The sequence below is a fragment of the Diabrotica virgifera genome, chromosome 6, assembly GCF_917563875.1.
Source record: "Diabrotica virgifera virgifera chromosome 6, PGI_DIABVI_V3a".
Taxonomy (NCBI): Eukaryota; Metazoa; Arthropoda; class Insecta; order Coleoptera; family Chrysomelidae; genus Diabrotica; species Diabrotica virgifera.
Genome location: NC_065448.1, coordinates 4,476,435 through 4,726,363, shown reverse-complemented (window position 1 = coordinate 4,726,363; position 249,929 = coordinate 4,476,435). Strand labels below are relative to the sequence as shown.

The following is a 249,929-nucleotide window of genomic DNA, read 5'->3' as shown; positions in this document are numbered from 1 at the left end:
TGAAATTAAAAATCACACTAAACTTTCTCTTAGTTTTTCACCCCTGTAACTTATTAAAATAAACATAGAAGTTCTCAGGGACTTTCTGCCCTCGCTAATAACGTAATCTTTCATTCTGCGTTTAAATTTTTCAAAAATACTTATTACTTTTCTCAGGATTCGAAAAAAATGAATCCCCATTTGAATAGCGTTGCAGCCGAAAATACGTACCGATCCTCTTAAGCGAAAATCAATGTTTATTTATAATATAAACATTTTTTTCTGCTTTCGGGCAACAGTAAAATGCATTTTAAATTAAATACATTCTTCCTTTTTGTCAAATAATTTAAATTAAAAAAAAGTTTTTGGACACCTTGTATAAAGAATTGTGTAATTGTTTATAAGAGGCTGTTTTAGCCGGGGCTATTTTAGCCGGGGCTATTTTAGCCGGGGCTGTTTTGACCGGGGCTATTTTGTGTGCGATCTATTCGTCGGGGCTATTTTGTGTTCGGGCTATTTTGACGGGGCTTTTTTGACGGGGCTGTTTTGACCGGGCTATTTTGACGGGTCACGCTGATGGATCGCTACTAGGACAATTTACTTACACCTAGGACGAAGAAAAAAGCCAAAAACCTCCCAAAAACACGTTCGTGGAAAAGAACAGCAGTAAATGGAAATGATTGGAGAAGCTTGCTGAAGGAAGCCAAGGCCCAGTTTGGACTGTTGTGCCCCTAGATGGATGGAGGATGAAAAAGGACAACAAAAAGAAGAACGAGAGGAAAAAGAAGCAGAATTATTATGTAAGTATGAATCAGACGAATAATTTTCGTTCTTTACTCCCACTTGGTATCACCACTAAATATCTAGTAGATAATCTTGTATCAATAGTACCGATATCCTTCGATTCTTTGAGGTGGGGAAAATACCCTCTTCAAATTGGTGTTGCTGCAAGTCAAACGGTTTTTATCTGGTGGTGAAATGGCCAATCAGAACCAAGAATAAATTAAATATATTTGTCAAATCAATGTTTGTTTATAAAAATTAATTATTGTTATTTACTCCTTCCTGAGAAATCAAGAGGCGAATAGAGAGAGCGAGACAATCGTTTGTCAAAATGAAAAAGTTCCTATGCAGCCGGGACATAAATATAAACTTAAGAACGAGAATGTTAAGGTGCTATGTTTTCTCCGTTGTGCTGTACGGCATGGAAGCTTGGACACTGAAAAAGATAAACATCAAAAACATTGAGGCATTAGAGATGTGGTGCTACAGGAGAATGTGGAAAATACCATGGACAGAAAGAGTAACAAATCAAGATGCTTTGCTGAAGATGGGAAAGGAATGTGAAGTGATAAAAACCAAACAAACGAAAAAACTGGAATGTCTAGGCCACATAATTAGAGGAGAAAAGTACTCTGCTAAGACTCATAATCCAAAGAAAAATTTCGGGAAAGAGAAATGTGGGACGTAGGAGGATTTCCTGGTTGCAAAATTTAATGGAGTGGTATGGATGCAGTTCAATACAGTTGTTCAGTGCTGCAGCCAACAAAGTTAAGATTGCTGTGATGGTAGCCAACCTCCTATAGGAGACGGTACTGCAAGAAGAAGATTTACTCCTTATTGTCCTCTCTGCTTATACACAAAAACTCAACTGTGATACGCTAAATAAAATAAACCAGTTGAAGTTTGTTTTCAAATTATCACCGTGTATATATTTGTAGGTACTAATAATATGCACCATTTTAAAGTAGTATTTCAGGTTTTAGCTAATTCGCAAAGCAAAAAAACCCGCGCAGTTTGATCATAATCAACAAAATCTTCATATCCACCAGGAAGAGGACACCATCAATTGACCTTGTCACGATCCCCTATTTAAAAATCAAGTTGTTTTGATAAAATGATACAGTCTGAGTTCCTTACATATTTTAGGAGGTGTTTGTTTAGCCTGTTTAAATAAATTAAAAGTAATTAAACGTTTTATTGCTGGCAGTTTGCATGTCTGTGGTTTAAATGTATTTTTGAGCAAAATCCTCTAATTATTAAAAGAATTAAACAAGTAAGTACTTTTATCCTGCAATAATAAATCAAAAATAAATTTACGATATCCTTAATAATTAATATTTTACGAAAAGCATCACATTTACCATCTTCTATGGATTCCTTCTTCAGGAAGGAAAAGCCTTAATGATAATAATAATAATGTAATTTTTGCTATAGCGAAATGTTAACACAAGTGAATCCCTTGACTTTATTCCCGTCATATATACATATATCCCGTCCAACTTTAACGATTTATTCTATATTCATGGTTTTTCTTTCATTTGCATCTTCCATCAGACTTGTTTTTCACCCTATTTATTCCTGTTATTTGTTAAATTTCCTTATAGGTATACATATTCAAATAGTCATATTTTCTTTCCAGCTCTTCAACCTGCTTGTACTGATTGATTAATCACTATTCGTTTGCTTTCATTATTTTTTTATAATTTTCCTGTTTATCCATTTTGGTGAAATTTTTGGAATTAAGCATTCTTTCATTCAAAAGTTATAAAATTTCTTTTGACTTCTACTTCTTATCCCTTTTGGGGGTTGTTACTTTGTCTTCGGTACGATGATATTGCTTTTTTAACATTCTCCAAATTTGTGTCCAACTTTTTCCTCTCTGACTCCTTCCAGGAACCTGCAGAACAGCAATTTTTCATGTTGTGTGATTATTGGCTCGACGTTGAATATGATATAACCTTAACCTAAATCTTAATTTAACTACCTATGCTTTCTTATATATTTTTTTAAATACTCATTCTTAATTTCATCCTTTTTTGTCACTCCACTCGTCCATCTAAGCATTTTCACTTCCGCCACATGCATTCGTTGTTCCTTTTTCTTTTTAACTACCCCATAATTCATTTCCGTACTTTATTTCCGGTGTTATGGCTATTTTATATAATTTTCATTGCTTCACAGCTTCATTAGAACTAGTCAGTCACACAGCACACCTCTTGCTTCCTTCCACTTCGTTCATCCAACCCTAATTCTAGTGCATGCATCTCCACCTATTTCCCCATTACTTTTCATAATCATTTCACTAATCAAATATATCATTTTATTTGTAGTAACTCTAGCTTTAAATGAACATTCCAAATACTTTGGTTTTGTCTACTAAGCTTTAAACCTTTTTCCTCAAGAGCTTTTATGTATTGTTCCAGTTTTTATTTAAAGTTGCTTTCACTATTTCTTACTAACATCATATTAACACATTGCATGTAGTCCAGGGTAATAAGGTTTTTTCCATGACACTCGAGCAGCCAGGGTACTGAAGCGTTTTTTCGACAGGTAATACCTATAAGAGCAAATTCTAACTATTTCCTGCGTAGGTTCTGGCGGCCATTTTTATTTATAAACAATTAAGTGTCAAAAAATGGCATTTTTCCCTTTTTTTTTTCAAATTAATGGAAAACAGTGAAAGTTATGGTTTTTTTAGAACAAATGTCTTTGAGATTATGGAAAAAGCTTTAAAATGACGTATTACAAAGTTTGATATACTCATTTATTGTTAATATAATTGCAAAAAAAAAGCCGGAATTGCAAAAAAATTAATTTCGCAATATCTATTGTAAAAATTAGTTTACAGCTTTGAAATTTGTGTCATATAAGGGTTCTTTGGTTCTTAATATGTGATAAAAATTTCAAAGCGATTCATTCAATTGTTTAAATTTTATTCAAATTGTTTATCCCAGAGAGCATTTTTTTTGCAATAACATAAGTCAGAAAAAAATAACGTTAGAACCATTCCACATTTGTCAAATTAAAGAGCATGAGTTATATTTTCAACTTGGTTTAAAAAAAGCGAATAAAAAATGCATTTATTAGTAGTAAATAATTATGAAAAAGTATCGTAAATCTTTCCTTATAAACTTTTTATTTTGTTATATAAGAAATTATATATATTTATTACAATTTTGTATCAATTATGATATAAATAACATTACTTGGTAGGTGTGCACTTAAAACAGGGTAGAAAAGTTAATTTTTTTGGAAAAAGTTATTCAAAAAGTTTATAAGGAAAGATTTACGATACTTTTTCATAATTATTTATTACTAATGAATGCATTTTTTATTTGCTTTTTTTAAACCAAGTTGAAAATATAGCTCATGCTCTTCTATTTGACAACCGTGGAATCGTTCTAACGTCATTTTTTTCTGACTTATGTTATTGCAAAAAAAATGCTCTCTGAGATAAACAATTCGAATAAAATTTAAACAATTGAATGACTCGCTTTAAAATTTTTATCACATATTAAGCACCAAATAACCTTCAATTGACAAAAATTTCAAACATGTACACTAATTTTTACAACAGTTATTGCGAAAATAATTTTTTTTGCAATTCCGGCCTTTTTTCGCAACTACATTAACAATAAATGAGTATATAAAATTTTGTTATACGCCATTTTAAAGCTTTTTCCATAATCTCGAAGATATTGTACTAAAAAAATCATAAGTTTTACTGTTTTCCGTTGATTTGAAAAAAAAGGGAAAAATGCCATTTTTTGACAGTTAATTGTTTATAAATAAAAATGGCCGCCAGATCCTACGCAGGAAATAGTTACAATTTGTTGCTATAGGCATTACCTGTCGAAAAAACGCTTCAGTACCCTGGCTGCTGAAGTGTCACGAACAGGGTATATTTTTGCCTTATTACCCTGGCGTAATGCCCCGTCGCTCATATATGAGAGACACAGATATTTCGCCAGGGGCCACGTCGCTCATTTTTGATATACACGTATGACTAACTTTCATGGCCGTGTATATCAGTGGCCCCTGAGAGTAGTATCCCGATTAAAGTGTGGCACGCAATGTGTTAATCACCATGGAATGTTATACCACTACATGGAATAACAATAGTTGTTACTCCGTTATACAATGAACTTCACAATCTTTATATATTCAACGGGGACTTCTTTCTTTTTGAGTTCTAACCACATATTCTCTCGAGGAACTATACCATATTCTTTATCAAGATCAATGAATATCGTGTGAACATTTGCGTTCTTTATTTCTGCATTTTTCCATTAACTGCCTTAAAATGAAAATTACATCTGTTGTTAATCTGCCTTGCATGAAACCAAACTGATTATTGGATATTTCGGTCTCTTTACGTATCCGTCTGTCAATTACTCCCCTGTCTGACTTATATTATCTCCCTTGTGTTTGTAATTAATGTACTGCTTCTTCATTCGTCTGGAATTTGTCCAACTGCCATAATTCTATTAAATAAACCTGTTTCTTGCCAACTTGTTTCTGTCTCTCCTAAATGCTCTTGACATTTCCTCAGGATTATCATCTAGTCCAACTGCTATTCCTTTCTTTATTTTTGAAATGCTTGAACCACTTCTTCGTTTGTTATTGTGATGGTTATATGCTGTTACTGTCTCTGTCACTCAACTGATTTTCTATCAAAATATTCATGTAATAGACTGTCAAAGTACTCTTTCATTATCTTTTTGACATCCTTTTCGGGAATATTTTATTATTTTCATCTCGAATATAACTAACCTGATTTAAATCTTTTTCTTTCTTTACTCTGTGTGGCTATATTATATGATATATTTTTTGTTTCGCCTTCCGTGGGTATCAGGTTGTCGTATACAGTAAACTCTCTCTTAACGGACACCTCTCTTTGCCAGACACCTCCTCTATACGGACGATTTTTAAAACAAAAATGATTCGGCCATATATGAATCTGTACCCTTTAACTCCCTTCGACGAACACTCTTAACAACGGACGCGGACAGTAAGTTATGTGTAAATGCGGACAGTAAATGAAAAAAATTTAAAATGTTTTCCAAATATTTCACAATATAAAACTTCAGTACATAATACATTTATTATTTCAAATTTCAAATCAATACAGATGCCTACGAAATGATAAATGATACTGTTCAGGTTACCAACACTACATAAGTAATAAAAATTTAATGTTTTTGTTGGTCGGTGAACGAAATGCGACACCAGGAAATTGTTATTTGTGTTTTGACTGGAACAAGGATTTAACTGGAACAAGGATTGGAGCATTGAAGCGGGGTGGAGTGATTCCTGCTTACGGGAGTTAATCCTCCTCGCCCCAATGAATTGTATCACCCGAATGTCATTCTCTAGGGGTGAGCAAGTCTCTCAGGCTGGGTTAAATCACTATGCTTGCTTGCTTGAACAAGGATTTAAGAATTTTAACCGGAATATCTGATTAAGCATATGCATGCAATAGATGTCTTTGTATTTTTATGAGTGTTTCCGTAAAAAAATTATTTTTGGATTAAATTTCATAATAAGTTTTGTGTCTAATAGATTTTTTTAAGTTTGAAAGAAAAAGTCGATGTGGTTCATTATGGAGAGAAGCATAAGTTAAATGTTAGACAGTTAGCTGAAAAATTTGGAATTGGAAAACCTCAAGCCAGTGAAATTTTGAAACATAAAAGTGATTTATTCAATCAGTTTTCTGAGTATGGTCACCTGGAAGCGAAAAGCAAATTTTTGCAAACCGATGGTACTGTATTAGATTTATAAATAATTGTTTTCGATTGGTTTTGTGAAGTGCGGTCTAAAAATATTCCCGTTTCTGGTAAAATTATTCAAGAAAAGGCATTAGAAGTTGCAAAAGCGTTGAGTTTTGTTTCAACACAACGAAGAACCATCATGTAACGATCAAGTTACTATAAAATATGTAATACGTTCCATGCATTCTGTGTCTGTATATCGTGTGTTCCATGGGTTATTTTGTTCACTGCGCAGGATGGTGATGGTTACATGGACGGTTTTCGTTGTGTTGGAATAAACCTGTTATTAACGCAGATGGGACGGGATTCTTTTTTAGAGTTTAGACCATTACCCAAGAAAACTTATACCCTGAAAGGAGAAAGGGGCATTGGAGGCAAGGCTTCTAAAGATAGGATCACAATTCTATTTTGTACCAATATAATATTTTGATAGAAGAATGCAGAGAGAAAATCGGAAAGTTCAATATTCAATCTTCATAGACAATGCTGCGTGGTCATCCACAACTTGTGTTATGTAATATTAAACCTAGTATCTCTTTTTATATATACATACATGCACTTATTGAAGTGAAAACTTCTTTAGGGGAAAAAGCATTGAATTCGCGACCGTCATCGCTTATGCTATGTATTATGTGTATGTATATATAAATTGTGTAGAGGTATTCTAATTTAAAATAAATGTAAAACATATTTTAAGATGGGGAAAAAGGATTTATTTGGCGACCCTCATCGCGACCGTCATTCTCTTCAGCGAAATAAATTTGGTACGTATGTATATTATGTGTATGTATATATAAATTGTATAGAAGTATTTAAATTTAAAATAAATGTAAAACCTATATAACCTATATAACATCATCCAAGAACTGCAATTGAGTTACCTATCCACAAATACTCCAACGTACTGGCCTAAGGATCCAGCTAAAATACCAGACCTACTTGATTTCTTCATAGTTAAAGGCATAGGAGCTGGTTACCTAAATGTAGAATCAAATCTAGACCTTTATTCTGATCACACACCAATAATAGCACAAGTTAGTGCCACAAGTATAGAAAAAGAACTTCCTGTAATGCTGTTCAACAAGAATACCAATTGGGAACAATATAGAAACCAAATTAATGCAGAAATTGACTTAAAAATATCATTAAAAACAAAAACAGAAATTGAAACTGCAGTAAATCAATTAACAAACATCATCCACACTGCTGCGAAAAATGCAACACCAGAAATATCAAATCACAAAAAAAACAACACTGCCCAGTAATAATAAAAAAGAAAATAGCTGAAAAAAGAAAACTCCAAAGGATTTGGCAGCGCAATAGATACCCGACAAACAGGATAAATTATGACAAAGCTTCTAGAGAATTGAAAGAGCTTATTAACAATATAAAGAATGCATCATTTAACGAATACTTAGAAAATCTGACAAGTACAGAAGATACAGACTATTCGTTATGGAAAGCGGTTAAGAACTTAAAAAGACAAAATGAACAAATTCCTCCGATTCGTAAAAGAGACCGAACATGGGCACGCACTGACGAGGAAAAAGCAAATACCTTCTGAGAATATCTGGAGGAAGTCTTTCAACCTCTTCCATCGCAAAATACGCCTGAAATAGAAGCTAAAATCAAAGAAACTCTTGAAGCTCCATATCAAATGTCCCAAATTCCAAAATTCTTCAAGGTCAAAGAGGTACATGAGACAATAAGAAGAAACTTAAATCCAGATAAGGCTCCAGGGTTTGATCTGATCAAAGGCCGTCTTATTAAAGAACTCCCAAGAAAAGGGATTGTGCTAGTAACAACAATATTCAACGCGGTGCTACGATTAGGACACTTCCCTGCCCAATGCAAAGTTGCCGAGCTTATACTTATTCCAAAACCTGGAAAACCAATAAATGAAGTAACATCATACAGACCAATCAGCCTGCTGCCAGTTCTTGGTAAACTCCTAGAAAAGCTACTCATAACCCGACTGACTCCCATAATAGAAGAAAACCACCTGATTCCGGAACACCAATTCGGATTCAGAAAGGATCATAGCACAATTGAACAGATCCACAGAGTAGAGGACGAAATAAATGAAGCATTTGAGCAAAAAAGTTACTGCACGACTGCTTTCTTAGATGTGAGTCAAGCTTTTGATAAGGTTTGGCATAATGGACTACTATTTAAATTAAAAAAATCACTCCCCCACACACTGTACATTATTATGGTATCTACCTAAAAGAAAGATATTTTACTGTAAGGTATGGACAGACAACATCAGAAATCACATTGATAAAGGCAGGGGTACCACAGGGCAGTGTTCTTGGTCCACTTCTCTATCTTATGTACACATCTGATCTTCCAGTAAGCAACCAAACAATCACAGCTTCCTTTGCAGATGATAAAGCGATAATGGTCAAACACAAAGACCCAGTCATAGCCGCAAGAATTCTCCAACAACATCTAGTGAAAATACAGGACTGGACAAGAAACAAGAATGCAGAGGTACAGTGCCACCTGTTACACTAAATGGACTAGATCTGCCTCAATCTGACAGCGTTAAGTATTTAGGGATGCACTTGGATAAAGGACTGACCTGGAGAAAGCACATTTTTAACAAACGAAAACAACTTGGCTTAAAACTCAGCAAATACTACTGGCTATTGGGAAGACAGTCAAAGCTAAGTTTAAAAAACAAATTATTGGTGTATAAAGTAGCATTAAAACCAATATGGACATATGGTGTACAACTATGGGGTACGGCTACAAACTCAAACATAGAGATATTGGAACGCTTTCAGTCGAAGGTACTACGGACGATAACAAATGCACCTTGGTTTATACCTAACAGAGAAATCAGAGACGATCTTCAAGTAGCCACAGTAAAGGAGACAGTGAGTGAATACAGCAGCCGCTATTTGGTAAAATTAGAAAACCACCCTAATAATCTTGCACTAAACCTGCTGGATAATAGTGAGCAGACTCGGAGACTGAGGAGGCACAAACCACTGGAGCTACCACATAGGTTCTAAGCAGCAGTGAAGTGAAGTGTCGTGCAGTGCAGTGCAGTGAATTACTTACCCTTTCAGGGCACAGTTCAATAATTTAAGAGGCTAGTGGAGTCTTTGTTATCATTGGATAACAAATCCAAATTTATAGTGAGTGAGTGAGTGTGTGAAAAAATGGCTTGGATGCGAGTCCGTTAGCCACAGATTTTTATTTTATTTTTACCTCAATTTATTAGTTTTGTTATATTTATACGTATTTTACTTAAATGATTATATTTGTTTCTTTCAAGTAGTTTCTGAGTAATTTAAATATTTCCATTTTATGACAACTTAGTAGATATTCTATACTAATTGGAAAATGAACTTGTGTTTGTCGTAAATTGTAATATAATTGATTTATATATCTCTCGTTAATTTTGCATTCCAAGAAAATATGGTTTAAATCTCTAATCGAAACATTATCACAAAAACAGACTGATAAATTAATTATTCCTAGTTTGTGCAGATGTGCCTCATATTTCCCGTGTCGAGTTTTTAATCTGACGATAGTAGAAATATCTTGCTTTGGCAGGTTATATTTAAATATGTATTCAGGTGGCGGAGGAAGTTAATCCAAATTTATACTTACACCCCTTTGAACAAACAACTAACATGCTTATAATTTTTTTGTTTATTGATTGCATGTAGTGAATAACCTATAATAAAAAATAAAAAAAAAATCTAAGTCGATTGTAATATATTGATTTGTCATAATTTTTGTTTTGTTTTTGTCCTTTTTCTAACTTCGCTCTCCTTTCTTATTCTGCTTGTTGTTAGACCTTCTGTGACATTTATTTGCATACTTGCATTGTCACATATTATGTATTTGAGGAGTATCCTATATCTAGAATCAATCCTTGCGTTATTCATTCCTTCTAATACGGCCCAGAGTTCTATGGAATCGAATGCCTTATTGTAATCCACAAATACCAAATGAAGAGGTTCATTGTATTCGTTGCACTTTTCGATAAGTGTCGTTATTGTTTGTAGGTGTTCTATGGTACTATGTCAATAGGCTTGTAACTATCGAATTTATTTGATAGCCTATTAGTAATTATTTTGGCAAGCATTTTGTACGGATGCAACAACAGGCTTATTGGTTTGAAATTTTCCCGTTTGTGGTATACCTACATATTAGGTGTATGTATATAATAAATAGTATAGAATGCACGCAACGCGTGTATATTATACATAGGTATAAAACTTTTTTTGGTTCGAGAAAAAGCATTGAATTCGCAACCGTCATCGCTACGACGAGATATTAGCAATTTATATACTATAGGTTGAATTGCGTATGTATAAGTTCGAACGAAGTTATAATGGTTGGAGGAGGGATAGAGTCTGTACCCGAAGAAGCTTGCGAAGCAAGCGCATAAGGGGCCACACGGTCCCTACTCTAATCATTATAAGTGATTAGTGTTTAAAGTATTTTTGAAGTGAAAACTTCTGTAGCGATTTTGTGCATTTTCTGGATGGGGAAAAATATTAAATTAGTGACCGTCGTCGCTTCGCCGAAATAAATTCTGTACGTTTATGTATTATGTGTATGTATGTATATATAAATAGTATAGGATGCACCCAATGCGTATATAATGTAGGTATATCACTTATTTTTGGATGGGGAAAAAGCATTGAACTCGCGATCGTTATCGACACGGTAGATGTTAGTAATTTATATACTATAGGTTAAATTGCGTATAATTTCAACCGAAGTTATAATGGTTGGAGGAGGGATAGAGTGTGTACCCGATGGGGCTTGCTTCGTAAGAAGTTTTCTCTTCTGTCGGCACTCCCACGAGTGCCTTAATTTTTTTAAAACATTTAAGTTAACAAATAAGTAAAACATATTTTTTTCTCTTCAACGGACGCCTCCTCTAAACGGACACTTTATGAGGAACGACTACTGTCCGTTCAAGGAAGAGCTCACTGTAGATTTGTATACATTTTTGCTTCAGCTTTGCTATTGCTGCTTTCGCTTCCTTTTTGGCGACCAAAAACTTTTGAAGATTTACATATGCCCGACCTATTTTTTTACAACTGTTTATATAATTTTCTCTTCTCTTTTATTTTTTCTTGTACTTCATTTGACCACCACCAAGTCTTTTTGTTCTCAAACTTCTTTCCTGGCGTTTTTTCATGTATTATATTGAATAGCAGTAGGTATATTATTGAAATTTGAAATGAATAGTTTTATTATACGATTTTCTTGGCGTTTCCCCAAAAATATTTTAAAGATTAAGCACTAGATATAAACATAGTTAAATGAGTTAACAGCCACATAAAAAATTTAAGTAGGTAATAAAAACATCTGTATCTCTCAATAAAAAGTGGCCTTGAACTTTGCACAATCTTTACAAAAATATTGCTACAAAAAATATTTTTAATTATTGGTGTCTGGTATTTATTGATTGAAATATTTACCTCTTTATAATATAAATTAATATCATATTTCCTTATTAATTTACACTTCCAAAAAAATAGTAAATTTAAAGTCTAAAGATCCTTTTGTGTTTGAAGTGTTCAGTTTAAAGTCCAAAGTTTATTTCGAAAATTGCTTCTGATCTGGAAGGCAAATCATCAAATAGGGAGATTATTTTTTAATTTTCGGTGATTTCCAACGAATTATTTGATAAGAGCCATGATTTATTCCGTAAAATCATAAGGGCATAGCCCGAAGAAGACTTTAACTCGGACCATAACCCGTTGATAGAAACAATGCAAGTAAAATTAAAAATCTCAAAATGACGCAAAATAACCCTGGATATTATTCTTTTTCTTTTTTAATTGCCGTCTACCAATCGAAGGTTGGATATCATCATCACTATCTTTACTCTATCTACCGCTGCTATGAAGAGTTCTATTTCCCAGTCATTCCCAGCATTTCAACCAGACCGTTAAATTTTTCGACCATGACACTCTCCTTCTTCCTATACTCCTACTTCTTATCTTTCCCTGTGCACCAATCTTACCGTTTCGTATCGCTATCCACTCATTCTTTGTCCCAGACATTTTTTCTATTTTTACTGTGTTTATTATTCCGCATCCTTTGCCCATTTATCGCAATATTCCGTGTTCGTTTTCTTCTGTGTCCATGTTATTCTAAGCATCCTTCTGTAACAACACATTTCAAATGAGTGTAGCTTCAGTATCCAGCTTTCAAATCCATATTGCAGTATCGAAAATACTGTATTTTTTATTTTTCATCTTTCTTAATGTTTCCGTATTACTCTGGGCTAATTAGCAAAATACAAGAAAAAGTTATTTACCAGCAATTTTATTGCTGAAATTAAATCTAATGATTGTATATATTAATAATATAGGTATGCAAAGTCCGCAGATAGTGTGCTACTTTTTTTATAAACAAAATGGCGCCCGAAAATCGTGTTTTTTTCAATTTTTGCTTTATAACTCCCAAGATTTTCACTTTACACCAAAAACACCCAAATAGAAATTCACCGTAATTAAATTCTGCATAAAGACGTGTTTTTCCAGATTTACTTCGACAAAAATTTCCCCCGGAAAATCCAGGTTTTTCCAACAAAATCTTTAATTTTCAACTAAAATTTTAGATAATTCCAGAAGTCGATTTCAATTGAATGAACAGTTTAGCAACAATTGGATTGTTAATTAAAACTTTACGGTCGTTATAATAACCACAATAATTACGATACATAAGAATAACTATGATTTTTGTATAAAAAGACACTGTACCTATCTAATGTACTTTACAGAATTGAAATTAAACTATTTAAGCGGCCTCAGGAATATTTTAAAATTATAAACAATAATTTTGGCTTAACAACAAATAGAAAAGTTGCACTATTTTTTTTTTCTATAAAACATTTTGGTCTAAAACTTACCAGAAAACTTGTTTGTGCTCTCTACTTTAACATAAACGTAATTAAGAAGCCAAATTTTAAACTTAGTCACACAACTTCTGCGATTAAACTTTGCAATGCACAAATCCGCACCTTTTCCTGTGAAAAATTCATAACCTTTATCAGGATAAGAATAAAAGCTTAAAACAGGTACCGTTGTCTTCAGAAATGTTAGGGCTATATACTGGAAAAATTTCAAAAATAATAATAAAATCTAACAGAGTCGTAGCGAGGTATACGCAAAAAAACGTGATTTCATTTTTTTTTATTTTTAGGTTAAAATTGCGATTTTGACAATGTTCCCCCACATCAAATTCAAAATAAACTTTATTTTCGTTTTCAGCACCCTCTAAAATATAAAGTATGAATTAGCCATTCACACCTCCGTGGTCAGTATCTCGAAAACTAAGCGCTTTTTTGAGGGTGTCCCGCTCGTGTATAATATTTTACATATTCTTCGATAACGCCACATCTCAAAACTGGCAAAATAGGGAACTTGCAAAATTTTTTAAATATTAAAATGATATTAAAAAACATAAGGTAACATGATCTTAAAACGCTTGCATGCGAAAAAAACAAATATTTTTAACCCGTACGCTAATTACGACGCTTTGAAAATGCTATAAAATTCAAATATCTTAGGAGGCTCTTGAACGTCCTTCTATTGGTTCGACGTCACCGGCCACGGTCAACCGGCGGAAACAACGCGATTAGGGTAGGTATCACGGGTATATTACATTTTAATCGTCTTTAATGAAAAATTCCTAGGTATTATTTATGTTCATCTTATATATTGTAATAAGTAGTTCCCAATCAGCTTAGTTTTAAACTGAAATTGATAAAGTTGAGTGTTACTTTGTAAAGAGTTTAAAACGCATAATATGACGGACGAGGGTTTTTCACAAGGTCAATCTGACTAACTTACCTACCATTGATGTCTTCATCGTGGCAACTTTTATAAAAAGTAGTGAAAGCTATTCTATTGGAGAAATGCGAGGTGTCAAGGCAAATAAGTAAGAGTTATTAATAAGCATGGTTTAACTGTTTATAACAATAGTTTGGTACCATTATATTATAGTATACGGTTTACCCCGTGGGTTTGATCTACCTACCTCTAATCGAAGGATTTCGTATATCCTGGAAAAGATTACGATGTAATTTGCAATAAAGAATATATTTTATTGTAATGTTTATTAGTACCTACTGGAGCCTTTCATTATTGTGTTCAAAGCCTTCTGAGAAAAGATTAGCAGACGTACCGATAGAACGTGTACATAGCCAACAAAATCCTTCTTGACAAAGTTAATAATACGCATAAATAAGAAGAATCAATATTGTAATTTTACAAGTTAATATCTTTATCATCTCAGCTTATACTTACACCGCATCCCTCGGTAGACCGCAAGCTATATTAGAAACCGACTGTAGACCGCATACTATAGTAGCACCAGTACTTTTTAGTTACTCTTACTTTTATGACTAAAAGTTTTGTTTATTTTTAAGTTACTTGTTTCTTCTTTGTTCTTCAACACAAGAAACGAACAAAGTAATTTCATAAAAAAGAACTTTTTGATACATGTTAACAAAGATAAAATGTTAATATTTTGCCTGTCACAGAAAAAATCATTTTTGCCACAGAGTAAAACAACATATTTCAACTATATTATTTATCTATGGGCAAACTGCATTAAATGGAATAGCCCACCCCGAACGGACAAACGAAGCGAGTGGCCTGTGACGTCAGACCCCAGGTCTCGCTTTTGAAGTTGTTTAAAACGGAAATTTTAGGCGCGGAACTTTGATCAGATGTTGTACGTACACTATTCAGTGTTAAGACGTAATATTTTGAATATAACATTTTAAAACATAAATTAACAATTTTATGCAAAAAAATTGTTTAGTGCAAGTTCCCTATTGCCCAGGCATCAACTCCATATAAAAGGACAGAGAATACGTAGCATTTCAATACTCTATTTCTAATTTCTATTCCCTGTTTTCCATTGCATAATATTGCTATCATCTTATTTAAAGCATTTCTAGACATCTCAGTGTGGTCCCCTTGTTCATTTAACTCACATCCCAAGTAATTGTATCTGGGTACTTTCTCTAAAGCTTTTCTTTTAAAGTAGATTGTTTGGTTTTCAATCTTGTTCTTCCTGAAAATCATGATTTTTGGTATTTTTTTTATTCAGAGGCATTTCATACCTCTCACAGTACTGCGTAGTGCGATCAACCAAATTTTGCAGCCCTTCTCTGGTGTCCGTAAGCATTATTGTATGGTCTTCATATCTGAGGCGCTCAGAGCAACAGTGGCCTAACCCACATCCCACAATTTTACGAAAACGTTCTTATTACGTTAAAGTCATCTCTTATTTAAGTATTTTCAGATGCAGAGTGGCTTAAGTAACCATTACTTGAGCTACTCTGTATCTGAAAATATTTAAATAATGGATAACTTTAATGTAATAAAAGGGTTTTGGTAAAATTGTGGGTTAGGCCACTGTTGCTCTGAGCGCCTCATCTGATATTATTCACTACAGTGTTGTGTTAATTAATATGCCTCCATTGATGCTTTCTAGTGCCTATTTAAACATCTCTTCTGACCACATATCTTAAAAAAGTAGAGAGAATAGTACATATCCTTTTCGTACTCTTCTTCTTATAGATATTATTAAAAAAAAAAAAGAATGTGTGTACTTTGCACGCACGTAAGAAGTTATACTTCTATTATATGATTTCAACGAAATCAATATACTTTAAACAGTTTCTCTACTACTTTCCAAAATTTTTTATTAAAACAATACCAAAAATTAAAAAAAAATAAAAGAATAAAACACACACGAACACATTGAAAAATCCCAGAAATGATTTCTGAACAATAATTGTTGCCAAAAATTTTAATTAAATACGTATTTTCTGAAAAAAATTATATAATAATATACTTACAATCATAAAATCTATAAAACAAATAAAAAAATGATGTAACTTGCATTGGGCTTGAACATACTTCCCGTGTATCCCGCCGTACGAGAGTCGAAGCGATTTCAAACTGCACCACCTTCGCGTATACGTCATGTGGGAATATACACAAACTGAACAACTTTTTGACATTTTGTTTATATGAATTTTTATTAGTTTGATTTTTGTCGAATTAAAATACAACAATATATAGAGTAAGAAAACGATACATTAGATGAAAATTTGTAGAAAGTTTGTTCGTAATCAGATTATGTAAATTAAAGCGTTGCCTACTAGGGGTATAGCATAGCAAGTACTAGGTAAGTACATTATTTTTTTTTACATTTTCCAAATAGGTATGAAGATAATTTTTTATTGGAATACAACTGAAACATTTAGAATTACGTACCTGTGGCTTTTCAAAACTATTTAAAAAGTCACTATAATTATAAATTTGATTTTATTTCTGTCCTCACAACAATAAAAACTAATATATTATACAACATTTTTGTTTACCGATAACCTCCGTATTGAACAATTATTGACAGATAATTTCAACACCCAATCAGAGCCCGTATAAAGACTAATACCAAACTGTCGGTGTGCGCATGCGCGCAGATCAATATAAATTCACCCTCAATCTCAATCGCGCCTAAAGCAGTATAACTTCAAAAAGTGATAACCCTAATAGGTATGGATCCCGCGTATGAAAAAAAAGTTGATTAATAGCAAGCTGAAAATTTGTTAATAGCTTAAGGGTGTCTAGTCGGACAAACTTTGATATATGGGAACACTGGAACAGGGGAAGTTTTAATTGTGGAACAGGTTAAAAATTTGGAACGGTCAGACCATGAAAACGTCACATGTATGTTGTCGAACAGAACTTCCAATTGATTTGTTACCCTTTCATTAAACTCTCATGCAAAATCAGACTGCTATTTATCACCTGTCATAATTCCTGTCATTTGACATGTTCTACGTGTTCCACTCATTAAAATGGCCAGTCGGTGATAAATAGCAGTCTGATTTTTGCAGGGTAGTTTAATGAAAGGGTAACAAATTAATTGGAAGTTCTGTCCGACAAAATACATGGGACGTTTTCGTGGTAGTCTGACGTTCCAAATTATTAACCTGTTTCACAATTAAAACTTCCCCTGTTCCAGTGTTCCCGTACATCAAAGTTTGTTCGACTAGACACCCTTAAGCTGTTAAAAAATTTTCAGCTTGCTATTAATCAACTTTTTTTCATACGCGGGATCCAGACCTATAAATAATTCTAACTTTTATAGAAATTTCTAGATTTTTCCAAGTAATATGAAGAAACAAATATACATATCTAGTTCAATATTATGGTTAACGCTCCTTTTATCAATATCTACTACGCACAGTAGATTAGAAAGAACATTTATAGATGAGAAGTATAAAACATTGGTGCGAAGACTCAAAATCCGACTAGGGACTCCTAGTCAACACGCTGTAAGAACTGCAAAAAATATACAACTGCTGAAAAGTAGTGATGTAAGTATTTTTTATTTTATTTCAATCCTTTAAGTTGTAACGGGTAGTTCTTTCAGGACGACAGAATCAGTAAAACACAGGTTAAAAACAAAGTAAATATACAGTGAGCACCTAAAGGTTGGAATAAATTCATTTTTTCGAGAATGGAAGATTTTAGAAAAAAATCCCGAAAGAAGACAACTTTCATTTTGAAATTACGACTTTTTGGCATATATATCGTACTAGTGACGTCACCCATTTGGGCGTGATGACGTCATCGATATTTTTTTTAAATGAGAATAGGGGTTGTGTGATAGCTCATTTGAAAGGTAATTCAATTCTCTATTCAGTAATATAAACATTAACATAATTATTTATACAGAGTGTCAAAAAAAAATGTTTTTAATTAAATTTATTGACATTAAAAGAAGAATATGCGCAATTTATTTAATTCAAAATACATTTTGCTGCTCTCAGAAAACAGAAAAAATGTTTAGAAAAAAAATCGTTGCTTTTCGTTTAAATTAAATGCTCAAATTGTCAATAGGCAGATGGGTGGCTGCTTTAATATTGAATTTGCAAAAAACAATATTTATTTGTCAAATAACATTTTTTCTGTTTTCTGATAGCAGTAAAATGTATTTTAAATTAAATAAATTACACAGATTCTGCTTTTTATGACAATAAATTTAATTAAAAAAAATCTTTTTGGACACCTTGTATAAATAATTATGTTATTGTTTATATTACTAAATAGAGAATAGAATTACCTTTCAAATGAGCTATGACACGACCTCTATTCTCATTTAAAAAATCATCGATGACGTCATCACGCCTAAATGGGTGACGTCACTAGTATGATATATATGCCAAAATGTCGTAATTTAAAAATAAAAATCGACCTGTCTCGGGATTTTTTTCTAAAATGGTCCATTCTCGAGAAAATGAATTTATTCCAACCTTTACGTGTTCACTGTATAAGATATTTATATACAGTTCTAAATAAATAAAATAAAATATAATTCTATCTTCTGCAAAGGAAAAATAACATTATACAGTCCGTCAAATTTACTTACCGTTGCACGTCATTATTTAAGTTAGAGATCTAAGTTGACATAGTTGCCAAAGTATAAAAAAATCCCGAATCCATTTTAAATCAAATAGATCACACAATTTTTGCGGAAGTGGATTATACAGCAAAACAAATTAATATTAAATGTAAATAAATAAAAACATTAGAAATAGAAAACAAGAATTAAGTTATAATCTTACGTTAAAGTACATAATAAAAACAGTAAATATAATGAAACAAATACTTATAGTAAAGAATATAAACAGATATGAAGTGTCATCACCGCAACTGTCAAATAAATGTTACCAATTTATGCCAAAATATCACCTTCGTTCGATTATAGTTACAGTGTATTCCGAACAAATGTGCTTCGTAAAAACGCTTTATAATCTATTTATACAAACTAAATGAAACATATTAATTGTGTATTTCTTTAAGTTAACATTAATAGAAATCTTTAAATATTATTTCTACGCGTATATAATAAAATATGCCTAGTGGCTGTAATGTCAGAGTACTCGGCAAAGTGATTCTAAAAAAGAACACACCTACCGCCTAAATATTTCGTGTTGGTATCATGTGACGTCTCGGGCTATGACGCGGATCACGTGCAACGGTAAGTAAATTAGATGGAGTATACTTATTACTGTCATCGAAACATAATAGTAGGTAATATCAAAACGATACAATACGAGAGCAGTCCGATAAGTACATAGCCTACAAAAGAAAAAGAAAATTTTTGGAAAAGTGGCAATTTATTTCTCTACATAGTCTCCTTTTAGCTCGATACACTTGACCCAGCGATGCTCCAACTTCTTTAATCCGTCTGAAAAATACCTTTTCTCGAGGTCTGCAAAATAGGCTTCCGTGGCGGCGATGATCTCCTCATTCGACTTAAATTTCTGCCCAGCGAGTGTCTTTTTTAAGTTTGGAAACAAATAGTAGTCGCACGGGGCCAAATCTGGAGAATAGGTGGATGGGGCAACAGTTCGTAGCCCAATTCGACCAATTTGGCCATGGCGACGGCGGATGTGTGAGCCGGTGCGTTGTCATGGTGAAAGAGCACTTTTTTCTTTGCCAAATGGGGTCGTTTTTTATTCAATTCGGCTTCGAATCGGCCCAATAATTCGGCATAATAGGGCCCTGTGATCGTTTTTCCCTTCTCTAAGTAGTCGATGTAGATCAGACCTTGTGAATCCTAGAAAATGCTGTCGATCACCTTTCCGGCCGATTGGACAGTCTTCGCCTTCTTCGGAATACGTTCGCCGGGTGTTGTCCACTCTTTCGACTGCTCCTTGGTCAGTGGCGGCCGGTCAGGGTCGGCAGGGTCGGCAGTGCCGACCCACACATTTATAGATGTAGATTTTTTTTAATATTTAACTTAATCAGAGTTGATGTCATTTGTATCTGTGAAATAAAAAAAATCTGTCAGATAATACAGACTGAATTTTATTCATGGTTTTTAAAAGGATTCGGCTAATCCGAGCGTTAAGTGATCCCTGCTCATAAGAGACTTTTCAAAAAATGAATGACCCGAGCCATTCTGTTTTCGGCAAGTCGACCCCAGCTCATCTCGAGCTTGACGATTTACACGTAAAACTCAACGAAATACGAGTCGAAGAGCCACCAAACGTATATTTCTCTCGGTAGGCATTAAGCGGCAGGTACGGCACATTTAAATCTGCGGAAGTATCATTTGGGAGCATCGGCAGAAATTGTAAAAAATAATCACGCCGTTTTACGTCGTTTAATTGATATTGTAATTTATTTGAGTTGTCAGGAATTATCATTTACGGGACATGATGAATCAGAGCATTCGTTAAGTCAAAGTAATTATAGAGAACTAAGAAAATTGTTTAAGAAATACTATTTGAAATTTTCCAATTTTTTTTATGATTCGAAGATATTTATCGGCGTGTCTAAAACAGTACAGAATGAACTAATATAATGAATTAGTTACATTTTGAATAACGTTATTGAATCTGAGATTCTGAAAACCATTTGCTTTTCGCTAGAAGTAGATGAAACTTCTGATTATCATGTCATTCACAACTATCAATTGTTGTTCGATAGGCGTTACGTGGTAATATTTATGGGAGGTTTTTAGGTTTTACAGACGTCATTAAAAGCAATAAGACAGAATATATTTTTGGTGTTTTAAAGGACACATTAAAATTTTTGGATATCGAAAATAAATTGGTAAGGCAAATTTACGACGGCGCTGCCGTGATGTCCGATGAATTGAATGGTATCCAGGCAAAAGTTAAAACTATTGCACCACAAGCTTTATTTACTCACTGTCATGCGCTTAGAATGAGTATAGTTTTGCAGGATACGTGTAAAAAAATTAAAGAATATCGTCTTTTCTTGTCATTTTAGCTCGCCTAAACAGACTACTGTTTTAGAACAATTTGTTTCGAAAAAAAAAGCAAACAGTTTGTCAGACGCGATGGAATTTTAAATCTCGGTTAGTTTTCACTGTAGCAGATTTTCGTGAACAGCTTTTTGGAAGTTTTTTATTTTATTATCGAAGGTGACGATTTTGAAAGCGGTGATATCTCGATCCGTGAAGCAATCGGTTTGAGAACTTTATTAAATGATTACTCTTTTAATATTCTTTTAAATATTTTTAAGAAAATGTTTGCCCAAACACCTTTGATATTCATTGTTGTTCAAAATCAGTCAATTGTCATTATTTATTCCAAAAATAAAATAAGAAAGCTGGTGCAAAATCTCAGAGATTTTCGTAATGATAGAAGTTTCCAATATATATGCAGTGACGTTTTGGATTCGCTTGATATTTTCAAACCACCCCAAAAAAGACAAAGGCATGATATATATCTCGAAAAACGAGTCTAATTTGAAATTTTGGATACCTGATATTATGCAAATAGATACTCGTTTTTCGTATTTTGAAGATTTGCAAATTTTTGACCTCTTTTATAATTCAAAATTTAAAAGTTACCTTTGCTAAAAAATTTCCAATATATTTATTTACAAGTTACTTAAAAATTATGCTGATTCAAATATTTTCGGAAAGTAGGATAAGTTACAAATATGTATAATTTTATATAGTAAGTACTGCAATTCACTACAACAAACTGTTAGTCCTGTCGCCAGGGGGGGGGGGGGTACAACGGCCTTCTTAATTCAGATGGACTTACCCAAGTTTTTTTTATGTATTTTGGCCCGTAGAACACGAATTTTTTGGGTAACAGTTGATCCGGATGTCGATAAGATTGTTATAAACAAAGAAGTTGAGGAATTACATAACAGCGATTTCTCGCAAAACAAAACAATTTTTTCCATTTTCTGGATCATTCTAACCAAAAAATGTTCCTACAAGTTTTTTCGTAGGATGCATAGTTTTCGAGATAAACGCGGTTGAACTTTAAAAAAATCGAAAAATTGCAATTTTTGAACCCTAATAACCTTTGAATAAAAAATAAAATAGCAATTCTGCTTACCGCCTTTAAAAGTTTAAGTCATATTTTATCTGTTTTGAATATTTGCATTGCTAAAAATTTATTTTTTGATTGTTAAAAAAAGCTATAAACACATAGTGTTTCCCGTGCCTAATACATGCGTTTTAATGCATGCTACGTAGAAATAGCCCCGCTTGCACTATTACCTCCTCTACCTACTCATTCGATTTTAAATGAGAAATCATTGAAAACATCACTCAAGCACTAGGTGTTTATAGCTTTGTTTTAACAATAAAATAATAAATTTTTAGCAATACAAATAATTAAAACCGATATAATTTGACTTGAACTTTCAAATGCGGTAAGCAGAATTGCTATTTTATTTTTTAATCAAAAGTTATTCGGGTTCAAAAATTGCAATTTTTCGATTTTTTGAAAGTTCAACCGCGTTTATCTCGAAAACTATGCATCCTACGAAAAAATTTGTAGGAACATTTTTTGGTTAGAATGGCCCAAAAAATACAAAAAAATGTTTTCTTTTGCAAGAAATCGCTCTTATGTGATTCCTCAACTTCTTGGTTTATAACAATCTTATCGACATCCGGATCAACTGTTACCCAAAAAATTCGAGTTCTACAGGTCAAAATACATAAAAAAAACTTGGGTAAGTCCATCTGAATACAGGAGGCCGTTGTACCCCCCCTGGCGACAGGACTATGTTCATAAATTCTCTTATTACCACTAATTTCTGCCTCAAATGAACGGGATTTCTCTTGTCTCAAAATAATCAAAACGTATTGTCGAAACACTATGACAAGAGAGAATGTCAAATAAACCAAACAAAAAAAAAACAAAAAAAATCTCCTATTATGATTTAATCCTTTTAATTAGATGGTATACCTATAAGAGGAGACAAAAAAATCTTGCCGACCCTGTCTCTAAGGCCACGAGCCGCCACTGTCCTTGGTTTCTGGTGTATATCAGTGAATCCATGTTTCGTCGACGCTTATGAAACGACGTAAAAACTCCTTTGGATCACACTTAAATAGCGCCAAACACTGCTTTGAAGTAGTCTCACGGTTGCGCTTATTGTCTGAAGTGAGCAAACGCGGCACCCATCGCGCCGACAGCTTTCTCATGTCCAAAATTTCATGAATTATATGACCTACGCGGTTTTTTGAGATGCCTACTGTGTCAGCTATCTCGCGCACCTTCAGTCGGCGGTCTGCCAATACAAGATCGTGGATTTTTGTCACGTTATTCTCCGTGGTAGCCATTTTCGGGGCACCTACGCGTGGCTCATCAAAAACCGACGTTCGTCCACGTTGAAACTCATTAAGCCAATTTTTGGCAGTTTCCATCGAAGGAGAAGAGTCACCGTACACAGTATCCAAGCGCTCTTTGATTTCGCTGCGTGATTTCCCTTTCAAAAACAAGAATCGAATCACCGACCGATATTGCTCTTTTTCCATTTTATTAAAATCCGCGGACACGCTCATTTTCAGACCCAATCACAACAATACTATAATTTCAATTTGGCTGAAATTTTGACATTAGCCGTCTACGAGAACGCATTAAATGACAGTACACTTCATTTGCGATAGTGGCGCCATCGGGCGGAGAGGCTAAGTACTTATCGGACTGCCCTAGTACACAACACAATATTTATACAATAACAATCTCGCTACATGGAATCAACCTATCTACACATTCAGACCCGGAGACATCGCATTTCAATTCAATGCGATAACATTGAACAGCGACACGTCTTAAATGCGCTCTCCTTGCCACTTCTCCTTCGGTTTCGTCTAGTGGGGTATGAAGAGGGGATGCGTCAACACGGATACTCCTTCGATCATCTATGGTCGACCGGCCCATCGCCCGCTGTGGCATCATATCATTATAAAGTCCTACAGACATTCTCTTCTTGTATCCAATAATTTCTATGAAAGCTCAAATTGTAGATAAATAAGAAACCCAACTCTACCGGAAGAGACCTGAAAATTTCCACCAGAAGAGAAAACATCTCTATACAGAAGATTCCTCTAAACAAAAAGCGACTACTTAAAAAATATATATGCGAAAACATCGTATCGAAAATGTATAGCATATTTTATATCTGTTATGCCTTTTATCTTCGTCTTCTCGTAGTGACTACTTGTTTCGGATCTTTGCGAGCATCGTGGAAATCTGTATTTTGCAAACTGCTGCCCTGAAAAAGATTTGTGGTTGTTTTGTTGAACCAAAACTGTAGAGTTTTCAGCCAGAAAATACGTCGCTTTTCTGGTCCTCGCTTTCCTTCTACTTATCCTTGTAAGATTAGTTGCAGCAGTCCATATCTCTCGCTGTTCCTCATGATGTGACCGAGGTATTCAATTTTGTCTGCTTTTATTAGCTCTTCTTCTTTTTGTATTCTTAATAAAACACCCTGAGTAGTAACGTAGTCGGTGTAAGTGTAAGATATCTTCAGGATACGACCATAAAGCCAACTTTCAAAAGCTTTCATTTTCTTGCACTAGCGTCTGTGATAGTTCAAGACTCAACTCCGTAAACAGTATAGGGAAGATATAACAGCATATTAAATAATTGATGGATTCGACCGTTACTTGATAAAAGTTCATTTTATCTAACAATAAAACACTGAAAACGTTTGTTTTCTATACTTCGACAAAATTTATTATAAGTATGTGACTACAGCTATTTCGGCAGGGTGCCTTTGTCAAGTGATTTAGTTTACTATGGGTTTGCCTTTTTAAAGTCTTTAACTGAAGAGGTTGAGGAGTGGGGAGCTGTTTGTCTCGAGTTGGTCATTCAGAATTATATCTGTATTTTTCAATTTATTAATTTCCATAGATTCTAATAAAAATAGCTTAAGGCCTTTATTTTGAATATGCAGAATTTGAAACTTTTCATTATAAGAATTTTGTGAAGTGCGCATGTAGAGGTGTCTGTTTTTCTATTGTTGAAAGCCCTTTTGTGTTCTTCTATCCGTTTGTCAAAGGTTCTGCCAGTTTGACCGATGTAAGTTTTTGGACAGTCAGCACAAGTTAGTTTGTAGACACCACTCTGTAGTGGTTTTCTCTTTCGGCTATTATTGTTGTTAATATATTTGCTTAAGTTGTTGTTAGTTCTGAAAACTGGTGTTATTCCTTTCTTTTTTATGTATGTGGCTATTTTTGTTGTTATCTTGCCAGTGTATGTGATAGAGCAAAACGTGCTGGGTTCTTTCTGTGGTGGGGGATACACTAATTTCAGGGCTTTCTTATGGAGTTATTGGTTTAAAATTTTATTAATTGTTTGTTCGTTATAGCCATTGTTTACTGCTATTTGTTTAATGGTGTTCAGTTCTATTTCGAAGTTATTTTTTTGGCATGGGAATTTCTGTCAGTCTATGTATCATGCTATGGTAGGCTGCTAATTTGTGTTGTGTAGGATGGTATGATGAATTGTGTATAGCTGTGTCAGTATTATGGGTAGGTTTATGATATACGGAGATTACAATTACCAGACTACACAACAAAAATGAGTTCTTCGTATATCATAAACCTACCCATACTGACACAACTATACACAATTCATCATCCCATCCTACACAACACAAATTAGCAGCCTACCATAGCATGATACATAGACTGACAGAAATTCCCATGTCAAAAAATAACTTCAAAGTAGAACTGAACAGCATTAAACAAATAGCAGTAAAAATTACTATAACGAACAAACAATTAATACAATTTTAAACCAAAAACTCCATAAGAAAGCCCTGAAATTAGTCTATCCACCACCATAGAAAGAACCCAGTACCTTTTGCTCTATCACATATACTGGCAAGATAACAAAAATAGCCACATACATAAAAAAGAAAGGAATAACACCAGCTTTCAGAACTAACAACAACTTAAGCAAATATATTAAGGACAATAAGAGCCGAAAGAGAAAACAACTACAGAGTGGTGTCTACAAACTAACTTGTGGTGACTGTCCGAAAACTTACATCGGTCAAACTGGCAGAACCTTTGACAAACGGATAGCAGAACACAAAAGGGCTTTCAACAATAGAAAAACAGACACTTCTACATACGCACTTCACCTTCTATATCATAATCATTCTTTTAATGAAGAGTTTCAAATTCTGCATATTCAAAATAAACGCCTTAAGCCATCTTTATTAGAATCTATGGAAATTAATAAATTAAAAAATACAGATATAATTCTGAATGACCAACTCGAGACAAACAGCTCCCCACTCCTCAACCTCTTCAGTTAAAGACTTTAAAAAGGCAAACCATAGTAAACTAAATCACTTCAGAAAGGCACTCTGCCGAAACAGCTATAGCCACATAGTTATAATAAATTTTGTGGAAGTATAGAAAACAAACGTTTTCAGTGTTTTATTGTTAGACATCATATTAACCTGGTTTTTATGGATATTGATAAATTATAATATGTTTTTATACATTGTACTTTATTTTTTAGACACTGGCAGAAGAATCACCTTTTAAAGATTTTCCGTGCGACCGAAGCAACACAAAAATAAGAAGTGACACCGTACCAACAAATGTTAATCAAGTACGACCTGGAGATATCGATATCATAGCTGCTATGGGTGACAGCTTAAGCGCTGGTACTGGAATTTCGTCTGCTACCATGCAGCAAGAATTGTTCTCGGAAGAAAGGGGAAGATCATGGTCCATAGGTAATTATTATACAAAATTTTTGAAGGGAAATAAATAACTAAAAGATTTTTTTACAACTTTTTATATTGGCCATATGCTCACTCACATCATAAAGTAAGTCATAAATTAATTGAAATTTATGACTTTCGTCTCAAGAAATTATCTCCTTGATGTGTAAAAGGCACTGGATGGCGTAGCAGCACAATTTTTCAATGCTGTGTTTTGGTCACTAAGAACAATGGGGCTATCCCCTGATCCAACTATCATGGAAAACCATTCGAGATGGAAGCGAGTTGTGCAGTAAGCCAAGACCCACCCCAGGTTGTAGTGCTACGAGAAGAAGAAGTGTTTATTACCAATTCAAACACGGTTATACTGGCTTTAGGCAGTAGCAGGTAGATACTTCTCTGCGATCCCGACAGGGAATAGATCTACTTCAGGAATAGCACACCTGCCCTACGCGAGCTCATGGATTACCCCAGCATCCCTTTACCGGGAAACCATGCCCAAACCCAAAGCATTCCCATCTCCACCCTTTATTCCCTCCACATCCTAACCAACTCGCCAACACGCACTAGCCAAGCGTGGCGTTTTAATGGCTGAAAACCCCCAAAGGCAAATTTCAATGAAAGACGAAATTACTGAACGGCCCTCAGTCTCCGGCGGCTCAAAAACCCCCAGCCAAGGAAGCGGGTGAAAAAGGGTTGGAGCAGAGGGTGCTAAGAATCCCCGGAAAAATCAGGCTACCACAAAGAACGACAAATGCATATCACCTCATACAATGTTAGAACTCTTATATCGGACCAGAAGATGATGGAACTGGAGGAAGAGCTGAAAACAATAAAATGGGACATCATTGGTCTCAGCGAAATCAGACGAAGAGGAGAAGTCCAAATTACTTTTAAATCGGGACACTTATTTCATTTTAGAGCAGAAGAAGACACTTTAAATGGTGGAGTAAGATCCATCATACATAGAAAGCACGCCCAAAATATAACTAAAATTAATAGTATAAGTCCCAGAATTGTGTAATTCATCTTCAAACTAAATGCAAGATATAACCTTAAGATAATCCAGACATATGCTCCAACGACTAGCCACTCGGATGAAGAAATTGAAAAATTTTATGATGCCCTACAAACAGCATTACACACTACACCAGCATATTACACAATAAATATGGGCGACTTTAATGCGAAAGTGGGCTTTAAACAAGATGATGCAGAAGTAGCAATGGGCAAGGAAAATTTATCCATGATGAACTTTTTTTTCGATAAAAATCCTCAGCGTAAATAGACATGGATAAGCCCAGATGGTAGTGTCAAAAATGAGATAGATTTTATCATAACGAATAGAAAAGAAATAATTAAAGATGTTGAAGTACTTAACAAATTTTTGATAGGAAGCGGCCACAGATTAATCCAAGCAACGATACAATTAAATGTCAAGGAAAGAACAAAGATGATCTTCAAAGCACGAAAGAAGAAATGCATTCCCCCAGAAAATAACGACCTCTATGAAGATATACTAACCAGACGTATACAAGACTTAGAAAACGAAATAGAAGACATCGAACTAGCCAATAATCTCATAACGAAGGCGCTAAAAGAAACCGAAAGAGAATGCTGCCCAACGTTCGTGACCCATAAAAAATATCAAAGAGCTAATAAGTAAAAGAAGACAACTGACGGAAAAATACGACTCCAACTACATAACACAGAAGAAATTAAATAAAGATATTCACTGATCAATCCGAAAAGACATAAGAGAAAACAATACAAGAGAAATATCTCAAATAATTCAAGAAAACGAAAGTTTAAAAGTTTTGTGGCGAAATACGAATAACATTGACAACAAAAATATGTACAGAATAAGAAACAAAGACAACAACATTGCTACGGATAGACCCGAAATCCTTAAGGTTGTCTAATCGTTTTATCGCGAAATGTATGACAGCAATAACGCAAGGCAAGATTAGCCCCTGTCCAAAATCACAAACCATTGATCAGAATTAATGCCAGAAGTGACACCATACGAAGTTAAAAAGACACTTTCAGAAATGAAAAATAATAAATCCCCTGACGAGGCAATCAAACAAGGTGGAAATAAAATTATTCAGGTTTTTGCCAAACTTTTCACCGAATGCATTTACCAAGGAAAAACCCCTTCTCAATGGAACAATGCAGTCATTGTTTTATTGCACAAGAAAGGCGACATAGCAGATCTAAAAAACTACCGTCCTATCAGTCTGCTATCACACATATAAACTTTTCACAAAAATTATCAAAAAAGACTGGAGGCTAAGTTAGACTTCTATCAGTCTAGAGAACAAGCTGGGTTTAGATCCGGATATAGCACTAACGACCACTTACTGGTAATAAAAAACTTGATAGAGTAGTCGGCGGAATACAACAAACCATTGGCACTGATATTCGTGGACTACGAGAAAGCATTCGATACCATAAACCAGCAGAAAATGTTAAAAGCATTGACAGAATGCCGAATAGACCAGCGCTACACTAACATGATAAAATATATCTACCACAATGCAACGGCTAGCGTAAGACTCTCTGATCAACAAACTAACAAATTCTGTATGCAGCGAGGAGTACGGCAAGGAGACATCATCTCACCAAAGCTGTTCACAACCCTTTTAGAACACACTTTTAAGAAGGCAGATCTGAACGAATAGGGTATCAATATAAATGGAGAGAAGCTCAGTCATTTGAGACATCGTGCTTATAGCCGATCGTATGGATGATGCAATAATAATGTTGAACAAGTTATATCACGCTTGCTTAGAGGTCGGACTAAAGATTAACATCAACATCAACAAGACGCAAATAATGACTAATCTGGTGCTAAATCGTAATATTGTTGTTGATGGAATGGATATTGAGCAGACTGCATCTTATAAGTACTTGGGACATGAAACTCGGTTGGGAAGAGATAACCAGACGTGCGACCTCCCACGTCGCATAGGATTAGCCTGGGCAGCGTTTGGTAAACTGAGCTATGTATTTAAATAGGACTTACCCATATGCCTGAAGAGGAAAATCTTTGACCAGTGTGTATTGCCTGTACTCATTTATGGAGCGCAAACATTAACACTCACAAAAAAGGTAGTGAACAAGATTCGCATAACTCAGAGGGCTATGGAGCGCTAGATGTTGGGTGTCTCTCTGAGGGACCGAATCCCAAACGAAGAAATACGTTGTAGAACAAAAACAACGGACGCCGTAGAAAGAATCGCGTCGCTCAAAAGGAATTGGGCAGTACACGTCGCCAGATTGTCAGAACAACCGATGGACAAAACGTATTGTCGAGTGGAGGCCACGAGAAGAAGCACTACGGAGCAGAGGATGACCACCAACCAGATGGGCTGACGATCTGAAGCGTATTGTCGGCAACTGGATGCAAGCCGCACAAAACAGAGAAAGATGGAAAGAGCTGAGGGAGACCTATGTCTAGCAGTGGACGAGTACGGGTTGATGATAATGATACTGGCTTTAACACATCAAAGCGATAGCAAGCTTTTCCTTCTTCTTCTTAAGTGCTTATCGATTTCGGATGTTGGCGATCATCATGGCTATCTTGACTTTGTTTGCCGCAGCGCGGAACAGTTCAGTGGTAGTCGTGTTATACCACTTTCGTAAATTTTGAAATCAGGAAATGCGTCTTCTTCCCGGACCTCTTTTACCATTTACCTTCCCTTGGAGAATCAGTTGGAGAAGGCCGAAACGTTCTTCAAGCTTTTTCTAGAAGATGTAAACTTTTACACATTTCTTACAGCGCAAAGGACAGAAAACAATATTAAATTGTTCTTCGTTAACGGCCAACAAAGTATATGGCACCTTTGTACGCTAACCACTTGAGTGGAAAATAGTTAGAAAACATTCGTTGGCCCATTGTATTTGATTTTGCCATGAACATGTCTATATAAATATCATGATGTATTTGATAATCTTTAAATCATTATCATTTTCTAGGAGGAGAAGCAGATTGGAAAAGATTCCTTACATTAGCAAACATTTTAAAAGAATTCAATCCAAACCTTTTCGGTTATTCCTTAAACACGTCACAAAGTTGGGCGTGGAATTCACAATTTAACGTAGCGGAGAATGGTGCCATTTCGCAGAACTTGCCGTTTATGGCAAAAGAGTTAGTTAAACGTATTAAGAATGATAAGAGAACGGATATGAAAAATCACTGGAAGGTAATTATTTGTTTTTAAAATTTTGTTGTCATTTTGTACGTAAGCCATCGTATTCTCCAGATTTGGTCTCATTCGACTTTTTTTTTGTTTCCAAACTTTCAAAACGTTTTTTTTTCATATTCGAAAAGGTGACATTTTTTTTAACAAAATTGTCCTTCGATAATTAGAGTCTGCTCCAATTTGTTCAACTTGGAGTGACGCTGTAAGACGAATATTTTATACGATTTAGTAACTTGTCAAATTAATAACAACATTAGATATGCGGATGACACTGTCATTTTAGTCGAAAATATTGAAGATCTTGTGAGAATGGTGACCAAAATAGTGGATTATAGAAAAGAATACGGTCTAACAATGAACGTCAAAAAAAAAAACAAAATTTATGAGAATATCGAAAACTCAAAGAAATGACGAGAATCTTCTAATAAACGAACTATCCAACGAGTTGACAAATAATCTGTATACCTTGCAACAACTCCATAAATGGCTACTTTCAGGAAATCAAAATCAGACGAAAAAAAGACTAGAGCAACGCAAGACTGCTGTGCACAAGAAATTTAAAGTTGAAGCTAAGAGTTAGGTTGGCTAGTTGCTACGTTTTCTCTACTTTGTTTTATGAAATAGAAGCTTAGACCTTGAATGCGACATCCGAGGAAAAAATTAGAATCATGGAAGTTGTGGGTGTATAGAATAGAAGAACTATGAATAAAGTCCGGATTATAATCATGACAAAAAGGTCAAAATAAGCACTTATATAAGCAAAAATGTCGCAAAAATAAGCAAAGTTTTTATGAAATAAGAAAGGTTTAAGACATATTTTTACCAATTATAGCACCAAAACACCAATTTCAAATTATTATTCTCAATTACAAGTGATCACTAAGAGGAACAAATTAAAAATGAAAAGTATTTTAAAACAATATAATAAATTTGTGCTGTCTGTAGACAAATATTCGTTTATTACATATGGACAGGTATAACGATGGGTTTTCCCGTTTATCTCCTAAGCCTAAGGGATTAAAATTCTTATGGTTCTTCTTCTTCTTGTAGTTTCATGGCCTCCACCTCTTAGGTACTTGGCCAGTCCTCGTATTTAGACTAACTGGAAGGGAATCCTCTTTTCAAAGGGTCTGGATTTTTCCATATTCCCTTCTTTAAATTCATTGTGATATGATTTTCAAATAACTATTTTTATTTTATATTTTAATTTGAAATATTGTTAAAAATTGATTGATCTTTCTTAAGGTTTGGTCATTAATATTATGTAAGAGATTTTGTAATGAAATGGGGGTTGGACTTCCTATATTAACTAGTTCCTGATACAGGTCAAATTGATTTGTTTTGTTAATTGGGCATTCAAGTAACATATGAGTTATACTTCCTATCTGTCCACATTCACAAAAAGGAGTATCACTACAATTAATTTTAAACAAATGGTCTGGTGTGTGACAATGGCCCGTTCGCATTCTAATAATAGATGTCAAGTGCCTTCGATCCACAAATGTGAATTTGTGAAACCAAGGGTTTATAGAAAAATCACTTTGGCATTGTTGATACCATTTCCCTTTAGTTTTAAACTGCTTTGTCCATTCAACTTTAAACTCGTTTACAATTTTTTGTTTAATAAAAGGCAAAAAGTCAAATTTATCTATTTTAATGTCTGCAGGAACATTTAAAGTCTTGCCTATATTTGCCAATTTATCAGCCTCTGTATTCCCCTTTACTCCAGTATGGCCTGGAATCCAAGCTAAGATTATATTAAATCCTGCTTCCATTGACTCAATAATAAGTCTTTTAGTTAGGTTTACAATATGGTTGTTTGTCCCCCAGGTGGTGTTATGTAATTTTTGGATAGCACTTTTAGCATCTGAAAAAATTATTGCTTCTTTAATATTTTTTTCAATACAAACAGATACTGCCTTGTTAATTGCAATAATTTCTGCAGTGCATATTTGAGTGTGCTCATGTAATCTGGATGCATAGTTATAATTGATTGAAGGTATGTGTACCCCAAAACCTACTGTCCTCGACTCGGGATCTAAAGAACCATCTGTAAATACCCATGTATAATTTCCATATGAAGCTGAAAATTCATTAAGAAATTCCTGATGAGTATAGATTTCCATTTTTTTATGGGTTGAGAAAATTGTCTGAAATGTTCCCGTAAGATAATTCAGTTCGATCTGAAAGCAGGATTTAATATTCTCTTTATATAGATTAATGAGGTATTTGTCAAAATTATTTTTGATTTCAATCAAATATGGTGGCTCTTGTGATTTCCAAAATCCTATTTTATAATTTACTTTGGTTCCCAACTCTGACAGGATTTCGTTCAGTGGATTTTTCAGTTCAGCTAGGATTTTCAGATAGAACTTAGCGCACAGTATTTTCCTTCTTGCATCTAATGAAATTTCTCCACTTTCTGCTAACAAAGCATTAGTGGGGGTAGATCTCATACAGCCCGTGATGATTCGTAAAGCTTTAAACTGAATTTTATCTAATATTAAGAGTGGGGACTTACTACAGGGTTTTAATATTGCACATGAATAATCCAAATGGGGTCTTACGATTCCTTTATAAATTAATGAGACTGTATGGGGGTTTGCTCCCCACCAGGTTCCACATATTGCCCTCATTATATTCAAACCTTTTTGAGCTTGTGTTTCGATACGTTTAATATTTTCAATCCAGTTAAGTCGATTATTGAATATTGTCCCTAAATATTTAATTGATTCTCTAATAGGAATTATCTCTCCCTCTATTTTTAACGGAATATTATTGGTGATGTTTTTCTTTTTGTTAAAGATTACTGCAGAGGATTTACCATGGGACAAGGGTAGTTTATTTTCTGTTAACCATTGAGTTATGTGAGTAAGACATATATTAGTTAATCTTATAAGATTATTTATATCTTCACCAACTGTTATGAGGGCTAGATCATCTGCATATTGAATTAGCCTGAAATTAGATGGAATAATGTCATGTAGCGCTTTGGTATATATGTTGAATAGTAGTGGGCTCAGGGGCGATCCCTGAGCCAGCCCTTTATCAGTGATGTTGGGTCCAATTATTTGGTATTCCCTATCTCGGATATAAATATTTCTGTTATTTAAGAATTCAAAAATTAGGTTATTATATGTATATGGTATTTTTAAATCTGCCATTTTTCTATATAAAAGGTAGATATCTATATTATCATAAGCGGCTTTTAGATCAAGGAAGACCGTTAAAACCGCTTTTCTCTCAGTAAAAGCATTAAGTACTACGTGGGAAAGCGCTACATGCGCATTACTACATCCACTTTCTTTGCGAAAGCCCAGCTGATAGCTGGGCAAAATACTATTATGCTCTACGAACCATTCTATTCTATTTTTAATTATGTTTTCTAGAATTTTACCTACACATGACGTTAAGGCGATTGGTCGGTAACTTTCTGGACTGTTTGGACATTTAGTAGGTTTTAGGAAAGGTAATATTAGTGTTTGTTTCCACTGCCATGGTATCTTACTTGTTTTTAATATATTATTGAAAATTTTTATCAAATGGGATTCTGCTATTGTGGGTATGTTTTTTAACATCGAATAAGATACCTTATCCATACCAGTGGCCTTATCTTTTTTTGAGTATATTATATTAGTGTACTCAGTGTAGGTTATTTCCTCAACAGTTTCATTGCTAGGGCTCAGAAGTTTAAACCAGGGATCTACATTGCATGAAGTTAAATTATTTAGAATTTTTATCGAGGTTTCGTTATTGGGAAAAGTTACAATTCTTATGGTTTATTGAATTATTAGATTTTTATGGCTCTGTATATTTCATAGAATTTTGCTTAAGACAGGAAGTTACATATAAAAATTAACTATTTTTTATCATCATCATCATCAGCCCATAGTCGTCCACTGCTAAACATAGGCCTCCTCGAAAAACTTCCATTCAGATCTATCGTGCGCTGCTGCAATCCAGTTGGTACAAATTCTCTTTATGCCGTCAGTCCATCTTGTGGGTGGTCTTCCCGGGTTTCGTCTATCCGCTCTCGATCTCCATTCCAAGATTTTTTTGGTCCACCTATCATCTCTCATTCTAGCGACGTGTCCTGCCCACTTCCATTGAATTTTGGCTATGTGTTTTATTATGTCTTCTACACCACTTCTTCTACGAATTTCTTCGTTTCTTACCCTATCTCTTAACGTTATGCCCAACAATGATGTTTCCATTCTACGTTGCGTCACTTGTAGTTTTCTTGCAGATGTCCTTGTTAGGGTAAGTGTCTCTGCGCCATATGTAAGAACAGGCAGGACACATTGATTAAAGGCTCTTCTTTTTAAGCTGATACGTATATCATAAGAAGTAAAATAAACAAAAATAAGCAACATACCTTTAAAATAAGTATTTTTGCTAAAAATCCTAATTATAAGCAAAAAAAGGAAAAAAAAAGCAAAATGCTTATAATCCGGACTTTAATTATGAAAATATCGTGGATAGATTACGTCACAAAAAAAGAGTTGCTGAGAAGGATGAATAAAGAATTATACAACTTAGGTACTCCAATTGATTTTACTGGGAGAGATCCAAGGAAAAAGAAGCAAAGGGAGGCGTAAGATAACGTGGCTGCGCAACCTGAAGGAATGGGGATGTATTACATAAAATTATGTATATTAATACATAAAATTTTATTAAATATCAAAAAATCAGATATTAAGTCCAAATAGCTATGATAATTGCCTTCACGGAGATGGCACTTAAAGAAGAATTAGTGAAAGTTATGCAATCATTTTAAAGGATATAAAACAACTATAACTATAATGAATTTCAAATTCTAATAAAGTGTATTGATAATTGCCTAACATGTAGAAAATAACTTGCATTAGAAAAAAAAAATTTAACGGCTAAAACGGCTATTTACTTAACAACTACTTTAACAATTTTCTGATTTGATATGGTATTGTATCATCATCATCATCATTTGGCTCTACAACTCTATGTGAGTCTTGGCCGCGTTTACTATTTCCCTCCATTGTTGTCGGTCTTGAGCAGCTATTTCCCATTGCTGTACTCCCATTTTGCGTAGATCGCTGGCTACTGCGTCCTTCCATCTCTTTCTTGGGCGACCAACTGACCTTTTTCCATCGGGCCTTTCCCAGAATGTGGCGTTTAGAAATCTTTCGTCACTTGATCTTAGTACGTGACCCGCCCATCGTATTCTGTTTGATTTAATGTAGCGTACTATGTTTTCATCTCCGTATATTGTCTGGAGTTCATCATTGTGTCTTCTTCTCCATTCTCCTGTTGTCTCTTCTCTGCAAGGCCCATAGATAGTTCGCAGTATCTTTCTTTCAAGTACCAGTAATTTTGTTGTTTCCCGCTGATTCAGAGTCCAGGTTTCGCTTCCGTACGTTATTGTGGGACGAATTATTGTCTTATATACTCTTATTTTTGCTGGTCTTGAGAGTATTTTTGATTTAAGTAGGGTCCTTAACGAGTAATATGCCCTGTTTCCTGCAATAATCCTGGCTGCCACGTCCTTTTCATAGTTATTTTCAGATGTTATGATCGCTCCCAAGTACTTAAATTCTTTGACGACTTCAAAATTGTATTCATTAATTGTTACGTTTTGTCTAACCCTTGGTCTTGGGTTCTTCGTAACCACCATGTACTTGGTCTTGTCCTCGTTGACCTTAAGACCAACTTCCTTGGCTCCGTTCTCGAATAGGGTGAAAACTTCTTTTGCATCTCTGGTGGATTGTGCAATTGTGTCCACGTCATCCGCAAAGGCTAATAGTATTTTTGATCCTTGGGCGGCAAATCCGTTTGTCAGTTGTGGCTGAGCTTTCCTTACTGCATGTTCCAGTGCGAAGTTAAACAGCAGGGGGGCGAGAGGATCTCCTTGTCTAAGTCCTGTGTCAATGAGGAATTCCTCCGACGTGTTGCTGCCAACTCTGATTCGTGCGGAAGCGTTCTCCGTGCTCACCTTTGCTAATCGTACCAGTTTTCCAGGTACTCCCATTTCTACCATAGTCTCCCACAATGCTTCTCTGCTAACAGAATCGTAAGCTTGTTTGAAGTCCACGAAGATTTGGTGTACATCGCGGTTGAATTCCCAGTTTTTTTCCAACACCTGGCGTAGGACGAAGATCTGGTCTATAGTCGACCTTCCCGGTCTGAATCCGCTTTGGTAGTCGCTTATTATTTCCTCTGCGTATGGAGTTAATCTTCTAAACAGTATTATGGATATAATCTTGTATGTTGTATTAATTAACGATATTCCTCTATAGTTCCGACATATTTGTTTGTCTCCCTTCTTGTGAATAGGTATTATATGGCTTTCATGCCAGTGTTTCGGTATTTCTTCTCTTTCCCAGACTTCTCTTATAAGATGATATATCTCAAGATGTAGTTTATCTCCCCCTTTTTTTAGTAGTTCCGCCTGTATGCCGTCTGGGCCTGGGGCTTTATGGTTTTTTAGGGACGAAATTGCGGACTTTACTTCAGCTAGTGTGGGCCCTGGTATTTCAGGTTCGGCTAACTGGTACTGTCTTTGTTGCCCTGTCGTTGTGGGGTTTTCTGTATTTAAGAGTTGCTCAAAATACTTTCTCCATTGGCGGCTTATCTTTTCGTCGTCAGTGAGCAATTGTACTGCATCGTCTTTTATAAATCTTGGGCTGTTGATCGTGTTGCCCGTCATTGTTTTTATGTCCCTATAAAACTGTCTAGACTGACCGGTTCTATGTTCCTCCTCGAGTTGCTGTATTCGTGCTTCTAGGTACTGTTTCTTTTTTCTTCTCAAAAGTCTTCTCGTTTGAGTCCTTACTCTGTTGTAGTCTTCCCTGTTCTCTTCTGTAGGTCGCGTTAGTAACTCCAGCCTCTTGATTGCTTTCTGCTGTAAGCTTTGTTCGCACTCCTGGTCAAACCACTGGTTTTTCTTCTTGTTATTCTTATGGTATTGTATGGTATAGTATATTATTATCGGAACAGGGCGTGACCGATTCAGATACTTAGACCTCTTACAGCGGGTCCATTGTATCACTCCTATCATACGGGCTACGTCCAAAAGAGCCTGGTCTTCAACGATTCTGAGGCCCAGGCTGCACCGGGATCCCATGTGTGTTAGAATCAGCAGGGGCTGCAAATCTGAGCCCTTCCTGTCATTCCAAACGTCTAATCTTTCAACAACCTTACAGTCTCACAGAAAGCCATAAGTCTCTGCAAGGACAACTTCCTCACCTGGCTCGGCTACATCAAGGCCCAACCCAGAATCTGCCACCTCTTATAGGTGAATTGGTATCTTCTTCTTCAGGTGCCGTGTCCGGATTCAGACGTTGGCTGTCATCATGTTTACAAGTTTCTGAAACCTCTCTCTATCGGCTGCTGCGCCAAATAATTCTTCTACCGTGGAACCACACCATTGTCTAATATTACGCAACCATGAAAGTTTCTTTCGACCAATCCATCTCTTTCTCTCCACTTTTCCTTGTATTATAAGGCGAAGTAGATGGTATTTAGGCCCTCTCTCTAATTATATGGCCGAAGTATTCTGTTTGTCTCCTCTTTATGATGTTTATGAGCATGATTTATTATACAGACTAGCTGACCCGGCAGACTTCGTACTGCCTCAATAGATAAGAACAAACTTTTGTAAACAATAAACTTAAAATAAACAAAAGGAATTCGTAATTAATAAACAAAAAATGCTCGATGTGAATGAGTTTTTATTATTATTTTTAATGAATTACACATAATGTTTGAAGTAATAAAATTTAGTTAGAAAAAGTTTGCAGTGCAATAGTTGCAATCTTAAATTTGTTTTTCTTATAAAGAATATAACAGCTTTATTTTATTTACATTCAAAACAACCCTGTATTTATAATTGGGTTCGGGGTTGTCCAACTATATAGGTGTTGAAAAATAAAATAAAATTAAAATTAAATATCATTAAATAAAATGAAACAAAATTTCATAAAATTGAATAAAAGTTAATAAAAATAAATAAAACTGAATAAACTTAAATAAAAATAATAAATAAACTTAAAAAAATAATAAAATTAAAAAAAAATAATAGAATCTAATAAAAATAATTAAAATTTAATAAAATGAAACAAAATTAATTAAAATTAAATAAAATTTTATAATTTGCTGCTTGTTCTTTTCGTGTCCTCAGAACTTTTCTTCTGCTTGCCGTTCGTCAGAAAAGTTCGGTAGAGATATTTTTTGAAAGTTTCGAAAAATTAAGAAATTCATATTTTGCCCAAATTAAGTCCAAAAGTTAAACAGTTGCACTTTTCTTCGATGAAATTTGTTGCTCGTTCTTCTTCTGTTCTCAGAATATTTCTAAGGCTTAAGATATTGTGTTTTGGACACCGATTGAGCTAGAAAAAAAATTTAGTAAGGTTCTGTTCGGGAGTACACCGAATTAATTTCGTATTTTTCACGTCCTTATTGCGAGAGTTATGACGTCACACGCAACCCTCTTATGACGTAGAGGTATAAAATATAGACATAAACCTACTCCCGGTCCGGTCGAGTACACTTGCAAACTTTCATAAAAATCGGTCAAGTCGTTTCGGAGGAGTATGGCAACAAACACTGTAAAAAGAGCATTTATACATATAGCTGTAAAAATTTTGGTGGCTAATAAAATGACAATATAAAACCGTATAAACCTTCCCTGAACTTCCACAAATAATTCAACATCAAAATTAGCCAAATCGGTCCACATATTCTCGAGTTTTAGCGAGACTAACGCACAGCAATAGATTTTTATATATAAGATGCAAAACTTTAGATGGCTATTAAAAAATAACGGTCTAAGATAGAAAAGTGAAAATTTAGGGTTGTATTTACCTTTGCCTTCCACATCACATAAAATTAAGAAAAAACAGTTTGATCAAAAAATAAAAAAATATTTTAGGGGGGCAGCCCCCGTTACGACGTACGGATATGAAAAATACATAACAACCTATTCTCGGTCCGGTCAAATACACGTGGAAAATTTCATAAAAATCTATTGAGTCGTTCTCGAGTTATGTGTTGGTAACTATAACGACTTTCTTTTGTTTATATAGATGTAAAATATTTAAATGGCCATTAAAAAATAACGGTTAGTGATAGAAAAGTGAAAATTTAGGGTTGTATGTATCTTTACGTTCCACATCATATGCAATTAAAAAAAAAGAGTTTGTCTGAAAAAATAGAAATAAATATAAGGGTGGCAAGCCCCCTTAAGACGCACGGGTATGAAATATAGATAACGACCCACTCCCGGTCCGGTCGAGTACACTTGCAAACTTTCATAAAAATCGGTCAAGTCGTTTCGGAGGAGTATGGCAACAAACACTGTAAAAAGAGCATTTTATACATATAGCTGTAAAAATTTTGGTGGCTACTAAAATGACAATATAAAACCGTATAAACCTTCCCTGAACTTCCACAAATAATTCAACATCAAAATTAGCCAAATCGGTCCACACATTCTCGAGTTTTAGCGAGACAAACGCACAGCAATAGATTTTTATATATAAGATGCAAAATTTTAGATGGCTATTAAAAAATAACGGTCGAAGATAGAAAAGTGAAAATTTAGGGTTGTACTTACCTTTGCCTTTCACATCACATAAAATTAAGAAAAAACAGTTTGATCAAAAAAATAAAAAAATATTTTAGGGGGGCAGCCCCCGTTACGACGTACGGATATGAAAAATACATAACAACCTATTCTCGATCCGGTCAAATACACGTGGAAAATTTCATAAAAATCTATTCAGTCGTTCTCGAGTTATGTGTTGGTAACCGTCACGACTTTCTTTTATTTATATAGATGTAAAATATTTAAATGGCCATTAAAAAATAACGGTTAGTGATAGAAAAGTGAAAATTTAGGGTTGTATGTATCTTTACGTTCCACATCATATGCAATTAAAAAAAAAGAGTTTGTCTGAAAAAATAGAAATAAATATAAGGGTGGCAAGCCCCCTTAAGACGCACGGGTATGAAATATAGATAACGACCCACTCCCGGTCCGGTCGAGTACACTTGCAAACTTTCATAAAAATCGGTCAAGTCGTTTCGGAGGAGTATGGCAACAAACACTGCAAAAAGAGCATTTTATACATATAGCTGTAAAAATTTTGGTGGCTACTAAAATGACAATATAAAACCGTATAAACCTTCCCTGAACTTCCACAAATAATTCAACATCAAAATTAGCCAAATCGGTCCACACATTCTCGAGTTTTAGCAAGACTAACGCACAGCAATAGATTTTTATATATATGATGCAAAATTTTAGATGGCTATTAAAAAATAACGGTCGAAGATAGAAAAGTGAAAATTTAGGGTTGTATTTACCTTTGCTGTCCACATCACATAAAATTAAGAAAAAACAGTTTGATCAAAAAAATAAAAAAATATTTTAGGGGGGCAGCCCCCGTTACGACGTACGGATATGAAAAATACATAACAACCTATTCTCGGTCCGGTCAAATACACGCGGGAAATTTCATAAAAATCTATTCAGTCGTTCTCGAGTTATGTGTTGGTAACTGTCACGACCTTCTTTTGTTTATATATATGTAAAATATTTAAATGGCCATTAAAAAATAACGGTTAGTGATAGAAAAGTGAAAATTTAGGGTTGTATGTATCTTTACGTTCCACATCATATGCAATTAAAAAAAAGAGTTTGTCTGAAAAAATAGAAATAAATATAAGGGTGGCAAGCCCCCTTAAGACGCCCGGGTATAAAATATAGATAACGACCCACTCCCGGTCCGGTCGAGTACACTTGCAAACTTTCATAAAAATCGGTCAAGTCGTTTCGGAGGAGTATGGCAACAAACACTGCAAAAAGAGCATTTTATACATATAGCTGTAAAAATTTTGGTGGCTACTAAAATGACAATATAAAACCGTATAAACCTTCCCTGAACTTCCACAAATAATTCAACATCAAAATTAGCCAAATCGGTCTACACATTCTCGAGTTTTAGCGAGACTAACGCACAGCAATAGATTTTTATATATAAGACGCAAAATTTTAGATGGCTATTAAAAAATAACGGTCGAAGACAGAAAAGTGAAAATTTAGGGTTGTATTTACCTTTGCCTTCCACATCACATAAAATTAAGAAAAAACAGTTTGATCAAAACAATAAAAAAATATTTTAGGGGGGCAGCCCCCGTTACAACGTACGGATATGAAAAATACATAACAACCTATTCTCGGTCCGGTCAAATACACGTGGAAAATTTCATAAAAATCTATTCAGTCGTTCTCGAGTTATGTGTTGGTAACTGTCACGACTTTCTTTTGTTTATATAGATGAAAAATATTTAAATGGCCATTAAAAAATAACGGTTAGTGATAGAAAAGTGAAAATTTAGGGTTGTATGTATCTTTACTTTCCACATCATATGCAATTAAAAAAAAAGAGTTTGTCTGAAAAAATAGAAATAAATATAAGGGTGGCAAGCCCCCTTAAGACGCACGGGTATGAAATATATACAACGACCTACTCACGGTCCGGTCGAGTACACTTGCAAACTTTCATAAAAATCGGTCAAGTCGTTTCGGAGGAGTATGGCAACAAACACTGTAAAAAGAGCATTTTATACATATAGCTGTAAAAATTTTGGTGGCTACTAAAATGACAATATAAAACCGTATAAACCTTCCCTGAACTTCCACAAATAATTCAACATCAAAATTAGCCAAATCGGTCCACACATTCTCGAGTTTTAGCGAGACTAACGCACAGCAATAGATTTTTATATATAAGATAGATATGTATTTTCTTTTAGATTATATTTTTTTTTATTTTTAGATGATAACAATAATGGCTGGTCATAACGACTTTTGTTCAGAAAACTGCTATTACAAGAATCCTAACGACATCCTGAAGTACCACAGAAGTGACGTTATAGAAATGTTGAGATACCTTCGAGATAATCTACCGAGAACAATTGTTAACCTAGTTCCTCCTTTAAGTAAGTTTGGTTCCTCTGCTTTGTTTTAACAATATCTTTTTTCTTAACACGATAATGAGAATCCAAATTTATGACAAGAGTACTGTTTTACGAACTCGATATACAAAAATAGAAATAAAGCTGAAAAGAAATCCTTGGTATTATACAGGAGGTGATTTACGAGGAGGTCAAAGGAAGGTATGGAACATGTTAAGGAACAGGAAGAAGCCGGTTACCAAAGAATTACAAATTAACGCAATAAAACCAGAAGAATCGGTAACTAATTTCGAGAATCTATACAAAAACGATAACGATAATAATGAAGTACAAAGAAATGACCTATACCCTATTCCACGAACATACGCCTGTTTTGGATTCCTTCGACAACGAATTGCAACGTAAATTGCAAATTACATTGTTGTTCATTGGAATAATTATTAGCGCCATTTAGTTTCGTACTTCTTATGTTGCACAGTAAAATATTCGTTGTCGAAGTAATACAAAATAGGCGTATGTTCGTGGAATGGCCCATACAAAACATTCACCAAGAAGAAACAGAGAATGACAACATCACCAAGAAGAAGTACACTAAGCAATCAAAAGATCAAAAAATAGAAAATCACCAGGTCCGGACAATATACCAAATGAATTAATTAAATACGGGGGTACAAAAATAATAGAAGAGATAACAACATTATTCCAAAAAATTGTAAACAACATGACAGTACCAGAGGAATGGAGAGAGAGTATAACAATACCCATCTACAAGAAATGCGTAAAGACAGATCTTACGAACTACAGAGGAATTACACTACTCAATTCTACATCAAAACTATTGACAAAAATTCTATCCCAAAAACTATACAAGAAAGTCGGTGTTCATTAGAAGAACAACAGGGTTTTCGCCCAAACAGATCTAAAATAGACCCTATTTTCATCATGCGACTATTAGTTGAGAAATCAATAGAATTCGACAAGCCCATGTTCACATGCTTTGTAGATCTGGAACAGGCATTCGACAGAGTACGATTAAGGGACGTGCTCACTATCCTTGCAAAGAAAAACATAGGTCAGAGGTATAGAAACATAATCAAAGAGCTCAATAGATCCAACAAAACACGAATTAAAACCACACACGGGCTCACGGAAGAAATCAAAATCAATGTCGGCATTAGACAAGGGGACAGCCTCAGTCCATGCCTATTTAATTTAATAATGGATGAAGTTATAGGTAGTGTTAACAAAATGAATCAGGGATACAAAATGGGTAACCGAACCATGAGAATACTTTGCTACGCAGATGATGCAATCTTAATAGCCGAAAACGAAGATGACTTACAACGCCTACTATAAAAATTCAAAATAACCGCCGAAAAGTATAACCTGACACTATCCACAGAGAAAACCCAATCGATGGTAATATCCAAGAACCCAATTAAATATCAATTAGTAGTGGACGACCATATAATCGAACAGGCAAAGGATTGGATACTTGGGTGTAGAAATACCTAGCGACAGTCATATGTGGCAAGAAACAAAACAGCAGGCAGGCAACGAAAGCAACGAGAATATCTGGTTTCCTGAGGGATATAATCTGGCGGAATAAATATACATATGAGCACCGAAAGCAAAGTCCGCATTTAGAAGTCAAGTGTTAGACTTGTACTGACATACGCAGCTGAGACAAGGGCCGATACAACAAAGACCAAACAAATAATGAGAACAACAGAGAAGAAAACCCTAAGATCCATAAGAGGTATCACATTCAGAGATAGAATACGAAACGAAGACACATTGAGAGAGCTATAGGCGTTAAAGACGTAGTGAGATGGACAAGAGCACGACGACGCGTGTGGAGAGACCACGTAGATCGGATGGACCCTGAACGTATGACGTATTGGGCGAAAACACAGAAGACCAACACCAAGCGGGCCATAGGAAGAGACCAAGCGGGGATTTTTGCAGTTACTCGAGCGCGTCAGATTATTACATGGGGAGAAACCTTGTACCCTGAAAATGTACCTCTACCATATATTGGCTGTTAATGCAGGGGAGTTCGTTAAGGGGGGACCGAAAAAAATCGATCATTAGAAAAACTCGAAATCGTCAGATTAAGATAAGGTAAGTTAAATACATGCAAAACAGTGTATATTTCAAAAATCTGACGATTTGAGCGGGGCGTAAGGAAATGAGTCGAGTCCCAAAGTTTCACAAGAAAAAAAAGAATATTTCGCGAAATGAATGACAGATTGAAAAACTAAAAAAAACGTACTCAATATTTTTTAAAAATCTATCGAATGATACCAAGCACGACTTCCCACGGAGAAGGGTGGGGGGTAAATTTAATATTTTAAATACGAATCCCGCGATATTTCACGAAATGAACATCAGATCGAAAATCTGAAAAATACACTTATTCAATATTTTTGAAAAATCTATCGAATGGCACCAAACACGACCCCCCACGGAGGTGGTGTGGGGGGTTACTTTAAAATCTTAAATGGGAGCCCCCATTTTCATTGCAGATTTGGATTCCTTACGTAAAAATAAGTAACTTTTATTCGAGACATTTTTCGAATTATGGGTAGATGGCGCTATAATCTAAAAAAAAGATTGTTGGAAATGGAAAATTAAATTAAAAATAGAAAGTCACCACTAAAATGGAAAACTTTACTTAACTTTTTTTTGGTTTTAGGACCTACTCTTCACAACCCAATAGGTCCCCAAAGCGCTCGAAAGACTGCACATTTAGCATCCTTTGCTCCCCTACCATTAACATTGTCTCATAGAAGATTAACTTCCCTGGAGCCGAAATGATGAAATTGTTTGGTGGTTATGTATAGACATAATAGAAAAGAGTTATAAAGAAAGACAGGAGAACTGATATACCCTGTATACTCCAACTTTTCATAATATTCTGTCTTTACTCATGTCAATGTCCTTCCAAATTTCTGTCCTTTTACTGTTGTTACCATTGGTCATTGACAGGTTTATCTTCACACCCTCCATTGTTTGTATGATAAAGTCAAGGTAGATGAACTGTACAACACATTAATTAATGATCCATTTTTAATCCAAAGACGTATACGTACCTAATTATTTGTTTTTGTACACAATATTAATACATTATAGGTGCAACAGGTATTATTGGCCATTGAATTACTCAACGTAAAGTAATTGTTATTTTATTATGGTAGGGGAGCCCAAGCGGGGATTTTTGCAGTTACTCGAGCGCGTTAGATTATCATACGGGGAGAAACCTGGTACCCTGCAGATGTACCTATACCATATATTGGCTCTTAACCCAGGGAAGTTCGCTAAGGGGGACCCGAAAAAAAATCTATCCTTAAAAATTATCGAAATTGTCAGATTAAGATAAGGTAAGTAAAGTACATGCAAAACAGTGTATATTTAAAAATCTGACGATTTGAGCAAGGCGTAAGGAAATGGGTGAGTCAAAAATTTCACAAAAAATCGAATATTTCGCGAAATGAACGTCAGATCGAAAAACTAAAAAATACGTCTTCAATATTTTTCAAAAATATATGGAATGGTATTAAACACGACCCCCACGGAGAGGGGTGGATGGTAAATTTAAAATTTTAAATACAAACCCCGCGATATTTCGGAAAATGAACATCAGATCGAAAAACTGTAAACAACACTTTCAAAATGTTTTTAAAAATATCGAATAGTACCAAACACGATCCCCCACGGAGGCGGGGTGGGGGTTACTTTAAAATCTTAAATCCCAAATTTTAATTGCAGATTTGGATTCTTCACGTAAAAATAAGCAACTTTTATTCGAGACATTTTTTCGAATTATGGATAGATGGCGCTATAATCGGAAAAAACGATTGTTGGAAATGGAAAATTAAATTAAAAAATCGAAAGTCCCCCTAAAATTAATTTTTTTTTTGTTTTGGGACCTAATAATCACAACCCAATAGGTCCCCATAACGCTCGAGTGACTGCAAATTTAGCATACTTTGCTCCCCTACCTTTAGATTAATGATCCTTAAATCAGTAGTGAAATTTTTTTTAAAAAAATTTGGATGTAGTGATCTTCTAAAGGCTTTGCTCTAACAAATATTTAACCCTAAAAATGGTTCGTGTTGTTATTTATGTTTTTTTAATTTTTCCACTTTTTCTTGAAATACAACAAAATAAATGGTTATTTTGCCATTTTAATGAAAATATTTAGTTTTTATCATCATCATATCATCATGAGTCCCATTTTGTTTTCACAAAAGCTGTCTGTGGCAAGCCAGCCGTACTGTTTGCTTATTCTACATCTTCCATTCCATCATAATGCCCATTCCAGAATTTTGAAACACTGTTCCGGCCTATAAAGGTGTAGTAGATGGATGCCATAAGAATATTTTGGAGTCACTTGAATATCTCCAAAAAGTGTTTGCCATCTGAGAAACAGAGAAGCACTATTTAGAATTCAGAGAAGATGCAGAGATGTCGACCATCCAGTTTATATGTATTTTGTTGACTTTGAAAAGGCGTTTGATGGAGTAAAACATACTGAAATTATAGCCATTCTTCAGTAGGTAGGTATTGATGATAAATACCTACATATCGTTAAAAATCTTTACTGGCATCAACATGCAGACATCAATATTGACCGAGTTAATTCTGAAGAGCTTCAAATACGAAAAGGGGTAAGACAGGGCTGAATTTTGTCCCCACTAATATTTAAAGGTCTATTCAGAGTTCGTTTTCAATAAAGCAGTGTAAAATAGTGTTTAATGTGGTATCAAAATTAATGGCGACGATATTGATAATTTCAGGTCCGCAGATGACACGAGGTTAATTGCAAATCGTTACGAAGAACTTCAACATCTGATTATGTTTTGCAGTGGATGGGAAAAGTTACCGAAGCGGTCAGTACTGTTAAAAATCAGAAACTGGAATATGTTGGCCATGTTATGAGTCATCCAGAGACTCAGAGAGATAATAACAGGAGGCCAGATAGACGAAAGAAAAGGGGCCAGGTCCAAGAAAAACGTCATGGCTTAGAAACCTGAGGGAACGGATTAACATATCTTCTGCATCAGAAGAAATATGTACCAATGTGTCTAAAGAGTAGAGTGTATGATCAGTGTATCTTACCAGCGACTAAATACAGGCTTGAGATCATAGCCTTCAGAAAGAAAACTTTAGAACAGTACAATTTAAAGACATGGAGAGAATCATTCTCGGGATCAGTTTGATAGACAGGATTCGGAATACCGACATTCGTCACAGAACAAAACTTACTGATTTCGTGGAACAATGGGTCAAGTTGGCCCTGAAAAATGGACGCAGACAACAACAAACTCGACACCAAGAGAAATGATAAATTTAGTTAACTTTAAGTTCAATTAACATTTCATAATTTTAATTTAATTTATTTTATTTTTAGAACTAGATATCCTTGCTGATCTCAAAAATCCACCAAAAAATACATACTTGGCTCATAATCTATTTTGTCCGTGTATTGCGGGCCTACAATTCAGAAACAGAAGAAAAGAGCTGACCAGGATCATGCAAGGATGGCAACAGGTAGATCGAGAAGTCAGTAACATGCCAGAATTCGATTCGTCAGAATTTACTGTGATACTACACAACTACACTAGCAATTATACGTTACCTACTAAAGAAGATGGTTCTGCGGATTATGGGTACCTAGCTCCAGACGTTTTTCATTTTTCGGAAAGGGGACAAGCTAGATGTAAGTGGTACTTTTCTTCTATTTTAGTCTGCAAAAGGCTAATATCAATCATAATATACACACAATTATAGGTAAACAAAAAGATAGGATTGGGCATCAGTGAAGAAAAAAACCAAATACACTCACCGGCACAAAATCCCGCCACCAACAATTTTTGATTAAGTTTGACAATTTATAACTTTATTATTTGTACTCCGATTTTCAAGATTCTTGCATCAGTTTGTAGGTATATGTATTGATGTCGTTTGTTATTGTTCTGGTAACAAAATTTTTTTTCTTAGATGGCATTATACGGGGATGAATTGAATTCATGTTTTTTCTCCTAAATTTAAAAAATTCTGTGGAAAAATTGGAGGGCTGATTTTGTTTCATACTCCTTTTGTATTATCCTGGAGGTCCTATCATAAAGTGTTGTATTTTGAATTATCCGAATATCTCTTTTCTTGTAAGAGCTGTAAATAAAAACACTGCTTTGAAGGTTTATTTAATTAAACTTATCAAACGCACTAAAATTAACAAAACATAACAAAATTAACAACAAAACAAAACAATTCAATAGCGGATATGTCCACCTCTTGTAGCAACGACTGTTCGCAATATGTTTAGCATCGAATAAAGATGTGTTATCCTTGCCTGGGGAATAGTCCGATATTCCTCTACCAGGGCCATAATTGTACCAAATTTTCTGGAGGCCTAGAATGAGAGCGAATAGCTCTTTTTAATGCATCCCATAAATGCTCAATAGCAAACTATATCAATACATGTACCTACAAACAATCTTAAAAATCGGAGCACAAATAATAAATTTATAAATTATATATAATAGCGCTAACAGGCCTTATAGGCCTACGGCTTCTAAATTCTGGATAATATTTCTCCATTCTTTTCGGTCCTCTGCACTCTTTCTCCAGTCCTTCACCCCGATTTCTTCCAAATCCCTCTCTGCAGCCTCTAACCATCTCTTCCTTGGGCGACCTCGTCTCCTTTTCCCCAATGCTCTGTCATTCAATATTCGTTTGATGTTTCTAGTTTCTGGCATTCGAGTAATATGTCCCAGCCATCTAACTCTTTGGTCTCCCATACATCCTCATTACTTCTTCATTTGTTCGTCTCCTCCAGGTTTTCTCCGCTATCTGTATACCTCCAAAAATTTTTCTCAGGACCTTCCTTTCCCATATCTGTATCTTCTTCTCCTCTTGTTGATTCATTACCCACGTTTCGCTCGCATACAACACTGTGGGCCGTATTATCGTTTCATACATTCTGATTTTCGCGTTTATTGATACATTTTTTGCTTTTAATATCGTGTTTAAGGCACCCACAACTCGACTTCCCTTCAATAATCTTTTATCTATTTCTTTTTCTTCCCTTCCAGTACTGGTTACAGTCACTCCCAGGTATTCGAATTCTGCTACCTTCCTTAAATTTATATTCGTCTCCTTCTCCTTTTATTTTTATATAGTTATCCTCTTTATTTATATCTCCTTTCATTACCATGTATTGTGTTTTTCCTTGGTTGATTCTTAATCCATACCTTTTTGGTATGGTTATAAATTGTCCAAATGGCCAAAGTTATAAATTGTCAAACTTAATCAAAAATTTTGGGTGGGGAATTTTGTGCCGGTGAGTGTATATACACATTAACTGCACAGCAGGTAGAGATCTTCTTCTTCTTTAAGTGCCGCCTTCCAATCAGAAGTTAGCTATCATCGTAACTATCTTTGCTCTATCTACCGCTTCTTTGAAGAGTTCTATTTAACGGCATTTAAACCAGTCCCTGAAATTTTTCAACCATGACATTCTCCTTCTTCCTATACTCATTTCTTCTTTTATCTTTTCCTGTATTATCAATCCTAGCATTCCATATCGTTGTCCCCTCATTACTTGTCTCAGATATTGTAACTTTCTTATTTTTATTGTGTTTATCATTTCGAAATTATTTTCCCATTTTTCGCAATACTTTCGTGTTCGTTTTCTTCTGTATCCATGCTATTCTATATAAGAATTCTTCTGTAACACATTTTAAATAACTGTGACTTAGGTATTTATGTGTTCTTGCTTCATCAGTGTCTAGCTTTCAAGTCCATTTTGTAGCAGAAAGTCAAGAACTATAACGTATAATATTGAAATAATTTCTATTAAGCTTTTGTTGCATGTTTTAGTCGCAAACGACATCTGGAATTCCCTTTTGGAGCCGTACGGAAAGAAAACTAACGCTGGAAGGAAAGAATACTCAGTATTTCATTGTCCATCAAATGAAAATCCTTATATTTATACGAGAACAAACAGCAAATAAGAATATTTAAAGAAGACAGAATGTGATAATGTGTAAATAAACTTAATTATTATTAAAAATAATTAATTTATTAATTGTGTCTCTTTTTGCATCTCTTGACTTATTACTGCCAGTAAAAATCTTTATTGCAATACGATTAAGCTATGGCGAAAATTATTTTATTTAACTACAACTTTTTCATCAAGTTATCATGACCCAGCCAGAGACCTAAGAGGACAAATAAATAAAGCCGCAGTCATGTCCGGATGTTTGAGAGATGTGGTCTGGAGTAACCCATACTTATATGAGAATGAACAGCAAAGTTAGAATCTTTAAAATTTGCATCAGACCTGTTATGACCTATGGTGTTGAATCAAGAGAAGACACCAATAAAACCAAAAGCATGCTACGGACAGCCGAAATGAAGACACTAAGAGCAATTGCAGGGAAGACAAGAAGAGATGGAATACGAAACAACATCATCAGGGAACAATGTGGCGTGCAAGATGTAGTGAGATGGGCTAGGCAAAGACGAAGAGAATGGTACAGTCATGTAAAAAGAATGGAGGAGCACATACTACCAATAATTGCGCTAGAAGAAAAACCAGCGGGCAAGCTTCCACCGGGGAGACCACCAAAAAAATGGAGAGATAGTTGGCAGTCTACCTTCTAAGAAATACTTTAACGTCGGAATTAACAGATCGACAGATCTATAACAAGTATAAGAAGAAGTGATTGAAGGTTGGTAATACATTTTGGGGGCAGTGTGATATGTCGATGCTTAATCTGCATCACAACTCTGAGCAATGTCCATTATTGATGCCATTGATTCAGTTAGAATATTAGATATTCTAGAAATAGAATCTTGTCTACTATATTTTTTAGTCTAATATTGAAAATAATTTTAAGGAAAGCAATATTCACACTAAAGGCTCACTCTATCACCACAAAAGAAGATAAATAGAATTAAAACAACTTTTTTTAAAAGACTCAAGAGAAAATCATTGAGTACGAGCTCGAAGTAAATGAGGAGAAGACAAAGTATGTGGAGCTGAGGGAAAATAATGAATAGTTAGGGTAGTTTTGGAAAGTATCTGCCTCCAACAAGGAATAAAACTTTGAGATAGTTGGACAGTTCGATTAATTGGAAGTAACGTTAACATATAGAAATGAAGATACTCAAGAAATCGAAAAAAGAATGGCTAAAAATAGTAGAGGGGATGGAAGTCTAAATAAGACGCTGAGATCAAAGAAAATATCTAGAGGAACAAAAAGAAGAATATGTACAACGGTTATTGGACCAACGGTGCTTTATGCTAGCGAGACCTGGATCTTAAGCAAATCCATAGAACTGAAGCTAGACAGATTGGAACGGAAGATACTCAAAAGAATATATGGAAGTATAATATAGTGTAGTCATTGAAGTTTTTTAGCTCAGAATTTTTTTACTATGAACCGATTTACATGAAATTTTGCAATTAGGTTTATCCTACCCTTAACTTCAAAAGTGATATTGACCCGAACTCCGTTTTCACCCTGGGGGTGGTTACCACCCCTTTTCGGGGGTGGATTTTTTTTCAAAGTAACCTTAGATATCGATAGAAGACCTAATTTTAAGGAAAAAATGTTGTATAAAGTTATTTCAAAAACTCAATACTTTTCAAGTTATTGGCAATTGAAAATTGGGAATTTTCTCACGATTTTCAACAGTTTTTTGCAAATATCGTAATGAATAAAATCGTAAATATTGTACTTAATGAATAAAATTGTAGCAGGTAAAAAAATAAACAAACTAGTTTTTTAAAGAGTGTTTTAAGTGCAATATTAAGCGAGATATTGAAGATCAAATCCGTTTTTTATTTTGTCTAAAATTTAATCGATGTATTCAATGACATCTAGCGGAGAGCGAATAAATTGTATGCATGCTAATGAGAAATGATTCTATAGTGCTTAAAATAAGCTTTAAAATGAGCACTGTTAAAAGTCTTTTGTACGTAAAATGAGTGAGCTGTAATGAAAAAAAAGAGGATCATCTGATGGTTTTTTAAATCAATGGATTTCGTAAGTGCCATTTCCACCAATATTAAAATTAATCGTATTCCGTCTAGAATCAACTTTAATATAAAGAGTTTGATGGATTCTAGCAGTTTTGCTGCTTTGGAACACATATTTTTTGAAAAAATCACGATTTTAAGAAAATTTTTTTTTTCGAATTTATAAAAAACCACCTTCTTTTCATAAGATTTCAAAAATAGGCTTTTTTTTGACAACAATTTTGGTTTGTTTGCTTTTCCTATCACACAAAAATTGACGAAGATATGATTGATTAAAGAACGCGCGGTAACGTAACCACAGTCTGTCTCGATCCCTTTGACCCTTAACCGTTTCAAAATAAAAGGTTTTTCACTACATATTATAGTGAAAAAAGTTGTAGCTCTTTTAATTACCTTCAAAATGTTTTTTATAAGTTGTGATAGCTTCAAAATTGAAGTAGTTATGGCCCAAAAACTAAATCATACGTACTCAATGTTTTAATTTAGGGGTAGTTTTAAGGGTTAAAGAACTTGAGCATATGATTTTCCAGCATAGCTTTTTCGAGAACGTGGAAAGATATTTAAATCCTTTTTAGTTTATCAAAATAAATTTTTTATACAATTTTTAATTGAGGGGTTGATTTTAAGGGTTGAAAGGGGTTAACAAATAAATAATTAAGATGAAGAACGTAAAATATTATTTACTCTATATTTAAGTCTTCTTGTCAAACCAAATTAATTTTTTGTAAAGTTTTTCTATTTAGGGGTTATTTTTAAGGGTTGAAAGGGGGTTAACAATATGATAATTAAGATATAAAACGTAAAATATCATTTAATCTATATTTAAATCTTTTTATGTCATACTAAATTAATTTTTTGTAAATTTTTTCAATTTAGGGGTTGTTTGCAAGGGTTGTACGGTTTTCAAAGGGATGAAAATGAGTTTAACATAAGATTATTGTGTTAGAAAACACTTCACAATGTCACTCTTTATTATTAAACACGTTTTCTAGCGGTAAAATGGCTCAATGTCAATTTTCTCATTAAGGGGTTGTTTTCACCCCTTAAAAATAAAAAACGGAGTTCGGGTCAATATCACTTTTGAAGTTAAGGGTAAGATAAGCCTAATACCAAAATCTCATGTAAATCGGTCATAGTAAAAAATTTCGGAGGTAAAAACCTATTTTACGCTTCAATGACTGCAATAATAGATGGGCATATTGGAGAAAAAGATCAAATAATGAACTAATGCAAATGTAAGGGCAAAAAAAATTCAAACCTTGCGAAAGTTCAAAGAAGATGGCTAGGAAACGTAGCTAGAATGCAGGAAGGAAGAGTCACCAAAGAATTGATAAATACTGAAGCTGCCACAAAAAGGAAAAGAGGACGACCACGAAGAAAATGTAGGCAATCCGTAAAAGAACACTTGAGATTATTAGGACTACAAAATTCGAAAAATTTTGCACAAGATAAGAAGAAATTAAAGAAAACAATTGAAGCCTTGGCTCTCTAGGACCTGTTTGTTATAAGTTGGCAAGTTATTCTGGGCCGCAAAAGTGTTCGTATATTGAATAGGTTATATTCAATGTGGTTAGGAGTACCGAGCTCCAAATACTGTCAAAAAATCACATTATAAACATATAGGGGAGAGTTGGATAAAACGGGATAGTCAGATAAAACGGGATACCTAGCCTAGAGACCCAACTAGTGCTGCTATCAATTGGACAACGACAAAAACTTGTTCTCTGTCGTCATTTTAACATTATCAGTTCGTTTTACCTCGATGCCACTATTTGATGAAAAGTTGTTATGTTTAAAATTGTTTGACTCTATTTTTTTGGCCCTTTGTACTTTTAAGTGCGTTGTTTTCTACATTATGTAGGCAATATTATTGCCTACATATCTAAACATATAATTCCGGTGACTATTACATTTAATTAAGCACTCATTAACGAATATTCTCATGTATAGTCTATCAAATTTTACTTTTACGTTTAGGCAGGGGCCATGTTTGTTTTGAAAAATGTTTGAGTTGGACAAAACGGGACACTTATAAGTTGGATAAAATGGGATACAGTTTTTGATGTCCCGTTTTACCCACCTATTTATTTGTTGGCCTATTAATTTTTTAAATAGCGATAAAGCGTGTTCTCATACTGCAGAAAAGAACAACATATTTTTATGTGATTTTTGTTCTGATATACATACCTAGTCCTAAATAAAAAGTATTATTTCCCATTTTGCAATAAAACATAAAAAAGGCCTATTTTTAAGGTTCTGACTAATGAAGATATTGTTTTTTCAAAGGTAAATTTTGCTTTGCAGTCTTATATCTACTTAAATATACTTTTTAGATTATTTCATTATTTCATTTCAAAGTATATTACGTCAGATGCCCTTCGTTGCTACCAAAAAAATACATTCAGTGACATTAATGACAATTACTGTTTTAAAAGTTATAAAAGTGATGACTTTCAACCGTCAAATAGTTATAACAACTGTGTGTTTAACTGTAGTAATTTGTACTTACATAAATAAATTGCAATAAAATTTTGCAAACAATCGCTGACAAATTGCACTCGATCTCTAAAATTAATATAGAATTTTAGAGCTCTTGTGCAATTACTACTGACAATTTTATGCAAAAAAATAAATAATGTGAACCTATTCCGTTCTATCCAACCGTGGTATGCTAAAACGGGATGTGCAGGACTTTAATAAATATTTTTTTACTACTTTTCAGTCATTAAAAATTGCTAAAAATATGTTTTGTGTGTGCTTCAATAAATCTTATACCTATAAAAAATAATAATATGATAATTTCCTTAACATTTTTTCCGTAATAAACATAAACAAGAATGGTATCCCGTTTTGTCCAACTCTCCCCTAGATGAAAAACGATAATATTATACAAAATCAATCACATTTAGATTTTGAATTTCCGCATCGTTATTTAATATTAATATTACTTGAGATCAAATCTAATATCACCTTCTACTAAACTGTTAATTGTTTTGATGATGTCGACGTCCCTCCCATGCACTCTTAAACGCAGTGAAAAAATGTGGAGGACAAGGCAACAGCAGTCGTGACCCTGCTGATTCGGATGTGAGAGATGTAAAAGTCATGGGTTTACCACATATCGATTTGGAGATTGTGGTTTGTAGCCTCCTGCGAGCCCATAATGACGAATTTCTAACAGGTCAAGTTTATTTACTAGGTAGTTAATTGAGTGAATATTGGAAAAGTTTGTTTATATAATTACGTACCAGTGATTTTCTATTAACTATTAGTTTGTTTATTTTATTAATAGAATTTTATACAAAAAGATGTTTTTACTAATTTTTGCTTAAATATCTACAATCATATAGGGTACAGCGAGCTAAAACTATTACTAAGAAGGCCAGGGGACAACAATCTAATTCTTCTTCTTGTAGTGCCTATCCGTTTCGTACGCCGACGACCATCGTGGCAATCTGTACTTTGCACACTGCTGCTCTGAAAAGATTTTTAGTGGTTGTGTTGAACCACGAACGTAGATTTTTCAGCCAGGAAATCCTTCACCTTCCTGGTTCTCGCTTTCCTTCTACTTTTCCCTGCAAGATTAGTTGCAGCAGTCCATATCTTTCGTTGTTTCTTATGATGTGACCAAGGTATTCGATTTTGGCTACTTTTATTGTGGTTACCAGCTCTTTTTCTTTTTGTATTCTCAGCAAGACACAGACACCCTGATTAGGAACGTGGTCGTTATAATAATAATAATAATATTTATTCATCCTTTAAGACATACAATGTATAGGACATGTCATTAGCTTTACAAACAAATAAACAATAAAATTAATACATTTATAAATTTTATAAACATTTAGGTAATATTTCTGTCCGAAACAAACTCTTCCACAGTATAATAACATTTGGTAAGCAATAAGGTTTTAATGGATTTCTTAAAGAAATATTTATTCATTGTTCTATATTTTTTTGGTAAAACGTTAAACAATCTAATGCTCATATACTTTACTGACATTTCAAATTTACTCGATCTATGACCAGGTACACTCAGCAAGTCGCCACCTCGCGTCGAATAATTGTGGAAACTAGAATTTCTGTCATACATGTGAATATTATCAACAGCATATATAGTAGCATTCTGAAGATATAAATACATGGAAAACTTAAAATATTATTCTTAATAAATATGGGCTTACAGCTCTCAAGAGATCTAATTCCAAACATTTTTCGTATTATACGTTTTTGTGTTATAAATATTCTGTCACTGTTGACTGCATTCCCCCATAAAACTATGTTGTAACAAAGTCTACTATAAACAAGGCTATAGTATACATTTAACAGCGCAGAGGTGGGCATAATATTTTTAATACGGGATAATGCATAGTACGACTTATTAAGGGACTTACTGAGCATGTCTATGTGAACTGACCATTTTAATTTTGAGTCGAGATGGATACCTAAAAATTTTGTATGATTTGAGGAATCCAGTAGTATATTGTTAAAACTTAGGTGTAGTACAGGATTTACAGAATTGAAGTTATTAAAATATATTACTTTTGTTTTGTCTACATTTAAAATTAGGTTATTAGATCGACACCAGTCATTAAATCGAGCTAAAAAACTATTGCAAGTAGATGCTAATTTCTCATAGGTCTGTGCTGAGACCACAAGTGAAGTATCATCTGCAAATAACGTCAAGTCCAAAACATCAAACTGGTTAGATGCATCGTTAATAAACAACAAAAAAATCAGGGGTCCTAATACAGAGCCTTGTGGAACTCCCAGATTAATAACACGTTCCTTCGAAATAGCTTCATTGATTTTAACACAAATTATCCTATCTGATAGATAATTGATTAGCCAATCTAAAAATATGCCTCTAAAACCAATATTATACAGTTTATTGCTAACAAAACGGCTATCAAGACAATCAAAGGCACGGGTTAGATCAAAAAAGAGACCTGCCACATATTCACCTGCATCCAAAGATCTGTAGACCCTTTCACAAAATCTGCAGGCAGCAGACTGAGTGGATCTACCGGTACGGAAACCATGTTGACAATCACTTACAATTTTAAATCTACCCAAAAACTCAGACATACGGTTATACACAATTCTCTCAAATACTTTGCAAAGTACACACAATAAGGAAATAGATCTATAATTTGAAATGTCTTCCGGATCGTCTTTTTTGTAAATAGGAATAACGATTGCTTTTTTTTAGAATACTTGGAAAGACTCCTTTATCTATTGATAAATTTATCAAATATGCAATGTGGTTTATTATATAAGATGACATAGCCTTTAATACTCTTATCGAGATAGAATCAAGTCCAGTGCTTTGTTTATTTTTTAAATTATTGATCATATTCATTACCTCATTACCAACAACAGGTCTAAAGAAAAAACTGTTGTTAAGAATAGTAGAAGATGTGCAACTGTTAGATCGAGAATTCCCAAAATGATTTGACAGTCTCTCTTCGGTTACTGTAGCAAAATAATCACAAAAAACTTCAGACAACTGCTTAGAATCAGTACTACTTTCACCATCTATATTTAATGCTATGTTTTTTTGGATAGACTTCCTGCCAGTTTCCTTGTCAACAAGATTCCATACAGTTTTATTTTTATTACTTGAATTATTTATCAATTGATCATGGAATTTTAATTTAGATTTTTGTAATAGATCCGCGTGATCTTTCTTAATTTTGTTATAATTTGCAAGAGAATTGGCATCTTTTAGTTCTTTATTAAGCCAGTAAGCATTTTTTTTAAATGAACACTAGACTGCTTAACTTCCGGAGTGATCCATTTTTTATTGCAAGTCTGCTTACTGATATTATACCGTTTTACTGGACAGCAATAATCTAACACATTTATTAAACTACTTATAAAATTTTCAAAGGATTTATCAACATTATCGGTTAAATAAATATCGTCAAAGTCAGTTACAGATAGCACAGAAGAAATTTGTTTAAGGTTGTTGTCAGACAAGTCTCTAAAATATTTATAATTAGGCTGGTCATTGGATTTAGTACAACTACTATTAATGTCTACTACAAATTCCAAACTAATTGCTCTATGGTCACTTAAATGCGCTTCAAAAACATTAGAATTGCATTGAAGTATATTAGCTGTATTGGTTATAATATAATCAATCTTACTGATAGAAGTATGGTTCAAATAATTTTTCGCTACCCTTGTGGGAATCATAGAGGTTATGCTAAGATTGTAGCTCATTATTTTCTAAATAATGAATGTTTAAGTCACCACAAATAAAAATATCGTCAACATACCTATTACAGAGTTCAATTGTATAGGAAAACTGCTTCAAAAACAAATCAAAGTCTCCACTGGGAGGCCTGTAGATACTGATGACTGCAACTTTTCTTTCACAAAACATTATTTTTACCGCACTGCACTCATAATGCATTTCCACAGCGAACTGGCACACATTGATAATCTGATATTCATACCCACATTTCACATACAGAACCGATCCGCCATGCTCATGGATAGGTCGACAATAACTGGTTACAAGATCGTAACCCGGAGTTACCATTAGTGATATTTCATCCTGCTTACACCAGTGCTCCGCAATACTGACGACAATGGGATTTTCTTGGTCAAGCAGAATTTCCAACCTTTCAAGTTTGTTTCTAATGGACGCTGTATTTACCTGTATAATTTTAAAAATTGCCGTATGTTTTGTTTCATTGTCGATAGATACTTCTACTCGATTTGCTCTTTCTTTTTCCTCAATTGAAAAAAATTTCGTATACAGGCTTTGTTTGGCCAAATCGAGGCATCCAACGCCTTATTGTAGTTTGCTTTCGAGATTTCCACTTTGAAAGAAGAATATATATCAGGACGACGAGATGGAAGAGCTGAGCAGCTGGCTTCTGGCAGGTTTTTTGATAAAAATGATTGAAGGTCTTCTGCAGATGTTTGCGGTTTCAGATTAAATACGTGTAGGGTAACTGTTTGATCCACTCCTTCTACATTAGAATTTCCAGAATAGTTACCCACTAATAAGTTTTTTTTGGGTGTTCTTTTTTTGTAAGTCACTTTCAACAACAAGTTATAAGATACCTTCAGGATTCGACGATAAAGCCACATGTCAAAAGCCTCAATTTTTTTGCAGGTATCGTCTGTGAGAGTCCACGACTCAACTCCGTACAACAGTATAGGAAAGATATAACATCGAAATAATCTGACTTTTATGGGTATCGACAAATCATGACATTTGAATAATTTTGCCATTTTTTGAAATGCAGATTTTGCTTTCTCTGTCCTATATTTGATTTCTATGGAATAGTCCCAATTTTCATTGACGTTCGTACCAAAGTAGGTGTTTGTTTTCACTCTTTCTATTTGTTGACCGTCACACTGATTCGTCCAAATTGCTGTTCATTCATGGAGATCATCATACATTTTGTTTTCTTAGTGTTTAGTGAAAGTCCTTATCTCTGACTGATTTCTGCGATTCTGTTCATTAACTCCTGGACCTCTATTGTTGACCCTTCGCTTCGCTTTGTTATCGAGAATTCGCTATCTGTACACTGTACAAATACGAAGCGAATACGTTCGATAACGAATCGAAGGGTCAAAAATCGGGGTCCTGGAGGGCTTTAGAACTGTTAGCGAATACCACCGTGTCGTCTGCGTATCTTATGTTATTGATACATTCTCCGTTAATTCGAATTCCGGCTTCAACATCAACCACTGCTTCTTGAAAGATTTCCTCAGAGTAGATGTTAAACAGCAGTGGGGATAGTATACATCCCTGACGGACCCGACGTTTGATTTTGATATTGTCGGATTCTCCTGCCTCTGTCCGGATAGATGATGTTTGATTTCAGTACAAATTGCTGGTAATCCTTAAATCACAGGTGTTTATTCCAATATTGGTTAATATCTTCATCAGCTTGTCGTGCTTTACTGTATCGAACGCTTTATGGTAATCAATGAAACATACATACATAAATATCGCAATTTACGTCTGTTTACGTCTAATATTATGACTTAAGAGGCCAATAATATCCATTATTTGAAATTTTTACGTATGCCAATGCAATAATAAGGCCATAAAGTGTTAATAAAGTTACTAATCAATACTTTACGTCCTATATTACGATTAAATGTATGTAATTATTTGAAAAGCCACGTAATTAGAAGCACAAAACAAATATTTTTTTCTTGTCAACATCGACGTAAAATGACGAACATAAGGTTTACATTGTTGGTCGCCAAAGTCTTTAAGAATGAATCCTTTGCCAAGTAATTTCGAAGAAAACAATATCGCAAAGGTAATAAAGAAGTATGTTGTGAAAGAACAGTTAAATTAATTCGTTTTTATAAAAATATCACTCTTAAATTTGTTGGGACAATCTGTACCATTTGCTAGTGAGATTTAAGAATTTTGTTTTTAAGTGTTGCTTAAGTGGGTATTACATTATCCTAAATTCAGGACCGATATTCAGGATACGATTTAGGACACTAAATTCAGTCAACGAACTAGCGATTACACCATCCTAAATTTAGGATCGTAAATTATAAAAGAGAGCACAAAGACAGGGTTTGAAAACCAAGTGTTAAAACCACAGGGGTTCGGTTTAAGTAGGTAAAACTTTTAAAAGCAGGTAAAAAAACAAAAGCTTTTCCTAATCAGATTTGCACAACCAGCTTGAGTGACGGACGTGTCGCGTGAATTACATGTCGTGTCGGTGACATGTTTATCGTTTTGGGTACAAAAGGTACAGATTGTACAGATTGGGTACAAGTATTGTACCAGATGTTCTCTGATTGTACACCCATCTGATTTTAGACGGCGATGTATCGTCGCCCCCGTACGAAATTATTCCGATTCGACTTTTTTGCACAAATTTACTCAAAAAGAGGTCCTTATAACAAATCCACAGGGTGCTGGGAGGTGCCGAGGTCGGAAAATTGTTTAAACATTTTCTTTAAACAAATTCAAAAAATCATTTTTTTTTCACTTCGTATACTTTTTTTTTAGATTATATGTGTCATTCTGGGCAAAAAAGGTCTCTTGTAATTTTTCTCTAAAATTAATTTTTGTCGAGTTATACGCAATTTAAAATTTGAAAAATGCGAAAATAGTCATTTTCAAGGCTTAAAATTTTAATTAAAAATAATTATTATTATGAAAGTCAGAAAGTGACCAAATCAAAGTTTAAAACCTCTTCTTCAAGAGCCTGAAGAAATTTTGTCATTATTTTATTACAAAACTATTATTTTTAATTATTAACAATTAGCGCTATATAATAATAATTTTTTTCTACGACCGTTTAATAACATGCTCATTATTCGCTATTTTTTCATAGATAATAGCACCCATTACTGTACCCGTGAGTAATAATTCATTACTCACGGGTTGAAGTTACTCACGGGTCATTACTCACGGGCTGAAGTTAGATTCAAGTAGCGCATGCCACTTTTAATATTAATCGTATATAAACTGCAAATAAAATTACTTAAACTTGTTTATTTAATACAATAATTATTGTAACTTTTACCAATAATTAACTTCGAAAAATTTTTAAAGGAATTTTAACTGTAACAATGTCAGTATATTTTTTACGTTTATATCTTGTTTACTAAAAATTTTGACGTTTATCATTTAATTTACTGACAGTGACATACGCGCATTTTGTTTATGTTAATTGGAATTTATAACTAATATTGTGTTTGTTTTTCAAGTTATAGATAGATAGATAGATATGTTTATTGTTTCTAATGAAAAATCATATAACAAGAGGTTGAGTACAAATTATTACACATAAATAGTCGACGCTTAATGGAGATTTAGTTACAATTATTCATTTAATTTAAATGAACGCAATCTGAGTGCATTAATAAAAAAAATGTACACAGTTCCTTAATCTCAGTGGGAGAATGGGTTGTATTTAAAAACAGAAAAAAGCTCTCGGTATTCTCTACAAATGATCGAATAAGGGGTGATCTAAAACACGAGTATAATGGACATTACAACAAAATGTGGGAAAGAGTCTCTAATTTGTGTAAATTACATATTGAACAATTTTCAGTTTGGTCGATGTGATACGAAATCCCTTTATAATAAAATTTTATGTAAAGTTTAGAGCAAAGTCTGATTTGTGAATAAAGTCTTGTAATATATATGGGAGTTTTTATTTGTAAATAGCTTTGCGGTTGCCTATTGTGTGAGAAATGTTTATAGTACAAAGAATAGCGAGAACTTGTTAATGCTGATAAGTCATCTTGGAAGAGTTTTTTTTTTCATTTTTAATAACAAACCGTTTCTTTGATGCCTCAGTAACCCCCATGATAAATTTTCCCAAGTTTCTTTTGCATCAATTTCAGAAAAATAATTTTTTAGCTGAACTACCCAGTTATAATTCTCATTATTGTCATTATTGTTACATAGCTGACGAAGACGGTTATAACAAATTCTTGGATACCTAGAGGAGTCCATAAGTAAAATTCTCTCAAGCCAATTAAGTGATATTTTAAAAATTAAGTATTTTAAGTGAACTTGGCCAACTTCTAGCCTAACATAAGTATTGGGGGTATTTTTTGGTAGATGCAGCAATCTCTTAAAGAAATTAGTTTGAATTTGTTCTAGAGTACTTGAGTAGCGCAGACCCCAGACAGATATACACTGAGAAAGACAGTTTAAAATAATGGAATTATATAATGTAATTCTCGTCTCCCATGAATTTACTATTGCATTAGACAAGAGGTTCATTACTGCTCCTATAGACTGCTTGGCTCTAGCAATCGTAGTAACGGCCATCTCTCGAAATAACGAGGAACTACTAAACGTTACACCCAGATAATTAAATTTATTAACGCTTTCAAGTTTTTGACCATTTAGTAGGAATCCTCGCTCTTTGGAGAAATGGCCACCCCTCGAGAAGACTAAGATTTTGCTTTTGGAAGTGTTTATAGTCAGTTTATTCTGTGAGGTGTAGGTTTCCAATATTCGTAATTTGCGGGTCATGTCAACTTCTGATTCTCCTAATATTATCAAATCGTCGGCATAGAGTAATAGAAGGATATCAGTATTACCATTAATATTAATTCCCTTTGCCCCTGCCTCCCTAAAAAAGGCCACCACATCTGAAAGAAAAATTGAGAACAAAGTCGGGCTTAAGCATTCTCCTTGAAGAACACCTTCCGTTATTTTATATTGTCGTGACAATTGTGAATTTGAGCGAACCTGGAAGGTAGCCGATGCGTACAGGAATCTAATTAATCTAATAAATTTAGCGCTAATGCCACACTGAACAAGTTTGTTCCATAACAAGATATGTTCGACTGAGTCAAATGCTCTTTGGAGGTCTATAAAAGCAGCGAAGACTTTTCTTTTCTTAAGTCGCAGTTGTAGCTGAACAGCTGAAGTGAGGGTAAATATATTATCTAGACATCCCCTGCCTTGACGAAACCCATTTTGACATTCTGGAATAACGGAAGTATTGTCCAGCCATATCGTTAATCGATTAGATAATATCTGCGTGAATAGTTTAGTTAAACAGTTTACTAGAGCAATTCTTCTGTAATTCTCTGGATCTTCACGGGAACCTTTCTTGTGCAACATTGTTAATATAATATTAGACCAGGCTGAAGGCATAGTTTCGGTATCTAGAATAGGATTGTACAAGCAATTTAAATATAATAGCCAATTATTTGGGAGGTGTTTCAAGAACTCAAATGTAATATTATCTAGTCCGGGGGCTTTGCCATTTTTGCATTGTTTTAGAGTATTGCTAATTTCTTTAAGATATATAGGGGCGTCCAAAATAGGACAACGAACGTCAAAAAAAAAGAGTATTATCGACAATTTTCTCTTGTGAAATATTATTTAAAAATAATTCCCACGTGTGAATATCTAGATTAGTTTTAACTGTATTTCCCTTAAAATACTGGATCGTTTTCCAAAGTTTTTTTGATCGCGAACGTTACTTAAAGCCTGCGTAAAATTGTTTGTATAAGATTTTTTCTTGTTATCAATCATTGTCTTATACTGCTTTTTACTAACCAAATAAGCATTTTTATAATTTGGTAGAACGTTGTTGATTTTTGTTATTTTCAAATTTTGCTGAACAAATTTTTTTGAGTTGTAACATTCCTGATCAAACCAAGGTTTATTATTTTTTCTGGAGTTTTTTGGAGTATTAAATAATTTTGAAGAAGAAGAACTGGTAGATTGCAACTCTTGAATACCCTTTTCTTTAGATTTATTGGTATCTTTTTGTTCTTCAACACACCACTGAGTCTTGCTACTGCTGCGCAAGTCATTCGGATCCTTCTAGTTATCTCTGCCGTTTGATTCTGTTTGCCTAAATTGATCGTGTGACCCAATTTGAATATTTGCCTTATAATTCTTACTGTACTCAGTAATAGGCTTCGTCTCTCATTTGTCTAATATCTCCATTTCTTATCCTGTCCTATTATGTCTATCCGCACATTTTTCTCCGTTGATTGATTTTAATTTATGTTTTTTTCTGAATTGTCCAGTTTTCCCTTGCGTGTTTTTATTTTAGTATGGCTACCATGGTGTTTACAGAACCCTCAAAAAATGAACTCTGGGGGTTACAGCACAGATAATGGTATAATGATTGGTGTTTAAAGAATTCATTAACATTAAGAACATTCTATTAACATTATATTTCATAGAATTAAAAAAATTAAAATAACGAAAAGCATTTAACCTTTACACACATGTAAACTAGTAAATAATTATACTAAAATAATAAAAACCTTGCCATGACTTATGATGATATTTTTTTTATATTGTTAGGTTTTTCTATTGTCTGTAGATACACTTACTAGTTTTTATTGTGTTTATACTTCTCGATATATTTAATTATTAGATATTTGAAGAAATATTGTTAATATTATGTTCGTTAAAATGAAAAATTGCCAGTTTTGAGACTAGTGGTGAATAACCAAAATTTATGGAAAAAGATTAAACAAGCCATATAAAACTTTGTTCCTCGCTTCCATAGGTTTTAGAATACGAGGTAAGCTTTTTCAATTGTTTCTTTCTGCTCTTATTTTAGACGGAGAGCTAGAGCCGAAAAATCATCGTCATAAGTAATATGGAGTGTGTCCTATGAAATGTGTCCATTGTATATTGATAATTATGATCCCTTTCAGGCTGACACCTCAGTGGATACAGGACACAGGAAATAGCAATAAGGTATGAAAGGGGACAATTGTTGCAGTCACTAAAGGTTTTCACCTCCGAATTCGTTTAACCTCCATCGATTTGCATGAAAATTGGTGAGTAGTTAGAGGATACCTCAAGAAACAAAAGTGACATGCTGACAACTTACGCTTTTACCCTGGGGGTGAATGCCACCCCTTCTTGAGGGTGAAAATTATGTTATTAAAAATAATCCCACAAATCCATAGAGGGGCAAATTTTCAGCAAAATTTGTTATATCAAGTTATTAAAATAAATCAATACTTTTTGAGTTATTAAAGATATTAAAGATATTAAAGATTTGAATTTTTCATGAAAAATGCGGTGAAAAAATGTAAAGCGGTTTTTCATAAATAATTCAAAAACTATAAGTTTTAACAAAATAGTTATGTAAGTATACTTTTTCAAAATTTGTGCTCCATAAATTTTTCCAAAAAAATATTTTTGAAGATATTCTTCTTTAGCGGCGAATCGATTGAGGGTAAAATTGTACATTTACCGCGCGCCTGCGCACACTGACAGTATGTAGTTCATTGCTAATCTTTCAAGATAGGTATGTATGTATCTGTAACCGTGCAAATAAGTCATTAAAAGAATATATTAGTGGTTTTAGGAAATGTATTATTTATTATAATTCTTGTGTTTTTGGATTAATAAAATATTATATATTTATAAGCTTAACATTTTTACACTATATGTCGCCGTGTTGTGTAATTATATCCGAAACTTACAAGTGTATATCTAGTGCCTCGATGGAGTAGTTAGAAATGCGTTAGCACTGAGATTGGAAGGTTGCGGGTTCAATTCCCGGGCAATCCATATTTTTTTTATTTTTGGTTGTTTTAATAAAAATTTTTTGAAAGTGGTAGATAAGAAAGTTATTTTGATTTTTAAATAAAATACAAATAACCTTTTAAGTATATTTACTTCGTTTAAATTACCTATTATATAATAGAAGAATATCTTCTTACGTGCGTACATAGTACACACACATTCTTTTTTTTATAATAACCCCATTAATTTTTATATCAGGTTTGGCTAAAACAGTTTAATAAATAGTTTCAAGGGCTATAAAATAGTAGTATTAAACTTAATGTTTTATATCCCTTATTTTTAGATAATATAAAAGGTTAACGAGACCCGGTTACATGATTCTCGCAATAAACTTTTCGTTTTAAACGTTTCTCGATTATTTGTTGTCCTACAAAAATAATAAAAAAAAAAAAAATATATTTGCTAAAGAAACAACTAAAATTTGATTTTTCTATAATTTTTTACGTATATCAATTATTTTTGGAGTTGTTATCAAAAGAAAATGAAATTTACAAAAATTTGAAAAATTATGATTTTTTTAAATCATTTTTTTTTTCAAAAATATGCTTTTTAGACCGGTCAAAATTTTTGAGGTTATTTGTTGTGCTAAAATAAAAAAGTCTTATAGGGACTACTACAAATTTTAATTTTTGTGGAAATAGCGTACCTATGTTTTATTTCTCACTTTTTCCCAAAACATTCGAAAGGGTTCTCTTATTTTCATCATAACTTGCTTAGCTTTGATGCTATTAACTTCTTCTGGAGCTCACTTGATACGTATTCTTGAGTAATTTGACAAGTGTTTAGTAAGTTTGTATATTTTATAAAATGCATGGTTTTCCCGTTATTTAATCTTGAATACTTAGATTTGAGTACTAGCCGAAAAAAATATGCATTCAATCACCTATAATTCACTTTTAATGAATTCTAAAAGGTTTTTCAAGTAAGAAATTTATTCGATTTTTTATTATCTTTAATTTTGGTAATCATAAACTTTTTTGGTAAAACTTAGATATTATAGTGTTTGAATTAATTATGAAAAAACGTACAACATGCATTTTTTTCCAGAAAAATTCAAATCTTTGATCTTTAATAACTCAAAAAGTATTGATTTCTTTTAAAAGCTTGATATAACAATTTTTCCAAAAAATTTTTCCCACTATCGATTTGAGGGGTTATTTATAATAAAATCATTTTCACCCCCGAGAAGAGGTGGTATCCACCTCCAGGGTAAAAGCGCAAGTTGGCACCATGTCACTGTTGTTTCTTGAGGTATCTGCTAACTACTTACCAATTTTCATGCAAATCGATGGAGGTTTAACGAAATAGGAGGTGAAAACCTTCAGTGACTGCATTCATTTTCCCCTTTTACCCCTCATTGCTACTTCCTGTATCCACTGAGTTGTCAGCCTGCAAGGGATCATAATTATCAAATATACAATTGACACATTTCACAGGACAATCTCCATATTACTTATGACGATGATTTTTCGGCTCTAGCTCTTAGTTTATTTATTTTGAATAATCCATTCAATAATTTTACATTAGGTAACTATATTCAATAATATCAATTATTAGTTCACACTATTCGTTAACTGACGTTGGTCAAAACATATTTTTAAATATTTTTAAAATGTCTAAAGCCACCAAGTTAACCCAAATGAAGGTAATACCTTGGATCAAACTAGAGTTGACGCAAGGTACTCTGTCCCTCAGTAAGACACTATGGGACAGAGCTACTACATATAGATATACGACGGAGATACCAGGTGGAACAACGTCAGGTCTACATAAAAAGATCAGAAGCTGGCATAGTGCAGAGGAATAAGGATTTTCTCGGGACACTCAAAGGTCCAGGTAGCTGACTACTTTTTTAAGTATTGTAGACCTATAAAAAGGAAATCTACCTGTTTCCTGCCTAGAGTTCGCGTTCGTTTTTTAATTATTAACAATCTAGTGCAAAAATCGCGTTTTTTTTTTTCGATTTTTTGTACTCCATTCAAAAGCTAAATAGTTGACATAAAATTACAAAATTTAGTTTTTTAGAACATTGAAAATCCTTCAAAATGCCGATTTTTGAAAGTTAAAAAGTTAATTTGTTGGTACGCAAACTGCAAAATAAGTGAAAATCGTTATTTGTTAATAATTTTGACTAAAACTACCTTAGAACTTTAGCGTTTTACCCAAAATTGGATATGGCGTACTTACAAACCTTCAAAATTTGAGACCGATCTGTATTATAATATGAACCCTCTGTATAAATCATAATTTAAATAAGATTATTAAACTTTAGGGTATTGAACAGATATAAAAACAATAGTTTATAGTTTTGTATCACATGTTTATTATGCGTGAACTGCTGAGCAATCAGTATGGGGAGATAGACAGATAATTATTATTTGTAGTAGTCAGTATTTAAGTAATGTGAAGGTAGGTCGTTACTGTTATATGTAAACACATTGTTATGATTAATCGTTGATGGAGGTGATTGTAAAAATATAATGTATTTGAACCAAGATAGAGAGTTTTAATTAGTTTGGACCTAGAAGACATTAACATCACACTATTTGCGGCAGATCCATTAAGTAGTTTAAGAGTTATTCTATTTGTTTATCCCAGAAACCTTTATTTTGCAATAAGATAAGACAGAAAATAATGATGATAGGGTAATTCTGAGTATGCTAAATGAAAGTAGAAGAGTGATAGTATCAAAATGTATTAAAAAAAGATAAAAAAATAATTAATATAGTCAAAAATCCTAATGCCAAATTTTTGAAATTTTGTAGTTTATGAACATTTAGAATAACTTAAAAAATGTTGTCCGTAGAAACAATCCTTTTATATATTCGGAAAGATAGTATTTTAACACGAATTTCCAAATAAAAAAAATTAGCCTGGGTTCATTTGGGACAAAGTTAGCCACATATTTTTTTAATTCACAGCTAATTTGTTTATAATAATTAAGGGATCTTATTAATGCCATTTTAAAGAATGGGATTAGTATTTTTTCTTAAAAAATTTGTACAAACATTGAATCTTCAGAGCACCCTCTACGATTTTTCAAAAATGTAGTTCAAACGATTACTAGGGGGAACCTACAAATCTACGAGTTAAAATACCGAAAAAGCAATTTCAAACGAATATAATTTTCTGTGTCTCCGGATCAACTCAATGGATTTTGATCTTTCTTTTTTTAATTTTTATGTAATTTCTACGTACATTACAAATATGCAATTTGTTTATAAATTTATTCATTAATAAACAGTCTAATTTGTTTAAACAATTCTTGAAAAAATATTTTTTTACAAGAATCTATTTTTTTAATCATAGTATCATTAATGATAATAGAAAAAGTTAAAGTGCATTTTAATAAATAAATGATTTTTATTAGATAATTTATTTATTAAAGTTTACCTTAACTTTTTCTATGATTAATAACGATAGTATGATTAAAACCGTGGATTTTTGGGGAAAAAATATTTTTTCAAAAATTGTTTAAACAAATTAGACTATTTATTAATTAATAAGTGTCTAGACAAATGACATATTTGTAATGTACAGAAAAATACATACAAATTAAAAAAGAACGATCAAAATATTGTTCTGAAGCTATTTCCTTGTGGCATTTTTATAATTACGTATTTTTTATGGGAAATAAGCCACAATTTTACTAAAAAATGAATTTATTAACGTTTTGAAGCCCAAATCGGGTTTCGTTGTCAAAATACAAAATACTATTAAAATAAAACAAACATGTTGTTGCTAAGTAAAAAAAATCTTCTAATAATTTATTTAATCTGACTCATTTATATTGGCAATTCAGACGTATATTATACATTTTAAAGTAGAAGACTTTAAAATGATATCGCCAATATTTATGAGTTGCGTTCCTGGGACGACTTTATTAAAAGATAGTTCATTCGATTACATGAAATCAATCCCAACTCAAGAATATCCGTCGTAAAAAAATCATAGCATGTGATCTGTCTTTAAAAAGACAACCAAATGCAACGATGACAGTAAAATTCTCGCGTTAGAGATTCCATAGTAAATCACGAGGGAAAACCAGGAAAAAACCTCGTGATACTATCCCGACATCGTAAGTATTTGGTCTTACATTTAATCTACCTTCAAAAAAAACTAATACCAAATTCTGACTTTAATATGTTTAAATCATAAATAATATTAATATTACATAGATATACAATAAGTAATACTAAAATATAAATTTTGTACTAACTCGATATGTTATTGACTTACTAATCGTGGTATTTTCTTTCTATTGACTTCCTCTTTCAGTATGGGTAACCACATCCTACTGAATTCTACCGAGGAATTTGCGACACAATTGGTTTCATTTAGCATAATTAGAGCCGCTTCTTTGATTTTTCTCTTTTTACTATCTGATTCTTTCAGGACTATACTTGAATCTCTCCACTGAACTCTATGTTCATTATCCCATGCGTGTTGACATATCTGAGATCTATCAAATTCTCTGTTTTTAATATAAGACTGATGTTCACTTATTCTAACGTTTAATGGTCTTGATGTTTCACCTAAATAAAATTGTTCGCATTCACAAGGTATTCTATAAATGCAATTCTTTGTTCTTTCTTGTTCATTGTTAGGTTTAGTTTTAGATAGAATAGATCTCAATGTGTTTGTTGTTTTGAATGTTGTTGAAATGTTGAATTTATTTCCTATCGTTTTAAGTTTCTCGGATAGTCCTTTTATATATGGTATTGTTATTTTCCTCGTATTATTTCTTGTGAATGTTATAGGATCCCGTTCTAAGTTGTTCTGTTCCATTCGATCTAATCGTTAATATGTTTATTAATGCTTCGAAACGTTAATAAATTCATTTTTTAGTAAAATTGTGGCTCATTTCCCATAAAAAATACGTAATGATCAAAATATATTCAGTAGATACCGGGATATAGAAAATGATAGTAGTTTTAAGTTGCCTTTTTTAGTTTTTGAACTCGTCATTTGTCGACTCCCAGCTCCCCCTTCACTTACCACGACTAGTCACCAATTGAACTATATTTTTAAAAATTCGTGTAAAATACCAGATTTTCTAATATGTAAAATGATTTTTTCTACGGACAATATTTTTAAAGTTATTCTAAATGTTTATAAATTACAAAATTTCACAAATTTGGCATTAGGATTTTTGACTATATTAGATCTTTTTTTTAGTACATTTTGATAGCATCAGTTTTCTACTTTCCTTTGGTATACGCAGAATTGCCCTATCTTCATTATTTTCTGTCTTATGTTATTACAAAATAAAGTCTCTGGCTGGAATAAACAAATAGAATAACTTTTAAACTAATTAATGGATCGGTCTCAAATGAGGGTCTTTTCCTAAATCTTCTTTATAGGCCATACTTTACTATCGTACATCAACGCACGTCTCACCACACTCTTGTATAGCTTTCATTTCAGCCCTTCCTCGATCTTTCGATCACAGAGTATCCAGTTTATTCGCTTCCAGTTAAACCAAACAACATATATCCTGTGGAAAATTTCTCGATCTTGTGTCCCATTTTCCTTTATGTAGAAGCCAAAGTATTTAAATTCTCCCATAGTTTTTCTCCAAGCAATTCTATATCCCTAGCCATTCCTGTTCCTCCCAGTTACATTCACTTTTCGATCTGCTAACTTTTAGTCCTCCCTCTTCAATAGCCCTTCTCCAACACTCCAACTCCTACTCCATTTCTTTGCTCTCCATTTCTCAAGCAAATATTTTCTACACAAAAAATCAACCTAAATTCTGAGTACAAATTAAATAACAAGGATTGTGTTCATTCATACCATAATTAACCAGTGATTTATATGTTTAAAGGTTATTAGACCAGGGCGGATCTGTTTTGAGGTGGATGTGAGAGGTGGCATTCGGATTTTTGCAGATGAAGTTAGGTGGTAACTTCGTTAATAATAATTGACTTATGCTCCTTCTCAAATATGCCCGGAACATTAATAAAAAAATTAAAATATTTAAAAATTTCGAAAAACATAGATTTTTTTCTACTTAATGGCTTATAACTTTAAAACGATTATTATCCTTATTACCCGATATTACCCTCCCGATTATCCGATATTACCGTTTCTGCAAAATAGCAATAAATACAAAATAAGGGGGCAAAATAAGCCTGATTTTTTTAACGTTTTTCTACCACTTTGGTTGCACTTAGAACCTTCGTAATTCTCTAAAAAAAAATACTTATAACATACTTAAACAGTCTACCAAAGGGCCTAGCCGGGTAAGATGGTGAAAAGTGCCCCCAGCTCGATTTAAATTCCATATAGGCCACTTTTTAGCACATATAGAGGAACTCACTTTCTGAAATTTTTAGCCCCCTAGGTGGTCACGTGACCCCCCTAGAGCCTAATTAGGCATTTTATGTTTTTATTTTTTATCTCAGCCGCATCAAGAGCTAGCCAAAAACTTTATTTAAAAAAGTTGTAAGTTTCAAAAAGATCTATATGAATTTTTTTTTTTTTGACGGGAAATTCGAATTTTTAAAACAATTTTAAACTTTAAAATAACTCTGAAAAAAAAACTAAGACACTCGTTCTTACGAAAATCAATTATAATGTATATTTTTGCACAATCTTTCATGCTGAAGTTTTTCAGATTTTTAAAATTGGTGAAACGTACCTTTAAAAATAAAAAACCGCGTTTTTTCGGTTTTTTTTCGTTTTTTGATACAATTTTATACATATTTTTCAAAAAAGCTAACACTGTCACTAGAATAGGTAAAAACTGAAAAATAATTGCGGTTTGCTTAATAAAAATTTTTTGTAACGCCATCGATTTTCAAGATACAGGGCGTTGAAGAATACAAAATTTTACACATTTTTTACGATTTTGCTGAAACTACTGGCAACATTGTAATAAAACTTGGCGGGATTTAAGAGGTAGTTATTGTGCATGTTTTGACATACAATTAAGGATTTGATATTCATCATTGGCGCGCATAGGGGTAATGGTCTGAACTTTTTAAAGCATAAAGATAGTACGCCACTGACATATTTCAAATTAACAATGGTTTTTGAATTTCTCGTTCAATTTGTGACAAAAAATGTATCTTCTTATTTTTTCATCCGACGCGCCATTTTTATTCAAAAAATAAAAGATCTTAATCCTTACAAAGTATTCGAACTTCTATAGTTTATTTTTTAACCAGGAGGAGTAAACTAAAAAGACAGATTCACACCCAAGAAAGTCGCTAGAATAATAACCAAATACATCTTCTTTTTTGGTTGATCTAGTCGGCCCTCAACGGTAATCCATAAATATGATATTAAATTAATACGTCCCTAAAGAGTCCCAAAAACAATGGATTTTTATATAAAAGCAGACTAACAATCTAAGAATTAAAGGAATAACACATAAAACACAAAAATCGCCGATATAACTTAATTAACCTATGAAATGTCACTAGTGTCAAAATTTGATAAATGTCATTAGTGTCAAAATTTTATAACAGTGGAGTAAACTTGCCTGGGGTTGGACCAATTACAAACAAGCAATACAGCGCGGTAAATTTGAATCACTCCTCTTGGTTAAAAAACAAACTATAGTACTTTCTACATCTACATAATAAACTCGTACATCCATTATTATCAAAATTAATTCGAATATTTTGGAAGCGTTAAGATATTTTATTTTCTGCAGCAAAACGGCGCGTCGTATGAAAAAATGAGAAGATAGATTTTTTATTGAAAATTGAACGAGGAATTCAAAAATTATTGTTAATTTGAAATATGTCAGTGGCGTACTATCTTTTTTTCTTTGAAAAGTTCAGACCATTACCCCTATGCGTGCCAATGATGAATATCAAATCCTTAGTTGTATGTCAAAACATGCACAATAACTACCTCTTAAAACCCGCCAAGTTTTATTACAATGTTGCCAGTAGTTTCGGCAAAACCGTAAAAAATATGTAAAATTTTGTTTTCTTCAACTTGAAAATGGATATCGTTACAAAAAATTTTTATTAAGCAAACCCCAATTATTTTTCAGTTTTTTACCTATTCTAGTGACGGTGTTAAATTTTTTGAAAAATATGTATAAAATTGTATCAAAAAACGAAAAAAAAAAACCGAAAAAATGCGGTTTTTTATTTTTAAAGGTACGTTTCACCAATTTTAAAAATCTGAAAAAATTAAGCATGAAAGACTGTTCAAAAATACATATTATAATTAATTTTCGTAAAAACGAGTGTCTCAGTTTCTTTTTCAGAGGTATTTAAAAGTTTGAAATTGTTCTAAAAATTCGAATTTCCAGCCAAAAAATAAAAATTTTTTTTTTCATCTAGATCTTTTTGAAACTTACAACTTTTTTAAATAAAGTTTTTGGATATCTCTTGATGCGGCTGAGAGAAAAATAAAAACATAAAAAGCCTAATTAGGCTCTAGGGGGGTCACGTGACCACCTAGGGGGCTAAAAATTTCAGAAAGTGAGTTCCTCTATATGTGCTAAAAAGTGGTTTTAAATTGGGTTGGGGGCACTTTTCACCATCTTACCCGGCTAGGCTCTTTCATTAAAATCTACCTAATAGATTTTGCATAATAATTTTGCAATCTAAATTTTTTTAAAAAAGGTCAAAAATTTTTAAAGTCTTTCTGAACAAAAAGTAAACAATTTAAAAGTGGGCTAATTTTTTTACATATAAACAAGCGCCCTACCTACCTAATACACTTTACAGAATTAAAATCGGATTATTTAAGCAACCTCAGCAATGTTTTAAAATTATAAACAATTTCTTGGCTTATAAACAAATTAGGGCTGTCGCCAGGGAGGGGGTACAAGGGTCTCCTTTATTTAGATAATATTACCCAAGTTTTTATATGTATTTTGACCCGTAGAACACAAATTTTTTGGATAACAGTTGATCCGGATGTCGATAAGATTGTTATAAACAAAGAACTTGAGGAATTACATAACAGCAATTTTTCGCAAAATAAAACATGTTTTTGTATTTGTTGGGTAATTCTACCAAAACAAGTTTTTACAAGTTTTTTCGTAGGATGCATAGTTTTCGAGATAAATGCGGTTGAACTTTCAAAAAATCGAAAAATTGCAATTTTTGACCCCGAATAACTTTTGATTAAAAAATAAAATAGCAATTCTTCTTACAGCATTTGAAAGCTTAAGTCAAATTATACCGGTTTTAATTATTTGCATTGTTAAAAATTAATTTTTTTATTGTTAAACAAAGCTATTTTTTATCAGCCAAAAAATTGTTTATATTTAAAAAAAATGCTTAGGCCGCTTTAATAATCCGAAATTAATTCTGTAAAGTGTATTAGACAGGTACAGTGCCTCTTTATATGTAAAAAACTAGCCAACTTCTAAATGGTCTACTTTTTTGTTCAGAAAGATTTTAAAAAATTTGAACTTTTTTAAAAAAATTTAGATGGCAAATTTATTATGCAATATGCAAATGCAATATGCAAATATCTATTAGGTCGATTTTAATGAAATTTGGTAGACGATTTAAGTATGCTATAAGAATTTTCTAAGCGAATTACTAAGTTTCTAAGTTCCACCAAAGTGGTAAAAAAACATTGAATAACAACAGGCTTATTTTGCCCCATTATTTTGTATTTATTGCTATTTTGCAGAAAGGGTAATACTTTAAGACATTTTTAACCAGTCGTACATCATACAAAATTCAATTATCTTTATTTTATTTTTCTACGAGAGCAAAAGTTTTAAGCAAAGAAAATAAAATTTTCTAAAATTATAAGCAAAAAAGTAGAAAAAAATCGATGTTTTTCGAAATTTTTAAATATTTTAATTCTTTTAATAATGTTCCGGGCATATTTGAGAAGGAGCATAAGTCAATTATGATTATTGAAGTTGTCACCTAACTTTATCTGCAAAAATTCGAATGCCACCTCTTACATCCAAAAATAGACGTTTTTTCACATCAGCCCTGGTCTATATTACTTTTGTTTAGAAATGTTTTGTTTAGAATATACATAGAAATGTAGAACTAATTTCATTCAATGCTAAAAGTAATACATATACGCACAAAATGTAATTATTATATTTTATATGGTGTGCGTCTTGAAGGATCCCTCATTTATCTGGTTGTGCGTGACCTCAGCCAGAGTAATGTCATACAAATTAAAAAAATACGTTTCTTTTTGTTTAGACGTCGAATCTACAACCTGCAGGATTTTTTAACAAGCAAGGATACAAAATAACTTTATTAATTATAGAAATATTAATAATATTGTTTATATGTTTCCTTATGAAAAGAAAAATACAACCTAGTATGGTTTTTATTCACGGAAAACAAGTTTGGTCAATCAATCATTTAATTCATGGAAACCGGAAATTACTTAATTACTTTTGTCCTTATTTTAATACTTAAGCAATTTTAAACTGACTATTTTACATGACCAAGAAATGATGTCTCACCCTGAATAGTATAAAGCATTTGTACTAGGTTCTATTGGGGGATGTGATATGTGATGAAACATTTGATATAAACAAGATGTCCCCAATGAGCAGTACAAGCCTAAATGAAGACATAATAAACATCAATAAACACGTGACCCGTCAAAATAGCCCGGTCAAAACAGCCCCGTCAAAAAAGCCCCGTCAAAATAGCCTGCACACAAAATAGCCCCGACAAAATAGATCGCACACAAAATAGCCCCGGTCAAAACAGCCCCGGCTAAAATAGCCCCGTCTAAAACAGCTTCTTATAAACAATTACATAATTATTTATACAAGGTGTCCAAAAACTTTTTTTAATTTAAATTATTTGACAAAAAGGAAGAATGTATTTAATTTATTTAATTTAAAATGCATTTTACTGTTGCCCGAAAACAGAAAAAAATGTTTATATCATAAATTAACATTGAATTCCGCTTAACTTAAATGTTCAAACTTCCAAGAGGCAGGAAAGACAGGACTCGAGTTCTCTGAAAAGACAATTTTTATTTAATGTGGTTAAGATAAACATCTGAATAGAGGATAATTACCATTTCCGAAAAAATGTATTTTTAAGGAATTATTTCATGATGAATTCTGAAGGGAGCTTTTTTTTCGGGGCTATTTTGTCGGGGCTATTTTGTCGGGGCTATTTTTTCGGCGGGCAATTATTCTGCGGCTATTTTGTCTGCAGGCTATTTTGTCGGAGCTATTTTGTGTGCGGGATATTATGTCGGGGCTATTTTGTCGGAGCTTTTTTGACGGGGCTATTTTGACGGGGTACCCAATAAACATCATATAAGAAAACATGACAAAAAACGATGATATGATGTAAATAGAACAGCTGGAGAAAGATAAATGGAGGAACAATATAGCGTTAAAGGGTCTAAACCTAAACATGAGCGCTACACAATCGGTCAAAGAATCACTGGAGAAATTTATTGAAACAAATCTAGAGCTGCAGGTTGAACTGATAGGAGCCGAAAGAATTGGGAAAAATGTACAGAGTATTGAAATAAAAGATATGAAAGAGAAAGTAAGAAACAAAAACAAACTAGAAGATGTACAAGGACAAAAAATTTACATATAGTCCGATTTAACAAAGAAAGAAAGGGAAATATAGGCCATGATCACAAAATGGCGAAGGATGGAAAAGCGATGAACGATGATAGGATACAAATATGGAGATAAATGGAAAAGTAAAAACGAGACTGCAATAATAAAAAATAGTCCAAACAGGAATAAACTCAGAAAAAATGACCTCAAGAAACCGAAAAAAAAAAATAAAAAAGAGTATAATGGGATTTATCTCATTATTTAGATCTTTTAGAAATCCTTAAATTAACTAAAGTATTCGTTAGATATTTATTTATAAAACAATAAACATCACTTACATCACGCATATTTGTTATAATTCCACGTTAAAGACTAGTAAAGAAGTAGAATTAACAAGTAAGTTCGAATGAAGGAGTTGTATTTTTTAAACCTCTGAAATTAAAGTAAAGTATAAAATACAATTTCTGAGTATAGATTTTCGCGAGTCATAAGGAAAGAAATAACTAAGAATAGACGATGTTTAATAATTAGTGAAATGAATTGTATATATTTGTAAATTTTGTTTATATATTTTTTTTTGTAAAAATTTGTATAAATCTATACATATAACGTAATCAGTTGATGATGATAGTAAGAAAATTTTCTTCTCTTCGGGGAGGAAAAAGGAAGCACGGTACATGGCTCAAAAAATTTTCTTTTCTAAGGGGGATGATATAATGGGATTTATCTCATTATTTAGATATTTTAGAAATCCTTAAATTAACTAAAGTATTCGTTAGATATTTATTTATAAAACAATAAACATCACTTACATCACGCATATTTGTTATAATAATTGCAAAGTAGAACACCTTAGCTAAAGTCCACGTTTTGCTTAGATCAACAAGGTCGATTATTCATTTTGACACACTAACGAGAATATATACAAACATATTTACAAAACAAAGTATTTGATAAATATGGGAACACGATCAGATTTGAGTCATTAGTGGGTCAGTCGAATTAGTTAGTTAGGTTTGGGAGGTTGCTGCCGTTAGAGCAGAATAATGTTCTATCCTATCAACTGAATACATTTATATGGTATTACTTCAATCAAATAAAGTAGTTATGAGCACATAGTGCCTTCCTGTTAATCAAACCCCGCTTACCACCATAAGAGGAACTAGATGCAATGACAACAATTTAGAATCACAAACTAAAAAATAAATAACAATGAAAAGATGCAGACAAAGACAGGACTCAGAACAGGGAGAAAGGAGAGATTTAATTGGGAACATGGAATGTTAGAAGTAATAGAAATAGCAGACAGAAGGCAGAACTGCTTGAGGAAATGATAAACCAAAAAATACAAATACAGGAAATAACTGAACAAAGTTATATGGAAAATATTTATAGAAAATAAATAAAGGATACTGATTATTTTTGTCAGGAGTAGACACAAAGGATAGGGAAAAAGAAGGAGTGCGAGCAATAATAACGCACGAAATAGGTTCAAAGATATTGTAGAAGAAAATTATGTCTATTATATCACCTAAATATTTAAAAAAATATTTTTAAAAACTAAAAATTCTTTTGGAAAGTTATTGTTACTTTGAATTTATAAACAATTATAATAACTTCTATGAGTGGTTGCACCAACAGATCTTAAGCTTAGGATGTGCCTTAAGCTCAGCTTACGAAACATACGCATTGCTCCATTGAGTCTAAAGCGTCGTTTTCAGGCTACGTCTTATTGTACGTTTTGTGTGTCATGCAAAACGAACGACAAAACGTACGTTTTGTGAATATTTATTTTTTTTTTATTTATTTATTGTTCATACATATGACCTGGCCTCTAGTGACTATGACTACGTTTTGTGAATAAGCGGATTTAATTTTTTCGATTCGACAAGACGTACGTTTTGCTACGTTTTATTATACCGGGTGTCCCAATAAGAATGGCTCTCGGCCATATCTCAGGAACCGTTTATACTACAGCTTTGGGAAAAAAAATTTTATAACAAAAGTTGCCCCTAGAAAAGCCTGGAAATTATTTTCATAATTGTAAGTCCATCGCTAGAGGGCGTAATTGAATATCAAAAATTAAAAAATCGAAATTTTACAAAATTTGCCTAATGAAAGGGCACTTGAAATCCAATCATCGTATTCTTCATACAATTATGGGCATATTTTATTTCACAAGTTTAAGTCTACCTGTGCAAATAAGAGGTGGGGGTGAGTGGGAACCTTGTTATGAAAAAATCGCTGTAAGTCCGGTTCTGCTTAATCGATTTTTGCAAACTTGGTCTTGTTGAAAACAGCTCTTTTTCGTCAATGTAATAGTTATAATTTGGAAACAGCCTATTACGTATAATGCCGGCTAGGAGACGCTATTTATTTTCTTTTTAGAAATCTAGTTTTCTTTGGAAAATACTAAATACAAGTATGTATTTTTTTCTGTATTACAAAATTAGACCACATTAGCAATAGAATACCGAAAACCGCATGTCTATACCTTTTTTCTATTTCGAGATATCTTAAGAAACGTGTAAATTTTAAACATAACTGTTGCTGTCATATAAGTGGAAATATATAGAAGCAAGTAGTGTGCTATGGAAAAAACAACGAAACATTTTCCAGATGTCACCGTATATAATAAACCAAAACAAAATATGAAAAACTCTACTACTGGGGTGACATATATTCTAGCCGCAACAGTTGCATTTCTTATGCATTAAAAGAATGTGGCTATCATGTCAAATGCTTCTTAGTTTGTAAGAATCATCTTGAATTTCACTCTGTATAAATTTTATATAAAATTTAATAGAAACAAACCGCAACAAACCATCAATGAACAAATTGTTTGTTTTACTGATTTGACACATAATTTGACACATGATGACTTCTTGAAGTTAATACTTCTAATAGTTCTATTTTTTCTATAGCACACTACTTGTTTCCACTTTGACTTCCTTAACTTAGTTTACCGGTGACAATAACAGTTATGTATTTATCTTAGTTGGGAATAGGATAATTACTATTAAAATATATTGAAATAAAAATTAAAAATTTGTGTATAAAATCTGACGTTTTTACATTTTCTACGATTCATAGAGAGAAAAGCAAATGCGCGGAGGCAACAATTCATAAAAATTTACATATTAACACTATTTTTTTGGTATTATTTTAAGTATTAAAATTAGTGTAATATTTAAATAAAAATAAAATTAAACTGTTAAAAATATATTTATTTCGATAAAATCATAATAATAAAGTATAACTTCTTACTCGCGTACAAAGTACACACACTCTTTTTTTGTTATATTTTATAGTGTTATTTGTCTTATTGTTGTTTTGATTCATTATATACGGTGACGTCTGGACAATGTTCCTTTGTTTTTTTTACGTGCTCCTACGTGCTTCTATATATTTCCACTTATATGACAGCAACAGCTATGTTTAAAATTTACACGTTTCTTAAGATATCTCGAGATAGCAAAAAGGTATCGACATGCGGTTTTCGGTAATCTGTTGCTAATTTTAATAATGTTGCTTATTTTGTAATATAGGAAAAAAATACATACTTGTATTTAATATTTTCCAAAGAAAACTAGATCTCTAAAAAAAATAAATAGCGCCTTCTAGCCGGCTTATTACGTAATAGGCTGTTTCCAAATTATAACTATTACATTGACGAAAAAGAGCTGTTTTCAACAAGACCAAGTTTGCAAAAATCGATTAAGCAGAACCGGACTTACAGCGATTTTTTCATAACAAGGTTCCCACTCACCCCCACCTCTTATTTGCACAGGTAGACTTAAACTTGTGAAATAAAATATGCACATAATTGTATGAAGAATACGATGATTGGATTTCCAGTGCCCTTTCATTAGGCAAATTTTGTAAAATTTCGATTTTTTAATTTTTGATATTCAATTACGCCCTCTAGCGGTGGACTTACAATTATGAAAATAATTTCCAGGCTTTTCTAGGGGCAACTTTTGTTATAAAATTTTTTTCCCCAAAGCTGTAGTATAAACGGTTCCTGAGATATGGCCGAGAGCCATTCTTATTTGGATACCCGGTACGCTTTGTGTGTCGACAAGGCGTACGTTTTGCTGTTTACACGCCACATTATACACTGGACAAAACGTACGTTTTGTCGTACGTTTTGCATGACACACAAAACGTACAATAAGCCGTAGCGTGAAAACGAGCCTTTAGATCAATTTTCAGCTTGCCACAATGGATTGCCACGTGGATTGCATCTCAAACTTCGTCTCAGCTAAGAAGTGCTTAGATTAGAATCGCAAATTATGGTGCAACAGTGAGACTTAAAGTGGCCCTATCAATAAGCTGAGCTGGGCTAAGCTGGAGCTTAAGATATGTTGGTGCAACCAGACATTACACTATTACTCGTAGGCGAAATTTTTATTCATATTTAAAAAAACTTACAATTTTTACACGAATTCACAAGTAAAAATTATATTTTTGGACCCTTAGGTAAAAAAGTACAGATTTTTTGCAGCTAATTTCTTTATAATAATTAAGAAACGTAACTAATTTTATTTTAAAGATAAATACTTCTAGGTGACGCAATGCATGAGTAAAAAGCCCAAAACCTACCAATTTTTTGCAGTTGGATGAATTTCAATGAAACTTGTTGCATTCGATTCGTAAGAGCCTTAGGAAACTTTGTGAACTGAAGTAATGATGATGAACATTTTATTATTGTAAAAGGAAAATGCATTTTCCAAAATGAATTTCGAAGTGATGAAAAATGATTGTATTTGTAATTTGAAAATTATTGACGGAAATGAGTTCAATATTACTACTCGGGGGGTTTTTAGGCTCGCTGAACACGAATATAACGATGTCGATAGTCTTCTACGAGGCACTTGGTGCCTAGAATAGTCCTCATCTCCTGTAGTTTGGTGGAAATCCGATACAAAAAATCAGTTCACTGAACACGAATATTATACAGGGTGTTAGTAAATAAGTATGAAAAACTTTAAGGGATAATTCTATATGAAAAAAAAAATGGTAGTTTGCTCTATAAACGTATGTCCGCAAATGCTTTGTTTCCGAGATACAGGATGTTGAAATTTTTATTTCAAACTACCAATTTTTTTATTGCTCCAAGACCGGTTGAGATATGAAAATTACATTTAGTGGGTTTCAAGAGGTAGTTATTGCGCATTCTTTGGCAAACAAATAACAATTGTATATTCATCATTGGCGCACCTACGGGTAATTGTATGAATTTTTTTAAAGAAAAAAAAATGGTACGCCACTGAGATATTTTAAATAAAAAATTATTTTTGTATTCCACGTTTAATTTATGAAAAAGAACCTTTCTTGTATTAAAAATAAAACATCTTCGAGCGTATTTTTCATTTCTTAATACATTATCAAGAACTTTTCAATATAATAATATAGGTCTGGACCCCGCGTATGAAAACAAAGTTGATTAATAGCAAGCTGAAAATTGGTTAATAGCTTAAGGGTGTCTAGTAGGACAAACTTTGATATATATGAGAACACTGGAACAGGGAAAGTTTTAATTGTGGAACAGGTTAAAAATTTGGAACGGTCAGACCACGAAAACGGCACATGCATTTTGTCCGACAGAACAGACTTAAACTCTCCGAACAGAGATTAAACACTCTCATGCAAAAATCAGACTGCTATTTATCACCAAATGGGCGTTGTAATGAATGGAACATGTAGAATATGTCAAATGACAGAAATTATGACAGGTGATAAATAGCAGTCTGATTTTTGCATGAGATTTTAATCTCTGTTCGGAAAGTTTAAGTCTGTTCTGTCGGACAAAATAAATGTGCCGTTTTCGTGGTGTGACCGTTCGAAATTTTTAACCTGTTCCACAATTAAAACTGTCCCTGTTCCAGTGTTCCCATATATCAAAGTTTATCCGACTAGACACCCTTAAGCTATTAACAAATTTTCAGCTTGCTATTAATCAACTATTTTTATACGCGGGATCCAGACCTAATACCAAAGTAGAACAATAATAGAAAATATTACTTAAAAGATTTTAAATAGGTGCAAAGCTACAACAAATGTTCAAAATTACCTCCTTTAAAGGTGACAGAATAATTTTATATTCACCATTGGCATCCGTGCAGGTAATGATCTGAATTTTTTAAATAAAAAAATAGTACGCCACTGAGAAACGTCAAATTAAAAATCATTTTTGAATTCCTCGTTCAATTTACGACAAAAACTCATTCTTGTCTTTTTTTCATATGCGGCGCCATTTTTATACAAAAATATAAAACATCTTCTTCATCAAATTTCAAATCGAATATTTCAATGTGAAATTACCCAAAAACGGAGCACTTTTCGGGTAAAATTCACTTCAACTTTTTTAAAGTGTTTAAGAAAAGGTTTATTTTTGTTGTTTAAAAAAACTTGTAGCATTAAAAGTAAGTAAGTTACGCTCAAAATATTGTTGGTCCCTTTTATTGTTTGGTAAAAAAAGTCGCAAAAATCACCTCCTAATTAGCATCACAAATAAATTTTATCATTACCACTTCACAAGTTACTTTGCTTATGTATTATTTATATGATCTGTAAGTTTCATCCGTTCAAAGTGCTTATTTTTGAAAAAGTTATAGTTAAAATGGCTTGAACGAGTAACTAATCACGAGTTTGTTCAAATTTTGAACAGCCATAGCATAACCAATTTTTGTCTAACAAGAAAACGAAAAAGCAAACATATTCAGAGAAGCAAAACGTACATTTTATTACTGTTTAAGATTTTTGGTATTACTAATAATTTTTAAGTTAATTCCATGAACAATCCCATTTTTGTTTTCAAAATAAAAAAAAATGTTTTATTTTAAACCCAATTTTTTTCAAAAATGGGCACTTTGAACCAATGAAACTTATAGATAGTATAAACAATACATAAGTGAAGTAACTTGTAAAGCGGTAACGATTAATTTTATTTGGGACGCTATTTAGGGGGTGATTTTCGCGATTTTTGTACCAAAAAATAGAAGGGACCAACAATATTTTGAGCGTAACTCACTTATTTTTATTGTTAGAAATTTTTTAAAAACCAAAAATAAATAATTTTTTAAACACTTTAAAAAAGTTGTAATGAATTTTCCCCGAAAAGTGCTCTGTTTTTTTGGATATTTCACATTGAAATATTCGATTTGGAATTTGACGAAGAAGAACCTACTTTTCATTAGCTACAACTCTGCTTCTACTGAGTCTGCAGACCTCACGCGTACACAGTGGCGTAGCGTAGTAGGGGCGGTACGCCCCAGCCGGCACTTTTTAGGGGGCGGCAAAATTTAACAATAAATAATAAAAATATTGCCCCAAAAATTAAAATAGCTATGATGATTGCCAACCTCCGTAGCGGAGATGCCACCTGAAGAAGAAGAATAAAAATATTTTGTAAATATTTGAACCATTTTATATTTTTATCGCAACTACAAATTTGGACCGATTGAAAGAAGCACGAAATTTTTCATTATTTATTTTGTGACGAATTCGGGGAATTACTTTTCTTTGAATGATATTTTGTAGCGACTGGCAACAACGTCTATACTGTCTTGTGGAAATTCCCCGTTTATGACTAACAATCAGCACAACTTTTTTCGGCGTTGCTATTCTTTTTTTTTCCACATCGACACATCGTTGGGAAGTTCTGACGGTGGAGTGCAAGAGGTGATGCCATAAATGTGACATGGCATCATTACAAAAACATTCTCGTCACTTTGGAAAAACTCACAGAGGCAGGTGAAAGCTTAAACACTAGGACAGATGCATGTGCTTTACTAGTTTCGATGCAGTCATTTTCCTTTATTTGTTTTTTGGGCCTGTGGCAACCTGTGCTACATGAAGTGAATGATGCACAAAAATATTTACAAACAAGGGGACTTGATATAAGATTGTGCGCTCAGAAAGTAAATGCTTTGCAGATGATATTGACAGAGAAAACAGAGGAATGGGCAAATAGCGCTGTAGGTTATGCAAAAATATGTGTGAAGAACTTGGAATTTCCATAAAACCTCGGAGGCGCATAACAAGAAAACATATTTTTGGTGACGGAACTAGAGGTGCTAACTTATCTTGAGAAAATGAGTTGAGACGAAAGTTGTTTTCTTCGTTAGATAGAGTTATTGTAGAAATTCGTGAGTGTTCTCAATAGCTACAGAATTCAACGGATAAGTTTGTTTATCTAACGCCGGCTATATTATTGGACAACACTGAATATAATCTAGACCTAGACTACGCATCTGACGAAATTGACGAGCAGGGTTTCAAGCTGGATAAACTTCGACTGCGGACTTTCGTTGCTGCCGCAGGCAACGAAATTGATTAATGCAGACTCACTTGAATTATTTAAATTTATTGTTAAATCCAAGCTGGAAGATACTCTGCCCAATATTTTAATAATGTTCCGAATATTTTTCACAGTTGCTATAAGCAAGGTCAGATGTGAGATGAGTTTTTCAAAATTGAAATTGATTAAAAATTATTTAAGATCGACAATGAGTACTCTAAGACTAACTAATTTGGCTATTTTGTCTATTGAGCAAGATGTGTGTGATCCGATAGCGATAGACATTGACGGTGCAATAACAGACTTTGCTCTTAAAAAAAGTAGACGTATAAATTTTTAATTGAAGACGGACGTTTTGTTTTTAATTCTAACAAATACTCATATTACTTTCAATAAAAATATAACATTATAGTATCGTTGTCATTCTAATTAAAAATTGATTTTATTTAATTTTGTCGATCGTCAAGGTGTAGGTATCTAATCTTAAGTAATAAGTACCTAAGTTATATAAATGTATCTAATTGGTTAAAGTAAAAGAATTTTTGTATTATTAGACGTGACTGTAAAACTTAGATAAACTTTTTTATTTAATCCAACCTGTATAATGCAAAATAATGATGACTTATCTCGGCGAAAAGTTCTCTATAATTAATGTATGTAATGTATAGTATACAATAAATTAAAATACCTAAATAAGAGGGCGGCAAAATTGTCTTCCGCCCCGGGCGGCCGACACTCACGCTACGCCACTGCGCATACACCATTTTTTGTTCAATTTTTTATAAGCTACATTTTTACTCAGAATGTTTTTTCGCTAGAATTCTTACTTTTTGAGCTATCTGCGAAAAACCGTCCAAAAACATGTTTTTTTTTTGTTAAAAATGAACATATTATTCACTCGCAAATAACTCGAAGAGTATTGACTTAGTGAAAAAACTCTATAGAACAAAAGTTGCTTAGAATTAGTCATTTTATCCAATTCCGGGCCTATTTTGAACGTATATTTTTTCACTCCCGCGAAAATATTTTTCACCTTGTATTTCCCAATTTTTGTAAAATGGAGGGGATGTAGAATTGTAAACTGTTTCTTATATAATAATAGAAAATTTCAACTACCTATTCCTTATTTTCATCCTTCCTTTATTTTTTTGGAGGTTTTCGTATAATTTTGTGTTCCGTGATCGGGCTAATTAGTATAAATAGAAAATCAATTAGAATACAATAAAGGAATATCTATAATAGTCATTTGGATAAGATATGTAGCTAAATGACTGTATGAATTTGTGTAAAAATATAAAAATAAGTTTTATATTATAGTGTGGATTTTCATATACATACATATTCTGGACGTTTATTGACAATTTTTGTAATCATTTTCATTCTATCGGTATTCTGTAGATGCTGGTGTACTTCTATAATTGCCTTACCTTTCTTTCATCCTTTACCACCAAAACCTTCACCAAAACACCATGATATATTGTTCGAGCCCATAAAAAATCGGTTTATGGGGACTGTATTTCCAGCAGAGGTACAAAGTTGGCATAGGTGGTCGACCTGCGCGTCCTTAACTTTTGCAAAAGTGATTAATGGTACATGAAATAAAACAAAATCAGAATAGAGGAAGCTGAAAACAAACAAACCGGTTGTCATTATCATGGTACTCGTTTATTGTTATTTGGGATGAAAAACCTTCAAGAATATTTAACATCTCGGTGGCTCCCATGCATATTTATAAAGGTATTATTATCGAGGGTCATTTCGCAGTTCATGTATTTCCGAATGTGATGATATATCAAACTCTGCAAGTGTTTGGAGTGCACGGTTTGGAGTGCGGATGTAAAAAAGCGCGTAAAAGTGGAATTAAAGTCAATAATTGTTATTGTGGTTTATTGCAAGTGGTTTAATTTATACTGTGAGTATTATCATAAAATCTAGTATTATAAAATTAAAAAAGGTAATTATTCATTAAATTATTATTATATAATATATAAGCAATATTTTTATTTTTCGACCCCCTTGGTGGGTAGGGGGGCTAGCGGATTTTTTCCAAATTTTTGGAAATTATTGTACCTTAAAAAAAGTAGTCTATAGCCCTCTAGGTGATCTTGGGTCTGATATATCGAAGGGGTCAAATATAGCCCTTTTTGCGCTATATTTGAAGAGTTATATTTCTGACCCTCGATTTTAGATCACTACGTCAACGTCAAATAACGTCAATTCTTTATATTATCTGCAAAGCCGCAAAAGATAAGTTTTATTTTAAGTCAAGAAGAACGAAAAGAAAACTTAACAAAATTTTGTGACTTTTAGTTAATTGTCAAGATTTACCCAACTGAGGAAGAAAATTGTAGAAACAGGCAAATGAACATGTTTTTATATTACTTTCAAACGAGTATTTTTTACAAAATTTTAAAATTAAAACTGCCATAACTTTGGTTTTCGATCACCATAAACTTAAATTTCTTTTCATCTTTTTTGGGCGATATGCAATAAATTCAAAAATTTCAAAAAATTTCAGGCATAGTTGAAGTTCTTACAAACCATGTCTATTGTTTTATAGACCTATAATAGGTTGAGTGTACATAACCTCAAAATTCAATATTTTTTTCGGAAAAAGTGTATATTTATGTACCTACTTACCTTTTTTGGGATGGCTGTGGGTATCTACATTTTTATATTCTGTATTTTATGAAAAACTATATTTTTAATTATTTCCAGATTTTCCGTAATGTGCGGCACATTCATAAACCCGAAAAACTTGTTTTTAGAGGTTTTTGGGGATTTTCCCAGACATCATTTTCCCAGATATAGACATCAAAGTAGATCAAATCAAGGTTCTCTTTTTAGGTTATAATATATAAATTAAAGTAACTGAGTCCTTTAGGTCATTCAAAAATTGGTCGTAAAACCCTTAAAAACTCCCCAAAAACGCCCAAGTTTTTGGGTTTGAACATATTTCTTGCATTTTTGAATATCGTAAAGGGCTCAATTACTTCAAATTATATAGGTATAACCTATAAAGGAAACCTTGATTTGATCTATTTTGAAGTCAGTAAAATGGGGAAAATTTCCAAGAACCGCCAAAAAAAACAGTTTTTCGGATTTTGAAAGGTAGCACAAACTATCCGCTTTTTTCGAAAAAAAAAATTTAAGTTATGTACAGGATTATTCACTATATTTTGACCCCCCCCCCCTATTTAGCCCCCACCGCTTTATTTACAGAATTAGAAAAAAATGTAAAATACTAAAGTTATTGGATTTTTAAATTATGATTTTTTGACATAATATGGTCTAGTGACGTCATCAATCTGGGAGTGATGACGTAATCGACTATTTTTTAAATACGAATAGGGGTTGTGTGCTAGATCATTTCAAAGGTTATTCAATTCCCTATTCAGTAATATAAACATTAACATGGTTATTTATACAGGGTGTAAAATTTTTTTTTAAATTAAATTAATTGACAGAAAAAGAAGAATGTATGTAATTAATTTAATTCAAAATACATTCTACTATTGTCAGAAAACAGAAATAAATGTTTATTAAACAAATAAACATTACTTTTCACTTAAATTCCATGTTCAATTTGCCTCTTGGCAATTTGAACATTGAATTTAAGCAAAAAGCAATGTTTATTTGTGCAATAAACTTTTACTTCTGTTTTCTAAGAGAAGTAGAAGATATGTTAAATTAATCAAATTACATACATTCTTTTTTTGTATCAATTAATTTAATTCAAAAAACATTTTTTTATAAATAAAATTATCTTAATGTTTATATTACTGAATAGAGAATTCAATAAGCTTTCAAATGAGCTAACACACAACTTCTATTCTTATTTAAAAAATAGTCGATTGCGTCATCACGCTCAGACGGATGACGTCACCAGTATGATATATGTGTCAAAAAATCATAATTTAAAAATCAAATGGCTATTGTACCTTTTTTTTAAGTCTGTAAATAAAGCAATTTACAGGGGGTCAAAATATAGTGAATAACCCTTTATACTCAACCTATGGGTCTATAAAAATAGACATATTTCGTAATACCCTAAAAAATTCCTTTTTCAATGGTGGGAGAAGGAGGTGGGGGTGGAGGGTTAAAATTACCTGAGTCTTATTTTTTAATCACATAGAATGTAAAAAAATTAAAAAATTGAATTTTAGAAGTGAGGGAATTTTGGCTATCTAAATGGGGGCTACTCTTGTTTATTTTTGATTTTGCACCTTGTTTGAACCGATTCCTCAATACTTGCCTTCGAAATTAATATGCCTCCCTTATTCTTAGCTTTAATTTATTTGGTAACTGAGTCCTTAAGGACCATTTTTTTTATTATAAATATCTCCTGGTTTTATTTTTCAGTTTCTTTAAATCTTGTATAAGCCCCTTAATATTTCTCATGGTTTCAAAATTATTATTCCTTCCTTCGTTTTAGATCTAATTTATTTTGTAACTGCAGTATTATGGGTAATACAATAACACAACTAAAAATAAAAAAATATGAAAAAAAATTTTTTAAGAAACGCTTTTCTTTAGTTACGAGTGACTAAAATTAAAAATATTATAAAAAAATCAACTAAAACGCAAAAAATAAAAAAAATTGAAAAAATCTAACACATCCGTCAAAGAAAAGCGTGGTGCGTGTTCATCGAATAAACGGTTTTCGCCCCACGCTTTTCTTTAACGAATGTGTTAGATTTTTCATTTTTTTTTTATTTTTTGCTTTTCAGTTGATTTTTTTATAATATTTTTAATTTTAGTCATTCGTAACTACAGAAAAGCGTTTCTTAAAAAAATTTTTTCATATTTTTTTATTTTTTACTTTTTAGTCTTACACTTTTCAAACATTAAAATATATCGTCATATTTATTAAAATATGTATAAAACATATGAAGTAGGTACTATCATGAAAAGTAGTCGAAATCGGCAAAAACTTTGAAACTTTATTGTTTATTAATGTGATCTATGCTTTATAAAAGTGAAATTATGTATTGTTCATATCATTAGCTATACAATCCGTAAAAGTTTTAAGTTTTTACATTGTAAAAAACAAGAGAATTTAAGCGTTTTCCATTTAAATCGTTTTTTTTTATTTAAACAATTAATAAACATGAAAAAAATTTTTTTATTGATTATTCGTGTATTGTTCCCGCGAATGCATATGTCTGCAAATTTTCATTCATTTGAATTGAAGAAAAGGCAGTCAAATTAACGTCCAAAGATTTGACGCAAACTATTGAACTAAATAAAAGCGTTTAAAAATATGAGATTACTATTCAAAAATGTTAAATAAAAAGAAATGTTAAAAATTCCATGTTGAGTTGTAATACTTTGTAAACTTTGATCTACTGAATATTAGTACCTATTCAATTTTCAAATATAAAAATACTTAATTTTTATTGCCGTATATATTTATAAATAATTTCTAAGTAGCCGACACGAACAAATAATAACACTTTATTGTCGTTAAAAACATTTACATTTACTATTATGACAATATAAATACTATAAATTACATTACCAATACTACAAATTAGTCAACATTGACCAAAAGGTACAACACGAACAACCAACTTGATTTTATTTTATTGCACATGAAGGATCAAAGTACAAAATAAGATGTAACCTGGTTGCACGTCACCATATTTAACATAAGAGTTTGAAGATACTTGAAGCAATAGTTTGAAACTAACAGCACATTTTTCCTATGTGGGGCGATTCTCTTCGAATATCTAGAAGACGAGGAACTAGTCTGGCTTGAAAATAGCAAGTGTAACTTTGCCGAAACATCGCTAAAACAATGATTTTTCTAAAAACCAAAGTTATACAGGGTGTTTCATTAATAATTGTCCATATAGTAACTGGAGAAACCTTAGCACAAAATACGAAGATTTAACCTAAAACACTTAAATAAAATGTGGTTCCTTACTGAGTTACAGGGTGTTTTATCTAAAAATTTAAAAACTATTTTTGCTCAGCATTTTAAAACTGTTCGACGTATCCTTTTCATACTTGGCAGAAAGTGCGACTACTATACACCCTACTAAATTATGATAAACAAACGTTTACAGCTACTACCAGAGGCGTACGACAGGGGATAGTGAATGGTTGACCCTTCTCAAATTCTACGCCACTGGAGGAATTACTATTTTAGTGCCATTCTTAGATTCTCCAATACTTTCTACGTACATAACATACTCTTCATTGGTAACGATAAAGTCATTAGTTTTCGAGATATTTGAAGTTAAATATCAAACGGCACAGTTATTTTGATTAATTTATAATATGATTCATATGATTAAAAAATTTAAAAATTATTTGTACCTAGTACTTTAAAACCATTAGGCGTATCCTTATCATACTTAGCAGAAAGTGTAGGTACTGTACACCCTACTAAATTAAGATAAACAGACGTTTCTAGCTACTTCCAGAGGCGTACGACAGGGGATAGTGGCTGGTTGACCCTTCCAAATTCTACGCCACTGACGAAATTGCTATTTTAGTGTAATTTTTTGATTTTCCAATACTTTTTATGTAAATAATATACTCGTCATTCGTAACGATAAAATGATTAGTTTTCGAGATATTTGAAATTAAAAATGAAGCGACACAATACATTAATCAAAATAACCGTGTCGTTTCATTTTTAACTTCAAATATCTCGAAAATTAATGACTTTATCGTTACGAATAAAGGGTATATTATTTTCATAGAAAGTACTGAAGAATCCAAAAATTGAACTAAAATAGCAATTCTGCCAGTGGCGTAGAATTTGGAAAGGGTCAACCATTCACTTTCCCCCGTCGTACGCCTCTGGTAATAGCCAGAAACGTTTGTTTACGGCTATAATTTAGTAGTTTGTACAGTACCTATACTTTCAGCCAAGTATAAAAAGGATACGTCGAATAGTTTTAAAATTCTGAGCAAAAAGAATTTTTAAATTTTTAGATAAAACACCCTGTAACTCAGTAAGGAACCACATTTTATTTAAGTGTTTTAGGTTAAATCTTCGTATTTTGTGCTAAGGTTTCTCCAGTTACTATATGGACAATTATTAATGAAACACCCTGAATACTCAACCCCACTCCTTGAGCCCTTGCTAACCCTCTAAATATTTTTAGCTTGCTGTCTCCATTCTCTGCGATCCTGTACCAGATGGAAGACTTCATGTAGTGATTTTTCCACCAGAGTCTTCATTTGCTGTGCTCATCGTGTTGAAGATTTTCCCCTTGGTCGTCGTGCTTCTACCTTTTCTTCTACTACCAGTAGTTCGTAGTGCTGGGGACTAACGAATATATACAGGGGTGGCTAAACTGGGCTCGCGAGCCACATGTGGCTCTTTGAATGATTACTTGTGGCTCTCAATAAATGTACCTACCTGAATTACTTTTAATTTTTGTGTTTCAAAATGTCTTAAATTACTGACAACAAGTATAAAAGACTAATCAGGACTTAGACAAGGAGACCCCTTATCACCGTTGCTCTTGAGTTTGGCCTTAGAATAAAAGTAAAATATCATCTGCATCTGAGCTGACAGAGGGATTTGCGAATCGAGGTTCAAAACTATTAGACCTGAATCCCGCGTACCAAAAAAGTTGATGATTAATAAGCTGAAAATTTATTAATAGCTTAACGGTGTCTAGTCGGACAAACTTTGATGTATGAGAACACTGGAACAGGGGAAGTTTTAATTGTGGAACAGGTTCAAAATTTGGAACGTCAGACTACGAAAACGTTCCATTTATTTTGTCTCATGCAAAAAACTGGTGTTTATCACCAACTGGAAATTTTACTGAGTGGAACACGAAGAAAATGTCAAATGACAGGAATCGTGTTGGTTAGTAATAGCAGTCTGATTTTTGCATGAGAGTTTAATGAAAGGGTAACAAATCAATTGGATGTTCTGTCCGACAAAATACATGAGACGTTTTCGTAATCTGACGTTTCAAATTTTTAAACTGTTCCACAGTTAAAACTTCTCCTGTTCCAGTGTTTCCGTACATCAAAGTTTGTCCGACTAGACACAGTTAAGCTATTCACAAAATTTCAGCTTACTATTAATTTACTTTTTTGAAGTTATACTTCTTTAGGCGTGATTGAGAGTAAAATTTCATAATACTGCACGCATGCGCACACAGACAGTATGGCGTTTAGTTGCTAAATCTTTCCAGTTATGTAAAAATATATAGTGCACGAAAAGGTGTGAAAAGAATATATTAGTGTTTTTAGTAAATATATTTATTATAATTTTTGTGTCTTTGGACTTGTCTTCCGCAGGAATAAGATGAGTATTATTAAAACATTTTATTGTATATTTATTATACTTCACCTTGTCTGTTCGTTACCGTGAATTGTCAATAGGTACGTCCGAACCGATACAGACACAGTCATCGTAGCGTATTTGGTATAGCATTCGGCTATAGATCGAGAGGTCTTGAGTTCGAATCCGGAGCAATCCTATACTTTTTTTATTTTTTTGAAAGCGGTAAGCACAAAATTAGTTTGGTGTTTAAAAAAAATTAAAACAAACTGTTTAAAGTATATTCATTTTTAAGAAATCATATAATAGAATTATAACTTCTTACGTGCGTACAAAGTACACACACATTCTTTTTTTTGGTTCGCGGGATCCAAGCATATATTATTATTACTGATGATCAAATTGCAGTCGCTCATTTTACAAAAACCGGGAGAGAAGTGTTTTTCACAACTCGAGGAGAAAACAGGTAGTCTGAACTTTCGAATAAATGAAGAGAAGACGAAATACATGCTACTAACCAAAAATCCAAGACTAAGAGTTAGACAGAACATGACTAATAATGACCCCAACTTCGAAGTAGTAGAAGAGTTGAAATATCTAGGGGCGATGATAAGCATAATATAAAAAGATGTCTCAGCAAGGATAGCTGCGTGGAATAGAGCATTATACTCCCTGTCATCATTATTAAGATCTAAGCTGCTAAAAAGACAATATAAATTAAGATTGTGCATGCCAATTATTCGCCCAATTATTACATACGGAAGTGAAACATGGACTCACCATCAGCGAAAAACAAATATGTTGCTGGTGTTTTAGAGGAACGTTCTCAGAAAGATATTTGGCTCTCAAAGAGATGAATTGGCAGGAGAGTAGAGAAGGTGCCGCAAAGCTGAATTGGTTACTGTGTATGGTACTGAAAACATCGTCAGACATACGTGTATAAAAGCTAATTGGATTGGATAAGATGGGCAGGTCATGTGATAAGATCAGAGGAAGACAGAGTATTAAAGACAGTGTTTTTTGATAGACCAGATGCTAGAAGATCAGTAGGACATCCCACAGATATATGGAAGGACGATGAAGAATCGAATTATCCTGAAATATTACCTAAGGGCTACTTGTAGAATTATTTGCATATTTGAAACAACGATGTGAACCATTTTATTTCACCTTAAAATTCGAGAAATCCAAACACAGAGAAAAAAATTTAATAAATTTAATACTTTTACACTTTTTACTTTATCGTACTACATACGCAGTATGAGTATAATAGATAAAGTTATAGGATCGTGCAAAAATTTTTTTTTCAGATTTCACTTTTTTTCGACGTTTTGAGTCCCCCTGAGTCTAAAAAGCAAATAAAAAAAACATGTCGGAAGTATGTACGTATGTACGTACGTATGTACGTACGTATGTACGTACGTATGTACGTACGTATGTACGTGTACGTACGTATGTCGCCACCGCCCAGCAAAAACTACTGGACCGATTTCGATGAAATTCGGTATGAGTAAGTTTAAGAGAATTTTGTCGAGAAACTAAGCTTTTGAAAAAAACCTCTCAAAGGGGGGCCGAAATAGGGGGGTTATTTGGGGCCCATTTTTGCAAATTTTGACCGAAACGAATGAAATTTAACTTAAAGTTAGCTCATCGATAGTTATAGAAATACGGAATTTGACATTTCCAAATCTAAAATGGCGGCCAGCATGGCCGACCGCCCACCCGATACATTTCCCTACCAATCTAAAAACTTGTTTAAGATAAATTTAATTTGAAAAAACATTTATATAGCCTAAAGATGGGGCTATAATAAAAATATTATCGTTTTTCAGAAAAAGTTATGGGTTGCCTATATTTAAGGGGTCAAAATTTGACATAAATTTGAACTAAATTTTCTCAAAAATGACTCCAAGGAATTTGTTTATTTTTTGATATATTTTTGATATCCTATCGGTAAATTGAATAACGTTGGTCAGGTCTCTTAACTCCTCATAGGAGGGGAGTTATGAATTTTTTATAAAAAAATATTCGAGTGCCTTTAACTACCTCTGTAATAGAAACTAAAATTTGAAATTTGGTAGACGTATACAGTACTTTGTTATCTATTAGCACAATAAATTTTACCACAATATGGCTTCCGGTTTAACCGGAAATGAAAAATAAATCTTAATTTTTTACATACGCCCTGTATATTTTTACATATTTTGAAAGAATGTAAAATTATCTTTCCAATGACATAAAACTCGTTGCTGTAACTCAAAAACTCGAAAAGTTACAGAAAATTGAAATTTTGCTAGAATCTTGTGTGTGTCCCCTCTCACGCGATCATAGCAGAGCATTATTATAGGGCAGTCAATGAGGGTATTTGGCTCCGAATTCCATCCTACTACATCGATGTACTTGATATTTTCACAGTAAGTAGGGAATAGCTCAAGAAACAAAATCTACGCTATATACTATTCCGCTTTTATCTTGGGGCAATTCCCACCCCTTCTTCTTTTCTTCTCATTGTTTGATTTGCGTGTATAGAATAAATTGCTATGTAGAAATGCTTTCAATGAGTGTCCCCGTTTAGGATTTAGTCCTCTTCAGGGTTTGAAGTGAATGTAATATGTGGCAGCAAAACCCCTTCAAGGGGGTGGAAAATTTATTGGTCAAAATAAGCATGGAGGTGGCTAGAGAACCTATTTTTAAACAAAAACTGGTTTTTTGTGAATACCTTAAAAACTATGCATCAAACTAAAAACACTATATAATTTTTTTTTTAATTATAAATAACAAAGAGATTCGTTCCTTCGTAAATTTTCTATTTATAATACAAAAAGAGATATGGTAGGTAAAAAGAGTTTGGTTTTTGGTGCATGCTCAAAATGCTCATGCTTTTGTAGTGTTTGAAAAGGCCTTTAAAACGAGCACTGTTAAATGTCGGTTACATTCAAACTAAGCGAGATATGGTGCAAAAAAATATATGACTAATGTACTTTAAGGAAAAATGAGAAGTACATACATTTAACCCCTCATTCACCAGAATTTAAATGCATTGTTTTTCTTTTGCAATACCTCTTAATATAGTGTTATTTCTACTTTAAAAAAGTTGGACGGGTGAAAAAAATAAGATCAAATTATAGGGCGCATTTTTAAATTTTCTTAAAATTCTTCGGTTTGCTCCATGCAATTCGCAAATAAAAATGTTCTATCCCCGAGAAGTGGTGAGAACCGCCCCCATGATAAAAGCGCCATAGTATATAGGATAGACTTTGAATTAGGAGATTGGGCTTTGGGCTACTCCCAAAATTTCATTACAATCCATGCAGTAAAATGCAAATATTGTAAACTATTAATTTCTCAGAAAAATGGACTAATTTGAAATGAAAGTATGACTAATATTCTATTGATTTATGCAATAATCTATAGTGTGTCCCCGAACATTTTCTCAAATGCGGGAATTAATGATGCGTAGAACCATAAAATATTTTCAAGTATACAAGGTGTTTCTAAAATATCAAAATAACGAGTAACTTTGTTATTTTTATAGAATGCCAGTATCTAGTACGATAACGATAATAGATCGGTACGATAAAGTTCTCGGGCGGCCCTTCCGTCCAGCGTTTTAAATAATTGTTTAATCGCGGCTCGCGAAAAATTTCAAATTTTGAAAAATGGCTTGGACTATCGAGGAGCTTGGTCACCCATGGAATAGAATATTGTATTTCTACAATATTATGTAGATTCTCTATGCAGTTGAAATATGGACCCTTAAAACATCAACCGTAAATAAATTGGATGCCTTTGACATGTGGATATACCGGAGAATCATCAAAATTTCATGGACATCATTTACCTCAAACGAAGAAGTGCTGCATAGAATAGCACAACATACAAGAGAACTTTTCAACAAATTAAAATTTAGAAAAACATCATACCTAGCCCCCATGCTGAGAAATAATAAGTACCAATATACCCAACTTATGGTGAAAGGCAAGATCGACGGAAAGAGATAATCAGGAAGGAAAATACTATCGTGGCTCAAAAACATCCGGCAATGGACAGGGCTAAATTTTGACAGCTTAAGACAGAGAAGAGTTTGCGCTAATTGTAGTAGGCAACTTCTATTCAGGAGAGGGCGCTTTAAGAAGAAAAAATGACTTTCATGGCGGTTTTCATGTTGCTCCAGTTCTTGACACACGTCATTTATTTGTAATATCTGTTATACACATTTTATATTACATTTTATTTTACTGGTTAGCTCCACTATTTCTTGAGTATTATTTCGTTTATGTGGGTATACCTTACCTTTTTCTTCTTCTTCTTCTACGGCACTACAGCCTAAATTGAGCCTTGGCCTCCTTTATTTTTTGCCTCCACCCTTGCTTGTCTGTGGATGCTCTTCTCCATACACCGACTCCTAAAAGGGCTTGTGCGTCGCTGTTTACTGTGTCTTCCCAGCGCTTTCTTTGCTTTCCAACCGGTCTCTTTCCCTGCATTCTAGCATTCAGTGCTCTTTTTGGTAGCCTATCCTCTCCCATTCTTATCACATGTCCGGCCCATTGCAATCTCTGTATTCTAATGAAGTCTGACAGGGGTGCTTCCTTATAAAGTTGATAAAGTTCGTTGTTGTATCGACTTCTGAAGATTCCGTTTTCGCTCACAGGTCCTAGTATTCTCCTCAGTACTTTCCTTTCGAATGTGTCGAGTTTGTTTTTGGATGTTTCTTTCAGGACCAAGGCTTCACTGCCATAGCATGTTATTGGTCGAATTAACGTTTTATAGATTCTCATCTTTGTATTTCGGTGGACACATTTAGACCGAAATATATGGGAGAGGGTAAAATAAGCTCTGTTTGCCTGCGTTATTCTCTTCCGTATTTCATCTTCTGATCCATCGGCATATATTTCTACTCCCAGATATGTAAACTTTCCAACCGTTTTAATGTCATCTTCATGTATAATGTTTTGTGGGACTATATTTCTTCTCGTCCGAGTCATTATTTTTGTTTATTCTGTGTTAATTTCCAGACCTAGCAATTTTTTTTTGTGTTTTTAACTCTGCGTATGTTTCCTGTGCTCCTGTTGATGTTCTACTCATAATATTAATATCATCGGCATAAGCGGCCAGTTGAACCGTTCGGTTGGTCAGTAGGTTTCCTCGTCCAGTTTGCATTTGCCTAACCGCATACTCCAGTGCCAGGTTAAACAATGTTGGGGCCAGCCCATCTCCCTGCTTTAGTCCCTGCGAAATTTTGAAAAAGTCTGTCCGGTGGTTTTGTATTCGTACACATGCCTGAGTTTCATCCATTGTGGCTTTAATGAGTCTTATTAGCTTGTGTGGTATTGCCAATTCAGCCAATATATAGTATAGTTTGTTCCTTTTGACTGAGTCGTATGCCCGTTTGAAGTCTACAAACATGTTGTGAACATCAATATCGTGTTCCCATGATTTGCTTAAGATCTGTTTGACGGTAAATATTTGATCCAGTGTCGATCTTCCCCGTCGGAAGCCCGTCTGATACTCTCCAATAATATTTTCTGTTTGTGGTTGGAGCCGCTGGTTTATAATATACGTGAGGACCTTATTTTTTTAGTAATGGGGAATTTAGAGAAAACATTACAATATTGATAAACTTACGTGCATAGAAACCAGCCCACTTAAAAATGTGGTCATTTTTGATGTCACATATTTTCTAAACCTGTTGACCGATTTAACAATATCACTGTAATAATGCTGTTGCTAAACAGGTAAATTTTTATTGTATACCGGGTGTACCAATCAAAGTGTGTTTTTTTTTTCAAAGTTCGCATCACCCTGTGGAATATTCTAGCATTTATAAAAAACTGAAATTAAAACCCAACTATAGCCTCAGGTTTTCTTAACATTCTGTTTTTTGATTCATTCGTTTATGTTGGATAATAAAAAAGTTAGGGACTTTAACAACTAGACATGTTCTTCATCAATACACAGTGTTTCTAAATAAGTGCGACAAACTTTAAGGGGTAATTCTGCATGAAAAAATAATGACAGTTGGATTTATAAAAGTATGTCCGCAAATGTTTCGTTTTCGAGATACGGGATGTTGAATTTTTTCTTACAAACTGACGATTTATTTATTGCTTTTAAAACCAGTTGAGATATGCAAATGAAATTTGGTAGGTTTTAAGAGACAGTTATTGCGCATTTCTTGACATAAAATTAAGAATTTTATATTCACCATTAGCGTGCATACGGGTAATATGATCGGTCATATTCCACGTATGCGCGCTAATGGTGAATATTAAATTCTTAATTGTATGTCAAAAAATATGCAATAACTACGTCTTAAAACTCACCAAATTTCATTGGCATAACTCAACTGGTTTTAAAGCAATAAAATAAATCGTCAGTTTGCAAGAAAAAATTCAACATCCCGTATCTCGGAAACGAAACATTTGCGGACATACGTTTATTAAGCCAACTGTCATTATTTTTTCATACAGAATTACAGAACACCGTGTATTGATGAAGAACGTGTCTAGTTGTTAAAGTAGGTACCTAACTTTTTTATTATCCATTATAAACGAATGAATCAAAAAACAGAATGTTAAGAAAACCTGAGGCTAGAGTTGGGTTTTAATTTCAGTATTTTATAAATGCTACAATATTCTACAGGGTGATGCGAACTTTGAGAAAAAAACACAACTTGATTGGTACACCCGGTATACAGTGAAAATTTACCTGTTTAGCAACAATATTATTACAGTTGTATTGTTAAGGAATCAGGCTATAAAATGTTTAAAAAATCACTTAAATCGACCAATAGGTCTAGGAAATATGAGACATCAAAGTGACCAAATTTTTAAGTGGACCGATTTCTATGCACGTAAGTTTATAATGTAACTATGTAGGTATACCTTATCTTTTTAGCAATGGGTTTAGAGAAAAAATTACAATAGTAATATAATTATTTTATTTTTCAGACTTCTGCAGGCCGCATATCTAATCGTGAACAGCATAATGGTCAAGTTTTATATCGTGGCGCTCTTAACATTTGTGGATTTGACTCAAACAAACTGTCAAGAAACTTCAGTGCTGGACGAACTTTTCTTACCAATAGCCAGACATTTTCAAATAAGCATAGGTAAAGTTTTTAGAGATATCGAACCGTCCAATCGACGACTGCTCAAGCGAATGGGAGTAAGTTATGGTCAAAGTTAATTTTATTCCTTTTTCATTTTTAATCTAAATCGGGATAGTTTCCGGGAGTTGGCTGTATATCATTTAGTTATCATAAAAACTTAACATAAAGTACAAAACTTCTTTTGTAACTAGTACAATACTTGTTCAGAACAAACGTTTTCGGCTGTATCAGTCCAACTTCAGTGAACTTTGAAGACTTGCAATGATAACCGCAAAACCAAACAGTGGTTGGGTTTAAATTGATGATTACATATAGGCCGATCAGGGAACACAAAAAAAAGGAAGGATGAAAATTTGGGACTAGGGAGTTGAAATTGTATATTATTATATAAGAAAAAGTTTACAATTCTACATCCCCTCCATTTTACAAAAAATTGGAAATACAGGGTGAAAAATATTTTCTCGGGAATAAAAAATATACGTTCAAAATAAGCCCGGAATTGAATAAAATGACTAATTCTAAGCAATTTTTGTTCTATAGAGTTTTTTCACTAAGTCAATACTTTTCGAGTTATTTGCGAGTAAATATGTTCATTTTTAACAAAAGAAAACATGTTTTTAAACGGTTTTTCGCACATAGCTCAAAAAGTAAGTATTCTAGCTAAAAGAATATTATTAGTAAAAATATAGCTTATAAAAAATTGAAAAAAATGGTATACGCGTGAGGTCTGCAGACCCAGTAGAAGCAGAGTTGCTAGCTAATGAAAAGTAGGTTCTTCTTCGTCAAATTCCAAATCGAATATTTCAATTTAAAATAACCAAAAAACAGAGCACTTTTTGGGGAAAATTTATTACAACTTTTTTAAAATGTTTAAAAAAAAGGTTTATTCTTGTTTAAAAAAAAACTTCTAACATTAAAAATAAGTGAGTTACGCTCAAAATATTGTTGGTCCATTTTATTTTTTGGTACAAAAATCGCGAAAATCACCCCCTAATTAGCTTCCCAAATAAAATTAATCGTTACCGCCTCAGAAGTTACTTTACTTATGTATTGTTTATATTATCTATAAGTTTCATTGGTTTAAAGTGCCCATTTTTGAAAAAAATTGGGTTTAAAATAAAACATTTTTTTAATTTTGAAATAAAAAATGGAATTATTTATGGAATTAACTTTAAAATTATTAGTAATACCAAAAATCTTAAAGAGTAATAAAATGTACGTTTTGCTTTTCTGAATATTCTTGCTTTTTTGTTTTCTTGTTAGACAAAAATTGGTTATGCTATGGCTGTCCAAAATTTGCCTAAACTCGTGATTAGTTACTCGTTCAAGCCATTTTAACTACAGCTTTTTCAAAAATAAGCACTTTGAACCGATGAAACTTACAGATAATGTAAATAATACATAAGCAAAGTAACTTGTGAAGTGGTAATGATAACATTTATTTGTTTAACTAAATTAGGGGATGATTTTTGCGATTTTTTTACCAAAAAATAAAAGGGAACAACAATATTTTGAGCGTAACTCATTTACTTTTAATGTTACAAGTTTTTTTAGAAAACAAAACTAAACCTTTTTTTAAACACTTTAAAAAAGTTGAAACTAATTTTTCCCGAAAAGTGCTCCGTTTTTGGGTTATTTCACATTGAAATATTCGATTCGTAATTTGATGAAGAAGAACCTACTTTCATTAACTACAACACTGCTTCTACTGGGTCTACAGACGTCAAGCATACACCATTTTTTTCAGTTTTTTATAAGCTATATATTTGCTAAGTATATTTTTTTGCTGAAATACTTACTTTTTGAGTTATCTCCGAGAAACCGTCCAGAAACATGATTTTTTCTGTTAAAAATGAACATATTCACTTGCAAAGAACTAGAATAGAATAGAAATATGCTTTATTGCCACTGAAAATTTTTACAATTTTATGGACAAAGCTTACATACAGTCAAAAGAAAAACATAATATAAATAACAAATAACAACTACAATTTACTAAAATTAGATAAATCGTCAACAATGTACAGTATAAGATATAAAAGCCAAGACAAAAACAATTTATTGCAAAACATATATAAATTGCAAATTTAACATACAACAAATAAAATAAAATAGGTACAACATAAGGAACTGACAAGTTTATGCTACTGCGCATGGAACCCAATTTTCTTAGTTATTCATTAAGAAATTCTTCTATTGAATAATATGGTCTTTTGGATAGATAGGCTTTTGTCATTTTTCGGAACTTAGGGAAAGATGTTGCAGATTTATGTTGTAACGGAAGATGATTGTACAGTTTCTTTGCGGAATATAATATAGATTTCTTTACTAACTCAGTGGATGGAATCGGTAAATAAATATCAAAGATTGAATTTCTGGTGGAGTAAAGATGATTGGGCCTTGATGGAAAGACATGAAGGTGTTTACGAATTAAACAAACCGTTTCTAGAGTATATAAAGATGGAAGTGTTAAAATTTCGTGATCTCTGAAGTAACTTCTGCAATGTGTAGATCTTCTGAGGCCAAACAAATATCTTATTGCTCTTTTTTGCAATCTAAAAATGACATCAAATTGAGCAGCTGTACTAGAACCCCAAAAAGGAAGACCATATCGAAGATGTGACTCGAACAATGAAAATTATGTTATTTTAGAAGATGCTAAATTGAGTTCCCTTGAGACAGATCGTATTGCATAGCAAGCTGAGGCGAGTTTCTTACTTAACGAATCGATATGAAGGGACCATTTGAGGTTGCTGTCTAAAAAAATACCAAGAAATTTTACAGAATCAACGGTACTGATCTGGCTGTTATGAAGTGGCAAAGGTTGAAGAGCTCCTTTATAGGATAATGCTACTGTTTTATTTACGTTAAAAGAGAGTAAATTAGAGTCAGACCAGGTCTTTATCGTCAGTAGATCCGAAGTTATAGTTTCATGAAGAGATGCAATAGTTGAGTTGCTTTAAGTGATACTGGTATCATCAGCAAAAAGAAAAATTTTCCCATTGATTTTTAAATTAGTAATGTCATTTATAAAGATAAGGAACAATATAGGACCCAATACTGAACCTTGTGGTACTCCACAGACGATGTTTTTGAGACTAGAGTCAGTATCATTTGCTCTAACTAGTTGTTTCCGATTATTCAAGTAGGATTGGAACCAATTCAAAGAAATACCTCGAATTCCATAGAAATTTAGTTTTGTAATCAAGATGTCGTGATTTACACAATCAAAAGCTTTGGCATAGTCGCAGAAAACAGTGGCAGTATAAAGATTATTGTTTAGTGCTTGGTAAACCTCATGTAGTACAGAAAACATGGCATCAGTGGTACATTTATTTGTTAAAAAGCCGAACTGATTTTGTGATAAAATGTTGTTATCAACGATAAAGGACATAAGTCGAGTTTTAATGAGTCTCTCAATAATTTTGGAGAGTACCGGTAGTAAGGCAATAGGTCTATAGTTGCAGGCATCAGATTTTTCGCCACCCTTATGAAGAGGAATAATAATGGCTGTCTTTAGGCACTCTGGAAATTTACCTTTTTCGAAGGAATCATTAATTAGTGAGAGGAGGATTTCCAACACATTTTCTGTGAGATTGGAGAAAATTTTTATAGATAGTCCATCAGTACTACAGGATGATTTGCTTTTGATACAATTGATTGTTTGGATAAGTTCAGAGTTATCGACTGGTCGTAAAAAGAATGAATTCGAGACCTGTCTTGAATTAGGAAGATAGGAAATAGGATCTTGTTGCGGCAAAATTGTTGATGTTATATTTTTACTCACATTAACGAAGTAGTCGTTTAGACTTTCAGGATTTGGAAGGGAAAATGATTGAGCTGTGTGAGTTTTATTTCGAAGATCGTTTATTATAGACCAAGTCTCTTTTGCAACACTTTTAGAGCTTCCCAGACGGTTTTGATAATAGGCTTTTTTAGCTGACCTGACAAGTTTTAGATATGTTGACCTGTACTTCATGATATATTCAGTGACAGCAACATTGGTAGTAAATTTCTTGATGTATAGTAGTGAACGCATATTCTTAGCTGATATGCGAATACCTTTCGTAACCCAAGGTTTCCGATGTTTTGGCTTAATAGGAATTAAAGGAAATGCCTTATTGAAGATGTGGAGAAGCTTATCTAGAAAAACACTGAAATTATAGTCCACGTCTATAGAAGGAAATTGCCACTCAGAAGTTAAGCATAAATTTTGGAATTTACGAAAATTCCGGGCGGAAAAAATCCTACCTAAACGTCGGGTTTTTGAGGAGGGTTTGCTGAAGATGTTAAACTTCGTATACACTGCTTCATGATCAGATAGTCCCGCATTAATAACTGTAGAGCAGACATCAAGGGGTGAGAAATCTGAGACAATATAATCGATTATGGTAGATGTAGTTTTTGTAATCCTTGTAGGAGAATCAACGTGCATTGAGAGACCATACGATTCAAATATGTTTGCCAGGGACACTTGGGTAGCACTAGCAGCAGCATAATTAATGTTAAAATCACCGCATAGAATTTTTCTGCTTTTATGAGGCAGGTCATCTAACAAATTTAGCAGGTTCTGAAAAAATAGTTCCACGGTAGAATCAGGTGATCTATAAATGCAAATAATGTAAAGATTAAGATTTTTATTATAAACTAAGGAAAACTCAAAGAAGGATTCACTTAACAAAAAGTCATATTTTGTTACCAGAGAAAAATCATTATTTCTAGAGAGAATCAGGGTGCCTCCATGAGCCGAACTTGGACGATCATACCTGGCAATTGTGGTATATTTTTCTACAAAAAAAGGCTCGTTAACTTCAAGCCAGTGCTCTGTAACCGCAACTATCGGAGGAAATCCTAATTCCTCCAGAAACAAAAATAATTCATCAGTTTTATTTCTTATAGAACGAATATTAATCAGAACCATGCCAAAGTTGTCATCACTAAAATAATTTGAGGTTTCTAGTCCCTCAGAACACGTCGTGTTGTTTAAAAATTTCGCTTTGGAGAGCCAGTGGAATAATAACTTCGGTGACATTCCCTTGACTTTTGTAGGTGTATAATTCGTTCCGAAGTTAGATAGGACCTATAAGCGGCAAGATCAGCTTCCACTTCAGCTGGACCAATTCCATAGGCATGGTTAAATTCTAGAAGAACTTTTCGTAGTTCTTCAGTCTAATAGTTCAGAACTCGAAAAGTATTGACTTAGGGAAAAAACTCTATAAAACAAAAGTTGCTTAGAATTAGTCATTATATCCAATTCCGGACTTATTTTGAATGTATATTTTTTCACCCCCGAGAAGGGGTATTCCCCTACATTTTTGAAAAATGGAGGGGATGTAGAATTGTAAACTTTTTCTTATATAATAATAGACAATTTCAACTACCTATTCCCAAATTTTCATCCTTCCTTTATTTTTTTTTTGGTCAGATTATTCTTTGATCGGGCTAATACTTAAAAGTATTAAACGACATTATAGGCCAATCAAGTTAGGTTTTTACTAGACATAATGGAAAAGACGAGGTTTGACAGTTGAAATGTGTAGTATGAGATATTACAAAAAGACTACCATCTTTGGATTCATAAATTTTTTAGTGGAACATTTTTTAAATAAACAATCAAAACGTCAAACTTAGTTTTTTACTCATAACTTAAAAACTTGTTTATTTAGAAATTTGACGTCCACAGGTAACTTTCTCAGAAGAAAAAGATATATCGAGTGAGATACGCTAAATAAAAATCGGTTAATAAACAAAAAAGTTATTGCAAAACGGATGACAAAATCACTGTTTTTGAATATAGTTAATAACAATTTTATTGTTTGTTAAAATACGTTTTAATATACCCAAACTTGAGGGCACTATGGTGTTTGAATGGTGTGCAAAAAATGGTCCAGATCTGTTAAATAGTTTTCGTAAAATTGAATTTGTTTATAAAATTTTTTGAAAAACGAGCTAATTTCTGAGGCTGGTCCAGTTAATATGGCTGAATGTATCTCAATAATCCGGGGCTCATTTCCTTCGTTAAGATGTATACTAATACCCTATGAAAAAAAAAAGTAAAAAAAATTACATGTACGTACACAAAATTATTTGTTAATAAATAGCAGTTTTTAAGCTTATAAACAATTACAATAATTTCGTAGAAATTAGATCAAATTAAATGGCAATACGGAAAGCTGGTTAAAATACACAACTTTCAAAAACAATTTTTAGGTCCTACGACCCTTGGGGTCTGAGATAGCCCCTTTTTTTGAAAAAATCACTGTTACGTTAATTAACAACACTAAGAGCTGAAATTAACCAATCTTTTATAAGAAAAGTCAAAGTTTTTAACAAAGTTTTTAGTAAGAAAAAATGTTAAAAATTGTTTAAAGAGTAGTGTTATAAACAAAAAGTATTTTGCGTTCCGACTAAAGTAAAAAATAGCGGGCGTAGTCGACTGACTGAATAGTGGGCGCAGTTGGCGACCGGCATGCAGCAGCAACTATTAAAATTACGTTATCCCGACCACAAAAATCCACTTTAAGGTGAATGACAAATTTTCGTCATTCCTTATGTTTTCGAGGTCTCTGAATCCGAATATGGAGTTAATTTTTTTCTAGAATTAGTGGAACATGTTCAAAAATCAAATTTTATGGAAAAATGCGAAAAATCAATTTTGATGACTTTTCAATTTTAACTCACTGTATTTTTGGTCGCTGTAAATATTTCCTTTTGAAAATTTTACTGTGTTATCTTTGAAACATTTAGATAACAATGAGATTTGTCCAAAATGACTCAACACGTTAAAAGAGAAGTTGTTAATTTTTAAACATTTTGTCGTCAGATTTCGTTAGTTTCATGTTTACTTAAAAAAGTTGAGTAACAAACTTTTTAGTTTATAATTTTAATTAACACAGAAATAAAATATAATTTATGAAGAAGTTTTCCAAAACAATTTAACTTAAAATATGCAATAGGAAAAATGTTATGTGACTTTATAGACGAGCGGCACACCCCAAAAAAAGCTTATTTCTCGAGACACTGATACTAATTTTGGTCATACTTTATATTTTTGATGGTGATCAAAACTAAAATTAGGGTTGTTTTTAATTTTACGTGGGGGAACATTATCAAAATCGCAACTGTACCCTAAAAATAAAAAAAAATCACGTTTTTTGAGTTTAATTTGCTACAACTCTGTTCAATTGTAATATTTTTTTCTGATATTTTTATAGTATATATTTCTCACCTTTCTGAAGACAATGGGACCTGCTTCAATATTTCTGTCTTGCCATAAAGAAAGTTATAAATTGTTTGAAGTAAAAGGTGCAGATTCTTGAATTGCAAAGTTTAATCGCAAAATTTGAGTAACAAAATTTGAAATTAAGCTGTTTAATTAATTTTAAGTTAAAATCTAGAGTACAGAGAACAAAATGTTTTATAGAAAAAAAATGGTGTAACTTTTAATTTTAAGAAAAACGTGATTTCATCTTTTTTTTTATTTTTAGGGTAAAATTGCGATTTTGACAATGTTTCCCCATCTAAAATTCAAAATAAAACTCATTTTCGTTTTCAGCACCATAAAAAGTATAAAGTAAGACCAAAATTAGCCATTCACCACACCGTGGTTGATATCTCGAGAAATGAGCGTTTTTTTTTGGGGAGTACCACGTACCACTCGTCTATAAGGTCGCGTAACTTTTTTTCTGTTGCATATTTTGACTTTGTGGCCTTTTTATTGTTATTTTTTAAATTTATTTATTTAAAATATAATTTTACTAAATAAATGTGCAACATAATAATATTCATAAAATTCAAGTTTCTACCAAAATATATAAATATAATATTAAGCTTCAAATCAGGTATACTGTCAATGTTAAAAATGGGCTGCAACGGTCTAGCGCTAGCGAATGCTAGTCCTCGAATTTATTCTCATTCGGCTGCGCCCATCACTTTTTTTTTACTTTAGTCGGAACGCAAAATACTCTTTCTTTATAACAATACTGTTTAAACAATTTTTAACATTTTTTCTTGCAAAAAACTTTGTTAAAAACTTTGACTTTTCTTATAAAATATTGGTTAATTTCAGATCTTAGTGTTGTTAATTAACGTAAGTGATTTTTTCAAAAAAAGGGGCTATCTCAGACCCCAAGGGTCGTAGGACCTAAAATTTTTTTTTAGAATTTGTGTATTTTAACCAGCTTTCAGTATTTTTTATTGCCATTTAATTTGATCTAATTTCTACGAAATTATTGTAATTGTTTTTAAGCTTAAAAACTGCTATTTATTAACAAATAATTTTGTGTACGTACATGTAATTTTTTTTACTTTTTTTTTCATAGGGTATTAGTATACATCTTAACGAAGGAAATGAGTTCCTGATTATTGAGATACATTCAGCCATATTAACTGGACCAGCCTCAGAACTTAGCTCGTTTTTCAAAAAATTTTAAAAACAAATTAAATTTTGTAAAAACTATTTAACAGATCTGGACCATTTTTTGCACACCATTCAAACACCATAATGCCCTAAAGTTTAGGTATATTTAAACATATTTTAATAAACAATAAAATTTTTATTAACAATATTCAAAAACAGTGATTTTGTCGTCCGTTTTGCAATAACTTTTTTGTTTATTAACCGATTTTAATTTGGTGTACCTCATTCGATGTATCTTTTTTTCTGAAAAAGTTACCTGTGGACGTTAAATTTCTAAATAAACAAGTTTTTAAGTTATGAGCAAAAAACTAAGTTTGTCGTTTTGATTGTTTATTTAAAAAATGTTCCACTAAAAAATTGATGAATCCCAAGACGGTATCCTTTTTGTAATATCTCATACTACACATCGCACCTTGAAAACCATAGGGCAGTAACTGCAAAAATCATAATATTGAGTTATGAGCATTTTAAGTTTTTGTAAAGTTAATTTTATTTACTGTAATTCCAAAAATTAAGTTGCAAACCTGGTATTTGGCACAATTGTCTTTAATTTTACATATTTTTATATGAATTAAAAAGTACGTAAAATTTCCCCCAGGAAATAGGTATTTCAGCACATACGGCCATATGGTTTTAAAAAATATATCAATTTTCGCATATGATACAGTAAAAATTCATATAAAATAACAGTTTTTTTTATTGATTGTACTTATTTATTACAAATTTTTAGTGTTAACACTTAATCAAAGTCTTGAATATTATAATCTGTCGCTTATATAATGTCTGTCGGTTATATTTCGCTTTTCTTTTGGGATAAACCCATCTGCAGTACGACGTTGAATATCAATTTGTTATAGTCTTGTCGCTTATTTCCAGTGTTGCAATCAAATCTCTATGCAGCACTCTATGTTTTGTTGCATTCAAAGGATGTTTCCTTAGTAGATCTTGCTTTCATTTTACGAGCGTGGGTCACATTTTGCACATATTGCCGTATAGATCTGGGGTTTTGTTCCAATTTTAGAACCGTAGAGCATCAACTACTGCAGATAATGCCTGATGGTATAAAAAGAAGAATCGATTTTTGACAAAAGCCATAGAGATGTATCTTTCTGGTGCCGAACTTAAAATTTTTTGCAGAAGCTGCTACATAGCATTAAAAATAGATTTTTTTCCTATTAGACTGCATTCAAAGGTCATTTCATGAAAAATTGCAGATATTGCCATATGGTTTTCAAGGTGCGACATTTCTACTGTCAAACCTCGTCTTTTCAATTACATATGTCGAAAAACGGCTTATTTTTTACTAACTTGATTGGTCTATTAAGTCGGTGAAAATGGATAAAACTATCCGGGAGCTGCATCTGCCTTACTTGAAATAACAATTAGGTACATCTGTATTGGACATAGACTGCAATTGCCTGCCAACTACTAAGAGTTGACAGTCTATTGAATTCCCGTATTAATTCTTAAATAATACTAATGATGAACTCACGTTAACTGATAGTTCAGAGAAATAAGGGAAAAAAATATCCTGTTGGTGACACAACCCTCTCCAGGCCGAAACCAAAATTTTTTGAGTAGTATGGACATCTATAATAATAACCTATATGTTTCCTCTTCCTGCAGCCGATTTTGATGATATACATAGTTATAAACAAATGGAGATCAAAACACGGTAAATTTTCGCTTGTTTCGTCTATTACCAAAAATTTAAGCATTTTAAACAAATTTGATAGTAAGAAGCTCCTAAATCGTATAAAAAACTTCAATATGGCGTTAGCTGAATATGTCTATCCTTATTGGTTGCTTAGAAAATTGCAAAATAAATCATAAATTTTGAGTTTTTATAAATATTCATAACTTCTGTAAAAATTAACTTAGAACCTTCTTATTACACGGAATGCTGAGACTTCTGGTGCTTAAATCATACCCTAAATTTTAAAGCAATTGGTCAAATAGTTTAAAAATTGTTTAATTTGTTTATCCCAAATTATTTTTTTTGCAACATTCTAAGTCAGAAAATGATGAAGTTACAGTAATACTTTTGATAGTTTATGAAAGAGGAAGATTTACACTATTAATTTAATTAAAAAACAACGACAAAAATAATTCTAAATACAGTGGAACCCCGATAAGTCGGCCCCCGATAACCCGGAAGTCCGGCTAACCCGGACCGATTTTCATCAGATAAACATTTTGATTTTCAATATTTTGTATTTTTCAATTTAATTGTGGCTTATTTCCAATCAAAATAGTTAATTATCAGACAATCCTTTCAACAATAAAAGTGTATGTAATATAATATTTGAGAGATAATGTGTCTAGACTCTCTGTGTCGTGTACTTATGTGTGTAATTTGAACACGAGATTAAAAATTACTCATAGTACACGCCGCAGAAACAACAGCCAGCTGTCTGTAGTATCTATTCCTTTTTATTTCAAACTGTCAGCATTGTTTAGGAAAGACTATTTAAAAAATTCTTTTATAAACAATGGTCTTTAGTATTGTGTGTCTTGTATTGTTTGGGTTTGGTGTTTTTTTTAGAATTGTAATGAGTAGGTAATATGTACTGTGCATATTTATAAAAATATTTCATGTTATTTCAATTCTAACGGAGTTTATCTGTAAGTATACCGTATTTTATTAATTTTTACCATATTCTCCGGCTATCTCGGATTTTCGATAACCCGGATCGGTCGTGGTCCCGATTAATCCGAGTTATCGAGGTTCCACTGTATTGCAAAATTATTTTCCAAGAACATGTGAATTAAAAAGGGGGTAACTTCGTCCCTAATTGTCCTAGGACAATTTTTTTCTTTCCAAATGTGTATAAAAATTCAGTTTTTCTAAATATGAAAAAATAATTTTTCTACGGGTAACGGTTAAAAAGTTATTCTAATTGTTTATAAGTAAGCAAAAAATCGACATATTTTTGCAAAATAATTTAACACTGTGTAAAATTACTTTTTGTCATTTTTTTGAAGTTATACTTCTTTACGGGCGTAATGACGGTGAAATTTTATATGGGAAAACCTAGCGACCGGGCGCATGCGCATTATAACTTTGTTCTGATTGGATGTTCAAATGACATGACAAAAATTATCCAATATGGCAGCTGTGGCACAGCTGTGGGACTGTGTTTGGTTATAATGTATGCTTGTTGCGTTTTAAAATTTGTAGGAAGAGAAACAACAAACAAAAAGTTAGTTAATGGTTATACTGCCTTTTTAAATAGTTTTCATATTATATTTTTGGACTTATTTACATAGAAGAGATGATTGTTGCATGCCAATGTGAAAGCTCATCAAACTGTGCCTAGTATGAGTGCCGCAGATCTCGCTTATTCAAAGCTAAAGAATCTTTCACTGGTAAGTGTTTTATAAATAGTTGATCAAATTTTGTTATGATATTTGAGCATAGCCACTTTGCACGACGCAAGTGATTGCGAAATTTATTAGTCGTTATACGGGCTCCGATACCTACCTTGAACCTACCAAAATACATAAGTAGTATGTAATACTTTTATTTACATAATTTGATTCTTCTTACTCTGTTTTGTTGTATTTTTTCAATTCTAAATCATTTCAATTCAAAATCAAAATAATTTGATTTACATAAGTTAAAAATGTCAAAAGGTTAATCTGTTTAGTTAGACGATCTTCGCACGTAATGACAAGCTGTCTCTGTGGCGAAGTTTTAATGCGAGTGAAAACGCAAATACCAGCCGCGTGGTAAGTTGGTTCGAATCCCAATAGAAACTTTTATTTTTTTATTTTTTTTTATACATTTTATGATTGTAAGTATATTTATTATATAATTTTATTTTCAGAAAATACGTATTTAGTTAAAAATTTTTCCGACAATTAATGTTCAGAAATCATTTGTGGCATTTTTAATGTGTTTGTGTGTGTTTTATTTTTTTATTATTTTAATTTTTGGCACTGTTTTAATAAAAATGTTTGAGAAGTAGTAAGTATAAATTAATTTAATATTTAAATAAAATATAAATAAAAAGTATATTAATTTCGTTTATAATCATATACTCATATAATAGAAGTATAACTTCTTACGTGCGTACAAAGTACACACACATTCTTTTTTTTAATTAAGTTAATAGCATAAATGTTTTTCTTTCATTGTATAAATATCTTGGGTGGACTGTATTATTTTTGTGGTTCTAATAAAAGGAATTTATCTTCAATTTATTAAATTTATTCTTCGTCTAAAATACATTCGTTGGTGTACGTAATGAAATTGAATTATTGGATCTTGTCATTCTGACAATCGGCAACTTACTTAATATCAGCAAATATGTCATTGCCACCTTATTTAGGATTAAACAAATTATGTATTAAGTTTTAACATTCATAAACTGTCCGAAGTGTTACTGTAACCTCATAATTTTCTGACTTATAGTGTTGCAAAAAAAATGAATTTGGGATAAACAAATTCAATAACTTTTAAACTATTTGACCAATTGCTTTGAAATTTAAAATATAATTTAAGCACAAGAAGTCTCAGCATTCCGTGTAATAAGAAGGTTCTAACTTAATTTTTACATAAGTTATGAACATTTATAAAATCTCAAAATAGACATATTCAGCGAACGCCATATTGAAGTTTTTATGAGTTTCTTACTCTCAACTTCGTTTAAAATTCTTAACTTTTTGGTTATAGACGAAAAAGCGAAAATTTACCGTTTTTTGATCTTCAATTGTTTATAACTATGTATATCATCAAAATCGGCTGCAGGAAACATAAAGGTTATTAATATAGATGTCCACACTACTCAAAAAATTTGGTTTGGCCTGGAGGGGGATGTGTCACGAGAAAAATCTTATTTCTCTGGACTATGATATCGATTATTGTATTGCAATTGATCTTCCAATATCAGAGTCTTGATTGAGAGAGTTACAATCCCATTAAATAATTGATGAATATTTCTTGTATTTTCACAACGACACCCGATTTGGGCGTCGAAACGTTAATAAAATTATCTTTTTAGTAAAATTGTGGCTTATTTCACATCAAAACTAGATAATTGATGAAATTCTTAAACAGATTGTTAGTTGGTATTATAAGGAAAGACCTAATAATAAGAAGAATATTGTTGTTTCTAGACTTAAAGAATTGTATAAAGTTAAAGATGAACTGCACATGAAAAATGATATCATCATCATCATCAATCAACCCGGATTTATCCACTGCTGGATATAGGTCTCCCTCAGTCTTTTCCATGCATTTTTGTTTTGTGCTGTTTGCATCCAGTTTTTGTCGATCCTTTTATGTCATCAGACCATCTGGTTGGCGGACGACCTCTACTTCGATATACTTCTTGTCTTGGTCTCCAATGTATTATTCGCTGTGTCCATCTGTTATCTGACATTCTAGCTATGTGTCCAGCCCGGTTCCACTTTAGGGTCATAATTCTAAAAATTATATAGTATATTTTAATTTTATCTGGATCTTTTTTCGCTGATCTAGTCCTGTAAGAACTATAGATACTTCTCTTGATAGCTTGTAACATAGCCAAAATATTGGAGCTTTCGATTCTTTAATGGTTTTAATAATTTAAAAAAGTATTTTTCATTGAATGTAGAACAACTTCGTTTCTTATTCGATCTACCCAGTTTATCAAGGAGTCTCATCTATCAAAGACTTTTATTTTAAAACCTTTTTATATACTTGGCTTCGTTGGTGGCACGGACTCCGCAAATTTTGTAATCCATTTTAAAAATAGTTCTAGGCTACCTAGACACCTGAAATTTTTAGGATAGCTTAGAACTAGCTAACAATGCAATATTTAACTGCTATTATACAGGGTGATTAATTATATAGTGGAGTGAAGCTCAGTAGATCCGTTATAGTAATGTATAGCGATAAAACTTAATAACAAAAATTGTAGCGAACTTTGAGCTTCATATTACAAAATTAGTTAGAATGTTACAGGTTGTCCGATAACATAGTGGCAGACCAAACTTATGTTTTTTTTTTAATAGAACACCCTGTATTTTATTTTATATTCGAAATCTTCGGCACAAGGTCAATGGTTTATTGACGTCATAATTTTTTATTTATTGTCAAAATTTTCGTAAATGTTTGTTTTGCGAATTTTCTTTATATTGAATACAGGGTGAGTCAAAACGCAAGTACATTATTTTCTCAGTAATTTTAAATCGAACACCCTGTATTTTATATCATTATCGAAAAGTACCATTACCATACTATAATTTTTGTATAACATTCCCTATGTGTAAATTTATTAGTTTTCGAGATATTTTCATTTTTCAGAGCAAAGTTATTAATAATTCCGGGTCTAAATATTTCCAAATTTTAAGTAAGCTATGGCCGAATAATTGTCAAACTTACAATTTACGATTACTGATTATTAATCTGTAATCAAAGTTGACTACAATTTTTGTTATTAACTTTTATTACTATCTATTACTTATAACGGATCTACAAAGCTTTACCCCACTGACCAATCACACTGTATGGACAAATCGATTTTTTTTAATTTCAAACTATTTTAAAAATGTGACTAATGCAATGATATTTTAAAGTACGTTAATAAATCGATATCTACAAATTGATGGTGCCTCAGTGACATTAGACTGCAGATCGAGAGGTCCCCAATTGTTTTAAAAGATAATTAAAAGTTGTACTTAAAAAAAGTACTTAAAATTATATATACCATTTTAAAAAACCGTGGTATTATAAAAAATACTATTTTATACTAGTGTAATTTTTGGAATCATAATTATAAATAACAGTTAATACACCTACTAAAAATTCATATTTTATAAGTTAATTATTCTTTCCAAACATGTTGTGTCCTATGTACTGTTGTGATCTTACTTTTGAAATCTAATGATGTTCTCAGATGTAATTTATCTTAATTAATTAATCAATAATTATCTCATTAATCAAACAGATCAAATACCAATATAATGTCAATCTCAGGGCTAAATTATAATATCAATTACTTACTTTCGTGGCTTCAAAGTATTTCTCAGTGGATTCCTAATCGGGATAGATAAAAGAGAGTAAAATAATACACACATACGGATTTCAATCAGAAATTATAAAAATCGTTTATTTTGTATATTTAATATTTTTGTTAATCAGTATTTTGTATTTTGACAACGGCATCCGATTTGGGCGTCAAAACGTTAATAAAAATCATTTTTTAATAATATTGTGGCTTATTTCCCATTATAAATAGTTAAAATCTAAATGGAAATAACTGCTTAATATTTCTTATATCTTATCTTTCTATCTTTATTTAATACAACAGTTACAAAAATGGGAATCTTATTTCTTTTTGTCTCCAAATTTATTTTATTTATAATGAACTATAGTCCAAGTAATGAAGCTTAAAATAGGACAAAACCTCGCAATTTTTACAGAATGAATCGATTTGCTTGAAAATTTGAGAGTAAGTAGTGGATAGTTCAAGGATCAAAATCTATATGATGCCGAAAGGCGCTTTTACCATGCGGGTGGTTGCCACCCCATGTCGGGGGTGAAACTTTTTTATTATATTTTGACCACAAAAGTTGGTAAAAACATTCATTCTAAGCAAAAAATTGTCTATACATTTTTTTGATAAAATTAATAGTTTTCGATTTATTTGCTATCGAAAGTGTTAGTTTTATATTAAAAAAATTAATATTTTTAATGAGTTTTCTGTACATAACTCAAAAAGTTTTCGTTTTATCAAAACAACTTTGCTTAACAAAAATGTACCTTTTGAAAAGATTAACAAAACCTTTTTTTTTAATTTTCTTTAAGACCAATAGTAATCGAGCTATACTTTATTATATGTCCGCTCTTCTTCGTCAAATGCTAGATATTGTAGTTTCAAAGTCAAAAGACGGGAAAACTATGTATTTTTCGAGGATAACTTGTTTAAACTTATTTGAAGTATTTAAAAATATCTAGGGGCAACGTTGCGCTGAGTGTGTGAATATTAATTGTATTTTGCTCCTGCATTAAACCCGTTTTTCGCGAAATGCAGAGTAAATCAATTACAGCAAACGCATAAAGTGTGAAGTTAAGTGAGTAATCTTCGCGCTGAACGAAAAATAATAAACTAAATATTGAAATTGTGCTCCAAATTGGCAAAAATCAAAGGTAAGCGTAACACATAAACAAATAAAACGTCATCGATATTCGAAGTGGATTCTTGTTTGATTGGAACGCGGTGTTGCCAAGTCGACAGGGAAGTCCTGTAAGTAGGGAGGAGCGAAATAGTATATACTGCTCAATATAATTTTATCAAAAAAAAAAAAAAAAAAAGTAAGACGCTACACTGAGAAAGGTTAAGTTTCCGCGGAGATAGTCCGAACGAGATCTTTATCGCAGTAAAGCGAACCAGTTGTAATGAGCAGAGAAGATAAAAAATACGAAGAGCTATTATTTCGAACAGAAAGTGACGGTACCACGACAGACGAAAACGACAAGAAGAGAAAAGAGGAAGAATTGGAACGGGCTTTTAACAAAAGTCGAAAAATAAGCAGATCTCCCTCCTACAGAAAGGAGAAAATGGAGGAGAATATACAAAAAATTATGGAAATGATGGCAGGAGTAAGTCTAAAAATCGAGGAACAATCAAGAGAACTTAGCGAGATGCGTAGAGAGCAGAAAGAATATAGAGATGAAATAAGAGAGTTACGCCAGGAGAATGTAACATTAAGAGAAGAAAACACGAAACTAAAACAGGCAGTTTATCAAATAGAAGAACGGCTTGAAAGTTTAGAAAATCAAAAAAGGCGAAAAAATATAATTATACAGGGATTGAACATAGATACAAATGGGCCAGATATCCTAAAACATGCAATGAAAAATTTTATGCAGACAGAATTAGAAGTAGATGTACAAATAGAGAAGGCTCTGAAGTTAGGAGAAAAAGTTTGTCTGGTTGAGCTTGAAAAGGAAGAAGATAAAAGAAAAATTATGCGAAACAAAACCAAATTGAGAAATCGAGAAGAAGGTCTAGTTTATATCAACGATGACCTATCAAAGAACGACAGAATTGTACAGAAACGTGTCAGACAAAAAGCTCAAGAACTAAGAAAGGAAGGGAGAAAAGTGAAAGTAGGGTATAAGAAAATATATGCCGATCATGAAATATGGCGCTGGGATGGAATGAACCAAACGTTGGTGGTAGAGACCAAAGCAAAAAACTAAGCAATATCAATGAAAGGAAACAAATGACGACGAAAAATGCAAAGAATAGGATTACGAACTATGGAAATAAAACAAATCAAGACAGCAATAAAAAAGAAAAGCCGAAAAATGACAAGATACAGTTTGCAACAGAGATAAATAAGACGGAAACGACGCAGGCAATGGACAAGGCAATAAGTAAAGATAACAAAAAGAAAACTAAAGTCAACTTGGGTACATGGAATGTAAGAGGCACATACGAAACAGGAAAACTCAAAGAACTAATTAGTGAAATTAAAAGATATAATGTAGAAATAATAGCCTTACAAGAGACAAAACAATTGGAAACAGAAATAGTAGAAATAGAAGACGTGGTATTTTTTAAAAGCGGGGGAGAAACCAGAAGGTTAGGAACAGGTTTTATAATACAGCGAAAATGGAAGGAAAGAGTAATGGCATTCCAACCAATATCAGATAGACTATGCACAATAAGATTAAAAGGGGACAAACGAAACATAAGTATAATAAATGTACACGCACCGATTGAAGATGCCACAGAAGAAGAAAAAGATGAATTCTACGAGCAATTGGAAAGAGAATATGATAAATTACCAGTGTTTGACATCAAAATAATAATGGGAGACTGCAACGCCAAAGTAGGAAGAGAGAATATATACGAACACATAATAGGGAAATATAGTAAGCATGAGGTGTCGAACGATAATGGCCAAAGAATAATAGGCTTTGCAACAGAAAGGCAAATGGTGATACGAAGCACACAATTACGCCGAAAAGATATATATAAAGGAACGTGGATTTCCCCTGATAAGAAGACAGTAAATCAGATAGACCATATTTTAATAGAGAAGAAGCATGCAAACAATGTAATAAATGTAAAGAGCATGAGAGGAGCGGACTGTAACTCTGACCACTACCTGGTGAGAGCAGAATATAAAATCGAGCATAACATAAAGCGAAACAATAAAACAACAGAAAAAATTGGAAAACAATTTAACATAGGACTACTAAAAGATAACAACACACAGAAGAAGTATGAACAGGGAATAACCAACAGACTAATCAGGGAACAAGAAACGTCAAGCCCAGACAAACAATGGCAAAATATCAAAGAAGCAATCTTGGACACAAGTAAAGCAATCCTAGCGAAAACCAAAAGAAAACACAAAACAAAAGATTGGTATGATGAAGAATGTCAAGAAGTAGCAGAAGCAATAAGAAAAGTAAGACTCAAAAATCTCACAAATGACGAAGAAAGCACTAGAGAAGAATACAGAGAATTGAGAAAAATCATGAAAAGAAAATGTAGAAGCAAAAAGAGAAAATACAACGAGAACAAACTGAAAGAAATAGAAGAAAAATTTCAAAAAAAAGAAATAAGATCATTCTACCAGGAAGCAAAAAAAAATGGAAAGAGGATATCAAAAAAACAACCCATATATGAGAGATGATAAAGGGATGTTGCTAAATGAGCCTGAAAAAATAATGGAAAACTGGCAACACTATTTCACAGAACTGCTAAGTAAGAGCGAAAGAAGAACGAAATAAAGAGCTTGAAAAATAACAAAAGCCCAGGAATAACAGAAATATCTGCCGAAATGATAAAATCAGGAGGGAAAAGACTACAGAAAGAGATATATGACCTGATAAAAAGAATATGGGAAGTAGAAAAAATGCCAGAAGAGTGGACCATAGCAAGAATATGCCCTATACATAAAAAAGGTGATAGAATGCGATGCGAAAACTACAGAGGCATCGCACTATTAGAAATAGTTTACAAACTCTTGGCACAAAGTATAAGAAAAAGGCTAAGTCATTATTCGGAAAAAATACTGGGGGAATACCAGGCAGGTTTTAGAAACAACAGATCAACGACTGACCAAATATTTGCCTTAAAAGAAATACAGACTACCTGTTACGAACATAAAACAGTACTATATGCTTTGTTCATAGACTTTAAGCAGGCTTACGACACAGTAAATAGACAGCAGATGTACGAACTGATGAAAGAATTGGGGATACCAAGTAAAATTGTCAGGATGATAAAGATGACGATGGAAAACACAACAAACGAAATAGCTTGGAAAGGGTATACATCCAAAAAGTTTGAAACCAAGGAAGGATTACGACAAGGAGACCCACTATCAACAATGGCATTCAATCTAACATTGGAAGGAATAATCAGGAAAAGCAGAATAAACATGCAAGAAACGATATTTAAAAACGGCCACCAATGCATAGCATTTGCAGATGATCTGACGCTATTAGCAACAAGCAAAAAAGAACTACAAAAGTTAATGAAAAACATAATAACAGAAGCCAAAAAATTCGGACTTAAAATAAATGAAGAAAAGACAAAATATATGATAATGGGAGAGATCCAAAAAGAAAAAGAGAATAACATCATAGTACAAATAGATGGAGAAAAAACATACTCGTTTAAAAGAGCCAAAGAAATTATTTACCTGGGAGCCAAAATAGATGAAAATGCTCATGAAGAAGGGGAGATAAAGGCAAGAATAGCTAAAGGAAATAAAAAATATGGAGCATTACGCACGAAATCCAAATACGTATCAAGAAAAACAAAAATAAGAATTTATAAGACTGTTATCAGACCTACAGTAACATACGCAAGCGAAACATGGGTGCTCAAAAAGTCAGAAACAGACCTGTTAGAAAGATGGGAGAGAAAAATGCAAAGAGCAATATATGGAGGTGTAAAAATAGAAGGTCAGTGGAGAAGAAGAACCAATAAAGAATTGGAAGAACTATATCAAGAGCCAACGATTACGACGACGATCAAAGCACAGAGAACACGATACTTGGGGCACATAGAGAGAATGGGAAGTAAACGAATGCCAAAAATGGTACTTTCACGAAGACCAATACAAAAGAGGAGGAAAGGCAGGCCAAGGAAGAGATGGAAGGACAGTGTATATGAAGACTTGAAGAAAAGTAACATTGAGAGGTGGAAAGAACTAGCATTGGACAGAAGGAGATGGAGAGAGGTTGTGAAGGAGTGTATAAAAAGACTGAAGTGTATTTAAATAAAATTTATAAGTTATGTAAGTTATATTAAGTTATTTACTATATTATTTATGTAATCAGAAATGTAAACATTTTAGCCCTAGGCCTACAAGGCCTGTTGCGCTTAATAAATAAATAAAAATATCTATCTCCAGAAATAAAAAAAAGTCTTTAGCTCAAAAATTAAGTGGCTTATAATGAAAAGAATGTCAGACCCTATATTTTTCAGCGAAAAATTGACCGAAAGCAAACCCCTAATCACCACCCTGATTAAAATTATTCATTGACCTTATTTCGTCTTCTTTATTATGTATTATTAATAGGTTTTAGAAGTTTAACGGGTTTAGAATGATTAGTTTTAAAAAAAAATGGGGTCAAAAGCAAATATCGAATTTTTGAAGTTTGGTAAAAAATTCCCTTTTCTTCAGAATAGAAAGATTATCATCAGAGATACGAAAAAATATTTAAATACGAAATTGTAGCTTATTTAATTACCAAGAACTTCGTTTGCAAAAATTTTTTCTGCGATAAAAATTGAGTGAGCTATTGACAATTAAATCTTGTAATAACATGTAAAAATCACCTTTACCAACCCTTTCAAAGTCGCCACTTTTTGAGACTGAGGATTTTAAAAGGATTTAATATTAATAGTCTTATAGATCTTGTAAACACCTACAAAATTACTTTTTACTACACTTTCTAAGATAAAAATTAAAAAGGTTACGGTTAAAAAATCAATATATTTTTTTGAAAAAAAAAAGAAATCCAATTGGAAGCATAATAATGTAAGTTAGCTTTGATTTTAGTCATTGGCCTTATTCATTCTTCTTTATTTATGTATTATTAATAGATTCTAGAAGTTTGACTGGCTTAGAATGATTAGTTTTTAAAAAACTGGAGTTAAAAGCCAATAACGACTTTTTGTAGTTTGGTAAATAATGCCATTTTCTTCAAAATAGAAAGATTAGCATCAGATATACAAAAAATGTTTTTATATAAAATTGTAGGTTATTTAATTCTCAAGAAATTGGTTTGAAAAAAATTTTTCTACGGCAAAAATTGAGTGAATGGTAAATGAGTATATATCGAAAAACATTGATTTTTTCTGTATAAAACTAACATTTTCGATAGCGAATAAATCGAAAAGTATTAATTTTATCAAAAAAATGTATAGAACATTTTTTGCTTATAATGAATGTTTTTATCAACTTTTGCAGTCAAAATATAATAAAAAATTTCCACCCCTAAGATGGGGTGGCAACCGCCCCCATTGTAAAAGCGCCTTTCGGCATCATATAGATTTTGATCCTTGAACTATCCACTACTTATTCTCAAATTTTCAAGCAAATCGATCCATTCTGTAAACATTGCGAGGTGAAATGCTTCGGTTCCTGGACTACTATTATGATTTATCAGTAACAAATTGATTTAGGTTTGATGAAATTTTTTTAATAGTGATTGTGTGGCTCAATTTTCAATGTGGTATTTAATACACAAACCATACATTCATGTCATAACAAATTAGACTGACCTTTACTGATGATTTGACAATGTCTTCACACAAAACACGTTTCCTATTGGCTTGGGTTGCGATCCAACGACTCGTCCAAGTCTTCCAGTAATGCCTCAGCTCCTTTGAAAACTACGCCTCGTGCAGCACTCGTTCCTGCCTTCTCCTGATGCCGTGTTCCACCTTTTTTAAACACTTCAAACAAACCGGGATACTCTAGACTCAAGGAGTTATATACTATCTCGACTCGGCCTAACGCTCGTTCCACGATATCTTAGCTTTTTCTTTTCAAAAACAAAACTAACTATACCGGCGTTTCACTTTTTTGTACACTCTACTCGAAAACTGGACTTCCGCCTCGCGATCCTCAAAACACTTTGACTCTCATTCCTCATTCATTCTCCTCCTTCCAAATACCCCTTCCAGCATTCCAAAATCACCCAATCCCAAGCAACTTTCAATTATCCGTATTTACCAACACAAACTTTCCTTTTCCTAATATCTTAATGGATTTCAAGAAAAAATAATATTCCCCATTTCAATTTTACTTTCCACATTAACCCTCTTTACAAATTTAATAACCTATTATCTTATTTGCTAGAATATGAATTATCGGTGGTTATTCACACCTTTCCACGAACACTTTCTTTTTAAACATCACTCTAATTGTTTACTTGAGTCGTATTGTTCCTGGGGTTCGTAAACACTTCTCCGAAACACTTTCTTAAAAACTACCTATACATAATTTGTTTTATACAGGGTGTTCCAAATTTACATGCCCGCGGCGAGAAAAACGAAAACCTTTATTTTTATTTGAATTTTAAATACAGCTATAGACTTTTATTTCTTATGTCAAATAGGAATATAACAGTACATATGTACATGTACAATAACAAAACCGTGATATTATAAAAAGTACTTTTTATTAGAGTGTAATTTTTGGATTTTTAAGCATTTTATCCTTAAATCGTTTATCGTTAAATTATTTTATATTCTTTCCTATAAATAATAAAAAGGTTTTATTATAAAAAAGTTATTTTTTATAAAAGTGTAATTATTTAATATCGAATATGTCCCCAGATCTCTGCTCTATACAGCATTGTGAAGAATATGTATAGACATACTAATCTTATATTTAGTTTTACTATAATATTTTTTCAGAAAATTTATTATTGATCTAAGTAATAACGACAGAAATATGCAGAAAGCAACAGAGAGATGATTACGAAGAAAGCAGAAATGGGAAATAAGTGAAAACTGGGTTTGCCAAAATAATTTTAGAGGCGAAATGTATTGTCTTGCATTTTTAATTTTTCGTGGTCCAACATGTAAAGGAAAAATCAAACAATAAGGAATGCATGTAATTTTCCCCTTATTTCCATATTCTAAATTTTTAAAAATATATAGGGAATACTGATTTTTTGACATCCTTGACATGCCATTCCTATTACAGCGAGCATTTCATTGGGTAGAATTAGTGACGAGTTTATATGACGTCATTATTATATTTGGAGAGGTTGTAACTGGTAACTGGCATCTGTTATCTCATAGTATTGGAGGTTAAATATATAGTCAAAATATTGTTTTCAAATTATATTTTATTTAGTTTATTTTAACGACAGTTTATTATTAACCCTTTCCCTTTCCTATTGTTGATTGGTCGATTAGGTTCGTAATATAGGCTATTGCTTATGTTCAAAATAAGAGAGCTGAAAGGAACTACAACGTTAACGGGATTTTATTGTCTCGTATAGTCAATGGACCTCTAAATTTGAAAAAACCGCGGAGTGCTACCATTTAAATGGGTGCGTTTTTGAGAAATGGGTGAATTAGTCCCTAGGCACAGGGTGAATTAGGGTGAGTGCTATGCACTTTTGGTACAAAGACGTCTATAGGAAAATTATTTCAGGTTAAATTTACTATCGAAATATTACAATTTAAAGTCAAAAATATTCTTATTTACAAAAATATATTCAAAAGAAAAGCAAAAAAACAACACGAAAGAAAGCAATTTTGTTTTTTGCCCCATAAATTTTTTCCACGGGGGTATAGGTATAGACATTGCTTCAGCAGTAATTAATTTACATTCTTTCTCTTTAAAATGACGTTTAGTAGAAGTCTCTAGGATTTATATTTTACGAAATAGGATTTTTCAGAATGCACCGCTCACAGCATTTTTGGACCATTTTCTCCATTATTTCGCAAACATTGTTCTGTAACTTTTTTTACGCATCTCTAGGTATATGTAATGATACATTCATTAGAAAGAGGAGTCAATTACCTTTAAAATGGTCTATTGTATAAGGTTGCTTGACTATTTTGAAGCAAGTTCTGCTTTTTCAAGTTTTTATACTTTTAATGATTTTTGATATTTTTTATGATTATTTTTTAAATTTCTCATTTTGACTTTTTTTCGTGTACATTTAGGGATATACATTGTATAATAGAAAACAGCATATTTTCTTTACTTTAAAATGGTGTATTCCATAAAAATCTAGGACTATTTTTAAACAAGATGTCCGTAGGATATCCAAGAGTATCTGTAAATTGAAAAAATTTAAATTTTTTTATTTTTTTTTCAATTAGAAGAATATAATTGCATATTATAATATAATTTTTAATTCCAAATAATATTTCTTAATAACACTTTCCGATATTGTGAAATATAAAGGTACTTTACTCCTGAGCAAATTCATATTTTTTAACATACCTGGTATAAAATACATACACATAGTGTATTAATCCGGTAGGTATGTTATACATAGTGTACTATTAATAAAATTTTATATCTGATGATCGCATTTTAGGTTTCAGACTAGGCAGAGCATTTTATAAAGAATAACTTTTTTTCATATAATTAATACTAAAAAAGCTGTGAGTAGCGAAATTTGAAAAATCATATTTTAGAAACTGTAAACCACAGGGACTTATACCAAACGCCATTTTAAAGAGGAAGGATGGAAGTTTTTTTTTCTGTAAAGCAATGCCTATACCTATATCCCCGTGGAAAATAGTTATGGGGCAAAAAACAAAATTTCTATCTTTCATCTTTTTTTCTTGCTGTTCTTTTGGATATATTTTTGTAAAAAAACATGTTTTTGACTTTAAAATGTGATATTTTGATAGTAAATTTAACCTGGAATAATTCTCCTATAGACGTGTTTACACTACATGTGCATAGAACTCACTCTAATTCGCCCTGTGCCTAGGGACTAATTCACCCCTTTCTCAAAAACGCACCAATTTAAATGGTAGCACTCCGCGGTTTTTTCAAATATAGAGGTTCATTGACTATATGAAATTATAAAACCCTGTTAACGTTGTAGCTCCTTTCTAAAATACATAATCAATAGCCTAATAGTTTTGTTGTATGGTATGTTTAGTTAGGCGTTAATTTTAAGAAATGTTGCTGGAAATGTTTCTTTAAGAAATGGACACAGCTCGCAAATGCCATAAAAGAAGAAGAAAAAAAGTAAACAAACAAAATTCTTACATAACCTTCTATATTACAACATGACTTTGACAGTTATATTGCTATCTTTGTTTCACGCTCTTAAAGACAAAGAAAAATAGTGTAGCCGGTAGCTGTTTTGGTAAATTCACATAATATTATGTTCTTTATTCGGCAACTGCGCTTTCCTGCTAAACCTAACGGTAGCAAAAAAACTTATATAATGAGGAAAAATTGGTTGAATTTTTTGTCGTTAAGTTTGTACTGGTGGGTTATGATGTCATTAAATCTATGACGTGCATTCAGGGCCGTAACTACGATGTTGGGGGCCCCGGGGCAAACGTAATCTGGGGGCCCCCTACCCCCAGCGCAACGGTGGTCCGGAAAAATGTTTGATATATAACCCCTTGAAAACGCATTTTCCCTCCTGTGTGAACACCACACTCTCTTCTTTCTTTTTTTTTTTAGCATGTCTTGCAATAATTATAAAATTAGCAGCGCTAATTTTATTTGTATTAATTTGTAGCGAATGAATAACCAAGCGAACTACCAAGCAAACGTAAATGAACATTAAGGTGCCTTAAGCAACTGCAATGTGAGCTAAACACAGTCAGTGAAGCTGGTCAGTGTAGTGGTGGGACTGATCCTAATGTGCTCAGTCTATCTTACCCTTACCCTTCTTTTCAAAATGTGGTACCATGTGGTTCCTTTCACAAACCAAGATGTTGTCTGGGAAAATTGGTTAAGACAAAGTAGCTTGGCTAGGACCTAGGGCCCCTATTTCGGTTGCATTTTAATTTTTATTTCGCCAAAATATCTAATTTCCTCAGCAACAATTTATATCTTTATGAAAGGTCTCGGGGGCCCCAGCTTAGCCCGTTTCCCCTCTTCCAATTGCATTTTAGGTTTTGTTACGCCGAAATAAGTAATTTACTAACTAATACTTTAAATTTTTATGTTAAGGTCTCGGGGGTCCCAGCTTAGCTCAGGCCTCAGGGCCCCTGTTTTGTTCCAATTGCATTTTAGTCGAAAAGACTAATTTCCCCAGTGAAAAATTAAGACTTTATGTTGCTGTACTTTTAAAATTGTGTCATTTCAAAATATTTCGTTGATATCGGGTTTTAAATTACATATTTTTATTTTCCTCGTTAAAATATATGCACGGCCAACCAAAAGGAGGCCTCTGTGGGGCCCCCTTGGCCGGGGGCCCCGGGGCACTGCCCCGGTTGCCCCAATGGTAGTTACAGCCCTGTGTGCATTCCCAATTGTTTGACTTTCAGTTTATAACAATTATTAATATAATGCATTTGAACATTTTAGAAGGCAGTACCAGTGGTATCTCCCACGAAACAGTTTCACTGTGATATAAAAGATTATAAGCCCAGAAGCGAATCAATTCCCGACAGTGTGCACAAACTACGGCCTGGAGATATTGACGTAATTGGTGCTATGGGTGACAGTTTGACTGCAGGAACAGGAATATCTGCCACCAGTGTCCCCGAAGAAGTTCTTGTGTCTCAGAGAGGTAGATCATGGTCAGGAGGTTGGTATTTAATTTTTTTGTTATGTATGATTTATGTATAATATTAATATTTGTAGACTTTGAGAAAGCGTTTGACTTCGTCCAGAATAGCTTTATGTTAAGAGCACTTACAGGGTGCAGTATTGATAATAGATACACAACTCTTCTTCGGAGTAAATATATAGTAGCACAACAGCTACAGTGAAAATGTATTATGGCGACACAAATACCCCTATTTGAGGGGGGTATTAGGCAAGGAGACACTATTTCTCCTAAACTATTCACAGCTTTGTATCACCTAACTTTTCCAAAATACAATACATGACCAACCTTGTACACCCAAAAACCGGCGGGTGTAATTTCCTCACCAAAATAATCTTATACCTGAGTTTGGAAGGGTATGTCATAATCCGACAGGTATTTTCCTCACCAAAACTGAAATGGTTGTTTCAGGTAGATTTTACTAAAAGGCATTCAAGGAAATTATTTATCTACTATAAAATTACAGTAGATACCTATAATAAATTAACTAATTAATTTTATAATATTTTATTTTTAGTCATAATTGGAATTTTGACAAAAATGGCATGTTTAATAGAAAGTAATCTCGGTATTTGAAAATTTTATTTTTTATAAGGTGAAAGTTTTAGAAAGTGAAGAAGTGTTCTGGAGGCATAAAATAACTTTTAGTGCGAAATTGAATACTATTGGGGCAAATTTTACAATAACTAGAAGTAGCCTACAACATAATCATGAACCAGATCTGCACAAGATAGATCGAAAAATTGTCTCTAACTCTTGTAAACGTAGAGCCGAAGAGAATATACTGAAAAACCGCCAAAAATCATTCGCCAAGAACTTGCAGCTAATTTGTCTGAAACAATTACTACGATTGATGTCTGTTACATAAGAAAAAATATATATAATTATCGACGAAAATGATGCCTGGTCGACTTCCTTCCAATATTGATGAGGTTCAAGAATTTGTGAAGAGCTGTGCTCAAAAAACAACCAAGGAGGAAAATTTTCTCTTTATAAACTGTGTCAAAAGTAAGATAACTGCATTTAGTTGTGAATGTGAAACAAATATAAGATTTTTAGCAACATTGAATTTTATACAGAGAGGGGCAAATTATGGAATATATTCATTTTCTCTAAAATGGACGATTTTGGACAAAAAAACCCCGAACCCCGTCGATTTTTATTTTTAAATCACAATTTTTTGGCATATCTATATTTCATATTAGTGACGTCATCAATCAATCAATCAATCAATCAATAATTACATTAATGTTAATATTACTGAATAGAGAATATAACACCCTTTCAAATAAGCTACCACACGACCCCTATTCCCATTTAAAAAAATCATTGATTACGTGATCACTCACCGTTAGATGACGTTACTACTATGAAAATATAGGCCAAAAAATTGTAATTTAAAAATAAAAATCGACCTGTTTCGGGGTTTTTCTCCAAAATCGTCCGTTTTAGAGAAAATTAATTTATTCCATAATTTTGCCCCTCCCGTATATTATATGTATGGCACAATTACCGTACCACATATTATTTGCAATTATTCATTATTCATGGGCCAATTAATGGGCATTATATTTCTTTATTATACTGTTTACTGTCAAACAAAAAAAAACAGAAACTTAAAACAATCTTTTCTATTTGTTAAAATCAGAAATTTTTAAAGCTCTCGAAATTGAGTTTAATCCTAGTAAAGTCTTTGTAGATTTTGAAAAGGCTATATTTATACATAATGCAATCATTCAAATGTGTCCAAACACTGAAATACATGATTGAAGATTTCACCAAGTACACCAAACTTGGTATAGAAAATTCTGTCTTTTGATTTAACATCAGAATATACAAATGATTCTGAAGTAGGCTCAAACATACTTTTGGCCTTACATTATATAAAACCGGAAGACGTATCAGATTGTTTTGTGTTTGATTTAATGTCATGCAAACTATAAAATGAATTTTTTTTATTACTGCAGTCTGCAAGTAAGCTGAGAAAAATGTAAAAAATTTACGTACGACTGGTCTATTATTTTACAAATAATGACATTATTTCGAAGTCTATTAAGTACGATATAACGCCCAAGGGGGTGTTATAGAAAAATAACGCCCTATCGCCTATTAAATTTAAATAACGAGTTAAATACTGTCAAGCTGACAAATAAAACTCTAAGTAAAACTATGGTTACCACAATTACGTTACGACTATTTCTGGTAAATGTACTTATTCGAAAACTAATTAATTCAAAATTTATTCAAATTTTTTGCATATAAAGAATAATTTAGTCGGACATTAAACGTTGAAGGCATCACGGGTATTATAATAATAAAATAATAACGCTTTCGGTCAACGTACATACCTCGGGCCGAAGGCCCTTGGTCTATACACTATTGACCTCAAGCGTTATTATCCTTATAATACCCTTGGTACCTTAATAACTATAATAAGTTATCAGTCTAATCAAATGACTATAATGGATTTTGTAAAGTGTGTTTCTTATTATAGTAAATAATAAATAATAAGTTATACGTTTTGCACATTACCTATATTATAAACTATTATTACAACGTAAGGAAATGTGTCTTTTATTCGGATTTCGGATGCTTTCATAATAATCATTCTTAAATTACATCTATATTTTTTATTTTATTACCTGAGTGAGTTGGTGAGGAAAATACCTACCGGATTAATACGAACCCTTAAACTTGGTGAGGAAAATACCTGTCGGATTATATGGTTTTACTGGTTGGTGAGGAATTTACCTCCGCCCCCAAAAACATCTCAACTAATGGCACGCTAATTGAACAAGTTTTTTAGCTGTAAATATCTGGACCACGAGACTAAATTAGGAAGAGTTGATTAAGCAATAGAGTTCTTCTTCTTTTTGTACAGACATGACTCTGTCTGTTTTTTCAATGTGCCAATGTGCAAAGTTGTCGTTCCATCGTTTTCGTGGTCTTCCCACTGATCATCTTCCTATTGGGGAACCGTCTCTCGCTGTCCTGACTACCCTATTTGTTGTCATTCGGCTTATGTGGTCATTCCATTCTGTTCTCCTGTTTCTTACCCTGTTGTTCACCTTACATCTCCGTCATATATCTGTACTTCTAGCTCTGCCCCATAGAATCTTACCATCGATTCTTCCAAGGGTTTTCATCTCCGCTGTTTCGAGCAATCTTTTTGTTCTCTCTGTGTCGTGTCGTGTTTCTGCCGCGTATGCGATTATTGGTCTGATAACTGTTTTGTAAATTCTGCCTTTTATTTCTTTTCCGATATTTTTATTTCTCCATATTCTGCCATTCAGGCAACCTGCGGCTCTGTTTGCTCTATTCACTTGATCTTCCACTTCTGTTTCCAGCCTTCCGTAGCTAGATAGTGTGATGCCTAGATATTTTAACTCCATCACTTGTTCTATTATCTGACCCTCCAGCTCTAATTTACATCTTATTGGATTTTGCTGTTATAACCATGCATTTTGTCTTTGTTGAGAAAATTAACATGTTAAATTTTCTGGCGGTTATGTTAAATTGGTGCAGTCATCTGCATAACATAATATTTGGATTTCTCTGTTCCCCATTCTGTAACCATGACCTTTACGTACTGCTTCTATTATTTCGTCCATTATTATATTAAAGAGCTGTAGGCTTAACGAGTCACCTTGTCTGACTTCACTTTGTCCTGGTATATACTGCGTTAGTTTTCCATTTATCTTTGCCTGTATTCGATTATGAAAATAGATGTTTTCGATGGTTTGTATTTCGATATGATGATATGTTTCTTCTATACAGTAAATGTAAGACGTCTTCGACTTGGATGCGATCGAAAGACTTTGTCAGGTCTATAAAAAATAGATATTATGCTGGTTTATTGTACTCAATGGCCTTTTCTGTGATTTGTCTCAGTACAAATACGGCATCTACGCAGGATCTTCCGGATCTGAATCCTTGCTGTTCATCTGATAAAGTTGTTAGTTTATTGATTTTGTTGGTTAGGACTTTTGTGGTTAGCTTAAGTGCGGTGTTCAGTAGATTTCATCATCATCATCCAGCCTCAAAAGTCCACTGCTGAACATAGGCCTCCTCCCCTCGTTTCCAACCCCATCTATCCTGCGCCGCCCTCATCCAGTTTTTATTTACCTTTCTTAAGTCGTCAGTCCATCTTGTAGGCGGTCGACCGACGCTTCTCTTGTCTTCTCTTGGCCTCCATTCCAATAACCTCTTCGTCCATCGCCCATCTGTCATTCTGGCTACGTGTCCTGCCCATCTCCACTTCAACCTGGCTATCCTCTCGATGACGTCAGTCACCTTTGTTCTTCTCCTGATTTCTTCGTTTCTGATTTTGTCTCGCAGAGTTATTCCTAACATTGACCGCTCCATTCTTCTCTGCGTGACTCTTAGTTTGGTAGCCGAGGCTTTAGTTAAGGTAAGTGTTTCTGATCCGTACGTCAAGACTGGGAGGACGCACTGATCGAATACCTTTCTCTTTAGACATGTGGGTAACTCACTTTTAAAAGTTTCTCTCAGTTTTCCAAATGCTGCCCACCCAAGACCTATTCTTCTCTTCAGCTCATGAGTCTGGTTATCCCTGCCAATCGTAATTTCATGTCCCAGGTATTTATATCTATCTACGAGTTCTATTTCCTTCCCACCGATACTGATGTTCTGGTTGGGTACCAAATTTGTCATTATTTTTGTTTTCGAGATGTTTATATTTAAACCTACATTTTCTGTAGCTACAACGAGTTCTTGTACCATCTCTCTTGCCATACCTAGATCCTCAGCTACTATGACTATATCATCGGCGAAACGTAAGTTGTTTAGGTATTCTCCATCTATTTTTATTCCCTTTGTCATCCAATCCAAACTCTTGAAAGCATGTTCTAAGACCGTATTAAAAAGTTTAGGTGACATTGGGTCTCCTTGTCTAACCCCCGTTCTATTTTTATGCGATTACTGTTAGTATGTAATTTGACAGTGGTTGTTGCCTGTAAGTATATTTTGTGTAATAATTTTGTATACCTATAATCTAGCCTGCATTCTTTAAGCGCCTGTAATATTTTGCTAAGTTCAACTGTGTCAAAGGCTTTATGAAAATCGATAAAAAGTAGAACTAGGGGTTTATTGTATTCCACTACTTTCTCTATCAGGGTTTTTATACTTTGTAGATGGTCATTTGTTCCGTAATTTTTTCGGAATCCTGCCTGTTCTCTTGGTTGATAAGTCTCTAACTTTCTATCCATTCTCTTAACTATTATTCGCGTAAATAACTTATATAAATGGCTGAGGAGGCTAATCGGTCTGTAATTCTCTAAATTGGCTTTGTCTCCTGCTTTGTGTAATAGAATCATAGTAGCGTTGTTCCAGTCTGTTGGAATATTGGCGTTGTGAAGGCAGATATTGAAAAGTTGTTTAATTTTTTCAAGTAGTATATTTCCTCCAATTTTTAGTGTTTCTGATACTATTCCATCTTCACCTGGGGTTCGATTTAGGTTCAGTAGATTTATACCTCTATAATTGTTGGGGTTTTCTTTATCTCCTTTCTTGAACATTGGTATCATTATGCTGTTTCTCCATGCGTCTGGTAACTTGCAGTGCAATATTAGTTTTTGTATAAGTTTTGTCATCTCTAGGGTTATACTTGCTCCTCCGTATTTTAGAAGCTACACTTTATAATTCCGGATGCAATGGAATTGTCTACGGTAGGCTTATGTTCAGTAATTCAAAACTGTTGATGATGATTATGATACCTCGTAGAAGCAGCTTCAGTGATTAGTGTAGCTATATACTGTGCAGGTTTTTGTACACGTTTTAGGATTTTTTTTAGGTTTATTAGATATATAGATAATATTCTATATATCAAAATATAGTATCATATTTTAGGAGGTGAGAAGAATTGGAGACACTTCCTGACTCTTCCAAATATTTTAAAAGAATTTAATCCAAATTTAATAGGATTTGCAACTAGATCAGCATACAGTACAGAATGGGCATCGCAATTCAATGTAGCAGAGCCGGGTGCCATATCTGCTCAGATGCCATTTATGGCTACAGAATTAATCAAGAGAATCAAAACGGATCCTAGGATAGATGTGAAAAATCACTGGAAAGTAAGTATAAGAAACTGAAACAGTTATTTTCTTCTTCTTAGTTCAGGTGTGACTCTTTAATCACTGAAATTTGTTTGTAAGACCTTTGCATCATACCTTGTTTTTTCCATTAAACTCTAATAAGTCCTGTGGTCTTAACGAAGACCAACATTTTCCTTATTGATAGTTTTAGAATCTCTTCAGGTTGGTTCAGGGTTCAATCCTCAGTTGACCAGTGAATTCCTGCTTTGCAATGCCGTAAGATTAGTGTTGCCCAAAATCGGTCGTGGTCTTGCAGTCTTGGTCTTGTTCTTGCGTTTTCGCAAGACCAAGACCAAGACCAAGACCGGCTAATTTTAGCAAGACCAAGACCAAGACTTACCGTGCAAGACTTGAGCAAGAACAAGACTAAGCCTGCGAGACTCTTGCGTCTTGCAGTTAGAACTGAGGGTCGTTTTAGGGAGTATATAAATTCGGCTATATTCTTAGATACTCTATGAGAAACAAAAAAAATTGTATCAAAAATTTTGAAAATTGGATTTTACGCATTACGCATTACTGCGCATTACGAACAATACCATAAACATACATAGCGAATCAAAATATCCATTAAAAGAACACTCGACACATTTGACATGTACTGAGAGGTCATTATTATAATGTAAAAATAAAATTTTTTATTCATAGCCCCACAAGGGCCCCGTATCAAAGATTTTCGCGGGGCCCTTTTCAAGAACTGATATAAGGTAGTGCTAGAAAATGTTCGAAGGAACACCGTACTTATGTGAATGTGTACTCTTGTGTATGGTGTCTAAGGTTAGACTTTAACGGATACCCTTCTTAAAAACCTGGAAGCCTTTGAAACCTTGGTGTATCGGAGGATCCTACGAATAAGTTGGGTGGATAGAGTTCGTAACGAAGTTGTTATACATTGGAGGGGAAAAATTACGGGAAGTCATCAGAACAGTAAAAACTCGCAAACTTGAATATTTTTTTGGCCATGCTATGAGGTGCTATGTGCTATCCGTATTATACTACGGGATGGAAGCGTGGACACTAAAAAAAATTGACGTGAGAAGACCGGAGACATTCGAGATGTGGGTGTACCGAAGAGTGCTGAAGATCTCATGGGTAAATAGAATAACCAACGTAGAGGTAATGAGACAGACGTATGCATAAGGAAAGAGAAGTACTTCTAACAATTAAGAGAAGAAAACTGAGATATATGGGACATGTGATGAGAGGAGATAAATATCTAATACTCCACTTCATTATGTATTCAAAAATCGCTTTGATGATTGCCAACCTTCGAAGCGGAGACGGCACCTAGAGAAGAATGCGCCACTCAGAGAATTATAATATACTCCATTTAATAATAAAAGGCAAAGGAGACGGAAGAAAAGGGTCAGGTCGAAGAAAAACGCCATGGCTTAGAAACTTAAGAGTGGTTTGAGAAACTCCAGCTTCCATTTTCCGAGCTGCCGCCAACAAAATTACTATAGCCAATTTGATAGCCAACACTCGATAATCGAGCACGGCACATGAAGAAGAAGACATGTGTGAATAATTTTATTCCACTTTAAAATTCCTGAAATTCAATTACTCATCAGTACCAACTAACCAGCATCTGAAAGAATTACTAAGAAGTGCTGTCACCATTTATTCACTAAGATTTAAAGAATTATCAAAAGAAGTAAAATAAATTTATAATATTTAAATTTAGTACAAATATGTTGTACTTTTATTTACACGTGTTCAAAAAATATTCTGTACAAAATTCTGTAAAAAAAATTTTAACACCTCTTTTGCATAACTTTTTAATACGCATTTAATGACGGCTTCTAAAAAATTTAAAATTTCTATCAAAGAATATCAAGGACCTTGGCCACCCCTGTTACAGACGACAATAGATAAGAATTAATTATTGTTTCATTAGTAGATATAGATCTAGATCTAGTACTTACCATTGCAATCTAAATCACTTTGAGAATTTGGTTGATGGAGAAATGAAGAAATTTTGGGTATTATCTTCTTCAAAACTTCTTCCTTTTTTTGTTTCATTTTTCTTTTCATCGCTCCACTCAGCTACACTCTTTTTAACGATTATTTTAACGATATACATAATAGGTACACTTCTCCAAGAAATTAACGCACCACCCATCTTTATTTATACGTCCATGGCACCACCTTAAAAATGGGTCATTTTTAATGTCTCAAATTTCCTAAACCTGTTGTTATTTAAATTTAAGTGATTTTTTTTTAATATTTGGTCTTATTATATTCTTTATAAATATCGCAGTAATAATAGATATTGTTGCTAGACAGGTCAATTTTGTCAGTGTATACCGGGTGTACCAATCAAACTGTGTTTTTTCTCACTCTGTGGAATATTCTAGCATTATGCTTACTTATTATTCTAGCATGCAATAATAGCATACTGAAATTAAAGCCCAACTAAAGCCTCATATTTTCTTAACACTATCTTTTTTATTCATTCACTTATATTGGATAATAAAAAAGTTAGGTACTTTTTTAACTATCCATGTTTTTCATCAATACAGAATGTTTTTAAATAAGTATGGCAAACTTTAATGCGTAATTCTGCACGAAAAACTAATGACAGTTTACTTCATAAACGTTTACTTTATAAATGCTTTGTTTACCAAATAGGGAGGGGTTGAAATTTTTCTTACAAACTGACGATTTATTTATTGCTCTAAAATCGGCTGAAATACGCAAATGAAATTTTGTGGGTTTTAAGAGGTAGTTTTAACTTTAGTTAGTTAGAAGATAACAGCGATCACTTTAGATCGTGGGTTCAAACCCCACCCGGTGTCAGTTGTTTAGATATTTATTAATTTGGCTAGTCTTTACTATGGCTATGATATTCAAGCTTAAAATGTACCTCTCTGTTACGTTGTTCTAAGATATGCAATAGGCTAATGGGCAACTGCGAGACTTGCAAGACTCTTGCTGCAAGACCAAGACCAAGACCAAGACTGGGAGCGCAATACCAAGACCAAGACCAAGACCAGGTGTACTGCCGCAAGACCAAGACCAAGACTGTCTAAGTCTCGTCTTGGTCTTGCATTTGGGCAACACTACATAAGATATGTATGTCAGTCTCTTCTTCCATTTCACATTTTCTGCACTATAGTTCATTTACCTTACCTAGTGTGTATAGGTGTTTTCTTAAGCCACAATGTACAGTCACCATTTCAGTGACCGTTTTAATCTCTCTCCATGTATTTTGATGATTCTTTATCAACCATTTCTGAACCTCGTTTTTTAGCATCTTTATTGATGCATGGTTCTGGACCTACAAAGGTTTCTCTCGAGCCGTGTTTTGCCAACAAATCTGCTCGTTCATTCCCATGCACCTCTTCCTGACCCGGCACCCATAATAAAAACACTATTATCTTTTGCCAGATTGTTGAGGAGATCTTTGCAGTTTATCACCAGTTTTGATTTGATAAGTGGAGTCTTTACTGCCAACTAAAATAATTGAAATAAGCCATCATACTCTAACTCATTATGTGACTAATTAGTTTTATCCAAAAGGAAAAATTTCCTGTAACTGGCTGTATACCATTAATTACAATAAATTTAATGATACTCTGGGCTAATTAGCAAAATACAAGGAAAAGTTATTTACCAGCAATTTTATAGCTGGAATCGAATCTTATTATTGTATGTATTAATAATATAGGTATGCAAAGTCCGCAGATAGTGTGCTACTTTTTTTAAAAACAAAATGGCGCCCGAAAATCGTGTTTTTTTTTCAATTTTTGCTCTATAACTCCAAAGATTTTAATTTTACACCAAAAACACCCAAATAAAAATTCACCGCAATTAAATTCTGCATAGAGACGTGTTTTTCCCGATTCACTTCGACGAAAACTTTCCCCGTAAAAAGCGGGTTTTTCCAACAAAATCTTTAATTTTCAACTAAAATTTTAGATAAGTAATTGTTAATCAATAATTAAATAACTTGGTAATGTAAAATCCCTTTTTGTATAGATTATAATTCCAGAAACCGATGAAAATTGAATGAACAGTTTAGCAACAATTGGATTGTTAATTAAAAATTTACGGTCGCTATAATAACGACAATAATTATGATGCATAAGAATAACTGTGATTTTTTCATAAAAAGCACTATACCTATCTAATGTAATTTACAGAATTGAAATTGGACTATTTAAGCGGCCTCAGAAATATTTTAAAATTATAAACAATTTTTTGGCTTATAAACAAATAGAATATCTCGGGAAATATTAAACTAAATTAAAATATAAAAAAGGCATTCGAAAAACAGCGGCAGGGAGCTTCTTTTAAAAGAAAAAATGTTTAATTATGATGAGTAGTTCCTGAGATACAACCGGTCAAAGTGGACCAGAATTTACGGCAAAGATATTAACAATAGGATCATAGTTTTCAAACCATCACCTTTTTATGTTTGTCCTCTTTCTCCACACCAATTTTCATATCCTTAAAATACTAATAACATATATTATTATAATAAAAACTATCGATAGTACGTGTGAAAATTGTCAAAAATAGCAAAATTCCAATCAAAAATTAGGTTGGAGAAACTATAACTCTCAAAGTTCAAAATCGGTATACGTTAAAAAAAATGCATTTTCTCGGCTTCCCATGGAGCAATTTCCTTCATTCTTTTTTTGTTCCCAAGTAACTCGAGTAGAGCCATCGAACTAACGCATTATTAAATGTCAGACTTGCTTTTGTTTTGTTATAATAGATTAATTTATTTATAAGAACAGAAAACTACATATTTTTTCCAGTTGTAGGCTTTTTTTACATAAACTTAATACAAGTGTACCTTTTAAAGTTAAAAACATAAATATTCTCATGTGAAAGCTGTATAATTATTTAAACAATTTTTATTTAAACAAATTAAAATTTTGTGTTATAATAAATAAATTAATTAATTATAACAAAACAAAAGCAAGTCTGACATTTAATAATGCGTTAGTTCGATGGCTCTACTCGAGTTACTTGGGAACAAAAAAAGAATGAAGGAAATTGCTCCATGGGAAGCCGAGAAAATGCATTTTTTTGACCTATACCGATTTTGAACTTTGAGGGTTACATTTTCTCCAACCTAATTTTTGATTGGAATTTTGCTATTTTTGGCAATTTTCACACGTATTATCGATAGTTTTTATTATAATAATATATGTTATGATTATTTTAAGGATATGAAAATTGGTGTGAAGAAAGAGGAAAAAATAAAAAGGTGATGGTTTGAAAATTTTGATCCTATTGTTTATATATTTGCCGTAAATTCCGGTCAACTTTGACCAGTTGTATCTCAGGAACTACTCATCATAATTAAACATTTTTTCTTTTAAAAGAAGCTCTCTGTCGCTTTTTTTCGAATGCCGATTTTATAATTTAATTTAGTTTAATATTTCCTGCGATATTCTATTTGTTTATAGACCAAAAAATTGTTTATAATTTTAAAATATTCCTGAGGCCGCTTAAATAGTCCAATTTCAATTCTGTAAAGTACATTAGATAGGTTAGGTGTCTTTTTATGAAAAAATCATAGTTATTCTTATGCATCGTAATTATTCTCGTTATTATGGTGACCGTAAATTTTTAATTAACAATTCAATTGTTGCTAAACTGTTCATTTAGTTTCCATCGGCTTCTGGAATTATAATCTATACAGAAAGGGCTTTTACATTACCAAGTTATTTAATTATTGATTAACAATTACTTATCTAAAATTTTAGTTGAAAATTAAAGATTTTGTTGCAAAAACCCGCTTTTTACGGGGTAAGTTTTCATCAAAGTGAATCGGGAAAAACACGTCTCTATGCAGAATTTAATTGCGGTGAATTTTTATTTGAGTGTTTTTGGTGTAAAGTTAAAATCTTTGGAGTTATAGAGCAAAAATTGAAAAAAACACGATTTTCGGGCGCCATTTTGTTTATAAAAAAAGTAGCACACTATCTGCGGACTTTGCATACCTATATTATTAATACATATAATAATAAGATCCGATTGCAGCAATAAAATTGCTGGTAAATAACTTTTCCCAAAAATGGCCTATTCTCCGATACTCAGCCCAGACTATGAATCATTTTTCTTCGTAAAATGAACATATATATTCAAAAGGTAAAGTTTTCAATCCTAATAGCAACATTAATAATATTGAAAAATATTAAAAATATTACTAAAAGATTTTTAAATTGAAAACTTATTGGTCCATTTCCCTGGTGACACCTCTAAGGCTTCTACAATATGCAAGCCAAATGGATGCTGCAGTGAAGACAAAAGGAAAGGAATTCTACACTATGCAATTCAAAACCCCCGTCTACAGCTTGGTAAAGTTCCAACGGAAAATGGACCTAGTTACTCTATAGGAGTAATACTAATATAAAATAAAAAATTAAAATGTATACCATTTTTATTCAGTTGCAATGCGAATGCCAAGGCAAAACAATCTTATTTTTCACTTAGAATAGGGAGCGCAGTCCAGCACTCTGAATCAACGATTTTCAACTCTTATTGGAGTCATCATTGGAGTTCCATCATGAAAGTTTATCTCCACTTGGTCACTTCGAGTACGGAGCAGCAGGCCAACGCCTCTCCGATAGTAATATTTTTAATATTTTTCAATGTTATTAATGTTGCTATTAGGTATGAAAACTTTAACTTTCAATTGCCAGATGACGCTAGTCACCTAATCCATACACTGTATTAAATAGTGTGTTGTTACTGCCTTCTGGTTCTAATTAATTAAAAAGACTAAACACGTCTTACTATACACTATATTTTATTCACTGGTATCCAATATCTAAACAATAACATTAATGATTCATAGCGCCTCGCCTTACTACATACTAACTTCTAATAATTATTTGTATATCTATATCCATACTGATTGCTCAGCGTGTTTTTATACCTATCTGAACCATAACAAATATAGTTCAAGTTCACTCGTAATAAACATGTGATACAAACTATAAGCTATTGTTTTTATGTATGTTCAATACCCTAAAGGTTAATAACATCATATTTAAATTATGATTTATACAGAGGGTTCATAATATACCACAAGGCCTCTCCGATGAGACTTCAACAAGAGTCGAAAATCGTCGATTCAGAGTGCTGGACTGCGCTCCGTATTCTAAGTGAAAAATAAGATTGTTTTGCTTTCGCATTGCAACTGAATAAAAATGGTATACATTTTTAATTTTATTTTATATTAGTATTACTCTTATAGAGTAACTAGGTCCATTTTCCGTTGGAAATTTACCAAGATGCAGACGGGGGTTGTGAATTGAATAGTGTAGAATTCCTTCCCTTTTGTCGTCACTGCAGCATCCATCTGGCTTGCATATTGTAGAAGCCTTGGAGGTGTCTCCAGGGAAATGGACCAACAAGTTTTCAATTTAAAAATCTTTTAGTAATATTTTTAATATTTTTCAATATTATTAATGTTGCTATTAGGATTGAAAACTTTACCTTTCAATTACCAGATGACGCTAGTGACCTAATCCATACACGTCAGTTGCAATGTAGAGATAAACTTTCATGGTTGGTCACTTCGAGTATGGAGCAGCAGGCCTACGCCTCTCCGATGATGACTCCAATAAGAGCCGAAAATCGCGATTCAGAGGACTGGACTGCGCTCCGTATTCTAAGTGAAAAATAAGATTGTTTTGCCTTCGCATTGCAACTGAATAAAAATGGTATACATTTTTATTTTTACTGTACATATATTTATTTAAAAACCCTTAAAAAAGCCCCAAATATAACAGAACGTTTTCGCTCTCTAAAAAGAGTATCATCAGTGTTACAAGCTTAACAGGCTGAGACACCCAAAAATACAAAAGATAAAACCCTTTAAAAGTTGACTAAATGTCTTACATAGTTAAATAAATTATGGAATCCAAAGGATGGATATAATCCCTATGGATTAGGGGCCCCATGGGAGTCACATGTTGCCCCAGGGCCTCTAATCCATAGGGATTATATCCATCCTTTGGATTCCATAATTTATTTAACTATGTAAGACATTTAGTCAACTTTTAAAGAGTCTTAACTTTTGTATTTTTGGGTGGCTCAGCATGTTAAGCTTGTAACACTGATGATGTTCTTTTTAAAAACCGAAAACCTTCTGTGATATTTGTGGCCCTTTTAAGGGATTTTAAATAAATATATGTACCTTTTACGAAGAAAAATGATTCATTAAATTTACTTGTAATTAGTTTTATGACCTTTTAGCTTATGCTTGCTTAGTATCTCCTTAAATACCTTGGTTTAATTTTATAACTATTTTTTTAGATGATAACTTTGATGATAGGTGATAACGATTTTTGTTCAGAAGTCTGTTTATCAAATAGTTATTACAAAGCTATCCAGAAACATAAAGAAGATTTATATAAAGTTCTTAGATATTTAAAGGATAATTTAGCCAGAACCATAGTCAATGTTGTGCCACCACCAAGTAAGTATCGAGTAATTAAAAATATAAATATCATATAGATCTTCTTCTTCTTCTTATGATGCATTTATTTTTCTCCATGTTAAGGTTTTCATCTTCTTAAAGTTCCATCTTCTATCGAAGGTTGGAAATCATCATGGCAATGCGGACCCTGTTGACTGCCGCTCTAAATAGCTCTGCAGTACTGCATTCGAAACATTCCTGTAAGTTCTTAAGCCAGGATGTTTTTCGTCTTCTCACATTTCGCTTTCCTCGGATTTTGCCTTGCATATTAAGTTATAATAATGATTATTTTTGCCCTCTCACCACATGTCTTAAGTACTCAAGTTTTCATCTTTTGATAGTTAGTATTATTTCCGGTTGATTTCCTATCCTTCTAGTTACTTCCACGTTCGACATTCTTTGAATCCATGACATTCGTAGGATTCTTCTGTAACACCAAAATTCAAAAGAGGCCAACTTATTCAAATGTACCTGTTTCAACGTCCACGCTTCCAAGAGATAAAGAAGAGTAGAGAACACATAACATCGAAGCATCCTTAGGCGTAGTTCTAACCTTATATCCCGACAACAAAGAAACTTTTTAAGTTTAATGAATGATGCACGTGCTATTTCAATACGTGTCTTAATTTCTTTAGTTTGGTCTACATTTGATGTTATCCATGTTCCTAAGTATTTGTTGTTATCCACACTCTCAATCACAGTATCTTCAATAGTTAATTGGATGTTTGCGTATGCTGATTTAGTTATTATCATGCATTTAGTTTTCTTTAAGTTCAGCTTCAGTCCGTACTCATGACAGCGTTCATTAAGGCGTTGGATTACGTTCTGTAAATCATTGTTATCCGTTATTATTACTGTATCGTCTGCAAAACGTAAGTTGTTCAAAACTTCTCCATTGATAGATATACCTTCTATTGAATCTGAGAGTGCTTCTTGAAATACCGCTTCACTGTAGACATTGAAAAGTAGTGGAGACAGCACGCAATCCTGACGGAATCCTCTCTGTATTTTGATATCTTAGGTGTCCTGGTTGTTAACTCTTACCTTGGCAGTTTTTTATATATTTAAATTCCTTATTTAAATGGTGTCGTTCCTTTCTTTCGTGTTTCGTCTTTTCTTCTCTTTGTCTAGTAATTCTCTTCGGTTGTTCTAACTTGACGGAGAAGCATTTTTCCTTAGGCTTCATTTTTTGCTCTTGTTACATTTTCGGATTCATTGTCAAACCAATGATTTTTACGGACATAAGTTTCTGTGCTTATTTCATCTTTTGCTGCTGCTTCAGTCTCCTTTCTATTCTAGTTCAGTAGGAGTCTGTATCAGTCTGACCTTCTTCATTTAGATATATTTTGATTCCTTAGCCTGTTGATAATTTTTTAGAGTACCGTGCTGCAATTGTTGCATTTACATATTTTGCACGTTCCATTTCTTTCTAATCATTTTATTTCTTTGACGAAAATTGAAATTCTAGCCTACAATGAAAGCATGAAAGCATCCTTGAAAGAAAATGACTCACTGAAATGACCAGAAGTGTTTTCAATAAGATGAAAGCAGTATTGTGCAATGAAAGATTGGGAACAGAAATTAGAATTAGAGTATTGAGTTACCACGTATTCTCTACCCTTTGGCCATCAAAAATCGTCAAAGTACTGCTCGAACGCTAAAAAATGAGTTGGTAGAAGCTGCGAGTACAAGAATAAATACTTAAACTATACGTAATCGGCTTCACGAACATGTTGAAATCAAAAGGCCAGCTAGAGTACATCCTTCATCCTTTGACCCCTGCACATCGTAGAGCCAGACGCTTGTTTGAACAAGAACACATGAATTGGGCCATGGCACAATAGAGTAACGTAATGATTACTGACGAACTCAGATTTATTTTAGATCATGTTGATGGACGTCAACAGATGGACGTTTCCAGAGTCTGGAAAAGACCAGGCGAGCGCTTTTTGGATTTCACAATTCAAGAAACCCAAGCTTTTGGGGAGGTTCAATTTTAGCCAATGTAACAAAAAGAGAGAACTTCTCTTGGAGTGAATAGACAGAGAATGATAAACTCCAACAGAAGTAGAAAAAATGGGAACAAAAAATGAATAGAGCTTCTCGTTGGAGAAGCCGATGTAAGAAAGCACTAAAACTACAACAGAAGTAGAAAAAATTAAATAGCTTAATGGAACAAGGGAACAAAAAATGAATAGAGCTTCTCGTTGGAGAAGCCGATGTAAGAAAGCACTACTTTAGCAGTAGGTTTTGTAGGAGTAAATGATAAGATGAAGAAAGTGGAATGAACTGATAATATATAACAGAAGTATGAATAGACAGATGCAAACTGAATGAAGTTAGGCTAGCGATATATGCAAGAGAACGACAACTTGACACTCAAGAATGGATACGGCCAATTTGCATGCCTGTCAAAGAGTAGTAGATCAATGTAGATAGTGATGACGACTAGAAAAGGCAATATGAAGATAAGAATAGATGCTCAGAAAATAGATAGAATAAATATAATAATATAATAAAAATAGAAGAATATAGGAGATAAATAAAATAGACTAAGTTACGGGCGCCAGAAGATGGGATCGAACAATCTCCCAGGTATCTTACACTGCTGTCAAAACCATATGGAATCAGTAAGTAAATGTAAATATAATGGAATAATAAGAAATGATATGCAAAATAAATAAACATTTATTAAAGATAACTACTTAGATTTTCACAATCTCTGAGTTAAACAAATGCATATTCAGTGACTCTAAAATGACAAAGTTAAAGCTTACTATTATAATATAGTACCTATAATAACAGTCATGTTATACGTTACAAAATTTAATACCTCTTACCATCAACTTAGCTAGATTTCTGAGGACACTTTACACTAATAGATGGACGGTTTTAAAAATCAACAATTCCATCTCCACTCCACGTCTTACAAATATAGGACTACCACAGGGTAGCATATTAAGTCCAATGTTATACATTTTATATAATATTGATTTAGAAAATTGTATTAATAGCACAACAAAGATTATTCAATTTGCTGATGATGTAGTAGTTTACACATCCCACAAATCATTGGATATATGTAAAAATAATTTTAATGTCTCAACTAAGGCTGTTCTTAATCACTATCAAAATATTGGTTTAGCAATATCAGAATCTAAAACAGAAATTTGCATTTTCTCCAGAAATCGTCAAATTCCACAAAGTCATTTGGCAGTAGGTCAAATTCAATATCCTATTAAAAATTGTATAAAATATCTCGGTACTTATTTAGACAGAAAACTTCTATGGAAGGATCACATGCATCATATCATAAAAAAGTCTGAAAATGCAATGAATATTCTAAGAGCCTTCTGTAGAACTAATTGGGGTGCCGATCCAAATATAGCACTTTTATTTTACCGTACTATGATTCGTCCTATTTTCGATTACAGTTATCATCTGTATGGAACTGCTGCAAACACACATTTGAATAAATTAGAAATACAAAAAAATAAATGTCTTCGACTTTGTCTTGGATATTTGAAGTCTACACCCGTTAATATAATGGAAGTTGAGGCGATAGAACCACCCCTGGAATTTCGACGACAGTTTTTAAGTGATAAATTTATTACTAGAACCATAGGAAAAAATACAAACTATCTGCAGGATATACATAAGTTATCAATTTTAGATCTAACTCATAAATATTGGAAAAAGAAAAAATGTCCCCGTCTTGTAGATAGTTACTTGAAAATATCTCAATACCGAAGTACTTTCTATACTTATGAAAATCAAGTTTCACCTATGTATTCCCATGTATTAGAAGAAATTTTCTCAAAACAAATTAATACTTTTTTTATGGATATTAATTTAAATCCAGCCGTTTTTCAATCATTTATACTTCATAAATGGCCACATTATCAGTTTTACTATACAGATGGATCCAAAGTACAAAACAAAGTAGGATGTGCAATAATCAATATTCAAAGTGGATTTAAAAAATTATTCAAATTGCCTTGTGAATCATCGATATACACGGCTGAAATGATAGCGATACTTTTTGCTTTAAGACACATATTTAGTAACGAACCCTATAGCTGCATAATATTTACAGACAGTAAGAGTGTCGTTGATAGACTAACTAACGTACATAAGTACCAACAACTCAATCATATAGAACTGGAAATTACGACTCTTTATAATAAAATTGCAAATTTAGGAAAAAACATCATTATTTCATGGATAAAGGGACACGCAGGCATTAGGGGTAACGAAATAGTAGACAGGCTAGCCAAATCCGCCCTAGAAATAGGCTAAGAACTTCCCATGAACTTACTACCTATTTCGGATATTGATATTATTAGTAGACGACACCAAAAAGAAAATTGGCAAAGGTATTATCGAAACACGAGAACTGGTAGTAATTACAAACAAATGCAGCCTGAAATTCCCATTAAAAGATGGTTTCATTCTGTATCAAATCGCCATTTCATAAGAGTTATAAATAGATTGAGATGTAATCATGCTCTTACCCCCCTTCATATGTACAGTTTGGGTCTCACAGAGTCACATGTCTATTAAGCTAGAAAGACCATTTCATAAGGAAGTCATGAAACACACCCCATATTTTTTTGCTATTTTATTGCTAATTTATTACGCAAATTAAAAATTTATTGCTTCATCCCCTTCAGAGAAACAGGTGGCCATTCCAGCTTAATATTAAGCTAGAAAGGCCAACATTCATATATCCGGAACGAAAGTAGATAGAGAGTTGCTTCCGGTGGCCTATTTTATTGCTAATTAATTGCTAATTTATTACGCAAAACAAAAATTTATTGCTTCATCCCCTTCATAGAAACAGGTGGCCATTCCAGCTTAATATTAAGCTAGAAAGGCCAACATTCATATATCCGGAACGAAAGTAGATAGAGAGTTGCTTCCAGTGGCCTATTTTATTGCTAATTAATTGCTGAAAGATTGAATTTACAAGAATTTACAAACTCACCCCCTTCAACCCCTACCGATATCATCATTCCCCGGAATCCACAAAAAGTGAAAATAACCAGTTTAAAAAGCTAAAACCAAGTACGTATTTTTTGCTTATTCATTGCTACAGGTCTAAGCCAAAAATGAATTTTCTGCTTCCTCCCCTAACGAGCCAAAATTGCTACTGCGGTTTAATACTTAAGGCAACAATACTCAACACTCCTATTTCAGGAAAGAAAGCAGATAGAGGGTCATTTCTGGCGGCATATTTAATTTTTAATAATTGCTGAAAGATGGGGTATACCAGAATTTACAAACTCACCCCCTTCAACCCCTACCGTTATCATCGTTCCACGGATTTCACAAAGAGTGAAAATAATCAGTTTAAAAACTTAAAACCAAGTGGGAATTTTTTTCTAATTAACAGCTGCAGGTCTACGCCAAAAACCAATTTTTTGCTTCATCCCCTAACGAGAAACAATGGCTACTGCGGTTTGATCCTTATGCTACAATACCCAACACTCCTATTTCAGGAACGAAGACAGATAGAGGGTCGTTTTCAGCGGCATATTTTATTGCTAATTAATTTCTGAAAGATATGGTATACAACAATTTGCAAACACACCCCCTCCAACCCCAACCGTTGTTCTCATTCCCCGGATTTCACAGAAAGTCAAAATTATTAGTTTAAAAGCCTATGACCAAGTGGATATTTTTTTCCTAAGCAACTGCTGCGGCAGGTCTACACCAAAAACGATTTTATTGCTTCATCCCCTAACGAGCAACAATGGCTAATGCGGTTGAATACTACAACACTCAATTCTCCTGTTTCAGTAACGAAAACAGATAGAGCGTCGCTTCTGGCGGCCTATTTTATTATTAATTAATTGCTTATTTATTACGCAAATTACAAATTTATAGCTTCAACCCCTTCAGAGAAACATGTGACTATTCTAGCTTAATATTAAGCTAGAAGAGCCAACATTCATATTTCTGGAAAGAAAGTAGATAGAGAGTAGCTTTCGGCGGTATATTTTATTGCTAATTAATTGCTGAAAGATTGGGTATACCAGAATTTACAAACTCATCCCCTCCAACCCCTACCATTATCATCGCTCAACGGATTTCACAGAAAGTGAAAATTACCTGTTTAAAAATCTAAGACCAAGTGGGTATTTTTTTCCTAAGCAACTGCTGCACGTCTACGCCAAAAACGATTGTATTGCTTCATCCCCTAACGAGCAACAATGGCTACTACGGTTGAATACTTAAACTACAACACTCAATTCTCCTGTTTCAGTAACGAAAGCAGATAGAGCGTCGCTTCCGGCGGCCTATTTTATTGCTAATTAATTGCTTGTTTATTACGCAAATTACAAATTTATAGCTTCAACCCCTTCGGAGAAACAGGTGGCTATTCTAGCTTAATATGAAGCTAGAAGAGCCAACATTCATATTTCTGGAACAAAGGTAGATAGAGGGTAGCTTCCAGCGGCATATTTTTTTGCTAATTAATTGCTGAAAGATTGGGTATGCAATAATTTACAAACTCACCCCTTCAACCCCCACCGTTATCATCATTCCTCGGAATCCACAAAAAGTGAAAATAACCAGTTTAAAAACCTAAAACCAAGTGGGTATTTTTTGCTTATTAATTGTTAGAGGTCTACGCGAAAAAGGAATTGTTTGCTTCATCCCCGTTACGACCAACAATGGCTACTGCGGTTTAATACTTAAGCTACAATACCCAACACTAATATTTCAGGAACGAAAGAAGATAAAGAGTCGCTTGCGGCGCTATATTTTATTGCCAATTAATTACTGAAAGGTGGGGTATAGCAGCATTTACAGACACTCCCTCTCCAACCCCTACTGTTATTTTCATCCCCTTAATTTCACAAAATGTGGAAATACCCAGTTTAGAGATTTAAATCAAGTGTGCATTTTTTTTGCTAATTAATTGCTGCAGGTCTACGCCAAAAATGGATTTTTTGCTTCATCCCCTTACGAGCAAGGATGGCTACTGCAGTTTTATAATAAACTCACAGTACCCAACACTCATATTTCATTTATAATTTTCTTAAATGGTCATTAAGAATATCTGTACAGTTCAATATTGATTTGTAGAGTTATTTAGAGTCTATGTTAAATTGTCGATATCCATTATCACATATCTGTAGCACGTGACCCAATGCTCAGATTTTGTATATTGTTTTTTAATAACTAAATGGTAATATTATCAGATTATGTAAAATCTGTACATTTAAAATAAAGTATGCAACGTCCTTAAAAAACGAATATACTAAGACAGTTGACCATAATTTTTGCATTTATGCGTGCTAATAATAAGCTGCGAAAGAATTTAAGCATAGGTACCGAAAAATTAAAGCAAGTGTTGTTTATTTAATTTTAATTTATTTTATCTTTAATGTACATTAATAATCTGAGCGCTATTTTTTTTGTTTCTTTAACGAAAAATGATTTTTCTAGTAAATCATCGAAGCCCATCCAAGATGTGTTTCCTCTTCGATAGGTATAGGTTATGTAGTGAACACCTCGATTTTCATTAAAATCAGACAAACTGGTTCCTCCTACACCAGTGTATCCGATAGCACCCATTAATACTAGCTGGTGATCGTCGTCATGAAGTATGTTTAAATTTTTATGGAGTGTGTTTAATGGTATGGTTTTAATATCTTCATGTTCATTACAGACTTGAAAAACCAAAACATCCCCTGCAATGAATGTAAATTAATTATCTTTTGTTTTTTATAAAATACCTGTAGAGAATTTGGAATGAAATTCAGCACAAAAAAGACAAAAAGGGTGGTCATTAGCAAGCACCTAAACAGAAGTGTGAAGGTCAATGTCGACAAAACATTGACCTTCACACTGTGACAAAACAAAGATCGGGAAGGAGTGAAGGAGTAACAAGAATAACGTGCATTGGAAGAAACCTTGATGAAACTTTGTACCACTCACTGGAAGTAAGAACACATCTGGAAAAGGAACGTACAGTGTTTTACGAAATGCAAAAGTTCTATGCAACCTCCAGCTGGATATCTCATTGAGAACTAGAATACATAAGTGCTATGTTTTCTACATCTTCCTCTATGGGGTTGAAGCCTGGACAATGACAGAAGTAACACAAAAAAATTCCAAGCATTCGAACTTCGGTGCTACTGTAAAATGCCCAGAATATCCTACATGAGCCATACGACAAATGCGGAAGTCTTTCAGAGGGTGAACAAGGAAACAGAGCTTATGCTTATAAGAAAAAAACGGAAAATACAATTTTTTTTATCGTAAGAAATCAAAAGTATGAACTGCTCCAACTTAACGAAAATAATCGAAAGCAAAATCAATAGCAAAAGGGTACCAGGAAGAAGACGCAACTCTTGGCTTAAAAACCTACGACAATGGACGAATATGACCTCCACAGAACTATTCAGGATGGCTGCAAATAAGATTAAATGGGAAAATGTAATGGTCAACGTCCTTAAGGATAAGGCACCGTAAGGAGAAGATAAAATATATGAGTAATTCCACATAAATTCTCTATATTTCTGTCACAGATTGTGGATTTTTTGAAATTTAGGGGCATGCTTCTGAAACCACTTTTTGTTCGTTCTTTAGGACCTGAAATTCAAGCTGTTTTGGGAATTGAAATCGAAACTTATGTCATATTATGTCCGAATTATCTTTCCTATCCTTGTTTGCATTCATTAAATGCTATTTTGTAAATTGTTTGGTACAATATATCAACACTGTCGATGTAAACTTGCACGTTAAAGCAGATGGCCTTAACACAATTTGTCTAAAGTCCAAAGTAACGTTCCTATTACCTATTTTTGAAAAAGAGACAAGTGTATGTTAGCATGTTTTTAAAGCGAAGGAACATTCCTACTAGCTATTTTTGAACAAGCGTATTTTAGAATTTTTTGCGTTTTTCTCTACTCCGACTATAATTTCAACACAAAAAAGATACAAGAAACATTTCCATATGGCATAAACAGAATTTACCTAAAACCGTAAGGAACTATCCTACAAGCTATTTTTTAATGAGAGATTAGAGTATTTTAGCATGTTTTTTTTTCATTTTTATGCATTTATTTGTACTCGGGCCATAATTACAACGATAAAAAAGTAACAGGTCGGTAACATTTTCGATGTAAAATTTTACACTGAAAAACGTGATACTAACAGAATTTAGCTAAAGCCTGAAGGAACTTTCCTATAACCAATTTTGGAAGGAGAGATTAGAGACAAGTGTAGTTTAGCATCATTTTTCATTTTTATGTATTTATTTGCACTCTGTCCATAATATCAACCCTAAAAAAAGGATCAGGTAACATTTTGGATTTAATATTGCAGGATAAAGAAGATGACGCTAATAGAATAATTAATACAATGCTCGTAGGAACATTCATAAAAGCTATTTTTAAAGTAGATGTTAGTGGATTTTTTCTACAATCCATCTTCATGTGCCGTTCTCGTGATCAATTGATTTAAAAATAATACTTTTATAATTAAAAGTAATTTAAGAGAATACCCTTACTGTTCTTAGTATTATATTCAGCTAAAAATCTCAAACTAAATCACCAGCAAAATGGCTCATCAAAACGGATTGTAGAAAAAGTAATTAAGCTTAAAAAACATCTTAAAGTCCACTAATCTCTCCTTCCAAAATTGGTTATAGGAAAGTCCCTTCAGGCTTTAGCTAAATTCTGTTAGTATCATGTTTTTCAGTGTAAAATTTTACATCGAAAATTTTACCGAACTGTTACTTTTTATCGTTGTAATTATGACCAGAGTACCTACAAATAAATGCATAAAAATGAAAAAAAAACATGCTAAAATACTCTAATCTCTCATTAAAAAAGAGCTTATAGGATAGTTCCTTACGGTTTTAGGTAAATTCTCTTTATGCCATATGGAAATGTTTCTTGTATCTTTTTTTGTGTTGAAATTATAGTCGGAGTACAGAAAAACGCAAAAAATTCTAAAATACACTTGTTCAAAAATAGCCAATAGGAATGTTCCTTTGCTTTAAAAACATGCTAAAATACACTTGTCTCTTTTTCAAAAATAGGTAATACGAACGTTATTTTGGACTTTAGACAAATTATGTTAAGGCCATCTTCTTTAGCGTGCAAGTTTACATCGAGAGTGTTGATATATTGTACCAAACAATTTACAAAATAGCATTCCTAAAGAACGAAAAAAAAGTGGTTTCAGAAGCATGCCCCTAAATTTCAAAAAATACAAAACTGTGACAGAAATATAGAGAATTTATGTGGAATTACCCATATATTTTATCTTCTTCTTACGGTGCCTTATCCTTAAGGACGTTGACCATTACATTTAACCATTTAATCTTATTTGCAGCCATCCTGGATAGTTCTATGGAGGTCATATTTGTCCATTGTCCGTTTTTTTATTATAATCATAAGCTCTGTTTCCTTGTTCATCCTCCGAAAGACTTCTGCATTTGTCGTATGGCTCATGTAGGACATTCTGAGCATTTTACGGTGGCACCAGAGTTCGAATGCTTGGATTTTTTTTGTGTTACTTCTGTCATTATCCAGGCTTCAACCCCATAGAGGAAGATGGAGAAAACATACCACTTATGTATTCTAGTTGTCAATGAGATATCCAGCTGGAGGTTGCATAGAAGTTTTTGCATTTTGTAAAACACTGTACGTTCCTTTTCCAGATGTGTTCTTACTTCCAGTGAGTGGTACAAAGTTTCATCAAGGTTGCTTCCAAGGTACGTTATTCTTGTTACTCCTTCACTCCTTCCAGATCTGTTTCGTCGACATTGACCTTCACACTTCTGTTTAAGTGCTTGCTAATGACCACCCTTTTTGTCTTTTTTGTACTCAATTTCATTCCAAATTCTCTAGAGGTATTTTATAAAAAACAAAAGTTAATTAATTTACATTCATTGCAGGGGATGTTGTGGTTTTTCAAGTCTATAATGAACATGAAGAAATTAAAACCATATCATTAAAGACACTCCATAAAAATTTAAACATACCCCACGACGACGATCATCAGCTAGTAATAATGGGTGCTATCGGATACATTGGTGTAGGAGGAACCAGTTTGTCTGATTTAATGAAAATCGAGGTGGTCACTACATAACCTATAACTATCGAAGAGGAAACACATCTTGGATGGGCTTCGATGATTTACTAGAAAAATCATTTTTCGTTAAAGAAACAAAAAAAATAGCGCCCAGATTACTAATGTACATTAAAGATAAAATAAATTAAAATTAAATAAACAACACTTGCTTTAATTTTTTGAAACCTATGCTTAAATTCTTTCGCAGCTTATTATTAGCACGCATAAGTGCAAACATTATGGTCAACTCTTTTAGTAAATTCGTTTTTTAAGGACGTTGCATACTTACCCTCTATCTACTTTTGTTCCGGAAATCTGAATGTTGGCTATTCTAGTTTAATATTAAGCTGGAATAGCCACCTGTTTCTCTGAAGGGGTTGAAGAAATACATTTTTATTTTTCGTAATAAATTAGCAATTAATTAGCAACAAAAAAGGCCACCGGAAGCAACTCTCTATCTACTTTCGTTCCGGATATATGCATGTTGCCTATTCTAGCTTAATATTAAGCTGAAATAGTCACCTGTTTCTCTGAAGGGGTTGAAGCAATAAATTTTTATTTTGCATAATATAGCAATAAAATAGGCCGCCAGAAGCGACCAGCTATCTGCTTCCGCCCCTGAAGTAGGAGGGTTGAGTGTTGTAGCTTAAGTATTCAACCGCAGTAGCCATTGTTGCCCTTCAGGGGATGAAGCAAAAAAAGCGTTTTTAAAACGTTTTTAAAATTAATTAAAAATAAAATATGCCGCCAGAAGCGACCCTCTATCTGCTTTCTTTCCTGAAATAGGACTGTTGGGTATTGTAACCTCAAGTATTAAACCGTTGTAGCCATTGTGGCTCGTTAGGGGATGAAGAAAACATTCATTTTTGGCTTAAAAAAAGCAATTAATAAGCAAAAAATACCCGCTTCTCTCTATCTACTTTTGTTCCGGAAATGTGAATGTTGGCTCTTCTAGCTTAATATTAAGCTGGAATAGCCACCTGTTTCTCTGAAGGGGTTGAACCTATAAATTTGTAATTTGCGTAATAAATAAGCAATTAGTTAGCAATAAAATAGGCCGCCGGAAGCGACGCTCTATCTGCTTTCGTTACTGAAACAGGAGAATTGAGTGTTGTAGTTTAAGTATTCAACCGCAGTAGCCATTGTTGCTCGTTAAGGGATGAAGCAATACAATCGTTTTTGGCGTAGACCTGCAGCAATTGCTTAGGAAAAAAATACCCACTTGGTCATAGGTTTTTAAACTAGTAATTTTGACTTTCTGTGAAATCCGGGGAATGATGACAACGGTGGGGTTTGGAGGGGGTGAGTTTGCAAATTGTTGTATACCATATCTTTCAGAAATTAATTAGCAATAAAATATGCCGCTGGAAACGACCCTCTATCTGATTTCGTTCTTGAAATAGGAGTGTTGGGTATTGTAGCTTAAGAATTAAACCGCAGTAGTCATTGTTTCTCGTTAGGGGATGAAGCAAAAAATTGGTTTTTGGCGTAGACCTGCAGCCGTTAATTAGAAAAAAATACCCACTTGGTTTTAAATTTTTAAAATGATTATTTTCACGCTTTGTGAAATCCGTGGAACGATGATAACGGTAGGGGTAGGAGGGGGTGAGTTTGTAAATACTGGTAGAACCCATCTTTCAGCAATTAATTAAAAATTAAATATCCCGCCAAAAGCGACCCTCTATCTGCTTTCTTTCCTGAAATAGGAGTGTTGAGTATTGCAGCCTTAAGTATTAAACCGCTGCAGCCATTTTGGCTCGTTAGGGGAGGAAGCAAAACATTCATTTTTGGCTTAGACATGTAGTAATTAATAAGCAAAAAATTCGTACTTGGTTTTAGCTCTTTAAACTGGTTATTTTCACTTTTTGTGGATTCCGGGGAATGATGATAACGGTAGGGGTTGAAGGGGGTGAGTTTGTAAATTCTTGTAAACTCAATCTTTCAGCAATTAATAAGCAATAAAATATGACGCCGAAAGCTACCCTATATCTACTTTCGTTCCGGAAATATGAATGTTGGCTATTCTAGCTTAATATTAAGCTGAAATGGCCACCTGTTTCTCTGAAGGGGATGAAGCAATAAATTTTTGTTTTGCGTAATAAATTAGCAATTAATTAGCAATAAAATAGGCCACCGGAAGCAACTCTCTATCTACTTTCGTTCCGGATATATGAATGTTGGCCTTTCTAGCTTAATATTAAGCTGGAATGGCCACCTGTTTCTCTGAAGGGGATGAAGCAATAAATTTTTGTTTTTCGTAATAAATTAGCAATTAATTAGCAATAAAATAGGCCGCCGGAAGCAACTCTTTATCTACTTTCGTTCCGGATATATGAATGTTGGCCTTTCTAGCTTAATATTAAGCTGGAATGGCCACCTGTTTCTCTGAAGGGGATGAAGCAATAAATTTTTGTTTTTCGTAATAAATTAGCAATTAATTAGCAATAAAATAGGCCGCCGGAAGCAACTCTTTATCTACTTTCGTTCCGGATATATGAATGTTGGCCTTTCTAGCTTAATATTAAGCTGGAATGGCCACCAGTTTCTCTGAAGGGGATGAAGCAATAAATTTTTGTTTTACGTAATAAATTAGCAATTAATTAGCAATAAAATAGACCACCGGAAGCAACTCTCTATCTACTTTCGTTCCGGATATATGAATGTTGGCCTTTCTAGCTTAATATTAAGCTGGAATGGCCACCTGTTTCTCTGAAGGGGATGAAGCAATAAATTTTTAATTTGCGTAATAAATTAGCAATAAAATAGCAAAAAAATATGGGGTGGGTCTCATGGCTCCCTTATGAAATGGTCTTTCTAGCTTAATAGACATCAGAGTCACCTAACTGTGAGTGTGGAGAAGAAGGTGATCTACTACATATTCTCCTCGAATGTTCACATCAGTAAATATAAACAAATTTTATGATAATCTTAATATATTAAAAATTCCACTTCCCGTCTACCTGAACAATTTGATATTTTCTGAAGATATTAATATATTAAAAACAATTTAAGAACATATCAAAAACTGTAAATATAGATTGTAGCAATAAAATTTACCCTGTATTTAAGAAATTTTGTTAAAACAAAGCAGGCATGTTTGTTAAAACAAAACAAACATTTTTGTTTTGTTGTTATTTTGTTTTAAACCCTGTAGATTTAAGTAATTATTGTATATTATAATTGAAAAAAGAAAAGAACAAAAAAAAGAGAAAAGAAAAGAAAAAAAAACAGAAAAAATAAAAAAGCAACAAAAAAAAAACTAAGAAGATGTAAACCTCCGCGAGGCTGAATCGGGTTTACGTCTTAGCGTAGTAAAAAAACAATTTATAAAAAATAACAAAAAAAAAACAAATTAACAATATAAAAAAATGCAAAAAAATACAAAAAAAAATAAAAATTGACAAAAAAAAATGAACAACCAAAACAGAGTATTATTTAAATATTAATTGTAGATAATAATGTTAGTTTGTTATGTATTTAGAGTTAGAAATACAGAAAAAATTCCTCTGATTGAAAAATCAAATTTGTTTGTTTTTAAAATAACAAAATGTCTGGCTAATTGGCTCGGCCAAGGCCATCAAATTCACTCAAAAAAAATACCTCTTACTTTAATATTTGAGGTAGAATAACTTTAAGTGGCTCCTCTGACTTAGTAGTTATTCGGTGATGGTCGATGGCTGATACAGAGCGGCACATTAACGAAGTTCTTGAACCACATATTGTGCCATTTGTTGAAAATACGGGTCCAGAATTTATCCTTCAGCAGGATAATGCGAGACCGCACGTGGCCATGATAGCGCAAAATTATTTGATTACCCACAATATTCAGGTTATGGAGTGGCCATCGAGGAGTCCAGATTTATATCCCATTGAACACATTTGGGATACACTCGGGAAGCGCTTGAAGGATCGTCAGCCACTAAGAAACCTACAACATGTCGATGAAGTTCTGGTGGAAGACTGGGAACAACTAGATCAAGAAACTATTCGAAATGTGATAATTATAATATAATAATAATAATAATGGAGTTTATTTGTAGCAAATAAATTGTACATATAAAATAAACTCAGTTCCTCACTGAAGTTGTATGTACAACTTGTGCGTGAGGGTTAAATTTTAATTATAATACAACACTAAATAATTTTAAAATTTACAAAAAGGAATAAACAATAGTCTTTTTGCTCATCTGTCTTCAAATTTGGGCTGCTGTTCTCACTAATTCAGTAACTCTTAAATTTTGTATATCGGATCTACGAAAATCTCATAAAATTTAAAAAAAAAATGTTGCGAATAATTTGTGATGGGCTCCTCTGGCGGGACTTCGTCTTCGATGAGAATTACCATGACTTTTGATTCTGTTTTATCTATTTTTATAATAAATTTTACGATTTAAACATTTAGAAATGACGTTTCAAATAAATCATTTTTGAAATAAAACATTTCATTCGAAATGTGATTGAAAGCCTACTTGGACGTTGTGCAGAAGTTCGGCGAGTTAAGGTAGCCTATACATGCTATTAGTTTTATTTTAAAATAATTTTTAGCTACGTTGCTATTAAAAAAATAAATCGAATTTTTCGCATTTATTACTTTTAATTTTTTTTCACAAGAAAATTTACAGTTCATTAACAAAAACTTTGCTATATTTATGACAAAAAGCCTTAATTTTTAGTTTTAATTTAATAAAAATAATATAATCATAAAAAGAATTCCTTAAAAACTACGAAAGCCTTAATAAGTGGCTCCTTTTTCATTTTGATCAGTGTATATAAATTTTCAACATTTCAATTTTACAGTAGTATGTCATATGATTCATCGTTTTTTTTATCTATAAAACAATCATTTTATACGATATTCACGTACGCGGTATCAAAATATTATTTGAAGAGGGAAAAATTTGAAATTATAAACAGTAACAATAATATTTAAATAAGGAAATAAAAGACAAAATGTTAATATTGACGTAAACTAAGAGAATAGAGTAGCATGCTAAATTAAAGATTTTTATATCAATTTTATTGAAATTTGTTGTGGCAAACAATAGATCCACGTCACACGATAGTTATCAGCAGAATATATTATTATAATAAAAGTATCGACAAATAATACGAAGTAGACAAAAATCCCGGACTTTTTTCTTCCATTTTGTGGGATTGGAGCTATTTTCTTGGACGTTCTAGAATTCTAGAGAAATGTTAGGAAATACAGCGTATTACTATAAATACTATAAATAACTATTAGCCCAGTCGGGATACCATTTGACCTTGCATTAGGAGCTGCCCCAAATTTTATTTTTCTAATATTTAGGGGAGGTCAATAGTAGTATAAATTTAAAATCTCGACTGAATTTGACCGTTGCGTTAGCCGCCATCTTGATTTTAAACGAGAACCGTTTTTGCTCAATATCTCCGCCATTTTCAACTTTTCGACAAAAAATATATAAACTGAAATTGTTGAAAATGCGATTTTCTATAATTTCGTTTATTATAATTTTTTCGTACGGTCCATATTTTCCGAGTTATGAGGAAAACAGTGACAGTTAAATCATAATTATGGATTTATTGAATTATCTCGTTTATTATTACTTTTACAACAAATTTTAACCTATAAAAAAAATTAAGAGAATTAAATTTTGTTTAATTTTTATCTCTTTCATTTTTTTGATAAAATCAATATTTAAGGTAGTAAGTATGCGGTAAAGGCGCGAGCGTAAGACCCGATTGATTTTAAAGCAATTGTTTTTGTTCAATATCTGCCCCATTTTCAACTTTTCGACAAAAAGTGTAAGGACTGAAATTGTTGCAATTACGATTTACTACAATTTTTCGAGAGAACCAGTGGCGGGTCTAAGAGGGGGGGGAGGGAATGGGAAAATTCCCCCCAACGGGGTCCAAAATTTAAAAAAATTGTTGAAATATTAAAGTATGTTAGCTGACATGAAACTTGATTATCGACAGACAAATTCAACCAATAAAATCCGCTAGTTAATAAAATTTAAGTGAACTTAATGCATATGAGTTATTATTTATGTCTTTTATGTACTTAGTTTGGTTGGTGTTTCATTGGAAGTTTCAAAAATTGTATAAAATATAATTCTCTTTATTTTTGTTTATGTACAATTATGTCGTAAAGTTAATAATAAATGAGACAATTCAATAATTATGCTTCCCCTCCGCTTCCACCATTTTCGAGAAGCATAAAGAGGAGAATATTGATCGCATAAAAAAATTGTGGAAAAGAAATTGTAGGAAATTACGTTTCCAACAATTTTAGTTCCTACCGTTTTTGTTGAAAAGTTGAAAATGGCGGAGATATTAAGCAACAACGGTTTCCTTTAAAATCAATATGGCGGCTAATTCAACAGCGTAATTCAGTCGAGATTTTAAATTTACACTACTATTGATCTCTCCTAAAGGATAAAATTATAAAATTTGGGGCAGCTCGGATAAAAGATTAAATTCAGTAATTATGCTCCCCCCACCACTTTTTAATATTTTCCCACTTATCTCGGAAAATATCAACCGCATGAAAAAAATTGTTAAAAATAAATTGTAGAAAATCATATTTGGAACAATTTAAGTTGAAAATGGCGTAGATATTGAACAAAAAAAATTGCTACAAAATCAATCAGGTCTTACGCTCTCGCCATTATCGCATACATACTACCTTAAATATTAACTTTAGCAAAAAAATGAAGGAAACTAAAATTGTTTGGAATTTAATTCTCTATATTTTTGTATAGGAACATTTTTGTCATAAAACTAACAATAAAGGAGATAATTCAATAATTATGCTCTATTTATATATAACTGTCACTATTTTCCGCTATAACTCGGAAAATATCGATGGCACGAAAAAATTGTAAAAATAGAAATGATCGAAAATTACATTTTCAACAATTTTGGTTGATATACTTGTTGTCTAAAAGTTGAAAATGGCGGAGATATTGAGCAAAAACGGTTCTGGTTTAAAATCAAGATGGCGGCTAACGAAATGGCGGAATTCAGTCGAGATTTTAAATTTACACTACTATTGACCCCCCCCTAAAGATTAAGAAAATAAAATTTGGGGCAGCTTCTAATGCAAGGTTAGGCCTGTTATTCGTCTAACCCGACTGAACTATATAAATACAGCGTATTATCCCAGCGCCTATAACCTTTCCAAAACCAAAATCATGGTATTCCACAAGAACCCCCATGAATAAATTACACCCAACATACAAATCAATGGTATCACCCTGCAGAGTTCCCAAAGCCTCATATTCTGGGCAGAGAGCTAAACAGTCAGCTAGACCACTCAAAAAAAAATTAGAAGACGCATTGAAATAGCAAGGTCTGGATTCATGAACATGCGTAAAATGCTCTGTAACCCCAAGCTATCAGTCACAATAAGATTGAGAACACTAAAGTGTTATGTGTGGTCTCTATTACTATATGGCTGTGAGACCTGGACATAAAAACAGTATGACGTCAACAAACTGAATTCATTCGAAATGTGGATGTACCACCGAATGCTAAGAATAAGCTGGACCAGCAGAACTACAAATGAAGAAGTACTGGAAATAATGAACACACGTCCTCATCTGGTCAATACAATCAAAATTAGAAAGACGTCATATCTAGGACACATAATGCGCCATAGGGAATTTGAACAGCTCCAGGTAATATTAGAAGGCAAAATCGAAGGTAAAAGGAGTATAGGAAGAAAGAAAAATCCTGGCTCCGAAACATCAGAGATTGGACCCACACAACAGGGAATGACCTGATTAATTCATCAAGCCCAGAGCAGAGAAATTTGCCATATTGTTCGCCAACCTCAATAGAGAAGGCACTTAGGAGGAGGAGGACTTCCCAGCGATGCTAATTTCTTCGAAGTCGAGGATGTTGCCATTTAATATATATTCTTACACTATTCTGTCTTGATCTGCCACTCGCTCCTCCATTTTCATGTTTGCCCTTACAGAAAATTATTTTCTACTGTTGGTAATCACATCCTCCCTTTTTCGCTTCTCCATAAAGAATTTATTATCTCTTTATTACTAAGTCGATGGTTTGCAATATACGCTGTACGCAGCCTACAGCGTCTTTTAGATACCACTGGCTAAGTTAGTGGTCACTTTAATTCACCTCGTAATTTGAATTTGTTTTAGAATTACTCTTCTTTAACTATTTTCGGTTGTTTTTTTTTCACAACACCGAGGCGGTGCCTTGGTTATTTACAACTAATCACAAAATATTAGACTAACGAGCAAATTTATTTAATGACAATCTAAAAACTAAAAACGAATGTTTGTTGAGTTCTCCCCAATGGTATTCCTCAATTTTTTTAACCAGTTTAAACCTAGCATTTACCACACATATGACTCTACACTAACATTTACTATTTACACTAACTCGAAAGGTTTAGTTCTCTTGAGTCTTCTCACTATTCCATGCTGATCCAGGAATTGAATAGACTCTACGTTTGCATGGTTTTGAAGTATGTTTTCATGCTTCTTTGCGAATCTTTTAATTACATCTGCCACCATTTCCACACCTAGGTCTCTGTGTAGGTCGCTACTTCTTATGTAACAGGAAGCATTTACAATATCTCTTAATGTACTTTATTCTGAAAACTTTGGATCATTTTGATGTTACTTGCACTGGCACATCCCAGAGCTGTATGCCATATATCCATACCGGCTTCAGTACTTGTTTATTGTTTATATATCATGAGTTTATTATTGTACTGACAGTTCTGAATTTCTTCCGAGGAGCCAGTACAATTTTCTATATTGGATGTTCAATTCTATTTTTTTCTTTTTGATGTGTTCTTTCCATCTCAGTCTGACATCTAGGTTCATACCCAAATATTTTGCTGTATTGGCATATTATGGTATAGTAGTGCCATTTAGTACTATTGGTGTTTTATTTATTTTTTTCTTGGTGAAAGCTACATGTACTGATTTAGTCTCATTGAGTTTGATACGCCATTTTTTGGTCCATGCATTAACCTCATTGAGTGTCTCTTGCAATTTTACTTTTGCTTTAATTTAATCATCATCAACTGCTAATATATTTCTATCATCGGCAAACGTAGCAGTGGTGGTTGTATCTAATACTGGTATATCGTAGGTGTACAGCAGATAAGGTAATGGACCTAAAACACTACCTTCGGGTACTCCAGCACCAATTGTTCTCAATTCAGAGTAAGAGTCTTCATATTTTATTCTAAAAAATCTTTCACTAATATACGATTTTAGTAATTGGCTATGTTCTTTAGGTAAAATTAGATTCAGTTTGTATTCTAGCCCATCATGCCAGACTTTATCAAAAGCCTGGGCAACGTCCAGAAAAACTGCCGAACATACTTCTTTTTCCCATTTTTTCCATTTTCGATTGTAAGATAGTTTTTGTCCTTCAAAGTTTATTAAAAGTAAAGAAAATGTACAATTCTCCTACGGCGCGCGGCGTTACGTTGTACGCAGTCTACAGCCTCTATTAGAGACCACCGGCTAAGATTGTCTTTGATTCGTTTAACATTCTCACTCTGTATCGAATATCTCTTACCATGGTGGACTTCTACCTGAATTTTTGAGCATTTCTGCCGATGATTTGATTGCACCTTCTTCTTTTTCTTCTTACTATTTTCACTGGCTTGCATACTTGTGCTGTCAGTGCATCTAATTGTATAACAGCTCTGTATCTACCCTACAGCTCGGTATAACAGCTCGGTATATCCTACCTGTGTACAATGTCGATGATGTCACATAATATCTAGGTTTATCTAGGTACATAATATAGGTACTGTCTTTTAGCTTTCATATTGTCATATTTAATAGATTTGTCTACTGATATTTGTTTTTTTTTGTGTTTTCTGTCGGATCTATATGATTCTTTTAGCAGTAATTTAAATATATTTAAAAAGGTCGAAGCTTTATTGGGACTTCATCTGTGACCAGATTCTGATAATGTCGAAGCGAAGATCGGTGGGATATGCGCATTTTATCAATGAAATTCGATATGTTTAAGTCATTACAGAAGCCGCTACAGATAAAATGTTTTAACAACCCATTAATCATTCAGCATTAGTCGACGGATATTAGTACAGTTTAAATAATTAGACGATAACTGGACGATAATGATTTAATGAGTGCAGTTTAATGTTTTTTCTACTCTAATGACAAAAAGCAAGTTCATTAGCGGAACCAAATTCAAAATCGTTTTGCACATCATATTTGAAATATTGTTTGGTTAAAACATCTCATTTTTGTTGACAAAAAAATATATTAATTTGTCTGGACTAAATTACAGTTCATCTTAAAAGTGATTTGGTAATATCAACATTCACACAATGTTGCCAAACTAAATTTTGTTATATTCGGTGTAAATTTTCCCGCCGATTGCCGCGGCGACTATAACTCCTGTATTCGTGCTTTCTAATACTTGCAGATTAAACGAACAATGAATTAAAGGACACTAGGGGAAATCTACGTTTTCTCTACTTTGTTTTACAGAATGGAAGCTCGGACCTTCATCGCATCAATGAAAAACTGGAATCATTCGAGCTGTGGGTGTATAGAAGAAATCAGAAATTATCATGGACAGAACACGTCACAAACAAATAGGTTCTGAGAAAGATAAATAAAGAAAGAGAAGTCTTAAATACAATCAAAACCGGAAAGTTGGAATATCTCGGACATATTACACTTGGAGAGAGATACAACTTGCTCCAACTCATTATGCAGGGGAAGATTCAAGGAAAAAGGAGCATATAGGGAGACGCACGATATCGTGGATGTGCAACCTGAGAGAACAGTGACGGCCCGTGAGGTAGTGCCATAGAGCCATGGCACTACCTTGCTAACTATGCAGAAACATATTTTTTATCTTCAAAACTTTTTAATTCCTGTTAATTTTTTTGTGTGTATTTCTTTTGATCTTCATAAATTATATAAAATATGGCAACTATGGGCGTAATACAATCCCTGCCGACCACGCAGAGTATTCGACAGGAGAATCTCCTTCGTGCCGAAGTCAGTACTGGCACGACTAAGGAGAGAAAGATTTTACGAGCATTCTATGTAAGTGACAGAGAAAGAGCTATATTGAACTATTAGTATACCTTAAAATTAGAATCTCTGTGCCAGGCACGAGGGTATGATGCCAGGTCCATTTATTATGAGTTTCTTTACGTGCTGGTTTGTCGCTTTTATTATGTATATTTTCTGTTAAAAAGTTTTTGTATTTATAATTAAACTTTTAGTGCATCATGATCGTGGGTATTTTGATAATATTTTGATTATTTCGTAAGTTTAATTTATTAATTGACAATGAAGATTAGTATATTAAAAAATTTTTTTGGTGGTTTTTCGCTAGAAAAAAACTACAAATAATGTTATAAGGTGTTGTGGAGCATTCGAGTTAGCTTTAAGAGGTCACAACGAAAAAGAAAATTCAGAAAATAGAGGCATATTTAAGGAGCTGGTCAATTTTAGCGCCGAATTAGACAACGACTTAAAGGTTCATATTATTCAAAGTACCAGATCTTTCAAAGGTCTACCTTCTCCGGACATTTAGTTGCTTCTAATTTATTTATGTCGGAGAAGTTTTTCTGTTTAGAAGCATCAGTTCTCCGAATCATTTCTTAATGAAACATGAAGACAATTTTAATTTTTAAGCAAAACTCGGTTTAAAGCTGAATTAGAAGTAGGTACTGTATTAGCGAGACGAATTAAGTAGTACCTCTGGGGCTGTTTCGCTATCGGTTTTATTGTAGAGGGAAGGTTTAAAAAGCACATTTGAAGAAACTATTAAACTTTTAAGTATTTTAGTTACCTTTCCTATATCAACATCTGAAGCAGAACGCTGTTTTTCGATGTTAAATCATAGTGCTTTAGGTATGCTATCTGCAGAAAACCATTTTGTAAATTGTATTGATAATTTTAATTATAAAGTCGTTGAAAACTTTGCAACCAAAAAATAGAAGAATGAACTTCATATATCGTAAACTTTAAAAGTGACATTACAAAAATTTGTGCATGTGTGTGAATAATGAAATAGTATTATTTTTATAAATTGGTAAATAGAGACTAAATCGTAATAACAATTTTCAAGCACTATCAGCAGTAAATGCTGGTGGTAGGTTAAGAGGTTTTTATTATTAATTAATTTACGGAACTGTTTTGATCAATGTTGGACAATTGCTTGGCACCTCAGATCAATAAACTTAAGATACATAGGATAAAAGTATCCGCGCATATATTTTTTTAGTTTTTGTTGTCAGTATACCTTTTTTTGACAATATCGTGAATCCGTCACTAAAAATTTTGGCGGCTGCCCGAGTTCTGGCACTACCTTTCTTAAAGTGGTACGAGCCGCCGCTGTGAGAGAATGGTACGGATATACATCAAATGAACTTTTCAGAGCAGCCGCTTCTAAAGTCCGACTAGCTATGATGATTACCGACCTCCGTCGCGGAGATGGCACTTGAAGAAGAAGCAGGGGAATCTAAAATTGTATTTGACTACTTATCTATTCATCTAGGTAAAAATTCCATCTAATCTTGGTTCCCTGTACTCAGATAGGAGAAAACTGATATAAAATGAAAATAAGAGTCATCCAGTGGCGTACTCAGAATGGTTCCGCGGAACCAGGGCCCGGGCCCCGCAGGGGCCCGCTTTAACGCGCTTTTTGCTTCTTTTGTTTCTAATTTGATGGGGACATTTTGAACTACACAAGTACACACATAGGAAATGTAATTGCTTAATAGATCTTGCTATGAAACACATTATATCACATTCAATCTTCACTTCACCACTTTACGTTTTCTACTCTGGTGAACATTTTTCGAATTGGCGCTTACAGTGTTTCTACTTGGGACAGCCTATTCCTCAAAAAATTTGAAAACAAAATTTATTGAAATACAAATTGGGAACGCTATTGTAAAGGTTCCTTACTCATTTTAACACTTGTAAAGACTAACCGCCAGGACCTGCCTACACGTGATAACTCAAACAGATGTATTTTTATATTAGCAAGATTCATGAATAAGATGTAGGTAAACTACAAAGTTGCAAATGTAATAAAAATAATCCCGACACAATAGGCTCGAGACTCGTGTTTATAGAACCGTCATCATTCAGACTGTACTTTTATAATATAGGTAGGTAATTCTTAAAAATTTAAATTAAATTCTAAATATAGACAATAGCGGTAAGGATAACAAGATACTATAATATAGTGTATATATTATATTGTTATTATGACACTAATTAATATTGACACTAATTTCTTTTTAAGAAAATCTCGTCGTTTGATAAAAGATATCAACCCCACCGTTATTCAAGGTTTTTTTTGATATTTTTTTTATTTAAGCGTTTTATCTACCTAGAGTCTCAAGGTTTGTATGTAATAATAATTATTTAACTTATTTATGAATGTGTATGCAATTTGAGAATCTATGTTGTTGAAATAAATTTCATTCCAATGTTCATTTTTTAAAAGCTGCGTTAGCTTTCCGATATTAAGAGGATCGGTACCTCTTTTCGGCTGCAATGCTATTCAAATGGGGATTAATTTTTTTCGAATCCTGAGAAAACTAATAAGTATTTTTGAAAAATTTAAACGCAGAATGAAAGATTACGTTATTAGCGAGGGCCGAAAGTCCCTGAGAACTTCTATAATGTTTATTTTAATAAGTTACAGGAGTGAAAAACTAAGAAAAAATTTAGTGTGATTTTTAATTTCAAATATATCATTCAAAATAAACTTTTTATTTATTCTAAGGGACTTTCGGCCCTCGGTAATAATTTAGTCTTTCATTCTGCGTTTAAATTTTCCAAAAATATATATTGGTTTTTCCAGGATTCGAAAAAAATGAACACAATGCCGTGGTAATATTTTCCAAATCTATCTTTGTCTTACAACGCACTCAGCCGAATATAATATTGTCAGCATATATTGTCAGTCAGACACTGACAATCAGTGACAATTTCAAATATTTGACATTGCATCGGGAATATGTTGAGTTATTGATTAAGTGTTATGAATTATGATATGTGTATTTGATAAATAAGTGATTTAAAACGTGAACTTAATAAAAAGTTATTTATTGTGTATTATTTGTGGAAGATGCAAGCAGAGAATACATCAGGATAATATATTCTGTGATCCAAGTATTTTGTTGTTAAAGATGTTCAAAATTGTAAGCGTTCCATAACAATATATTATTAAAAAATCACTTTAACACGTTTCCTCTTTTCCCGATTGAGTATTAGTCTTTGTTGTACAAATAAATTATTACAATCACTGAATACATAGTTAGTGAAAAAATTATCACATTTATTAACTGGATTAATAATTTGCAATTATAAAAATAACAGTTATCCAAGAACATTCAAAACCAATCTCTTTAAATTAATGATGACATTTTCAAGTAGAATGACATTGTAGTAATGTTTACATATCCATACCAGTGTGAATTTTACTACACGTAATTTGCCGTGTAAAGACAGAAAAAGTAGGGATACATGTAAAATATTTGCGAATTATGTATCCATAGCCTTAAAGTTTTTAATGGGGAACTTGCACATTTTTTTTTATTACATAATAATGTTCAGTTTTGTATAAAAATGAGATTTCCAAAATTTCCCGCTTCAAAAACTCATAATAACTTAGAAATACAAATTTAAAGTCTTCTTTATTTTAAAGTAGTTCAGACGGCCCGTGACGTCACATAGTTTTACATTAGTTTTTTATATGGTGATGTGGGAGGGTTATATGTAAGTATATTCTTCTTCTTCTTCTTTAGTTTATTGGCCTCCACCTACTTAGGTATTTGGCCACAGCATCGTCGCGAAATATGGGAAAATATTTATATTGTAATGATATTTTTTGATCACTATACTTAATAGGAAGTGTGTACCTACTAAGTTTTATCGTTAAATAATTATGAGAATAATAATCAGAATAAAATCACAGTATAAAATTAGTAGGTATAATGGGAGTATAATATACATAATATATTATGTACTTACTTATCTGCTTTAACTCCCCGAACTTCTCCGACGGAAAAATTTTCACTCTTTTGAAAATATGTAGCCACCATACACATATCAACTATAGGTAAGTTATCAGACTACCCTTTACAAAAACCCTCTTCCGTCATTTTAAAAAATATATCTTAAAAACACTCAAATATATCAGAAATAGAAATTATCAAATATATTTATAAAACTTAGTGTCAGTGTCAAAACGAATGCCAAACCTATGAGGGAACTTACACATTTTTTTATTACGTAATATGATTCAGTTTCCTTTAAAAATAATATTTCCAAACTTTCACGCGGTAAAACCTCATAATAACTTAGAAGATAATTTAAAATCTATATATTTTTTTCTGTTTTCTGGCCTTGGTTTAGAAGAACCCTTAGCCAATGTAAAATAGTTCAAACGATCAAAAACGCTTGTGACGTTACATAACTGTATTTTCTACTGACGTTTATAGTGTCGAATTTAAAATTATATACAATTTTGTTTACTTTGTTGGTGTAGAATGTACATGCACAACTATATGACGTCACTATGCGTTTTGAACCACCTGTTTTAATTTGAATTTTTAATCGTCTTTAGGGGCCAAACGAAAGACAAACAAAACTTTTTTTATGTTTGATACATGTTTTAAATTATGTTCTGTTGTGATTTATAACATTTTTTTCGAATTTAAAAATTTATGCAAGTTCCCTATTATGACTGGAGATTTGGATGTAGAAAACTTTTGAGTTTCATTATTTATAAAAACGGCTGGCGTTAGGTGATCAGTCATGTCAGTATGAAAAACGATATGGTTAATATTAATTTACTGTTTTAATAGTCTATTGTTTTTTTTTAATTTCTAACATCAAAAGTAAGTAAATTTCCATCAAAATAATGTTGTTATTTTTTTTTGGTTGGTGAAAGGCTTATTTTCAAAAAGGCTGTAGTCAAATGAGCTTAAACGAGTCACTAATCACGAGTGTAGGCAAATTTTGAACACAAATCTTATAACCAATTTTTGTCTTCAGAAAAACAAAAAGTCCGCAAAATATTCACAATAGCAAAACCTATATTTTTTTATACTAGTTGAGATTTTTGATATCACCAATAATTGATAAGTTATTTTGAAATTTTTTTTCAAAATTATATTTTTTATTTAAAACCAAATTATTTTCAAAAATGAGCACTTTGAAGCGGTAAAACTTACAGATCATATAAGCAATACATAAGTCAAGTAATTTGTGAAGCGGTAACGATTAATTTCATTTGGGATGCTAATTAGGGGGTGATTTTTACTATTTTTTTACCAACAAAAAAGTGTCAAATTTTATTTTAAGCATTACATAGTTAATATTGATGCTAGAAACTAAAAAATAACAAAAATATAGCTTTTTTAAAAACTTTGAAAAAGTTGTGTTGACTTTTTCTCGAAAAGTTCTTCATTTTTGGTTACTTCACGTTAAAATATTCGATTTGGAATTTGAAGAATAAGAAACCACATTTCATGGCCTAATGGGTTTACAGACTTTGTATCATCATCCAGCCTCAAAAGTCCACTGCTGAACATAGGCCTCCTCCCCTCGTTTCCAACCCCATCTATCCTGCGCCACCCTCATCCAGTTTTTGTTTACCTTTCTCAAGTGGTCAGTCCATCTTGTAGGCGGTCGACCGACGCTTCTCTTGTCTTCTCTTGGCCTCCATTCCAATAACCTCTTCGTCCATCGCCCATCTGTCATTCTGGCTACGTGTCCTGCCCATCTCCACTTCAACCTGGCTATCCTCTCGACTAGACTTTGTATATACACTATATTTTTCACTTTTTTATAAGCTATATTTTTACTAAGAATATTTTTTTCGATAACATATTTACTTTTTGAGGTATTTGCGAGAAAACGTCTCAAAACGTTTTTTTTTTGAAAAATAACATATTTACTCACAAATAACTGGAAAAGTATTTACTTAGTGAAAAAACTCTGTAAAATTTAAAGTTTGCTTAGAATTAGTCAGTTTATCCAATTCCGGACTTATCTTGAACGTATGTTTTTCACCCAAGAAGGGGCGAAACACTCCTAGGGCAGAAGGGCACATCGGCACAATAGGTATTAATTTTTTTTGTTTGACATGTTAGCTATGTGTATGCCAAATTTCATCTCAATCCGTGCAGTTCTTTAAAATGTACAGCAAAAACCGTGAGTAAATGGACTATAAATTAGCTTGATATTTTATGATATAAGAAGAATTATATTTAATGTTTTGGGCGGGGGCCCGCCTCCCAACTGGAACCAGGGTGCGCTGATCTATGGGTACGCTACTAGACATCCTTTATTTCAATTCGTTCAGAGAGGACCATCATCCTCGTACGTAAGTTGCATGGTACAAAAACGCCAGGTACGATAGCCGGAATATCCGAAATTCGGATGAGTTCGCGCATGACGTCACAATGAGAGTGATTTTAAATATTCCCAACGAACTGTCAACACTGATGGAATCGCCATAAAACGAAGTTAATGGCGTCAGGATGAGATAGAAGATAATCAGGTAAAGGAGGGAAGATAATCGGACAGTGCTAGTCAGGTACGTTGTAGTTGTAGCAAATTTTACCTGAAAATTCTCTGTCTCTCTCATGTCTCTCTAGAAGTGCTAGAACCTCTCTCTTGTATGTTGGCGCCTATCTCGCTTCACTGTTGGAATGGGACGGGGCCATTCCATCAGTGTTGACAGTTCATTGAATATTCCCCATTTAAAACATTAGCGTTCGGAGCACAATTAGTCTTAAATTGGTCATAAAGAGTCATTTTAATAGATTAATATAATTTCTGTTTAACTATTTAGAATTTATTGAAATGTAGGTATTTTATTATTTTGATTTAAAAAATTAATTAAAAATACAATGAACAAAAATAAATTTCTAAAATAAATTTGTGATGTATATTCAAAATTTTTTTGTATTCCTCGCTTTTTAAATAAATTTTACGAGCTTGTTTTTGATTGGCTTGTCTTATTTGGGGCCAGTGTTAAGGAGGGGATCGAGCCATTGGCGTCCATATAAAAATTTGTAGGGGGGCTAGACTTGAAGATGTTGCACATTACATTTTGTATACTTTGGATGACAATATATATAGTTTAAAGCACCCGAAAAGCCATGGGGGGCCACGGTACCCATATGTCTGGGCGCCTATGAATCGAACCTTCATTTAGTTGCACGTAAACAGATGAAAATAATTGATTATTGGTGTGAAACAAAATCACAAAACAAATAAAACACAAGACTAAGTTACAATTTTCTTTAATTTTCTCTTATTTCTCATATTTTCTTTAAGTGTTAAGTTTAATTTCTTAATCCTAAAATACCTGCGCGTCCGAAAAAACAGGTGTTTGGTTTTGTAATCACATTCAATCTTTTCAGACAAATCAATAAGTCTTTGCAAATAATTTTTCACTGACTTTAACTGAAGTCCAGACCCATTAAAATTATTAAATATAGTATCCAGTTGATGCATTTTTACCACCAATTCTTCTGGAGGTTTCTTTAGGCCCCATTCGGAGACCTGGCCAATCCACGTGTAAGTGGAAGATATTTAATTACCCTATTTTTACCTGTAGCGATTTAAACGAAAAAACTGCCATTTTTGATCCTTATTTGTTAATAACTAAATTTCCCGTCTGAACTGTGACGGGCATTTTTGTATTTATAATGTATTAGGTGTATAGTACCCAAAAATCCCATTTGCAACCTGGCTGCTCAAGTGTCCCAGCAAAAATCTTATTTCTCTGGACTCAAATGGCAGTAAGTATATACATGTGGCAGTATCTAAATAGGTACCTTTTTTATTGCCCAATGCCCAGCCGGGATAAAGTCACTGTAAGATGATCATATTATTTATTTTTTATCTAATAACGTCCAGTCGGAACTATTGATAACTGATACGTATTTATGTCAGAATTTTGCATTGCGATAGGGCAAAATTTTATGAATAAATAATTATTACTTTGGTGTTCAATATAAAATACTTACCACAGCAATTTTGAAATTTGAACTATTTAGCATAGGAAAAATATTGAGTAGGTATATACCGACATATATAGCGTAAATTGTAATTAAGAACATTGGATATAATTTATATAGTATATCAAATCATCAACATTATACATAATTATATAGTTATCCATCTTTAAATTTCAATCATTTCTGTAAAATTCAATAATTTGTCGATCGAATGAAATTTCAAAACTAATTTGTACATTATTTATTTATGTATTAATGTCCGACTTTATTTGACAAATAATGACATTATTTCGAAGTCTATTAAGTACGATATACAGCCCAAGGGCGTGTTATTGAAAAATAACGCCCTAGGGCCTATTAAATTTAAATAACGAGTTAAATACTGTCAAGTTGACAAATAAAACTCTAAGTAAAACTATGGTTACCACAATTACGTTACGACTATTTCTGGTAATGTACTTATTTGAAAACTAATTAATTCAAAATTCATTCAATTTTTTTGCATATGAAGAATAATTTAGTCGGACATTAAACGTTGAAGCCACCACGGGTATTGTAATAATAACGCTTTCGGTCAACGAATATACCTCGGACCCAAGGCCCTCGGTCTATACACCATCACCATTGACCTCAAGCGCTATTATCCTTATAATACCCTTGGTACCTTAATAACTATAACGGCATCCATTTACAAAAGTTTTAAGAAAGCTGTACCTTTATAAACAATAAATTTTAAACTATCAAACATCTCAGAATAATAAACTACAACAAACTTATTTTAAGATACCCTTGAGTTGTTTTTTAAATAAACTAATTTTGAAGGCAATACATTAAGGGGTAAATAATAATTCTTTCACACTAACAAGTCTACTAATCAACTTAAATCTCACAAAAATCTCCTCAAAAGCTAAAAAATCGATAAAACTCCCATATAAACATATGTATTTCAACAGCGGCTACTCTCATTATGACGTCGACAGAACGCGATCAGCTGATAGTCGCATGCGCAATATCGTACCTGGTGTCTTTGTACCATGCGTAAGTTACACCCTCTGAAGGGATCTATATCTGCTCTGTGAGAGGCTCTATTGCCTCAGAGCAGACCATAGAGCCTCAGAGCAGACCATAGAGCCTCTCTGATGATACCTAAAGAGGATGAAACGTACAGAAGAGGATGACGGTCCTCTCTGAATGAATTCAAATAATTGAAATATAAGATATCTCTCATTTTCATATTAAATATACTTTTTAGGATTAGATGTGCTATATAAAATGAGAAACTTGCCTCTTAGCTGCTATTTAACACAAAACGTGGTATGTCCGTGTATTAGAAATCTAATATATCAAAATAAAAAAAGTACAATGAAAGACTTGATGATTAAATGGCAAAAAGCAGTAATGGAAATAGGTGCGATGCCAGAATGGAAGTCCAATGATTTTGCTGTACTAGTCCAACCGTTTACTTTAAATCTTACATTTCCTAAAACACCAAGAGGTGCTCTGGATTATAGTTATTTGGGACCCGATTGTTTCCATTTTTCAGAAAAAGGACAAGCCTTATGTAAGTATCCTCTATAATATCGAAAGTTTACATTAAGACGGGATTATTATTATAGTACTTATATAAATCTAAATCCTCAAAGTTAAACAGTACAAGAAATACCTCATATTAAAGAAATAGCTCAACTAAGAAAACAATACTAAATGATACGTAGGACAAGAGGACCAACAAGCAAAGTCAAAAGAAAACATTACAAAATATTGATCGAATAAATAAGAAGTGGGGAATACCATGTCGTGTAAATATATTGATAAAAAGAAGTGGATACCTAGAATACAAAGGTATAGTGTAAGTAAGAAATAAAATAACACACTTTACGGTCTACCTATGCGACGTGAGAAGCGTTTAGTTGGGGAGCAGTTCCTTACTAGAGTGTAATTGAATGTACCAGTATTTTAAGTATTCGTTGGGCAACAGAATTTTATAAAATAGTCCTGTCACGGACGTCTTCTTCTTCTTCTTCTTCTTCTTCTTCTTCTTCTTCTTCTTCTTCTTCTTCTTCTTCTTCTTCTTATACTTGTTGTAGATCTGTCGATCTGTTAATTGCGACGTTGAAGTATTTCTTTAAAGGTAGACTGCCAGCTATCTCTCCATTCTTTTGGTGGTTTCCCCGGTGGACGCTTGCCTGCTGGTTTTCCTTCTAGAGCAATTCCTGGTAGTCTGTGCTCCTCCATTCTTTTTACATGACTGAATCATTCTCTTCGTCTTTGCCTGCCCCATTTGACTACATCTTGCACACCACATTGTTCCCTGATGATGTTGTTTCGTATTCTATCTCTTCTTGTCTTCCCTGCTATTGCTGTTAGTGTCTTCATTTCGGCTGTTCGTAGCATGCTTTTAGTTTTATTGGTGTCTTCTCTTGATTCAATGCCATAGGTCATAACAGGTCTGATGCAAGTTTTATATATTCTAACTTTGCTGTCCATTCTCATATATGGGTTATTCCAGACCACATCTCTCAAATATCCGGACAAGAGAGCGGCCTTGTTAATTTGTCCTCTTAGGTCTCTGGCTGGGTCATGATAACTTGATAACTCTACACCTAGATATTTGAACTGGTTTAGCTGTTCTATTGGTTTTCCCTCTACCACTAGCTTGCATCTAATTGGGTCTTTCGCAATGGTAATGCATTTTGTTTTCTGCGTGGATATGTTCATGTTGAGTCGTCGACATGCTTGATAGAATCGATAAAGTTGTCTTTGTAGGTCATCCCCGTAGCACACTATACTGATTCTAATGTGGTCGAGTCTGTATCCTAGTTGTAGCGATTCCACATCTTCTATTATTTCATCCGTTAGCATATTGAATAGAAATGGACTGAGGCTGTCTCCCTGCCTGATTCCTCCTGGTGTTGGTATGTTGGCCGTAGTGGTGTCGTTTGTTTTATTTTTTGTCGTGTTGTTATTGTTCATTTGTTTTATGACTTCAACAATGTTTGTCGGTATCCTTTTTTGCTTAACTTTCTTTATTATATCGCTAAGTCTGACTCTGTCAAATGCTTTCGTTAGGTCTACGAAGCAAATATATGCAGGTTTGTTATATTCTATCGACTTCTTTTCACTTGTTTCATGACAAATATTGCGTCCGTCGTCGACCTGTCTTTTCTGAATCCTTGCTGTTCTTCTCTGTTCTTTATCTGTGATTCCAATTTATCCTTGAGTATGCCTGTGAATAACTTCATTGTCGTATTTAAGAGAGTTATTCCTCTGTAGTTGTCCGGGCATGATCTTTGTCCTTTCTTAAAAATTGGTATTGTGATACTGGTGTGCCAATCTTGTGGTATCTCTGCTCTGTCTAAGATTTTGTTAAACAATGTTGTGAGACAATTAGTGAGTTTCTGACCATCGTATTTCAGCAGTTCGTTCGGTATTCCATCAGTAACTGGCGATCGTCTATTCCATCAGTACCTCACAGACGTCTAAAGGTGGGAAACTATTAAATGTAATGTTAATATATACGTTTATATCGATAATTTCCACCTCTACTAGTTTCACCCCTTTTTATTTCAAAATGGATTATGTTTTCCATCTTTTACGTTATTTTGCCGGTTATTAGCTCCCTCATCACTGTATTTACTATCCAGTCGCTGTGTTTTGATTCAGGTCAGTCTCCTTACGAGCCTCTTTGATGACGGGTAGGCCTAGAAATACTTGTCAGAGGATGGAAAGAGACTCGAATTGAATCCAAATTCAACCGCGTGTTTATTTTAATATTATTATTATTAAAATAATTGTCATAGAAGGGCAGTAGCATTGTAGGGTTTTAATATCATGATCTGCTAATAAAATTGAATGATTCTAGTTGCCAACGGTTTATGGAACTCAATTATGGAGCCATTTGGACACAAAAACCCAGATGGAACTGATAACGCCTCCAAATTCCATTGTCCTTCTGAGAAACATCCCTATATTTATACATTGGAGAATAGCTGACTACAATGATCACTATTTCATTATTTTTAAAGACTTGTGAATGCTCTCTCAGGCCATTACATTGTATAAGACTGTACATTAATGTAATATATGTGATAGTAAACGTTTGTTTTATTTGCAAAGTGTTTCTTGTTAATTTTGTTCAGAGAAAAAATTCGAACATGCTAAGAATATATTAGAAAGCTCCTTCAAAATGAAAAACTCGGAGCAGCAATATCAGAAGAATGAGGTAGCGAGGTGGCGGACCAATGATATACCCCAGGCTGTGGGTGAAAAAACGTGATATAATTCAGGAATTTTTGAAACCTATCAGGTGTTGTAAAGGACGATGCCAGGAATAACTTCTACTAAAATGTAATCAAAAATATTGTGCGCTTTTTTTTAATTGCGATTTTAATTTGTTAAATTTGCAATTTTTAAGGATTTTTAATTTTGCAGCTTAGGATATTGATTTTAGAGAAAAACTTTTTAATATAAAGTTGTAGTAAATTAAAAAACCTACAATTTGAGCTATGGTAAGTTTAATTTCGTTAATTGGTTATTGCAAAACAGCCTGCGAAAGGTCCAAAATGGCCGTTTTTTACAATTGCATTATTTATTGTACAAATAATTTTTTTTATTTTCTAAAGCTTTTTTAAGATCTTTCAATTCCTAACATAAAAAAATTGTAAAACCAGATTGACGAATTTGTTGCTTAGATATTATAAATTGTTTATCCCAAGAGGTCAAATGTCGAAGGCTATAACTTTAAAAAAAAATCGTAGATAGTTGGTGAAACATCCAGTCTCCTTCTAAAGAGTTATATTTTCATATTCTGATGTATATAAATGCGTAAAACATTTTTAAACCTCTAATTTTTGGGTTTGAAAATAAGGGGGCAAATTTCGTTACAAACATTTAGAGCTGAAGCGGCCCTGTACATCCTATGAGTTTTTAACTTACAGATTATTGTTGCTTAAGATGAAACGAAGATTTATAAAAAAATAAAAAATTTCTACGACCAACTGAAGCCGAGATAATTTTTGGGTTTGAAAATAAGGGGGCAAATTTCGTTATAAACATTTAGAGCTGAAGCAGCCCTGTATATCCTATGCGTTTCTAACTTACAGATTATTGTTGCTGAAGAGGAAACGAAGATTTATAAAAAAATTAAAATTTTCTACAACCAACTGAAGCCGAGATAATTGTTTTTTTTCTTAAATCGTAGTGCCTTTATTTATAATAATTAAGAAATTATTTTATAGTCATTGACTAAAGAAAGACTTATATTATCTTAAAATAAAAATTATTATAAAATATAATTACATTTAATTATTAAAAATTATTTTTTAAATCGGTGCTTTTGCAAGCGGGCGAATTTTGCAAATCGCCCAGCTGGATTCAAATCCGCGCGCTCGGAAAATTTTTACGTAACTTGTATTAAATTTTGACAGAAAACAATTTAATAATATTACCATTATAATATACAGTCGATTTACCACTGTATTTGTTTTTCTTGATAAACTTTTATATGTGAAATCCAAAAAGATTAGTCACTACAAGAAGAAAAAGTTTTATATTGTATATTATAGTAAGAAGTAACATTATTATTATTATATTTATATAACAATGAAAAAATTAAAAATATATTTCATATATATGTATCATTTTTGTAATATTATTTCTTTAGAAATGAAATTTCACATATAAAATTTATCAAGAAAAACAAATACAGTGGTAAATATACTGTATATTATAATGGTAATATTATTTAATTGTTTTCTGTCAAAATTTAATACAAGTTACGTAAAAATTTTCCGACCGCGCGGATTTGAAGCCAGCCGGGCGATTTGCAAAATTCGGCCGCTCGCAAAAGCACCGATTTTAAAAATAATTTTTAAGAATTAAATGTAATTAAATTTTATAATAATTTTTATTTTAAGATAATATAAGTCTTTCTTTAGTCAATGACTGTAAAATAATTTCTTAATTGTTATAAATAAAAGCACTACGACTTAAGACAAAAAAACAATTATCTCGGCTTCGGTTGGTTGTAGAAAAATTTTATTTTTTTATAAATCTTCGTTTTGTCTTCAGCAACAATAATCTGTAAGTTAGAAACTCATAGGATATACAGGGCCGCTTCAGCTCTAAATGTTTATAACAAAATTTGCCCCCTTATTTTTAAACCCAAAAATTATCTCGGCTTCAGTTGGTCGTAGAAATTTTTTATTTTTTTTATAAATCTTCGTTTCATCTTCAGCAACAATAATCTGTAAGTTAAAAACTCATAGGATGTACAGGGCCGCTTCAGCTCTAAATGTTTATAACGAAATTTGCCCCCTTATTTTCAAACCCAAAAAATTAGAGGTTTAAAAATGTTTTACGCATTTATTTACATCAGAATATGAAAATATAACTCTTTAGAAGGAGATTGGATGTTTCACCAACTCTCTACGATTTTTTTTCAGAAAATTATAGCCTTCGACATTTGACCTCTTGGGATAAACAATTTATAATATCTAAGCAAAGAATTCGTTAATCTGGCTTTACAATTTTTTTTATGTTTGGAATTGAAAGATCTTCATTTTAAAGCTTTAAAAAATAAAAAAATTATTTGTACAATAAATAACGTAATTGTAAAAAACGGCCATTTTTGACATTTCGCAGGCTGTTTTGCAATAACCAATAAACGAAATTAAACTTACCATAGCTCAAATTGTAGGTTTTTTAATTTACTACAACTTTCTATTAAAAAGTTTTTCTCTAAAATCAATATTCTAAGCTGCAAAATTAAAAATCAATAAAAATTGCAAATTTAACAAATGAAAATCGCAATATAAAAAAAAGCTCACAATATTTTTGGTTACATTTTAGTATAAGTTATTCCTGGCATCGTCCTTTACAACACCTGATAGGTTTCAAAAATTTCTGAATTATATCCTGAAATCGACCTATTTTTCACCCACAGCCTGGGGTAATAATAGAAAATGAGAAGGTAGGTATGTAATGTACTATGTGCGCGCAAGAATATGAAAAACGGAAAGACTCTATTAATTCTGTTCTGGACGAGATGCCTGTTGAATTAATTAAGTTTTTAAACGAAGACAGTATACACATGCTTACTAAATTTGTTAATATGGACTATCAAACAGGAAAACCACCAAATGATTTGCTGAGTTTAACTTTCATTGCAATCACTTGAATAATGAAGAATATAACACACCCTTGGTGTTTATTTCTGTAGATTTTGGCAAGGCTTTCGACACAGTGGATATTGATCTTACTTTATAGAATTATTAGAACAATGTGTGATAGATTATCGCTATTTCAACATCCTCAGAAATATATAAGTAAATTCCAACACGTATATCGTGATCTTGATATGATAAGGGGTTGCTAAGAAGCAACTTAATGACAAAACTTGATCAAGTTGATCAAATTGTCTAACTTGGATATCAGTTAAATTGTAATGCAGAGTCACGGTGAAATTAGATTCAGAATTGAGCAGTCCAGAGCCGATTTTAGAAGGATGTCCTAAATGGACATCCCAAGTAGAAGGATGATTATAACATTAGCAGAAGAACAACAATGTTTTTAGGTCGGGAAAGTCATGCACTGACGCTATATTTATAATGAGGCAAGTTCAAGAGAAATCATTGGAATACAACAAACCGGCATATTCATGTTTCGTGGACCTTAAGAAAGAATTTAACAGGATCACATTAAAGGACGTTATGCATTTGTTATACTCGAGAGAGATACCTCTAGGAATAATTAAAACTATCGAAAACATCTACCAGAAGAACACAATAAAAGTAAAGGTGGACGATGAATTAACTGACCCAATTGAAGTCGGCACTGGGATAAGACAGGGAGATTCCTTGAGTCCTTTATTGTTCAACCTGATCATGGACGAAATAATAAAAAAAAGTAAGAACTAAAAAAGGATACCAAATGGGAGAAAAACAACTTAAAATAATCTGCTATGCGAACGATGCAATACTAATCTCTCAAAGTGAAGGTGATTTACAACGTATGCTGCAACAATTCAACATAATCGCCAGAAAATTTAACATGTTAATTTCCTCACAAAAGACAAAATGCATGGTTATAACTAAAGCTCGGATTTATAGGCAACACAAATTGAAGAAAAAGGCGCCTATATAGGCAAAGATTTTTATTAAAAAAGGCAGGAATATTAACATTTAGCAAAATATAGGCAATAAAGGAATATAACTTATTAATTATAACCACTTAAAATTTTATCATTAATAGAAACAACTAAATGTTTTTCAATATTTTCGGTCTTAAAACTATGTCTTCGATCACTTAAAATTAATTTGTACATTGAAAACGAACGTTCGACATCGACAGATGTAATTGGAGCATATTTCAGAGCGGATAATAAATCTGGCATAATTTGTAATTCCTCTAGTCCAGAAAGCCACTGCGCATCCGCTAGGAAAAATATTCTAATTCGGATTTTTTGCACAATCTTACTCAAAAAGGACTCCTTTAAACAAATTTGCATGTTGCCAGGACCAAAAGGTGGTCAAAAATTTTTTAAACGTTTTTTTTTGTTTTTTCCTAAAATTATTTTTTTTGCATGGAAAAAAGTTTTTTTAGGTTTTCTGGATCATTCCAAACAGAAAAGGTCTTTAGTGACTTTTCTCTGAAAATGATAGTTTTTGACATATAAGCGATTAATAATTGAAAAATTGCGAAATCGGCCATTTTTAACCCTCGAAAACTATGTGAAAAACTGAAAATTTTAATGTAGATATTCTTTAAACGTCGGTTGATGAAATCCCGAAGAGTTTTTTGCTTTACACTATTCAAAACTCCTTTGTTTTTTAGTTGCTAATCAAGCGTGCGCGACACTATTTTCCACCGACAGTATGGTGCAAATGAAAGGAATAAATTCGTTATTTCGTAAACCGGCGACTTTAAGGAAAAATCCCGAAACAGGTCCATTTTTATTTTTAAGTTATGATATTATGGCATATATGGTATACTAGTGACGTCATCCATCTGTGCGTGATGACGTAATCGATGATTTTTTTAAACGAGAATAGGGGTCGTGTGCTAGCTCATTTGAAAGGTTCTTCAATTCTCTATTTAGTAATGTAAACATTTACATAATTATTTATACAGGGTGTCCAAAAAATTTTTATTAAATTAAATTATTTGACAAAAAAAGAAGTAGAAGGACACCCTGTATAAATAATTATGTAAATGTTTACATTACTGAATAGAGAATTGAAGAACCTTTCAGATGAGCTACCACACGACCCCTATTCTCATTTAAAAAAATCATCGATTACGTCATCACGCACAGACGGATGACGTCACTAGTATACCATATATGTCACAATATCATAACTTAAAAATAAAAATCGACCTGTTTCGGGATTTTTCCTTAAAGTCGCCGGTTTACGAAATAACGAATTTATTCCTTTCATTTGCACCATACTGTCAGTGGAAAATAGTGTCGCGCACGCTTGATTAGCAATTAAAAAACAAAGGTGTTTTGAGTATTGTATTGCAAAAAACTCTTCGGGATTTCATCAATCGATGTTTAAAGAATATCTACCTATCTTGGCAACATTAAAATTTTCAGTTTTTGATATAGTTTTCCAGGGTTAAAAATGTCCGATTTCGCAATTTTTCAATTTTTAATCGCTTATATGTCAAAAACTATTATTTTCAGAGAAAAGTCACTAAAGACCTCCTCTGTTTGGAATAATCCAAAAAATCTAAAAAAACTTTTTTCCATGCAAAAAAAATAAGTTTAGGAAAAAAACAAAAAAAAAGGTTTAAAAATTTTTTGACCACCTTTTGGTCCTGGCAACATGCAAATTTGTTAAAAGGAGTCCTTTTTGAGTAAGATTGTGCAAAAAATCCGAATTAGAATATTTTTTCTAGCGGATGCGCAGTGGCTTTCTGGACTACTCGGAAAATCTCCCATTCAAAATTTAACAAAATTAGATAAAAACGAAAAACCTTCATCCTTGTCGAAAACATATTTAATTTTTTTTTAAATTAGTTGACCGTTACTTCCAGATGCCGATTTAATTTTCGTCTTTAAATTATCTATTAATTTTACTGACTCACATAAATTTATCTTTTGTTTTTCTAATAAGGTAATTGTGGTAACTATTAATTTATAATTGTCATTGATATAAGCGAGTTCCTGTTTCAATTTGGGATTTTTTAATATTTTTTTTGCTTCTCGAATGGCTTCGGAAATATCATCATCAAATTCTGACATAACTAATTTTATTTCATTGCAGTGTTCAAAGTAAAAAAAAACTGCTTCGAGCCAGGTTCCACACCTTGTAATTACTGGTTTAGGTGCCAAAGGGACACCGGGAAGTCTTTCTTTATATATTTGCACCCTCAACGGAGCCTTTACAAAAACTTTTTTCATAAAATTTATAAAATTATTTACCAACGGAAATAGATTTCTTATTTCTTCAGCAATTCTATTTACCACGTGGGCTACACAAGTGCAATGAATTAAATTAGGATAAAAAATCTTTAAATTAACAGCAGCTTTTAACATATATGCCGCAGCATCTGAAAGCATTAAAACTATTTTATTCACTGGTATAGGGTTGGGTTAAAAGAGGTTTGTTAAACTATCTTGTATAAATCGACTTATTGTTAAATTGTTTGTTTTTTCCAATTTTTTAACGGCAACTAAATAAAGTTTCCTCGCAAAGTTTTCGTTCAAAATTCCAATCATTAAATTAGCTATATACCTGCCGCATACATCTGTCGTTTCATCCACGATAAAATACAAAAAATTGCCTTCTAACTCCCGCTTAATTTTTGAAATACATTCCACATAACATTTTTCCACAGTATGTTTTCTCAATGTACTCTTGTCCGGTAAGGATTTATTAAGATATTTTTCGAAAAAGCATTTAAAACTAGGGTTATTAATTTTATATAGACGAATGTTGGATGCAATCATCATCTGGCATAAATCAAATTTAAATGCGTCTTCCTCCTTTTTTTTTTTGAACTGCTTAAACTATCCCGCAGGGATATTTGGGCTAACTTAGAGGAATTTAATTTTTCCAAATTACGTTTATGAAGTGGGGTTCCACAATGCTGGTCAATAAAGTACTTTTTCCTACTTGAAATCTGAGAATTTAAAAAAAAATAATTAGAATTCTAAAACCGCTTTAGAATTTAGTTATGTTGTGGGACGAGGAAAAAAGAGAAAAAATAAAACTTACCGATTTGCCGCATGGTTTACAAAATGCTCCATCTCCTTCTAGAGAAAGTTCCGAATAAGGTGCGATCCGTAGCCTTAATTTAGATGTCATCTTTTCACACAAATGTCTAAAACGTTTTAAAACGTGTTCTTTGCTTTTCGGTATACGCAACAAAACTAAACTAGGATATAGCAATTTGTGACTAAACTCTGATACAGTAACCGACTGTACAACTGATAATAAACTAATAAAGCTTAGGGATTTCCAAATAGTTAACCCTCAAGTCTCGATCAGGTACATTTTCCTAGAAATCTGTTATATAAACAAACCATTGATATTTTATTATTGACCCAAAATTTTATTATAGAATGGTTTAGTAATAGAATAATATCATGGGTAGTACCATGAAATTTTAATGTTGTTCTGAAGCTATTTCCTTGTGGCATTTTTATAATTACGTATTTTTTATGGGAAATAAGCCACAATTTTACTAAAAAATGAATTTATTAACGTTTCGAAGCCCAAATCGGGTTTCGTTGTCAAAACACAAAATACTATTAAAATAAAACAAACATGTTGTTGCTAAGTAAAAAAATTCTTCTAATAATTTATTTAATCTGACTCATTTATATTGGCAACTCATAAATATTGGCGATATCATTTTAAAGTCTTCTACTTTAAAATGTATAATATACGTCTGAATTGCCAATATAAATGAGTCAGATTAAATAAATTATTAGAAGAATTTTTTTACTTAGGAACAACATGTTTGTTTTATTTTAATAGTATTTTGTATTTTGACAACGAAACCCGATTTGAGCTTCGAAACGTTAATAAATTCATTTTTTAGTAAAATTGTGGCTTATTTCCCATAAAAAATACGTAATCATGAAATTTTAAAAGAGGCACAAATGGGCGGAATTTACGAAAAAAGGCAAAAAGTGCAAAAAACAATTATAATAGGCAAAATAGGCAAAAAAAGGCATTTTGCCTATAATCCGAGCTTTAGTTATAACAGCAGATCCAATAAGATGTAAATTGGAGCTGGAAGGTCAGATAATAGAACAAGTGATAGAGTTTAAATACCTAGGCATCACACTATCTAGCTACGGAAGGCTCGAAACAGAAGTGGAAGATCAACTGAATAGAGCAAACAGAGCCGCAGGTTGCCTGAATGAAACAATATGGAGAAATAAAAATATCGGAAAAGAAATGAAAATCAGAATTTATAAAACAGTCATCAGACCAATAATGACATACGCGGTAGAAACACGACCCGACGCAGAGAGGACAAAAAGATTACTCGAAACAGCGGAGATGAAAACCCTTCGAAAAATCGATGGTGAGACTCTATGGAACAGAGCTAGAAGTACAGATATACGACGGAGATGCAAGGTGTATAACATTAATAACTGGGTAAGAAACAGAAGAATAGAATGGAATGACCACATAAGCCGAATGACAACAAATAGGATAGTCAGGACAGCGAGAGACGGTTCCCCAATAGAGGATCAGTGGGAAGACCACGAAAACGATGGAACGACAACTTACTAGAGGCACATTGAAAAAACAGACGGAGTCATGTCTATAGAATTTTTTTTTTTTTTATTTTATTTAAAATTATTTTGCAATCTGTTGAGTGTCAACAATAAACAAAAGTAATTACATTGACTAAGGACAAGAAAGATTTTACCCACTGGCAAAATCAAAGTACAATATTTATAAAGTTGTGTACAAAATAATTACATTTCATAACTACTAACTCATTACTTTAAAAGTTTACTCTAAATGGTAAGTCCAATGGTTTGAACCTCTTTAACCTACGCTGTTCTTGGGAATTGTCTAGGAGGTTAAGTGCAAACTGGTTTTTATGATCCTCCAACTTGGCAATGTAAGCAGCGCTACGTTTTGTGATGACTTCTTGTACCGTATCAGTTTTAAGGTCTCGATGAATAATTTTGTTGTTGATGTACCAAGGTGCATTAGTGATGGTTCTGAGGGTTTTTGATTGGAAGCGTTGGATGATTTCGATGTTGGAGTGACTGGCTGTTCCCCATAGTTCCAACCCATATGTCCAGATTGGCATAAGTATTGCCTTATAGAGCAGCAATTTATTATCCAGAGATAGTCTTGATGAACGGCCCATTAACCAATACATATTTCTGAATTGGAGACCTAGTTGCTTTCTCTTGGTCCAGATATGTTTCCTCCATGTGAGACTTCTGTCCAAATTAATACCAAGATATTTTACCTCGTTGGCTGATGGTAATTGGTGATTGTTTAAAGTATGTCTATAGAAATAGAAATAGAAATATTTATTCATCCTTTCAAGACATTTTTACAAATGTATAGGACAGGTCATATACAGTAATATAACTGTTACATGCTAACATTGTTTAGCTACACAATTTTTTATAGGTACCTAACACATATTATAAAATAACATATTTAGACTAACATTTTTAGACATTTTAGACTTTGTATATACAAAACAATTTATACATAAAAAATAAAATAGTTTAAAATAGTTTATAGGCTATCGTCAAGGAATTCTTTGACTGAATAGTAGCATTTGGCTAATAATAAATTTTTGATTTTATTTTTGTAACTATTAAAACTAGCAATCTCCTGCATTTCATCGGGAAGTTTATTGTACAATTTCATTCCCATAAATTTAAAACTATTTTCTAATCTTGATGTTTTAAACTGGGGTATTCGGAGCTTATTACAATTTCTTGTATGGTGATCATGTCGATGAGCATTAGTTTCAAATTGATTGAAATTTTCTTTGACAAACAGAAGAGTGTGGTAAATGTACAGACTATAGAATGACATGATTTTGTATTTTATAAACGTTGGTTTACAAGTTTCCCGAAATTTTAGCCCGAATATTTTTCGAATAATTTTTTTCTGAGTTACAAAAATTTTAGAGCTGTCAATAAAATTTCCCCATAGTAGTATGTTGTAACTCATATGACTGTAAACAAGGCCGTAATAGATATTGATCAGTGCTGATATCGGCATAGTATCTTTTATTCTAGAAATAGCATAAAACGATTTATTTAATTTTGTATTTATTGCATTGACTTGTTCAGTCCATCTCAAACGGCAATCTATATTTAAACCTAAAAATTTTGTTGTTGTAACTGACGAAATAAGTATATCGTCAAATTTAAATGATAATGAGTATACATTGCTAAGAACATTTTGGGAATGAAAATATAAAAATTGAGTTTTATCAACGTTTACTATTAATCCATTTGCTTTGGACCAATCTACAAATGACCCAAAAACGCCGTTGGATAATAATATAAGTTCCTCTTTACTAGGCGCAGAGATCGCTAGTGCAGTATCATCTGCGTAAATAGTAATAACTCGAGATTTAATGTAATCAGGAAGATCATTCATAAAAAGAATAAATATAAGCGGTCCTAAAACAGATCCTTGAGGGACTCCTTTATCAATATTGAAAACTGTCGAAGCAGAATTCTGATATGAAACTAACATTTTTCTATTGCTGAAATAGTCTACTATCCAGTCCAAGAAATCTCCTCTGAAACCTAGGTTGTAAAATTTATTTTTAATAAAGTTAAAATCCAGACAATCAAAAGCACGGGACAAATCAAAAAAGAGACCTGCCACATGCCTTCCCCTGTCAAGATCTGTATATATATAATTAAAAAAATGACATGCAGCAGTCAACGTTATACAAAAAGAAGAAGAAGAAGAAGAAGACGAAGAAGAAGAAGAAGAAGAAGAAGAAGAAGAAGAAGAAGAAGAAGAAGGATGTCCTGATATGTACCTAACACACACCTAAAATTGGCATTGCCGATCCGTCTACCTGGCTGCTACGTTTTCTGGGTCTTACTTTATGGTGTCGAGTCTTTGACTGTGAATAAAAGCGATCTAAATCGCCTTGAGGCTTTCGAAATGTAGTGCTATAGAAAAATTTTAAAAGATTCTTGGGTGAAGAAGATTCGAAACTCCACAATACTAGAACGTCTCAGCAAGACTACTGAGATCATAAAAAGCATCAAGCAGAGAAAGCTGGATTATTTCGGACATGTAATGAGAGGTCTCAAATATAGGTTGCTACAAAATATTATGCAAGGGAAAATAGCAGGCAAACGCAGCCCAGGACGAAGAAAGACTTCATGGTTGAAGAACTTACTAGATTGGTGTGATATTGATACAAGCATACTATTTAGGATGGCTGTGAATAAAATTGAGAGGGGTATGATGGTAGCCAACGTTCTATGTAAAACGAAAAAGAAGAAAAAAGCAAAACAATTCTTGTAAAAATGACGAGAAAACTGTTAATGGAAAAGTCTTGTTCACGTATTTGTGTTTAATGACTTTAATGTAAAGCTGTAGCACAATCTTCTAAATCTCTACCACTCTGAACTCTTTGTGACCTCTTAAGTAGTTACCTACGCTACTGATTGTTTGCACAAATCCGATCGTCGTCTAATCAGTATTCTCAAAGCAGTACCGCTTTTGTCTTTACCAATAAATATGTGGTACTCAACCCTTTTAGTGAAAGTAATCATTAATTGTATTCCAATAGCAAAATTGCTTAACAGTACCTGTAGCTTCAATATTTTTAAACAGTAAATAAAGGATGATATGAGAAACGTGTCGTTTGGTCCACAAGAGTTAATATTAGTATACATATTATATACTTAAACACAAACTGAAATAGTTAAAATAGCAATAGATGAAAAAAGTAAAGAAAAACCGACAAAAATAGGCTATAAGAAGGTGTGAAATAAAAGATGGCACTGAAATGTTCTGTTGGATAAGATGGAATACCGTTGACCGACCACAGGACAAATAATTCAATTTTAAATGCGCTAAAGATCAGTAAAATTCATCTCCAACAATTAAATTATTTGTGAATATTATGAGAGCAGACAAAGAAAACATGGAAAGACTTATTATTCAAGGAAGAATAGAAGGCTGAAGAAGACTGGATTAACTAAAACAGGAAGCAAAAGAATTCTGCATGAGTTAAAAGAAATGATCAGAAAACAAAGATCTTTAGAGACGGACAATACACGATATCACAATGAACACTACATTCGCACAGCAGGATCAGGACTAAAGATGGAGAGAGAGTGATAGAGAGAGAGAGAGAGAGAGAGAGAGAGAGAAAAGAAAATACCAGAGTAAAATGGCGAAAAAATTAATAGAAGAAAAACAACTGAGGAGATACGATACCGAAACAGCAAGGAACAGGAATAGAACTATGGAAGAAGGAAAATTAAGCACAAAAGGCCCGAAAGAAAGGGAACAATACAAGGAAATAATAAAAATTCGGGCATGGAATGTAAGAAGTGCTTATGAGCTGGGAGTTTTACGAAACTTATATCAAATAATGGAACAATATCCTTGGCCTGCAACAACCGAAACAACTGGAAAATGAAATAATAAAAATAGGAAAGAGTACCTTGTCTAAGAGCGGAGATCAAGAAATATTTTGGAGTAGGATATTCATGGTGTCCATGAAAGTAAACATACCAGTTGTTGTAGATTTTCAAGACATATCAGATCGAATATGTTACTTGAGAGTAGGAGGAAAGTATAGAAAAATAAGTGTCATTAACGTACATGCGCCCACTGAAGATAACGATTTAGAAATCAAAATTAAGTTCTACGGAAAGCTTAATTCCCTAATAGGGAATATACAGAAATACGATATAACAATAATTATTGGAGACATGATTGCAAAAGACGGAAAATAAAAGAGGAAATATATACAAGGTGTCCCAAAAGTAGCGGAACCATCGAATATTTCGCGAACTAAACATCGGATCGAAAAACTGAAAAATACGTTTTCAATCATTTTTAAAAATCTATCCAACGACGTCAAATACGATCCCTCACTCCATTCCCTAGAGGTAGAGTGGGGGTAACTTCGAAATCTTAAATAGAAACCCCGAGTTTTTATTTCAGATTTGGATTCCTTATGTAAAAGTAAGTAACATTTTTTATTCGAGACATTTTTTCGAATTACGGATAGATGGCTCTATAATCGGAAAAAACAATTTATCTTGATACCATAGGTAAATTATAGAAACGGTCTAATATCTCGAGAAATACACTTCCAAATGAAAAGCCAAAAAATATGTATTAAATATTTTTCAAAAACTTATCGAATAACGCTAAACATGGCCCTCCACCTCACCCCCTAGATGTGGGGTAAGGGGTAACTTTAAAATCTTAAATATCAACCTACATTTTTTATTGCAGTATTATTCGTCATGAAAAATTAAGCAACATTTATTCGAAACATTTTTTAGAATTGTTGATAGATTAAGTATTTTCGATGGGAAATAAGCCACAATTTTACCAAAAAAATGAATTTATTAACATTTCGACGCCCAAATCGGGTGTCGTTGTCAAAATACAAAATAATTTTTAATAATTATTTTGTATATTGATAACGACACCCGACTTGGGCGTCAAAACGTTAATAAATTCATTGTTTTGGTAAAATTGTGGCTTATTTACCATCGAAAATAGTTAATTATAAAAATGCCATAAGGAAATAGCTTCAGAACAACATTGTTGATAGATGGCGCTTTAATTGGAAAAAGACTATTTATTAGCGCCATCTATCGCCGCTCTAAAAAAATTTTTCGAATGAATGTTGCTTAATTTTTCATGACTAATCCAAATCTGCAATAAAAAATGGAGGTTGCTATTTAAGATTTTAAAGTTAGCCCCCGCCACACCTCTAGGGGGTGAGATGAAGGGTCGTATTTAGCGTTATTCGATAGGTATTTAAAAAATATTAAATACATATTTTTTGGTTTTTCATTTGGAAGTGCATTTCTCGAGATATGAGACCGTTTCTATAATTTACCTATGGTATTACGATAAATGGTTTTTTCCGATTATAGCGCCATCTATCCGTAATTCGAAAAAATGTCTCGAATAAAAGTTACTTACTTTTACATAAGGAATCCAAATCTGAAATAAAAACTTAAGGTTTCCATTTAAGATTTCATAGTTACCCCCACTCCACCTCTAGGGAATGGAGTGGGTGATCATGTTTGATATAGTTAAATAGATTTTTAAAAATTATTGAAAACGTGTTTTTCAGTTTTTCGATCCGATGTTTAGTTCGCGAAATATTCGACCGTTCCGCTACTTTTGGGACACCCTATATAAAAATAACATGGAAACTAAGTTTTCATAATCATCATCAAAATCATCATCATCATCATCATCATCATCATCATCATCATCATCATCATCATCATCATCATCCAGCCCTTTGCGTCCACGGCCTCCCTCATTTTTTCCATTGTGCTCTATTTTGAGAACTTTGCATTCAATTTCTTGACATTTTCTTGAGTTCGTCAGTCCAACGAGTAGGTGGTCTTCCTCTACTTCTTTTGTCTAATCTTGACCTCCACTCAAGTAATCTCTTCGTCCACCCCCCATCACTGATTCGGGCGACGTGTCCGGCCCAGTTCCATTTCAGGGTGGCAATTCGGGAAATTACATCGGTAACTCCTGTTCTTCGTCTTAAGCCTTCATTTTTGATTCGGTCACGAAGCGATATACTCAGCATTGACCTTTCCATTTTCCTCTGAGCTATTTGCAGCATTTTAGAAGTTGTAGCCGTCAATGTCAAAGTTTCGGCACCATAAGTCATCACAGGCAACACACATTGGTAAAATGTTTTACGCTTTAAAGAAATTGGTATATCGCTTTTAAAGATGTCTTTGACTTTTGCATAGGCTGCCCATGCTAGGATTATTCTTCTTCGTAGTTCGCATGTTTGGTTGTCTCTCGCGATCTTTATTTCGTGTCCAAGGTATATGTATTTTTCCACTAGCTCTACTTCGTTGTCTCCAATATTGATATTTCGGCTAGGTACTAGGTTTGTCATGAATTTTGTTTTGGAAATGTTTATTTTGAGACCTACACTGGCACACACTAACTGAAGTTCATGAAGCATTGTATATATCTCCTTGAGGTTGCCAAAGAAAAAAACTATGTCGTCTGCAATTTCAAATTTTTTCATAAAAAAGTTTCATAATGAATCAAATGAAAATGGGAAAAATTAATCGAATTTGCGACAGAGAACAAAATGAAAATAATTAACCAGTTTTGACGGGAAATAAGCCACAATTTTACTAAAAAAAAAAGATTTTATTAATGTTTCGACGCCCAAATTTTTGACAACGACACCCGATTTGGGCGTCGAAATGTTAATAAAATTATTTTTTTTAGTAAAATTGTGGCTTATTTCCCATCAAAACTTGTTAATTGCAAAAAAAATGCCACAAAAAATAACTTCAGAACAAAATGAAAATAGCTCATAAGGTAACATGGATTCCCCCGATGGAAAAGTAAAAAGTTAGATGGATCATGTCCTAAAAAATGCAGAAAATATGATATATTCCATTGCAGGAGATACACAGGGACATAATATACGAACAGTGACCATTTTAGTAACAGCAAAATTAACACAAGAATTACCAATAATTCCGAAACCCGTTAGACAGATTAAGTTCCCAATTAGGGCGCCTTCAAGAGAAACAGGTAGTAAACAGGCTACAGGAAGAAATAAATAAAATGCTAGAGAATCTAGTCAAACAGGAATTAGAGGAAGAATAGAAGACCATGCAGACAGCCATTCCGGAAGCAGCGGAAAAGTATTTAGGAAGAGTGTATATAAAGAGGTGTCAAGAATAGTTTGATAAAGGATGTGCGAATGTTTTAACTAGACGAAACAGGGAAAAGTACAAAGGTATAGAGGAAATAACCAAAATACGATACGAAACTATGTGGCTAGAAGAAGAGAAGTTAAATCAATTTACAGAAAGAAGAAAAGATAACAGCTAGAAACGCGATTAAAAGACATTGAAGAAGCCTACATAAACACAGAGGTAAAAAATGTCTACAAAGAAGTTAAGAAACCCAGATAAACTAAAAAATAATATTTTCTTTTTCTCCTCATATCATTTATCAGCTTTGGTCTTGGTATTTTTATATCCAATATTTGTGTATTTTATGTTTTTATTTATTTGACTGAATGGACCAAACGATTCTCCGGTTCTAGAATGTCCCTACTCTACGAATGTGCAATTTTCCGAATGGTTTTATGAATGGTGATGCCCGACATGTGATCTGAGCTTTAACATTCTTTATTTCTGCATTCGCGTCTTTAAAGAAATGCGTCGGTGCTTGTGTAAGTGGCGGTATAGCGTTCAATGTGAGTAAAATTTTTGAATACATAATATAATTATTTATTATTTGCATTATATTTTTAATAGTTTATAGTCCTGTATCCCGCGTACCCAATAAAATATTATTAATAGAATAAATATTTAAAAGAAGTGCAACAAAATGTGGAGGGTAATATAAATTATTTTTGGAACTATATTAAAAACAAAAAATCCAATTGTACTCATGCTGGAAATTTTGTTTACTTAGGTCAGAATGTTGATGGTGAAAATACAGCTGAAGTATTTGCTAAGTTTTTTGCATCTACATACACCTCAGATAAAGCGACTTATAATTTAGATTTTGGTAATAGTTCTTACTTGCATAATGATTTTTTCGCAATTGAATCAATAGATTACAATGATTTTAAAGAAGCTGTAAAAAAATTAAAGCCAAAGAAAGCGGCGGGTACTGACGGTATTCCACCTTATATATTAAAAGGTTGTAGTGAGTGGTTGATTGAACCGATGGTACATATTTTTAATAGCATAGTTAATTCTAAAGTCTTTCCTACAATTTGGAAAACTGCAGTTACTACACCAATACATAAATCTGGAACATTACAAAACATTGAAAACTACAGACCTATAGCAATAATGTGTGCTCCCGCCAAACTTTTTGAACATATTATACATAACAAGTTATATTCATATATAGAAAAGTACATAATGTCTCAACAGCACGGTTTTGTGCTAAACAAGTCAGTAAATACAAATTTATTTATTTTTGCAGACCAGGTTCCTGACACATTAAGCACTAAATTGCAACTTGATACGATATACACGGATTTTAGGAAAGCTTTTGACCGCGTTAATCATGATGTATTACTAAAAAAGTTAAGTACTTATGGCTTGTCTAATAATTTTATTGAACTCATCAAAAGTTATCTGGAAAACAGACGTTTTATAGTTCGACACAAAGGTAATGTATCAGGAAAGTTTTACGCCAATTCCGGAGTTCCTCAGGGTTCAAATTTAGGACCTCTTCTCTTTATTATATTCATTAACGACCTTCCTTCTATTTGTAAATATACTAAGTGTCTTTTATTTGCAGATGATTTAAAAATGTACAAAATTATTCAGTCAGTACGTGATTGTATTAAGTTACAGAGAGACATTGATAGTGTTTACGAATGGAGTATAGTTAATAAGTTAGAGTTTAATATTAATAAATGCAAAGTTATGACGATAACTCGGTTACAGGAACCAGTTATTTTTGATTATGAGATGGGAGGTAGAGATTGGCTAGGGTTACTGAAGTAAAAGACTTGGGAGTAACATACAATCAAGTTTTTTCGTTTGGGAAACATATAAATCAGTCGATCTCAGCGGCAAACAAATTGTTTGGATTTATTAGAAGACAGACAATGGCATTTACAAACATTAATACAATAAAATTTCTCTCTTTTACTTTAGTGCGACCTAAATTGGAATTTGCAAGCGTAATATGGTTTTGTGAGTATATGTCAACGCTTAAAGAATTAGAAAAGGTACAAAATAAAGTTCTTCGGTATTTGTATTTTAAAAAACACAAAAAATGGCCTGATTATAATTCTGTTAGGTCAGCTCACTTAAGAAACGAGTTTAAAATATTGTCTCTAGGACAAAGAAGGGACTTAATGGTAATTATGTTTATATACAATATAATTAACAATAAGATTAACAGCCCATATTTACTTTCACTCATTCCATTCAATATTGCTCCTCGTCGGACACGATCTTCATTAATGTTCAATATACCTCACAAGCTTGTTGCAACAAGATCTCCCCTTGCCAATGCACTTAAGTTATTAAACAATTTTAACAGTTTAATTGATGTAGATTGGTCCTTGAATCGGACAAAGTTTTATAAATTGATACTAAGTCAAATTTTAAACACCTCTGTGTAAAAAATATTCAAGCCTATACAATGCTGGAAGTGATAGGTAATGAGATAATTTGTATAATTTTTATATAACTTAGAAAGTCATCATAAGTATCGCGAGTGTCAGAGTGTGGTTAGAATTTGTCTAATCGCGTTATGTTTACACTTTAATATTGATTTGTAAAGAGTTTTTATTTTTTACTTGTTTAGTGTTTTTAGTTCTTTTAATGAGTTTAACAACATTCTAAAACGGTATGAAAAAGATAAGAGACAAAAATTCGTGATTAAGGCCAATTAAGGGTAGCAGAAGTAATAAGATAAAATATACGGGGCGATTGATTAGTGTGATAAAGCTCAGTAGATCCGCTATAGTAATAAATAGCAATAAAAGTTAGTAACACAAATTTTAGCAAACTTTGAGCTTCATATTACAAAATTACTAAAATTAGTTAGAATGGTACAGGGGTAAAACCATAATATAGTGGCAGACCAAACTTATGTTTTTTTTAATGGAACACCCTATATTTTATTTTATGTTCGAAATCTTCTTAACTTCCATATCACAGAAATATAAAGGTTTATTATGTTATACAGGGTATTTACAAAGTTAAAACCAATTTTCTATGAAAATCGTAACAAGTTCAACTCCCTGTATAAATAAAAATAAACAGCACAGCAAAAATAAACACCAATATAAACTGGTATAATTAACTTACGTATAAAAATTATTTTAGCAGTATGTTGTATATAATATTTATTTTGCTAACCTGAATATATACTTTTATACAGGGTGTCCCGAAAAGATTGGTCATAAATTATACCACAGATTCTGGGGTCAAAAATAGGTTGATTGAACCTCACTTACCTATATACAATAGTGCACACAAAAAAAGTTACAGCCCTTTGAAGTTACAAAATGAAAATCAATTTTTTTTCGTATATCGAAAACTCGTAGAGATTTTTCATTGAAAATGGACATGTGGCATTCTTACGGCAGCAAAATCTTAAATAAAAATTAAACTAAAATTTGTGTACTCCATAAAAAATTTATAGGGGTTTTGCTCCCTTAAACCCCCCCCAAATTTTGTGTACGTTCCAATTAAATTATTATTGTGGCACTATTAGTTAAACAAAATGTTTTTAAAACTTTTTTGCCTCTTAGTACTTTTTCGATAAGCTAGTGTTTATCGAGATATTTTGAATATTTTTTGAATCCACCACATATTTGTATATGGTTAAAGGCCTATGATATACCTGTTAATAATCTGAAAATTTATTTATAATTTACATTTTTAGGTATATTTTGAAGAAGAAGCCACATCTCGAAAAAAAGGTGACATCAAAAAAAGACTAAGAGGCAAAAAAGTTTTAAAAACACTGCGTTTACCTAATGGTACCACAATAATAGTTTAATTGGAACGTACACGAACATTTGGGGGGTTTAAAGGAACAAAACCCCCATAAAATTTTTATGTAAATATATTAAAAAAGAAGCCACATCTCGATAAAAATTGCCTTATCGAAAAAATACTAAGAGGCAAAAGAGTTTTAGAAACGTTGTATTTAACTAATGGCACCACAATAATGAATCAATTGGAACGTCCACAAAAGTTTGGGGGGGTTTAAGGGATCAAAACCCCCATACAATTTTTATGAGGTGGATAAATCCTACTATAATTTTGTTTTAAGATGATCCTGCCATAAGAATGATACATGTCCATTTTCGATAAAAAATCTTTAATAGTTTTCGATATATTGAAAAAAATCGATTTTCATTTTGTAACTTCAAAGGGCTATAACTTTTTTTTTGGACATATTTGTACTAAGGTAAGTTAAGTTCAATCGAACTATTTTTGACTCCAGAATATGTGGTATAATTTATGACCAATCTTTTCGGGACACCCTGTATACATATTGTTTTATTACAATTAAGTTTGAAACATCTGAATAGTTTTGCTTCTCTTCCCCTTCCCTTAATAAAAATATTTTCTATCAAACAAACAACTAACACAAACACTGAACATATCAAAATAGCGTGTACCAAAATATAAAGTCACTGCGCACGCTAAATAATGACGTCACTGGCTTGATAAAGTTTAATTCGCGTGTACCTAACTTTTTTATTTGCGTACACGTTAGCGTGTACCTAGACACAGCGTAAAATACCCCACATTGTTTTCGGACCAACATTTTTTCGTATATTATTACCTGCATGTAATCATTATTTTCAGCTACTACTAAATGAATTGGGTATCACTTACTTACTTACTGATAATATTCTCTGGTTAACATTATCTAATATGTTTCTTCTATAACGTGTTGTAGTCTATTCGGTGCAATTATTATCCCCACTCAGGTAACCTGCGGCTCTGCTTGCTCTACTCACTTGATCTTCCACTTCTGTTTCTCTTCTCCAGCTCTAATTTAGACCTTATTAGATTTGCTGTTATATAAAAAGTAGTAGATAAGTTATATAATGACACTTTTTATGAGTTTTCTACGTAGAGGTTTACTAGAAATGCTACTACGTGTTTTGAAGTTCCCATTTTTTCCAGATTTTTCCACATTTTGTCCTGACACAGTTTAATAATTTTAAAATTTCATTTAATAAATACAATTATTACACATCTAATCAGCCCTAAACATCCATCCTTGGATATAGGTCTCCTCTTCCTTCTTCCATGCCTCTCTATCTTGGGCAATTTGCATTTAATTTGACCCAATGTGTTTCTTCAGGTCATCCGACCATCGCATCTGTGGCCTTACCCTTTTTCGTTTGTGGTTCCACGGTCTCCAATATATAATCATCTTAGTCCATATTTCCTCCTTCTGCCGTAGGGTGTGTCTGGCAAACTTCCATTTAAGCTTTGCTACTTGGGTAGAGACATCTTTCACTTTTGTTTTGTTACGGATCCATTCGTTTCTTTTCCTGTCTGAAAGTTTAATGTTCAGCATATTTGTCTTTCCAATGATCTTTCTGTCTTTGCTATTTTTTCCATATTTTTTTTAAACGTCCATGTCTGAGAGTAATATATTAGAACAGGGAGTATACATTAATTGAATACTCTTGTTTTTAGGTATTGCGGGTATTTTCTGTTTTTTAGAATATAAGACAGTTTTCCGAATGATGCTCAGGTCAATCTTATTCTTCTCTTTATTTCTTCGGTTTGATTTTCTTTATTTAATCTAGTGATTTGTCCTAGTTATATATACTCTTTTACGACTGTAATTATTAGTTCTTCTTGTTGATTGGTCTTGGTTTTTGTTTTACTGTAATTCATCTTCAGTCCTATCTTTGTCGATTCTCTATCTAGTTCTTCCATCATTTTTTGTAATTCTTCACTTCTTTCTGTTATTAATACAATATCATCAGCATATCGTAAATGATTCAGATATTGCCCGTTTATGTTTATACCCAAGCCATTCCAGTGTAGTTGTTTGAACACATCTTCTAGCGCTTGGTTGAATAGCTTGGGCGAGATGGTATCTCCTTGTCTTACTCCTCGGTTTATTTTAATAGGCTCCGTTTGTTTCATTAGCTTAATAGTTGCCTTATCATATATATTTGTAATTAAGTCGGTATATCTGTAGTCTATTCTGCTGTTTTCTAGAGACTTCTTTATTGCCCAGTGTACCACACTAGCAAATGCTTTTTCGAAGTCAATAAATGCCATGTATAGCGGTATATGATATTCGTTAGCTTTTTCGATTAATATCTTCATCGTTAAAAGGTGGTCACTTGTACTGAAGCTCTTTCTAAATCCGGATTCTTCTCTTGCCTGGTACATCAATTACACATTACACATCAATCTCTCCAATAGTGAAAAAAGATTAAACACTTCAATACAACAACTTTATAAAATACGTTCACGGGATAATAGCCATTTCCTAATTATTACCACTGACACTCTGACAGTATGCATCAATGATCTACACATCGACGTATGTTTCACTTTATTTTTTGATTTAATTTGTTTGAAAATGAATCGTGACGTATGGGAAAAGCTAGAGTGGAAGAACTATATGTACCTACAACGTTAATATAAAAACGTCGCTTCAATAAGCAATAGGAGCAGACTTATCTCATAACCCCTGTAAGACCAGACCTATACCAGATAAAAAATATTACACTCATTTCAACAATTAAGTAGTAAAATATGCGCAAATCTTAATAGACTTTAAGCACATAACTGATAAAAGAAAGTAATATCAATAAAACTTTTACCAAAATTAAACAATTTTAATGAAATAATTTGGTAACTGAGATGATTACTCACTTTCATCATCAGATTTATCATTAAGTATCATTTTTAAATACCTATTGTATAATGTCAGTGATCGTTGACCTGAAAATTATTTTTATTGTTTTAATATTGTGATTTTTGGTAGTAAAAATGATGATTAGAAGTATTTATAAATATTTTTACAATGAACGAAGCAATAATCATAATATACTTATAGTGAGGGGCAAAATTACGGAATATTTTTTTTCGAGAATGGAAGATTTTGGAGAGAAATCCCGAAAGGGGGCGATTTTTATTTTGAAATTATAATTTTTTGACATATATATCGTACTAATGACGTCAACCATCTGGGAGTAATGACGTAATCGCTAATTATTTTAAATGAGATTAGGGGTCGTGTGATAGTTCATTTAAAAGGTTATTCAATTCTCTTTTCATTAATATAAACATTACCATAATTATTTATACAGGGTGGCCAAAAAATAATTTTTGAATTAAATTAATTCACACAATAAGAAGAATGTACGTAATTTATTAGAATTAGAATTAGAATTAGAATTAGAATTAGAAATATGCTTTATTGTCGCTGAAAATTATAAAATTTTATGGACAAAGCTTAACATAGAGTCAGAAAAAATAATAATAACAATAACAATAACAAATACAATTTGCTGAAATTTGATAAATCGTCAATATAAAAAAAATTATAAGTTAATAAAGTCAAGAAAAAACAAAACCGATATATTGCAAAATTAATATAAATTGCAAATTGAACATACAACATAATAAAATACAGACATAGGAACTAATAAGTTTAAGCTGCTGCATGTGACACTCAAATAATATAGAAATATACTTTAGTTACTTGTACATTACTGTAATTTCTTAGTTAGTCATTAAGAAACTCTTCTACCGAGTAATATGGTCTTTTAGTTAGATTGGCTTTTGTCATTTTACGGAACTTGGGGAAATATGTTGCAGATTTGAGTTGTAAAGGAAAATGTTGTTCTGAAGCTATTTCCTTGTGGCATTTTTTATAATTAACTATTTTCTATGGGAAATAAGCCACAATTTTACCAAAAAAAGTGAATTTATTAACGTTTCGAAACCCAAATCGGGTTTCGTTGTCAAAATACAAAATACTTCTGAACAACATTTTTGTTTATTTCAGAAGTATTTTGTATTTTGACAACGAAACCCGATTTGGGCTTCGAAACGTTAATAAATTCATTTTTTTAGTAAAATTGTGGCTTATTTCCCATAGAAAATAGTTAATTGTAAAGGGAAATGGTTTGGAGAAAACAGATAAAATATTAAAACAAATAAACACTGATTTTCGCTTAAATTAGAATTAATTTAAATTTCGCATTGATTTTCGCATAGAATAAAATAATGAATTTTTTTTAGAAAATATACAAAAACATTATGCAGATGTCAACAGCACTTTTAATACAAAATTATTGTATTCCCTGAAATCAAGATGGTTCCAAAAGTTGGAGATCTAGTTGCGATTGCCATACTAACTGTGATATTTTTTAAACATTTTAAAGAAGTATGTGGCCAAAGAGATAATTTGAAACAATTTCAAAATATTATTAGGGATACCGCTAAGGTGAGTTCTTTTTTTTTACTATATTTGTGAAATATTTATTTTTCCCCTCATTTCGATTCAATATTATAGAAAAAGCACTCTAATTTTCTATCTAAAAAATTCTCATGTCAAAATATCTGCATTTTTAAGTCGGTGTACTTTTTGTTGGTTGAAATATCTACTTTCTGATAGTGTAAAAATATATACAGGGTGGGCCAAAGAAAAGAGTCCACCTCGATATTTGGAAATAGTTATTAGATGTTAAGGAAATGTCGAAACAAGTCGATTTCTGTTCTAAGGGGGACATATTTTTACGATACATACATCTGCAATTTGTCAACCCCCTCCCTTCCACGTCACCAACGCCTTATTTTTAAATAGGGAATAGGGGTAGTGTGATAACTCATTTGAAAGGGTATTCAATTCTCTTATCATTAATATAAACATTATCATAATTATTTATACGGGGTGTCAAGAAAAAAATTTAATGAAATTAATTGACAAAAAAGAAGAATGTATGTAATTTATTTTATTTAAAATACATTTTACTGTTGTCAGAAAACAGAAATAAATGTTTATTTCACAAATAAACATTGCTTTGCGCTTAAATTAAATGTTCAAACTTCCAAGAGGCAGTTGGATGGCGCTAGCTGCTTGAACATTGAATTTAAGCGAAAATCAATGTTTATTCGTGAAATAAACAGTTATTTCTGTTTTATGACAACAGTAAAATACATTTTAAATAAAATGTATTACAAATATTCTTCTTTTTTTTTTGTCAATTAATTTAATTAAAAAAATGTTTGGACACCTTGTATAAATAATTATGATAATATTTATATGTATACATGCAGTAATTTGGGGGTCCGGACAAATAATCCCCGGACAAATAATTCCTGGATTTTGTGTCCAGGGATAATTTGTGGGGATTTTTTGTCCGGGATTATTTGCCCGGGGATTATTTGTCCTAGCTTCAGCATGGTTGATAGTGCCTCTCCCAGCTCTCCCTGTCTCACTCCCACATTGATGCCAAATAGGAGATTCAGTTTTCAATCTACTCTAACTGCGGGTTTGAACCCTACATCATATTTATGAGGCTGATATATTTCTACGTATACCTAGATTACAAAGGTCTTACAGCAGTCTTTTGTCTCTGGAGACTTGAGACTTGTAATATTAGTTATTATGTGTTACAGAAAACAGAAATGTAAGTTTATTTGTATTCCCTTTATTTCAGCTACATTTGGGCCAGTGTGACAAGTAAAAGATTGTAAGTAATGCCATAGCCTTGCCCTTCTATGAGACATTCAGTAGAGCCTTAATTTATTAGTAAATTAGGAAACTTCTTAATTTTAATGATGAATAACTAGGAAACTCAACAATTCCTTCAATCCTCAATTACTTAGGAAACCATCATTGATAGAAAAAAAGTGTTCTTGTAAATTGTAAAGGATACGGTGTATATTTTTTTTTAACTTAGTAGATAAGTGAAAGAGGAACGTGCTTTTCACTTCGCATGAAAATTGGCAACAGTCTGTAAAAGCAATCTCTTTTGAAATACAAATGTCAAAACGATTCGAATATTTTTATGGCTGGTACTGTTTAAGACCGTTTGTTGTGGTCAACCGTTTTGGCACATGAATTAGTAACACTTTAATTTTATTTATTACTTAATATTTTATGAGTCGCTTATTTTATTGCGTTCCTTTGTTTATCGACTTTCTTTTAAAGACGCAATCGGTGATGAAGCCCGCATACAAATTAGTTATGTGCTAGGGGTCATTGTAATAATATGTAGAGTAAATATTTTTGTTTTATTGTAAAGTTCTTTTAAAAATATATTAAAATTGCATTGACAAAATTTCATTTAATTCAAATTTTGTAGAATAATATAATAGTCTCACATTTATACCGCTAACGCGGCTTTAGGATTATAGCGGGGTAGTTTGCTATCTCTAGGGCCTACCGCCAAGGAAGGTATAACAAGGCTAGTGCTACGCTTTAACTGCCTATTATTTCCCCTAGTTTTACCCAAGGTACTCATTTTATTCAGGCGGATACTCCGGTCAAATTCACATCCGAGGTTACAAAAATTCCCATCAAGCTGAAAATTGGCAGGATTGTTCAAAATACCATCATAAATGAAATCTACAAAGTCCTCATAAATCCGACCCGAGTTAAAAATTTACGTGGGGTCAAAGGTCACCAAATATAGTTTTTAACGATTTTCAGCGAAACGGTAAGTTTTATCATAAAATTAGTTCTTACAAAAAATGTAGATTAGATAATTGTCTATAAAAAATATTTTATTACTTTTTTCCCTAAAGGCCGCGTCTCACCATCAAATAATTTGATCAAACAGTTTGAGCAAACTCCGGAAGTACGTCAAAGTGACGTCACAATTGCAGTTTTTTTGAAATTCTAAAAATCTGTGCTCTCACTATCAGTCTAGTTTGATCAAATTGTTTGTATTGAGTTGTCTAACTTGTTTGTACTTTATTTAAAATTAAAATTTTTCATTATTATCCACAATGAACACTCAGGATCTGACGTCACTAACTGTCACTTTCAGTTTGCTCAAACCAGTTTGATCAAATTATTTGATGGTGGGACGCGGCCTTAAGACCCACCGTTTTTGATATACAACGATTCAAAAAGTTGTAATCGTCATAATATTATGCGCACACGTTTCCACACCACCTTTGAGGTAGTAGTGTATCATACATGATACTATAAATAAAGTGTTATTTATAGTATCATGGTAGTGTACTTAAAGGCGGGTTGACATTACTAGTGAATAACGAACGTGGCTCACGCTTAATACGTATTTTGCACGTGCTATTGTTAGATATTTTATTATCTATTTTCAAATTCGAGCAGTACATTTGTATCTATGCATTGCGTAAATACTGTACTGTAATGTACTGCTCGAATTTGAAAATAGATAATAAAATATCTAACAATAGCACGGGCAAAATACGTAAGCGTGAGCCACGTTCGTTATTCACTAGTAATATCAACCCGCCTTAACGCGTTTTTTTAACGTCGTTTCCCCAGTAGGCCTATTCCACGGATCTGCTATGATTCTGTTTAATTTGAAGCTATTAATAATTGATATTGGCAAGGGTTAAAAATGATAAAAGTTATAAAAAGCGGTATAAATTAAAAAAAAGGAAATTTATCCAATTGGTTCATAATTTTCTAATACTTCTGCTTCCTCTTCTCCTTGTTCTTCTCCTTGTTCTTCTCCTTGTTCTTCTCCTTGTTCTTCTTCTTCTTCTTCACCTTCTAGTTCTTCTTTTTCTTCTTCTTCTTGTTCTTCTTCTTCTTGTTCATCCTGGGTGCAAGTAAATTGCCCCAATAATGACACATCGCATGGCTCCTCGATAGAATCAAATGAATCCTCAATTGTTGGTGATTCAACATTGGAGCACGACCGGTTTTGAAAATTAGTGCATGCTACCAAACAAAACAGTCCAACTTTTTTGCAACCACATTTAGCGCTACATCCCTTTTTACAATTGAAAAAAATTGTGTTCAGGAGTTTTTCCGGCGCAGGTGGGAGTAAAGTTTTAATTGGTTCTAATGAACTGTCGACTAATTTCCATCCCCAGTCTTTTGGATCTAGCTGATAACCAAGCCACACTTGAACTTGGTAATATACCCGAAAAAGATGTTGATGAGCAGCCGCTGAGGTTGGAGGAAGACAAGATAATTGCACTTGTTTTTTATTTCGAGTATTTTTAAAGAAACATGTATATCGGAACTTATCTAAGCACGTAATTCTTTTAGGCGTTCCATACATAGAGAGAAGAAAGCTAATTCCTTTGGAAATAACTTCTTGTGGAGTTGAATTAGTTTTTTTTTTAACTTCAGCATATTCAAGTATTATAGCGATGGTCTCATTTTAATACCCCGTATCTGCAAAAAGAGGTTTTTAGTACATATTCGATGACCTGTTTGGTATGTTTGAGTATGGTATGTAGTATTAGATGTATTTTCACTCCGGAGTAGTACTCAAGACTAATTAATACCTCGAGGGTGTCATCTACCTGAAGGATTTCACCACCCAGGAATATAATGGTGTAATTTGCATATTAGTAAACAAACTGCATAAACTTTATTGTATATGAAAATGTTTATTAGTACTTAGCAATAAACATTTTGCCTAGAAAGTTGGCTTTCATTATGATGTTCAAACCCTTCTGAGAAAAGAATAGGTACTCAGGGATATCTGGAAATGAAGTCGTTGATCTTGCAGCCAAAAAGGCATTGAATTCAGAATTGAGCTTAAATATTTATAACTCATTAGATATTATTAATTTGTATAAGCAAGATGTTAGGGATAGATGGGAGGCTCATTACAGAAAATCTTCATCCAATTCTGAAAGTCATTATTTTAAAATTCACCCAGTATTACCAAAAATTATTCCACACATTAACACTTGGAATTATAATAGGCGACATTCGTCTATATTATCGCGTTTAAAATTGAATCATGGACGTTTTCCAGCCCATTTGTTTCGGATAGGTATCTTGGACTCTCCGCATTGTACTTGTCCGGAAAATCCTGTAGCCGATATAAATCATGTTTTCCTGGAGTGTCAAAAATATACTGCATATACAGATACGCTGTATCAAGAACTAAAAAACTTGCAAGTCTACCGATTAGTATCACTACTCTATTAGCACAACAAGACAAAGGAATATACGATATTTTAATTAAATTTATCTTAGAAGCTAAAATAGATATATGAAAAAGTAAGTATACCTAGAAAATACAACCAATTTTAAATTAAAAAATTCTGTGGCAAATAGACATGCTCTAATGCCATCCACTCTCATCACACACACACACACACACAAAAGAATAGGTAGGGTGATTAGATTAGCCGACGTACCAATAGAACGTCTTTATTCCGACAAAACCCATCTTTACAAATTGAATAAGACGCATAAGTAAGAAGAATTATTATAAGTTAATACTTTGTCATATCAATTTACTATTTTTGTTAGGAATAAGCCGTAAAATTGAAATAATGATTCTTATTATTTTCGCGTTACATTCACTTTGTAAAGATTTTTTTGTTGGCACTGTAATATAATACAGCTTATACATTGCATCCCTCGGTAGACCGCAAGCTGTATAGTAGAAACATTATCATATTTATAATATCTTATATTATTATGTGTAATATAAGTTAAGTTGACTGATAGAATATTATTATGTTTACTTGTATTACAGCTTCAATGATGTATATACGTGGTGTACTAATAGGTCTGGATCCCGCGTATGAAAAAAAAGTTGATTAATAGCAAGCTGAAAATTTGTTAATAGCTTAAGGGTGTCTAGTCGGATAAACTTTGATATATGCGAACACTGGAACAGGGGCAGTTTTAACTGTGGAACAGGTTAAAAACTTGGAACGGTCACACCACGAAAACTACACATGTATTTTGTCCGACAGAACAGACTTAAACTCTCCGAACAGAGATTAAACTCTCATGCAAAAATCAGACTGCTATTTATCACCAAATGGGCGTTTTAATGAGTGGAACATGTAGAATATTTCAAATGACAGGAATTATGACAGGTGATAAATAGCAGTCTGATTTTTGCATGAGAGTTTAATCTCTGTTCGGAGAGTTTAAGTCTGTTCTGTCGGACAAAATAAATGTGCCGTTTTCGTGGTGTGACCGTTCCAAATTTTTAACCTGTTCCACAGTTAAAACTGCCCCTGTTCCAGTGTTGGCATATATCAAAGTTTATCCGACTAGACACCCTTAAGCTATTAACAAAATTTCAGCTTGCTATTAATCAACTTTTTTTTCATACGCGGGATCCAGACCTATAATACATAATATTATTATGACGATTAGAACTCTTTCAACTCTTTGAATCCTTGTATCTCAAAAACGGTGGCTCTTACGAAAAAATGTATTAAGATATTTTTTATAGATAATTATCTAATTTACATTTTTTGTTAAAACTAACTTTATGATAAAACTTACCGTTTCGCTGAAAATCGCTAAAAACCATATTTGGTAACCTTTGACCCCGAGTAAATTTTTTAGCTCGGGTCGGATTTATGAGGACTTTTTAGATTTCGTTTATGATGGAATTTTGAACAATCCTGCCAATTTTCAGCTTGATCTTAATTATTGTAACCTCACTCCTATTTTTGAGTCTAACTAGACCGGTCTATGAGTCGACCTGGGGTTTGAATGTTCTCGCTGTGATTCAATCCCCGGTCTACCTGCGTGGAAGTCAAACATCCTTCCACTTGAGCTATCCGACCAAGCGGTAGCATTTAAGTTTTATAGAACTAATTTCATAATTAGTCATATTGACTGTAATTGACTATACATGGCAATAGGTCTACAGTCTATAATTACTACTACATACCATGACAGTCGATGGAAATGTAGGCTATTGATTTTGTCAAAAAAAAATGGCTAAAAGGAACCACAGTGTTAAAGGGGGTATTACTTTACTTCATTTAAAAAAGTGCGTTTTTGAGAAAAGGATAAATCAGTCCCTATGCCCTATGCAGTAGGGTGCATTAGAGTGAATTCTATAAGAACAGAATAGAACAGAACAAGAGATGAGACAAGGATGCGACTATGTATTTCAACCATTTATTTTTATTTATATAGATTACAAGACTTGCAGACCAAACGAGTAGATACTTATGATTTTAAAGAACGGCCTATCTCTTTTTTCCTTAAATAAAGAGCCTTATTTTAGGGAAAAATGGGAAACTTCATCATACAATATCCTCAAAGAAAATCTAACGTTAGACATCAACCATACATTCCAAACTCAGTACCATTTCCTTGTTCAAACGTCACCAAATATGGCCTTGGTCGATCCCGTTCTGTACCAACAAGTGTTCACCAACTCCTACCTGGTGATATAGACATCATTGGAGCACTGGGGGATTCTTTGGTAGCGGGGAACGGAGCAATGGAGGAATATGCTTTGGGGACGCTCATTGAGCATAGAGGTGTTTCTTGGTGTGCAGGTACGTATTTATTGAAAATGTCATAGTTTACTCAAATTATCCTAAATATAAACATTAGTTTGACGGTTTGAAAACGAAGATAAATTTTTGCTATAAATAGTTCCACAAAAGCTCAAGTGGTAGATGTTAAAAAATGAGAAAGAAGGTCTTTTCGGAGCAAAAATAGTAGAAAAATGTGCTGAAACATGAAAGAAAATCTTACAAGACAAAATAGAAACTTATGAAGAAATTTAATGATTCTGTATGTGAACTCTTAAATTAATGAAAGACAGTTAATACGTCGTTTTGTTTCAGAGGTAGACCATCATCCTGTTACGTGCACTTCACTATTTTGAGTTCTTCAGAGAGGCCTATAGTCTGCTCTCATCCAAAAAGATAACGAACTATCTCACTAAGCAATATTATAAACAATAATTTGTTTCTGGATGCTGTAGCGACACTAATTAAAAGAATTCGAAATTTTAGATCAGAAAATCTAAAGAGTCATACTGAAACCATGTACTGGTGACAACCCTAATTCCCGCTTTCTAAAATTTGCATCGATCTTGGTTCCCTGTACTCAAATAGGAGTAAAACTAATAGAAAGTAAAAGACAGTTAATATTTTACTTTGTTTCAGAGGTACACCATCATCTTCTCATGTACGTTTCACTCTTTTGAGCTCTTCAGAGAAGCATATGGTCTGCTCTGAACGAAAAAAAAAACAAACTGTCTCACTAAGCAAAATCAGATGTCGCTACAAGGTCCAAAAAAGGCCATGTATTGTTTATAATTTTGCTTAGTGAAACAGTTCATTTTCTTTTTGGTTCTGATCAGATCATAGACCTCTATGAAGAGCTTATAAGAGCGAAACATACGTAAGAGGATGATGGTCTACCTCTGAAATAAAATGAAATGTTTTTGCATTCCCACCTAGAGAATTTCGACCCAGAGAAAGAGAATTTTCTCTTTCTCTAGATAGATGTCACTAACGCGTCCGTACGCATATAATATTTCATTTTTTTGCCTATAGCATATAGGGCAGTCAATGAGGGTATTTGGCTCCGAATTCCATCCTACTACATATACTTGATATTTTCACAGTTAGTAGGGAATAGATCAAGAAACAAAGTCTACCCTATGCCGATGTGTGCTTTTATCATAGGGGCGGCTACCACCCCTTCTCGGGGGGTGAAAATTTTTTGGTTAAAATAGCCACGGAAATGGCTAGAGAACCTAATTTTAAGCAAAAACTGTTCTATAATTTTTTTTGAAAACTCAATAATTTTTTAGTTATGCGTGGTTGAAAATTGACCATTTTCACTGAAAAATGACACCTTTGCGGACGGTTTTTTTGCGAATACCCTAAAAACGATGCATCTAACGAAAAAATTATATAAAATATTTTTTTGCACGATTGATAATTTTTGACTGTTTACCGTGACAGATTTTACGTCAGTAGGTGACATTTACTAGCAACTCGACGGTAAGTAATCCAACTCGACGGTAAGTACTCCAACTCGACGGTAAGTAATTCACTTACCGTCGAGTTAAAAAATCTCTTAATTTTAATTTATTTTTTGAAAGAATAAAGAAAACTAACGAATTATTTATTAATATTGAAACTTATGGTACAATTTGTTAAATTATTTAATGAAATCCCACTTGTTTGGGCTGTGGTTTCACTTCTAACAGAAACTCCTGCAGAATCGCATACATTAGTAGTATTACTAGTATTAGAATAATTGCGGGACACCCTTCTCCCAAGCCCGTTCAATTTCTTCAAATTCACTTTCGCTCATATTTTAATTTATAATAATCAAAATTGTACTTAAAATTATTGACAACTAAATAAAAACTCAATTCTCCATTGTTGTTATGCACCCTAGTTACTACCTAACAACCAAAGTATCTATCTTGATAAAATGAATGAAACTAGTCAATATGACGAAAATGTTTAATTTTATAATTTATAATGGTATCAATCGTGCAAAAAACGTTATAAGCATGTCGAACGTTAAGGGTAACCGATCTCAGACAATAATTGGAGTCGTCGATCCGCTCCTCCTCCAAACAATTGTCTTCGATCGGTATAAAACCTTTACCGTTATCCATACTTAATATACTATTGTAGCTTATAAAAAAACAAAGAGATTCGTTCATTGATAAATCTTCTAGTTATAATATAAAAAAAGATATGGTAGGTGAGAAGAGTTTGTTTTTTTGGTGCATGCTCAAATCGGTGTATTTAACCTGAAATAACAGAGAAACGGTAGATTTTACGTGTTTAATGGAACTAATACCTTTTGTAGTGCTTGAAAAGACCTTTAAAATGAGCAACATTAAATGTCAATTACATTCAAACTGAGCGAGATGTGCTTCAAAAAATTGATGACTAACGAATTTTAAGAAAAAATGAGAAGTATATTTAACCCCTCATTCGTCAGACTTTAAATACATCGTTTTCCTTTTACAATACTTTTTATTGTAGTGTTATTTCTATGTTCAAAAAGTTGGACGGGTTTAAAATGAACGGTTTAAAAAAAATAAAATCAAATTATAGAGCGCATTTTTAAATTTTCTTAAAAATCTTCCTATTTCTCCATGTAACTCGAAAATGATAAGAGATACGAAAAAATATACTGCACAAAAATGTAGGGTCTTTTTAGATAAAAATTTTGTTTTTATTTTTCATTACTGTATCTCTTATAATTTTCAAGTTACATGGCGAAATAGGAAGATTTCTAAGAAAATTTAAAAATGCGCTCTATAATTTGATCTTATTTTTTTCAAAAACCATTCATTTTAAACCCGTCCAACTTTTTGAAAATAGAAACAACACTATAATAAAAACTATAGTAGAAGGAAAACGGTGCATTTCAATTCTGTCGGATGAGGGGTTAGATATACTTCTCATTTTTTCTTAAAATATTTTTTCCTAAAATATATTAGCCATCAACTTTTTTGCAGCATATCTCACTTAGTTTGAATGTGATCAACATTTAATATTGCTTGTTTTAAAGGTATTTTCAAGCACTACAAAAGGTATTAGGATCATTATACACGTAAAATCGATTGTTTCTCTGTTATTTCAAGTTATTTTTTTAAATACATACACCGATTTGAGCATGCACCAAAAAAATTCTTCTCACCTACCATATCTCTTTTTGTATTATAAGTAGAAGATTTATGAAAGAACGAATCTGCTTTTTTATGAGCTACAAAAATATTTTATATAGTTTTTTCGTTAGATGCATAGTTTTTAGGGTATTCGCAAAAAACCGTCTGCAAAGGTGTCATTTTTCAATAAAAATGGCCAATTTCAACTGCGAATAACTCAAAAAGTATTGAGTTTAAAAAAAAATATTATAGAACAGTTTTTGCTTAGAATTAGGTTCTCTAGCGACATCCGCGGTTATTTTAACCAAAAATTTTCCACCCCCGAGAAGGGGTGGGAACCACCCCCAAGATAAAAGCACATATCGGAATAGGGTAGATTCTGAATAAAGAGATAAATAGAGGCTATTTTCAAAATTTCATTAAAATCCATGCAGTAGGATAGAATTCGGAGGTAATATCCTATTCTTGCTCCCATTGACTGGCGTACTAGTGGGACAGCCAGAAATAGTTCGGGATACACCACAGGAGGCACTTAAGACACTGAAAAATAGAAACCTAGATCAGCTGATGGTGGTGGTCCCCAAATCGAATTAAAGGGCCTAGCCGGGTAAGATGGTGAAAAGTGCCCCCAACTCAATTTAAATTCCATATAGGTCACTTTTTAGCACATATAGAGGAACTCACTTTCTGAAATTTTTAGCCCCCTAGGTGGTCACGTGACCCACCTAGAGCCTAATTAGGCTTTTTATGTTTTTATTTTTTATCTCAGCCGTGTCAAGAGCAAGCCAAAAAATTTATTTAAAAAAGTTGTAAGCTACAAAAAGATCTATATGAAAAAATTTTTTTTAAATTTTTTGGCGGGAAATTCGAATTTTTAGAACAATTTTAAACTTTTAAATAACTCTGAAAAAAAAAAACTAAGACACTCGTTTTTACGAAAATCAGTTATAATGTGTATTTTTGCACAGTATTTCACTCTGAATTTTTTCAAATTTTTAAAATTGGTGAAACGTACCTTTAAAAATAAAAAACCGCATTTTTTCGGTTTTTTTTTTCGTTTTTTGATACAATTTTATACATATTTTTCAAAAAATAGGTAAAAAATGAAAAATAATTGGGGTTTGCTTAATAAAATTTTTTTGTGACGCCATCCATTTTCAAGATACAGGGCGTTGAAGAAAACAAAATTTTACACATTTTTTACGATTTTGCCGAAACTACTAGCAACATTGCAATAAAATTTGGCAAGTTTTAAGAAGTAGTTATTATGCATTTTTTGACATACAATTAAGAACTTTATAATTATCATTGGCGCGCATACGGGTAATGGTCTGAATTTTTAAAGAAAAAAAGATGGTACGCCACTGACATATTTCAAATTAACAATCATTTTTGAATTCCTCGTTCCATTTTTGACAAAAAATCTATCTTTCCATTTTTTCATACGACGCGCCGTTTTGTTGCAAAAAAATAAAATATCTTAACGCTTCCAAAGTATTCGTTTTATAATGGATGTATGAGTTTATGTGTGTAGATGTAGAAACTACTAGAAGTTCGAATGCTTTGTAAGGATTAAGATCTTTTATTTTTTGAATAAAAATGGCACGTCGTATGAAAAAATAAGAAGATAGATTTTTTGTCACAAATTGAACGAGGAATTTAAAAACGATTGTTAATTTGAAATATGTCAGTGGCGTACTATCTTTATTCTTTAAAAAGTTCAGACCATTAATCCTATGCGCGCCAATGATGAATATCAAATCCTTAATTGTATGTCAAAACATGCACAATAACCACCTCTTAAAACCCGCCAAGTTTTATTACAATGTTGCCAGTAGTTTCAGCAAAATCGTAAAAAATGTGTAAAATTTTGTTTTCTTTAACGCCCTGTATCTTGAAAACGGATGGCGTTACAAAAAAATTTTATAAAACAAACCCCAATTATTTTTCAGTTTTTGACCTATTATAGTGACGGTGTTACCTTTTTTGAAAAATGTGTATAAAATTGTATCAAAAAACGAAAAAAAACCGAAAAAATGCGGTTTTTTATTTTTAAAGGTACGTTTCACCAATTTTAAAAATCTGAAAAAATTCAGGGTGAAAGATTTTATAAAAATACACGTTATAATTGATTTTCATAAAAACGAGTGTCTTAGTTTTTTTTTTTCAGAGTTATTTAAAAGTTTAAAATTGTTCTAAAAATTCGAATTTCCCGCCAAAAAAATCAAAAAAAAAATTTTCATATAGATCTTTTTCAAACTTACAACTTTTTATAAAGTTTTTGGTTAGCTCTTGATGCGGCTGAGATAAAAAATAAAAACATAAAAAGCCTAATTAGGCTCTAGGGGGGTCACGTGACCAACTAGGGGGCTAAAAATTTCAGAAAGTGAGTTCCTCTATATGTGCTAAAAAGTGGCCTATATGGAATTTAAATCGAGTTGGGGGCACTTTTCACCATCTTACCCGGCTAGGCCCTTTAAAGCGCTTTCTTTCCTTAAAATGAAATGTCTTTCATATTCTACTCGTATTAGTTTTATGTACTCCTAACTGAGTACAGGGAACTAAGATTCCATGGAATTTTACCTAAATAAATAGTCGAGCTGTGGAATGCAATCTTAGATTCCCCCTAGTCTTCTTCTTATGTATTGTTCTATTACCTTGTAAATTTTAGAAGATACGAATTAGGGCTGTCATCAGAAGTTGGTTTCAGTAGAAGCCTTTAGATTTTATGATCCAAAACTTCGAATTGTCTCGAATTAAAGAAAATAAGGTTCCTTAAATGTTACGTGTACTCAGTGCTTCTATACGGAGTAGAAACGTGGACATTGAAGGCGGAAACTGTATCGAAACTTCAGGCTTTTGAGCTATGGTTGTACAGAAGGATCCTGAAGATACCATGGACAGACAAAGTCACCATTGAAGAAGTACTACGGAGGATTAACACAACCGCAGATTTGATCAACATCGTGAAGGGCCGTAAGCTATAGTACTTGGGACATATAATTAAAAATCAAGACAGATACGAGCTACTCCAATGTATTTTGCAAGGTAAAATTGAAAGAAAAGTGCCCCAAGACGAAGAAGAATATCCTGGCTTGCTAACCTGAGAGCAGGGCCGCGCCGTCCACGTGTGCAATGTGTGCGGCGCACACAGGCGCCAGCAATTAAGGGGCGCCACTAGAGTTGTGACCCAAATTTTACGCAGGTCAAAACAACACTTAGGTACCCATTTAACGATCTTGCATATCTCAACTTCAAAGGTAGGTAAATTACGTATTGATTTATACAATCTGCATAAACAAGGAAAATCCGGTCCAGCAGAATTTATGCTTTAAAGCCATTGCACAAAAATTTGATAAAAATGTAAGATGCTTTATGTGATATAACACATTCGGATAAATTTGATCTTAATTTAAAATATCAAGCTAGATATTTAGGAGATCAAATATCAACATTTACATTAATATGCCCAGTCCACATATTATAGGTATGGTATGAAGTTCTGATAAAAGTTAAGTTCGTTAGCAAAGTTTTACAATCAAAAACAATGAATATGCAGCCTACCTTAAATGCTTACAAGAGTTATGGACGTATTCTCAAAATTTAGCGCCAATGTGTTTTAAATTCATTTATTTTTTTTAATTCTGAGAAAACTAATACGTGTTTTTGAAAAATTTAAAGCTAGAATGAAAGATTGCATTATTACCGAGGGCCGAAAGTCCCTGAAAACTTCTATAATGTTTATTTTATTAGGTTACAGGGGTAAAAAATTTAGTCTGATTTTTAATTTCAAATATCTTAAACTTTTTGGTTATTCTAAGGGAATTTCTGCACTCGGTAATAATGTATTCTTCCATTGTGCGTTTAAATTTTTTTAAAATTCTTATTAGTTTTCTCAGAATTCGAAAAAAATGAATACATTTAAAACACATTGGAGGGAAATTTTGGGCCTACGCCATTAAAACAATTTTTGCTCTAGTTTCGGATAGATAGCAAATTTAATGATGTTATTACTACAGCGAATGAAACTGCAGAGAAACTGGATGTGGATCACAGTTTTCAACCAGACACACAGTTCGGCGTCGGAAAAAAAGGAAACAGTTCGATTACGAACACAAAGACGATCCGATTTTGTATCCTAAAATGTCATACAAAGTTCATTTCTTTTATTGTGTTCTCAACAAATCATTAATTTCAGTAAATGAATGATTTTCCATATTGGAAAATCCTGTTGATTATTTCAAATTTTTATATACTTAGTTTAAACGACAGTACAGAACACTCACAATTAAAATTTTTGTGTATAAATTTGTAAAAAAAATGAGATAATAGGGGGAGACGATTTAATTGAAGAAATTATACAGCTTCAACCTTTGTTAAAAGAATTAAATAATGTTTGTAAAATTTTAAAATATATTTTTAAACGAATTTACTGTAGTTTACACAAATTTAGCAATAGCTCTTCGCATTTAGCTCACTCTGCCCATATCTGATGCCACTGCTGAGTTATCTTTTTTTAAACTGAAACTTAAAAAATTATTTGAGATCGACCATCAGTCAAGGGCGGTTGATAAATTTATCATCCATCTTTATAGAGTCGTCAGTATTAAATCACATTGATATTCACCATATTATAAACAGATTTTTCAAACTTACTACGCGAAAAGTTAATTTTTTATAAAATAGCTAAATATTTCATGTTTCCTACCTACCTATATTTATCTTTAGTTTTTTATGCTGTTACGCCAAAGATATATTTTTACTTAATTATTTTAACTTACTTTATTTTCCTGTTGTATGTTTAAGAATTTTTAGTTATGTTTTTTGGATACAATAAATATTTATTCATTTTGGGCGCCATTAAATGTTTTGCACACAGGCGCTACCACGTGCTGGCGCGGCACTGCCTGAGAGCATGGTATAAAAAGACCTCAACACAACTATTCCGTATAGCAATCAACAAAATCATCATAGCCAGAATGATCGCCAACGTTCGGAACGAACAGGCACCCTAAGAAGAAGAAGAAAGAAAATACCAAACTGTCTTTAAAAAATTTAATATGCTTAACATTGTCTAGTGTCAATAAATTTGCTGCAATCGCATTTCTTATATTCCATTTCTTCAAAGTTTACACACTTTATAAATTTGGAAGATGGTCTCACTTTTGAATCAGGTCTTGCCTCTGTCGGTTGAGACCTTGGTGTTTTCGCGCTTTGGCTACAATTAACTTGTTTATATTTTCCATTTTGCTCTCGATTTGTGGGTTTGTTGGAGCGATTTGCAGGATTTTTTAAGGCGGGGATCACACTTTCGATAAGAGAATGACCAATACATTTTTTAATCGCATCGTTCATTTTTGCCTTATTTAAGCATTGTTTACAAGATGTTGATTTGGATCCATTTCTTGTTGAAGATTTACGCTTTTTATAACTATTGGAAGTTTCATCACAAGAGCAGCATTCATCACCATTACTTGCTCTATCAGTCGGATTCAAAAAGTCATACATACATTTTTTGTAGGTTTCATAATTAGCTCCGTTTGTTTTTAAGAGTTTCTTCGGGAAAATTTTGTTAAAATTAGGTTGTCGTTTAGGTGTGTTAAGTATTGCTCCCATATACCAAGGTTCTTCTTCTTCCCCGTAGTCCTGATAACAGCTTCTGTTAAACCTTTGAGGATCAGATTCGGAACATTCTCCATTTTTGATAATTGTTGCCTGCTGGCAATGAGCACATGTAGTTGGTTTTGGTGGCTGCGTTTCTGCTGTCTCGATTTCTTTCATTTGCTTACACTTGGAACATAAACACGTTGCCTTGGAGGTTTTTTTCGATTTCTTTCTTTTTTTGGATTTTTTAGTTGGAATCATATCGGCGTATTGGACCATCTTTCTATCTTAGATTGGGAAGGGAGATTTGTTTGTTCGTTGATACAGAGGATATATACCTAGAATAAAAAGTTAAGAAATTAGAGATTAGAGATAAAAGATTATTAGTTATTTGTGACTAATCATGTGTTTCGACATTGCAAGATATTCCTAGAAGAAATACTAAAGCCATGGAAAAAGAAAATGTGAAGGTATGGGAATTGGGAATACCAATCCAAGTCGAATTCTTGTACAAATTATCAAGTTTTGTAGATGACCAAATGGCAACGGCTAAAGACGGAGATAAGGATGGCGGTTTTTGTCAAAACACCGGTTTTTGGTTATACCGGTTTCTTTACTTACGGTTTAACATTTAATTTCTTTTCTATCTTTTTGTTACACCCTTTATAATAAACTAACGCAATGAAAATTTCGGCTCCAAATAGTATCAAATAATTGCAAAATATGAATGGTGGTGAAATTAGGTATAAGACTATAAACGTAATAAATTACGAAGCAAATTATACTATAACGTGTAGAGGTATATACATATGAATTATAAAAACAAAAATGTAACATCAAAAATTGTAAAACTTATAAAATCAATCTTAAAATTCTGAACTGGATGTATTATTGTCTTCAATTTGTATGTGTATTGTAGTTCGGAAAAGAAATCCTTTTTGCACAACTTACACAAAACAATTTTATTATTTTCATTGTTTTTAAGTGATTCCAGAGGAACGGTATTTTTTTCTCCTGGATTTATAAATATAAATTTATTCTCGTTTGTGTAGGTATACAAGCAAGACATACTTATTCTCAAGTTCATAAAAATAGCCAATTCAGCTTATCACATTTCTTAAACATATTTCAGTGACTGCGAGTCATTAAGGAATATGTATAAACATTAAACAAATCAAGAATTATTGATGAATTTAAACAAACAATATTTTTTCTTCGAATTCCTTTTTTTCAGAAATAACTTATCTGGTTTTTCATCGGTTTTTACTGAAAAAAGAAAAACCGGTTGTAACCGGGAGAAAAAACAACTGCTAAAACCGGTTATTGCGAACTAAAAAACCGGATTTAGGTTATAGTTATAACCGGTAGGTTTTCCCCATCCCTAGACGAAGAAGATCTATCCAATATGCTTTTAAAACTAGAAGAGAAATATACAAAAAATGGACTGGAAATAAACCTAAAAAAGACCGAATACTTAACAACACAACATAAACCAGTGAGAAAATAGAAATGGATGAAGATAGGAAAATTAACAGCTATGAAAAATTCAAATACTTAGGATTCATAATCTCAAAAAACGGAACCAGTGAGCAAGGGGTAACCAGTATATTAAAACAGACAAAGAGTATATAGTCCTGTCGCCAGGGGGGGTACAACGGCCTCGTTAATTCAGATGGACTTACTCAAGCTTTTTTTATGTATTTTGACCCGTAGAACACGAATTTTTTGGGTAACAGTTGATCCGGATGTCGATAAGATTGTTATAGACCAAGAACTTGAGGAATCAAATAACAGCGATTTTTGGCAAAACAAAACAATATTTTGTATTTTTTGGGCCATTTTAAGTAAAAAATATTTCTACAAGTTTTTTCGTAGGATGCACAGTTTTCGAGATAAACGCGGTTGAACTTTAAAAAAATCGAAAAATTGCAATTTTTGAACCCGAATAACTTTTGATTAAAAAATAAAATAGCAAGTCTGCTTACCGCATTTGAAAGTTTAAGTCAAATTATATCGGTTTTGATTATTTGCATTGGTAAAAATTTATTTTTTTATTGTTTAACAAAGCTATAAACACGTAGGGTTTCCCGTGCTTTTACATGCGTTTTAACGCATGTAACGTAGAAATAGTCTTGATTGCACTAGTACCTATTCTACCTACTCGTTCGATTTTAAATGAGAAATCATAGAAACATCACTCACGCACTAGTGGTTTGTAGCTTTGTTTAACAATAACACAATAAATTTTTAGCAATGCAAATAATCAAAACCGACATAATTTGACTTGAACTTTCAAAGGCGCTAAGCAGAATTGCTATTTTATTTTTTTAATCAAAAGTTATTCGGGTTTAAAAATTGCAGTTTTTCGATTTTTTGAAAGTTCAACCGCGTTTATCTCGAAAACTGTGCATCCTACTAAAAAACTTGTAGAAATATTTTTTGCTTAAAATGACCCAAAAAATACAAAATATTGTTTTGTTTTGCCAAAAATCGCTGTTATTTGATTCCTCAAGTTCTTGGTCTATAACAATCTTATCGACATCCGGATCAACTGTTACCCAAAAAATTCGTGTTCTACGGGTCAAAATACATAAAAAAAACTTGGGTAAGTCCATCTGAATTAACGAGGCCGTTGTACCCCCCCTGGCGACAGGACTAATAAAAAAAAATGCACGAGGTACTATGGAATATACAGAGTACCAGAAATACAAAGAAAGAATATATAACACCTTGGTATGTAGTGTAATGACTTACGGGGTAGGGGTAGTAAACAACCGAAACAGGTCAAAAATTACAGCAACTGAAATGGAGCTCACGAGAAGAAGCTTTAGCTAACAATATCCGAGTAGAAATAATGAGATAAAAAGAAGAATGGCACTAGAACTAACCTACATTGAAGAAAGATGTTTAATTTGGTATGGATACGTGAGAAGATGGTATAAGGAGGATACCAAATATTTCAGATCAGAGCCCAATAGGAAACAGAAAAAGGACAGATCTCGAAAATCATGGAGGAAGGAAGTGGACAGGACCATGGAAAAACGAGACCTTAGAGATGGAGAATGGCAAGAGACAAAGGATTGGAGACATTGGCTGAAAAAAGGAAGGAGGGCAACAGTAGATTGACTTGTAGGTCAGTCCTGATAGTACGGATCCTGGCCTATAGAGAAAATGTAAGCGGGTGTAGCATAATACTGAACTTTGGTTGCATTGGTGGTGGCAACCCTCGTTTCTGATGACATTTATTGAGAGTGGGTTTACGTAATCAGACAAAAAATAAAATATTACCTAAATAAATTATAAATATAGTAGGTACTTACAGTTGGTTACTGGGTTTTAGTGGAATAAATGAATCTTGAAGTTTCGCTAAAAATGGAATACATATTTTTAAAATTTTTTATGTTGTGATTTACATATTAAATTTTGATTTTTGACCAACGAACTGTCAACACTGTCAGTATTGACACTTCGTTGTTTTTGACACAGCATTGTCAATAACACGTCACTAAACTTTTCTTCTTTCAGCTTCTCTAGAACTGTCTGTATCTATTATAGCATTTCCTATATATACGTTTTCCATCTTATAGTAGGTCTTCCACTCCATTTTCTTCTTGGCAGGTACAATATTCTTTGCATCCATCTGTGCTCTGACGTTATTTGTACATACCCGTACTACTGCAGGGCTCTGTTTTCCAACTGTTTTGTAATTGACCATTGTTCCATATTTCCACATTTCCACCAGAGCCGGCCCGTGGGTAATATTTCACCCGTGCGAATTACTATTGTGGCGCCCCCCCCCCCCCATGTAGAAACCCAAACAGTTGGTGATAGTTTTGAAGCTGCTCAAATTTTTCTCCTAGAGAAGAGGAAGAGATACACTGATCCAAGACCGCGTAGAAGAATTTAGTTTTGAACACGATCTCATGATCAAGAACTGTTTCATCACTTGATTCATAAGAAATCATTTTATTCTTTTTTCTCGGCCGCAGTTCACTTTCTTTAGTGAATGCTGGGTCAACTTCAATCATTTCGGCCACTTCCCTGCAATCGATTAATATTCTGTTAAATCCTGCATAACTCCTTCTTTCTTTGAAGCAATTGCTTCGTTTAAGAAATCAAAGCGAGAGAGTTTGCTATGTCTGTGTCAACTTCTTGAAGTTTCTTGCTTATGAGGTTTATCTTAAACAAAATCATATGCCACGTTACTAAGCATCAGATGAATCGGAAATTTTTCAACTTTTTGGCCAAACTTGTAGCTATATTTCTTGCATATGCGTCTAACCTTTTTTGGTCTTGACTACATTCAAAAAGCGCGTCATAGACTTCCTCAAACTGATATCTCAGTGGCACAACCGCATTAATTCGAGTCTCCCACCTAGTCTCACTTAAAGTTTTCAGGGTCAAGTTTATTACGTGTTGTTTCAGAACATCCCAACGATGTTGTGATCCTGCGAAGAAATTGTAGACCTCCTGGATGATTCTGAAGATAAAAATTATTTGTCTATAATAAAATTAAAACTTACTAAGACTTTCTGAAATTTGAAATATTACTAATTCATCATAAATGAATGAATAATTGGCTTAAAAAATTGACATAATTTAAATAATTTATCGCATTTTAATTTTTTTTGGGGAGGGGAGAAATTCGCCCCAAACTCTTGGCGCCCTGTGCGGGCGCACGGCTCGCACGGCCCTCGGGCCGGCTCTGATTTCCACTGTTCCACAGGAAATTCTTCCTTGTGAATGTTCCTATTCTATCCTTTCTAATTTTTTTGTATACATCTTCACACAAAACTCACCGGAGGGACCGCAGACGTTCGGATACAATTAGCGTCTCTTTGCAAAGACAATGACGTCAACTTTGCAAAGTAACAAGACACTTACTCAACACACACACTACACATTACACCTGAGTTAGTGATAAGTTATAGAATTACGTGGATAAAGGTTCTAGTTATAAACCAAGGCCAGAATCAGAGAAAAAAAATCTTCACATAAAATCCAATTCAACTTTATTTTATTTCGTAATGTTGTTATTGGCCATTCTTCCGCGAATAGGAAATTATGGAATTATGGAACTATGGAATTATGGAACTGTGGAATTATGGAGTTACGGAATTCTGGAATTATGGAACTGTGGAACTATGGAATTATGGATTTATGAAATTCTGTAATTATGGAATTATGTTATTATGGAATTATTTGACGTTGAAGTCTGCTCAAATTATGCTTCGACCTCCTTGACTTATTAGATATACTGTAATGATATGAAAGTAAAATAAACTATATCTAAACTTCATTGACTTTAGAAAGGCGTTCGATATCCTACATAGAGAAAAATTATAGAAAAAAGTATTATACTACGGGAATTTAACAGAACCAATCGACATTAACAGTGGTGTAAAGCAGGGTTGTATACTGTCTCCCACTCTGTTTATTATTGTCATGGACTAGCTTATGAGAAAAATCAGCAACGGTAAAACTAGGATACACTGGAATACCTTTGAACAATTAGAAGATCTTGAATACGCAGATGATGTATGCCTACTTTCAGCAAAGAGACAGAGCATGCAGAAAAAAGTGAGAAATTAGCTAAAGAAGGTAAAAAAGTGGGTATGGAGATAAACATGAATAAAACTGAATTAATGAAGATTAACACACTGAGAGAAATGGGCATACAAATAGAAAACCAAGAGCTGAAATCAGTGGAAAGAGTTAATTACCTAGGAAGTATACTGACCACGACAGGAGGAACAGAGGAGGATATCCAGACACGAATTGGCAAAGCACAGACAGCATACTACATGTTAAATAATATATGGAAATCTAATGAGATAAAACTGGACACCAAAGTAAAAATCTTCAATAGTAATGTAAAGGTAGTACTATTATACTGATCACAAACTTGGAGAATAACAAAACACAACACTGGAAAGATTCAATCCTTCATCAATAAATGCTTACGAAAAATTCTAAGAATATTTTGGCCCAACAGAATAACAAACTCAGATTTATGAAAAAAAAAACGAAGCAAGAACCGATACATAAAGAAATAAGAAAGAGAAGATGGAAATGGGTGGGCCATACTCTGCGGAAACCAGACACAGACATAACAAAACAAGCATTGGAATTCCAAACTCCAGGAAAACGGAAACAGGGGAGGCCGATAAATACATGGAAGAAAACAATTATACAAGAAGCAGAAAACGTCGGCCTAACCTGGAGAGAAGTTAGAGAAAAATCACAATATCGGCAAAAATGGAGAATGACAGTAGATGCGCTATGTTCCAGTGGGAACGAAGAGGATAAGTAAGTAAGTAAGTAATGATATGATACCACATCGGGCGATAGGCCTGTCTACCAGAGACGACCGTAGGAGTATCCCCTGTTGGTGCATCCCCTCTTCATAACACCGCTGGGCGAAACTGAAGGAGAAGTGGCATCGAGAGCATATTTAAGACGAGCCAGGAGAATCATAAAATCAGTTGTTGCTAACGTATTGAATTAGCAATAGCTCAATGGCATAGATGCGGCGTTCTTTGAGCTTTGCCTAGGTGGGCGCCTCAGTATTGACGTAGCGTCTTACCGGGACCTTTACCGCAGTTGGCGGTAGTAACGATGAACGAGTGACTGTGTGTCGCTGTTCAAACTCATCGCATTGAATTGAAATGCGATGTCTCCGGGTCTGAATATATGGCTATGTTGATTCCATGTAGCGAGATTTTTGTTGTACATATTGTGTTGTTTATCGTATCGTTTTAATATTACTATTATGTTTTGATGACAGTAATAAGTACGGTGTTATTTTTCCTTTGTAGAAGATAGAGTTATATTTTATTTTATTTATTTTGAACTGTATATAATTATCTTAAATATATTTATTTTATTTTTAACCTGTGTTTACTGCGTCTGTCATGTTGAAAGAGCTACCCGTTACAATACGTTATCTTTATTTGAATATGAGCTGTGTTTCACACACTACTCTTCCATCTATGTTTTGGTCTATCTCTCCGTCTATTTCCCCAGGCTATGACATAGTGATTTGTCTAGGTGGGTGGTTCTGTTATGATGTCGCAATAACACTTGTAGATATCTTAAAAGATACACTGCAGTCCAAAACAATTAATCCACTAAAAATTTATTCATTTTTGATGTTTCAAATTTTTTAAACCTGTTGTCCGATTTAAGTGATTTTTTACCACGTTATATAGCCTTATTCATTGACAATATCTCTGTAATAATATTGTTGCTAGCCAGTCAAACTATCATTGTATACCGGGTGTACGAATCAAACTGTGTTTTTTCTCAAAGTTAGCATCACCCTGTGGACTATTCTGGCATTTATAAAATACTGAAATTAAAACCCAACTATAGCCTCAGGTGTTCTTAACATTTTGTCTTTCGATTTATTCGCTTATGTTGGATAATAAAAAAGTTAGATACTTTAACAACTGGCCATGTTCGTCATCATTACAGGGTGTTTCTAAAATATTTGCACAAAACTTTAAGGCGTTATTATACATGGCACAATGGTGAATATAAAATTCTTAATTGTATGTCAAAAAATGTGCAATAACTACGTTTTAAAACCCACCGAATTTGATATGCATATCTCAACTGGTTTTAAAGCAATAAATAAATCGTCAGTTTGTAAAAAAAATTGAACATTCCGTATCTCGGAAACGAAGCATTTGAGGACATATGATTATAAAACAAATTGTCATTATTTTCTCATGTAAAATTATCCCTTAAAGTTTGTCGCGCCTATTTAGAAACAACCTGTACTGATGACGAACATGGCCAGTTGTTAAAGTACCTAACTTTTTATTATTCAACATAAGCGAATGAATCGAAAGGCAAAATGTTAAAAAAACCTGAGGCTATAGTTGGGTTTTAACTTCAGTATTTTATAGATGCTAGAATAGTCCACAGGGTGATGCGAACTTTGAGAAAAAAACACAGTTTGATTTGTACACCCGGTATACAATGGCAGTTTAACTATCTAGCAACAATATTATTACATCGATATTGTCAATGGATAAGGCTATAACGTGGTAAAAAATCACTTAAATCGGACAACAGGTTTAGGAAATTCAAAACATTAAAAATGACTAAATTTTTGGTGAATCGATTTTTTGCACCGCAGTGTACAGCGTGTCTACTTGAGTTGGAAACATATGGGAAACTTTTTTATTATTAATTTTACGAAAAAAAGTTATTCTTTATAAAAAGTTCTGCATGCCCCAAAACCTAATATTCAATCATCAGATATCAAATTTTCTCAATATTATACGAGGTATGTCAAAAAATATGAATTTCGGCTAAGGGTAAAGTACCTTTATTTCTCTCAATATCGAAAATTCTTATTATGAAAAGTTGTTTGGAAATAAAAACCAAGCTCAAATATGTAATTACATGCTTCTAATTGGAAAAAAATATTTTCCAAATTTTTCTCAAATTTATTGATACTAACTTCGTTTTTATTCATTACACATACGATAACTCTTTTATTATTACTTTTACGAAAAAAAGGTATTCTTTATAAAAATCTCTGTATGTCCTAAGGCCGAAGATTCAACCAACAGATATGACATTTTATTAATTTTATACGAGTTATGTCAAAAAATATGAATTTCACTTAAGAGTAAAGTACCTTTATTTTTCACAATATTGAAAACGGTTATTAAAAAAGTTGTTTAGAATTAAAAACTATGTGTCAATATGCAATTACATCCTTCTAATTGAAATACTGTGAAATATAAAGGTGCTATAATATTGAGCGAATTTCATATTTTTTGACACACCTCGTATAAAATTAATAAAAGTTGATATATCATGGTTATGTCTTAGATTTTAGACCATGCAAAGTTTTTTATGAAGAATAACTTTTTTTCGTAAAATGAATAATAAACGAGTTATGATATTTGTAATAATTAAAAACGATATTGGGTATCCATAAATTTGAGAAAAATATTTTTTTTTCAATAAGAAGCATGTAATTGCATATTTCATCTTAGTTTTTAATTCCAAACAACTTTTTATCATAAGAATTTTCGATATTGAGAGAAATAAAGGTACTTTACCCTTAGCCGAAATTCATATTTTTTGACATACCTCGTATAATATTGAGAAAATTTGATATCTGATAATTGAATCTTAGGTTTTGGGGCATGCAGAACTTTTTATAAAGAATAACTTTTTTTCGTAAAATTAATAATAAAAAAGTTTCCCATATGTTTCCAACTCAAGTAGACACGCTGTATATTATTTTATTACTTTCAGGTGGAGAAGGGACCTGGAGAGAGTACCTAACTCTTCCAAACATCCTAAAGGAATTCAATCCGAATATCCGCGGATACTCAACAGGACCAGGAGAGTTCCTGAGCCTTAATTCGAAGCTGAACGTTGCATTTCCTGTGGCTGCGGACGCTGACGCACTGAGACAGGCCAAAATTCTAGTCAATAAACTGAAATCTAGTCCAAATATGGATATCAAGAGGGATTGGAAAATGATTACTCTGTTCTTCGGTGCTAATGATCTATGTTCGGCGCAGTGCTATAATAAGGAAGCTGCTTCTGCTAGTAGTCATGCTAAAAAGTTAGCTAGAGCACTCGATTATTTACAAGAGAATTTGCCCAGAACGTTTGTCAACTTAGTACCAGTTTTAGGTAAGCTTTAATTTGTTAAGTATTCTCTCTCTCTCTCTCTCTCTCTCTCTCTCTATCTCTCTCTCTTTAGTACTCACCCCCGGAAGGAGTATCGTGAGTAGTGGTTATCGTGAGAACGTGCATTGTCCGTCTCCAAATATCTCTGTCTCTGGTCATTTCCTGTAACTCATGCATACGTATTTTGCATATTCCTGTAATTTGGATCCATCTTATTTTGGATCTTCTTCGTAATCTTCGACTTTCTACTTTTCCTGGAATAATAATTCTTTTCGTGTTTTCTGCAATTTTTTGGACATGGACGTTGCTGAAGAGACGTGTGCTAACCTTTAGCTCATTTAAAATTGAATTATTGATCCTGTTCGTGGTCCATGGAATTCATAACATTCTTCTCCAACAGAACATTTAAGTGGCATCTATCGTTCTCCTTTCCGTTTGTCTTAGGGTCCAAGATTCTCATACGTATGTCAGTATTGGGAATATTAAGCAGTTGATCAACTTTATTTTTAGAGTTCGTGAAGCTTGAGAGTACAGAGAGTAACCCCGATTATCAGTGTGCGGATTATCCGGGCTGCGGATTATCCATGCTATGATTTTCTATTACTCAAATTGCATTTTTGAGGTTTTATCAAAGTAGCGTGACCGTAAATCACTCGACTTAAACCCTATACGCCGAGAAGGAGACTCATAATGAAAGATTTATTTTTTCTGTTATCCATTTATGGTAGGTACATGTATGTATTGTTATATAATTTTTATGGGTAAAATTTATAGAATTCATTTTATATCCAAGACCACAAGATCGTAACTTTTCATCGCCCTGTATATGGCCAAATTTGTAAATAATATAATTAGTCGTAAGCAGTGTTTCGTGGTAAAGTGAAAAAGTGTAGTGATAAAGATTCTACGAGCAAACTTAACAATTCAAAACAATGGAACTAAATTACGATCGGTTTTAGAAAGTGGATGTATTCGCGGTTGGAGTGAACAATAGGACGTTTTTAAATGGTTTCCTCGAAAGCAACGACGGTAAACAGATTTGTTTAGTTTTAGAATAGAGGTTTTTTCTAGGATATAAGAAAGAAGTTAATTTTAATACCTCCTGGAAATTTGACAAGACAGAAATTTTGTATACAACACTATTTGTTCTCAAGAAATGAAAGTAGGGAGGTAATGTTGAGAGAATGCTTGTGATTGGCGGAAAGAGACCGATGGAGGGAGAATAGAATGGTTAAGTTTGAGTTTGATGAGGGAAAAAGATTTACTGCGTAATTAAGATCTGAAGAGACCAGTCCAGTTTGATAAGTAGTGATTTTGTGTAAAGTGGTTAATTTGGTAGGCGTGTAAGCAGATTTCTGTTGAGACGAAATCGTGATCGAGTCGAGAAGTAAAATCTCCTCGTGTCCGAATAGATTCCAGTTTTCTGTCTGGAACGAGTAGCCGGTTTATATCAATTTTGCACAAGATATCGAGCTGAGAGAAAAATCTTGGAATTATAAACATTGATATTGTTTGTATCGAGTCAGAGACTAAATTGAGGAGAGATTTCAAGCGAGTGCTGTTTTGTTTGGGAAACAGTTTGGACCAGAAGAACAGTTGCAGCATTCGAGGAGCACGTGTGGGAGAAACGAGGACAACACAATCCATGAGAAAAAGTTAAGAAGATAGATTAAAGATAAGGTTAGTCAGATTATTTGTGAAAAGAGAGAGTTGTTTGATATTACATACCATATTTGTTTTTTGTCAATTTAACTTTTATATGGGCGCCCGTGGTTATGCCATTCTTTTTTTCTACTTAGTGTCCATTAGTTTATACACCGTAAGTTACATTGTCTTCTAATGTCTTCACTCCTCTTTCGATCTCTCAGCGTATTTCCTGTAATTATTCTCAGTACTCCCATCTCTGCCGTTTCCAGTAGTCTTTGTGTTGTGGCTTTTTTTTGAAAAATGGCTTTGGCAGAGCCAATTAGCCAGGTGTTGTGGCTGTATCGGGTCTTGTTGCTGATGCATATGCCATTATTGGTCTTATACTGGCTTTATAAATTCTTAACTTTGACAAGATTATTGACTATAGTACAGTCAATAATTGATTGTTCTTGTCTTGATATGATTTCTCTTGTGATCTTGTGTATCTTCTAGGTTTATAATATATTTTTTTTTCAGATGTATCAGTAAGTTTGAGAATTAAACGGACATTGACTTGCAGATTTCTTCATAGATTATTCTGCGAATGCTTTCACCGAGGTGGCAATGAAATGAACGTAATAACTTCGCTGACAAAAGCATACCAACAAGCCGAAGAAGAACTGGTAGGAAAATAGTAATATATTTCAACTCTTCTTCTTCTACGGCACTACAGCCCAAATTGAGCCTTGGCCTCCTTTATTTTTTGCCTCCACCCTTGCCTGTCTGTGGCTGCTCTTCTCCATACACGGACTCCTAAAAGGGCTTGTGCGTCGCTGTTTACTGTGTCTTCCCAGCGCTTTCGTGGCTTCCCAACCGGTCTCTTTCCTTGCATTCTAGCATTCAGTGCTCGTTTTGGTAGCCTATCCTCTCCCATTCTTATCACATGTCCGGCCCATTGCAATCTTTGTAATCTAATGAAGTCTGACAGGGGCGTTTCCTTATAAAGTTGATAAAGCTCGTTGTTGTATCGACTTCTGAAGATTCCGTTTTCCCTCACAGGTCCTAGTATTCTCCTAAGTACTTTCCTTTCGAATGTGTCGAGTTTGTTTTTGGATGTTACTTTCAGCACCCAGACTTCACTGCCATAGCATGTTATTGGTCGAATTAAGGTTTTATAGATTCTCATCTTTGTATTTCGGTGGACACTTTTTGACCGAAATATATGGGAGAGGGCAAAATAAGCTCTGTTTGCCTGCGTTATTCTCTTCCTTATTTCTCCATCTTCTGATCCGTCGGCATATATTTCTACTCCCAGGTATGTAAACTTTTCAACCGTTTCAATGTCATCTTCATGTATAATGTTTTCTGGGACTATATTTCTTCTCGTCTGAGTCATTATTTTTGTTTTTTCTGTGTTAATTTCCAGACCTAGCATTTTTGTTTGTGTTTTTAACTCTGCATATGTTTCCTGTGCTCCTGTTGATGTTCTACTCATAATATTAATATCATCAGCATAAGCGGCCAGTTGAACCGTTCGGTTGATCAGTAGATTTCCTCGTCCAGTTTGCATTTGCCTAACCGCATACTCCAGTGCCAGGTTAAACAATGTTGGGGCCAGCCCATCTCCCTGTTTTAGTCCCTGCGAAATGTTAAAAAAGTCTGTCCGGTGGTTTTGTATTCGTACACATGCCTGAGTTTCATCCATTGTGGCTTTAATGAGTCTTATTAACTTGTGTGGTATTGCCAATTCAGCCAATATATAGTATAGTTTGTTCCTTTTGACTGAGTCGTATGCCTGTTTGAAGTCTACAAACACGTTGTGAACATCAATATCGTGTTCCCATGCTTTGCTCAAGATCTGTTTTACTGTGAATATTTGATCCAGTGTCGATCTTCCCCGTCGGAAGCCCGTCTGATACTCTCCAATAATATTTTCTGCTAGTGGTTGGAGCCGCTGGTTTATAATATACGTGAGGACTTTATATGCTGTACATAGTAGAGAGATTCCACGGTAGTTTTTGCACTGGAGTTTGTCTCCTTTTTTATAGATCGGGCATACTATACTTTTCTTCCAGTCGTCGGGTATTTTCTCTTCTTGCCATACGTCTCTGATGAGCGCGTGGATGTGACTTGCTAGGTGGTCGCCACCTACCTTATATAGTTCTGCTGGTATTTCATCAACTCCCGGAGCTTTATTGTTTTTCTGGGCCTTAATGGCTTCGAAAACTTCCTCTATGGTTGGAGCTTCTACTCCATTCTCTTCTACGTAGATCATACCCATTTCATCTTCCATGTCTACTTGAGTTCCAAGTAGTGTCTGAAAATAATGCTTCCAGGTTTCTGTGACTTTCTGTTGGTCACTGATTATTTGCCCACTTTCATCTTTACATAGACTTGTTTGAGGTTTATACCCACTTTTTATCTTTTTTAGGTATTCGTAAGCCCCTCTAATTTCGTTATTTTTGAAATGTTCTTCCATTTTTTCTATTTGTCCATTTTCAAAGGCTCTCTTTTTATTTCTACATGTCTTGTCTGCTTTCCGTCTTGCGACTTCAAATAATGTTCGTCTTTCCCGTGTTCTTCTTGTTATGTACATTTTGTGTGCTTCATTTCTTTCCTCGATTGCTTGTCTGCACTCGTCATCAAACCATGCTGCTCTTCTCTCCTTTTTCTTGTTTCCCAGGGTGGACGCTGCTGCTGTCAGTACTGCTGTTTTGATATTAGTCCATTTGCCCTCTATGGAGTGCAGTTCTAGCGTCCTTAACTCATTTGCGACTTCTTGTTCGAACTTCTCTTTACATTCCTGAATCTTCAGTTTTTCCAGGTCCAGTTTGTTTGTTCTTTGTTGTCTTTCGTTTCTTTTGCTGTTAACTCTGCATCTAAATTTGGTTTGTACTAAAAGATGGTCTGATCCACAGCATGCTCCTCGTCGTGTTCTCACATCGGAGATACTACTGGCTGCCCTTTTGTCTATCAGCACATGGTCAATTTGATTGGTTGTGGTTCCATCTGGTGAAATCCATGTCATTTTGTGTATGCCTTTATGTGGGAAGCATGTGGAACTTATAACCATGTTTTTACTGGTGGCAAAATTTATCAAAAACTCTCCATTCTCGCTTGTTTCATTGTGCAGAGAGTGTTTTCCTATTGTGCCATAGAACTGCGGTTCCTTGCCTATTTTAGCATTCATATCACCCATTATAATCTTGATGTCATTTTTTGGCGCATTATCATATACTATCTCCAGCTGTTGGTAAAAGCTTTCCTTTGTATGTTGCTCTTGATCTTCTGTTGGACAGTGAATGTTTATCATTGTTAGGTTGAAGAAGTGGGTGCGAATTCTCAACTTACATATCCTTTCACTGACTGCCTGGAAGTCGATGATTTTTGACTTAAAATCATTATCCACCACAAATGCGACTCCACATTCTTTGCTTCCTTGTTCCTTCCCACTATATAGAATTGTGTGCGTTTTAGTGTCCCTGACACCTTTCCCCAGCCATCTCGTCTCTTGAAGAGCAGTAATCATGATCTTATATCTTTTTAGTTCTTGCAGAAGTGCGGTTTGAGCTCCTGGTCTATTTAGCGTCCTCACATTCCAGTTTCCAAATGCATAGTCCATGTTTCGTAGCTTGAGTCGTTTCCGAAAGTTCCGTCCTGTATTCCGAGGCAAATGTTCAGGTTTCGTAACAGTGTGTTTTTTCCGGGAGTGGGTTGTCAGCCCACTGCCCAACCTTCCTCCTTTATCCGGGCTTAGGACCGGCAGTGGTGACTCCTGAGCTACTCGATTCACCCATTTGTCACCACAGGCGGAGTTATATTTCAACTCACTGACTACCTATTTACAGCTAGATGCAACACTGATATAATATGAACTATATATTGTGTATACCTAACAATATATATTTAATTTTTTAGATACTAAGTGGAAGGTATGACCAAAAAGAAGATTTTACGGTAGTTTTACAACCCTTCATGAAACTATTTAATGCTCCTGAAGATCCCAGACATAAATTTGACGAAGTCATTGATATTTCGTACATAACCCACGACTGTTTTCATTTCTCCCAAAAAGGTCATGCACTAGGTGAGATATATTAATAACACATTATAAAAAAAAAGAATGTGTGTATGTACTTTGTACGCACGTAAGAAGTTATACTTCTATTATATGATTTCAACGACATCAATATAACAGTGTATTTATATTTTATTTAAATATTAAACTAATTTTAGTACTTACTACTTTCCAAAAATTTTTATTAAAACAATACGAAAAATTAAAAAAATAAAAGAATAAAACACACGCAAACACATTGAAAACTGAAACCAAAGAAATTATTTCTAAACAAATGTTGAGAAAATTTTAACTAAATACGTATTTTCTGAAAAAAAAAATATAATAAATATACTTACAATCATAAAATGTATAAAAAAAAATAAAAAATAAAAATTTGCATTGGGAATTGAACCTGCGTCTATCAGGTTTAGATTATCTTGAACTCACCCCACGCAGAATTTAACTACCGAGACATGTGAATGAAGTGGAAAGATATACCTAGCAACTAAACGTTTTAAAATTTTTTTGACAGTTGCTTATTCTGTTAGTTTAATCAAATAAGTTTGATTTTTGTGGAATTAAAATACGACAAAATATAGACTAAAAAAGCAATATATTAGCTGGAGATTTTTGTTGGTAATCAAATTATGTAAATCAAAGCATTACCTACTAGGTAGGTAGGTACATTTTCCAAATAGGTATTTACCTAATTTGTAATTTTTTATTACAATACTGAAACATTTACAATAAGGTACGTACCTGTTGCTTTTAAAAACTATTTAAAAAGTCACTACAATTATGAACTTGCTTTTTGTCACTATCCTCACAACCTTAGACCATAAAAACTGATAGACACGTCTTGTATCGAACCGTTGAAGCAAACACCTTCCGCGAAAGTGACGTCACAATACGGCAAGAACTCGTTTGGATTCTTAGCAAAGCACTAATAAAATTACCCAATTTTAGATTAATTTTAATATAACTTCAATATTTTGTAAAAAATATGGAAGATAAATAATTTAGCAAAGTAATTAATAAATATTTTTGACTTAAAGTAATTTTGTAAAAATAAATGTTTTATTTAAAAGTAGGTACATATTATATCGTTGGTATATCTCTTCTTGTTTGATAATCAAAAATAAATTTGAAGGAGAGTAATTTTCTTTTGGGTGGAAGTTTCAGGTTAGGTGAAAAAATATGTAGGAAATCTATTAATTTATTGACCACAAAACAAAATAGCTTTTGTTAACTTACTTCTAACTCTTATTACATTATTTAGTTTTTCACCTTCGTGGTAAAATCTGATGTTGCAATAATGGAAACAAATGTCTTTATTAGATTAAACAAATGGTTTGTTTCAAAATCATGATCAAACATAAATATGTTCTTTGTATGTACATATCTTCTCATTAATTTAGAATCGTTCAATTTTTTTGAATTGTACAATAATCTAATTTCGCTTTAAGCAATTTTGCAAATATGAATGACGTTTTTAGAATGTTAAATTAAAATTATTTTTTTATATGCTATAATTTTTGTGTCTTATGAATGGAGATTGTAAATTATCACATTCAGTTGCAGACAAACATAGGTACCTATGTCACAATTGAATGTTTTCTTAACTACAAAACCAGCGATATAGTCAACAACATCACAAACATAAGATGACAATGTTTTTGAAAAACTTTAATTATTTACAGTATAATCATGGTTACTAGTTATTATTTCCCTATTATTTTTATCAGTTATAAAGTTGTCAATGAGTTGATGATCATCTGTTTTCATTTTCACAGTACATATTTGTTGTGCTCATTGCTAAAATTATGGAAGGTGTCTTCTATACAATATAACCTGGGTAGATCCTGTAACACTTGTGTGCATTAAGAGTCTTTTATATGCAGCTTTAAATTGTTTTACCGTTGAGTTGTTGTTGTAACCTTCATGACTCCTACTAGAACTAAAGAAAACTTCTAAGTGATCTTGAGAGGGTTTATAGACCGAAAGAACTTCAGACCTCCATCCATATCCTCCAAGTAATTTTTCCAAATTCCCATTAGTGACCTTAAACTAATGATCATACAAATAAAACCCGTTTTTCGTTGGCTTGGATATTATAGTGGTTCACCATTGTTGGAACATTTATAAGAAGTGATCTAAGATATTTTATAGATTCTTCAATTTTTTGAAAAATCGCTTGTTTATTGTGCTGTTGTAAACTGGATTTTAGGTGTTTTGCCAATAAATTTCGGCTATTTAAAATATCAAAAATATCATTAATTTGTTCAATGAAATTTTGAGTAGCTTCGCTATGTAAAAATTCTTTTGAGCTTTTATTTTTCAAATAATGTATTGCCTTAGCAACTTTTTGGCTGAACGTTTGGGCAGCTAATTTCACCTTCATTTTTTCCTTATACCAATTTAAATGCCTTCGGGTTATCCTAGTTGCAAGATGAAGGCCTTCCTTTTCTTGAATGTCTACTAATTCTTCCAAATATTTCCATTTAATCGCTTTATTATTACCGTCAAAATTTTTTTTTTGTAATATAATATACGTTTATTCAAATCAATAGTTATTACAATAATTTACAATTTCAGTTTACTTACAATGAAATATACTTAAAAAAAGTCTTAAAAGCATGAACATGCTTGTTGACCTAAATAACCTAAAGTATTGCGAATAAGTTTTAACCTATGTGGAGGGTCAAATATTACATACATATTTTGATTTGTTACTGAATGTAGAAAATATACTTTATTTTAATTCACAACGCCTATAAATACTTCTAATCTCTAACGTTTTCTGCCGTAAACTGACGTCACACACAGCTGTGTGAATCGTTTTATGTTGGCTTCACTCTTCGAGACGAGAGAATAGCATTACGGCGTGTCTATCAGTTTTTATGGTCTAAGCTCACAACAATAAAAACTAATATACACAACATTTTGTTTACCCAGAATCTCCATATTGAACAATTATTGACAGATGATTGACACAATCAGATCCCTCATAACGTTTAATACCATACTGTCGGTGTGCGCATGCGCCCAGCAAAATAAAAATTTACCCTCGTGCCTAAAGAAGTATAACTTCAAAAACAGTTTATCAGATAGCCAAGTGGAATAGGAGGCCTACCGCACTTCACTTCGCTGTGAAGTATGTGAGTTCAAATATTGGCGCGGTGAAAGGAAAAACAAAAAGTTTGACGCAGCTGTTTAAAATTCTTATATAAATCTGAGGCTTAGACTGGAATAGTCTAAGCCTCAGATGTCTGATCAGCCTATGGTCAGTGGCGGCTGGTCCTATGAGGCAGGTGAGGCAGTGCCTCACCAGTATATCAATCGACTATTTACCTTATTTCTCTATACCATCATCAATTTTTTAAATACAATTTAACTTTTTGAAATTTACTAAATAACTTTTATGAGAAAAAAATAAAATTAGGTACGGCTCTGATCTCTGTCGTCCACGTGCAAGTATGTGTGTCAAATTGTTAGGTGAAGCCGGGTGAAGCCCCTCTCTCATAGGTCCCTTGTCTAGCATATTACGGTTTCGTAAAAGGGACTAAACGGAGCTTGGAACCTCAACCTGTCAACAATTTCGGACGCTGATTCAAATATCCTAGAGAGGCGGGCCTCTTAGTAGTTTAAGATACAATATAAGCGTATAGGGTCGAACTGCACCGATCTGTTTAATGGATAAAAAATATTGGATATAGTATGTAATTTAGTACGTTAACAATTATGAAAAGCAAGAGGTACCCAATTTAATTTCCTTCTGACTATAATTAATAATTAAAAAATTACTTTTTTTATAAATTAAAAAAGCATTTCAGCCCAGGCAGATATTATTTTAGATCTTTTGGATCATTCTAAACAAAAAAGTCGTATTTTGTAATTTTTCTCTTAAGGTGAACGTTTTCGAGTTATAAACAATTTAAAACCGAAAAAAAAACGAAAGATGTCGATTTTCAAGACTCAAAAACAAGAAAAAATATCAGTTTTGAAATTACAAAGTACCTAAATTCAAGTTCAAACATTATTCTATCAGTTTTTGATAAGTATTTTGGAGTTTTTTCATTTTAAAATATTGTTTTTTTAGTTGTTAATGCAGCCCGATCGCCCGTCTTCCCATAAGGAACCTTCCTCATTAACAATTTAAAAAAGACATTTTAGAGTAGAACTTCGAAAAAATTTTACCGGGACCTAATAGAAGAAGGTTTGAACTTGCATTTAGGTACTTGATGATTACAAAAATAATACTTTTTACTCTTTATTTTAAGCCTTGAAAATCGCCATCTTTCGTTCTTTATTCAGTTTTAAATTGTTTATAACTTGAAAACGATTAACTTAGATAAAAATTAAAGAGCTATTTACAAAAACAACATAAGTGTATTTTTAGGATTTCTGTAATTTTTTAGTGTAAAAATATAATTTCTATGAAAGAATTGGAAATTTTAATGATATTATTTATAGATAGTATTTATCACTAGCGAAGCGTCAATGTAACCATTGTTACCATTGGTAACAGTTAAAATTTGTAAATAAATATTTTATGACTACTATGAAATAATTCCATTTATATTTTTTAAAAATATAAATATTTGTTAATAGTATCTACCTAATTCAGTAAAATAGCCAACTAGACGCACGAAAATATCAGCGAGTTTATGTAAAATCGGTTGCACGTTATTATAATACGCCCTTACCACAGTATAAAGAGGTTCCATATTTATTATACTGTGCCCTTACCGTGCGCCGCGCCGTTTACCACTTCTGTGAGTGGCAACGATAGTAGGATCTTGACTGGATCGTCTCTGAAAATTTTGCGGGGACGATGGCTCTGAAACCGCGTATTGGTGTTACCAAATTTTAATTTGGTGACGCTAGGTAGGGCCGGTGTCTATCGGGACAGAAAATACCGACCGTAAGAATATCAGACTTAATAAATGCAATTTTAATTATTATTATAATTATAGGTAATAATTATAATTCCACTTATGAAGTCTGTTATTCTTAGGGCCGGTATTTTCTCGATTAAACTCCGGTTAGTTAACCGTACCGGCCCTTTGGATTCGATTATTGCATAATATGCATTATTAATTATTAGTATATAACTTGTATATATATATAATATATATATATATATATATATATATATATATATATATATATATATATATATATATATATATATATATATATATATATCGGTTTTAAAACGTTCTCCTACGTCTTCCGATGCCTAGTCGCCATTCACTTCGGTCCATCCAAAGGTCTTCATCCAATTCTCTTTCTCTCATTTCTCGATTTATGCCTTCTCTCCAACTCAGGCGGGGTCTTCCTCTTTTTCGTCTACCATGAGGGGTCCACGTTAGGATTTGTTTCGGGAGTCGTTCTTCGGACATTCTTTGTACGTGTCCATACCATCTAAGCTGTTTGGTACTAATGTCATCTACTATTGTGTGTTTCACATTCATTATTTCCCTAATTCTGTTGTTGGTTACCCTTTCTAATCTTGATTTTCCTGCTGAGCGCCTCCAGAAATCCATTTCTGTTGCTTCAAGTTTTCTCTTGTATCTTTCTTTTATTTGCCATACTTCACTGCTGTAAGTGATTATACTCTTAACAATTGTATTGTATATTCTATGTTTGTTGTTGTTTGATATTGACTGGTCCCAGAGGATGCTATTGAGAAGGGTAATTGCTTTTCTTCCCTGGTTGTTTCTTTCTTCTATCGTCCGGTCTACGCTTCCTTCTTGTGTGATGGTCATACCAAGGTATTTATATGCGTCGCAATGTTTAATAATTTCGCCATTCCCCAGTGTAAGGTCCTGCTGTGTCCCACCGATACACATATATTCGGTCTTCTTTATGTTTATTTCCAAACCACCTTTGTACATAACTTGTACATATATATATAACTGTATGTAATATGTATAACTGTACTTGCTTATTGTACAGATAATATATCTATACCTTTTTATCCTATATAAATATATTAATCGATTTTAATTACTTGTGGAAATATATTAATTAACAACAACATTATGATAATATGACATATAATAATATTGATTATACAGTACATTGTAGTGTATAATCAATAAAATAAAAATGATTTAATATTTTAGGCTAAAAATGACAAATGAATGTACTGATTAGTATACTAATTATATACAATTTGGATTTTTTAATAAAGTATAAAGGTGATATAATACATAGTTTACCTAAAAACAACAAATATGTTTTTAGTTTGTAGATACTTTATATAATTTCTTAAATTTTTAATTTTTTAATTTTATTTCATCTATTTTTATAATATACCTGGATCGCGCGTACCAAAAAAAAGTTGATTAATAGCAAGCTGAAAATTCACGGTGTCTAGTCGAACAAACTTTGATGTATGGGAACACTGTATATATAAAAATATTTATAAAATACATTATATATATAGATAATATATAATATATCTGGTATATATTTAATATCTGGTTTTGGTAACACTTTAGAAAAAGTCACGCGTCGCCACTGGTATTTATAGATATTATACCTATAATATTTATAAATAATATCATTAATATGTATTTCCAAATTAGGTATTTTATAGAAATTAGGTTTTTACACAAACAAATTACAGAAATTTTAAAAATACAGTTACCTATGTTGTTTTTGTAAATAGGTCTTCAATTACGAAAGTCCTTTTTTGTTTCGAATGATACAAAAAATCTAAACTAATATCTGCCCGGGCCAAATTTTTTTAAAATTTATTTCATTTTAAGTCATTTTTTAATAATTATTAATTAGGTACTTATGTCAGAACAAAATTAGATAGGGCACCGCTTGTTTTTTATAAATATTAATACATATCCAATAATTTTTATCTATTAAGCAGATCGGTGCAGTTCGACCTTATATCGAATCCTCTTCTATTGGGACCGTGCAAGTTCGGCAAAGCGACCCCTATTTCTACGCTCTATACTAAAATTCGCACTTTTAATTATATTGGCCAATTATATTAGTCCTGGTTACTGGATAATTGTCAAGGCCATAGTCCAAAAAAATAATAAGAAGAAAAAATAAGATTCAGGTTATGTTATGAAAACGTCCACAATTGTATGTAGTAAATAAAATTAGTTATTAAAATGCAGTACTGCAAGCAAAATAAAATTAATTAAATTTACCTTTATATAATAATTGCATATCATATCAATATTGTGGAGCAATATATAATTTTTCTGCTTCACTGACAGAAGGTATGAAATATACGTCAATTTGACAATTTCAATTGACAATATGAATTATTTAAGATAGTTGCAATATTTCTCCGCGACTCACGCAGGGTCGTTTCTCGTTTCCCCTTCCAAGTACTTGCACACCGCGAATAGCATTTTTTCACGATAGAAAGAGACTTTTTTCGCGATAATGATTTAAAACTTTATAAGCCAGTTTTGAAATTATTATGCAATTGTGTTGTTAAAAATTATATCAGAAATACAACTGCACAGACACGATCGAGTAATATGGCAAAAATATCAATTGAAAAACCATTTATAAAATCACAGGATGAGAACGCTTTTATAGACGAGGTAATACATCATTTTGCAGAACAGAAGTCTCGCAGACACAATTGAGTAATATGGCAAAAATATCAATTGAAAAATCATTTATAAAATCACAGGATGAGAACGCTTTTATAGACGAGGTAATACATCATTTTGCAGAACAGAAGTCTCGCAAAGTTTCTTTAATTTATAAAAAAATTTAAGAACTCAGTTTTCTATTTAGAATTTATATTTTATGAAGTTTTTGACTAAAATAAATTTAAAATAAGAAGTGGTTGAATGCTCGAATATATGAATTTTGCGAAATAAAAGGCAGGTATCTAGCATTGAGTTTTACTTAATCTTGCCTTGCCCAAGTATACTTTCGCTCCTAGAGCATCTTCAGGGGCATTTCGTTAAAAAAAGGAAGGTATCCTCAAATGTCATTAATTATCTGAAGTGGTGGCAACTTAAATTAACATATACCTATCTAAGAAATACTTAACGTACACTACACTGTAAAGTACAAATAGATAAATTTATCTGTTTGTACCTCCATCTTCAAATTTATCTGTTTGTCCTTCGTGTAATGTAGGTTAAGTATTTGTTAGATATATGTTAATTTGCCTTCCTTTTTTGACGAAATGCTCCTGAAGATGCTCTAGGAGCGAAAGTATAATTTCGAAGATTAAATAAAACTCAGTGCTCGATATCTGCCTTTTATTTAGTAAAAAATAACCTTATTTTATTTATTTTCATTTTGTTACAATAATTTTATATTAATTAATTTTCTTTTAAGCAAGCTTTTTATAAAAAAAAAAACATAAAATAAACACCAAAAAAAAAAACAAAATTTAACCCTTAGTTTATTTAACATAAAAATCAATCTTATAATATAACAGTAATTTGTTTCTTGCTTGTTTGTATTGCCCTATATTCAATAGATACATTTACAATATAAGATTGGTTCTAAAATGAAATTATCACGTGTTTGTAGGTGTATGGGTCATTTCATTTCAAATCACTCAATCTTGGAGCAAAAAAATTTTGGATCTCCGATTTGTCTGAAAATTGGTATATAGCTTCTGCGGGACGTAAAAATAAGATATTTAAGGTCAAAAAATATTCTTCTTTTTTTTCTCTCAAAATGTTTATTTTATGCGATTTTACAGTCATTTTTTGTTTATTTAAACAAATTTGCATTTTCTATCGTGAAGTATCAATGGAAAACATAATATTTTCATAGAAGAGACTCAAAATGTCATTATATGTGTAATAAGGTATTGTCATGTCATTGTGTAAAAAACGTTAAAAAAGGTATCTGCTTCAGCAGATATAAGGGCCCTAAAAACAAAGAAACTTATATCTTCAGCCAATGAGAATGGTACCAAAATTCTCCTTTCCTGGATACCTGGACACTCTAATATATTTGGTAACACCCAGGCTGACATACTGGCAAAAATAGGAAGAGACCTGAATGTACCCATGGAAGTACAACTGAATTCCCAGGATGCCCTATCACTCATCAAAGGAAAAATTACAAAAGAGTACCAAGAAAAATGGAAATCTTTAGTCCAGAAGAAGACTTCGCAATACAAAACAATTCAAGACTTCTTTCCTACAAAACCTTGGTATTCAAATTTTCCATATAGAAATAGAAGACACACTACCACCATCATTAGAATGCGCACAGGCCATTGTTTAACAAAACAACATCTGTATAAAATGAATATAAAAGATAATCCTTTTTGTGAATGTGGTCGTCTCGAGGATCTAAACCACATCTTTTTTGAATGCCCGATTAATGTGATTCCTAATTTTGATATATACACAAAATTTATTTCCATGAACTTCAAAACACCGCTCTCTATATACAATATTCTAAGTTCTTTAACGGAAGAATCAGTCAATGTAATTATGCGTTTTCTTGCAATTAACCAAATAAGCTTATAAACTGCAATGCGTTTTCTAACAATTAACAAAATAAGCTTACAAATTGCAAGGCTCAACTGTTTATATGTATCCGTGTTATATTATGTTGCTATTTGTCATTTAATTTATGTTTTAATTTTTAATCATACTGAACCTGACCCAATTAATCTCATTTAATTATAATCATCACACCTCATCAAAAGCTTCCTTACAAAGTCAGCGATTTTGGTATGGCTTAGAGCCAGACTACGTCAAGATCGCTTATAAATCGTGCTGGTAATCGCCTTGCAGCGAAACCAAAAACAAAAAAGAAGAAGAAGAAAAAAGGTACCGTTTTTTACATTTTCCTCCATTCCCAAAATACATCAAAATCGATTTGGCTAAAAATTTGCTCACAGATAGCCAAAACATTGGACTTTAAGTGGTGAGAAGGATTTGAATTATATTACAATATCAAAAAAGTTAATGCAATATCATAGTCAAAAATATTAGAAGCGTCTACTGTAAGTACAATTAACTCGAAAATATCGACCTCACGAAAAAAAATGTTAAAAATAAATTATAATAATTGTAAATACGATTTATTTGGAACAATTTCAGTTCCTACCATTTTTGTCGAAAAGTTAAAAATGGCGGAGATATTGAGCAAAACAGGTTACCCTTTAAAATCAAGATGGATGCTAACATAACGGAGGATAGGAATTCATTCGTGATTTTAAATTTAGGCTACTATTGACTCCCCTAAAGATTATAAAAATAAAATTTTGGGCAGCTCGGCATGAAAGGTCAAATGCTATCCCGACTGGACTAATATACTTTTGAGTCTGATATTACTGCATGTAACTTTCTTGATATTGTAATATAGTTCAAACCCTTCTAACCATTTAAAGTCCTATGTTTTGGCTATCTGTGGGCAAATTTTAAGCCAAATCGATGAAGATATATTTTGGGAATGGAGGAAAATGTAAAAAACGGTATTTTAACGTTTTCTACACTATAAAATTTGATCAAAAACTTGTTTTGAATCAAAATGACTTGTTATAATGCCATATAATGACATTTTTAAGTCCCTTCTATTAAAATATAAGGTTTTTATTGATACTTTACGATAGGAAATGCAAATTTGTTTAAATAAACACCAAATCACTGTAAAATCGCATAAAATAACATTTTGAGAAAAAAAGAAGAAGATTTTTTGACCATAAATATCTTATTTTTACGTCCCGCAGAAGCTATATACCAATTTGCAGACAAATCTGAGATCCAAAATTTTTTGCCTGAGTGATTTGACATGGAATGTACCGTATATGCGTACAATAATTTCATTTTGGCAACTGATTAAACAAAATCAGTCCGTGTCCGTTGTCAGTCAGTGTCCGTTGTTCTCATGTATTTTCTAATGTAAATTTTTCTTAATATGGCTGTACAACGCTGATGAGACCCAGGAAGGACTAAACATCTGATGAATACTGTTTTGATATGTGGTATTAGTAATTATTTTTAGCTGAAAAACAGCTACTATGAGTATGAACCTATCACAGACTTAACCAGGAAACAATTTGTCTCTCTCTAAATACCAGCCTGGTACGTAAAATGGTATCCGGCTTTCGTTGCTATTCTTTTGCCAATAAAATAGTTATTTAATATCATTTGCAAGAGTTAAAATAAATACGGCAATGTTCTGTAGACGGCCTCACGTTATGACGTCACAAAATCGACCTTCGGGTCATTAAAGAGAAGCTAATTATAATAATAATAATATTCCTCAAGTGTAGTGTGCCTCACCATCTTGTACTATCACGAGCCGCCCCTGCCTATGGTGGAGCAGTACGGCAAGGGATTAGGGCTTGCGGCTCGGTGATACTCCCCCATAGATCCCTACCGGAAGGGTGTTACGCTTAATATATCGGTGTATACCTATATATTATATAAAAACTTATTTATTTGATTTTTTAATAGTCAGTGAGCTTTTTAAGAGCAAACAGTAGCGATCAACAGGTAGCAACAAACGCGGTCCAAGATTGCGAAAGTACTGCGAACTTTCAAAAGTGAGGCAACAGTGCGTCGGTAATTCGACACTGACAGTGACGTTTATACTATCAAAAGCCATAATTTTTATACACATAGGCGCGAAATGTTGCCAAGTCAGTGACGTTCGATTTCTTGTTATAAAAAAATCGATTTTTAGTAGTTCCAATGTGACACAAAATCTAGGCACGGGATAAAAAAGTTTATTTGAATAAAGTTTATTTTTTTGTCTTTCTTAATGGCGGTACAGGCTCCTTTTTGCATTATTTTATTTAGTTATAGAGTAATTTCCACATACTAACATATTTCTGAAATTGGGATCTGTACCGCCATTCTTTATTATATTACGAATATGTGTGCCAAAAATCTTGACAAAATATTCAAAATTACAGCCGCATTCTTGGAACGCGTTTGTTGCTACCTGTTGATCGCTACTGTGTGCTCTTAAGGGCACTGATCATGATTTGATTTTTCTCATCTACAGTTTTCTTTCCATAAAATAATAGTAAATGTTCATTTCAGCTGCCAATATGTTATGGAACAACCTCTTGGAACCTGTTGGGCGGAAAAGTACAAGGAAGTTGAATCATGTTATGGAAAAATTTCGTTGTCCTCAGTCACATAGTCCTTATTTGTTTACTAACAGAAATTCAAAGATATTTTTAGAAACAGGAAAACAATTGATCAACCAAATTGTATTTAAAAATTAAAGATATTAAAGAACAATAAGTGAATATTTTTCCAACGGCCTTCTCCAACAGATTCTCCAAGGGAAAGTAAATGGTAAAAGAGGACCGGGAAGAAGACGCATTTCCTGGCTTTAAAATTTACGTAAGTGGTATAACACGACTACCACTGAACTGTTCCGCGCTGCGGTAAACAAAGTCAAGATAGCCATGATGATCGCCAACATCCGGAACGGATAGGCACTTTAAAAAAGAAGAAGTGAATATTATTATTATTTATTTATTATATATTTTAGGTCTCTTATTATTTCTTTAACTTCATTCAGAGTTGGTTCCTCGGACGTCCACTCTTCATATTTTTACCAATTCTCGTTTCCTTTCAGTTCCTCTGGTTAGACTGTATTTAACAAATCTTCGAAGTATTATTCCCATCTGTTAAATTTTTCCAAAAAAATGCTAAAATTGAGCTGCTTCCTTTTTGCACAACTATCTTCAATCAGTGTCAAAAGGCAAAGAAAAATATGATATAATAAAAGGATTTATTAAATACAAAGGTAAATTGTTTGATATTTACTGATTTTTTATTTCAAACTCATAAAACGTAAAACTACATACTATATTATTTTAATAAAACAAATTTTGTAAGGAATATAAACTACGCTTCCTTAAACTATATAAAAAGTTATTGATCTTCTTCTTCTACTTTTATCCGATGGCTTCCTGTATTCAACTACAAACCCAGTTTTATCTTGCACATGGAGTCACCATAACCTTAACAACCTTGAGGTTGACTGTGCAGAGCCAAGATATTGCTGGCCAAAAGCTTTCTTGCAAGTCATCTTTGCTGGAAAGTTTTTGCTACTTGCTAAAACTGGCACTATTTGTAGCGTAGAAAGTTGCAGAAAACTGTAACAAAGAAAAAAATATATGATTTTTTTGTAAATCTTTATTTTATATTAAAAGCTATTGGCCTATGCCTATAATGGAGAAAATCTTTTTAAGATGTAAAAAGCGTGGTAGGATAAATATTGAAAAACAAATACAAAAAAGCTACTTTGCAAATAAAAAGCCAGAATCTATGGAAATAAAAATAATTAATATGATACATCGTAAACAAATAGGACAGATCTTACCGCTCAGCAAGGAAAACCAAACGGCAGAAATAAAAAGGCGAATCAGACTGACCTGGGTAGCATTGGGTAAAACAAAAAATACCTGCATTATCTTAAAACATATAGCTCCCAAGTTTGGACACTTACAAAGGAGACTATCGATAAAGTGGCAAAAGCGCAAAGGTCGATGGAAAGACAGATGCTGCATATAAAACTTAGAGATCGCAAAAGAAACGCCTGGAGCAGAGGAGTAACCAAAATGAAAGACTTTAAGGAAAAGGGGGCAAAACAAATGGAAAATTACAGGTCACACCATCCGACAAGCGGATGAAAGATGGAACAAGCAAACAATCTACTGGCGACCATGGGAACATAAGAGAGAAAGAGGAAGGGCTCAGATGAGATGGAGCGACGACCTCAAAAAACATGTTGGATCCAGATGGATGACCACGGCGCTGGATAGAAACCAGTGGAAAGAGAAGGGGAGGCCTATGTCTAAAGATGAATAGATTAAGGCTCGAAGAAGAACAAGAGTCATGGATGCAGTTGAAAGAATAGCCATGGCTAAATGGGCTTGGGCCGGACTTGTTGCCAAACTGGCGGATGATAGATGAACAAGACAGATATTGGAACGGCGGCCAAATCAAGAGGCATATCGAAGCAGAGAACGACCACCGACTAGATGGACGGATGATATAAAGCGCATTACCACAAATTGAATGCAAGAAGCTGATAAAAAAAGGTGGAAATTGTATGGGAGGCCTCCTTTCAGCAGTGGACAAGTATAGGCTAATTGATGAAACAGAAAGGAAGGAAAACTGGTAAAATAATCTTGGTATATCTTTAAATAAAAAAGAAACAAATCTCTAGATGAACCATGACATACAAGTACTTAAAAACTGTTCTACCGATTTGAAAAGTATGATTTAAAACTTACCTTCATGGATGCTGCAACAGGCGATATTCCAACATTCATAATCCACCAGAAGAAGAACTCATCGACCAGCTTTTTTATCTTTCTTGACTCTAAAAGATTTTAAACTCCACAAAGAATCTCTTGATGACCAAGCACTCTTCGAAGAACCAGAGCTTTTCGAGGAACTAGACCAAACTGAAGATTCTGAGTTATTCCTGCTCATGGTTTTGTCTTTTCCGAAGATGATGTTGTCCATGACTTGACGGATTTGGCTGTGAGTACGACTAAATGGATTGGTATGCATTTTTGAAGCACTTTCACTAATAATATTTAACTTAGGTAGTACTAGCACGACTATTTGTTGTGATTTGATGATTTAATGTTGTTTTCGACTGACTTATATAGGTGATTAGTGGAATTTCTTAAACAGGTTTGGATAATGTCTAAATAATCGATAAGCATGAAAGGTAATGGATTTTTTTCATTCAACAGAAACTTTTGTTTCCGCTTTGGTAAAGTACTGCTATGGAAAATATGAGATTCTACCTATAGGAAATGTTAAAATCAAAATATTTGGTATATTTTAGACAAATTTATAATTATTGTTTGGAAAAATATTTGAAATACACTCGTAATGGAAGTATTTAGTAAACACTATTGGTGATTTTTTTAAATGTTTTAACGACATTTCTTATTTTTTTGATAATATTTTTGAAAACATATACTGATGGCCAAATGTCATTTTTGTCAAAAAAAATAAAAATAAAAAATAATGAGTAACTCATCCTTGATTTTCTATACACTCAGTTACTCCATATGTAGCATTCTTCTTATGGCATGCAACAAGTCTTCTAAATTTGCTGAAGGACGAGGCAATCGACCAACTATATCCCACATATGTTCGATGGGTGACAAATCAGCTGATTTTGATGGCCACTCCAAAGTGTCTATACCAGATTCTTGTATGAACTCCTTGGTTTCACGGGCAATATGAGGTAATACGGAGCAGAGAACATCCACCAACCAGATGGTCCGACGACTTGAAGCATGTTATAGATAACTGAATGCAAGCCGCACATAGCAGAGACAGATGGAAAGTGCTGAGAGAGACCTATGTCCAGCAGTAAACGTGTACAGGTTGATGATGATGATAATGAGGTCCTGCATTATCCTGTTGAAAGATCACATTTGAAATGGTTTGTAGATAGGGATGTAAAACCGGTTGGAGTACTTCACCAATACATCATCGAGCTGTCAAAGTGCCGTTAATAAGAACTAGAGGTGATCTCTGCTACCCAAACATATAGTACCCCATATCATAATGCTTGATTGTCTTGCTGTAGGGTATTAATATATGCTTGTAGAGGAGTAGTTTGTTATTTATAGACAACTTGGAGTTTCTAGTAACCAATACATACTTTTATAGAATCAATGGGAAAATCCCAATAGTTGGCTGTATACCATAGTTTAAAAAACTCATACAGAAGTAAAAACTTCAAGTTGTATGCTGGTATAAAATCGTTTATTAAAAACTAGCTAAAATGTCATCCAAATGGATTGCAAAACGTTTTCGTTCTAATTCAGAACATCTTCAGTGCATTCTGCTGAGTAGTTTGAAACTAGCACACTATTTAAAGTAGTAACCCCATAATATATGGTTTACGTATTATATTTTGATAAAATATGGTGACTAAAAGTCGATGTTGTAAGATATATTAGAATACATGCTCAAAGGGTAACATGTTTCCCATTTAGCATTTTCGAGCAGGGAAACATGTTGCCCTTTGAGCATGTATTATATTAAATCTAATAACATCGACTTGTAGTCACCATATTCTATTAATATATAATATGTAAACCATATATTATGGAGTTACCACTTTAAATAGTGTACTAGTTTCAAACTACTCAGCAGAATGCACTGAAGATGTTCTGAATTAGAACGAAAACGTGTTGCAATCCATTTGGATGACATTTTAGAAAGTTTTTAATACACGATTTTATACCAGTATACAATTTTAACTTTTTACTTCTGTATGAGTTTTTTACATAGTTTTATATTTTATATCAAGTTCTTCATGTTCCTCTTTGATGTGAGCTTACTAGCGAAGCATAGCAGCATTCACGAATCATAGTCGAACATCGTCAACA

The 249,929-nt window shown here is 32.9% G+C and overlaps 4 protein-coding genes across 8 annotated transcripts; 3 read left to right on the top strand and 1 right to left on the bottom strand.

The window, feature by feature from the left end:
- Positions 1-1,829: 1,829 nt before the first annotated feature.
- On the top strand, positions 1,830-51,340 carry LOC114327064 (phospholipase B1, membrane-associated-like). 2 transcript variants are annotated; one of them, XM_028275571.2, is made up of 7 exons: positions 1,830-2,035; positions 17,704-17,922; positions 26,875-27,094; positions 31,064-31,290; positions 43,107-43,269; positions 48,662-48,970; positions 51,133-51,340. In XM_028275571.2, exons 2-7 carry the CDS (start codon positions 17,719-17,721, stop codon positions 51,264-51,266), a joined length of 1,257 nt encoding a protein of 418 aa, XP_028131372.2. In that variant the 5' UTR covers positions 1,830-2,035; positions 17,704-17,718; the 3' UTR covers positions 51,267-51,340. The 2 variants fall into 2 exon arrangements, with proteins under 2 accessions (XP_028131372.2, XP_050510193.1); XM_050654236.1 differs by having other exon boundaries at positions 1,869-2,035; positions 17,694-17,922.
- A 14,794-nt stretch (positions 51,341-66,134) lies between these two features.
- On the top strand, positions 66,135-178,438 carry LOC114327062 (phospholipase B1, membrane-associated-like). Of its 4 annotated transcripts, none has more exons than XM_028275567.2 (7): positions 66,135-66,315; positions 102,344-102,560; positions 129,422-129,644; positions 135,534-135,760; positions 144,062-144,224; positions 175,595-175,903; positions 178,205-178,438. In XM_028275567.2, the coding sequence occupies exons 2-7, from the start codon at positions 102,381-102,383 to the stop codon at positions 178,333-178,335; spliced, it is 1,233 nt and encodes a 410-aa protein (XP_028131368.1). In that variant the 5' UTR covers positions 66,135-66,315; positions 102,344-102,380; the 3' UTR covers positions 178,336-178,438. The 4 variants fall into 4 exon arrangements, with proteins under 4 accessions (XP_028131368.1, XP_028131367.1, XP_028131370.1 ...); XM_028275566.2 differs by lacking the exon at positions 66,135-66,315 and adding an exon at positions 88,753-89,045; XM_028275569.2 differs by lacking the exons at positions 66,135-66,315; positions 175,595-175,903 and adding an exon at positions 88,753-89,045.
- A 16,246-nt stretch (positions 178,439-194,684) lies between these two features.
- LOC114327061 (phospholipase B1, membrane-associated-like) lies at positions 194,685-245,793 on the top strand. The gene is made up of 7 exons (XM_028275563.2): positions 194,685-194,775; positions 202,301-202,505; positions 209,233-209,509; positions 227,494-227,880; positions 230,041-230,186; positions 233,422-233,590; positions 245,587-245,793. Exons 2-7 carry the CDS (start codon positions 202,374-202,376, stop codon positions 245,772-245,774), a joined length of 1,299 nt encoding a protein of 432 aa, XP_028131364.1. The 5' UTR covers positions 194,685-194,775; positions 202,301-202,373; the 3' UTR covers positions 245,775-245,793.
- On the bottom strand, positions 217,649-221,695 carry LOC114327063 (uncharacterized). The gene is made up of 2 exons (XM_028275570.2): positions 221,532-221,695; positions 217,649-218,549 (listed from the first exon to the last, which is right to left on the bottom strand). The coding sequence occupies exon 2, from the start codon at positions 218,488-218,490 to the stop codon at positions 217,672-217,674; it is 819 nt and encodes a 272-aa protein (XP_028131371.1). The 5' UTR covers positions 218,491-218,549; positions 221,532-221,695; the 3' UTR covers positions 217,649-217,671.
- Positions 245,794-249,929: the final 4,136 nt, after the last annotated feature.

Coding starts and splice junctions, on each gene's coding strand:
- LOC114327063 (XM_028275570.2), bottom strand. CDS start 218,490: ATGGTCCAATACGCCGATATGATTCCAACTAAAAAATCCAAAAAAAGA.
- LOC114327064 (XM_028275571.2), top strand. CDS start 17,719: ATGAAGAAACAAATATACATATCTAGTTCAATATTATGGTTAACGCTC. Junction 17,923..26,874: donor AACTGCTGAAAAGTAGTGAT/GTAAGTATTTTT, acceptor TTTATTTTTTAG/ACACTGGCAGAAGAATCACC. Junction 48,971..51,132: donor GGAAAGGGGACAAGCTAGAT/GTAAGTGGTACT, acceptor TGCATGTTTTAG/TCGCAAACGACATCTGGAAT.
- LOC114327061 (XM_028275563.2), top strand. CDS start 202,374: ATGGTTCCAAAAGTTGGAGATCTAGTTGCGATTGCCATACTAACTGTG. Junction 209,510..227,493: donor AGGTGTTTCTTGGTGTGCAG/GTACGTATTTAT, acceptor TATTACTTTCAG/GTGGAGAAGGGACCTGGAGA. Junction 227,881..230,040: donor CAACTTAGTACCAGTTTTAG/GTAAGCTTTAAT, acceptor TTTTTTTTTCAG/ATGTATCAGTAAGTTTGAGA.
- LOC114327062 (XM_028275567.2), top strand. CDS start 102,381: ATGGTCAAGTTTTATATCGTGGCGCTCTTAACATTTGTGGATTTGACT. Junction 102,561..129,421: donor GACTGCTCAAGCGAATGGGA/GTAAGTTATGGT, acceptor TGAACATTTTAG/AAGGCAGTACCAGTGGTATC. Junction 129,645..135,533: donor AGGTAGATCATGGTCAGGAG/GTTGGTATTTAA, acceptor ATCATATTTTAG/GAGGTGAGAAGAATTGGAGA.